The following is a 246,313-nucleotide window of genomic DNA, read 5'->3' on the forward strand; positions in this document are numbered from 1 at the left end:
GTTGTTAACAGTGTCCTCGGCTGTTAGTCCCTAGCCCTGGTTCCTTGACCTGCTTGGTCTGCAAACAAGAGAAGACACAGGAAACGGGAGGTTTCAGGAGAGTGCCAGAGACCGGATGCCATGATGGAAGTTGCTAGAAGCTGACCCGCTGTGAAGGCGTGCGAGGAGCTCTACCCTGCAGCCGTGGAAGACGAGCTCTGGTGTTCACGTGTAGATCGGTAGGGCTAGTGGGAACTTTTAAGGCCTCAAAGTGCCGTTCTTAAGTTTTAATGGTTTTTAAAACCATGGAAGGACGGGCAGATGGGGTCTGGAAAAGCGGAAACAGTCACAAGACCGTCACTCAAGTCAAAGACTCGGCTGCGAGGGAGAGAAAACCTCAGACTAGTCTCAGCCGACAGGCATGGGGCGGCTTGCTGCTGGCGCTGGAGCGGGCTTCCCGGTGTCGCTCTGTCCAGCGCCTGCTGTCGGCTTCCCACGCACAGCGAGCTCCGCACCGGGCCACACGCGCGGGGCAGGACTTTGTGGGGAGACACTGGCCAGACCGTCCCTCAGACGCGTGCCACGGGATTTTCCTGGGACTCTGGGCAAAGGCCGGCTGAGAAGGCGTCCCGAGTCTGGTTGATGAGAGGCTATGGTGGCCGGGGGGTGGGGGGGGGGTCTCGGTTCTGGTGGATGGGCCTGGGGTCCAGGTTTGGGCGTCTGCCTCACCCCCTGGAAAGGAACACCCAGCCGTCCACACATCCTGGAACCGGGAGGGACGCGCCGCCCAGACAGGTGGAGCCCGGATCCCGCGCGAGTGCTAGGGTCGCTGTGGGGGCGGGGGGCAGGGAAGAGCTCCCAGCAGGGGCGTCGCGGGGCCGCAGCCAGGAGCCCGAGGGTGCAGCACTGCTGTCCGTCCACACAGGCCGCACACGGGGGCCGCCACGCTCTGGGCTACGGCATGGGAACAGCCTGTGGCCCCGCTGCCTCCGCCAGTGAGAAGCATCGGCACCAGCCCCCCACAGGTCACCCCTTCCCAGCCCTCGCCTGACCCTCGGCCTCAGGAGCCCCAGAGGTAACCCCAGGGTGCGGCAGGGGCTCTGGCGACGTGCCTCGCGGTGAGGCTGGAGTTGGGGCCCAACATAGGCGCTCCCCTCCCCTCCCCCCTCAGCGTCCGGCTCTGAGACCGGGGCCTGACCCTGTGTCCTGTCATCTGTTCACCACAGAGGTGGCCCGAGGCCGTGGCACAAAGCTGCCGCTTATTTTCATATATTTCGAGGTTTGACTCAAGTTCCCGTAATTGGTGTCATTGTACAGATGCAAGAATGCAGGGGCTGGGCGGGCTCTGGGTGTGAATCATCCCAACACAGGCCCCGGGGCGCCCGGCCCACGGCTAGAGAAACCGTCAAACTTCCAAGTGGTTGCGTCCGCGAAGGGCCCCCTGGCTCTGTGGGGAGAGGAGCCCCCTCTGCTGGGGTTACCCCGAGGCTGCTGCGCCCCCCATCTGCCCTTGCACACAGCTGGGCCGCCCTCCCCTCTCTGAATCGGAAGGTCGTCTGGACGCAGCTTTTCTGACCCATCCTCACCGGAACCTCTCCCCGTACCCTCCGAGGTCACAGTCCTTGCAGCCCTTCCTGAGTTCCTGTGCCTTGAACACGCCGGGCTCCCAGGACGATTCCTGCCTGTGGGTGGCGCCGCTGTCTGGGCCGCACCTGCGTCTGGCTGGGTCCCCCGCACCCTCCGCAGCCCGTCCTCTCCGCAGCATTTCCTGCCCCTGGGCTCGGCCGGCGGTGGCTGCGGCTCCCGGCTTGCTCCTGGCCGGCGCTGGCGTTTGCTGCCACACCTGGCGACACCACCGGCGCGGGCCAGCATTTCCCCACTGGTCTGTCCCCTGCGCCCCGCAGCCCTGCTTCCCGGTTGCTGTGGCCGCCATCACAGGCCCCGAGTGCCGCACTGCAGGCTGCGAGTCCCCATGGGTGCCCCGCCTCTCGAGGTCCCTCCTGCTCCCTTCCAGACCCCGTGCTGTCCGGGGGCTCTGTCCGCTCCAGCCCTGCGCTCGGCTCCCAGCAGAACAGCAGCCTCGCGGCCGAAGGACAACGCACCTGTTCCTCTCTGGATGAGGCTTCTGGAACTTCGCTGCCAAGCCCCCACCGCCCCCGCCCACGTGTGCCCAAGACACCCAAGCGATTGCGTCGCTCCCGGGCCTGCGCCAGCCTTTCCTTGCTCATTCCCGGCAGCCGACAGACCCGGCCGTGTCCGGCCCGTCCTAAAAAACGAAAGGGCTCTCGGCCCCTCCTGCCCCCCACACCGCGCTCTCACGTTCCCTTTAGGAGGCAGACGAGCGACTGAGAAGACCCTTCGGTTCCAACAGACAAAGCCGCCCAGAGCCGCTGGCCCGGAGTTCTGCGGGAGAGTCGCGGCCCGGGCGGAGCAGGGGCGGAGCAGGGCCCGATGCAGGGTTCCTTGTGACGGTGGGGAGATCCCAGGCCAGAGGGGAGAAGGCGGCAGGGGCACGGGGACGGGGTGAGTGCTGCCCGCGCCCCTGCCCGCTGCCCCCGGCACCCTGCTGGCCCGCGGGGTCTGCGACGCCCTTCCTCCGCGCGGAGCCTGCGGGCAGCGCCCAGCCCCGGCAGCACAGCGAACGCCGCCCTGGGGGGCCTGGCAAGAGGCCCCTTCCTCAGCCCCGCCCGAGGCCTAGGAGCCTGCGTGGAAGTGGGGTGCTCGCACCACACCTGGAGGGGGCGTCCGCAGCTCACCACTTCCTCCAGCAGGGGCCGGTACTGCTGTGCCGACCTGGACGGCTGCTCCGGCACCTTCCCGCTGGGAGGGGTGGGGGTCGGGACCGGACCCCCTGAGCGGAGGCCCCACCGTACAGCTGTGATCTGGCCCTCCCGGGCGGTGTCGTAGCGGCCCCAGCCACACCTCCTGACCCGTCCGTCCACTGAGACCGCGGTCTCGTTTTCAGGAGTTGGTCCGCACGTGGGCTCTCCACGGGGGCCCACAGCACACAGTGGTCCGTAGAAAGGGGCACCAGGAAGGCAGAAGTGGGGACCCAGCCCAGTTTGACAGGCACGTGGAGACTCATTCAAGGACGGGGGAGCTGGGGTCAGACACCCCGGAAGGCGTGTTAGCGACACTGGTTGTGCCCCACGCCCGCTCTGAGATCCACCTCACTGCTCGCAAAGGCAAGACAAGGCCGGTGTTGACAAAGCTGCGTCCTTATGTAAGCGCAGCAAGACCGCGACTGTCCCTCGGGATCTTCTGAATCTGCTGGAACCTCCGAAGCCCTCACCGCCCTTACTGCCGTCACAGGCTGAGCCCACAGATCCGTGCCGTCACACTCCCATGGATTCCTTCCTTTTCCGAGGTCCCCTACATGTCCTGAGGTTCCTGCGCCTGCCAGGCAGTGACCTTCCTTACCTGCTCAGGCCTCCCTGGGAGTTCCAGAAGCCAGTACCAGGCCGGTTTTTCCAAGGGGCAACATTGGGTGCATAAAGTCGCCCATCATTCTTGAAGCCGACGGGTCACCTCTGAGCCTCCGCGTGGCTCTCAAACGCGACCTCCCAATGCCTCGCCCGTGTAACCCGGGTTCCCAGGACAGACTCTTACCCGGGATGTATTTCCCACCGTGTCTTTGCCACCACCCCCACCCCCACCCCCACCCCGGACACAAGCCTCCCTCCACAGAGCTCCCCGCCGAGCACCCCCCCCGTCGGAAAGCCTCTGCCGGGTCAGCCCCCCAAACCTGGCTTCCCCGCTCGACCCAGGCCTGAAACAGTCTCCAGCCCGCAGGTACCAGGGACGCCCAGGGCGTGTTAGGGGTCGGGAAGGTGCGAGCACAGGCAGCGCGAGCACAGGCAGCGCGAGCCCAGGCTCCGACGTTCTGCGCTCCCCTGCCCCAGGCCCTGGCCACGCTTGACCTTCCGCAGGCCTGCGGCTGCTGGAGCTGGAGAACAGCCCCACGTCCCACAGCCCGCGTCTGCCCGCCCGGTGAGATCCAGATCCTGGCGGCCATCCCGCCCCGGGGCAGGCGGCAGGGGGCCGCGCGGCGCCGTCTGTGGGGAGACACTGCTTCGTCCTACATCTGCCCCCCCCTTTGGAGAGGTTTCCTTGGGCGACCGGGTGCTCAGCCCCGTGTCTGCCAGAGCCCGTCTGTCCCTGCAAGACCACGCTTCATTCTGCACTGGCCCTCCAGTCACCCTGGGACACAGCGGGAGGGCCACGCTGTCCCCAGGGGCGGGCGTCCACACCTGCAGTCCCCCGTCCCCGGAGGCCCCTCAGCGAGGAGTCTGGTCCGCGGGAACCCGCCTTCCAGGGCATAAACCGCTGCCGCTGCGGCCCCCGCTCCCGCAGGCTCGGTGGGACCCAACTGGGTGGGGGACATTTTCTTCGGGGTCCCAGACTTCAGGTGTGGCCCCAGCTGAGACCAGAGACCCGACGGGCCCCTTTCTGCCATTTTATGGTGGGCGGGAGCCTTTGCTTCTCCCTGTCGTTCAACCCGTCTGCTTCCCTCAGGACGGGCCTTCGGGTTGTTAGGCCTGGCTCCTGGGGGCGCATGCGCTCCGGTCAAGGACCACCCCACCGCCGCACGCTGCCGCCTGGCCCCGCCGACCGCTGGGGCATGTCCCAGGCTGCCCAGCACTCAGGGACTCACAGAGCCATTTCTGACACCTCAGACCCATTTACCATAACCTGGTCGCCCCTGGGACCCCACCTCCTGCCACCCCAGCTGCCACGCTCCCAGCCCTTTGCATAGGGTGGCCCCTAGTCCCGCAGTTCCACAGACCATGGGCGCCCCAGCACTACGCCCCTCAGTTCCAGGACAACAGGCTTCCCCACAGACAGAGGGATCCCCCCACGGACAACACCCCCCCACGGACAACAGGTGCCCCACGGACAGAGGGCTCCCCCCACAGACAGAGGGCTCCCTCAGGGATGACAACCCCTCACGGAGGAGAGGCACCCCATGGACAGAGGGCTCCCCCCATGGACAGAAGCCTCCCCCCACAGGCAGAGGACTTCCCCCACAGACACAGGGCTCCCCTCAGGGACAACCCCCCAAGGACACAGGGCTCCCCCCACAGACGGAGGGCTCCCCCAATTCCAATGACAGCAAGCTTCCCCCCACTCACAGGTCTCTCCCCGCAGATAGGGTTTTCCGCCAGCTCCATGGACAGCAAGCTCCCCCCGCAGAGACATGTCTCCCTCCACAGAGAGCTGCCCCCATGGAAAGAGGATTTCTCCCCACCGAATCCATGGATAGCCAGTCCCCCCCACAGACAGAGGGCTCCCCCCACTCAGAAGTCTCTCCCCATGAACAAATCGCTCCCCCACCGAGAGAGGGCTCTGTCCACAGACATGGGGTTCCACCAACTCCATGGACAGCAGGCTTCGCCCACAGAGAGCGAGCCCCCCCACAGACAGAGGTCTCCCCAGTGGACACAAGGCTCCCCCGACAGAGGCCTCCCCTCCAATGGACAAAGGGCTCCTTCCACCCACAGAGGGCTCCCCCAAGGACAGAGGGACACCACCGTTCCCATGGACCACAAGCTTCCCCTCACAGAGAGGGCTCCCCGCCCCGGACCGAGGGCTCCACCAGTTCCAAAGACAGCAAACTTCCCCCCACTCAGAGGTTGTCCCCACGAACAAAGCGCCCCCCTCTTGGACAGAGGGCTCCGCCCACAGACTGGGGCTCCACCAAATCCATGGGCAGCAAGCTTCCCCCGACTCCTAGGTCTCTCCCCAGGAACAAAGCGCCCCCCTGCAGACGGAGGGTCCCCTCTACAGACAGGGGGCTCCACCCATTCCATGAGCAGTGAGCTTCCCCCACCTGGAAGCGCCCCTCCATGGACAGAGGCCTTCCCCCCACAGAGGGCTCCCCCCAAGGACAGACGGACGCCACCAGTTCCATGGACAGCAAGCCTCCCCCACAGAGACCAAAGTCTCTGCCACAGACAAAAGGCGCCCCCCTAGACCGTGCGCTCCTCCACGGACAGTGGGCTCCCCCCGCAGACTGAGGGCACCCCTCAAGATCCGAGGGCTCGACCAATTCCACGGACAGAAAGCTCCCCCCCCCGCCCCAGACAGAGGCTCTCCCTGCGGACACAGAGCTCCCCCACAGAGAGCTCCCCTCACGGATAGAGGGACCCCCCAGTTCCATGGACAGCCCGCTTACCTCACAGGCTGAGGGCTCCCCCCATGAACCAAGGGCTCCACCAATTCCAAAGACAGCAAACCCCCCCCCCCACTCAGAGGTCTGTCCCCACGGACAAAGCGCTCCCCCCACGGACAGAGGGCTCCCCCCACGCACTGAGGGCTCCCCCCACGCATTGAGGGCTCTGCCAATGCCAAGACAGCAGGTTTCTCCGACGGAAGGGTCTCCCCGGCAGGCAGCAGGGTCCCTCCGCAGATAAGCTCCTCCGCTTCCCCGCGGACGCCCCCCCCCCCCGCCCAGGACTATGGGCTCCCCCCACGGACTAGGCTCCCCCGCCATGGACGAGAGCCTCCCCCCCTCCCCAGACCGGGCTCCGGCAGGGACAGCGGGCTCTGCCGCCGACGGACGCCGCCTTCCTCCCCGGGCTCCTTTGGTTTGGCGTCTCCCCCCCACCCCCGCCCCGACTCTGCCAGCAGGGACAAGGCGGAGGAGGGTCAGTCACGTACCGCCGGGGCAAGAGGACATTCCAGTCGTGAAACCAAGCCGCCAGCCTCCCGCCCGGTTCCGTTCCTGGCAACTTACAGGCACGGGGCGAGCCAGGACCCTCCGCCCTCTCTGCGCGGTGCAGCCAGGACCAGAGCCGGCCGGGCCGGGAGGTCACCCGGAATCGTGAGCGGCCGCACCTGCGCCCGGCCCGAGCCACGCCGAGGCCGCAGGTGCAGGCAGTTGGCGGCTCAGAGCAGGACACCTGCGCCGCCCCGAGGGCTTCCCGGCCGGTTCCCTCTGACCCGCCTCCGCGATCAGTTCCAGCCCCGCGGCCGGCGCCCGCTGCACACCCAGCAGCGCGTCCCATCTCGCGCCTGGACGCGCGGCCCCGTCCGCCACGGCCCCCTCCACCCCACCCTGCCTTCTCCGTGCCTCCGGGTTCCACGCCGGAGCACCGCCAGGGCCTCCCTGATGTTTGCTCGAACCCCCTTGGTGATTCCGTCCCGCCGCACGGCTCTTCTCTGTGGAAGCGTTTCCTGGACTGACCTGCTTTCACCCTCTCTTTCTCCCGAGTGTGGCCCCGGGAGGCCGTGACTGTGTCGCTCACTGCTGTCTTCCCAGCCTCTAGATCAGTGCCCAGGGCACAGCAGGTTCTCAGGTCCCTATCGAGTTGGTAAATCGTTAATCAGCCCTAGTCACCCGGCACCCGTGTTCCTTACGCGCGTTCCAGTCCGGAAACCCTCTCAACTCTGCAACCTGCTGTCCGCGCGCCCACTGGGGGCTCTAAGAACTAGGGCCCGCGCCCCACCCACTCCCGCCCAGTGAGCATCTCGGCTTGGGACCTGGACATGGGTGCACGCCCGTCTTCCCCGGGTGGCGACCCTGGAATAAGGGACCCCAGGCAGAGAGCTGGACGTCTCCCATGCGGCCAACAGCTGGTCAGGCCCCCGAGAAGTCAGGACAGGGGCTCTGCTGCCACTGGATTGTTTTCTTCCTGGGGACCCGGGAAGGTAGGCCCAGCCCCACGTATCCCTGCCCGTGCTCCCCCATTGCCTGTGCGGTGCCAGGGGTGGCTGGGGGTGGCCAGGCCCGGGGCAGGAAGGAGCCCCTTGGACGGGGACTTGATAGTCCCAGCTGTGCATGGTCACAGACGCCTTTGGCACAGGCGGCCTCTGGCCTCCTGGAGCCTGCACCTGCCCGGGGAGCGGCCAGGCCTCCAAGCTTCATTCCGGAGCCCAGAACTCCTGCCTGAGCTCGGGGCTGGGGGAGAGAGAAAGAGAGAGAGACCGCGAGCGTGCGTGCATGTGTGTATTTCCTTGCATTCTCTCTCAACCAACTTTGTTGTTCTGTTTTTCTACGATTTTATTTACTGGAGAGAGAGGACATGTGAGCAGGGGGAGGAGCCAAGGGTCAGGGAGAAGCAGACTCAGAGCCCGATGCAAGGCTCATCCCACGACCCTGAGATCATGACCTGAGCCAAAATCTAGAGTCGGACGCTTCACCGACAGAGCCACCCGGGCGCCCTAACTTTTACTTTTCTACATAATTTTATTGAGCTGTAATTTACACTATCAGCAAATCCAACTGGAAGAGTTTTGACCAGCGCGTCCACTCCTGTCTCTGCCTCCCTCTGACTTAGAAAAATACCGATTTCCGCCCTCCCACAAGTTGCAAACAGTCCTTCCCACCTTGTCCCCAAGCAACCGCGGACGTGCCTTCCGCCACCCTGAACCCTGTGAGACTGAAGGTCGTCTAGCGTGTGCTCCTTTGCGTCTGGTGTCTTTGCTCCGGACAGACCGTATCCGTCTGGGCAGGCGGCGGATCTGCAAGGCTGGCCCCCCCGGGTGCCTTCCGTGTTCAGGCCTCAACAGACTGATACTTGGGTGTTTCGCTTTGAGCCTGTTGTCATGGACTATAAAAAGTTCTTTTGGAGCCTTGATGGGGACACGTATTTTTGTTTCTCTTGGGAGCATGCGTAGACGTTAGATCTATACGCGGAGCATCTCTGACCGCGTGAGAAGCTGACAGCGGTTTCCGCGGGACGCACCCTCCTGCTCTGCCCTGTAAGGCGTCTGAGTTCAGCACCTCCACGGCTACGCCTACGTGGGATGCTCTCTCTCACTTCAATAGAATTTTATTTTATTTTTTAAAAGATTTTACTTATTTATTTGACAGAGAGATCACAAGTAGGCAGAGAAGGAGGCAGAGGCAGAGGGAGAAGCAGGCTCCCCAGTGCGCATGGAGCCCGATGCGGGACTCGATCCCAGGACCCTGAGATCATGACCTGAGCCGAAGGCAGACGCTTAACCCGAATCACCCAGGCGCCCCAAGAAGTTTTCAAATTTGACGAAATCCAATTATCAGGGGGTTTTTTTTGTTTTGTTTTGGGGGTTTTTTGTTTGTGCTTTTTGTGTCCTATATAAGACATCTCTCTGGCCAAATTTTTCCATTTTCTTCTAGAAGCTTTAGTGTTTCAACTTTTTCATTTAGAACTGTGACTGTGTTTGGAATTAATTTTTGTGTGCCGCGTGAGATAAGGGACGGTTTCTCCCCATCATAATTAGCTCTTTCTGCCACATTTCCAGAAAACACTGTATTTCTCTTCCCAGCTACCTTGGCACCTTTGCTACAGAGGAAAGCGCCACATGTCTCTGTGTGCACTTCTGGACCCTCTGGTTTGTTCCAGTGACTTCAATGTCCACATTTTACACAACAACAACACTGTCTTGATAGCCGCGGCCTTGAAGTCTCAAAATCAGGCCATGGGAGTCTTCTGACTTTTCGTTCGTCTTTTTCAAAACCACCCTGGCCATCACAGGTCATTTGCATTTCTGCCTCATTTTTAAAATCAGCTCATCAATTTCTAGCAAAAGCCCGTTGGGATTTTGACTGGCCTCTCACTGAATCAACAGATCTACTTGGGGGGAAAATCAGGAATTTAAGAATAATACATTTTCTAAACCACGAACGTGTTCTGTGTATCTCTGCTGAAGAGCCCTTTCATTTCTAGGCAGCGCTCTCTGATTTTCAGCACACGGGTCTTGCTCGTACATTGTGGTTTTGATGCTAATATAACGAATTACCTGCGTTTTTTATTATTCTACCGCTTCCGTTTGTGTTTTAACTTCTGTTCTAATTGTTCCCTGCTAGCTCACAGAAACAGCAGCGAGCTGCGTATGTCGACCTCCTGGGCTGTCACCTTGCCAAATCCACTTCTGGGTCCCAGCAGCGTTTTGGAGCTGTCTCAGCACTTTCCAAATACACAATCGCATCCTCTGCCAAGACCGTGTCGCTTCTTCCTTTCCAAAGCGAAGCACTTCTCTCTCCTTACCACGCCGAAGCTCTCCGGTGCGGCACGTGCTGCGTTGCGCGCAAAAGGCCAAGCGGGCCGCCTCGCGCTGGCCCGGACGGGAAGCGGGATGCGGCCGGACGTCCACTATTAAGCACGGTCTTGGCTGCGAAGTCCATCAAGTTGGGACGAATTCCTTTCTTGGTCTTGTTTCCTGACCAGTGATCGAACTTCGTGCAGCGCTTTTCCCTGCATCGAAGGACAGACTGTGTCTTCTGGGCCACGGGTACAGGGTGTTGCCTTTTTACTCAGAAAGTTAGGGCGCCTTCATTCCTGGGTTGAGCCACAGCCGCGCCTAGTGCACCCCTCAGCCTTTTTCTACATGGCAGGATTTCGTCTGCTACTATTTAATTAAGGGTTTTTAAAAGAATTCCTGGTGCTCCTGGTCTGTGGATTCCTCGTCACGTCTTCGTCTGGTTTTGCCGCGACACTGCTGGCCTCAGGAGCGGCGGCACTGGTCGTCTCTCTAGAAGTTGTATACAGTCGGCATCCTGGAATGCACAAGTGTTCGGCAGTAGTCACCGAAGCGCAGTGCCCTCCTTATGCATTTGGGTCTGCCTCCATGTTCTGGGAAATTTCTAAATATTTTCAAAAGATTTAGAGGAACATGAGTCCGGGCCACCTTTGCTCTTTTTTTATTTTGGGGAAATTGTCTTTTTTTCTTTTTTTAATGTGGTAAAGTTTGTGTAAGGAAATCTATTCCGACCATCTTTGAACGGATTAGCGGCATAAAGTGCATACTCACCCTGTCGTGTGGACCTTCATTTCTTATGTCGGTATTTCTTAAACTGGAATTTTTTTTTAAAGACCTTCCATTTGATCTGGCTTTTTTTTTTTTTTACCTTAGTTCTTCAAAGTTGATGCATCTTGTGTGACGGACACTTTGTGCCCTCTGACCTTCCCGCCCCGGCCGCGTGGGATTGGCCGTGGCAGATCTCCCAGGCGGATGAGACCACGCGGTCTGCTCTGTTCGTGCCGCCTGAACCGTAAAAGTGTCAGAGGAGAACAGGACGAACACGGCTCGACCTCACCCTTGAGGCCTCCGCGCAGCTCCGTTCGCCTGAGCAGCTGTCACCAGCCATGTGAGGGGACGCGGTTTGTGAGTGACCCCCTGAGCGCTGGTCACAACCATTTTTAGGGGAAAAAGGGAGGGCCAGGAAAGGCACGGATATCGAGTTTGTCTTCTGCGCGTGGGAGAAAGGAGAAAGGCATCCCGCAAAGCCGCACCGATAAAATCGGTTTCAAACAAAGACAGAGCACCCGGTGTTGTATAAAATAACAAATTTTATTTCTAGAAAATTTCTTACACTAAGTGCACACATGCACACACGCACACGGTACTGGGCCACACGCGGACTAATTTCCTTTTAATAAATGAACCACAGACTGAAAGCTTACAGTTTACAACAGAGTTTTGAAGACACAATGGGAAAAGCTTGGTCATTCATTTATAAACCTTCCATAAATTACAAAAGAAAGGCAGTCTGAAAAGTATGTATAAAGAGTAAAAACACTTTACAAGTGGACAAGAATTACAAAATAGTAACCGATCCCACACGCCTGCCGGTGACCTTGTCAGTCTCTCGGTCAAGTGCCCGCGGTGTAGTCTGCCTGGTGTAGAGCCATGGGGGACGGACTGAACTTGAGGGGCTGTGGGCGTGGTGTGTGCCTTGTGGGGGCCATTCCCCGTGCTCTGCTCGCGGCGGGGTGTGTGTGTGCGGCGTGGGACTCGGGCCACGGGGTGTGTCACCGGGAGCCAGGAGCGCGTCCTCGCTGGCCGGCAGGGCTGGAGGAGCGGTAACTTCTCCAAACGGGGCGACCCTCTCGCTCCCTTTCTAATCTTGAGTGATCTGAGTTAAGGAAATGTGTTCTGGGTGTTGCCCGGCTCGCTCTGGGAGAGGCGGAACGCCGGGGTGTGCACGTGCACGGCCTGCACCCCTGACCTCAGAGCCCTGTGTCTGTGGGGGGAGGAGCACTGAAAGCACGACACGTACAAAGCAGACACGGTAGTTTTTATTAGACAGTACAGAACACGGTGCATTTCTAAGGCCGAACATCAAGGCAGTTAAACTAGAAGTTCAAGACCAGAGTTAAAGTGAGTTGATGCGTCGCGAGGCAAGCGTTTGGAAAGAGGGTCAAGGTGGAAACCATTCCTCTGAGGGCGGATGACAAGGGCACAGAGGCCGGCAGCACGGGGCGGGGAGCGAGCCACAGAGAGCTACTGGCCCCCGTGCGCTCGGAGACGCCGCCGCCCGGCAGGGCGCGGGCGCTGGGCTCGCGGGCGGGGAGGGGGCCCCCAGCAGCTCTTTGTCCTCGCGGGTGGCTTACAGTGGACGGTAGAGCAAAGAGCATTTCTCTACTGGTGTCGGGGGAGAAGAGTGTGTTTTTAGGAAGCACTTGAGTCACTGAAAGCCCTAGTTTGGGATTAAAGGGAACGACACGGACTGGGGGGTCGTCCGGAAGCGCCTGGTCATTTCACCGCACCCAGCTTTTTCAGCAGTTTCTTGCCTTTGGAAAGCAGCCCCTTTTTCTTTTTCGAGGACATTTCCCTGCCTCTCCCAGGACTACCAGTACCCATGGATGACGGAGGTGACCCCGAATGGAGATGGGCTGTGGGGGATGGCGCGCTCCTTGCTGTACCTGAACCCTCAGGAGGAACCTAGTAGGCACAGTGGGACAGTTGAGTGCGCGAGCACCGACCACATCGCTTACACCACACGGCCCCGTCCCCCGCCAGGGAAGGGGAGGGGGGCTCGTGGCGTCCTTCAGGGGTCAAGGAAGCCACGAGCTTGCGCGCCCTCCCCGCAGCCCCCCTGCGAGGTGGGGGGGGGGCTGCGGCTGTTTGTCTTCGGGGGAGGGGAAGGCCGCAGCTTTGGCAAAACAAAGCCAGGTAGTAATTTACTTGGTAAATTAAGACCCAAAGCGGAGGTGTGGGGGTGGGGTGGAGAGCTGGGAAGCAGAGATCCCCGTAAGTTAGGTTCCAGTGAGACTGGCCGAGGGCCCGTCAGCAATCTTAAAAGCCAAGGCTCTGAACGGGGGCTTGTGGGTCTGGGAGTGACCGGGCTACAGGGAGGGTGGTCTGGTCGGGGCATTCCTGGGGACGTGAGTCACGCCATAGCAGACGGCACACACCGGTTGAAAGGAAAAAAAAACTAAAATGAACCTCTATCACAATCGAAGGAAGCTTAAAGGCCCTTCGTGCGTGCTCGCGAGACTCCCCGGTGGCCGGACATGGACTTGTGTCCAGAGAGCGCACCGGGCGCCTCCCGGCGGCGGGGAGGGTTCGCTGGCCCCGGGGCTCGGCCCTCACCCCCTCGCCCCTCCACGCCTCTCCATGCCAAGCCCTGCCTCGGGCACACGCGGGGAGCCAAGGGCTTCAAGCTTGCTTGGATTTAGAATCAAGGTCTAGTTCCGATGGAAAACACCTAGGAAAGCATCCCACGCACACCTGAAGATACCGTCCGCCCCGTCTAAGGCCGCGCGGCCGCTGCGGCTCTCGGCCGAGCGAGCACAGCATTGCATTGCTGCCCCCGAGGAGCCGCCCGGCACACGCACGGACTCGGACTTGCCGCAGCCCGGCCGCGGGGGTCACGCCCGCGGCGGGGGGCGAGGGGGCGGGCGTGTCAGAGCCAACTCCGCGCGCCCGGCGCTCCCCCCTCCTCGGCTCGGGCTCTGGGTTTTCACAGGAGCGTGTCCCGGAGTAAACATGGTGTCTAGTTGTGCTTTTGTTTTCCCCACGAGCGGCTAACAATGCAATGCACAGCGTTCGTCACGAGGAGACGCTGCAACATTCTCTACGTGAACAGACAATGAGCCTCGCAAGAAATATGTTCCCAAGGTTGGCCTTCGAAACCGTCTGAAATGGTGCGGGCAGTAGGAAATGAGGGATAAGGAACACTGGGCTACAGAATCGGTGGCTTTACAGCCGAGGCCGAGGAACAGCCTGCTGTCCGAGGCCCAGGGGCTCTGTTCTGTTTGGTCGTGTTTTGAGACATATTTCTTTTGTGTGCGCGTCCGCCGGGGCCGCGGGCGGGGCGCTACCTGTGGTATCTTCAGTTGCTCACTTACGTGAAGGCTACGGGGCCTGATTAAGGTGTGAAATGAACACTCTTCTTCTGTTTCCAAGCAGATGAGCAAAGAAATAAAAATATATATATATATAAAAATAGAATATAGAAAAACTGGCAGTGATGAGATTAAAAAAAAAAAAAAAGCGAGACTACACGTGGGTGTCGTCCACTAGTCAACTACGCCGGAGGCAACCTCTGGTCTCTGCTACGAGCACGGAAACCCTAGCGGGGCCGAGGGGCGGAGGGACCGGCCGTCCCCTCCTCTCTCAGCCCAGCCGGGATGTGCGTCTACGGGGCGGGACGGGGAGTCCCTTCGTGAGGAAAGGCAGACGGGTTAGAGTCGAGAGGGGCAGGTTTTGTGAAACAAGTAAGTCAAAGTGAGATGCGGAGGCACAACCCCGGGGGGAGGGCGTGGGCTCCCGGGCCCAGCGGCCGACGTGTGCGCGCGAGGGGGTGCGGGAGCCAGTGTGGCCGGGGGCAGGCGTCAGAGGCGCCGGGGGTGTCCGCTTACCCGTTTTGCCTTGGAGCGCACCGGCGTGTCCCGGGAGTAGTGGCACGGAGCGTCAGACAGATAGACCTCCACGTCGTCAGGCACTTCTTCCAGAAAGTTTGAAGGTACAAGGCCTTTCTGCCCATTAAGTTCCCCCTAAAAACACAGCAGAATGAATTACTCGATGTTCCCAACATCTTCTTGCTTTCACCGTGGGAGCGGAGCGCTGGGGCCAGCTGCCTGCGGGGGTCTGCCCTGGTTCAAACGTAGAAGAACTCAGAGAGGGGTGTCACTGTCCCCAAACTACCCTGACCAGAACAGCAAGCTCGGGACGCGCTCAGGGGGACAGGGTCCCTTCCCTCACCTCTGCATCTGGCCTGGCTGGATGACAGTGTGGGTTTTCGCCCCTGGGGCTCACGTGGCTCCCAGGAACCAGGCCTCAGGACCAGCCCGTGGGGCGGCCGGCGGCCGTGGCTGGCCTTAGCGTCCCCAGGGAGCTTTTAGAGACCTCACTCAAGCGGATGCACTGACCATGGACGGACCCCCTCCCGAGGCCAGCGGGTGGTCTGGCGTGCATTGGGCGACGGCTACGGGTCCGTCTTGTGCACGCTCAGTCTCATTATAAAGAGCCGAACAATATGGGGGACACCTCCTCAGAGGTGATACTGCTTCAGGTCCGTCTCCTCCCTTCCAGAACCTTCTCTCACGTCTCTACACACGTACAGTTAAGATCACCATCCACAAGACATCTGGACCCAGCGGGTCACAGCCGCCATGTCACTTCTTCCCCGGTGCCCCCCAGTGCCTGCCTGCCCTCGCCCCCACCAGTGTCCAAAACCAAGTCCCAGACTGGCCGGCCCCGGACTTCCCGGGAGTCCGTCGCTCTGCTTACAAGTCTGGGGCCGGCATGAGACACGCGGCCTTCTCCGTCACGACTAGGACGGAGCCACCAGGGAGGGAGGGAGCCCCTGGGGTGGACGGGAGAACGTCCGCAGCTGCTGACCTACGAAGGGGCCCGTGTCCAGACCACATCAGGAGCTCAGCACGAGACGCCGAAGAAACGATGGGCAAATGACCCGCACCGCTGTTTCCCCCAAAAAAGTAACTCAGACGGCCGAGAGCACGTGGACAGATGCCCCACGTGAGCTACCACGAGCCCCCTAGGGAAACGGAGGTCAGAAGCACAAGACCCCTCCTCACACCGCTCAGGACGGCGACTCCAGACACAAACCAACAACAATTTAAAAACAAAACCACAGACAAGAGAGCTGCTGAGAACCGGGGGGACCCGGAGCCCTCGTGCCCCTGCTGGGCGGGGAGAAGCGGGCCGGCTGCCGGGGGCGGATCCTCAGAAAGTCGAACAGAATTACCAGCTGCCCCAGCAATCCACTCCTGGGCCAGGACCCGAAAGCCTCGGCCGAAGGACCGAGGGGCGTGTTTGCCGACCACACTCATGGCTGTTATTCCCAGGGGCCGAGCGTGCGAGCATCCACTGACGCCTGCACAGGGGACGCCCCCCTCGCACGCACCCAGCGGGGAGTCGTCTTGGGCTGGAGAGGGAAGGAGAGACGGACCCGCGCCCCGACGTCCTGCTCCGGGAGGTCGGGCAGGCGTGAGAGAAGTCCTCGTGTGTGAGGCCCCGAAAGCAGGTACGGAGCAGGTTCATGGGGACGGGAGGAGACGGAGGCTGGGGGACACGAGGGGTAGGGAGTGTCTGGTGCTCACTGCGGATGGCGCTTCCGGCTGGCAGGAGGGACGGTGCCCTGGGGCCACACGACACACTGTGACTGGGTCACCACCGCACGTGTCCCTCGGGATTTCTCCCACATCCGAGGTCAAGAGTCACATCCACAAGCAGACACACCAACGTCCGTGGGCCCAGACCTCAGGCAGACCCTCCTCTGGCACCGTCGAAGAGTGACCCCTGGCGTCGTGGGTTTGGGGCTGGGGACCGTGTGGTGGGAAAACACCCAGCCTCAGCCTCACAGCCCCAGTGGCGCCACGTTCAGCTCACGGGGCCCGTGGGACCACCCCGCGCACGCACACATGCAGACCCACCCCCTCTCCGGGCTCCCCGAGCGGCACGGGGGGCAGATCCGCCTGCACGTTTACTCTCCCCCTCTGGTTCTTCGGGGCTTCCCGTGCCGTCTGGCGAACGCCGCGTCAGAAGTGCACTGACTGCCGCACGGCCGTCCCCTCCGCCACATGCTGCTGTGTCCGACGTGGCCATCAGAATCTTCCGGAATCAACGGCACGGATCCCGCCCCATCGTGGAGAAGCTCGGAGGTCCTCCTGCCAGCCTCAAGCTCCGTATTTTCCAAAGCGCACCCATCACCGGGGGCAGACCTGGGCATCTTCTTGGATGATGCGCTCACCCCAACTGACGACCTGCACTCTGGGAGCTACTGAGGCGGCTTCCAACCACCTCCCTCCGTCACCTGGACCAGCCCGAGCCTGTGTCTCAGCCTCGGGGGCTCCCACCTCCCTCTCCCGCCCCCTCGAACCCTCGACAGGACAGAAAGCCTGACATCTGATCACTCACAGACCCCGTACTCTCATCTGGAAAGAAATGAGGGCCCGTGCAGCCCCTCTGAACACGGACCTGCCGTAATCCCAAACTCGGGGTCCCCGCAGGCTGTGAACTCGTCTGACTCGAAGGAAAACCTGCCTTAGCAGGACCGGATGGTTTCCCAGCTGTTCTGACTAAAGATGGGGGTCACGGGGAAGGTTGGGACCCTGGTGCAAGGTGGGGGGACCTGTCCCCAAGCCCCACTGCAGCAGGCACCCCCAGGCCGGCCAGCCAGCTCCTTGGCAGCCCCGTGCGCTTGGGCCTGGGGCATGCCATGAAGCACGAAGATGAGCCCGTCAGCATTCTTCCTCTCTTTTCCTCAAGAACTGTCAGCACCGTAAAGGAAGGAGGCGGCCCCCGGCCCCCAGGCCTGGAGTCAGGAGCCCTTGCCCGGAGCCCGGTCCCGGCTGCCGACGGCCGTCAGCTGGGAGGAAGGTCGGGGCGGACTTGGACACTCTGCTGGGGAGGATTAAGTAACAACATGGCCTGTTTGTATTCCTTCCTTCTCCTGCCCCCAAACGTACACCTTACAAAGAACCAGAGAGTTCAGCTGGGACATGTTTGGACGGAAGAACGTGAGTGCGTGTCCTCTGTCTGCAGCTTGCAGACACGGCACATGCCCCCCTCGGAGAAGGAGACCGGAGAGGCTCTCAGCCCCCCTTCCTGCACCAGACGAGCCCCAGAGGCGGGGACCTTCCCGAAAGCCGCCGGAAGCTCGTACCTCATGTCAGGGCAAGGACGCACGCGCAGAAGCAGACACACAGAATGAACAAGATGCAGCGTCCTGAGGTTTCAGACACTCACGTAATAAAATCCGTCTTCATCAATCTCCCCGAAAACGGTGATGATGTCTCCGGTGCAGAACGTGAGCTCTGCCTGCGGGGACAGAACGTCAGGCTAGCGACACCTTTGGTACGGGGCCGCTGGTTTTCTTTAAAAAGGTCCTCACGATTGCTCTAAGTATTTCTTTTTTCTCATCATTTTGGGGTTGGCCTGCTCTTCCGCTCCCCCAGGGAGGAAGGGTAGGAAGCCAGCCATTGCTTCTGTGCGTGGCACCCCGGGGACGCGGGGGAAGAACAGCTCAGCGGGGCCGCCTACGGGCCACGTGCCACACGCACCATTCCCAGCCAGAGCTCACACAGTGGCTACGTCCCCCGTCACCAGTTTAAAACTTGTCAAAGTGGGGACGCCTGGGCACTCAGGCGGTGGTGGAGCGGTTGCCTTCAGCTCAGGTCGTGATCCCGGGGTCGTGGGATCGAGCCCCGCATTGGGCTCTCTGCTCAGCGGGAAGCCTGCTTCTCCCTGAGCCCCTCACCCGGCCCGTGCTCTCTCTCTCTCTCTCTCTCAAATAAAGTCTTTAAAAAAATAAAACGACTCAAAGAGTTAACTTGAAACACCAGAAGTTCAGGGAAGGGTCCTCTGCAGCATAAGGACCGTCACATAAATGTCCCTGCACTGGGCGCAAATAGCCTTTACTCAATTATTCTGTCTACAAAGTGTACGCGACGTGCCAGGCGCCCGCTGAGACACGGGCCCACGGACAGAATCACGGACCGGCTTATCTCTGAATGTGAAGACAAGGGAAGAGGGAATGACCTCTCTGGCCACCAGACATCCCTTATGAATCGGGTCCACGTGGCCATGTTTGCAGAGCCTGCTTTGAATCCGAACCACGAGCTGGGAGCACACGGGGCACCAGAGAACGGGGGGTGACAGATGCGGACACCGCTTGCCGTCTGAGAAGGCAGGGGCACAGGCTGAGCACCTAGCCTGTCAGCTCTGAGGGGGTCCCTTCTGCCTCCCAGGGCACCAAGGGCCACGCCGGCCCAGGCCATGTGTGTGGAGACAGGGGGCCTGTCCCTCAGCTTCTGCCTGGAGGGCGGGGGCACTTAGAGCTCTGCTGTCTCTCCAGGCCCCCGCACCGCAGATGTTAATTCTCTTCCAGAAGACACTCCGGGCTGTCACCGAAGGCCGAGGTCGGCAGATGTCTCCTCCCACGGCCTCCCGCACGGGGCCCTGGACCGCGGCGGCGGCGAGGCTGGTCAGCCGCGGTGCCCCGTCCCTGTCTCCTCCGGCCCAGCTCCCTCACACCAGTGACTGCACACACAGACCCCTCCAGAGAGGCAGCGAGGCCGGGTCCCACGGCCCCCGGGCTGCTATGCGGGGAGAGGCCGGGGGACCGGCCGTGAGCCACGGGGAAGCGACGCCGGGCACGTACCTCCACGTCGATGTTGGGCGAGCTCTCTCTCGGGTCGTAGTCGTACAGCGCCACCACCCTCCGCGTCGCCCCTGGGTGCCTGCCGCTGCTTCTGCTTCTCTCTGTTGACATCACGAGGAGGAGAAAGCCGTCACGGTTACTCCACAAGGAGTGCCGCCCCCGCTCCCTCGTCCCCAGGGCGGCAGTGGGACCGGACCACCGCCCTCTCCAGGCCCCATGAAGCCCCGGCTGTGCGGCCGGTCGCCCCGAGCTGCGTGTTCTCGCGGGTCTGCTCTGCCCGCCCGCCCCCGCCCAGCGATGAGGACGCTTCCCTCCCCCGACGCGTCCGTCTGACGGGGAGGCCGAGACGAAGCTGCGATCCTCTGAAGTCAGAGATCATAGCCCCTCGTGGGACTGTGTGTCACAGTGCGGGCTTCACCGCTGAGGGGTGTCCCCCCCGTGGGGATGAGGCAGCGACTCAACCCGCTCCCCAGGGGCAAGACGCCTGAGTTTCCCCTCTCAGCGGCGTGCGGTGAGGGCGCTGTGAGCACACGTGCCGCTGTGGGCACGCACGGAAGCTCCATCCCTCGGGGCGAGGACTCAGGAGGGGGCGGCCGGCCTGCACTGTGCGTCCAGCTGCCCACGGACCCGCCGCCTGTCGGACAGAGCAGTCCCGCCCCGCGGGGTCGCCCCCAGCGGATGCGGCTCCGGTTCCCACCCGACCCACGCTGGCTGCGGTCATCCCGGCGGGGGCGCCGGGGCTTCTCATGGCGCTTCTCCGCACACCATGGGTCCCGGTAGGCGTCTCTCCGTCGGCTCGACCGCCATCCACAAGTCCTCCGTGGTGAAGGAGCTCTTGGGTCTCTGGCCCGCACTGGCACTGGTCGTTGGCTTTCCTGTCGTGGAGTAGTCGAGAGCGGAGTCCCCCCAGTTCCTTCTCTTCATGTTGTGTTTCTCCAGTTAGAAACGACTCGATGCTCAAGAGCCCGACGTCAGTCTCTTGCTTCACTGTGTCCTGGTTTCAGTGTCCCGTCAAAGACATCCTGGCTTCATCACCACGAAGCTCCTCTCCTAGAAGTTTCACGGTCTTAGTTTTTATACTTGAGACGGTTCGATTATGAGTTCATTTTGTGAGTCCGGCAGGGGTGCGGCCCAAGCTTCATTTTTCTCTGCCCGATTCCAGCCCCCATGACAGAAGAGCCCCCTACCTGGGTTGAAACTCTGTGGACACTGCAGGCGTCGGTCCGTTTCCGGATTTGCCCTGCTGCCGGATGGCGGTGCCCGGGGCCGCCCATGCCACTGGGTCTCCATCAGCTCCCCTGTGCATCCGGTCGTAAAACCGGGCGCTTTCAGAAAATCACTCGGGCAACTGCAAGCCCCTTGCCTTTTCTTACACGTTTGATTCAGTGCATGGATTCTACACGGATCCCTGCACAGACACGGACCCGGGGGCAGGTCCCATCCGCACAGACATGGACTGGGGCAGGGGGAGGGGCGCGTCCTGTCCGTACGGATGAGCCTGTGGGTGCGTCTGTCGGTTTGGGGGTGCTGGACGTCTTCACCGCCCGCAGTGCAGAACATGACGTCCGTTTCCTCAGGGAATCCTCGGATTCTGTCCTCAGGCTGGGTGGCCTTCCCCACACAGAGCCCCCGGCATTCGACCCCTCCCTTCTCAGGTTTTTGTTCCATCATCGTAAATGACATTATGTATTAAACGTCAACTCCAAATTTTTCACACTAACGTTTGGAAAAACAATTGCTTTTGTATCCGTTGACCTTGCTAAGCTGCCTCCTTGGTTCTAGGGACTTGTGTTCTAGATCCTCTGAGATTTTCTAAGTAGATTTTCATGTCACATATGACTTGGAAAAAAGTTTGTCTTCTTTTCCAGTGCGTACCCCGTTTCCTCCTGTGTCACCACATGTGGTGTCGGAAGACAGCTGTGAGGCGGACACCGGGTCCTGCCCCAGCCACAGGGGGCGTGGGCTCAGCCTGCGGTGACAGCGACACTTCCTAGCGCTAGAAGGGCTCACGGTGCCTCAGTCCGGTTCTGTCAAAAGTCACAATTAGAAAAAGACAATAAAACAGACATTTAACCAATTTGGTAACTTGAATCAAGCTACCGCTTTCTAGCGGAGCCCTGGTGGGCTACGGGGTCTGTGGGGAGTGGAGCCAGACCCGGAGGCGTCGGAAGGGGAGTCGGGGGGTATTGGGCTCCGAGAGCTTCAGGCTCCGGGACTTGATCCAGGCAGAATATTCCCAGAAGCCTCTGCTCTAAGACGTGAGCTCTGACTTCACACTGTGAGTTCATTCATACCAAAAAATCGAAACATTCTGCTTGAGTTTGTGATTATCCTTAAAATTATGCACATTCTTTGAGCCACTGCATTTTGTCTCTGAAATCTGATTTGCAACTACGTTAACCTCATGTTTTGAAGTATTAAAACATGAATGACATAAAGCAGATCTTCCTGTCTCCAGCTCTGTGGAGAAAGCAGAGGCCTCTGAAATAGGTAGATTCTCCCCACATGTGCGCAAAATTAGACACCGTAACTGTAACGCTGCTAAAATTCACTGAAAACAGTTCCGCTGTGTGCTCACTGCTGCTTGCAAACTGGGTCCAGGTCAACGCAGGAGGGTGTCCTCCGCCCACACGATGGGGGACACGCTTTTCTTCCTTTTGGATGAGGAATGTCCACCCGGATGGAAAGCATGCGGTGACCCCCTCACCCTGTGACCCGCACTGGGGACGGGCAGACGCTCACGGCCCATCCCCCACGGAGAGGATGGGGTCCAGGTGTGAGCCCAGGGCGCGTCCCACAGTGAGCCCCCTGACCCCGATGTCCTGGTCTGTTCCTGCCGCCCGAACACGGCCCACAGCCACGCCTCACAGGCCCGGGGGCTGGGAGTCCTCCGAGACGGGGGCGCCGCAGAGTGGGGTCTGGGAGGATCCGCGTCCTGGTTCATGGGTGGTGTCTTCCCACCTGTCCTGGCAGGGTAGAGGGGGCGAGGGCCCCCTTTGCGAGGGCCCTGACGCCCCTCTGAGACCTCCACAGTCACGATGTCAGCTTCTCCCAGAGGCTTCGCTTCCTGACACCAGCACCGTGGGGGTCACGGTATAAATGCACACGTTTTAGGGGACACGACATGCAGAAACAGCCAGAAAGCAAGCAGTCTATTTTCTGGTGGGACAGACCTTTAGTAAGCAACGCTGTACTTCCTCCTTCATTAGAAAATCATCTGAGTTTTTGTAAATATTTGGGCGTGTAAATTTTCCCCAAAGCAGGCAAGACTATTATAACCCGGTTTGCAGTGCGGGTTCGTTTTCAGATTCCCTTGCAATGGCACAGACTGGACCCTGTCCACACCGCCTCCTGCTCCCGGCTGGTGGCGTGCCTGGGGGAGGCAGGGGAGGCCAGGGAGGCCGGAGGAGGCCGGAGCAGCCCCGCCAGCAGGGGCAGGGGCCACCCGGGGGTGGTCTCTTACCTATTTTCTCCACAGGCGTGTTCAGAGGCAGGAAGCCTTGTCTCAGAAGCTGGTCCATCATCTCCTCATCGTCGGCTTGGATTTCTGAGACCATATTACAAGGGATAAGGCCGAGCCGGGCACAGGTCTCCCCGCGGTAGAAGCCGTCCGCGTCTTTGTCACCATAGACCTGGAGCCGGGGCGAGAGGCCGAGGCAGGGTGAGTGCCGGGTCTCCCGTGTGTTGTCAGAATGTGCGGGAAGAGCCCGTCGCCACCGACACGTGCCCTGCAGACCTGCGGCCACACCGGGGAACCGGCTTCCGCCCCAGGGTCTGGACAACCCGCTGGTCCCATCAGCCGGCAGGGGGCACAGGTCGGGGTTCGGCTCCACTTCGCGTGTGTGAGGGAACCCCACCCCATGGAGAGGACTTTGAGTCTCCCCCTAGCGGTGTCCTGTCTGTAGCCGCGGGTTTCCCCCGGGAGGCCGAGCACCAGGCTCTCTCCGGGGTCCCTGCTTCGGACTCAAAAGCCTTTTCTCTGCTGGTCCTGCGGCTGACTGTCTGACGCGACGGAACAGGCCCGCCCTGGGGATGAGCTCAGGGGCGACAGTACGGTGGCCGCACGGTCCTTCCCTGGCCCCCACCCCGCCCGGCGCCCACCTTGATGATCTGTCCTTCCTTAAAGGGAAGCTCTTCTTCGGCAGCATCTGGATTCGGGGACATGGTGAGGGGGTCATAGTCAAAAAGCGCCACAAAGATCCGGGCCGGGAGCTCTTCGGCACCTGGGTCGGTCTCCGACTCTTCATAGAAGTCTGGAGAAAGGCGGTCCTGCTCGCTGTACTCGTCTGGGAGCGGGGGAGGGGACAAAGGCAGAGGGCTAGGTGACTCCCAGACTTAGAGACCCGTGCTGTTGTAGGAAGCGCGGTCTAGAAGATGGCCCAATGGCAGCACTGGAACGTCTGTCTGTACATCTCCGGGTGCGATACAGATCGACACGGGTGGGCGGGAAAAGCAGCAGCCGTCGGGAAACCCAGCGCGGGACAGGCCATCCGCTGCGGAGCGGAGCCAGCGGGACGGCCCCCCACCCCAGTCACCACCGAAAGGCATTCGCACCTGAGTGGAAGTCTGGGGTCCTCACTGAGCCTCAACACTTCAGTGGTGACAAATGCATTCTTCACAAAACTCCACCTACCACCCGGCTTCTAAAAATTGTGGGTTTTTTTGTTTTTTAAGATTTTATTTATTTGTCAGAGAGAGCACAAGCAGGAGGAGCGGCAAAGGGAGAAGCAGGCTCCCCGCTGAGCAGGGAGCGGGATGCGAGGCTCGATCCCAAGACTCTGGGATCATGACCTGAGCCGAAGGGCCCCCTGGTCAGAATGGGATCTTCCTGAGTGGAGCAAAGACCAGCCACAGTCCAGCAAGAAACCGTCCCCAGCTCCTTCCTCCTGCGAGTCACAGGTCAGCATCGGGAGGCCCTCCTTGTGCTGACCGTAGGGTCCCGAATTCACTACATCTGGACCCACATACTTTTTCTAAGTCTTTTAAAATCTGTTTCCTTAATTAGGACACCCAGAGAACATGAAAAGTTATGGTATTTTTATTCAATTGCGATGCATTGCTTCTTAAAAATATATTCGGGGGGCGCCTGAGTGGCTCAGTTGGTTAAGTATCTGACTCTCGATTTTAGCGCCAATCGTGACCTCAGGGTCGTGAGCTTGAGACCCGCGCTGAGCTCTGGGCTGGGCGTGGAGTCTGCTTAAGAATCTCTCTGCCTGTCCCTCTGCCCCTCCTGCTCATCCACTGCCTCCCTCTATCCCTCTCTCTCTCTCTCTCAAATAATGATAAATAAAAATATATTTAGGAAGTATATGGTCTACAGAATTAGGTTCCTCTGGAGGAAAAAAAAAAAGGAATGCTTCTGGAATGGAGCAGGTTCTTAAAACATTGATATTTGCACAAGAAAAATGGAACTAGATCGGAACGAGGGGCACAAAGTCGGCCGGCCCACCACTGGCCATTCCCGGGGGTCACCGGGCTCTGCTGAGCACGCTTCACTTCTGTCCTTTGAAACTCAGGCACTTCTGTGTATGAATCAAAGCCTTTGGTATTAACCGTGTTTGTATGCGCCTTCTTGCATCACTACGTGATGAGAAATCGGGTCCAATTCAACCAAATCCATGACGGATTTATTTGGCACTTTTTTTGAGTTATATTAAGAGCCTTTTTTTTTTTTTTTTTTTTTGGTTAAAATGTTAGCATTATTCTCTTTCTGCTACTGCTAATTTAGCTATTGTTTTACTAAGATGAAAACACGCGTGCAAACTTTCGATTTCTTTATGGTAAGACACACCCATTCAAAGGGCCGTCAGGGGCTCCAGAGTTTGGGGTCAGCAGGCAGGACCAGGAGGTGCCCAAGTCCCCCCTTTGCCTCCATCCATACCCACCGGGTCATTTGCAGTCCCTCCTGCAGCCATTCCCAGGAGCCCGGGGATGGAGCCTCGGCAGAGCCCCAGCCCCTTGCCGCCAACGCTCCCCGGTGAGCACAGCCGCAGCTCCCGCCCCATGCGCCAGGCCTTGGTCTCGCCGCATGACAGCGACAGTCCAGTGAAGCCCCAGAAACCCCCTTCCGCAGCAGAGATGACTGGGTCCTGGCCCGCACAGCAGCCCCACCCCACCTCGCTTCTGGAGACGGCCAGGCCCCCACGAGCCGTGCACCTGCTACACCAGGATCACCCCGTCAGGCTCGGTCGCTGTCACGGGGAGGGGGGGGACACACAGATCACGTGCACGTGGGGGCACCGTGGCACCGGGTCCCGAGCCCCCGAGACCACCCAGGCTGTGTGACGTAAGCCGCCCGCTGATGTGGAACAGGCGCGACCGGCGACCACCACCGGGACTGTGCTGCGTTCTTTGTCATTTTTCAGTAAACTGAAACAACTTTTTTTTCTTTTAGGGTCTTGAGTATTCTATGACACTTTTACTAATCAGTAAAAACGTTCTAAAACCATAGAGGTGGAAGAGAAAACTCTTCCCCTGTTGTTTGGACTCAAAAGGGAAGAAAAGTCTGGAAGAAGAAAAGTACTTTAGAGGATCTGTTTTGCGTCATCACGTCCATCTGTCCTGTTAGTTGATGTGAAAGGAGACTGTCCCCTGAACGTCAGCTGAGTGCCGGTGTCCGGACGCCCCTGAGCTGGCCCCCGGCCCTGGGTCAGGCTCCGCTGCGCCCGCTCCCTCACCGGCGCCCTTCCGGGCTCTCCCCGCCCGCGTTCCCATGCACGCACACTCCCACGAAACGCCAGTTTCTCTGCGCTGATATCCCAAGTTCCATGATCTTGTGCAAATACGTTTTGGAATCGTTTTTGCCACGAATCATTCCAGTGGAACGAACAGTCGGAGCCACCCCTTCGGACCTCCAACCACTGCCCCCTTCTGTGTGGGATCAGTTATGGGGACTAAAATGACAGCTTTCAGCACTAGTGGCTCAATCCCAAAAAGAAATGAAGGGAATGGGCTCAGGGGGCCGGAGGAGGGCTCCCGAGCGAGGAGGGGAGCACGTGCACGAGGGCGGCCCACGCTCCGGAGGCCACATCAGGCTTCGTGGGGTTCCCCACCACTTTGAGCCCCGGCTGCCGGGATACTTTATGCACACAGAGAACTCTCCGTTACTTGGGTTTATTTAGGTATTTGGAGTTGAGCTGCAGCTCCTGCTTCTTTGGCCGTGAACCTCTCACGAGAGCACAAGCTGGGACGTGAGAGGCCTCACACTGCAATCTCTCCAGGCCTCATGGGGTTTGGCCTCTCCAGGAAAGAAAACAAATTGGTAGGGAGAAGACTGACGTTAAAAGCCAATATGATATTTGAGAACTCTTACAAATAGGTTTCGTTTCTCTTATGCCTCTTTCTGCCTTCTTTTTGCCAGAAGTAACAGAGTTTTCTGTACGTGGTTAGAAATGCTACTCCTACTGAGTTTGCAAACGTGTCCCCATCGTGGACAGAGCGGCCATGTGCTCTGGGGTCCCAAGAGAGAGCAAGGTGTCAGGCCCACTCACCGATGGACGGGACCATCATCGGCCGGGACCGCTGAGGACCAGCACTGCCGTGGGAGAACCTTCGGCCCACGTGATCCACCCTGTCCGCCCGTCCTGCAGACATCGGGTTTCCTAAAATCTGAAGACACGACAACAGCACAGTCATAAGTCCTGCCAGCCTTGGGGAACAAAAGAATTAAGTCAGCCAAATCAAATCAACTCAGAAGCAGAAGCTCTAAAGGCAACTAAACTTAGCTTTTAACTGAAAGGTTAGCTGAATAACCTGGAGGAGAGAGAAGGCTGCTCTCCCCAGCCAGCCCGTCTTCCGCACCAGAGCCGTTTCTCGACACACGGAGGGGAGCGGGGGCGAGAAGGGACTCCTCGGGAGGCACTCTTCTCTGCGGCTCCCGCTGCCGAAGCCAAGGTCTTGGAACCAGAGTGAGAGTGGCTCCAACCCAGCTCGTCCCAGCTCCGGCCCCTCGGACCGCGTCCGGCCCTCAGCTAGTCTCAGGACAGCCTGCCCCTGCAGTGCTCACGGACATGTTGGGGGGGCGGTTAGCTGCGCTTCCGAACACCCCACCTGGACACGGCTGTGTGTGAGGTTACCGGAAACTCGGACAGAAGTTTCTGTGCATTCCCAGCTCTGAAACTCACGGCAACATCTTGGCCCTAATCCGAAGACACCAATGACTTTTCAGGGCTGCCTTGGATGGTTCTCCTTTTTGGACGGGTTTGCTTCTAATTTGCACTAGAGGTCAGAATCATACGAGAGAATCATAGCGAAACCTCCGGCTCACTGGGAAGCAGTTGGAGTGGGGAAGCTCTTGGGGGCACAGGGAACGAACAGTGGTTGGGGAGGCCCAGTAGTTAGACGGCTTGTCACAGGTAGAGGACAGGATGTGGGCCACGGATGGTGGGCGACTCAGTGGGCTCAGATCGGCGCCCTTGTGTGCACAGAACACGACTGGGCAGGCTCAGACCCCAGGCCTGGCGTGCCCGGCGGCGGCTCGCCTGTGTTTTCATGGAAAAGTTCAGCATGACAGGAGCAAATGTCTTGGAAAAGGCACACAATATAGAGATGAATGATGCCTCGGATGGACCCCCTACTTTTAACCTGCCAACAAGCCTGCAACACAAGGCGGGGGTATGCGTCTAGAGCTGAAGATGGAAAACCCATTCTGAAAACTTCCCCCGGAAAGAAACAAAACAAAAGCCACTTTGGAAACAACATATAAAAATGGACCTTTGATAATTGTTCCTCATTCGTGGTTTTTTTTTTTTTTTCCAGTTATGAATGAAGATCCAAACCTATGGCCACAATCAGAAAACACCCTCGACGGTGCGGGTGGCGGTCGTGAACGTCCCCGAGGGTTCATTTGGAAAAAAACACATGTTGCCAAACTTTTGGATCATCGTAGTTCAGCTAACCCTTAATTAAAATTTAGATTCAGTTGTCCTTTAATTAAAGCAGCCATAATCGTCGCTGATTCTGTGGGGTGGGGGTCAGTATTCTAAAGCAAAGGAAAGGGGTCGTCAGCATGGTCAAAGATTGGGAAGCGATGGCACTGAAATCAAAATGCATGGAAATGAAAGACAGCCAGCAGAGACGCTCCCCAGGGATGGACACCAACAGAAAACAATCAGGGAAAAGAATGAAAATGGATTGGTTTGGCAAGCAGATGTGAGAAGGAAGTTGACTTCACACACCACAGGGCCTGCTGTCACCCGGGGAGGTGACTCTGGGGCAGTGGCCCTACTGTCAGGCATGTTTATGCTTTTCTTCCAGACATCCCGCAGGCCCTGGTGCCCCAGGGGCTCCTCCCGGCCATACTTCCTGGGGGCGGATCTCTCTGGGCTCGGGTGGGCATCATGGCTCCTGAGGACGGCGCTGGGGTCCACTTGCTCCCCAAAGTCCTCCTCGATGCTGCTCTGCCGGGTCAGCGTCCGCCGCCGGGCCAGCAGCGGCCTCAGGCTTCTCCTATGGGGGCAGTGCCCAGGGCCCGGGCTGCACTTGGCCGAGCTCCTGAAGCTAAGACGTAGCTCCTCCTCCTCACTCCCACAGTCCAGGCCACTGTCCGGGCTCCTGCTGGCCGCGCGGCTGGACCAGCAGCCTCTGTCTTCCAGAGCGAAGTCCTCCGCATGGGGGCCGCCCCCTGGGCCCCTGGGCTTGGCTGGGAGCCGAGAGGCCGGTGGGGCCCGGGCCCTGGCCGAGTACCCTAAGCCCTGCTTGTGCAAGACCTCCAGGTGCTCTCCCTCCTCGGCTACTTCGGGGATACTGAACAGCCTGGAGCTATGCTGGGTCAGGTGGGGGTGCTCAGGCGGCTCCAGGAAGGCCCCCTCAGAGCCGCTACTCTGAGAGCACTCCTGAAGGGGGTGGTGTGTTAAAACGGGGTGGGACCCAGGTGACATGGCGGGAGGAAAGAAAACAGACAGAATTAGTCTCAGGCCATGAGGGGCAGCAAGCATGCGTGTACTCGTGGGGGCGAAAGGCATGCTCTGGCCGGGCTCTGAAATGAGAACACAAGGTTAGCGGATGGTGCCTGGCGCGGGGCAGGGGCAGGCGCGCGCGGCGGTCTCGCCTGGAGTGGGTGGCGGGCCGCAGTGGAGGGCGGGCGGGCCGCGGGGTGCCGCTGGGGACAGCGGGCAGCAGGGGGCGCAGGGCCCGGGGAGGCCTGCACCCCAGGAGCTCGGAAGACGGCTGCTGGGGGGGCCTGGGGCGGGGCGGCGGAGGCGGGCACCACGGAGGCCCCGCCCACTGCTGTCCAGCACGCTTTGCTCTGGGCTGCACCCGTGTGACAGCGGGGGCCTTGGCCCTTGGCCCTTGGGCGCCTTCTGGCTCCCGACCGTGCGCTGTGCACAGCCGAGCTCTGCCCGCGTCTGCAGAGGACCTAGTCGGTCTGCTTCTCCAGATCCTGGCCCAGGGCACGCGGAGAGCCGCATCCCAGCATCCTGGGCCCTCCCTGGAGCTGCCCCAGACTGGAGGGGCCTAGCCACCGGGTACCCCCGGGCCGTGGCCTCTTACTCTCCGCTGGGGCTTCCCTGAGCCCATCCTTCATGCCCGCTGGGCAGGGAGCGCGCCCCTATTGCCTTGCCAGACAAGGCCCTTCCTCCTGGGGCTGTGTGGGGCTCCTGCCAGCTGGGGACCCTGGTGCGTTTAGGGCGCTGGGGGCTCACGGGCAGGAGCTCAGTGCCAGCCGCTGACCCAACCCCGCGGCTTGGCTAACCTGACACCCCATGTGTTTGTGAGCTTGAAGAAGGGGTCCAATCTGGTATGGGGGCAGGGCTGGTATGGGGGAAGCTGGCTCAGCCCTACAGAATTGTCGTGGGCAAGAAGCTGAGCCCAGTGATCCCAGATTCCCAAACTACTGGACTTTCTAAAGAACTCAGACGTCCAGACTGGCCCATAAAAGCTTCTGATTTAAAAAAAAAAAAAAAAAAAAAAGGAACAGCACTGTGGGCGAAGCCACGTGCATTACTCTACCGGCTGTCAGCTCCCAGGCAGCCTCCCTCAGGTGCCCCCCAGCAGGGGTTTTTCTACCAAGCTTCATTTCTGGGCCCCCAGCCTGGGAGAGAAGGCAGACTCTGCTTCTTTGCTAAACTATTCCCAGGAAGTGCCTTCCCAGGAGCTTTCTCCATCAGAAGGAGAAGCATCATGAAAACCAGACCCAGGCTCTGCCCAGCCCATCTTTGAGCAGCTGCAGGCAAAGCGGGGAATCCGGGGTGGGGGTGGGCGTCAGACCCGACCAGGGGGAGGCCTTGGCTCTGCGTCCCTCAAGGAAGGCTACTGAGTCCAGCTGGCCAGTGGCGCCTTGGGAGCTGGCAGGGGGCGGGGGAGGAGCCCCCAGGAGGGGCAGGAGCTGCCAAAAGGCAGAATTTGCACAGGACTCCAGCAGGTGCTTTGGTGACAGAGCGTCTCCAAGACCCTGTCGGGGGCTCTTCGCCAGATGTTTCTGAGTCCCGCCTGTGCCAGTCCTGACTGTGCCAGCAGTGAGTCGGCACCCAGAGCTGGATGTGCCTTCTCTCCGCCGTCAAAATGCATGCTTGTGTGTCCGAGAGAAATTCCACGGTGGGGTGCTGTAACCCCAGAGGAACTTTCCTCTTCGTGGACTTTTTCATGGGCAAAGCCCACAAGGGTCCTTACAGCCGTCCAGCCCTTGGCCTGTCTGCCCCTGGGGTGGGAAAGGTTGGCGGATGGTGGCCACACGGCTCAGCCAGCCAGGGGCAGGGCCCGGTGCAGAGGCGGGAGCTCCCGCTGTGGGAGCGAAGGCCTGAGCATGCGGGCAGCACGTGGACACACACATGCGGGTAAGCCTTCTTCTGCTTGGGTCTTTGGAGGCCTCAAGCTCCGGTTCCATGAAGGTGACCCCCATCAAGCCCATCAGAGGATGTGGGGTTCTGGGGGAGGTGTCTGCAAAGGGGCCTGTATGTGGACCCCATGAACCCGCGACCCCCTACCCCCTCTAGCTTCCACGCCCCCTGGCACAGAAGCCCCCAGCTTCTTCCCCACATTGAGTCTGCCCGAACCCCTGCCGGCCACGCCCATCCTGGGCCCCTAGATCAGAGCTTGGGGCCCGTGGGGGAGGGTGGTCTTCCCTGTTCTGTTCTTCCCCACTCAGTTCCTGGCACCGAGCTGGGCACCCCAAGGGTCCCAAACAGACTCTCCCCAGCCCTTCCTCCCGGGCTTGTGGGGCAAGGGCAGGACGGGAGGCTGGAGGAATTTCCCAACACAGACGTCACAACAACGAGGAAGCAGACCCAAACCCACAGGCTCTGCACAGCTGGGCGAGGCCTCCCGGAGCCGCTCTTAGCCCCAGCAGAGGGACAGGGAAGGACAGCCCCAGGGCGTGGGGTGGGAGCCGGAGACTGGGGGCCACTGACCTTGAGAGCGTTGTGGGAGGTACCGCTGGGCCTCCTCCTGCCCCCGTCCTCCAGCTGCATCTCAGAGTAGAGCTCCTCCTCGTCCTCCTCCATGATATCGGAGAGGTCAGAGCCCCGGCTGCTCTCTGTGTGGTACTCGTCTCCGTGGCAGCAATGCGGCTGGGGGCCGAGAGAGGGGATGCTGTGGGGGCCACGGCATGGGGGCCACCCAGGCTCTCCTTGCCCCCCTCCCCCTGCTCTGCTGGCTTGCAAGACCCCCGCTCATGATGTGTATGTGTGTGTGTGTGCGTGTGCATATGTGCACGCGTGCGTGTGTGCATATGTGCATGCTTGCATGTGTGTGCATATGTGCATGCTTGTGTGTGTGCATATGTGCACATGTGTGTGTGCATGTGTGCGTGTGTGCGTGTGTGCATGCGTGCGTGTGTGTGCATATGTGCATGCTTGTGTGTGTGCATATGTGCACATGTGTGTGCATATGTGCACATGTGTGTGCATATGTGCATGCGTGTGTGTGTGCATGTGTGCATGCTTGTGTGTGTGCATATGTGCACGTGTGTGTGCATATGTGCATGCCTGCGTGTGTGCATATGTGCATGTGTGCGTGTGTGTGCATATGTGCATGCTGTGTGTGCATATGTGCATGCTTGCGTGCGTGCATATGTGCACGTGTGTGTGTGTGTGCATCTGTGCACGTGTGCGTGTGTGTGCGCGCGCGTGCTGAGGAAGGCCCGAACATCCCCATCCTGTCAAGCTCAGGGGGCCAGGAGGGCGGGGACAGCCAGCCCAGGTTGGCTAGCTCTGAGCCCGCGGTGACCGGCGGAGACCCTGGCAGGCTCTGGGGCAGCAGGGCTCAGGCACACTGCACGTGTGCAACGGAGAGCCGTGGGGTGGGAAAGTCCGTGCACGTGCACCATGTACAGGTATTTACGCTTTTTGCAAATACCATGTCACCCAACACGCTCACGCACCCTGCATTGTCTACAGAAGAGATGGGCCAGGCAGGAGGCGCCACCCACCCCACCCCGTGAAGGCTGGGCTCATGCTGACCCCTGATGGAGACGGTGATGTGCATGTGCGCACGGACACGGCCAGCCCTGGCCACGCACGGCGACACCAGGGGGCTGCTGCTCCCACATTCACCAGCTCAAGTGTTTGCAGCGAGATACGAGATGCAGCAAGAAGCGCTCTGCATGCCGGGCAGGTAGACGGACCACGGCGTCCTGTTCTTGCTGGATGAAACTGATCAAGAACGGGGTCTTTATTTTCCAGGTGGGCGATGAGGCAAATGCATTCAATAGCAGCTCGGGGCACATTTATTAAAAATACTCCAGGGGCGCCTGGGGCCCTCAGTCGTTAAGGCCCAGGTCACCTCAGGTCATGTTCCCCGGGTCCTGGGACTGAGGCCCTTGTCAGGATCCCTCCTCAGCAGGAAGCCTGCTTCTCTCTCTCTGTCATTCCTTCTGCTACTCCCCCTGCTTGTGCTCTCTCATTCTCGAATAATAAAATCTTACAAAACAAAACACAAAATCCAGTTTTCAATTACTAGCCCAGATAAGGACATGTAAGCGTTTCTGGCCATGTGAAGTTGGCGGCCTGCTGGAGGCAGGAGGCTCGGCGTGCCTCGCGAGCAGAAGGGGCCAGGGATTCTCAGTCTCAGCTTCTACGGCCTTGGGGAGGGCACGGTTCCAGCGGCAATTCTTTTACTTGGGGGCCAAGTATAAAGCATTCTAAGAAGGGCTTCAAATACACAAAGAGCTGGTTGGTTTCAGGTGGTCTTCCCCAGGCGTCCAGGGCGCATGGCCCCAGTCTGCCCAGTGAGAGGGAGGAGCCAGTCTGATGGGCTTCTGGGAAGGACTTTTTCTCCCAAAAAAGTCCCAAGACTTTTTTCATCCTTCCCTTCCTTCCTTCTTGGGGAGCTATCACATAAGGATGCAATTACTGGAGCTATGGCAGCCACTTTGTAGCCACAAGAGGAAGGCCAAAAGTATGGATGATCCAGAAGCCAGAGCCCAGGCACTCTGCACAGCTGAATCAGCCTGGCGAAATCCATCCCCCTGAGGCTTCCCACTATCACGGTGGGGAAATGCCTTCATCACCGTCATCATTATTAGGGAGGCATTCTGTGTCTTATGTTCAAATGAGTGCAAGTAGAACAATATTAATCTTGCAGACAAAGAGCCGGCTGGCTGGACGAGCTGTGCAATCTGCATGCAGAGCTACAGCTGGGCGGCAGTGGGGCCAGGACATGACCCCACGTGTGGAAGTCCAAGGCCCCTGAGGCCACAGTGTTGCCCTGCCCCGTGGGTGCCACTATCTGCCGTGTCTTCGCGCCCTGATGTCCTCACACTGCCCGACTCTCCAGGTCTTCCCATCTGTTGCACAGACAATCCGGGCGCTTCCCTCAGGGTGCATGTGGTCTGAGCATGGAGCCACAAGGTAGGCGGGACACAGCTGCTGCGGTAGGGGCCTGGGCAGGGAAGGGAGCACTAGCAGCTCGTGCTGTAGGCATAGGATGTGGATCCTCATGTTTCCAGCCCCCCGTGATGCCTGGCACAAACCAGATGCTCCACAACCCTGGTCTGATTAAGGAAAGCAGGTGAACCAACGGCGGGTTTCTCCTCAATCAACCAGGTGGTCACCTGTAGGTTCACCTGACCCACCCGATTATCCCCGCGACCAGACGCCAGCACAGGGGGGTTGGGGAGGATGGGGGCCTCCCATATGGGCTTCTGCAACTGCCCCTGGAGGAGGTCAGTCTCGGGAGCTCTGGCTGAGGCCAGGGCAGGCCCACGGGGACACCACTCTCACACTCACCTGCTTGCCGAGCTCCGAGCCCTTCAGAAAGTCATCCACCGACGCGCCTCTCCTCTTGATGTCTGGGGACTCATAGCTGTCCTCCTCGTCGGAGTTCATGTACTGCCCACCACCCCTCTCCAGGAAGATGCTCCTTTTCTCTAACTTGGAAGGAGAAGGAAAGGAGCGGTCAGGAGGGGCTAGTGAACGGCAGGGGGCATCCAGGTCCCCGTGTCTTCCAGGCTCGGCCTCTCCTTCACCCAGCACCCCGGGCAGGGACCTGTGTCCAGTGGCCGAGCATTGGCCTCAGTGCACTGTCCCCTGTCCCTTACCAGAAGCACTTCCCGTCTTTGCTGGAGGAAACCTAGGGATACCAATGGAAAGTTCTCTCTCTATCCAGCTATTGGTCTGATCAATCAATGCTTTCTTGAAGAACGACATTCAGAGGTTTGCTTTCTCTCCTTGCCTTCCAAAAAGTGAGCTGGCATGGGGGCAGCATTCCCTGGCCTGGCTCCAGCCGGCTCTGGGGACCCCGCCTGGGGGTATTAGGGCTTCGGGAGGTGCAGCTGCATCCCAAGGAGCAGAGGGACACTCGCCCCCGACCGCCAGGCCCTTCCTGCCCACAGAGCTTCACCAAAAGCATTAAGCACCACCATCTGGGGCCGGGCTTCTGCCTCAAGAGAGCACAGCGGGGGAGGGCCCCCGATAAGGTGTGTACTGGAAACACTTCTTCTCATCCAGGGTCACAGTGAGTGTTGAATTGTTTTTTTAAGTATTTACAGCCCACACTGAACCACCTGGGGGAGCTCACACACAGCCTGGGTTTCCGGTGTTTCAGGAGGACTGAGAGCTGTCACTACCTCTCACATCCCCCCTACTCCCCTCCCCCATGGCCTGTGTGTGTCCAGCATGTGCCCTGGGTCACCCAGCTCTGACTTTTATGCTCTGTGCTCTTCCTGAGGTCCCCGACCTGGTCCCCAGCCCAGGGCCAGGCTGACCGACCATGGGACCCCCAGGCATCAGCACGGATGTCTACATCTCAGAGCAGACGCCCCAGGGCTCCCTGTCCTGGAGGGAACCTGCGACTGGATGGGCGGAACCAAGCAGGACCCTGACCACCGCTGTGACCTTGGCCACAGCCCTGACCGCAGGCCGCAGCAGACATGCCGGGCGCCCTGGCAAGCCAACACGCCTGAGAATGAGAGGGATTTGTCCTGGGGTGGGGGCAGGGGTACGCGATCCAGCCCAGTTCCAGACCCTGCTCTCCCGCGCCTGGATGGGGCACCACTTCCCAGGTGTTTCCTACACCAGGTCTCACCCTAAGTCTCGTGGGGAAGACGGCCCCACCACAACCCAAATGCTCCGGCCCCATGGCCCAAACAGATCTGGGTAACAGGCACGCGAGTGTATTTTTATAGGCGCACTTCTGCACGTAGGATGTGTGCATATGCACACGGCCGTCTATATGTGCACGCGTGGGTAAGCAGGTCCACCTGTACGTGTGTAGGACAGCACAAATGGAGAGATGCATACACACGTGTGTGCACACGTACACACACATATACGTACACACGTGCATACAACGTACAGACGCGCTCGCACACACAGCCGCGGCGCTGAAGCACACAGAACAAGGACATGAGCCTCGTTCAGGAAGAAGGTCCCCAAGCCCGCTGCAGAAGGCGCCTTTCAGACCCTCACTACAGACCAGAGCCTGGGTCATGGGCTCTCACGGCCTGGCGTCCGAGCCAAGCCAGGCCGGTAGAAAATCACTGGATTTCACGTACTGAAAACACATTTTGATTCTCTCTGGATCTGGCTGAGAAAGTGGCCCATGGGGACGCGGAGGCCGTGTGACATCCCCCCGCCAGGCCAGCCAGCCCCCGCGCGCCAGCGCTGCTCCTCCACAGACTGGAGGGTGGGGACGGTGAGGGGTGTTGGAACCAGCAAGGAGAAGCCCGGTCTTACCCTGCTGCTCTCGGCCACTCTCTGCGCAGCTTCCCGGGCCATGGCCTTGGCGACAGACGTGGAAACCGGGGTGCCCTGTGGCTGCGGGAGGATCCGGCTGGGCGAAGGGGACCGCCTCCCCGGGCCTGAACCCTGCAGGCTGGGCGGCTCCAGCATGTGCCCGTGGGCCGGGGCCGGGACCCCACCCTGCTCCCAGGCCCCGTCCATGGCGACGTGGGGACCCAGGTGTTCATCTTTGGTATCAGGGGCTCCGGCACTTGCTAAGGGCTTCGGTGTGGGAGCAGTTCTCGGGTGGGGGGTCGGAGGCACCAGGAGGTCAGGGGGAATGGCAGCAGGGGCAGAGTCCATGGACTCGCCCTGGGCAGAGAGGGTCCGCACGGTCACGGCCTTGGCTTCCAGGCTCCGCAACCGCACGATCTCCACAGCTATGCTGTCCGCCACGGGGGAGATGACCTCAGCCACCTGTGCACAAAGAATGCCCATCACAGGCAGCCCACCTGCCCGCAGCCTCTCTCCCTGCACCTTGCCAGATGGGGGCCAGCCCCCAGACGGCCACCCGTGCCCAGGCGCTGGGGCCCGATCCATGCCCAGCTCCACCCCATGCCCGACATGGAAAGCCTCCGAGAGGGGCGCGGGCTGGAGACTGCCACAGATCCCACCCCCCACAGTTGGTGGAGGTTCTTGGGCCCCAACGGGGGCCAAGCCTTTCATTCCATGTCCAGGTCCAATCCAGACGTAGGTGCGGGGGCCTCAGAGGCATCAGAAACGAGGTAAAACTGCCAGTTGGATGAGGGGAGAGGGGCCCAGGCAGGCAGAGGCCAAGATGGGCTTCCTGCTGTCAGAGAGGACACACTTCTGCAAGAGCACAGCCTGCCTGCGGGCTTCCCCATGGGGGGAGCACAGGGGAGCCCTGGGGGAGGAGGGGGGCACAAGGGAATCCTGGGGGGAGAGGGGAGCACAGGGGAGCCCTGGGGGAGGAGGGGAGCGAAGGGACAATGCCCCTGAGGGTGGCGTTCTGGAGGACCAGGCAGGAGGAGCTCAGAGAGGCATCTGCATCTGACGCGTCAGCCCTGGGTCCTCTGGAGGAACAGGCTGGGGGTGGGAGATGGACAGAAGCTGCCTCAAGCCCGTGTGTGTACCATGTGCCAGGACAAGGCTGGGGCCCATACAGGGTCCCTACGGCGGCCATTAAGGACACAGGCACTCTGGGAGCCAGGCCGGCTGTGCGTGGATGTGCAGATGTGCCCCCGCCCCTCTGGCTGGTAGTATCAACTTTCCAGCAATAGCTGGTGGAGTTTCTGAGCCCGTCATCACCGGGGAAGGCCTGATTTTGCGGGGCTGAGGGGTGAGTTATCAGCACTGAGGGGAGAAGCACAGGCACTGCCCACGGAAGGTCAGGCTGTGGCCATGGGAGCCGGGCAGAGAGAATTCTGGGGAGGAGGAGCCGCAGGAGAGAAGGGAGCCATCCGTGGGGGCCGGGGGGCACTGCAGGTGCTGTTCAAGACGTACTGGTGGATCTTGCTGGGGGAGAGAGGGACGCGCCCCCACCTCGTGCTCAACCCTCCAGGAGCAGGTGCGGTTCAGGCCCCGGCAGTCCCCACGCGACCCCCCAACCGGAACTCACCCTCTGCCCTTTTGCATACACGCCGTAGCCAGACACGTTGGCCCCGTTGGACAGTCCAGAGGTCGTCAGGGCAGGTGGCTTCCAGGAGACCTGGATGGTAGCGGGGGTGGCCCCAGCATGGACGGTGACATCTTGTGGGGGCGCCGGAGGGCCTGGGGGCACAGAAGACCGCACTGTCAGGGCACAGCCCTCGGGCAGGGGAGTGGCCGAGAAGCTCACTGCTCTCACCTGGAAAGCGCTCTGGCTCAAGTCTCCAGGACGGAATGCGAGAGGGCACGCCACACCACCACACGGGAGGGTAGGGCAGGGCAGCAGGAGGGCAGCAGCTCCTAGCGTGCACCGCAGCCCCGTGACTCACCTGGGCGTCCGTCCACCCTCTGGGACCACCTGCGCCCTGTTCCCAGTCTGCCAGCGTAGACGAAATTACCCAGGGCCATGGGACTGGCTCAGGACGCCTCAAGGAGAGCCCAGCCTTGGGCCGAGGAAAGCGCTCTCTCCCCTCCCTCCCTCTGCTCGTGGACTTGAGAGAAGATAGTTGTGGACCACATGTCACCCATCTTCCCACCCCGTGGGAGGGGACAGAGCCGAGCGACTGTCGTGCCGTGGCCAGTCTGAATGTGCTGTGTCGTGAGTGGCCAGTCCAAGCCATGCCAAGGCCATGGCCATGGCCCCGGTCATGCTGGAGGCTCCCAGGGACAGCAGGATGGCCCGCGCTGCCTGCCACCCTTTCCTCCATGTCTGTACACACTTATCCACATCCTCCTTTTGAATGTGGCATTTCACTGGGAAAGGAGCATATTTCTAACTGCCGGGGGGATGTCTCCAAGGCCCACAGACCGCACGACCTTGCAGTAGTTCCCCCAACGTTTGCACTTCCGGGGGTGGGGGGACTGTCCCCTGAGGATTCTCTGCATGCCACGCACTTCTCCTCACTGTGTCCTTTCCATCCTGGGATCCTCACGCGGGCCTGGGGTTCCAGCATGCCCCCACTCTGCATGTGAGGAAGTCAAGCTTCAAGGTGCTGAAAGCAGGCTCACACCCACACTTCCCTGTAGACCATGTGCAAAGGCAGAGACGAGTCCACTCTTAGTAACACGCTGCGATAAAGTGCTTCAAGACGTCTGCACAGCCTGGCTCGGAAGTGAAAATCTACCAGGATGGTTGATTTACAGGTGACGTATTGCCGAAGAAAGGTGTGTTCAGAGTCTGACTCAAAGAGCCGGTGTCCCGTCCTTCCCTATTCCCCCGGCCACTCCCCCACTCAGCCCTGATTTGGCTACGGCAGGATACAAGGTCTTGGCCTTACAACCAAGACGGCCAGTTGTATCATGCTAAGATGCAAACAAGCCAGAGGCAGAATAGGATGGAGATAAGAAAGTGGACCCTAGAGCCTCCCTGCCCAGGTTCAAGTCCTGTTACTTGATCTGCCAGTTACTAACATGGGACCTTGGACGATGGTCTTTTATTTAATTAGTTTATCTTAAAACAGACGTAATACAGTGCCTGTTGGCAACAACGGCTAGGAACTAAAACATCATCACGATTATTATTCTACTCCAGCTCAGACAGCTGTGCTAGGTTTCCAGACTTCTGTTTCAGTAAGACGTGGCCCTATGGCTGACTCCTGGTGGAACACGAGCAGAAGCGACGGGTATGCCCAGGTGAGCCCACCGAAGGCTCCCCAGGTGAACTTGCAAGGTCCTTCTCCCTCTGGTTGTCTGGGAAGGAGGTGATCCTTGGGGGCAACCCCAGGAGCCACAGAGTAGAAATGGTGAAACCAGGAGATGGACATACCTGGGTCCCCAAATCACCACCGGAAGAGAGCGGCCCATCAGGGAAATCTGTATCAGAGCCAATCACAAGCCAGCTCCAGAGACATCATGGCTTCCAACATACAGTAAGTCATCAATACAGCCAACTCCATTAAGCCACGAGATTAAATGGAACTGATGTGTGGGCACAGTGCTTGTAACAGTGCACGGGCTCAGAGTATGTGCCACCTACACGCTCACTGCTATTGTTTCTACTTGACTCCAAAGGGATTGGGCTCCTCACCCTCCCATAAAAGATCTTGAAATCTCCACCCTCTACATCAGAGGATTGTGCCCCTTGTGTCTGGAGGGCACAATCCTTTTGGTCAGGGTCACTTGTTCTGATGGCCATTGGTAGCTGGGTGGGTCTGATCAGACTCAGGGGATTTCGTGATGATGAGTCTGGTCTCTGTCTCTGAGGGGGACTGTTCTTTACTAAGCACTCACTGCATCAACCCGAGTGCTGTCCATCTCCCTTCCCTGTGATCGGTCACCATGGTGGACTCGCCCCGCAGAGCGTGGGAAAGATCATGGAGGCCCTCAGCCACTCAGCTATATCACTGCCAGGGCTCTCAGAGACACTGTGGGGCACCACTTCCCCATATCTCCCCAACACTGCCCTCCTGACCTGGTAGCATCATAACATGAAAGCAATCAGTGGTTCTTGTCAGAGCCAGGCCGCTCTCCTTTGCTGACGAATAACACCCAGCAACGGGAAAAGGAGCCATGCCTCATGGTGGAAATCGGCACCTCGAACCACTTCATAAGGCCTCCCGTGAGTATGCCCTGTGTGATTCAACCTATGCTACAGGGTAGAGAGAAAGTGGACAGCATGTGACCTGTACCTTGAAAGGAGGGAAACACAATAGCAAACCCTACACTTAACCAAATTCCTCTTTATTCTCCCTTAGAAGTCTGCCCGGCTCACTTGTACGAGAGATGGAGTCCAAGCAGGAAGTGGTGGTCTTGCTGGATTGTGGAGTTAGAAGTCGGTGTTCGGTGACGGTGGACATGGTAGAAATTGAGGAGAGTGGTCTCCGAGAGTGATGATCCAAGGCAAGAGGATCCGTAACCTCTGCAAGCCCATTCCCCTCAAACTATTTGGTGACCCCTAAATCATGCCTGTGTGGGCCGGCAGGAACACAAACAACATAAAGGAAAGTAAACAGCCGGAAATCTGTAGCATTCAGTACTGATTCTGGCAGCTGCCGAGTGCTACAAGGAAGAATTTGGAGTTCAAGTCCTTCTAGGTTAGAGAAGCTTGAGCTTGCTGTTGGAGACACAGAAGGTCCATATCACAGAAATTGGGATCATACCTCAGGGCTAAGGGCCACATTCTAAAGGCAAAAATGAAATATACTCACTGAAAGAAGCATCTACAGGATTTAGATATGTCACAAGTAATATAAGTGTTAGAATAAACTTCAACACTCTGTAGAGGTGTTGTTACAGCTGTTACTGGGGAAGAGAACAGAATCCAGAGCCTCTCCAGGGCACAATCTACAATGTCCAGTACATAACGGAAGTCGCTGGATGTGGAAAGAAATGAGAAAATATGATATATAATCAAGAGCAAAAACAGTCGGTGGAAGCAGGCCCACAGATGACCCAGCTGTTGGAATTAGCAAAGACTTTAAAATACTTATTAAAAGTAAGTAAAAGAATGTATAAGCAAGGATAAATGTGGTAGATGAAGAGATGGGAATCCCAAGAGAGATAAGTAAATCTTAAAAAGAACCAAGTGAACATCCTAGAATTGAAAACTACAATGACCAAAAGAAAAATTTCATTCAATGTTCTTTTTTTTTCCATTTAATGTTCTTTATAGCAGATTGAACACTGCAAAAGAAAGAAGAGATAAACTTGAAGACAGAATAATATAAATTATCCTGACTGAAACATAAAGAGAAAATGATTTTAAAAAATAAATAGGAGTTCATAAATCTGTATGACAACAGCAAGCAATCTGACTTAGCTATAATCAGATCCTCAGAAGGGAAAAAGATAAAGTAGAAAAAAATCTGTGGAAATATAAAGTCTGAAATTTGAAGATAAACTACCACCACTATCACCCTTAGATCCAGGAATATCAATAAATTTCAGAAAAGATAAGTAGAAGTAAAAGTAAGCCTAGGCACATTAGAGTCAAATTACTAACCATCAAAGACAAAGAGAACAATCTTGAAAGAACCAGAGAATGAAGGGGACAACAGGAAAGAGAGCTGACTCCTTACACAAATAGGAAAAGCCAAGAGAAAAGGAATGATATTTGTATAGATCTGCAATTTTAAAAAGTCTAGAATTCTATATACAGAGGAAAAAATATATTTTTTAAGTTTTATTTATTTAAGTAATATCTACAGTCAACATGGGACTCAAACCCATGACCCAAAGCTCAAGAGTTGCACACTCTTCCAACTGAGCCAGCCAGGTGACCCCAGAGAAAAGATATTTTTAAATAAAAGTGAAATGATGAGATTTTATTTTTTAAGATGACCAAAAGAACACTGAGAGAGAAGCTAAAGGAGGTTCTTCAGAGCTGAAAGGAAATCATACCAGCTGGAAATATATACCTACAAAAAGGGATACAAACTGGTGGAAATTGTAGAATTATTGGGAAATATAAAAGGCAGTTTTTGTCAAATTCTTCAAAGGCGATTGAAGCAAAATAATAATGTATTGAGGGGTTTACAACATATGTAGAAGTAAAATATATAAACACAATAGTAAAAATGAAGAAACATAAATGGAATTATACCTGGTACTATTCTTTCCTTGTAAATACATTATGTTATTAATGTAAGCTCGTTTTTAAAGAATTTCAGTTATTTGAGAGGCAAAGATAGTGACAGAGATAGTGAGAGTGAGCACGAGTGGGAAGGGGAGGGAGAAGCAATGTCCCTGCTGAGCAGGGGGCCCTACACAGGGCTCAATCCCAAGAGCCTGGGATCATGACCTGAGCCAAAGGGCCACAGGGCCACCCAGACACCCCTGTAAGCTAAGTTTTAATAAGTTAAATATGCATGTGTTACTCCCTATGGCAATCTCTAAAACAAGAATACAAAGAGTTATAGCCAAAAAAAGTCAATAGAGGAGGAAATAGAATAGAAAAATACACTTAGTGTACCTCCCCCCGTCCCCCAAAAAAGGCAGGGAAAGATAAAGAGAAAAACAAGACAAATTGAAAAACAAAGAGCATATGGCAGACTTAAACCACGTTATACCAGTAATTATACTAAAAGTAAAGAAACTAAAGATTCCAATTAAAAGGCACAGATTGTCATATTGTTATAACACCACGACCCAACTGTAGACTATTCACAGGAGGCATACTAAAAATAAAGATACAAAGAACTTGAAAGTTTAGAAAAAGATATAACATGTAAGCACTCAGCATGAGAAAGCTGGTGGTCGTATGAATATCAGACAAAGCGGACCTCAAGACGAGAAGTAATACCAGAGACAAAGGGGGGCATTTCATGATGAGAAAGGGGTCAATTCATCCAGAAGAACTAACAATTTAAATGTGTATGTACCTAATAACAGAGCTTCACCATATATAAAGCAAAAAAAAAAAAAAAAAGAGAGAGAAAACTAAAGAGAAAAAATAGACCTATAGACAATTCTCAATAGCTGGAAAGACTGAGCAGACAAAACCCAGCACGGGTATGAAGATTTGAAGAATTCTATTAACAGGTCTCTCGTGCCCCATCTGGGAAGTGGCTTACCTTTCCTGCAGCCACTGGGCACTCTATATACAGGCTTCTGGTCATGGTCTGCCTTGAATCTTGGGGGCCAAAAATATCAAGCCAGCCCCAGCAGGCAGGGGGACAGTATAGCTCTGGAGAAATGACAGCCCGTCTCTCCTCACTCAAGCACCCGGTACACCTGGCACTGGGAGGGTGGGGGATGTACAGGGCGATGCTTAGCCCAGGCTAAAGGGAAGAAGTCTGGCCACCTCCACTGGGCAGGGCTGGCGTCTGCAGGGACCACAGGATCCTGAGGCTGCCAGTTGGAAATGACACGCCTTGTTTGTCTAAGCCCTTTTGAGAGTTTTTTTCAGAAGATGGTGTGTGCCGTGTTGCAAACGCTAAAGATCATCTTCAATTCTGATCTGAAATAAACCTCTGAACCCAGCTTTCAACAACCCCACACCTAGAACTGAGGTACCACAGTGGCTCCCACTGAAAACACTACATTCCCTGCCCCCTACAAGTCACACGGCCTGTGTCACCCTAGAGCACACACACCACCCATCCCTCTGCTGACGTCTGTCCCTGGGACGAGCTCTGTGACCTTGTGACCCCACCCGTGATGTCCTGTTTCTAGTATCGGCTTGCTGAGGACCCACAGATCTCTCTCCCTGTTGGGGGAGGTGTGGCTTCTCATAGAGGGAGGACTCTGGAATGCATGGTACCAGCATCACTGGTACTGATGTGCATCACTCTATCCAGACCAGTTTTCTGAGGGCTAGCTTTGCATCCTGGAGCTGATGTAAGAGTTCAGGAGCCCCATGAACTCTTTCAGGGTCCCCCGTGTTCCCCTGATCACCTGGCTCTGGCACTTTGATCAGCCCCAACAAGGGAAGCTGATTATGCTACCAGGCCTCATTAGTCTTAAGGACAATGTGCCAGAGCTGAAACCACTCTGGGATTTTCCTCAGCACTCGCTTCCACATAAAGTGAAATCACAGCTGAGGGACAGGGTTCTATGGGTGAAGGAAGACCTAGACCCGCTGTACCGCCCGCCCCAGCCCAGTCCCGGCGTGGGCCCGGAGATGCTGGCGGCATGTGGGGCTGCTCAGTATAAGTCATACCTGACATGACCAGCCCAGGAATGGGCTGGTCTAGGAGCACCCCTTTTCCCCCACACAGGGAGAAAAGAGGCAAGAGGCCTGCCTGGAAAAGAAAGGAGGGGGCGATATCCTCCAGCGCCATTCACTGCCCTCACCACAGTCAGAACATCGTCCACTGTGTCCCCCCCCCACCCCAGAATTCATGCTGAAACCCTAACCCATTGGTGATGGTGTCAGGAAGCAAAGCCTCCGGGAGGAGCTGATGTCATGCCCGCGGAGCTCTCAGAGGGCCCTCACAGCCCTTACAAAGGAAGCCCCACAGGTGCCTTGTCTCCTCGCCCCTGTGAAGACACGGGAGAAGATGCCGCCCATGAACCAGGACGCGGGTCCTCTCCAGATCGGACTCTGCGGCGCCCCGGACTCCGACTTCCAGCCCCCGAGACCGTGAGGAGCGGCTTTGTGCTGCGTTTGGGGGTCAGGCAAGGGCCAGGATGTCAGGGACGGGGAGCTCCCCTGTGGGACGCACCCTGGGCTCACATCTGGACCCATCCTCTCCGTCTCACTGTGAGCTTCTCTAGAAGCCCCTCCCGGTGGCCGCAGCGCCTGTGTTCCTCACCTCCCCCGAGCCCCGCCCCCAACCCGGTGCCTGGTGTTTCTGGTTTCTTGACCCCCGCACCCCCAGCACTGACCATGTGACTGCACAGTAAGCATCAAGGCAAAGAGGTGTTTTCATTTTCCCAGTATTCCCGGTTGGCACCGTGGCCAGTCAGGAAATCAAAGTGTCACAGGAAACAAGTGCGCTGGCCCTTTACAGTCCCCTTCCTACTCAGACATCCCCCCCTCCTTAAGGTAGCATCTGCCCCACGTGCCCAGGACTTCGATGCTGTGTAGGTCAGACTCTAGTTGATGGTGGGTTTTGCCAATGCTGGAGAACACAATGAAATAGAAGCAAACCCACCACGAACCAAGAAGCCCATCCCGTGTGCAGTGGGAGACTTGAGGCAGCGGAGCAAGTGCTCCCGGACAAGAAATGACTTGTTTGTAAAACCCACTGACCAGTGAGGTTGGGCGCGGCCGGATTCCTTAATCACTGGGCTAAGTCCAACAAAGAGGATGCTGAGACAGGCATTTCCAGGGCATCTCGTGAGTAACCCAGGACGAAGAGAGGCTCTAGAGGAAACAAATTATGCCCCCAAATATCCTTACAAAAATTACCTCTTTTGCTCTGAGAAGGCTGCTCTTCCCCCAGGTGCCTGAGTCCCCACCTGGCACAGCGAGCCTGCTCAGAGGGGGCGCCACAGCGAAGACCAGCACCACGGAAATTTCTGGAGGGCGGACTGCCCCATGCAGCACGGGCAACCCGGAAACGAGCAGACCTGGCAGGCTTGTGCACCTGATCTGCTCTTTACGATTTCCGACGATTTTCCGTAGCAGATACGCCCAGAACCCAGAAGAGCGTCGACAACAGAATCTCACACCTTCTCCATAAATTCAGCCACGTGTGTGATCTCAGATGAGAGAGAGAACGGTTTTGCAGGAGGGCAGGCACTTGGCTTGCTGTCCCGCTCCATGAGCACACCTGTGGGAGGGACCCCACGGGGCGGAAGTCCTCTCGTGCCCCCGAGGGAGGCCTCACCGCCTCCTGTCTTTTCTAGGCTGGCCTCTTGCCGACGCCACTGTGAGAAGCAGCATCTTCAAACACATGGTCCCTCTACAAAGTCCACATAACTCCCCCCGTCTCTCTCTCTCCCTCACACACACACATTGCTGCGTCTCCTTCCAGAACAGTGCTGCCTGGAGGCCGCCCTCCCCGCCTGCTCCCGCGCCGCCGCCCTCCCCTCTCCCTTGGGGTCCCCGTGGGAGGACGGGCCTCACCTGCAGGCAGCGTGGAGAACTCCACAAAGGCCTCCTTCTTCTCCCGTTGCTCCAGGGGCAGCTGCCACGGCATCTGGTGGGGCTTGGCCAAGACCTTCACCTTGTACGCCATGTTGGGCCTGAGGTTGAGGAACTGGTACTTGTACCTGGCAGCCTTGACGACATCGAGCTCCTCCTCGTTGAGGAAGATGACGTGGCTGTAGTTGCTGTTGGTGGGCAGCCAGGAGAGCTGGGCGGAGATCTGGGTGATGTTGTCCACCCTGAGGTGGGACGGGGCCACCACCACGTCCTTGCCCACCAGCAGCGTGCACTGGAGCTCGTCCGAGCTGCCCCTGCTGGTGATGCATTGCACAGAGATGCGGTAGGTACAGGCCGCCGTGTTGAGCTTCTCGATGAGAGCCTTGGTTCTGCTCCCCAGCATGAGGCTCACGCGGGTCTCCTGGTCCACCAGCACGTTGTAGCTGCTCACGGTCCCCCAGCCCGGCGGCACGGCCGGGGGCTCCCAGGCCACAATGACACTTCGGGCGAGTTGCTTGATGAGGGTGATTTTTCTAGGGTAAGGCACGATGTCTTCTCCGATCTCGTCGATGTTCACGCCCAGCGTCCCCGCACCGTTGTCCGTGACGCCGGCGTCTATGTGAGTGGGGGCATGGAGGTCCAGAATGTTCTCCCCCTCCAAGCCAATGCTGGCGTGGTTGATGAGATTCTGGTCCTGTTCAGTACCCAGGCGCGACTCATTGTCCTGGACAAAATCCACAAAGTTGGAGGGCACCAGACCCCTCTGCCCGTCCAGGAGCTCACCTGTTGGCACAAGGGCAGTGAGATCACCTGACCGTCCCATCAGGGCCCCCAAGGTCCCGCCCCATCATCTGTGCGGCTCCTCAGTGGGGCCATCCGGTTGAGCAAGAGGACCACAGTGGATTCCATAGGTCTTTACAGGAGTCTGCCCCAATGTCCCCTCCTCAGGACCCTGCTTCCTGCCACCTGCTACCCCCGAGTCCATGAGGCAGGACGGCCTCCGCCTTCATGCTTATCCTGAGCTGACACCACAGTGTTGACGCTGACGCAGTAAATGTCTCAGACAGACCAACAAACATGCATGGCATGAGAGCTTTGGAGGTAAAAAAAAAAACAAAAACAAAAAACAAAAAAAAAAACCAAACCAAAACAAAAAAACCATCCTCCTATTATCTTTGCCAGGGTGATCCTATGAACAGGAACTAAAAGGTGACCTTCCCCCCTTGCAAAGCACTGCATACGTTCTAATGAGGTCCCCAGCGTACCACCTGGGGTGACAGAGAGACCATCTGCGTGATGCCAGACCACGTGTAGGTCCAGTGTCAGAAAATGTCATCGGATTAGCTCTTGTGGCGACGGGCAGCCACAGGGAGAACCTGTTCTTATTTTGTGAAATGTTCTCTTTATAGCTGGGCTCAAAGCCTACTAGCAGCAGGGGCCGGAAAAACCGAGATGGCTTTGGAAGAACCTCCAAGATGACACAGCCCGGACAATCTTCTGGCACCAGCAGGACAGGGATTCCCCCCAGCACCTGGCAGGAGTCTGGGGGTGCTGATGCCGGAGGTCCCATCTCGGGGGACATGGGATGGATCCCGGGGACAGCATGTGACCGTTTAATGGGCCCTGGAGGGCGCCTGGGTGGCTCAGTGGGTTAAGCCGCTGCCTTCGGCTCAGGTCATGATCACAGAGTCCTGGGATCGAGTTCCGCATCGGGCTCTCTGCTCAGCAGGGAGCCTGCTTCCCTCTCTCTCTGCCTGCCTCTCCATCTACTTGTGATTTCTCTCTGTCAAATAAATAAATAAAATCTTTATAAAAAAAAAAATTAATGGGCCCTGGATTCTCCCGGAATGAAAGGGGACGCCGACTCTGCTCCTGGTGCTCCGTCCTCTGGAGGGCGTGGGTCTGGAGAGAGCCCACCTGGCTCGCCTCCAGCGCGCTCGCACACGGGGAGGGGTGAGGACGACACTGATGGGGATAAGCAGCAGGCCCTGTCCCAGCCACCCTGCACCGCAAGTCCCCTCAGCCGGCCCAGGAGTGGGCACACACGCTCTGTATTCTACCCGGAGGGAAGCTTCCCCCTGCCGCACAGACAGCGGACCCCTGAGCTCTGCGGCCCCGTGTAAGCAGGCCTCCAGAAAGCCAATGTGGAAATAATGCCCGGTGTGAATATTCCAGAGACTGTGAGCCGGGGTTTTCTGGTGGCCGCCGTGGGCACATGTTTCTACACCGGTCTGAAAATCAGTGAGTGTGCTGTGAGCTCAGGCTCTGTTGTTGCCTGTCGTGGTTTCTGGGGTGGCCTGCCCGTGGTGTAGCTGATGTCCACCAGACCTCGGGCCCAGCAAACACTGGCGTGAGAGCATCTCTCAGCCCCGAGAAAGCTCCACGGGGCCACAACAGAGAAACATGCTGGCTTCTCAAGAACTCATCCTGCTCAAGAGCGACCATGGGAAGAGATCAAGCCCCTTCCATCCGTACAGGCCAGCCGAGCCTGTACTCGGGCTAACAGGTGGGGGGGGGGGGGACGGCGAGGCATCCCAGAGGGAGGGGTCACATTCCACATCGGAAGCTGGGGCAGGGATCCAGCAGGACGTGGGCCAGACAGCAGCAGGAGCCGGAGGTCGGTGGGGTTGCCCTGAGCCAGTCTAGGCCACCACCCATCCTGCTGGGGAAGGGGTCAGCTGGGGGAGCCCAGGGGGCTGGGGCTGTGAGATGGGAGAGGCAGGAGATCCCCTCTGGGACATGGTGTGGGCCGCAGCCCTGGGGTGAGGACACCCTCCCATAGAGGGCCGTAGGAGCCGGCCCGGCTGTCGGGGCCCCTCGCAGACTAGCAAGGTGGGTGGCCCGGCCCCAGCACGCCCACCGGGCCGCACCCCAACTGACCTTCATAGAAGCCGTCCTCGTCCATGTCCCCGTAAACGTAGAGGTACTTCCCTGCCGTGAGGGGCAGCTCGGCCTCGGGGTTCTCATTGGGCCCGTCGAAGGGGTTGTAGCTGGAGGAAGGAAGGAGAGCCTGGAACGGGTGGTCTGCGCGGGGGCCGAGGGGGCACCCCGCCCCCCCGCCCCCACACCGCCCCGGAAGGAGAGGGCGCGCGTGGGGGTCTGCGTGCCCGGGGACACCTGCCGCGTCTCCGGCAGTGACACGTGCTCAGATCCGTAAGCGGAAACAACAGCTCACCCTGCAACCCTCTTGTACGTGTCATTTAGCAGAAAGAGAGCCATATTCCCTCTGCTGTTGAGTGATGTGCTTGTTTTTCAGTTTCCAGAAGGGCGTGACCCTCCCTTGCCGCAGGAAACACTCCCTTGCGTCCTTGTTAATGGGTGAGGACTATGTCACTGAACAGACCAACCCATTCCGTTAACCAGTGTCCCAATGCTGGGGATCGATGTCGCTTCTAATCTTTGGTGAACGGGATCACCATGGCGGTGATATCCACCTACACACTGTTTGGCACACTGCCACGTGTTCTTCCCAAAGGTAAGTCCCAAGGAAGCAAATTGGTTTGCTCAAAGGCTCGGATATTTTTAACGTCCGGGTGACCACAGCCAGAAAGTCCTGCACAAGCATGGAGCACCACGTGCCCTCCCCTCCCCCGCAGGGTATGAAGGCGCCCTTGCTCTCAGGTCCCCAGAATACTGGGAGGAATGTATTTTATGGTCATGCCCAGTTTGCCAGGAACAAACTGGAACATTTAAAACTTTGGTTTTAAAGAACCAAAGTCGGATTTTCCAACTTTGGTTCTTTAAAATTTTAAATAACAGAAAAGGCCCCGATAAGAAAAGTAAAACGGCATTCCCGGTAGTCGAAGACGACAGCCACGTCCTGTAAACGTATAAACACGGCACCATGATGATTCACACACACATCAGCCCTGGGAGGCTCACCGACACTGTCAGGGACGCGTTTGAGGTGCTCGGCGAGGAAAGCAGAGCTAATCACAGGGTGAGGTACGGCGCCCGCCCAAAGTCACCAGCTCCCTAAGTTGGGGGGTGTGGAACCAGAGTCCGGGCCCCCCTAGCCCCCGTCCTATGTGGATTTCATGGCACGGAGTCGGTCTGCGGCTCCCTATCTATGTCCCAGGGCCCAGGAATGCTGTGCAACCACCCGAGGGGTTTCAGAAGTCAGTAATGGCCCGGGGCCCTCTGCACCAGGAGCAAACCCAGACCTGTGCTTACTGTGAAAGCCCAGGGCTGGAGGAAGTGGGGAGACAGTTTGGCAAGGGGACCAAAGGCCCTGGGGCAGGGAGCTGAGAGCCAGCCCGGTGAGAGGTGAACGCAGGAGTGTCGAGGGACGGGGACTGGCAGGTCCCCATCATTCGCTGTGGATCTGATCTCCAGAGCAGGGAGGTTTCAGGAGTGGGAAGGTAGGGTGTGACCTGAGCGGGTTTGCAATTTGCAGAGACCCCCAGGGTGCCCTGTGCATAGGGGCTTGCAGAGGAGGGGGAGCAGGAGGGGGAGGGGAGGAGGGGGAGGAGAGGAGGGGAGAGGAGAGGAGGGGAGGCTGCCGGATCAACGGGCAGAGCGGGAGGGGAGGAAACTGGGCTTTGCCTGGACACACAAAGTGAGGGGCTGGGGCCGAAGGCTTCGCAGGTCAGCATGAGTGGAGAGGGACACACGCACTGAGCCAGGCCCACAGGCCGGGGCTGGCATGGGGAGAAGGGAGGGTCGGGGTCAGTTTGGGGTGTCTTGTTGAAGTCGTGAGGGTAAAGCACCCTGTGCACCCTAATCCGCAGACAGAAAGAGGGAAGGCCCCGTGCTGCCGTGGCATCCTCGTGCAAGGCACCGTCGACAACACGAGATCTGTGGCTGCAGAGAGCCCGGGGGCTCCCAGGGCAGGCAGTGGGGGTGGGCCCAGCTGCGGGGCGAGGCGCTGCTGACGGGGGGCAAGCATCGGGGACACGGTACATTTTACACGGTGACTTGTGTCCCACGTGAGCGACTTCCATCTAAACAGAGGACTGGGGGCTCTGGGCGGGGGTCCGAGGAGCAGGCAGGAGCTGTGGGGACGCGCGCGCGGTCTGCGTGAGGTGAGGGCACCAACCGCCATGGGAAGTGGCATCAAGATCGGAGCTTCTCCTGTTTTCAGTTTGGGGAAACCTCTTCCCAGGGGCCTGCCTGAATAATGTTGGTGTTCGGGCCCCGGGAAACCCCCCAAACTTCTGCCTTTCCCTTCAGGGGGTGCCCCCACCTTCTCTGTGATGCAGAGCAGGCCCTGCTGTCCTGGGGCCCTGTGGCTCCTCCCAGTGCTGGGGTTAGGGTCTCTGCAGACAGTGTGCGGGATGTGTGCGGTGCAGCCAGCATTCGGAGCGGGGTGCCAAATAATTCCATTCCTAGGTACGGACCAACAGGCTTCCTAACAGAGAAGCTGTGGCCCCAGGGAGCTACATCAAATGTTTCTGTTATCTGAGCAGCAGAAGTGTGTTTTCATTGGCAAAATGAATGGATTGCTAATCAGAAAATAATCTGCTCATGAGCATAATAGCTGTCAGAAATGGCTCTCGCTGGAGAAAACAAAAGAGTGTGGAAGGTGCTCCGCGTGGCTAAAACCCAGGTCAGTCCCGCAGGCCGGAGGCTGGAGGCTCTGCTGGGGGTGGTGTCTTTGGGCTGCAGGCAGACTCGGGGTATCGAGGACGAGAGCCCGGGTCAGGGCCAAGCGTGAAGAATGGCAGAGACGAATGTTTCGTGCTGCTTGTTAGCATCTAACTCATAAGTGTCGGCGCCAACAGCAGAATCTGGAGTCCGGCACGCTTTCGGTAGAAGCAGGTCGAGAGCTGGTGGGGACCTGGTGGCTCTGCGCCCATCCTTGAGTCGTGCGGACCCCGTGGCACGTGCGTTCTCGCTGACCGTGGACACGGCAGGCCCCCCATGAGAGACGAGCCAGGGAACCATGGCCCACACAGAAGCGAGGGCCCCAGGAGGCCAGGGACCCGTGGCTCTGCACCAGAGCATCCCCCGGGTTTCAGCCTGCCGCCTGCCAGGGCTAAACTGTGCCCCCAAAACCTGTGCTCACGTCCCAGCCCCCAGGTCCGGGATCTTGGCAGATGTGATGACGTGAAGATGGGGTCACACTGGAGTCAGGTGGGCCCCGATCCGGTGACCAGCATCCTTACCGAGACTGAGAGGAAGCAGGGCCACACAGGGCGCCGGCCACGTGAAGACAGGCAGAGCCCACAGGAGGCACACGTCACCAAGGGATGCCCAGGGCCACCGGAAGCTGCGAGAGCGCCCAGCGCCCAGCGAGCAAGGCCTCGGGAGTCCCTAATGTCGCACTTCCTGTCTCCGGGCCCCAGAGAGAGCGCACCCCTCGGGGCTCCCTCGTAGCTGCGGAGGTCCAGGGAAACACTCTTCGCATCAGAATGAACAACAGACCTTCCTCGTCCGCCCACGCCGGGCTGGTAGAGCGGGTGCCTGTGGGCGAGGGCCCCCGGGCAGTGCTCCTGGACCCACGGCCTCCTCGCCTCCCCCACCCCCGCACCCACGGCCGCTCAGGAGCAGAGCGGAGTTTGGCACTTACCTGTAGCGGGCAACACACAAGTGGACCTTCCCCGAGTATCTCTGCTTGGAGGTGCTGGGATTCCGTGCATTGTCCATCTGTCAGAGACGCAGACGGTGTTCTGGTTAAGGCTCTGTGCCGGGAGCACCCGGGGACCCCCTCCAGCCCTGCCGGGCTTCCTGCCCCAGACAGCAGCCCTCCTGTGGGACACCAGCCCTGAGACGAGGCGGCTCCCTCAGTGTGGGCCCCCCAGTGACACGGGGGATGTTTATAGAAACGCATCTCCCCACCCCACGAGTGGACCTGAGGTGGGCCCTTCCCTGACCCACGGCGTGGAACTCGCCAGGCCGACAGGGCAAGTGTGCTGGGCCTTGGCGTATGTCTGTGAAGACACAGAGATGGGCAGTGACCGTGTCATCTGCTCACGGGGGCTCAGCCCCAGGACAGAGACGGACACTGCCCATAGAGCTCAACTGTCAGAGGGTGCCGAGGCTGAGACATGAAGGAAGACTGCCTGGAGGCGGTGACCTGAGAGTCGGTAAAGACTGGATATGGGAAGTTGTGGGATGGAGGAGCAGGAGGAGGGAGGGGGAAGAAAGGCAGGAGGACCTTCACGTTCCCACCAGCTGCACGCACGCCGGCCAGAACTCACGTCTGATTCAAATCTGCATCTTGGGCTGGCGGATCGTGACAGAAAGGCAGGCTTGACGGACAAAGGCTCTGGCTTGTCACCAGGGAGCGGGAGGGGCCGGATGTAGTCCCCAATCACCGTGCGGCTTCCGACGGCACTCTCCTGACCTGCCCACGACACGAGGCAGTGTGAACAAGCACACGGTCCTGGCGTTCCCCGGCATGCCTGTCCCCTCGTTGCCGTCCGCCTTGGGGTTTCGTGTTGGGATCTGCCCCCTCCCGCCCTCGGTGCCCATGACCAGCCTGACCCCTGCCACGCTGGGCCATCCCTGGGGGCGGCCACTCCCACCCCTGAGGATGGTTTGGTGGCAATGGTGTTGGTGCATGCGATGAGAAGGTCCCATCACAGGGAACTAAAGGAGGCATGGAGGAGGTGGGTCTCCCTTTCCCTGGCTGCCATGTGGGAGGCTGTGATGCTCGGTGATGCTGCAGCCACATTGCCACCAGGAGGAGAGTTGGTCCCATCAGAGCGCTCATAGAGGGGAAGCCACCAGATGGGGGGACTGCTTCCTAGGGACACAGTTGGAGCCCCCAAGTCCAGCTGCTCCGGGAGCTGGGCCTACCAGTTCCTCATCCTGTCGATAAGTAAGTTCCTTTTGGCTCGCACTGGTTTAGGTCAGCTTTGTGGTTATTTACAACAAAAAGAGTCCTAACACACAAGCTGGCAAAGGGCCAGGCATTTTTAGGGTTCCAACGTGAAACACAGGAGCACAAGCCCCCCCGCCCCGACCTCTCTGTCCCTGTCCGTGGCAGTCACACTACAGGATCGCCTCCCTGAAGACATGACCTGCTGCATCCCGGGTGGGAAACACCCTGTGATTCAGTGTAAGGCGGGAAGTGTCCCATGTCCCACCTGCCAGGGGCCCCACGGCTCGGCCTGACTAAGAGAACGGTGAGAAAGTGCCGCTAAAAAGGACTCGGTGCCACAGCAGACACGGGGCTCTGCTGGGGCATCGGATCCTGGGGAGAAGGGGTGTTGCCTGGTGGCTGCCCACTGCGCTCTCCATCCAGGGCAGGTGCTAGGCCCACAGCAGCACGAAGCACTGTGCTTCTCATTGCCTGGGGCCGTAGGGTACTCGGTCCCTAGCCCATGGCCAGTCTAGCCAGCACCCTGTGAGTGGAGATGAAGGGCCCACTTTTGGGCAGAAGCTTCTGGAGCAGGTGTGTGAGTCACTGCTTCCTTTTCCCTTTGATGGAATACTCCAGACAGAGAGGCTGTGACTTCCAGCATTCCCGAGTAAGGACAGGGCAGCCAGTCCCCAAAGCTGGGCACGTGAAGCCCAGGCACCGTGGGGCTATTCCGGTGCTTACGGTCTGCTCTCACCCATCCTGACCGATGACCCCCCGGGGGAGCGCGGCCCATATGAGAGGAACGCTGTGGAGTCTCCTCGTGTTCACACTTGGATCACACAGCCCGGTCCTCGGGAGGCGGGTGTCCCCTGCCACCCAACTCAGAGCGAGCGTGAGACGAAAGGCAAAACCGTCAGTGCCCTCAGCCGTGCTGGCCCCCATGCGCTCCTCCGTGGTGGGTGCTGCGGTCTCTGAGACTCCACCTGGACGCAACAGCGAGGGCCTGTGCTCACATCCAGTGTGGCCCACAGTGCAGCCCATGGTCCCTTCGGGGCTCCCAATCAACCCTGGGTCTCCCGGGGCACCCACCCATCAGAAAATGCCCAGGGGAGGATGGTCCCCACAGGAGGGTTTTCTTCCGTCAGCAATGTCGGCCTGGCGAGGGGGAAGCCAAGTGCGTGTGGGCCCTGCCAATGGGGGCCCCCCCCAGGGGCAAGGTCGCACATCGTTCCGTGAGCTCAGTCCAACCAGATGGCAGCTCTTCCCGATGGCTGCACAGGAACCGTGGGACAAACCTACTCATCTACCATGGTCCCAGCAACCGGCTTGGCACCATGTGCCCCTGCTGGCTTTGCTTCGGCTGAGCACCCATGTCCACCGTCGTGAATCACACCCAGTTTCCCAGAGCCGGCTCAGCACTGAGCCACGCCCACCACACTCACAATTACACACTTGCCGGGAGGAGCTCACGCAGCAGCACCAAGACACCACGGTGAGAAGGGCCTGCCTGCCACGTGCGGCTTGGCCCAGGACAGGCATGCAGGGGCACAGGCCGGGCGTGTGACCAGGCCAAGCACCTGCCTTCCCTGGCATCCTAGGCCTCTGGTGCGAGACGCACAGAGGCACCATGGGACCAGACCCTCTACACCCTACACCCCCAGGCGGGAGCTCGGCATACACAGGGCCGTGGTCTTCACCACGTGTGGCGCTCTGCAGGGCCTGTGTGGATCCTGTCTCTGCTCTTGGGATCTGACTGTGTCCCCAGCTGAGGTTGCCGTCACAGCTCTGAGCGCAGCCCTGGGAGTCACCACACGTGCTGGGGCCGTGAAAAGCACGTCCTGGCCAGACTTCCACGGCCACTCACCCTGAGAACGTTCATTTCATCGGGTAAGAGCTGAAACCCTCCTGCGTCTTCCTACCCTTCAGACAACACGGCCCCAGCCTCGCTTCCTGGAGGTGAGCACCTGCAGCCGCCTGGTCGAACACGTCCCCCTTCCTACCCTGGGTGGTCTTCCACCTTGTCACCCTGTCCTCACACATCTGTGCAAGTCATTCCTCTGTCCCCTTGCTTCTTGTCTGTCTGCACCCACCGGGAGGAGGCTCTCTGTGGGGCCCGGCCGGCCGTTCAACCTCACAGAGGCAGCCCCCAGACCCGGCCTGGGTGCCCCGTGCTCTGGGGACCCCGTGGAAGGACTTGCCACATGGCACACCAGCTAACGGCTGAGCGGGACAGGAGGGACAGCGCTGATGGGAGCCAGGCAGGGAAGCGTGATTGACCGAGGAACAGGCAGCCTCGCGTTACTGTAACGTTATGGGGCCCTAAGAAACCCCATGCTATGTTTTGACGACAACTGGAAGTCTGGAAACGCTATCCTGTAAGGAATTCCAATGCGGGGTTCTGACACTCACTTCCCCTTAATTAACACGACAACTTTCAAACAGGTGGGTGTTCTTGCAACCAGGATGACCTGTGCGGGTGGCCCTTGGGTGAGGAGAGCTCTCCCCGACGGCCCAGGGCAGTCCTCTGCATCCAGGCAGGAGCCTAGCCGTGAGGCCACCGTGCAGACTCAGTGGTCTTTCTGCCAGATACAAAGACAAAGTCGCTCCTCTAGCTCCCAAGGTCAGACCATGCTGCTCCCGCCCTGCTCCCTGAGCATGAGTGGGACGTGCACCACTGTGACCCTCAGGGCCTTCGTGGGAACAGGAATCTGTCCCCACGTGGATGCCGCTGGGCATGAAAGCTGGGAGGCAGCCATGGCCCGGGGGTGCACCTCACAGACCGCAGGGCCGGAGCTCCCCACTTACCCCCAGGAGCTATGTGACGGCCTCGGTCTTTCCCTCTGCAGAGTGGGACCAGGACAGCCCCTGCCACACACAGCTGTGCCAAGAGCATGTGCCGACACCCACAAGGGCTTACAGCAGGGGCTGCAGGGTGCCTGCTGTCACCCAGAGCCCCAGGATGCCGGTGTCCGGCGCGGGGGTCAGACACACGCCCCACTGCGGGGCTGCTGGCCACACCCCCCACCCCGCGACGTGGAGGGAGGGGTGGGCACTTACCTTTGCTGATGGAGTGGGCGAGTCCGTTCATGAACTGCGGGAAAGGCTTGCCGGACCTGGGGACGTCCAAGGAGGTCCCAGCGCTGCCCCCCAGCAGGTCTATCTTCCCAGCGTGCTGCCGGAGCCGCTCCAGGTCCTGCGACAGCAGGCTGAACTGCTCACTCTGCGTCCGGCATTTCTCCTCCAGCTCCCGCACCTTGCTCTGCACGGCAGAGGCACGGCGGGCGGTCAGGGGTGTGCAGTTGCGGGGGGGCAGGGGGGACTCGTGCATGCAGGGGCGTGCCTACAGGGGTGTGACGGGGAGCTGCCTCCTACCGCCACGGGAGAACAGCGTCTGATAAAACCAGGCGTCCCCTCCCCGGCCAGACATGGGAAACCGTGCATGCCACGCAGCCCGCGAGCTCTCAGATCCCAGCCGGCGTGGACGGTTCTGGGCTGTGGGTGCCGCCCGGCACTTGTGGCTGGCACGCCTCGCCACAGCCGCTTGAGATTCGGAGTGTGAGGCGGTGGCACAGCCCAGACTTGCGGGGCAGCTCAGCGGCCAACCCGCTGATGCGTCTTTCTCATGGGGATGCCCACCCCCTAGCCTGCAGCGCTCCAAGGAACACTGCTCTGGCGATGAAAGGAAGCTCTTTCTGCTGGATTCGGTCAGCAGCACGGCTGCCGCGTGCAGACTGGCAGAGATGTCTCTGGAGCCCTGGGGAGGGGGCCTCCCTCGGACACACATCAGGGAAGGGGCAGCTCCCTCCCGCCTCTGCTCCTGTCCCGTCCCTTCCCCGCTGGCTCTCAGGGTGGGGGACCTCACACGCACGCTCACATCCCCAGACGCTCACGGACCACACTTCCGATCCTGGTGCAGACGCAGGGCTCCGTCTCACCAGGGCGCTGTCTGCAGCGGGGCGCCCAGGCCACAGAGGGTCGCACGGAGGGTCAGCTCTATCCCCACCCCCGCGGCACCCTCTGCTGCTGCTTCCCACCCCACACACCGTGGTCCATGGGCCCCTAGTTACTTCTCGTCTGTCTCTCCACGGGATGCGAAGCTCCAAGCCTTCACTCTTTCTGCTTCCCGGAGACATCCTCAGTGCTTTTCACAGAATCGGGCACATAGTAGGTGCTCAGTAAGCATTTGCCCAATCAGTGAAAAGAGGGAGCTGCTGACTGGCAGTGTGGTGCCCTATCTCGTCTGCGTGGAGTCCTGCCTCGTCTCTGTTCCTCACTCTGTGATACACGGAGAATCCCATCTGCTGCATCATTAATTCCGAGGGCTGCCTGGGTACCCCCCGCTCGCAGGTCGGCTCCATGAGGGGAGAACTGTCTGCGTCTTCCCTGCCATGTCCCCAGCACTTGGAACAGGGTTGGGTACGGAGTCGGCGCTCAGCAGACCGTGGCTTTAACGTGGGTGTGTGTGCGGGATGCAGGGACAGCCGGAACAGCCCCGGGCCTGCGGAGGGCCAGCAGCGGACACGCTCCGCCTCCCCCCCTTCCTCCCCTCCCCCTCCTGTCTCCCCGCTCTCCTCCTGCTCCTCTTCCTCACCACCTCTCCCACTTCCTCCCCTCCCTCCTGCCCGTCTCCTTCCGCTCTTCCTCTTCTGCTCACCCTCCTCCGCCTCCTCTTCCCCTTCTCTGGCATGAAGCTTTCCAGCTCCTTAGTATAGAATGAAATGCTATTTATGTCTGTGATCAGAGATTTCTAAAAATAAACCCAACACATCCCAAGCCTATAATTAATTTCTTCGATTCATTAAAAAAAAAAAAATCAGCAGGATTCTTCTTTCAAAAAGCTGAATGAGCTTATCTGCGATCGCTGCTTCCCCAGGCAGAGACGTGAGCTCAGCACTCCTGGGCCCCCGGTGGGGGACCATGCAGGACCCCGCTACAGGGGGGCCGACCCCAGAAAAGGGGAACTTGTCAGATGCCCCGAGGTCTGGGGCCCTGACTCTCCCAAAGCATTTGCTCCAGGGCAGAGCCGTGAACCCCGAGGGACAGGCAGAGTCCTCAGATGGGGAGAGCTGGCCCTGCACGTCCTGGGACGATCGAGGTTCAGTGGCTGGTAGAACACGAGCACTGTCTACGTGGCCAGGAACTCATTTCCACGTTCGTTAGGAGAAAGGCTGGCAGGTGAAACCCTCAGTACTCCGTGTTTGTGAAAATGACCCGATGGAAACAGCCCGTAGAATCCTCACTCTGGACCACGCTAGAAATGACGAAGCCAGAGTGACAGAGAACAGATCGGCGGTGGTCCGAGCTGGGGCCCCAGGCTGCTGTGACGTGCAAGGAGCAATGGGACAGGGGACGGGAATCTCCACGTGCACCCAGCCCCGCGGAGCTCTATGCTGAAGGAACATAAAAACAGGAGAAATCCAAGTGCAAACAGATTTAACCTGCGGTGGTGCCATGGGCAGCCGGCCCGCGCAGTGGAAGTCTCCGTGGTGCACACGCAGTGCGGCCGAGGTCCTCATGGGCCTCCTCTGGGACCTAGCGTTCCAGATGCACCGGTCACGGGCGGCCGCTGCGGGGGCTGACGTGGCGCTCTGGGAGAGCACGGGGCCCCGAGGCGGAAAGGGCAACAGGCGTTCCCGGACACACCCTATGGGCTCAGACACGCCCTAGGAACGGCAGCACACACTGGCACCTGACAGCTGCCGTCACGGGCCACTACGAACGGGTGTCCTTGGCATTCACGGCTGGCAGATACAGCCCCTGAGCTCTCTGGGAACGTCCCTCGGTGACCCCCTCCTTCCAGGACTGTTGTCTTGTTCAGGGGTCCCCGTCACGGACAGCGAGTGACTGGGACACGCCATCTCCCCCGGCGGCTTGCCCAGGACGTGGCGCTCTGAGGAGTGGTTGGTGACATGCAGGTGAGAGAGTCCTGGGAGCAGGGGGCGCACGGCGGACTTCAGAGCCTTGGTGTACCCAGATGTCCAGGGACGCTGCTGGGGCATGCCGGGTGCGGGGAGCTCGGGTGAGCCGGAGGACGCTGGGGGAACAGAGCATACGGGAGCACGCGTGTTCTGTCCGGAGGAGACTTCTGCTCAGCCCTGGTCCAGAACCATGAAGGCAAAACTTCTAGTCTCCCAAAAGGAGCAGGGGCTCTTTATTTTAATGCAAAAATCTCTCGACGTTTAAATGTTGGCAAGTGAGTCAGAGGCCCATCCATGTCTGGACTATCGGATCTGGACACGGCCGATCTGGAACAGCATGGCTGCTCAGTGACCCCAGGCGTGAAAACCCACAGCAGCTTCCTCGGACGCCTGAGAGGAGCCAGACAGGCAGGGGCGCAGGGGAGGTGCGGTTCGGTGTGGCAGGCAAAGCTCCCCGTGTCGCTCCGGTAGTAGCCGGCGAGGGGAGAGGCCTGGCCGCCACGCTCCTCTGCTGCAGGCTGTGATGAAAGCCAGGCTCAAGTGCACACAGATGCGGAGCATGCAGGCCCCTCGGCATTTGTCCGCAGCTCTGCGACGTCCTGCCTGCACCCTGGGGCCTCCCGCCACCCATGCCCACGGAAGGTGCCCCCGAGGGAAGCAAGTCTAGCTGACGAGCCTGGTCTGGGAGGCCTCAGGGAACCAGAAACCCTCCGAATCCACGTCTGGACATGGGACCGTTCAGAGGCTTCCGTTCCAGTCTTCTGTCTGCTGTCCTGTTCTGTCCCCCATCTGCTCAGGAGTGGGAGGACTCCTGACGCTTGAGCCCGTTCACATATCTTGAAAACCTTTACCGTCACCAACAAACGGCTGCTTCTCAACAGTCATCATGCTGAGGAAAAAACTGACACTTCACCAGGCTGTCTTCTGCCTGACACTGGCCCCACGAGTAAGCATGGCTGGGACAGTGGTAGAGACATGGGTGGCCGACGTCTTCGGAGCAGCTGTGCTCTAAGGTCTGCACCGCCCACTCCTGGGATGGGCTTCTCCACGGTGACAGCGACTTCCCGGGACACAAGCTCTCCATCCAGTAAGACGGTCAACTGTCCATCCAAGACCCCGGAGCTCCGGACCACCTGGGGGACCCTCCTGTGTGTCCAGGGCTCACGTGGGCACGGTTAAAGGCCACCCTGAGACACGAGGCCATCCAGCCTCTGACCTGGTGCCGGCTGGGAACAACCCCCCCCCCCCGCCCCTCCAGGTTTTCACGCCCAGGATCACCGAGCAGCCATGCCGTCTCCAGACGGGCCACATCAGCCTGGACGTGGACAGGCCTCAGACGCCCTTCGCACCAATAGGAGGAACGGCTTCCCGGAGAGCAGGAAGGCAGCAGCAACCCCACCAATGTGCCCGGCTGGCTTGTCCCCACATCAGTGTTTATTTCAGGAGCCAGAGTCTGGTTGCCTCCTGGCTGGGCGGCCCCTTGGGTAGCTGGCCCCTGCAGGTGTCAGGACAGGCCACGCAGACCACTGGGGAAACAGATGGCACAGTCATCAGGCAAGCAAACTATCCCTGGGAGAAACACGGAGACTGGCCAGCGTGGCCGTGGGTATTTATAAAGATGGAGGAAAACACATCCCGAGCATGATGGCTAGCCGTCAGGGCCCGCTGCTCTGCATTCCACATCCGCCTTCCAGGCCTCGTAGAGGCCATGTGGAGGGCCGGGCCCTGTGTCCAGCCAGGGCAGACAGAGGGTACACGGCTGCCCGCTGTGAATCATCAGAGCAGCAGGGAGAACCCGGGGGTGTCCCAGGCAGGCTGGGACCCCACACATGGGAGCGTTGGGGAGGAACATTCCGTGTCATGTCCTGACTTTGGGGCTCCTCACGCGGGGCTGTTTGCCTGCTCTGTGCTGGGCACTGTTAGGGACTCATAACGCATCATCGCTGATGGTCGGGGAGACCACAGGGTCAGGTGGTCTAAGCCCACAACACGGAGAGGAAAACAACGCCAACGTGCCTGAAAGCCAAGGGTCACAGGAAAGCCAGGGTCACACGCCAAGCAGGGGCTGCACTAACCCAGGCCTCTCTGACTCTGGATTCCAAGCTGGCTATATATCCTGGGTCCCCCACTCACTCATGCGGACCTGGACGCACGTCCCACAGCCTTTGTGGGCCTCAATGCCTCCGCCTAGAACGTGGGGTGAACCATGTCTTCCAGAACACAATAAGGAACTGCAAAATCAGACTGTGGGGTGCATGGCAGGGCTCCATTAGCAGAAGCAGCTGTCTTCTGGCCTCTGAGGGCAACACCACAGGCCTGACGCCGCAGGGAGGGGTGTGGCTACCTAGTAAGTCCCACCCAAGCTCCCTCACACGCCTCCCCACCTTGCCTGGACATCTGTTTTCAGCAAAGTATGAGAGCTCCTTTGAGCCCATGGGAGTCTACCAGAATTCCCTACATATTGTCGCCAATGGAGACCCTTGGCGGGACAATGTAGGCTTGAGCCTGAAGCAGAACAATGTTGTCGCAAAGTGGGGGGGGGGGGGGACTCTGGTCAGTGCGGACTTCTCCTCCGCGAATGTTCCGCACTCCACTCCGCGCACAGATCCCACACCACGAAAGCCCAGTGTCTTCAATGTGTGCTTTGGTTCGTGTGATTCAAAGCTCGTCCAGTTCTCCAAGTCAAGCGGCAGTGGGTTCTAAGCTGGTGGGTTGGATCATCGGGGTCTCCCTGCTTCTGGACAGACGTGCACTTGTCACTCAGTACTAGGTGTGCAGTAAGCACCGGTCATCGGTGGGGCCTCAGAATACCCGTATCGCCTTTGGGGTGCCAACAGCGGTGAGGGGGGCAGACGGCAGCCTCCGGGACACAGAGCTGGAGTGGAGATCGGTCCTGGGGCAGCCACGCTCCCCAACACCGGGGCGCACACGGCCTCCATGTCCCTAACCACCTCAGCTCTCAGCGAAGCCTTACGGGGCTGTGAAGGCTATTCCCTGAAGCGGAAGGAGGAGGGGGGGGAGGCTTCCTAAGACGAGTCGGTTGTGAAACATTAACTCTAAGTCATAAGTTATGGGTCCACTTCCCGGATTCTCAACTTGACTATTGCTCTGCCACACTTCGTATCAAAGTTGCACGGTCCTGTGAGGATTCTAGGGGGTGGGGGTGGGGGTGGGGACAATGCCACGGGCCAACCGCCTTTTGGCTTCACTCCCCCGGCCCCGGGAGACTGCGCTTCCTGCTTCTCCTGCCAGGAGGTGGCACTGGCTTTGGTCAGCGGAGTGACCCAGCAGAGCAGGCAGGAGCTGACCCTGCTGCGGTCACCGGGAAACCACACGCGCCAGTCGGCACAGTCACAGGGTGCAGGCGGCCTGCACTGCACAATGTCCCCGTGCCGTCCCCGGGTCACGGCCCCACGCCGCCCCGTCCGCCCCATGTTGTCCCCGCGCCCTCACCACGTCCTCCCCGAGTCACCACTCGGAGGGGAGTTCTCTGGGGCCGTCCCTGAGCAGCAGCAGATGTTGCCGACCAGAAGCGACCTTCATATGCCCGCTGTGAGGTTGGGACCTGACCCTCAGCTTACGAATGCACCTGACAACCAGGTTCGTCTCTGATGGGACCAGGCGTGCGTCCTCCTGCCTGTGCACCTTGACCCACACGCACACGCACCGGCCGCGTGGTCATCCGTGTCCTGACGCCAGCCCCGCAGGGCGACCTCCCACCCTTAAGCTCAGCAACACAGAGACCATTTTAGGGACCATGTCAATGTTTTCGTTTCAGTTTCCTCTAAAATCAGAAACAAACGTGTACTATTGACTCAGCGTGGGCTACATTCCTCTGTACTCCCACGCAGGTGGAGGTAAAATATAATTTTTGATACGTTTATGGAGGAAGGCATGGGACAGAAGCAAACAGGCCCAGGGCCCAGGAAGGTCCCGGCGCTGCCCAGATGCTGGGCCCCCTCCAGAGGACCCCGTGTCTTCCTGGGTCAGGGGGCACACTGCGGTCTGCTCTTCCCACTTTCCCCAAAGGAGACCCAGGATGAAAGGAGCCGACACAGGTCCCTTCCCGGCTGCGACGAGCGTCTGGCATCGCGGGCAGTTTGAAGCTTCATCTGGAGCGGACGGCCAGTAAGCTGGGGGCCACAGTGGGAGGTGCTGGGAAGGTGCCCCAAAGAAAGCACAAAGCAGCCAGAATGTACACGCAAAGCACACAGCATGGACAGCGGCGGGAATGAGCTGATCCCAGGTTTTCCTCTGTGACGGGCCCTGGAGCCTGTGCCCGCGAGCCCCACCCACGGGCCCTGCTCCCCTGCGCACCTTTGTTTCTGCGCCTCGGACAGTGCTGCCCACTGGCTCTCCTGCCCTCGGGACCTGGCTCTGCTCTGGCAAGCTGTGCATCCCGGGCGGCTGACTCAGGGTCTGTGCCTGATTTCCAGTCCGGGAAGAGGGTGATGACGGTAGCGACCTCGCTGGGGGGGGGGGGGGCGGGGGTGTCTACGGATTAACCCCGACACACATGTCCAGTGCCCAGTGGACAGTGATCACGTGGCCTGCGCCCCTTCCAGGGAGGGCAGTGCTTCTGAGTCTCGCCGCCACCACCGTGTGAAGTCACAGCTCAACGCCTGCTGCGGGTCTGCGGGTAGGAGAGCTGACCCCTCGTCCCGGAGAGGCCGGGGTCCAGGGAAGCCGCTGCAGTGCAGCACCGAGCTCCTGGCATCGGGAGTCCAGACCTTGCTTCTCACCAGCTTGCCTTGGGCAAGTCCCTGAACTGTGCCTCCGTTTCCCCTGGGTATCATGAAGATTAAGTGACATGCTCTGCTTGCTGTGCCCTACATGTCCCTACATGTGTCCTAACTAACGCCTGGCACAAAGAGAGGGTTCAGGGAGCCCTAGGTCACTGTCATTGGAGTATCATCACTATTATTAATTTTAAGATGTTCTCTTGCTTCTTTGTCTTCCAATTACCCCTCCATAAAGTGCCGGGGACACTCGTTCCCTAACAGTTTCTTCTTTGCAGTTTGCAGAGGGCTCGGTCATGATTCTGGAAAAGCTCTGTTTTCAGCTAACGCCTGACGCCCACCTTGGTGAGGCCCCACAGTGAGCCCAGATGATTCTGCGGGCGCTGGGATTCTCTGCACGCGTCCTGACGGGGGATGGAGACCACCCCCTCCTCCCGTCCCCAGACATCCTGGCCTCGCACTCATCAGAAAACGGGGCTCAGGAGCACCCACAGCACTGGCTGGGCAAGGACAATGCCGGGAGGGGTTCTGCTGCCCTGTGCTTTCGGAGACAACCCCCACTAGTCCTGTGTGTGCGTCTCGCTGGGCAAGGTGGTGGCTGTTCCGAGCAGAGCCCCTGACTGAGAGGAGTCCCCAGCGTGCCATGGGGGACGCACACCCCCTCCAGGAACAGGAACACATTCCCGCAAAGCCCACGGCGTGCTGCAGGTGTCCCTCAACACGTCCGGTGAAGGTGAGGTGTGGGGGGGTGGAGGTTCAGGTCACTAAGACGCTGAGCCATGGCTCGGCCAAGACGCAGGGCACAGGCTCGGCCCCCACGCCCTCCGTCCCCATATTAGCCTCATGGACACGAAGCAATGCTTCCTTGACAATGGCTTTCTCAGAACTGCCCAGGGAGGGGCGGCTGGGTTCCCCCCAGGTTTCTGGGTCCCCCCCGACTTTGTGACTCTGCGGGGTAGGCAGGACCCAAGAACCGGCATCTCCAGCAAGCTCCCAGCAAGGCCGATGCTGCTGACCTAGAAACCCCACTTTGAGAACCCTCCCTTCGGTGACTACACGATCAAACTCAGTTTTGCAAAACACTCAAAACCCCATCCAGAGGGATAGCACCGTTCCTCCTGTCCCATGGGCGTAGCGAGAAGGGCAGTGTCCTGTCCACGGGAAGGAAGGCTGCTGCCCTCACCTGCGGGAGGGGCCCCAGCCATGCACACGGCAGACACAAACACAGCAGGCGGAGCATTCCAGGGCCAGGGCTGAATCCCGATGACCAAGAGACAACTGAGCTGCATGCTGGGCATGTGGCTGGCCCAAGGGCAGAAGGAGTCCCCCCCACCTGCCACCACCCCACAGCACCCCTCGTAGTCATCGGGGTTCTGGGCTGTCCTCCCAGCCTGACCCTTATGGCCATGGCGGGAAACAGGAGACCAGGTCCCTGGGCCTGCTCGAGCCTTGCCGGGACAGAGTTTGCGTTCCGGTGCCCAGCGGCAGTGCCCCCCACCCTCAGGAGTCCCCACGCACCCCGCAGCCGGAGGAAGCTTGGGCTGCCGGCTTCCCGGGATGCTGAGCAGGCCCAGGGAGCCGTGGAGGCACCAAGCACAAGGGAAAGCACCGCCAAGCACAGCGGCACGGGGGAGGCCCGAGCCTTCCAGTACCTGCATGCCGTCCAGCGTGTTCTGCGGGGAGCGCAAAGCAAGGCACAACCACGGAAGACGTTGTAAAGAAGAAACACCACGCACCCTCAGCACGTCTGCGCGGCACCTGCCCCCCAGAGCACATTCCGATGCCGCCCCATGCCGGAACATGCACGGCCCCAGCCCCGGGCCAGGAGACCCCCGTGGGCGGCCCAGAGGGTGGCTAAACGCAGGACGCACCCCGTCCGGGGGCCCCAGCAGTGGACACAAGGATGCACGTCTGCAGCCAGGAGGCGGTCTGAACGGACGTGGGGGGCGGTTCAGGCGGGGGTGGGGGGTGGATTTTCCAGGGACAAGCATGGCCTCCGGGGGTCTGCTGCCATTCCCTCGGGTGCTAGAGCTCCCCCTGCCATCCGTCACACTCACCCCTCCAGATACTCATTAGCTAATGGACGCGCTCAAAAAATCAACTTTAATATATGGGATGGTAATGGCGGGACCTTTCCCTGCGGGAGGAAGAGATGTTATAAGGCAACATAAGGGAACTAGGAGAGGCACACTCTGCTCTCCGTGGCCGCCATGCCCCTGGGGACAAAGGACAGGGCCATCTTCCCCCTGTATCCAGGGACGGCGGCCCACACCGAGGCCACCCAGGGCCACCCCCACCTGTGTGTCTCTAATGAAGAGGTAGGAGCTGCCTGGCCTCTGTCCGGGGGGGTTCACAGCAGGAGGGGCCATGGCCCTGCTCACTGGTGTCCCCGCTCAGACTCCGTGTCGGGCCCTTTCTCATTCTGCAAATGCCTCCCCAGGTACCTGCAGCCAAGCTCTTCCCCACCGTCAGTGCCGTCCCTGAAAATGTCCCTGATAGTGTGCCATCCACGGTTCATCCGCTGGCAGGGTGCCCACAGGAGCGGTCCACCCATACCCACACTTTACCCTCCTCCCCGTCTTCCTCCTCGCCTGGTCCCCGAGCAGCCCGCAGGGGACAGCGGGTCACGTGTGAGGCACCCAGCTCCGCGGCAGGCTGAGTGACTGTGGGGACGTGACTTCGCCTCTCTGTGCGGTCGCTGTGCTGCCCGTGTAGGGGGTGGGTGAACAGTCCTAGTCGCTGGTGCCCGCCGGCACTCAGGAGTGGCCCCCACATCCACAGCTCCGACCTCGCCCGCCCCCCAATGCCAGCAGGTCAGGGTTCCGGCACTTACCTCTAGCAGCCGTACGGCACCTTCATGTTCCTTCTTAGCTTCAACCTGAGCCTTGTTTATGATAGAAAGAGAAAACAGTCAATGTTTAAAGCAGAGGAAAGAGAAGAGACTCGGACAAATGTCTGAATTATCAGGCGTGGGTTCCTGCCGTCTATCTCCCCAAGGAGCACCCTGTTGCGAGGATCTAGGCCAGTTCTCATTGCCCCCTGCCCTTTGGGCAAACACGGAGCAAATGCCGCCGGCTGGGATGCTCTTTGTCAAAATGGGAAAGAACACTCTGATCTGGCAGCGAGGGAACAGGTCAGTGGGAGGCTGCACTCCTCTAGAGAGAGGTGGTCACACACAGAAGGGGGCTGGACCCAGAAGGTCAGGACAATCCTTCTGGAAGCCTCAGGGTGCGGTGGGAGGGCATCATATCCCCAGGTGCCCATAGCCGCTTGGGAAACATGACACCGCCATGCAGACATGACTTCCAAGCAGCTGAAGGTCAGCAGCGATCTCCCCGGGCCCCAAGGCAAGCCCGAGATGGGGGTCCCTGAGCATCTGATGGGCTCTCAGCCAATCAGCCTGTGGTGGGGAGTGGCCCTCGTCCAATTCCTTGAAGCAAAGCCACTGCTCCACAGAATAAGAAATGTCACCCATTTCGCCAAACCAGTCTCTCAGAAGGGCTGTTGCCTGAACCACACGGTGGTTTCCCACAAAACCAAAAGGCAACAGTATCATCCCTCATCGCAATGGCACTGAGTAGTACCACAGCCTGCTCGCCTGCCTGGCATCTGTGGCCACCTCTTCCAGGAAGAGCCCCAGTTGTGCTGGGGACCCAGACCCCGTCCTGAGGGCATGAGAACAGCTCTAGACGCTCAGTGGTTGGCTTCCGGGCAGGTGTGCAGGCTGGCTACAGCTCTGCCCATGGATGCTGGGGAAGACGGGACAGATTCTCTTTGCCTACTTGACCCGAAGCCCGAGTGGAGGACAGTACGGAGCACTGCAGCCTTTCTGCCACCATGAGGGATGAGGCTGGAGCAGCCAGAGGGCTCCCCTGGAAACCAAAAACGAAGCCCACGCAGAGGAGTGCAAAGGCAGAAGAGCGCTGGATCCAGCCGCACCTGAAGCCCCTCTCAGTTGGGCGCACGACTTAAATTCCCTTTTGCTGTTCTCTGTCCCTTGAAACCGAGCATCCTAATGAACGCAACCGTCAGCTGCTGGAGAACATGCCACCTCCCGTTTTCAAGTTGGAGGCGCTGAGGTTTCTGTGAGAGCCTGAGCCTGAATCCTAAGCCAGGAAGGAAAGCTGGCCCGCATGGCCCCTCGGACGTCCCCTTGCACTGGTTTCAGTGGCTTCACAGACGTTCCCAGAGACGCCAAGGAGCAGGTTTAGGGGGAGGTTTATCTCCAACACCACAGGTCACCTGTGTCTGACAATTTCGAGCACTCGGGAAGGATTCCCATATTCGACTGAGATTTACATGTAGAATCCTCGGATCTAGAGGAACATGTCTCTGGGAGGCGGGGCAGAGAGTAGGGCTGGGCAAAGAGGCCAGTGATCATCATCCTTGCAGCCTCCCCGGAGCAGGGAGGGCCCGGCGTCCCCCGCACGGCCAATGCTGGCGGGCGGCCTGAGACCCCGGCTCGCCTCACCCCTGCGCGTCCCCTGGACACGGATCTTCATAGAAGACTTGGAGACCCGGGCAAGTGATGGAACACAGATTCATCACGCTGTTCCTGAATTCACCTTCAAGTGCTTAAAATCGTTCCTTTCAGAGCTGAAACGAGAGTGATGATAAATAACAAGATGGGGAGGAGGGGACGGGCAGCCATCCGCAGGACGCACGGGGGTTATATAAATAACCTCAGCACTGAGCCACTTGAGTCCAAGATAGTTTCCAACTGGCAGGATAAAAAAAAAAAAAACAACAACAAAAAAAACCCAAAGTGAGCTGTGAAAACCCCGCCAAGTTCGCAGTAATGACTTGGCTTCCGGCTTCCAGAGAGGATCGGGAGCTGGTTTTCATAGGCTACTTGCTAGCCAGGCCATTTGGGCAGTCAGAATAGGTTGTTAAAACTAACAGTTGGAATCGGCAGCTCCAAATTTTCGCAGCACCGAAGCAGCAGCTTACGCGAGGCTCGTCTGGGGTCCACAGCCAACCTGTTGGGAAGCTCTGACCTTCCCACAGGACACAGGGACACGTGAAGGACCCACAGCTGTCAGGGGCACGGGGCCAGCTGTCAGAGGAAGGGGGCTGTCGTCTGGGGAACTGAGGGTCCAAGACGGTGGGCTGGCACAGGTGGTGGTTTCTGGGGAGGCACAGAGGTCCAGACATGCTGGACTCAGCCTCAAGGTCTGGACACTTGGTTGGGATGGCCTGCGTGCCTAATGCGCGGTCTCCTTGGCGACTGGCAGAGGAGGGGGTGGCATGGATGCTGTGAGCGTGCAGCAGGGTGAGGGCACCGTGGCAATCTGCAGAAAAGGGTGGGCAGTCCTGGAACCGGGCTGGAGCCCCAAGGAGCCTCCCATCAGCACTAAGAGGAAGTGTTGACTGGACACTAGTCCCGTAGCTGTGCCCGGCAGGAGCACGGGGGTCAGTCCGTGTCCCCCTGCCACCCACACACGACAGCAAGATCCCAAACAGCCATCCCTGAAGTGCAGGCAAAGCGCCGATTGCGACTCACGTGGCGGGCTTGGCTCCTCTTACTGCCCACGTCCGTGACAGCCCCAACCCCGAAAGCCACCCCCTCGCACGTGGGAGGAGTTCTGAGCCACAGCAAAAATCGGTCAGGTCTGCAGATGAATTTTAAATTTGGAAAAACGCTTAGATGATCACCACGGCGACTGTAGCTAGGCGAGGACGGAGCTTGCTCGGAAACAAAGTCTGAAGCTGGGGAGCTGCCGGGCTCTGGCCGCCGGTCGCCCAGAGAGGAGGGGCCCGGGGGTCTGGGCGCCCACAGGCCATGGGAGGACGGAGCCATGGCTCAGTGACTTGTTCAATGGGCATTTACAAGTAGCACCTAGAATTCATCACCGGGGACTGCGACCAGCCATGGATCCATCCGTGGCTGCTCCCCGCAACTCCTTCCTTGTCTAAGGATCTCGGACCCTTGTCATCAGCATTTGCTGAGCTTTGCTACGTGTCGGACCGTGATCTCGGGAGTGTAGACCCTACTCTCTGGAGAAAGACCGCAGGCGAACGGATGAGCCAACGGCACCCCCTGCGGGCTGGTGTGCCAGAGGCCGCGTGAGCAGGGAGAGGAGCCCATTCAAGGCCGGGAGGCAGGGCAGGGCGCTCAGCGCCAAACGCCAGCTCTGCCCTTTTTGGGGAACCAGGCACCCAGGCAAAGATCCAAGAGGGGGCAGATCTGGTGTGGTCAAGGTACAGAGGACGCGTAGCAGGGGAGGGGGAGGCAGTGGCCGAAGCCCCAAGTCGGCAATCCAGTCTCCCGGACGTGGGCCCCAGGACTCTCCATGCTTGGAATAAACGTTCACGGTGTCCGGAGCCTCCCCCACCGGCCTCACTCACGCTGCCCAAAGAGCCCCTGGAAATCTCCGACACAGGGGCTCCGTCAGTGCTGACCTGAGTGTTGAATGAAAGCAAGGATTCTGGACTGAGCTCTCGGCTGCCTGGTTTGTGTGGAGCGGGTGTCCCACGGGACCGCGGGGGGCTGGTGGCCCGTCCATGGGACAGAGCCTGGCTTGGTTGCTTTTTGTATTTTTAGACTCTGCCTCTACTGGCTACCGGAACTACTGGTTGGCTGGATGGCTTCGTTCTCCCTCAATTTCCATGAGAACAGCACTCGATTCTCCAAGCACCGTCCTGGCCCGAGGGATGAGTCTCAGAGAAGGTTTGGGTCCCTGGTCCTGACGGTGGATGCACGAGGCCCGCGCCCCCTCAGAGCGGCCAGAGGTGAGACCGAAGCCTGCAGGGCCCATCAGGCACTGCCTATATTTTGAGAGAAAGTAAACGCCTGCCTTACTTCACACCTGTGGTGCGTCAAGAGAAAGGGACATGGCGGACCCCGGAAGGCAGAGATCCAACAAAGCACAGACGGGTGTAAAGGGACATCCCAAGACATGGGTGAAGGGGACCCCAGGCCCAGCTCTGTACCGTCAGGGGCAACCGGCGTGGGTAGAGAGGGCTGGGGCTCCAGGCGGGAGTCTCGGGGAAAGTGGAGGTCAAGCCTCCCCATCCGGAGAGGGTTTTGCTGCTCTGACACAGAGAAAAAGGAGACAAACAGAGAGAGGCAGTAACTCCAGGGAACAGGTGTGGAGCAGGTGTGGCCGAGGACGGGGTTCAACTTGGACCGCATGCTGAGGCGTCGCGCGGAAGGCTGCAGGAAAGAAGAGGTTCACAATCCAGTCTGGAGAGCCCAGGGCGGCGAGGCCGTACCCAAACGGTGTTTAGACCCACAGGACCTGACAAGGTCACCACAGGAGCCAGCGGAGACACGGAGATGGGGCTTGTGGACCGAGTCTTGGTGAACATCCATGAGGCTTACGGGGGACCATCTGCGTGGAAGGAAGTCAGTGGAGAGCGAGGCTTCCTGGAGGCCTTGGGCATAGAGAGGCAGACCCCCCGAAACTGCACTCCGGGTCAGAGAGGACGAGAACAGAGGACCAGCCCTTGGCACCGTGTCCACGCACAGGTGACCGCAAGAACCACCTCCCTGGCAAGATGGGAGCAGGCGTCCCCAGTGGAGGGGTGTCGAGAAAGCCTGGGAGCGGAAGCCGGAGAGAACGGGCCTGTCTCAGACACAGCCACATGGGGCCCAGTCTCATGGGGCCCAGTCTCATGGGGCCCAGCTCTGGCCCCTGGAGAGCTCTGGTACTTTTATTGTGGTAGGACAAGGGCAAGACTTCGGTCAACCCTGGAGCCTTAGAGAGGAGCATCCTGGCCCAGGGGCTTCATGTGAACCCAGGTCGTTCTGCTCACCCGCTGACTGGCATTTAGCTGTGGAGCTACCTTCCTCCATTCAGAAACAGGAGGGAGGTAGGACCCACCGCGTGAGGTTGTGACGGGCTTGAAGTGAGAGAGTTCACGGCAGAAATAGTTCCCGGCACCCAGCAAGCTCCTGGCTTCTTTTTAAGTTTAGTAAATATGCCATGTGTTCCTCCTTCGCCTGTCCTGACTCCTGCGGCCTATAACCCTGCAACCTCTGGGCCCTAACGCCCCCTCCCCCACGCTGCCCCAGCCCGTCCACAGGTCTGCGCAGCCCTGATATGTTTATGTGCAAAGAAAATGCCCCCATCCGCTGTCTTTTTTGCAGAAAATGGAAACACAGGACGATGGGTCTCCTGAGAGCATCGCCGCATCCACTAGTGTCCCTCCATCTAGGACCAGAGACTCCCATCCTGCACACCTGCCGCTGGGCGTCCACATATCCAGGATCACACCAGCTCGGTGATGTTTCCACTCAGCCCAGATCCACAGCCACGATGTGGGTCAGCCTAAAAGTGCCCCTTCCCGCGTGCCTCCACACCTGGGCCTCTCACCACAGCTCCTGAGCACACAGCTCCCTCTCCTAATCCATCCTGGGGTGTATCCACATCTCCTCTCTGCAGCCGCTGCCCCAGGCTGAGACCCCAGGCTTTCTGGCAGCGGGTAAGGGGCCTTCCTGCCCCTCCACAGATCAGTCCCCAGCGCGAGGGTCAAAGGATGTTCACCAGACCCTGCTACACCCGCTTCAGCCCCCAGTGGCTTCCGGTTCCCTTGGAACAAGATGGAGCTCCTTTCCACAGCCCGCAGAGTGCCTGGGGCTCAGCACCACCCTCCTTGGGATGCACCCCTGCCCATTGGGCATGACCTGTGTCCCTCCAAGGGCTCCTTTCCCCAAGTACTGGGGACCTGAGCCCTTAAATGACCTGCCACTCACCTAAGTTTGCCCTGTATGGAGTCCTGCAATCATGAACCCGTCACTTCCTTCTGTCCCTTCTTCCCTGCACACGGCATCTGCATGACCTCTGGAGGGGGCTCTCTCTCCCTCGGTGCCGGCATAAGCCATCTCCCCCGCCACTGGGCTCCCCTTCCAGAACAACCCAAAGACACTGACACACAGTGGACACCCAACATTTGTTGAATGAATGAATGATCTAATCAGCAAGGGCAGCATGCTGGCCCTCCATGGTGGAAATCAAACGGAAAACAAGAATCCTGAAAAAATCGCCAATCTCATTCTGCTCAAGGATCCACCATCCTCTTGGAAGGCTTTGTTCAAAAATCGGAGCTCTAAGGAATTACCACCTTGGCACCCTGGTTTTGCACTGGTTCCTCCTCCTCAGCTCCTGCCCCCGGTGAAGCATCAGGGTGTCCAAGATATCGGCCATAACGGACACCAGGGAGGGACGAAGGAAACCGGACGGGGCACAGAGGAGGCTGAATGACAGCATTGGCTCTGGTGCACCTTCCTGCCATGGGATGCTTCTCAAATGAAACTCCAGGCTCCCAGAGAACACACTGCTGGCAGTCACCGATCTGTCGCCCCCTTGGCATGGAATCTGTGTTTTCCATGGGCTTCCTATCTGGGTGGTGCCCAGCCAGGGCTTCCGGGGCACGGGGAGCGGGTGCAGGTGCCGGGCGGCCATGTCTGGGCACGGCACAGCAGGCAGAAAAGAGCCGTATCTCTCTGCCTTGGCCCCAGCAAGCAATATCCATCCTTTCTGGATAGCATCTGACGAAAGGCTGCTTCTCTATTCCGGCAGGTAATCAGGCTGGATGACCCCACCAGCGGAAGCTCAGTGACAGCCACCCTTGACACATATAAACAATCAGAGAAGCAGCCTGGCAAATTCTCTACCTGCTGCAAATCTGGCTCCCAAACTCCGAGGACAGAGACCACCCCAGCAGACTCCCATCCCCAGTCAGGTGGGCACACGGCCCTGGGTCCTTTATTACGAGATCAGAGGCCTGGAGAGGCGGTGGAGTGGTGGAGGGCCGCCCAGACTGGGGAGGAGCTGCTTGCTGCCCATCCGCTGGCCGGTCTCAGGAGCACCCCCATGGGCAGTCATGTACCTGCAGCCCAGGCCAGAAAGTCTCTGGCTGGTGGGGCCCGCTGCCCTCTGGGGAGGAGGGGTTCCGGGTAGGATCGGGGCTTTCGGAAGGAAAGGAGAACCACACCTGGGACCCCAAGTGCCCCCATGGAGAGACACAGGAGAGGACCACAGCTGGGTCCAGGGGCCACGCTCTTAGCCCCCAGCACCACCACGGGTGCCACGGGGACGGGCCCCCTCAGCTTCTCTAATCCTTCCCTCTCTTCTCCCTCCTTCTTCCTTGTTTCTTAGTCTCTGCTTCTCTTTCTTCTCTGTGTTCCTTCCCTCTTCCTCACGCCGGAAACATTGCCCCGAGACTTGATCTGTTCACTTAACAGCACATCATGGAACTCTCCTCAGTTCAGCAGATACAAAACCAAAGTTATTCCTTTGAATGACCACAGTTTATACCCCCAGCCTCGGCGGGTGTCCAATTCAACCCCGCCCTTCTCCCTCATTCCCCCAGTACTGAAAACAAACACACAAACAAAAAACCCCAAAAAAACAAAGAAAACAAAACCCACGTCGTGTCAAACCAGTTCCTGTGGTGCTTCTGGGCATCTTTTCGGGAAGGGAAGGTTGCAGAATAAGACACACTTGTGTGCTTAACTGTAAACGACGCTGGTAGGGCTGAAGCCACTCGCAGTGGGCAGTGGCCCCCAGAGCATACTTTCCACACGAGCCCGCCGGCATCGCACAGGGGAGTGTCCGGTGTCTGCAGTGGAGCTTGGGACACGGTGGCTCAGGGGAGCTGGGCAGCACTAGGTAGCACAGACTCGGGGAAGGTGGGGAGACGCAGGTGCACAGCTCCCGCCCGCTTGCCCTCCACACCCCTGCCCCAAGCACGCCCCGGGCTCACCTTCTGCAGAAGGTCGATCTCCTGCTGTTTGGCGTGGAGGACAGCCAGCGCCTGCTCATGCTCCAGTTCCAGCTGCTGCCGCCGTTCTGCAGCCTCTCGCATGTGCTGCGGGGGACAGGGCGGGGTCAGCGCAGGAGCCAGAAGGCCTGCGAAGGGGGCCCGAGGGCTACTCTGGCTTTCCCTGGGGTCAGGACCCACCCCTTGGGGAACCGGTGCCAACACGCCTTCCACCTCGAACCGCCTGGTCATTTCCATGCTCTGAGCATTAAGCAGAACCAGAGGTCATCATGCAAGGGCGAGCTCTTGCTCCTGCCCATTCCCTCAGCCTCGTGCAAGCTAAGGCCACAGGTTACGGATCCTGGGCTACCTAGTGGGGAGTGCTCCAAGCCCTTTAGGACGATTTACATCCCGGGACCCTCTCATTCATCTAGGAGGCAGGCACACTAATGCGGGAAACTGAGGCACAGGGAGGTTCTCCCGGCTCATCACACAGCTGGTGAAGGGCCGCCCCAGATTCGAGTCAGGCTAGAGGGAGCCTCCGAACCTCAGGCTTCGGTGCTATCTGCTGGCGCCCGGCTGCGGACCTTCGCAACCATTCCCTGCAGGTGCTGGCGGGGACCGCACAGATACCGCGGGTGGATAGTGGAGACGCGCCTCTGGCGTTTCGGGACAACACAGGGCCGAGCGCGACATTTTAGAGCCACACTGCACAGGTTCAAATCCCAGCGCTGAACCTGGGCCGGTGACAACCTCTCTCGGGGCCTCACCTTCTCCCCCGGATCAATTATTCATTAGCATCACTAGCCATTTATAAATGGTTCATTAACAGCACGCTGCGGAACCGCTGGTGATTGCTAATCAGGAATCGGCACCTGCTCTGCGCAGGTGTTCTGAGTGTCGCACGATGCGGGGTGGTATCTCGCATCTAGGAAGACTGGTGTCCCCTTCCACTCTGAGCCGAAGGAGCCCCACGCCTGTCACGTCACGGCGCCCTGAGGCTGCTTCAGCGCATGCGCGGAGGAGGAGGAGCCTGCGGGAGACAAGCCTCCTTGGGGGAGGAGCAGCCTGCAGGTGGGGGAACTAGTGGTGGGAGGAGTCTGCGCAGGGAAGGAGCCCGCACGGGAGGAGGAAGAGCCTGTAGGAGAGGAGCCTGTTGGGGAGGAGGAGCCTGTTGGGGAGGAGGAGCCTGTACAGGGGAGGAGCCTGTGCGGGGAAGGAGGAGCCTGCACCAGGGAGGAGGTGCCTGCACAGGGGAGGAGGAGCTTGCACTGGGGAGGAGGAGCCTGCGCAGGGGAGGAGCCTTGTGGGAAGAGGATCCTGTGGGGGAGGAGTTTGCACGGGGGGGAGGAGCCTGTGTAGGGGAGGAGCCTTGTGGGAGGGGGAGGAGCTCGCATGGGGAGGAGCTTGTGTGGGGGAGGAGGAGCCCGCGCAGGAGGAGGAGCCCGCGCAGGAGGAGGAGCCCGCGCAGGAGGAGGAGCCCGCGCAGGAGGAGGCGCCCGCGCCCCTAGCAGAGCGGCTTCCTTCAGGACCGCAGGCGGCACCCCTAAGACCGTGGCGAAGAGCTGCACTCCGTACAGGGCCCCCACCAGTGCGCGCACCGCCTCGTCTGACGCCGGCAACTGGATGCTGCGGTCACCGCTGGCCGTGGGCAAGGGACCAGGAGCAGCCGAACCACTTGCTGGAGGCCACACAGCCCAGAAACCTCTCCGCGGGCGGCATCAGCCAAGCCAGCGGCCACCTGCTCGCGGACCCTTCCTGGCCCGAGGCCCCCTAGCAAGCGCCTCCTCCACCGTGAAACTCCGCAGCGGGCCGCGCCGCGGGGTCGGGCTCCGGGCGCCAGCCTGGTTTGCACGAACAATTATGCAGCTGCCTAATTACACTATTGTTCCGGCTAATTCCGGGGCTTCTGTTTATTTTGGAAGCGGGCACCGCCGAAAGCAGCCCGGGTACTCTTTATTTAGCTTCGGGAAGGAAGTTATTAGTGGAAGGAGGAAACCATTTTCCTTACAAGGATTCAAGAGCAGCGCGGACCGAACCGGAGGCAGTCCAAGCCTGCGGCCGCCGGGCTCTCCGTGGATTCCTGACGGCTCAGACGGATGGGAAGCACTGGCTTCGAAATTTCGGGGTCACTGTGGCGTGGTTGCCAGAATGCCCACGTGTGTACAAATACATGCCCCTTGTGGGGAGAGGTGGTGGCGGCTGTGGTGCCCCAGCAGGGAGGCCAGATCCACAGGAGCTCTGACCACTCGGGTCCCATCACCCTCTCCATCCCCGCAGCTTCCCCTGCATCCACTGCCCTGCTCAGCGACCCCGCTCCAGAGGCATCTCCACTGGCCACATCCACACCCTCGCTTCCCACTCTGCTGTCTGGCTTCCTCCATCAATCGGCTGACACCCCCTGCCTGACACCCCCCAGAAGGACGGGGGAGCAAGGGGCCATCCAGCCCACGGCCACCCCTTGCTCCGGGGACCCATCCCTTGACAAGCACACTGCTCCTGCCCAGGAGCCCGACACCGGCCCGGCTCCCGTCCTTCCCCGACGGCTCCCTCCTCCTGCGGGGCCTCTAGACTGGGGGTGGCCGCTGCTCTGCTTGTCCTCCTTCCCGGGCAGATATCCCACATCGCGACTGTCGCTGCCATTTATAAACTCGCGCTCGGGAATGAAACCCTCGTCTCTTCGCTTGTAGCCAACTGCCCACTCACCCTCTCCACGTGAAGGGACAGGAGGAATCTTAAATTTAGCCTGTCCAAAATGGAGTTCTGGACTTCCTCTCCCAAACCACTTCCTCCCCAGTCTGCCCGTCTCAGCAATGACACCATCATTCACGTAGTTTCACGTAATGTCCAGAGTTTGCAAAGTGCTTCCATGGGCCCCGCCATCTTCCGCATCAGCCACCGCCAGGCCAGCTACCAACTCTCTGCCCTGGGCCATAACCACACACACACACAGGTGGTCTTCCTGGTCCCACCGGGTCCCCCCAGCAGAGCCGCGAGGCACTCTCCAGGGCAGAAGTCACCCCCATGGCTTTACGTGTCTGCCCAACTGGGTAGGGATGTCCAGGAAGCTGGGGAAGCCTTATTTCTGGGTACATCTGGGAGGCATTTCCAAAAGACAATGGCATCTGCATGGGTGGGAGAGGAGGGAAAGGAGCCACCTTCCCTACATGGGTGGGTTTCGTCCACTCCACTGAGGACCCGAAGGACAAAACGGTGGATAAAGGGCCTATTCACTCTGCCTAAACTGAGACACATCCATCCTCTCCTGCCCTCAGAAGCTTGTGTTCTTGGTTCTCAGGCTTTCAGACTCAGGTCAGGACTTACAATCAGCCCCCAAATCTCGGACAGAATTGTGGACAGCAGATCAAGACCTTAGCTGAGATTGAGTTGGACATTTTACCGAACAAGCCACCCAGGTGCCCTGAAGAGAGACTGTTCCTGATGGCATCATCTGAGCACCTTGATTCAGCCATGCCTGAAGTCCAACCTCTCATACACCCCAATTTGTCAACCATGATGACTTCCTTCTTTTTTTTCTTCAAACTATTTGATATAGGTTTCTATGAACTTTATCCCAAATTGTCCAAACTAAAATATTTTTCAACAGCATTTATGGCTGCCATAAAATGTAATTCCATAATGTCTCATATTATGCACTAAAATTTCATGACTTTTTATTCTTGCTTCTCAAAATAAAGAGACAGCTGGTGGATCATGACAGCTTTGGGGCTGTTTCAATTCCTTGTTTGGGGTAAGAAACAGCCAGAAAGCCAAAGGAGCTGCCCAAAAGTAACTGACACCTTCTCAGCAGCAGAAAGAGTTTAAACTGGAGATCAGGGAGGCAGGGGTGGGGTGGGGACAGGATGGTTGGTTTACCACGAGAGTCATCACATCAGTGGGTGTCAGCAGGCCTGGTAGATAACCGGCTGCCATATCTCTCCACCGGTCAGGTGAAGAAGTCCTAAGCTCAAAGTCCTTGGCAGGATATTACCTTAGCCACTGGCTACCCATTGTGTATGGAGCTGGAGACCCAGGTGTCCAGCAACAGAACCAGCAAGGGGGTGTCCCTGGAACTCCAGGCAGATGGCCAGTTCAGAGGACAGGGAACTTCCACCCCAGGAAGGAGCCAGGAGATGAGCTCAGGGATCAGGTGGAAGGAAGGGGAGTGATGTGGGAAACCACATTCCGGCACAGGAGTTCCCAGTCCCACATGTGGGGCTGCAGCAACTCAGCCCCCCTCGGCGCTTCGTGTAGATCGTACCCCATGTCCTTCTTGTCTCTCCGTAAGCAGGTTGCTGGCATGGTCTTCCCAGCCCCACACATCAGCAGCCTCCCAGTCACCTAAGCACAAGTTCTGGAAGGAGTGTTATGCTAAGTACTTCATACACACAACCCACTGAATCTCTGCAGCAACCTCGGGGGCAGGCAATATATTGACTCCTGTTTATAGAGAAGGAAGCTGAGGCCCAGAGAGGTTAAGTAACCTGCCCAAGGTTGCCCAGCCAGGAAATGATGAAGCAAGGACTTGAACTCAGGGAACCCAGCTCCCTGACCTGGGCACACGTCTCTCCACTCTGTCATCTCCCTGCTCGGTGGGATGTTTCCCCAGGGATCCTTCCCATGCGTGTGACATGTGCTGATACGCCGCAGGCCTCCCAGGACAGGATCAGTGTGAGACCTTTCCATGCAGGGTCTTCAAAGCCCTCGGGCTGTGAGACACGCTCCGTCCTTGGCCACAAGGCGAGGTGCGGGCCGTGTGGCCAGGGCAACAGAGCGCAGCCTGCATTTCTCCTGGGAGGTAGTTCACATCATGGTTCCTAGGATTTCCTGCAGTCGTCCCGATTCCGGCTGTCCTATGGAGCGCTAGGACCCACGTGTTCTCACAGAGAGACCGAAAACGCCCGGCTTTCACAAAACACAAAACCCCACCGAATTCCTAATAGCTTCGCTTCCCCTTATATAGAGCTTCCCAGTTTCAAGGGCACGTGCCTCGTTCCACAGGAACGTTTCACGTCCAAGAAGTACTGAGGTTTATGCACCGTGGCAAGAGATGCTTGTCTGAAACTCTCAGCATGCGGCAGGAGTTATTTTTAAAGCGGCGACATTTATAGCCGGCTGTTGACATCAGCACCGGCATTCTGGTGGCCTCAAGATGCCACTTCTGCGGAATGCTCGGACACTAGACAGAGGGCACACACAGGGAGCAAACTGGACTGTCTCTGCGATGTTAGATCAAAGGGGTCTGTGTCTTCCACTTTGGATCCTGCCCTGTGTGAGCAAAGAAATGAAGGAGAAAATAATCTCCCTTAATAGGATTTACCCAAGACACATTTGATGCCTTATGCGTGGGCTCTTGTATGCACCGTGGTAACAGCGAGGCCTCTCTGCGCACGATTTCCCTCCACGAAACATCTGGTGGAAGGAACCCCAGCACTGACTGAGCTCACGTCTTCAGACACAAGCTGTTTGTTTGTCTTCTGTGTCCTGTGACTTCCTGTTCCATCTATGCAAGCTAGATTCATTCATAACGGGAATTAGCATGCAAACAGAGCCGTGCGCATTCTGGAAGGGGAAACATAGCTTTGCCAGAGTGTCTTAGCGGGGAGCCCCTTTGACAAAACTGGGAGCTTCCCTGACTCCCCATTTGCCCTTAGTGGATGGGCCCTCTAGTGGAGGCGGAGACGCAGGGACAGGGCATTCGGCTTGTGCGGTCAGTCAGAACCCTTCGGGAGAGGGTGGGCCGCGTCGGCAGCGGGCTGGACAATACAGTCAGCGCACAGGGCAGTCCCGCCCTTCCTGGGCCCCAGCACGCTAATCTGTCAAACAGAGGAAGAAGCCTGCCTTCCCAAGGTTGTTGCAAGGACCAGATGAAACATTAGATTCAAGGTGACCTGCCCAGAGTCATGTTTAATGAAATTCTTGGTGAGCTCCCAGTGTGCCGTCTTATTATCTGTTTTTCATGTTTTCTTCCTTTTCATTGTTCTAGCTCTCCTTCCCTGCCTATTTTGGATTGCCTGAGTGGTTTTTAGCCATTTCCTTTTCATGTATCTACTGAGTGTTGGGCTATAAATTTTTATCTAATTTTTAGTGGTTGCCCCCAGGGATCTCAGTATACACATTTAAATAATCTACTCAGAATTGTAATTGTCCTCTCCAAGTGGAATGTAGAAACATGAGCATAGCTTGGTATCTTTACTTTCCCTCTTTGTATAGTAGTTGTGGGTATGATTACATCTATATACACTGAAAACCAAGAAGATCCTCTCAGTGATGAGAGTCTTGACTTACAAACAGAGATGAGCCCTGGGGAGGTGACCTATGGGAGGTTTGGGGGATGAGTAGGAGTTGCTTCGAAGCGAGATGGACAGGGGATTCTATGCAGAGGGAGTCGTGTGTGCAAAGGTCCTGTGGTAGTAAGGATCGAGGCAGGAGCCCGGGTGAAGGAAGGCTGGTGTGACTGGGGACATGGACGCGACGGCCACAACGAGGGGAATGGATGGCATGTCTCTGGATACAACAGCTGGGTGGGTAGGGACATGGGAAAGCAACAGACTCGGTTTCTTATTTCAGGGACTGTGGGCTTGGGCTGAAGCTTCCTGGACACGTGCTTTCATGTATCCAAACATCATTACGGAACACTTATTACGTGCCAGATGCTTGGAGGCTTGCAATAGAATAATGAACAAGAAAAAGGATTATTTTTGCTCTCGTGAAGCTTACATTCTTCGGGGGTGGGGAGGCAGGAGCGCAGGACGGAAGCCAGCTATCCAGCAAGGGAATGAGAGTTTCAGGGATCGATAAAGGATGACGGCGAGGCGGGGGGCGCACGACGGGAGACGGATGCAGTGGAGACTCTACTCCAGCTGGCGAGGGAGATGACATTTGGCCGAGACCCCTGTGATGACAAGGGGTTGGTGGAGGATCGTTCAGGGAGAGCTCAGTGAGGCCGGAGGCGACTTCCGGTGGGCATCTGTGGTGCAGGGGTGCGCAGGAGGGGGTCGTAAGAGGTGCAGGAAAGGGGTAGATCCGGAGCAGTGGATGCAGTCCCCTGCAGAACCGTGCACCCCCAGAGCGACAGGCTGAAGCCCTCCCTCAGGTACACATTTTGGCCCCTAGGTGTGGCCCCGACTCTTCTGTCAACGATCGTGGGGTGATCTGCAGTCTACCCGCGGCCACGTCTGCCGTCAAGGAGAACGCCGTGTGCGATGCGCAGGGCACATCCTGGGGCTTCACGGGTCTGCGTGGACTCCCGGAAGGGACTCCCGCAGGCGCCACACGGGAACACGCCGGGCTGGGACCCAGCCAGGCCGTCTGGGCGCAGCGTGCACGGGCACCTGCTCCCCTCTCCACGCCCACCCTCCTGGGTGTTTCTTAACCTGATGGAGGGGCCCCACATCCCACCGCTGTTTCGATTTTCATTTTCCTGACGACCGTGATGCTGAATACCTAACCCGCCAGGCAGGTCGGGTTTCTGACAGGCTGGCTCAGCACCTGGCAGAGAACAGGGACTCCACAGCCCTGCCCCCGGGAGACAGTTGTCAACCGCACGGCGCAGGGGCTGAGGGGCTGAGTCTCAGAAGGGGACCCAGTTCCACCTCCTGCCTAATGCAGAACAGGACACATGCGTGTGTCCCACTGCGCCCACCAGTGACTGTGGGTGCTCAGCCTCTTGCAAAGCCTCTCCCTGCAGAGCTGAAGGCAGCCAGGGAAGCTTCAGAGCAGCCACTTTCCTGTTTCTGGCTGGTATCTGAACACGGAGATCACGCTCTCGTCGCTTGGCTCGGCCCCATCAAAGGCTTTGCCGGAGACGGAGCCTCCCCGTTATTCTCATGTTGCAGAAACCCCTGGAGGGTGTTATTGGAGCCTGAGTATCAGAACATAGAAAACCAGCCGCAAACATTAATTACAGCGGAGGATGGCTGCGGGCGGGCTGGGCTCGTGGGCTCAGGGCTGAATCTCCCCGAGCAGGTACCAGGGAAAGGAGGGCCCGGGGAAGGAGCTGCCGATAAAGGAAGATTAATTGTTACTGTGAGAGTCACTTATTGATCCCAAATAAGCAGTGATTCATTAACAGAAAATAAGCCTTAGATTATCTACATTTAAAAGAACTAATCTGTTGACGACGAGAACAGAACCTAGACCTGAACGTTTTTCCCCCTTTTAGTGTAAATCAGAAAATATAATGCACTAAGTTTAATTAATTGAGAACGTTTCTGTGTACCTGGGTCCGACCTCCAGACTGACACAGCCTCCCCTGTAACCTGCCGCTGGCCTCGCGCATGTCGGACCAAGAGCACTCAGGAATCTCAAGTAACAGCATGATGTTCCTGACGAAGCCGTGCCACACCCAGCCCCACTCCGCAGTCTTGCTAGAGAGGCCCGCGACCCGGTGCGGGCCTCACTCCATCCCATCTGCAGGGCCCACCTTCCAGACACCGTCACGCTCACAGGCTCTGAGTGGACACGGATGTGGGGGGACCCTGCTCACCCCACCACGGCCATCCAGCAGCTTCCCTCCTAGGCTGCGGCCCCATTCCCGGAAGCTGCCCCCAGGCCACCCGGAGATGTGGCCACACCTGCTGGGCCCTGTCTGCTTCGTGGCTCCGTCAGCCATGCCCAGGCTGAGCTCTTTGGGGTGGGCCACGCTCCCCTGCCGGCCCTCTTGTCCAGTTCTCAACTACAGATGGACACTGTTCCATCTAACAAACAACCCTGCATTCTGAGCCCTGAGCAAGAAGACGGAGCAGAAGGAGCCGGCGGTGCCCGGCAGAACAAGTCCCGGGCAGCAGGCGGTCCGTGTGGAAAGCACTCAGGCCTTCTTGCACAGTCTTTGAGTCTGAGATGCTGGAGGACAAGACACTCCAGCTAGCTCCAGGTCAGATACTTGCTCCAGGTCAGATACTTGCGCCAGGACCGCTGGGCAGCCCAGCCGGGCCACGCACGTGGTGGGAACCGTGAGTGCCCCAGCACTTTCTCCTCGTGGAGACACTCCGTCTGTCTGCGCCAGGCGCAGGCGACCCTCCCCTTGCAGCATCCTTGACTGCAGGCCCCCACCTGCGCGGTGCTCCCCGTGACACAGAGTGCGTCGGCAACGGCAGACCTCCCGCTGGCTTGCCCTGCATTCACTCGGTTCCTAACCTACTGCATCGGCGGATAGGTGCCGAGTGCCCACTGTATGCCAGATTTTGTCCTAGACGCCAGAACATCCTGTCTTCGGGAGGTTACCTTCGGTAGGGAAAACAGCACATGAGTGAACAAAACAACAGGATGGGTGTTTTTGAAGAGAATGGAATTGGGCACAGTGGTGGGGACGGGCAGGACAGTGGCTCCTCTAGACGAGAGGGTCGGGAGATGTAACACAAGTGACACAAGACCAAGACAGAGACAAACAGCATTCCAAACTGTAAGTGCAAATGTCCTGGGGTGGAAACAGGTGTATGTTCCCGAAAGAGAAGGCCAGCATGGCTGGGCACAGGGTGAAGGGGGTCAGGGTGGGGGACGGTGTGGGGTCCTGTGGTAAGAGTTCAGATTTTAATCTCGGCAATAAGCAGTGATTGCTAGGGGTAAGCAGCTATTTTGCGTTCTTTTACCATCGTGGCTGTGGCCGCAGTGCGGCAAACGGGGTCTGGGGCATGACTCGGGCAGGGCATACTGAGCGGCTGTAGTGAGCAGGTCGCTAGGAAGTGACTAGCTCCACGGGCAGACTTAGAGGAGTATCCTATGCCCATCATTCAACCGTGTTTACTACATGGTTTCTCTATGCTTGTGTGGGCACTGGGCATATATGGACGTGCAGAGAAGATATGGAACCTGCCCCATGGCATGCACTGCCTCCTGGAAGGTGACTGGGACAAAAGCAATCAGACACGAGGCACAGCAAGTGCAAAGGCCCTGGGCTGGAGGGAGCATAGCCATGGGAAGTGCTGGAAGGGGTCCAGCAGGGCTCAGCCTGCAAGCCTGACCCTTCCTGGTCTCTGTCCTCCTGACTTCACCTGCTTCCTGTTTCTGTAGCTGTGGCCCCTCATGCTCCTCAGACATGCCAGGCACCCACGCGTCTCAGCCTTTGTGCCTGCTCTGCACGCTCTCCTTCCCTGCACCCAGGTCCCCGCCCAGATGTCCCACCATCTGGGAGGCCGTCCCCGAGCACTGCACGCAGAGAAGAACCTGCATCTTTCCCCCTTATACTTGTCACCACCTGACACGTGCGGTAATTTGCTAACTTGGTGTGAATAAGGCTGTGGACTTAGGTCACTTTGGTCCAGTGCCTGGAGAGTCTGGCACATGTTAGGTGCTCATTAAATACACTGGATGTACAGGGTGCCCTTAGATGTGGGCTTCGCTGGTCTCTCTCCAGGCCAAGGCAGCAGCTCTGGAAGGGTTCAAGGTGCCGGAAACCCGCATCCTCCAATCAGCCTTCAGGCCCCACTCTTCGGGCTGCTCAGGCGCCCAGTCCCCTGATACGGCGGGAAGGCCTCCGCAGGAACCGTGTGCCGGTGGACTCGTGATTTACATAATGCGTTACAGACCATCGGAGGCAGGCCACACAGCATCCTGAGCTAGACTGAATTCTCAGTGATATTTGGAAACAAAAGCCAATGAATGAATGTGGCCGGTAGACTCGTTATCGGTGGGGACTGACCTGAAATGCACGCTGGCACAGCGTGCGGCTGTGGTCACCCCTCATTTGCATAAAATGGGCGTGCTGCGTCTGCAGAGCGTCGTGTCCCCTCTGCCCCTCTTCACTCGGGGGCTCGGACAACGGCATCAGCTACACAGTGATATAATTTAGTCAGCTGTGACTGCCAGACCGCCAAGTGACCAGACGTTGTGACTGCATCTGACCATCACCCTTGACCCTGAATGAATCCCTTCCACCTCACGCCTCATCTGTAACGGAACGGAGCCACCTTCTTGATGATTATTAGTGGGATGGTCTCCAGAACGAGGACAGAGGCTCCTTCTGCACAGAGGATCCTGTGGTCACAGTGCACCCCACCTCCAGCAAGGTGACCCTGACCCCTGACCCTACAGAGCCGATGTTCTGCATCGCAGCGGAACTCACAGCCTGGCCCTCGGTGCCACCCTCGTCACCACACTGGTCACTGGTTCCACGGCCCACATCCAGGCCTCAGCACACTGTGTTGACTTCCCGCTGGAAGCCCCCTAAAACGCCCACCTCTTGCTCTCCCCTGAAGCCCCTGTGGAAGCCACCCTCAGCTGTGTCCGGAGTGCGGCCCCTCGTGGGTCCCCCTGCTCCTCATGCCGGTCTTGGTGTGCCCTGGTGTGACCTTCACAAACAGGAAGCACGCCCACACTCCCGCAGCACCGGCCGCAAGCTGACCACACCATGTGCCCCAACTCTGAGTCCCTGCCTGAGTTGATCTGGAGCTCAGGAGGACCCACTGCTCCTGCAGCCCGCCGGAGGACAGAGCAATGAGGAACAAAGTCAGTCCCCCTGACAAAACCATCAGATGCCAGCCCATAGCCAGCTGGCTCCGGGACCCCTGGCCGGGCCCAGAGGAAGTGCTCAGCCACGTCCAGCCAAGACAACAAGCTACGCTAAGCTGGCCCACAGACTCCTGAGCAACGCGGGGGCTACCGAGCGTGGGGATGGTTGTTACGCAGCAGTACTGTGATGATTCCTGACAGATACAGTGTGTAAGGACCCATAGAACACGTTCTGCTTTGTCCTGTGAGGCTCTGCCCCAGCGAACCCCAATCCAGGGCATTTCCACCTGATACCCCACCCCCACTGCCGGGTGGCTGCCCTGCTGGTCTTTGCACACGGCCTGCCTCAGGTACCGAGCCATCTGTGCTCCCCACTGCCTAGAGCACTGCTCCTCTGAGTACTGACAAGCCCCCCCCCCATGCAGTGGGCATGTCTGGGAGAGTCCCTCCCCACAGAGACACTGCAGCCCTCCTGTTCCTTCCCCCAATCTGTGTCCTTTCAGGGTCCCTAACATTCTGTCTCAGGCACATCAGTTATCGTCTTTGCTGACTTTCTCTGTGGGCGCCATGCTGCCAACTGCACTGTCCACTGGGCCTGGACCGGTAGCAGGAGGTCAGTGCTCAACCAATACCTGTGGCTGGATAGAGGGCCAAACTGTCCTACAACCAGCCACCGGGGGACTCGGGAACAGCAGTGTGTCTCGTCAGTGTAGATGTTGCTGAGACATACTCAAGTATGCCTGTGTCCCCGATGCGGACACCGGGGCTTTGGCCAGCATGCACGAGGCTGCCTGTGCCATGTCACAGTGTACAGATCCCAGTGTTCTGTGCATTCTGCCGTCTCTTGGTAATTTTAGATTCCACAGATGAGGAATGGGTCTGAGCATTACTTTTCCGGTTCTCTAATTCCCACCATGCAGAAGTTTTCTTGGGTTCTTGCAGTGCAATCCAGCTTTGGCGGTTTTCCTGTTTTCCTTGCTAACAGCACAAGAAGGGGCTGTGAAAGCCATTGGCCCTTCTTCCCGGAGAAAAGCCCCCGAAGGTTGGAGGCACAGAGTAGCCCAGAGAGAGGGCATCCTCAGAAGTCGCTGTGAGATGGACCTTCTGTGTCGCCAATGGAAAGTTCTAGTCTTTCTAAGTTAGAGGGGCTTCCCACACCAAGACAAGTGCGTGCAGCTGCTGTGTTCTCCTGAAAAACCGGCCCCCTCTCTCCGGGAGCCAGAGTTAAGTAACCGCTGGGATGTCCCAGAGTTAAGTAACCGCTTGGATGTCCCTTTACACCCGGGTTGCCAGGAAACTCAGGCCCCATGGGCACCTCGGATGCAGTGCCCGCGTCAACCCTCCGGCCACCCGCGGCCTGCCCCGTGCGGGTCCTCCTTCCCCGGCGGCCCTTGCTCATCCCGCGCAGGCCACGGCATCCAGAGTCTGACCACAGACTCCCACAGAAGGGTGACAAAAACACAAAGGCACATAATGAAGTCATCAGTTACTACCTTTAAACGTCTGCAGATCAGGAGGGATTTCAATGGGGTTAAACAGTATTGGTTTGGACTATGTGGGGGGCAGGGGGCAGTTTCAGTATTTTTCTAGCTGGATTGTCTTAGAAAACAGCCCCAAATTCAATCTTAGGTCTTTCCCTAAAAGCTTTTAGATCCTGAAAGGAAACAAATACATTCTGTTGCAATTCCGTTAAAGCCAGCAGTGGATGTGGTTCCGTGAGCGGCTGGCTGGGCGCGACCCCGAACAGGCTGGCAGGTCAGCATCTTCGCCTCCCCTGCACCGGGGCCCCTCCGCTCCCACCCGGCGGTCACCACCGATGAGCTCTGCCACCCAGATAACAACAAAGGCTAATTCTGAATATCCTTTCTATTATCAAGACAAAAATGATAGCAGCAGCATGAAAATCACGGTGTTTTTCAGTCGGTACCAGTGGAGGCGACGTGTGTGCATCTCGCAGTCACCGTGCTGGAGGGCGATTCTGTTCGAGACACAGGGAGCCCCCCCAGCCCCCGCCCTGGCCCGTCCCCCTCTGTGCCGCACTCCCCAGCCCATGTGCAAGACGTGCCGCTCACGTCAGGCTTCACAAATCTGCGGACCTTCACTTTCTTGGCCGTAGAACCACCCCCGTGGAAAGGACAAGCCCATTTGAATTCCCATTTCTTCTTGCTCTCACTTTCCTCCCTGGTCAAAACCACTGAGGAAGAGCCACGCTTGCTTCGACGTGGCCGCCTCCCTTGACCGGGCTGGTCCCACCACCCATGCACCACAACACCCACGTCGATCCGAGCTCGGACAGCAGGGTGGGACGGCCACACTCCGCGCCTCCAGGGAGCTCAGACGGTCGTCTGTGTGCTGCAGAAACGCATGACTGCGTGGTCAGACCTCATCCCTGTCTGTGCTATTCTAAATCCAGAGCAAACGGGGGGCAGCAGGGCGTTCAGGTCCAGCCTGGGCCCTGCTTCGAGGAGATCGCAGGGGGCACAGGCAGAGCCCGGGTTTCAGTGATTTACAAGGGTATGTAATCATCACACAAATTCCAGAACATTCCATCGCCCCAAAGCAAAGCGGTCGCTCCGCATTCCCATCTCACTCCAGTGCCCACCAGCCACAGGTCTGCGTCCCTCTGAGAACCCACAGTTTCCCGCAAGGGGAGGACGGTCCCTGATGACGGAGGGCTGTGGCTGCTGCACTCACTGTTGGTACCACACTACGGGACCAGAGGTGACCATTCAGTCTCCTCCATGTAAAACAATGTTTCCTCACTGAGAATTCATTCAGCGGACTCCATTCCCTCAGCAGCCAGTCAACCCCCCCCCCATTAAATATCGGTGGGGAGCCCAGCTCCTGGAAATGCCGGAAGGGCCTCCCTGCAAGCTTCTGACTTAGCTCTTCTCTAACAAAGGTGAGGAACAGTTTAAAATTCACCAGGTATGAGAAGCCCCCGGAGACACCCCAGGTCCTCAATGGGACACCCGTTCCCACTCCAAGCACCGCCCGCCAGCTCTCACTCCGCTGCATTTAGCATCCTAAGAAATGGGAACGCATGAACAGCTCCACGGGACGGCTTCCGGAAACAACTGGATTTTGGTATTTATCGTTTTGATACCATCCTCATGGTGCAGACAGCCCCGAGGACCCTAAATCTGGGCGATGGCATCAGAGCCTCAAGCCCTCTCTGCTCTGTGGTCCCGCAGCCCCTTGTCCTGCTCCAGCCCTGAAGAAACCGGGGTGCCCGCGTCCTACCTTGAGGACCTGTTCTAGGTTCTCCAGCTTGGCTTGGAGCTGATGCTTCTCCTTCACAGCCAAGTCGCGTTCTCTGATCACTACAGCGAGTGCGTGGCAGAGGCAGGCATGTTCCGCTCTCACCTACGGGAAGCAAGGGCAGACAGAGGGGGCTGCTGATGGCACGCACAGAGTAGCACGCAAGTCTGGCCCCAGCTGGCATCGACCACTTCCTCCTCCGGATTTTGGGGAATCCTTCCCTCCCTTGTCCTGGATTGTGGACGCCGCGGTGGGTCCTGTCCTGCCCGGATGGATGTGCGTGGACAGTCAGCACCCAGCATCCCTCCTCCCCCTGCCTCCCCACTCACAGCGACAGAGACTGGCTCGGGAAGGGGACTGTGACCCGGGCCTGGCCAATCAGCACAATCCCATGCCCTGGATATAGTGGTTGGTGGGGAGGGACCCAAGCCCCAGCTGCATCCACGCAGAATGAGACATTGGACTGGTAGAGAAGCGTGGGAAGACTCTCTCCCTCTTTTGTCCACTGGACTAGGAAAGTTGAGGACATAAGTCTGGAGCTGGAGCCATCATGAGGAGGTCATCTGACTGAGAACAGAGCCAACACAATGGACATAGAATCAAGAGACACAGAGGGAGAAGCAGGATCCTGCGGACATAATTTGAGCACCTAGATCAAGCTGTGCTTGAAGGTAACTGGCCAGTCATGCAGGCCAATAAATTCTCTTTGTTTGCTCACACCACTCTGAACCATTTTGTGTGTTCTTTGAACAGAGAACCCTAACACACATGAGTGATACCCAAATTGTCCAGGATACTAATTCCTTTGCCTAAAAATTTCACTTTTGTCTTAAACGTGGAATACATGGCAACAAGACTCCGTGTGCTTTAGGATGATGGATGTTCTAATAACCCCAGCCCACAGCTCCCGGGACCAGGTTTTGAACTCAGGTGGGAGGCACCACTAATTCTCCATCTCTCACCTGCAGCTTCTCTGAAAGCAGTGAGGACATGTGACCGATGAGGGACGATACCTCGGTTCCTTCCCCATTCGTTTTCTCTGCACGGCATATTTGATCCCAACCACAAGCTTTTAATTTCTTTCCCTCCTCCCTGGATGTTACGGCATGAATTATGGCTTCAATAACAGACTGCCATGGGTCATATTTGTCAGCTCCAAAAGAGGCCCTTTCTGTTCCCAGTCCTCTGTGTCCAGAGTCCGAGTTCAACCTGACAGCTTCCGTGGCACCGGAGCAAAGGACAGCCCCCACCCCCACTTGGTGCTCCTAAATGGCACGGGGTGGCAGGGAGGTTGTCATTAAGAGCTCAGAGAGAGCTCTGACTCACAGAAGTATTTAAATGCCATTCTGCTCCAGCATGAAACATTAGGCAGCGAGTGTGGAAAAAAAATTCAAATGCTATAGGTGAAAAAGTCATGATCTATTGGAGCTCACACTTGAACCCAAACACTAGGGTCATGGGCTCGCTGGAAGCCATCATGTCTCATGTTCTAACTCATCAAGAGGAACATCCAGGGCTCCGCAGCCAGCCTCCCGCAGCAGTCACCGTGCGTCCCAATGTAAATGAGGGCTTGTCTCCCTCTGATGGAAACCTCTAGTGGCTGCCACGGAAATTAGAACTGGGTCCAGACTCCTGCATACCTCTGTAGCCTCCGGTCCTCCAGCTGTCCCATCTGACTTGCTGTCCCTGTATCCCTCTTACTCAGGCTGCACTGGTCCTTCCTTTATCTCATAAACAAGCCAAACTCATCCCTGCCACAGGGCCTTTGCACATGCTGTCTGCACCACACCAAATACCTATGCACCCCCAACCCTGCCACCAATCCTGGCAGGTCTGGCTCCTTCTCCTCATTTATGCCACTTCCTCAAACAGGCTGTCTCGCCACACTCCAGGTGACAAACCCTTTCCACTTGTTGGCTCCCAGTGCCCTCGCTGCTTGGCCGTGCTTTATTTCCCACAGGCCTTTCTCACTGTCCGGAATATCTCACTATCTGTGTAGCTGTTTACATTTCCCTGCGGTTGCTCCTCATTAGAGTCGAAGTCCCAGTTGGACAGGACTTGTCCCTGTGACCCAGTTCTCTGTCACCGGAGCCTGGAAGAGAGCCCGGTGCAGTCACTGCTCCAGGAATGGAAAGACACCGGGGGAGGACGGGCACATGCAAGGCAGCTGTGTTCCCAGCCAGATGGATTTTGCTGGTCCCTCTTGGTCTACCGTCCACCCCCGCCTGTGGGGTTCCAGGCCTCAGGAGGCCAGTCTCCCAGACCACGTGCTTCTTGATGAGGTTTGGCCGGCGGGAGGCCCCGGCAGGAAAGCAGGGGAGGGAGGAGAGGCAGGTTGGTGTTGGCGCCCTTGCCAGCAGACTGCTGGGGTGGTCTGTGCACAGAAGCACTCTCTCGGCAGGCCCGAAGGTGCCGTCCTCGGAACGGTCCTGCTGGCAGAGCTGGCCGGTGGCGGGCGGCTGGTACTTTGGGTCACAGTCCAATTCCTATTCCCGGTTCCCCAACTGATGCGACAGCCTACCTGTGTCCAGACTCTTTGTGCAAAGCATGAGGTTTCCGCCGCGTGCCTGCTCTCCTTCGGGGAGGCTTTGGGATTTGGGGCGTGCCCAGGACAGTACGACTGCCGCCACACCCCAGGCACTGGGGCTCTGCTGGACTTCCTGGGACAACCCTTCGTGCATGCGGTGATGCCTGGTGCTGCCGGAACTGAGCTCGTCCCTCCGACGGGAAGCTCCGGAGGCTGGAGGCCGGCCCCAGTATCTTCCCGTCCCTCGGCTGCCTTACTTCCTGTCCTTCCCTGATGGGTCGCAGCCATGAACGGGGTTGGGCACGGGGCCTCAAGAGTCTTCCCAGCGAATCATGGCACCTGCCTGGCCCTGGGGACCCCGACATACTGTCCTCCCCTCCCCGCCAGCCACAGGTGCACTTGGACAGCCTCTCCCTCTCCCCGTCTCCCCGCAGCCCCCCCAGCCACGGCCACCCCTGCCACCACCCTGCTGGAAGGGGCCCACTATTTCCTCCTGGGACTCTGTTGGGTTCAATCTAGAAAGACAACCATCCTCCAGCAGCAGAGAAGCAAAGTCCACAGGAGTAAGGTTTTTCCAAGAAGCAGAGTCAGACTCTTGCGTTGTCCAGTAGCCGACATGGGATTCGGGCTCCCCGAGCAGGACAACATAAGCATTCCGGTGTTAAACTTCTCCAAGAACACAAGACAGCCAGAGATCACATGCCCAGGGGCACTGCGTGGGGCAGGGGTCCGGCAGGGACCACCCCGACCTGCCCGTGTGTGTCTGGCACCCCCTGGCAGGCGCTGGGCCCACTCTCCCTCAGGAACGTCACACAGGACGGTTAGCACGGCCGTGGGTGCCCGAAACCCCAGCACAGCCCACATGGAGACCAAAACGCTGTGCTTTGGTACCTAGAAGCACTGCAGGTCCCTGCAGTAACATAACAGAAAGGGATAATATTGGGGGGAAAACCCATGTTGTATTGGTCTTGAAGTCAGTGCTTTGAAGGGGAGCGGAGGACGGTGAGGGAGAAAAGGTAGGGACGGATGGACAACTAGGAATGGTCCAGGAGTTCTTGGCATTTAACAGACCTCATCTCCCCCCAGGATTTTGGGATTTCTCTGACCAAAAATTCACCATAGCATCCCCTGTATGTTTATCAGAGTGAGTCAGGTCATTCGTCTGGTCTTTCCGAGGATGGACAGAAGGTGTGTTGGCAGGGAGGGGAGGTGAGCGAAGGGGCTGACTGGGGATTGAGGTGGACTGAGTTATGACTCCGCGGAGATGTCCACGCCCATGTCCCAGAACCAGCGAAGGGACTCTGCCACGGTGACTGAGTCAAGGGCCTTGTCCTAGACGGTCCCAGTGGAGCCAGTGGGATCATGAGGGTCCTCACAGGAGGAAGACAGGAGGCTCAGGCTCGGAAAAGGCCGATTTTTGAAGATGTGGTTCTGTTGGCTTTGGGTCAGGAAGGCCCACGAGCCGAGGTCTGTGGGCATTTCCAGAAGCTGGAGAAGGTGAGCAGATGGCTTCTTTTCCTCAAGGGAGGCAGCCTGCCCACACTTAGGCCTCAGGACCCTTGAGGCCAGGCAGCCTGGTGACCCAGGTGGAGACTCCGGGTGACATGGAGCCGAAATCTCTGAAGGCAGCCGCCCTTCCAAAACACAACCCTTCCTGAGAAAGCCTTGTCTCTTCCTCTTCTTGTAGTAACAGTGAGGACACAGGGGTGGACCAGCCACGCTGTCCTGGAGATCACAACAGTCATGGCGCGGGGCACCTGGGTGGCTCATTCGGTGGCGCATCTGTTCGGGTCAGGATCCCGGGGTCCTGGGATCGAGCCCTGTGTTGGACTCCCTGCTCCGTGGGGAGTCTGCTTCTCCTCTGCCTCCCCTCCCCCTGCTTATACTCGCTCTCTCTAATAAAATAAAATCCTAAAAAGAATCCACACTAGTCATGGCCCAAGCAGGATGGCTGTGGGTGGGGGAGGGGGGAGGGGTGGCGGGCAGGAGCCACGGCCTCATCCCCGGCTCAGGACATCCTGCTGCCGGAGAACAGTAACGCCCCCAAGTGTTCAGGCCACCGAGCTCAGGTCCCTGCTATGTGCAGCTGGAAAGAATCCCAAACAGCCAACCCAGAGAAGCTGTTCTTTCTGGTTTGGTAGCAGCCGATCCCTCCTAGAAGCAGACAGCTCCAAGTGAGAAGCCCAGAGGGGCCCCTCACCCAGCACTCAGCCTTCCCTCACTGCCAGGGGCTGTCCCAGCCCTGAGGGCACCAGGAGACTCGGTGGAGAGGCCCAGGGGCTTAGCGGTTCCCTGGGCCCTGCTGCCACTGCCAGGGCTCAAAGCCGGTCCCTTCCAGCAGCAGAAAGTGCTCCTGGGGGGTGGGAGTGGGCAGGAGGAGGGGACCAGCCCTACCCCTGCCAGCCAGCACTTGGACTAGAACATCCTCTGGGAACCGAGCCAGGGATGGAGAAAGAAGTCTCAGGAGAGCAAAAAAGACATAAAGAGGTTTTCACTAAGACATATAAACTATGACTCATAAAAAACACAGGAAATAGGAGAAGTTCCTAGATGGTCAAAGTCAGGGGCCCAGACGATGCCTCCTTTGCTCCCAAGCAATGGAAAGCTGCGTTCGCTCAGAGAAGATTTTGTATTGAGGAAGGACAGATGGCACAGAGGCGTGAGCCCTGGGCCTGGGTCCGCTCCTTCCAGCCAGGGGCCCTCGCCCGACAGACCCCAGATGCCTGCACGGGTGTTGTCCCTATGAACGCCTGCCATCTCCTCGCCGTGGAGAAAGAGGGAGATCAGCTGATGAGCGGGACGATCGCCTTCCACACCCGGGACTCAGGACCGGACCCAGAGTTCCAGCCACATGCACATTTCTGTCCAGAAAGCAGGCAAGGGTCACAGGTGATGGGTCACAGGTCACGGATTTTGCCACCTGGTTGCAGGACTCAAGGCACCACCGGGTTTTCCTATTGTCCTGGGACCCTCTGGCCACACGCAGACCCAGCAGCACGTGAAGCCTGGGGCTCCCCATCCAGCCGCTCCTCCCATTTCTGCTGGTGGCGGCCACAGGGGCAGCAGGTGGAAAAGCAGCCCGAGCCATCTGGCAGCGATCGCTCCCCGAGAAGGTGCCCCAACCTCCCAGCTACCACAGGAACAGCTGCCCTATTCAGGGACAGCCTCGCAGGCCCCTCTGGACCCAGGCAAATGGGACACCTGAATGACTTTTTTGACATGAGTCAACAGTGGGGTTTGCCAGTCGGAAGGGCATCAAACTGCTTCTCTGCGTGGTGTCCTGGGTCTCCAGCTCATTTGTTTCCTTGCACAGGGGGGCCTGTCCCGAGGAACTCGACCCAGTATTCCACGGAAGCCCACATCGGACTTTACCCTTAAGCGGCAATTGTTTCTGGGCAAGCTTCAGGGAAGACAGAGAATACGCATCTGTCTGCTTCCATAATTATGAGCCCGGGTCATTAGTACCCCTTTCTTCATTGGGTTCCCTAAGAAGCAGATTATAATCCCAAGCCAAACTCAGCTGAGGGCACTGGCAATTTCTAGACCCCACCCTGAGAACCAGGAGGGTTCCCTGTGTTTCTGTAGGGACAGCTCCTCCACCCCCACAAATCTGGTGCTGAGCAGTTCAATACTTAATTCAGCAGCACGAACCATCCCGGCCCCTTTGCCTCTCCTCGTGACCCCCGGGACACACATACCCACCCCGGGACAGTCTGGTGAGAACTGCTGTTTCTCACGCCTTCCCTCTCCCCGCCCTGTCCCCCCCCAACCCTATCTCCTACCCCCAACCCCAACCCCTCCCATGCCCGCCCCCACCTCTCTCTCTTTCCCGCAGCCAGCCCAGGCACCGGGCGGCAACGCTGAGCCCGCGGAGTGCAAGGCGGGGCCGGGCAGAGCCCACGGCTGAGTCTCCCTGCCTTCTCCCGAAAGCCCTGCTATTCCCGTCCGTGCGGGTGAGTCACCGGGCGCCCTCACACACCTCTGCAGAGCGGAAAGGCATAGAAGCTCATGGCTGGGCCTCACAGCCTTGTTTAAAAGGCCAAGGCGGGGGGTGCCCGGGTGGCTCCGTGGGTTAAAGCCTCTGCCTTTGGCTCAGGTCATGATCTCAGGGTCCTGGGATCGAGCCCCGCATCAGGCTCTCTGCTCAGCGGGGAGCCTGCTTTCTCCTCTCTCTCTGCCTGCCTCTCTACTTGCTTGTGATCTCTGTCTGTCCAATAAATAAATAAAATCTTTAAAATAAAATAAAAATAAAATAAAAGGCCAAGGCGGAGAGGCAGCATAGGAAGACGTCTCGGGCCTTCAGTGAAAACAGGTTGGGTTTTGTGAGGGTCCTCCGGGAGCCAGGCTGCCTGTGGGCACAGCCACGCAGCATGTGCAGGAGAGGAAAGCTCACGGGGCGGTGATGCCCAAGGGCTCCAACTCTAACCCTTTGCCGACCAGCAGCGACCACGCTGGACGCCCCTAGGCAGGACCGTCTCCCCTGCTTCTCCTCTATCTCGGTGCCTTCGCCAAGCTGCGACCACCACTCCAGGCCCAGAAGGCCTGCCTGGGCGGGGACAGAAGTGCACCTGGGGCGAGCAGAAGAGCGAAAACAGTCCCAGGTTCAACGGGCCCTACAGCCACCTCCCACCAGCCCTATTCTCAGCCTGCACCTGCTGCCTGAAATACCAGCGCGACTTCACGTTTCTGTTCCTGCTTAAGCAAAAATAGTCCCGGGCAGAGGGAGTCGCTAAGCCTCCTGAGGCATTCGTGCTTCTGTGGGACTGAGTTTATCAGAGCCCCTCCCAAGAGCAGATCTGGGAAGAAAGAACGCAGAGAGACTGGGGGCTGGTGGGAGAGAGGGGGAGGGGCTACACCGAGGCTGAGACGCACTGAGCACACAGCTCTTAAAAAACAGTGTGAAGACATATCACCTAAAATCGAACCCTCCAGGCCAGTTTAAAACATAGAGCTTGGCGGCACAAGACAGTCACACTGCTGTGCCACCGTTGCCTCCATCCATCTCCGGGGTTCTCTTTGTCCTTCCCAAACTGAGCCTCTGTCCCCACGACACGCGAGCCCTCCCTTCCCCGCCCGTGGCTCCTACTGCTCCACTCTCTGTCTCTGAGGATCTAGGTCCCTGGATCTCTAGGGACCTGAGTGGAAGCACACAGCATCTGTCTTCTGGGACTGGCTTGTGTCCCCAAGCATAGCATCCCCAAGGTTCATCCACGTGATTGCAGGTATCAGAATGTCCATCTTTTGAAGGCTGGGGAGTATTTCATTATAAATAATGACCACAGTCTCTTTCTCCGTTTAGCCGCTGAAGGATACTTGGGCAGCTTCTGCCTTCTGGCCAGTGTGAGCAACGCTTCTTGGGACGCTGGTGTACTGATTTCTCTCCCAGGCCTTCCTTGCCATTCCTTTGGGACCCACCCAGAAGCAGAAGCACTGGAGCATGCGGTCGCTCTACTTTTAATTTCTTAAGGAGCCGCCATCCTGTCTTCTACGGCAGCTGCCCCATATTTCCCTTCCCATCAACAATGCACAAGGGTTCTAATGTCTCCCCATGCTTACTAACCCTTGTTATTTTCTGAAAAGCACATATTTTTTAAAAAAATTGGCCAACCGGAAGGCAGAAAAGTAAGCGTCAAATCAAGAAAGTTCCCATTGGGGGGAACTGTTAGAACTCGGTGTTAGAACTCGCTGAGGTATGCGTTCGCGAGGCTGGCTGTGGAATGAGCAAGCACAGTCTGCCGGTCAGTCATCCACCGGTCCTCCCAGAGCACCGACGACAGTCTACAGTCAGTCAGTCATCCACCGGTCCTCTCGGAACACCGACGACGCGGGCTGTTACGGCAGCCGGGGACACACGGAGGAATACGACAGCAAAGGTTTCTGCTCCCTGGGAGCCGGCATTCTCACAGCAGGGAGACGGACACATAATTACAGATGCGTGAGAGACTACATGATCAGAGATACAAGAAGACGAAACCAGTGAGGTCGCGGAGACCAGAGGAGGAGTGAGGGACGGGCACAGGGCATGCAGCCATGGACAGCCTTGCCGAGAAGGTGACCCTTCGGAATGCGTGCCCAGAAGGCGGCAGGTCTATGACGGTGAGAAGGTAGGATTCTAAGCAGAGGAACTTCCTGAGTGCTGAGTCAAGCTGGGTGGACTGAGCGACAAAAACGTCAGACTGGCCAGAACCTCACAAGTCAATGGCGAACGGGCAGGTCAGGTTGAACACGTTGGAGCCAGGGGGAGGCGCGACACTCTCGTTTATGGGAGGCGTTGGAAGGCTGCTCCAAGGAGCTTTGTCAGCTGGCCCTACCACTAAGGACGCCACGGAGGTGGGCCAGTTAGGCGATGTTTTCGGCCTCGAGGCAGGAGAAGGTGGTGGCCTGGAGGCTGTGACAGAGATGGAGACGATGAGGAGGGGAGGTCTGATGTGGCTTGTTGGTGGACGAGCCTGATGCAGGTGTGAGGTCAGAGAAGAATCCAGATGGCTCCCAGCACCTTGCCCCGGGGAGCTGGGTGGATGGCACTGCCACGGACCAGGGCTGATAAAAGCTGGGGGAGGACCGGAATGAGAAGGCCTGGAATGGGGGACACCAAAGGGTCTGCTCTGGCCTTGTTGTTGAAGACATGATCCCAACAGACTTCCAGGTGGAGATCACCAGTGGACATTGACTGCAACACCACTGAGTGCTTTGTGCGGGTGTCACGTGAAGGAACAGAGGAGGGGTGACCGAGGAGCTGGCCACCTACGCACTGGGTGACATCGTGTGATGTCCTCTGGCCCCGACCCCTCCCTGCCACGCTGCCCCCACTCTCTCCCCCCTTACCTTGTCAGGCTGCCATGCCCTTGCGGGAAGGCCGGCATCATGCGGTCTCAGGCGGTGCTGCCGCTGGGCGGCATCCTTCAGTTCATTTTCCTAGGATGGAAGAAAAGAGCTTTGTGAGACGACCCCTTTGATTCAGGGATGTGGCAGGGCCTGGTGGCTAAGAGCTCCGATTTGGGAGGTAGGCCCCGGTTTGGGGGTGATGCTGTAGTGTGTTAGCGTGTGATGTGGGGCCAGCTGCTGTGTTCCGTCTGAGCCGTGAGTGTCCTGTCTATAGGATGAGAGTAGCAGTGCTCCACAATGATGTTACAAGGACACAGTGAAATAATACGTATTAAGTACATCGTGAGGTTCCCAGCAAACAAATCAACCCCAACATGTGGTGAGCTTACCTGCTTTAAATGTCTGTATCCCAACAAGGCAATCTTGTTAAGTCAAACTCTGACCTGACCCTTTCCTCACAAACACTCCTCCAAACACATCCCCATAACAAATGCTAGAGAAAATTTTGAAGGGTTTGTCCTGCTCAAAAATGAGGTTAAAATCTCTGAGGATGAGGAATGGCTAGAGCCCTGGTGGCAAGCAGGACTCTGGGACCCTCCAGATTCTCCACCCAGACACAGACACAGAATTGGGAGTCCAGGATTGATTGGGTTGGTTTTCTAGTATATGTGGGACACAGAGTTCCCACATGAGGCAAGAGATCCGAGCAGAGCTCAGTGCCTGACCTGAGGCTGGCCCAGTCCCCAGCCAGAGAAGAAAGCTGAAAGTAACCGATGTCTGCCCAGAGTTCGAGCTTCTGTGAGGTAATGCACCTGGGGAAGCAGAGGGAGCAGCCGCCTGGCTCGGTGTCTGCTCTGGGTTATGCCCTAATATCACCTAGTGTGGGAGCTGTGAGCTACCGGTAATAAAACCTAATTCAAGACTAGGGACATTCAGGGTGTGGTGTAGTCACTGCAAAGAGGTCAGTCAGGGTGTGTGGGACTGAGCACAGAAAGAGAAGCTGGGGGTACAACTCCCCATTAAAGAATAGTCTGAAAATAGAAATTCCAAAACAATTTTTAAAAAAAGAATAAAAAAAACAGATCCAATAAAATCAATAATCAGGATGCATTTAACCCAGAGGAAATAAAAATAATAAAGCAATCTGAAAATGACTTCAATAAGTACACTGAGGGTTCTCCCAAAGGGGAAAGAAGGGAGGCCATCCATCCAAAAGGAACAAGAAGGAGGCAACAGAGACAACGGCCACAGCAGGAGGTGTCTGGCGACGCCTCAGCCTCCAGCAGTCAGGCCTGCCATTTCCCTGTTACCCCATCCTTCAGGTCACTCCCTCGGGGCTTGAACTCATCTGGCGGCTCTCCTTTTTCACACCTTGAGTGCTCTGGTTTTTTGTTCCATTCACCCTCTCAACAGGAGAGGGGCAGAGTCCTATGGATTCAGACACTTTCCCCCAGGAAGGAGGCTCCTTCTGGCTATTCCCAGGTCCCATTTTGGTCAACATCTCTTCCACTCCTCCACCATCAGCAGGAGCTCCTCCAGTCTTTGGTACCTGCCTCATTTCCATGGTGATAAAACACAAGGAAGCAACAGCCACATGCCTTGGCCACAAACCATACTAGTGGTATTTTGCTCCGGGAACCATGATTCCTCCACCTACAGGAATGGGCTTGATCATCTGTCCATTACACTGCCTCCTTGGGAGATATTCTCCGTAACACTGGTGATCTAAAGGGAGTCAGTGTACTCATTGAAACACCAGAGCCTTGACCTTGGAGACTTCTGATTCCCGGCAGTCAACAAACACAGCCATATCTCAGAGGATCAGAGGAGACACTCAGGGGTCCTAGGGGTTGGAGTATGGATTCTGAGGTCAAACAGCTGAACTATAGCCTCTAGTCTTCCCCTTGGAACCTGCATGGTCTCAAGTAGGCTGTCTGACACTTCCACACTTTCTGAGATCTAAGGATGTAGAAGTGCCTACTACCCGACTGGGAGGCAATGGAGATGCCATGCAGTAATTCTCACACAACCCTGAGCACACGATCTTGGCTCAAATGGGTATCCCTTCCCTAGCGCAGATACCACATTTGCCTACATCTCCCCATCTCCCACGTACCACCACCAAACGACATCTCTCTCTGCATCGCACCTAGGAGAGTGGGCTGCAGGAAAGGGACATCGGGAAGGGGAATGGTGCTGGCCCTCTCACCCAGTTATCTGGGGGCTATAGAAATGGTTCGTCCACTTGTTTTGTTTATATTCCTTCTCAGTGACTCGAGGGCAGCAGCTTACCCTGATGAAATCAATCTTCCCAAGAAAACAAGCTCAGGACCTAAATCCTCTCCAGGAAGCACCGATCCATGGTGTCCCCACGCCGAGGAAAAGAACCACCCCCCTGTCTGGAGGACGGCATTTCTCCACATCGGTCCAAGCATGAACGGGCACTTCGGGTACCACTTAGTTTACTGCCCCTCCCCCACTCCCCTAGAAAAGCCAACCGCACAAAGGCAGCTGCTATAAACAAAACCATCCCGAAACAATCCTCCAACCTACACTGAAATTATCACAAAATACCCAAGCTAGGTGCCAAAGCGCTTCGGGTAATGATGCCGAAAGAAGCCCGTTCACTGACAGAAACACCCAGCAAAGGCCCGAGGAAGAGAGAGAAGATACCAGTGTGAGCCTGCAAAGACTGGGACTCACTGCCCACTTTATGGACACCTCGCTTTATCCACACTTGCTGTTTACCCCCTGAGAAAGCCTAGAGGTGGCTGGGGGCGGGGGCGATGGGGCCGATTGCTGTGGGGGAAGGGGTGGTCCTGTGGTCTTGTCCTGCATACTACAGTCACTGCAAACGGTACCCCTTGTCATAATGGGCCCGAGGCCGCCCTGACATGCATGTATATGCAGAACTTAGGGGAAGATTCTGAAAATGCCTGCTGTTCATGCTTCTGATCCTATTAAGATGCTGAGAAGTGAGAAGACTTACCCTGGAAGCTCTCATCATTGACACCGTGCAGGACCAGAGCTGCCCACCCGGGGACGCCGTCCCTGCTCCAATTAAAGGGCTCCTTTCTGAATTAATCTGCACCACCAAAGAAATGCCACCAAGCAAAATACAGATCACCTTGTGTATTGGTCGCATGCTTGAGACCGGCAGGCCCCCAAAAGATGTGGGCTTGTGGTCGCAACACGACAAAATGAGTCTCCCAGCAGGCGCGGGTGGCACTGGCTATGACAATTCTCAGGAGAGGGAGGAGGAGGACAGGGTGGATTTAACATAATATGACACTCTTGTCTGAGTAGCAAGGCTTTCCACAGCCCAGGGTGAGCGGCCAGCCACACCGGTCCCTCGGACGCCAGGTGCACATGTACCATTCCGTGGCATGGCATAAGTCATGCCCCCACTACCGTCCCTGGCTGTGCAGGTGCAGCACTGGTGACTTGGGACCGCATCTGAGAGTCGGGATCTGAGTTTGACGACACACACCCACGGCCTGAAGACGAGGATCTGGTGACTCATGCATCACCAGGACGGAGATAATGAAGAACTTTCCCAACACCACTGCATGAAATCACCCCCTAGCTCTGCGCTCCTGACCTGAAATAGCGGCGTGAAGAGAGCACAGCCAGCACCAGTGTGTTTGCTCGCGTCTGCAGGGATATCGCGGATTTGCTTTCCTCGGGAGGGTTTGAGCATCGCCATGGGAACAGGTGGAGCCTTACGCCCTTTAAGTGTGTGAAGTCAAACAGAGTCAGAGGGTTTCGGGTTTACCAAACGGGAGGTGCATGGTGAGACAGGGCCTGCCCTGTAAGAACCAAGACGCACGGATGCTTTGCTAAATCCAACTATCTTCAAGCACACAAGGGAAGAGGAGCAAAGGTCTCCACTCCACTTCTTAGAGGAATACACAGAAGTTAGGGCCAGCTCCAGCAGGCCCGACCAGAGCTCTGGGATCTGATCTGAGGACCACTGGGACCCTGTACCCCTAGAACCTCCCTCAGATGGCAACTGCAGGAAGAGCCAGTTACACTGAGTGTTTTGATCTGTTAATATCCACTAATGCATTAACCTGGAATAGGCTTATTTCACTTTTTTATCTCCTCTTACGCAAAAATATGGGGGGAAAGAATAAATTCTGATAATGATAAGAGAGAAAGAGAAGGACCCAAGCATACAAATTCAAACACCCCAGGGAGTAAGCAGGCAACATAACAGGGTAGGCTGGCCCAAAAACAAGGATATTCTAGAGTGATAAGAAATGCAGTGATTGGAAATGCTCTTGCCCATCTAAAGAGGCCAATGGCAACCGGGCTCCAGCCAGTGGGAAGGGAACCCAGCTGGTCCTGGTTTGGGGGAGCTGGAAGTCTGGGTTTCTATCTGAAACATCCCTGTTTTTAAATGTTGGCTCTTAATTCAGATAAAACATATACTGTGCACTCCTTCCCATAACAGATATGTCTGCAGGTTGAGTTAGCTTATAAATTGGGCATTTTGTTAAGAAAAAAAAAAATTCAGATCTGATGAGAATAAAAGATCTGTGGGGTGAGGTCAGGGGGTGCTAGGTGTAGTCAGGATGGGGTGGGGGTGCACTCCCTGTGTGTGAGGAGAGAAAGAAGATATAGGGTCACCAAAGATAAGTTTGCCCACTTGTGCTTACCTCCTCTGTTGCCTTGGCCACCCACTAAGGACTGAACTCTGTGCCCCCGGATTCAGATATTGAAGCCCTAATCTCCCCTTATGACTATATTCAGAGGCGGGCCTTTAGGGCAGTAATTAAATGAGGTCACAAGGTGGGGCTTTAATCCACCAGAACCCATGCCCTTATGAGAAGAGGCAGGAGAGCGATCTCTGCATGTGCGTCAAGGAAAGGCCACATGAGGACACACCTTGAAAGGGGCCACCCAGAAACCGGGAGCAAAGCTCTCACCAGACAGCAGCACCCTGAATTCCAGCGCCTGGACCGGGAGAAGATGAAGCTTCTGCTGCCCAATCTGTGGAGGCTTTTTATAGCTTCGCAAGCTAAGATGTGGCACCTGCCTCAAACGGGGAGGTGTGGCTGGAGCGTCCCCCCAGTTTCCCAAAAGTGGTTCCAGAGCTAGACGAGGGGCACCAGATCTTCAGAAGGCCACCTCCCTGCACCAAGAGCTGTAATTAAAGCCACATTTTGATGGTAAGATGACCACTTTCCCCGGAGGGAAACTGAGACGTGGGAAGCACTCTGTCATGACTTGTCAGTCCCCTTCTCTTCAGTGACATCCTTCGTGTGTACGTGTCAGGAACGGGGCTCCCTGGGCGCTCCGGAAACAGCAAGTGAGAGACAGCCCCTCCTCACAGGTGTGGCCAACCGGGATCCAGGCCCCATGGTGCAGGGTCATGTATGCTATGACAGCAGAAAGGCAGATTGTCATGGTGGGAAATAAAATTGCTGACCTGAGATAATGAAAAGTTAACAAAGGTCACATAGACGGAGACAAATGACTTCGTATGTGCTTAAGAATCAAAGACCCGAGGGGCACCAGGATGGCTCAGTCAGTTAAGCGTCTGCCATAGGCTCAGGTCATGATATCAGGGTTGTGGGACTGAGCCCTGCGTCAGGCTCCACATGCAGCGGGGAGCCTGCTTCTTCCCCCTGCTCTCTCTGTCTCTCTCTCACCCTCCAACAAATAAATAAATCTTTGGGAAAAAAAGATTTTTTTTTGGCAGGAACAGTGAATCAACATTCAGCCAACTGCCAAATGGTACTCTCTTTACTATAAAGGAATATTTAAGAAAAATAATACCTGACATATGAAATTACAGAAAGTTTGAATTTGGAATTTATTGGCCTCACGCATTTGTTTCTCTCAAATATGTTCATTCATTTTGGTTTTAATGGTTTAGGGAGGCTGTAAAAATTTTATAAACCAGTTTTATCACTGGGCACATGTAATTATGTTACGAATTATAAATATACCACTGTAATAAGTTTGAGTATAATACAGAAACTATGTAGTTATAATATGCAAGTCTAGTAAAATCAGGTTGTAATGACTATCAATTATAATAACAGATCCTAAAAATAATTTAAGTCAACACTGGGATGTGTTTTTCTTTCTGAAAAGTCTTCACAAGTGGTTCTTGCCTAGAGGCACAGCTAGGAGGATGGAGGTTTGAAAGAAGAAGGGATTGCGTGTGTGCTGCTTGTGTTTGTGTGTATGCGTGCATGCGTGTGTGTGTGCACATGTGTGTACGCATGTGTAAGGGGGTTTGGGGGGTGAAAGCGTTTGAAACAAAGTAAGAAGGAGACGAATGGAAGGAGTCCTTTGCCCCTGCCTGGGGTGCTGTCCATGGTGCTGTCCATGGCGCTGTCCATGGTGCTGTCTGTGGTGCTGTCCATGGGGCGTTCCAGGACGCTGTATGGGGTCCTGACCCAACTCTTGCCCCTTAAGCTCAAGGCCAGGACTATCGGCTAATCATCACGTGATATGGAGAAATCACTGGGACCTGGAGGACATGGGTTTGAGGCCTAATTCTAACACCTACTGAGTGTCGATTTAAAAGACAGAATGCATAGACAGGAACTTTGAAAACTGGGAAGGGCCATTTGAATGTGAGAGATTGTTATGCCAATAAACAGACTGTTACTGAAACAACTGTATCTGGTTTCCTATAATGCTCAGGTCTAGGGAGGAGAGAGACAAGCCTCTGAGTTCTTTTCTTTATTCAGGAAGATCTATAAACGTGCACTTGCATTAACTACGACAGACCTACGCACTTCCAGACCTGTGTGACATTCAGGCATACTACATATGCCAATAATGCAATTACAAAGAAGCACTGTGCTATTTAAAAGCTATTTTTCTAACATGGGTTAGAGACAAGCTCAAGTGGGAAAATATAACATGCTAAGCAGGTTCTAACGTATGCTTATGAACAGGAGAAACATCAGAATTTTAAATAAAGCTTCTCTCCATAAATGTATTTCATCAACTTGCATGTACTTGGAACCTATGCTCCGTCCTACTAATGGAAAATAAACATAGTCACTTATTTATGAAAGTAAGTCACAGTCAAAAATTTGCTTTTTTCCCATTGGTCACTCTCATCAGAACACAGGCACCCCCAAAGACCGCTCTTCTCCACCAAAAACAATGCAGTTGAACCTATGAAAATTCTTCCACGTAGGATTCTCGAGGTTGTGGAACAAGGGGAGAGGAAAGGTAAACCGTTAACATGCCACCTGTCCCAGGAGGCAGAAAAGCTGGGACTCTCCTACACTGTTGGTACAGATGTAAAATGGTGTACCTGTTATGGAAAACAGTTTGATGATTCCTAAGAGAAGTGGAACCAAATTACCAGAGTAATCCCACTCCTGGTATACACCCCAAAGAATTGAAAATGGGTGTTCAAACAAATACTCGTATATGAATGTTCAGAGCAACACTATTCTCAATAGCCAAAAGGTGGAAACAACCGAGATATCCATCCTCTGACGGACAGATAAGCAAAATGCAGTTTAGCCACTCAACGGAATACTATTCAGCCATAAATAAGAATGAATCGAGACACCCGCTACAACATGAATGAACCTCAAAGACACACTGGATGAAAGAAACCAGTCATAAAATACCCCGTATTGTATACCTTTAATATGAAATGTTAAAAACAGGTAAATGAGACCGAAAAGGCCCCCTGACGGAGGCCAGGGGCTGGGTAAGGAAAGGGTACACAGTGGTGGTTAATGAGCATAGGATCTGCTTTGCGGTGATGAGAGGGTTTTGGAATGAGGTAGAAGTAGTAATTGTAGGGGCGCCTGGGTGGCTCAGTGGGTTAAAGCCTCTGCTTTCGGCTCAGGTCATGATCCCAGCGTCCTGGGATCGAGCCCCACATCGGGCTCTCTGCTCAGCAGGGAGCCTGCTTCCTCCTCTCTCTCTGCTTACTTGTAATCTCTGTCTGTCAAATAAATAAATAAAATCTTTTTTAAAAAATCCTTTAAAAAAAAAGAAGTAGTAATTGTACACATCATAAAGGTACTAAACACCACTGAATCGTTCACCGTAACACAGTGAGTTTTATGTTGCAAAGGGTGTCCCCCATGCCTCCTGGGACAGAGCCTGAAGTGAGGCAAATATGTCCCCAGCCATGTGTCCACAAGCATCTTCCCGGAGGGTTCTTGGGACAACCAGTCCCCAGAAGTAAACCACCACCATGTCTGGTCCTCAACCAACAGAGAGCAGTCTTCTCCAATTCCAGTGGGAAAGGCCAGCCCTTGCTAGGTCTATCTCCAATACAGCTCCTGCCAAGGGGATTCTCAGGGTCATTTTTCCTATATATGATTTCAACATAACATGCTGACTTTAGAATTGAATCCCTGCATAGAAAGTGTCTCTACCCTATGCTTGTTCAGCATATTCAATGCAAATTATTTTATAAACTGCATTCTACCTACTCTCAAAAAAGAAAAAAAAAAGAATTCAAAGATGCCTATAATAAAGATATTTATACTGGGGTGCCTGAGTGGCTCAGTCGGTTAAGCAGCTGCCTTCAGCTCAGGTCATGATCCCAGAGTTCTGGGATCAAGCCTCTGGTTGGGCTCTTTGCTCAGTGGAGAGCCTACTTTTCCATCTGCCTGCTGCTCCCCTGCTTATGTTCTCTCTCTCTCTCTCTCTCTCTTGCTCTATCTCAAATCAATAAATATTTAAAAACAAAAATAAATAAAAATATTTATGCAATAAGGCAGTGAAGAATAGTGATTTTTTAAAAAGGAAAAGAACAAAATGTAGAAAAATGTATGTCTGGGAAGTCACATAAAGAAGATTTTTACCCATGGACTGAATATCACATTTAAGTACTGAGCTTGCCAACTGCCAACATGAGAAAGAAAACCTATCAATTATAACTTAGTTAATGTAAAGGATGGGCCTCCTAGGATCCTTCTACAAGTAACACAGCAACGTAAAATATTTAAGTGCCTTTAAAAAAATAAAAAAGCATTCTGCTTTTACAAGAGATGACTTATCAGTATTGTCACAATATGGCGCTACTTCCTAGAGAGATTCTGAGCTCCATACTCGCTCTCCAATCATACTTTCTCTCCACCCACTAAATCTCAAATTCTTTACCACAGAGCCCTTGAGCTATACAAGCAAATGAAAATGGCCCTTCTACAATCTGTCCCAATGAGGCAGGGTTAGGCTGCAAATTCAGACAAAGAGCTCTCCACACTTCCCAGACACTGACTTGGTAAGGCAGACTTTCCTCTCCCCAAAGACAGACCACTTCCATTAATAGCGACAGACTTTGCCTTATGACTTGGGGTCCCCCAGGTGTTAGAATATATGTCCTTAGTTATAGAGCCACACCTGTCTTCCATGTGGTACATCCGATGCCACACAATGGACAAATTCCTTTTGCACCATTTTTGGGTATTTTAAAATTAACTTTTTTGATGAAAACAGAGCATCACACACAAAAGGGCACAAATCCTAGACATACAATTCTGCTGGTTTTTACAAAGCGCTCACCTCAGCATAATCACAGCCCAGATCGAGAAATAGACCATTTATAGCTGCCCCGAATTTCTCTCCTGTCTCCTCCCAGTCAAGACGCTCCCAAAAGGTAACCACCACTGAGACGTCTAGCTTCACAAAGTCGTTATGCCCCTTCCTTAGCTTGATGGGGACTGAATGGAAACACCTTTCTGGGGTCTGGATATTTTCATCAGTATTTTGTCCACGACTCATCCACGGGTGTGAAACAGCAGCTTTGCTCGGCTTCACCCCTTCATCTCGAGCACAAATATTCCAAAATCCGCTCATTCTTCTTCAGCTGTTGTTGGACACCGAGGCTGACTCCAATCTGGAGCCTTTAAAAATAATGGTGCAAAGAACACTCCTGAACACACCTCTTGGTGCCCAGGATTTGTTTTGGGATGCAGCCACTGGACCATGACCTATACGTGCATCTAGGTTTTGTAGAAATTGCCAGAGAGTTTGGGGCGGCAAGGAATGTTGGGAGTCCGGTATCCCCATGTCCTCAGCGACCTGTGGCACCCACAGCTCCCCACCCACCATGCTGGCTATGCCAGTGGGACACAGTGGCACCCTTCAGATGTACCAAGATGGCAAACCTCACCAATGTCATAGCTCCCTTCTTCTAGAAGTCAAGGGATGGTGGTTTCAGAAATTTTGGCAGAGATGACCCTACAGAGAAGACTTCAATCTCTTCAAAAAAAAAAAAAAAAAAAAGAGCTGCCCCCAAAAGCCTTGGGGTCACATGGGCACATGCAGCTGCCCAGGGCTGATGGTCAGAGGTGGTTGGGACTGGAGCAAAGAGAAGGGTGCCTGCCCTCTGAGGAAAGGCCCCATTACCCAGCCCCAGCCCCAGCGACCGTGGGCAAGCACCACCACGTCTTCTATTTTTTAAGAGAAACCAGTTTGAGCTGAAACTTCCCCAATTTAGAAAGCTGGGAACTAAAGACAGCCTGTCTGAGACCCGTCTGGGTCATGGCCACCCCTCACCGGCTCCGCTTCACAACTGGGCCAAGTCACGCTCACCCCTCCGTCGAGCAGACCTCAGGAAGGCTCAACTCCACGGGGGACTCTGAGCTTCCCAGTCCCTTCCATCATGATGGCCAGTGCCCAGCTCTCAACGGGGACTGTCCCACCTTCGGGCAGATGGTCTCTGGATCAAAGAGTAGATGCTACTCGTTTTGCTTCTCTGAACTTTGCATCCCCGAGTTCCTTTAACTCAAGGGTTATTTTCAGAAGAGTAAAGCGACACCCTGCTTCTCCCTCTTGAGTGAACCACATCCCGCTCCAGCAGCACCCCCTGTGGATATAGACGGACAGCTGTCACTCTGCACGCTCTGGGGCTCGGGAGCACGGAAGCAGAGCGTGGAGTCCAGGGGGCACTCTGAGGGTCTCGCTCGGCAAGTGTCTGAGCCTGGCCATGTCTCCCGCCGTCTCTGACTCAGGGAAAGGCTGCAAGCGAGTTGGTTGCAAACCACCCGCAGAGTCACTTAGCTAAGCTTTTCTAAGACCAAGTGTGTTTCTCTGATAAATTTAGGTGGTGCCCGGACCTGGCATTTGAAATAACTGTCTCATATCCTGACAAACTTACCCCCATCCTCAGCCCTGGAAGTCCCCCTGCAGAGCGTCTCAGCAGGTCCTGAGACAAGCTCCTGGGTCAGCTCATCTGCAAACAGAAAGTGGGCCGTGGGCTCTGAGCCGTGGGCAGGCCCCCGCACCCAGAACTTCAGAGACTGCCTTCTATTTTATATCTCTCCAGTTGGATTAAATATATAATAGGCAATACGGGTTTTCATGTCATAATAGTGATATAAAGATCCTTTTAAAAATGACATTTAGGGGGCGCCTGGATGGCTCGGTGGGTTAAAGCCTCTGCCTTCGGCTCAGGTCATGATCCCAGGGTCCTGAGATCGAGCCCCGCATGGAGCTCTCTGCTCAGCGGGGAGCCTGCTTCCTCCTCTCTCTCTCTCTCTCTCTCTCTGCCTACTTGTGATCTCTGTCTGCCAAATAAATAAATAAAATCTTTTAAAAAAGTGACATTTAGCGTATAAGTGAAATGGTCTGAACGTATTAATCAATAGCGTATCTTGGGGAGGCCAGCAGTGGCAGTGACTCTGCAATGACAGGAATCATGACTAACATCCCACCAGGCACTGAGCCAGCCACCATCACACAGACAAATTCATTGATTCCTTGCAGCAAGCCCGTCAATGGGTCACTATGTTTGTATCCATTTTGCAGATAGGAAAACTGAGGCATGGGACAGTTATGTGACAGACCAGGCGTGTGTGGGAGAATGGGACAGACAGATAAAAACAGACTGGCTGTGGCGGGGAGGGGACATTGTCACCTGCTTTCATATTATTTCGGGTCAAAACAGTATCATCCTGTGGTTACCGCCTTCTGAAATGCAGAGCAGTCCAGAACAAGCTGACACTTTTCCTGCCTATATGCGACAATGATTGGCTCAATTGATCCCAAAATAGAAGTTCCAGAAGGAGGACCAAGCTCTTGCTTGGTTTTATGAATCCTCTGGGAACAGTTTCCAGAAGGGCTTGGATGTCATAGTTAACCATTAAAAAAAAAAAAAAAAAAGTCACCATCACAGCACAATTTATTTGGGGCACTTACGCTGACTGGCTTGCACAGTGGTGGCCCCCAGGTCAGCCCCAGGACAGGGGCCCTAACTAACAAGACGCTTCAGGTCTGTGCCGAAGAGCCGGGCAGGCGCCATATTGGCTGTTGCGTTTTCAATTTAAGTTACTTTAAATCAAATAAAATTGCAGGACACAGAGCTTAATTCCCCTCCTCTTGCATGTAGGCTGGACTCTGAGCTGCTTTCAAAGACCAGAATGTGGGAGGAGGAGAGGAGAGCTGTCTGTCGTGGGGGAACCTGGCAGACACGGGGTCGACCACATGAGCAAGGCCAACCTCCCCAAAGAAACACGGCGCTCTTCTCTGTAACACACCGCCCCCCCAAACCTATAACCCCAGCCTAATCATGAGAAGAGTCAGACAACCCCAAACTGGGGGAGACGTCATCAGAGCTTTGGCCAACACTGTTTGGAAGTGTCCAGGTTACAATTAACAAGGGGACGCTGAGAAAGTCTGGCAAATTCGGATGGACTGAGTTGGCAGGGTGACTGAGTGCAGGGTCGTGTCCTGACGGGATCCTGAGGTGGGACACCAGTGCCGTCAGGCACCCTGGCCCCGGCTGTAGCTACATGCAGTGTGAACAGGGCTATGGGTCTGCAAATGTTGGGATCAGGCCATGATTTGCACCAGAAGTTTTCCTTCCTGCCTCTATCACTGACATTCTGAGCAGAATTTACATTGCTCGAGTCCCATTCTGCCCCTGGCAGTGCCCAACACATGGCATGGGGCCGGGAAGAAGGCACTTGGATCAGGCCCAAAGTACCAGGTCAGCAAAGCTCTAGAAAATGCAGGTTGAGACTCAGTTTGGAGGCCCTTGGCTTTCCCTCCCGCTACCTCGCTGTGTGCTGTCAGCACTTACTTAATCTCACCAGGAGAAATGAGCGCCGTGACCCATACCCTTGCCAGGTTGTTGGGAAGATTGAAATAACCAGGCCATGTGAAAGATCCTGGCACATATTAGGGAGAAAATAAATGTAAGTTTCTGATCTCCCCGTGCAGAATTCTCCACCCAGGCTGGACACAGGCTGCATCTCAAACTGCAAAAGAAAATCTTTCCCTCTCTTCAATTCATCAGCCACGGGGACCGATCTTTTCTGATGGGAGAAAAGGGGATGGCCTTTCTGTCTAGCACGCAGAAGTCATTAGGGGCTGCACCAGTACTTAGAACTAAGCCCAGGTCATTTTTTCAAAAATTGCTCCTTTTGCTCAGGCTGGACTCAAGGCAAAAGCTTTGCTAGTTAAAAGCGAGCTCGTTAATGCGCTGTCTCTCTCTGCATGGAACTGTCAACAAATTTGCTGCTTTCACTCATGCAGGAGGTCTCCAGCCCAAAAGCTGACAAAAGCAAAATCAATGTCTGTAGCATCCCTCAAAGTGAAACAAACTTTAGACTTTTCTATTTCTCAGGGTCTTGTATGAGGGAGATAACTCAGAATGGGGCCTAGGAGTGGACTGGAACCACAACGTTTTATATGACCCCAAAATATCTAAGTAGTTATCAACGTTTAAATATAGGAAAGTCTATGGGGCGCCTGGGTGGCTCAGTGGGTTAAAGCCTCTGCCTTCGGCTCAGGTCATGATCTCAGGGTCCTGGGATTGAGCCCCACATTGGGCTCTCTGCTCAGCAGGGAGCCTGCTTCCTCCTCTCTCTCTGCCTGCCTTTCTGCCTACTTGTGATTTTTTTTTTTTTTTAATTTTTACATAGGCTCCACACCCAGCATGGCACCAATACTGGGCTTGAACTCACAGCCCTGAGACCAAGACCTGGGCTGAGACCAACAGTCAGACACTTAACCAAGGGAGCCCCCAGGTGCCCCTAAGAATAGGAAATTTTATATTAAAACAACAATTGATACTTTTTGGTGAAAAAAAGTTGGAAAATTTGGCAGCGTGGATCTGCATTTCCATTTGGTCACAATAAGCCATAAACACACACGGACGGCTTCGTCTTTGACCACCAACTGTCCGTCCCCATTTCTGGGGTAGGAACCTCACACAGCTGACCCTTTTCAGAGCCCCGACTTTCATCCACGCATTCAGTGCTCTCCCTCCTACATGCTGCCCCCACCCCCCAGCCCTGGGCGGAAGGCTGTCCCCGGCCCTTCATCAGTAGGCTGCCGCACACCACGCCCCTCCGCGCTGCCCTGCACACCCAAGTGTCCAGCCTGTAGCTCCCCGATGTCTGAGCTATAATAAGCAAGCATGTTTTCTGAAGTAACAAAATAGATGTTGCAGGATTCGCACTGATACAGTGAGTCACTAGCTTTGCAGATCTGCTGCAGGGCTGGACCCTGAGCACCCAGCAAGGTGTGTGTCTCACTGGCTCCCTGTGCCATCCTGGCTAGGCTCTCTGACGCCGCTTCTCCCTCCCATTCTTCTTGGATCTGTTGACGGGGGAAGGGGCGGTGGCCACTGCTGTGTGGATGCAGCACCATGGGAAGTGGGAGGAAATCGGGGCAGGGTGCTGGGCGGGCTGAGACCTGAGGGTGATAAACCCAGGACGTGCCTGAGGCTCTGCAGCCCCTATGGGGAAGGACATCAATGATCTTTGGCTTTCGACAGCAGGTGCCGGCACACCACGGCCCACACGCCAAATGCAGCCTGCCTCCTGTTTTTGTAAATAAAGTTTTACTGGAACACAGCCGTGTTAACTCATGTATAAAGATCCTGATCATTCTAGAGCTTTTGGGAGAACATATGTATTCTACTATATTTCTACTATATTCTGGATATATATTATTTGTATATTATTTGTTTCTTTAATTTTTTTTTCTACATAGCCTGGTATATGTAGAGCAGCAGAGCCGGAACCGGTGATTTCTAGAAAATGAGGTCATCTAAGCAGAGACTGAAGGGGAAGTAGCAGGCCATGCGGAGCTCTCATGGAAGGCACGCCAGGCGGAGGGACAGCACCGCAAAGGCTAGAAACGGAGCAAACCAGGACAGAAAAAGTGAAGAGCACACGCTCGGCGAGGGGGCCGGGTGTGGGCTCCGGCGGAGCTGGGGTGTTACTCAAAGGCCGAAGATTCCAACGGTGGACAGCAGTGACGGGTTAAGAGCAGGGAAAGGTGGGACCTAACATAGGACCCCGAGATGAAGAGCGGAAGTGGGATGGCCGCGGAAGAGCCGGGAGGGTGTGGGCAGCCCCACGGCACGACAGGATTCGGGGACGGGGAGGGCGGAGGGGCTGCGACCTAGGGAAGAGCCCCCCGCATGTGCACGCGTCCCCCAGAGCAGGTCTCCAGCCTGAGGACCCCGCGAAATTCCTAGCTGACTCCCTCAATTCTCGGATGCTCTTTGAGCCCGATGTGAATTTTTTATCCCGTGAATTTTTATCGCAGACTATCGGCTTAACCCCTTGCTTTTGAAAACACAGAGAATCCTGTTGCAGAAAAAGAAACTAGCAAATGGAATTTGAGGAAAGACGGTGGTGGAGGAGGAGGGGTCCCTGAACTACACCGTGTCCAAGAGTTACGGAAAGAATGATCCCGTTCTTATCAAAAAGGATTTCCTCTGCAGGACAAGAATATCCTAATACCCACAGGCAGCGGGGAGCGCCACGAAGCCACAGCCTCCGTGAGGCGCGTGCGTCCTCCAGCTCCCCTGGGGCTCCGGAACGTGACCGGACTTGAACGCTCTTTCATGTCAGAGACGATGAATTTCATCTGATGAGACCCCAGGCCTCCAAGGGGACTTTTTAAATTGCAAAAGGAGAAAACAGCCTTTCTATTTTAAATAGGAGCAAAACTGGTTTATAAGGATGCTTCTCTCTCTCTCTCTCTCTCTCACACACACACACACATACACACACAGAAAATCATGGTCTGCACTGTCATTGTTCTCCATCAATTCACCGAAACAACATCCCCGTGAAGCCAGCAATCTAGTCTTCAGACCTTGGTCCGTGACCAGTCTGTGGGGAGGGCTCAGCGGACAGGTGCACAGATTTTCAGACACAGAATGGAGCTCATGTGTCCATCTTTCCGTCCCTCAGGGCTTGGATGACGACGTGAGAATATTGTCTTGTCTGCCTCCAGTCTCCGCACCCCATGCTTATCCTTCAAGGCTCTGCCAGGTGTCAGGCGGCAAGGCTCAGACTGGAAGACGAAGAACTACATTTCCCAGACTCCCCTGGCTGGGGGGGGGGCTCTGTCAGGAAGTGGCAGGTGGAGCCTCCACTCTCCAGGTTCCTTCTTGCCCTCCAGCTCAGGCAGCCCGGAGCCTCACCGGAGCAACATTCCCCAGAAAGCCTGTGCCCAGTCTGGAGGTCCCCACAGAACAGCCCCATTTTCTTAGGGGGGCCCGATGCTGAAACAGCCCATCTCCATGCTCCTCGGTTCCAGTGATGCCCGGCTATCCTTTGCCGTCTAGTCCCAGGGTGGTGGCTGCTTCCTGCGATCGCTAATGTATGGGTCCTTCCATTCTCCTGTTGGGTTCTTCTAGTTTTGCAACACTGTATCATCAATATCCTGGTTAAGTCTCCAGTGCTAGACCCCTAGAGGCACCGGGTGGTCTGGCAGCACCAGCAGAGAGAATGCAGCCCAGTCCGCAGCCCAGCCCACATGGAGATGTTTGCCACATCTCCAAACATTACTAGCACAACAGCTGGAACAGCTGGGCAGCCTCAAACAGAAGCATATCCTATCAGTTGCAGAGGCCGCAAGTACAAGTCAAGGTGTGTCAGGGTCATGCTGACTCTGAAGATTCTTCGCAAGAATCCCTCCTTGTCTCTTCCTGGTGGCTCTCAGCAACCCTTGGCTTGCAGCTGATTCGCTCAGACCTCTGGCTGTGCCCTCACTCGACATCGTCTCCTGCATGTCCCTGCATCTCTTCTCATAAGGACACCAGGGATTCAAGTGTCAGGTAGATTCAGGCCACTTCGCACTCCAACATGACCATCTTAATTAATTGGATCTGCAAAGGCCCTATTTCCAAAAAGTTCCCATTCACTGGTTCTGGTGGACATGAATTTTAGGAGGACACCATTCAGCCCAGCACCCCTGGCCAAGAAGACCATTCAACGCCAGGCAGCCCGGCCAGGGAAGGTCCTTCCACCCAGCAGGTGCGCCAACAGCATGGCCCAAGGGCTATCAGATAAACCACGCAGCCCACAGAAGCACCGCAAAGTTTCTGACGCACCAAACTGTCCTTGGAACCAGCCCCTAGAAGCAGGCCAGGACCTGCCTGCTAACCCCACAGACTGCCTGCCGGCCAAGTCCATTTCCTGTGTTTGAAATCCTTCTTGGTCGTGGGTCCTCAATGACACAATGTATATGAAGCCATTCTAAAAATTAGAAAATTTGACATACACACTAAGGAGCGATTTAGAGAAAGTTCCATGTGCTTGTAAATGGAGAAATTACTTGTTTTTTCTTTGAAGACCTATAGATAGTAAGCCAGAGCAAGGGCACTAAAGTATATATAACAATTTTCTTTTTGAAAATGATAAATTTCAGCAATGCCTGGGTGGCTCAGTGGGTTAAGCCTCTGCCTTCAGCTCAGGTCATGATCTCATGGTCCTGGGATCGAGCCCCACATTGGGCTCTCTGCTCGGTAGGGAGCCTGCTTCCCCGCCCCCCTGCCTGCCTCTCTACATACTGGTGATCTCTGTCAAATAAATAAATCCTTAAAAAAAATAAAATGATAAATTTCATTAAAAACGATAATGAAGTCTAGAAAAATAATAGAAAAGAAACATCAGCTGTATTTCCCCCACTTGGTGACATCATTCTTAACATTAAGCTGTACTTACCACCGCGTCTTTTTTCTCTCCAGGTGCCTACATATTAATGCTCACTTTTTGTACAAAATTAAGATCATATTTTAAATCACTGTTCTAAAACTTAAAACACTAGAAGCATCTCCTTTGGTCATAAACTATGGTCCTAAAATAAATCTGTCTGATCTGCGGTCTGTGCCAGGCTCACTCTGCCGCCAAGTCATCGGTTTACCTGGTGACAGCAGAGACAGAGTGACAGTCTGGCCCCCAAAAGCCCCCAGACCTCAGAGCCATGACTTGGGGCAGTGACCACATAGCCACCCAGAGCATGTTTTCAGGCTTCTGGAGGTGCATTTGCCTCAGGAGCAACTGGGAGAAGCAGGTTTGGCAGGAACGGATTCTTGGGACTGAGCTGTATCTACTTTGCTTTGTTTCTAACTCTTTCATTTGTAATTAAAACAAAACAAAAACAAACCACAAGACCACAAAGTCCTTAATAGCAAAACCTCTTACAGACTCTCTAGGAGCCAGCACAATGTCAAGTTTGGTCCAGCATGCCTTTTGGAGTCCCACACAAATCTCTGCTGTCCAGCGTGGCGGCTGCTAGGGCCCTGTCCCTGCTAAGCACTAGCACTGTCCCTACTGAGCCCAAGAACTGTGGCTACTGAGCACTAGCACTGTCCCTACTGAGCCCAAGAACTGTGGCTACTGAGCACTAGCACTGTCCCTACTGAGCCCAGGAACTGTGGCTACTGAGCACTAGCACTGTCCCTACTGAGCCCAGGAACTGTGGCTACTGAGCACTAGCACTGTCTCTACTGAGCCCAGGAACTGTGGCTACTGAGCACTAGCACTGTCCCTACTGAGCCCAGGAACTGTGGCTACTGAGCACTAGTACTGTCCCTACCACTGAGCACGAGCACTGTGGCTCGTCCTGACAGAGATGTGCTGAAAGTGTAAAGGACACACCAGATCTTCAAGATTTAATGAAGAAAAAAAAAAAAAGTGAAATAAAGTATTAACTATTTTATGCTGATTTCATTAATGAAGTGATAATATGCACGTTAGGTTCCGTGAAATAAAAATATATTATTCAAATTCATTTCACCTGTTTGTCCTTACATTCTGTCACGCAGCCACAAGTAAGTTTAAAATTTTATCTGTGGCTGTTCTGCTATCAGACAGCGCTCCTCCAGACCCAGGCTGGGAAGGTATGGGAGCCAAGCCAGCCTGATTCAAAACAGCCGTACAACTTCACATCCATGGGAGGAAAGGCAAGTGCCACTTTGCAGCCCCTGTGAGCAAGCCTGCTTCTACGAGACATGCCCCGCCATCTCCTACTAGCAGTCGATGTCACCCTATCACCAGCGTAGACAGGTGAGGATGTGATGTCTTAATTTTCCCCACAGGTGGTAAAAATACACCGTACCATCATACTTCTTCCCTAGTGGATGATATTGTGAAAAAACAAAAAGCTGCAAGATTTAGCATTCATCAAAAAGGACTTAGTTTCATTCTTTAGCACAGCATCACGGTAGGGAAAAAAATGAACAAAGCTTATGTAGAGAAATAAATAAGAAGCATGTAAGCACCGGGCTTTGGCAGGACACAGTCTCCGCCTGGAAACATCTTGCTGAGCACTCAGACAATCACTCCTTGTTTCCTCCTGTCGACTGTCTTTCTTCAGCCAAAGATTAAGAAAACATGAACATTTTTTTTTATTATTATTTCCTCAGGCAACCTCCTTTTTGGGCAAAACTAAGTTGCCAAGACTGGCAACCCACCAGCTGAACGCGGCCTGTGGTTGTCTTAGTCCACATCGTGCTTTTTGTAATTGGTTGTTTGTTTTTTTTAATTGGAGCTATCTGCCAAAATTTCAAAATCAAAACAATTCACATTAAAAAAATATCTGAGTTACTGACTTCTGCTAAAAACCTGGAAGTGCTGGCTACGGCAGTCCGATCCCCCCACAATCATACCTGCTGGACCAGGCCTGCAGCATGGGACCCTCCCTAACCCTGGGGTCCACTGCACGTGCCCACTGTCCCCCCAACACTGAGGATACCACTGCTACCACATTGTGCTGCCATGTTTCTCGGATTATGAACATATTTCCCTATAACCATCCTCAGGGCTCATGAACAGGAAAAGCAGACCAAGAAAAAATATTTTTAAGCCTCTGTATATGCATATGTAAAGGATTCTCTAAGCCTTGAGCTTCCTTAATGTTACCCGGTAGAGTTGGTTTTCTGGCCAAATTATGGGGAAAATGTCTCTTGACCCCAATCCCATGGAAACACGCACGCCTGAGCTACTGGCACAAACTCCAGTTGTAACGCAGGGGCCAAAGGCAGGCTGTTTCCTCACCATCCCAATTCATAACTCTGCTAGCGGACTTAGTATCATGTTAATTGAAGGTCTACATTTCACGCTAACGCTGGCTTCAGAAATTGCTTTCCAGCAGTTTCCATTTGGAGGCCTTGGGACATAATAAAACCCAACAGAAGCAATCTTGAGCTGGCAACAAGTTGTGGGAGATGACATCGCTCCCCACTGCAACAGGGAAACGAAATGCCTGATTTACTCTCTCATGTCAACCCCGAGACGGGGAGCATGCCAGACGTGTCTGCGTCAAGCGCTGTTCCCAAATGGCTCTCGGTAGCTCTATCCTGATGCCAGTCAGGGGGGATCTCTGAGAAAAGCCTGATGGCAGAAAACAGCCCAGATGGCTTCCCGGTCCCCATCATTTGTTGTTTTCTTCTTCTCGATGAAGAGAGACGAGGGAAACTCATTATTTTAAAGAAATAACCGTTTAGGTTGCTAACCAGGAGATGTCTACAGAGAAAGACTGAATCCCTCCCTTATATCTCTTTTGAATGACTTTCTTCTGCTGTTGATGCTGCACGGGTCTTCCTGTAATGAGGCTGAAGACAACCATGTCTCGGGCTGTAGCCACTGCTGACAGAATGATTTGCCCTGGCCACCCTCCAGTGATTGGCCGCCATCGAGAACCTTCAGCCTGAAAACCACTCTCATCCGAAGCGGGGACACACGTCACAGAAGACGAGAAACCTGACCTGTTTCACTGCATCGTGACATTAAGAATTTGGACACGGGTCCTCCATATAGCTCTGGAATGTAAGGTAAACTGAGGCAGGGTGCTGCAGTACCTTCCTGATCTCGGTGATTTCTGGTCTCCCACCTGTGCCAGCACTTCACGGCATGAAGTGGCTTGGTGGCTGGTTTAGAAGTTAGGTATTTATTTCAATGTCTCTTGATCTCAGGTTGATGAGACTACAGAATGTTTTCAAACAAGCTGTCTCTCTCTTCCATGAAACTGCCCTTAGGATTCCAGCTCTGACGTTTCTTGGGGTGGATGCTGCTGTCTCCCATCTTACCTCTTGGACTTTGTTCTAATCGGGTAAGACCCCTCTTGCGATCCTGGCTCTCTCGTGGCAGCTTGGGGTGGGCTAGTTCTCAAAGGATGTTAGCAAAGTTGAGTGGGTGCTAATGCATCTCCAAAAGTACCTCTAAGAAAACTTGCACATCCGTGCCAGTAACTTCATTTCCCCTCATTAAACAGTCTAGGAAGCTTGCAAGGACTGTTAGTAAAGCACATTGTATTTGGTATCATCTCCACTTGGGGGAGGATGGGCTAGTTCAAACATGGACCCCTAGACTGGTGGAGATTTTGTCATTGTCTGTAAAGCCAAACCAACAATGAGCACCTTCAGATCCAGATAAATTCCCTCTAATTCGCAGATTAAGCAGGCACCTGTACCCACGGCGGGTGGGGGGGGTTGTGAGTTTCTAAATTAATGTGAGAACTTGTCCTTATTCCTGATCTGTGGCTACCATGATGAGGTAACACAGCACACAATGACAGCAAAGCCATTCAAGTACTTCTTAAGCAAAGTGTGCCTGTAATTTATGTTTGGATGAAAGTAAGAGAAAAAAGAAAAGATGCACGTTTATCCCACATCTGTGTCAATGCCCTTGTATGATCTGCTTCTCTGATTCTAACTCCTAGGGACCTCCAACTCACTCCTCTGGGAAGTTTAATGTGAAAGGCATACGGAGAACCATATAAAGGTGGTCAGGGGCTTTCCTTCTCAAAACAAAAACAAAAACTCGGGAACATTTGTATTTGGATAATGGTAGGAATGATACCTCAGAAAAGATGAAAACAGGCTGAAAATTTTAAACTCAGATTAAAATAATTCTGGGCAGCATCTGTGCTCTAGTTAACAGTATTGTACCAATACCAACTTCCTGGTTTGGGTTACGAATGGTGCAGTCTTTGGGGTAAACTCAGTAAAGGGGACACAGGAACTCTCTCTACTATTTTTGTAATGCTGATGTAAGTCTAAGCTTATTCCAAAATAAGTCTTTAAACATTAAACCATAAAATGTTTGTCAGAACATGGGCTATTCTCTGCCAATTAGTCCATGATTTCACAAATAAGCATGGTCCTCTTACTGCTCCTAAGATAAGGTATTAAAGTTCTGTGGGAGATTCTAAATGATATGGGAGGTAGCCTGTGTCCTCAAGGAGCTTGTGGTCTGCTTGGAAGAAGAGAGTCCACGAATATGGTAACATTTAAAATGATGTATATGGGATGTAAGGAACACCAGAGGTTGAGCGTGAGTGATTACCGAAGTGAAAAGTGGATGCGGCATGTTCAGCGGAAACAAAGCAGGTGCACACACTGAAAAGGATGGCTCGCTAAGTGACCTTCCAGAGGCGGTGCTCAAATTCACTTCTGATCCTCACCTGGCCTGATGCACAAAAATCACTGAGTCTGTTTTTATCGAGTGAGTGACTGGATACAAACGAATGAAGATACAACTTGATCTAAAGTCTTCAAGGTTTACATGGAATTGAGTGGAGCAGGAATTACAAAGAGGGATGGCCTGAGCAGTGGTTCCAGGTGTGAGAGCTCAAGCCACACTCAGAAAATAGAGTGTCAGCCGGTGTGCAGAGGTGAGTGGGAGTAAGCCGGGATCAGAGAGGGGCTTGAATACCAGGAAGAAAATTTATATAATTGTGACTCCCCCCCAGGGCCCCACAAGATGTTTCCCATGGTTTGATTCATATGAAACATTTCTCACTTCTCTCCTATGTTCATGTGTACATGTCTACAGGCACTCAGATGTTGCAAGGATAAGAAATGTGAATTTAAAAAATAAACAATTTTTTTGCTTAGCTTCTTGTTTTAAAAAATAATAGAATGCAAGTAGTGATAATTCTCTTACCAATTTTTGTATTTCTTAATTGGTTTTCTTATTTTATTGCTTTGGCAAGGGTTGCTAGTGCAGTAGTGGGTTGTAAGGGTGATAGGCTACTGATGAGTCATCACTGTCCAGTTCACAGAAGTATGTATTCTTGATAGAAGGAAATTCATAGATAGAGTAAGGGGAGATGGGAACCAGAGAAAACAGAGCAGGGACTCAATATGTAAGCATTCCAGTGGGTCTCCCCAGGGTTGCAAAGATGCAGAGCATGCTTCAAGTGAGATTTCCAGGTAAAGTCAATTCTTTTCCACAAAGGGATGTTCCAGTTAACCTATATCATTTTATTCAAACATTAACCACACACCGCCAACATACTGAAGTCTGGCAGTTTCATGAATGACAAGCTTAAAAGAAAAGTTCCCAACTGACAGAAGTGCATCCAGTAATTTCAGATCCCACATTAACTACATGAATCATTAAACTGCTGTTAAAGTAGGTTCCAAGGCCTGGGTTAAACTGGGTAATGAGCTGTTTGTGCTATTAATTGTTTGAACACCTATGAGATGTATTCACTGGCATGATGCTAAGACACGGCAGTAAAGTAAAAATCAATAAGAGAGCTTCTGATCATTGAAGGAATAACAACGGTCTCATGTGCTTAGCGGGGAACTGATGACAGTCCCACTCTCTGGAATAATTTTTGTTAGCTGGGGATGGGGGAGGTGGGCCGTCTACACAGGCTCGGTTTAAAAAGAAAAGAATTTTTTCTTTGATGCAGCAATGACATAAGGAGCTAACTACGTTTGACACAAATTATCTCTTCTTTCCAAAAGTAACTTGATAAGTAAATAAATTCATGAATTAAAATTAGCATATTAATATATTTTCCAAGACAACTACACAACTGCAGTTGAGTTAGGACAAGATTTGTGTCTAAAATGTAATGGGAAATAATAATGTCAGTGAAGATAATGGCTAGAGCAATAATGAGAGTGCTCTTTTTCCAAAACAGTACTCTGCTAAAACATGACATCTTGAAGGCTGTTGGGGAGCTGCTGAAGAAGTGGGCATCATTAATCTTGACTCTGGGAATTAACAGAGAAAAGCCCCATTTTCATAACAGATCAACTTGTTGGCTCTCCCAGTTTAATAGAAAAGTTATTAGGCGAGTCAGTGATTACAAAGTATCCTGTTCGTTTTGTCTGAATGTGAGACTGTGCACCCCCAGCACCACCGAGCCTTGCACGCTGTCCGAGGTGCTGACCACATGATCAGCAAGGCCACCGCATTCCGCGACAGGTTATTTCAGAGTACATGGTACAGGTCATCTCGGATTCATACAAAACACAGAGATAAATATGGGACAACATATATTTAGCTATCTCCACAGCAAAGAGGCTTTTGATAAAATCCAACTAACATTAATATTTTAATAATTAACACTTAACTGAATGCCCCTTTGTACCAGCTGCCACGTCCAACCCTTCACCTACATTATTCCTTTCACATTTACAACAATCTTATCATATGCATAATACCATTATCCCAATTTTCACATACAGAACTTAAGCACTAGAGGTTAAGTAACTTAGCCCAGGTCATGGAGCTGCCAAGTGGTGGTTCTGGGACCTCAGCTAAAATCTCTCTCTCTCCCCAAACACCAGGATGGAGAAACTGGGAGAAAATTATACTTAAATTAACTCGGTTGGTGGTTGATCTAAGGATATTGACAATATACGGGATTTAAGGGCTCCAGATTTATGAGGTCACAGTACAATCTTCAAGAAGAAAGGGGGCATCAATAATCATTCATGCACCCAGCTCTTACTGTGGGCCAGCTGTATTCCAAATATAAACAGGTGACAGTTGGTTAATCCATTGATTTAGGGAAGCGGAGAGCTGACCTCAAAACAGAGAAATATGTGTAATAATACAGAACAGGGAGTCCGGCAGCAGATACAGCAATCCTGATTTCACACCCCTGTGTATTGCTTACTAGCTGGACAATCCTGGATCAGCCACATTTCCTGTGAGCCTGATTTCCCTCAGTTCTTATCCACTCATGGGCCTTTTCTGGAGCCCCAGTGGCCTAATTCAGATCCAACACTTGTTACATGGCCTCACACATTCCAAGTCCTCGGGAATATGCTACAAGTTATTACCATTTTATCCCATCATTCAGGTATCGTCTGTGACTCTCCTGAGGTCCAGAAGAAAAGAAAAAAAAGTAGAGAAAGGATATAAACTAGATGTGAAATCTTGCATTTGTCAATGACATTTGTGGAAAATGGATGTACTATACAGTTCTCCTAACATGACCATATGGACCTCACTCTTGTGGTTTAATGCCAGTTACTTAAGCTCAAGAATAAGGCACTTGATAGACACTGGTTTATTCAAAGATTATATGAAGTAGGTGCCATCACTGCCTCCACTTTATGGAGAGAAACATGAGACAAGACAGGGTAAGCAGCTTGCCAGAGCCTCCCTGAGCCAGGACTTGAGCACGGGCAGCGTGGCTGCTCAGAGTGGGCACGTCACCACTGCCCTGTGTCTGCTGTCCTCTGCTCAGCCTGTCTCCGTGGAGATAAACCGGGAAGCAGCTTCTGTCGAACACAGATTCAGCATAAAGTGTCAGCAGGAAAAGATAATACATTTCCAAAAGCTTATGCCGGCTTCTGGTTCTAGAGCTGTGGGCTGAGCTAAGGGACAGCGTGGGTTTCACACTACGCACCCCTTGCCGTCTTGGACAAGAATGACCTTCAATATATCTCCTCGAGCCTCTGAAGTTGACTCTGCTTAATGAACCCCGGGATCATAAATGCAGCTCTGAGCACACTGAACTTCATTTGAGGGCAGGGGTGCTTATATCACTGAAAAATTACAACAAGTGGCAATTAATGAAAGTGTAAATATATCTATTTCCCGGGGCGGGGGGTTTGTTTGAACGTCTTAAAATTTAACAAGGGAATGATCTAAGGGGACAGAGTGAGCTACTTAACCAGGAGGCTCACTCCAGATTCACGAGAGGTGTTACGATGTTTTTTATGACTTTGACCTTGGAAGGATTTCTCTAGAAAACAGCAAGGACACGCAGCTGCTTGTGCAAAAGCCGGTCACACACACCTGAGGTAGGGGTTGCTTAGGATCTTGAAAATAATGCTCCGTGTCTGGCAGAACTTAATGATCATCTGGTTCCGTTTCAAGCAGTAGTCACAAAAGGCAACAGTGCAGGGCCGCTGGCAGAACGCATCGCCGGGAGCCAGGCTCACCACGGCACACAAAGAGGGAGCAGCACCAACAGGAACCGGCAGGCGTTGCCATGGCAACCGCAGGGCACCGCAGGTGAGTGTGTCTGCCCCCTCGCACTTAGGAAAAGAGGGGGAAAAAGGAACAGAATCAACAGCATTGTGTTTGATTCTGACAAGGTTTCAAGGCCTGCTGTGCTCTGGTTCCTGACTTCCGGAGATTCTGTTTCTCAAATGCAGGGGATTTTGGTGTGTGTGTTTTCACCGTGCCAGAGCAGGACTGGCCTGGGGGCACAGATTAGGCTCTGCCCCTGGATGGTCCTGAACCCACTAAGGGTTAGGAAGCAGCAGGACAAAGACCTCTTCTTTACTTTGCTCGCATAGAATGAATTCACTGCCAATGACTCAGGGCAGCTTCGAGAAACCAGCAGAGACCTGAATCCATCCCAGCTTTCCTCATTCTTTTCCGTTCCCCTTTGTCTCAGACAAATGACCGAAGCCTCGGGGGCAGCATCCATCAGGGTGCTGTCTGAAAGCAGAGGGCTCCCCCAGGTTGGAGTCAGCCCCGTGAAGATGGGAGGTGTACGGAAGAGGGTGGGCTGGGGGCAGCTCGGACCCAGTGGGGAGCCTGCCTGGGGAGATGAGGGACCAGGTGGAGCCGTGAGGACAAGGCAGGGGACTTTCCAGGACACACACCCCCAGGGAGGAAGCGGAGCAGAAGAACCCAGCTTCTCCCCGCAGCAGAGCCCGGTGGGAAGGTGCCCAGTGGGGTGGTGGGCATGCGGGGTCAGCCCCCCGGGAACACAGGCAGGAGGGAGAAGGGTGCAGAGCGGACGGGAAGGGCGGGAGCCAGGGCTCCAGGGTCTGCACGCAGAGTGCGAGCCAGCCCTCACTCAACGGACAGGCTTGGAAGTCGTTTCTGCTCTTTGAAGCTCAGTGCCCTGATCCAGATGAAGTGGCGAAAGCCACTGCGGGTTGAATCGTGTCCTCAGAATCCATACGCTGAAGTCCTGATCCCAGGAAACTCAGAAGGTGATGCTCTTCCAATGGGGCCCGTGCACATAGGATCGGTCAAGATGAGGTCATGCCGGCGGAGAGGAGAATTTGGGAGAGAGTGGAGTCTTGTTGTTTAAGCACCGCCCCCCACCTTGGACTTTGTGTCGGCAGTCCCGGTGCACTAGCGTGTGTCCCATCCCGCTGTCGGTACAAGCCCGTCTCTGTGGATCAGGGCATGAGGCGCCGGAGGAAAGCGCCAGGGAATACAGGCTGCGTTCGTGTGCCCAGAGGGCAAAGCCACATCGACTACAACATCTGGACCGGAGAGCACGACGTGGAATGTACTCAGATCTCCTCAAGACACTAACAGGCCTACTTCCGTGACATTAAACCCTCCCCCTCCCTCAGATGACACAGAGAACATTGTCAGCAGCCCCTCCCTCTCCAACAGTCCCCTTACATCCCGTCCTCTCTGCCCTCTGTCTCCCCAGAGAAATGGGTAACCGCTGGCAGGCACGAACCGTTCTCCGCTTTCCTTCAAACCTGTTCTAATCTACAAGACATGACAAGGAGGGCACCGTCGTTATCCAAATCTCATCACCAGAGAAACCCAGCCACAGAGGGAGCCCTTAACCACCACCACACACTGGCAGTCGCCGAGTGAGACGTAAGCTCCACAGCCTGAGCTTCTTAGGGACCACCCAGCAGCTGCCTCCCCCGCAAAGACTCCAGGTGTCTGGAAGCACCCACAGCCAGGTGGGTGAGCCCCAGGGGACACCCTGATGACCAACCCACAGCAGACCCTGAGCCAGAGGACCCAGCCACACCACATCTGGAGGCCTAAGCCTCAGAAGCGAGACAAGAAATGTGTTTTACGCCATCGATTTAGGCAACAGGTGACTCATAGACCTACCGCGAGAGATTGATAAAAAATACACTTTGGTCATGTTTTGACCCTGGAACTGTGGGTCAACACCCACCTTCATGAGGGAACAAAAAGTCACAGACACCGGCGTCAAACTGCGTCCCCCATTCCTGCCTCTGCCCACGTGGCGGCTGGCTTCCAGCAAGCTTGGCACCTGTGACTCAGTCTCCTCACTGAAAAGTGAGGGTGACGACAGCCTCTGTCTCATTGGGCTGCTGTGGCAAATTTGTAAGCACACAGGTGTCCCTGCACGCTGGGGACAGGGCTCAGAACAGGGCCTGGCCTGAGTCGGGACCTGCCAGGAGGAGGTCAGGAAGCCGCCCCATGCGGCCCCATCACTCACCTGCCCAGTGATCAGCCCTCAGCACCACCACGGTGCTGGAGTCCATGGTAGTGGTGTCTGCCGACCAACCGACCAACCGGCCATGAAACAAGCCCTGCCTCGCAAGGACCATCCCGGTGTCCCAGGCCCCCCTGGGGCACTCAGCGACCCCACCCATCCGGACGCTCTCTCACCGTCTCCGAGAACAGTTCCCTAATGACACGAGAGCCAAGAGTGCCACAGATAAAACTGAAAACAAACGTCTCTGCAGTTATGATCAGCTTGGACATATGGGATCATAATATTTTGTGATCATGAGCAAACACACCTCTCCTGGCAAACACAGCTGCTGGGTAGGGCTGCGCTTTCCCACTTCCTGAGATGAGAAGCCTGTGCTCTCCTCCCCGCGCCAGCAGCAGTGACAGCAGCCACTGGCCCCTTCTACCAGGCCGGGCCTGGCTTGTGCGCGTGTGTGCGGCGACCTGGCTCAGAGCCAGCCCTGGATGAGCACAGGTGCCCCGCCAGCAGGGAGAGCCCGAGCGGACAGCGGAGAGGGCCGCGGAGGTCCAGAGGGGGTCCCCGTGCGTGGGGTTCCCCGTCAAAGGCAGGTGGCCTCTTTAGGAAGAGCTGGACCAGAGCCCTTTCAGAACTCAATGGGTCCCCAAGTGGCTTTGTGAAAAGAAAGATTCTCTGAGTCCTACAAGGAGCCTGTGATTCCGCATCTCCAGCAGAGGCTTCCGGTGGAATATCCGTCCTCGCTGAAATGATATGCAATTCCACACAGTGTTTTTCAAACAATGCATTTGCCTGGTCACGAAATTGAAATGGTCCAGGAAGCAGAGGTTCCCTTAAGCACAGGTCCCGTCGGTCGACGGCAGACTGTGTGCGGGGCCGGCGGTGAGCACCCGGCGTCCCCAGAACTTCTCAGCCCTCACAGCTGCCAGGCCACAGGTCACAGCAACCCAGGACTCTGGCTTAGAAGCCAGAGAGCGTTTCAATGCCAACTCTGCCTCTCTCTATCCCCGCAGCTTCCTTGAGATACAGTTAACACAAAACACTGTGTCAGCTTAAGGTGTATGGTCTGATCACTGGATACACGTGGATATTGCAACATGATGACCACGGTGAGGTCAGCAAACCCCTCATCCTGCCGCGTAGTTAGCATGCTTTCGACGATGAGAACATTGAAGATCTACTCTTAGCGACTCGCAAGAACACACTCCAGTTCTGTCAACTGTGGTCACCAGGCTGAGCCTTAGATCCCCCGAATTTCTTCACTTTACAGCTGATGTTTGTGCTCTTGGACCAACAGCTGTCATTACTCTCCAGCTCCCCCAGGCCCTGGCCACCCCCATTTTTCTGTCTGTTTCTGTGAGTTCTGCTTTTTTAGCTCCCACACATGTGGCATGAGATCCTGGGTCTTTATCTGTCTCTGACTTATCTCACCGAGCATAGTGTCCTCGAAGCCCATCCGTGTTGCTGCAAACGGCCGATGCCATTTCTTCTCCCGCCGGATCGTACGCCGTTGCTCACGCACACCCCGCACACGGACGCACCTTCTTTACCCATTCGTCTGTGGGTGCACACTCACCAGCTCCACGGCTTTCTACGTGACCTTGAGCGGGTCACCAAACTGCTCTGTGCCTCAGATTTTCCAACGGTAAAGTCAGGGATAATCATAGTTACCTAAAGGGGTTGTTTGCTTGTCTACACGGAGCACTTAGGACGTGGCCAGGAATGCATGAAATGCTAGTTCATACACCGCACGCACTCTACAGACAGGAACACTGACGCGGAGAAGGGAACAATTTGCCTAAGAGCAGACAACTGCACAGCAGAGGTGGAGTTCAAATACGACACAATGCCAAAGTCTGGGGTCTTGTGTCATCTGAGAGGTGGGAATTCATGTCTCTAGTAGATGGAGCTAGAAAGTCGCGAGGGGCTGTTACGGGTGGAATTTCTACTTTCTCTACTGTGCTCAGCTCACGTGTAAAAACTCTTATGGTCCGGATTCCAGGCTGCATCATCCCTAGCAAACCACCCCTCCCATACGCTTAGACTGCATCTCCCTCTCTAATTTCATTGCAGGTTTAGTATTTTGGAGGGGAGCGTAGAATCCTGGGTTTTCCGACCTCAGCCTTATGATCTTTTGGGCTGGACGAGCCTTTGCTGGCAGCGGTCTGGGGTGCAGGGCAGGGCCTTCCCTACCACCCCTGGCTTTCATCCACTTGGTGCCCAGTACCCCACCCCACTGCACCCCAGCAGCGATGACCAAAATTGTCTATAGACACGACCACATGTCCCTGGGGTCAGAATCAGCCCCTGCCCCTGCCTTGAGAACCTCAGAACTGACCTACAGCCACGGTCACTCCTTCCATCATCAGACTTCTCTTTCCTGTGATCTTTTTTAACGAGTTATGTGAGTAACCCATAAATCATGGTCTACACCAAGCGTTAACTTCCATCCACCAGAAGTGGGTCCTTTAGACAGCCCAGAAATACCTCATCGCTTTCCTACCCTGTGCTTAAGAGCACATTTTGAAATTTCCTTGGAACCCAGCGTTCTGGGCAGAACGGTGTCCCCACCCACCAGAATACATACGTTGAAATCCTTTCTAACCAGCAGAGCCTCAGAAGGGACCTAACTTGGATACAGTGTGACGACAGATGTAATTTTTACACTGAGGTCACTGGCGCTGGGGAGCCCTAATCCAGCGCCGCTGGTGTCTTATAAAAGGGGAAATGTAGACACAGACACAGACAGAGAAGAAACGAGGCTGACTTCAGATGCTGCTTCCACAGGACACAGAACATTGAGACGGGCAGCAGAACAGAATCGAGGGATGGCTTGTCCTCTGCAGCCTCAGGGGGAGCCCAACCAGACTGTCTGGCCTCCGGAACAGCGACAGAAGATCTGTGGGTCCAGAACCCAGAAGGTTATAGAGCACGGCAAACCGGCGCACTGAAACACTTCTCCCCACCGCCCCCCCCCCCCGCCCCGGCCTGACATACCGTGGCCCTCGATGTCTCTCCTGCCTCAAACCAGGGCTCGCCTAAGCACATTTAGGGAGACCAGCCAGGTCTGTGTCGGAACGGCAAGGAGCAGAGTGAAGCAAACACTCTTGCAAACCTGTGCTAGAGGAATGTCCCCTCCCAAACCCAACCATCTCCATCTTCTCAAATACAGGCATTTTAAGCCTTTGCTCCTGGTGCCCAGAGCCCAGAGCTGGTCTTCCCAGCTGGGATTCTTCTAGCAAACTGAATGGAGTAAACAGCTTTTTACAAGCTCCACCTGACTATTAAATATACGTGGAAAGCGAGCAGCTCCGAATCACATCCCAAACCTCATTTTTCAGGTAAGGGGTGAGCATTCACCAAATATAGTAAAAGGCACTTTCACAACGCAGCAGAAACAATACTAGTAAGGTTTTGATCCCATTTTATTTTTGTACCTAAAATGTACCCACACAATCCCTTCATCTATTTGTTAAACAGACTTTCAAACACAATCTTCCGTTCCCCCAGTTTGGAAAGCATCTTAAATGTGTCTGAATTTATCCTTCATTACTATACATAATAGATATTCAATATCAGAAAGTTTTCAAGCAGAGAAAAGTGCAAAAGATGACTGAAAGCTGCTCGGGTCTGCCCACAGGGTAGTCCCTGTGATCCGCGAAACAGAACGTGGAAGAAAACACAACAGACAGACACACACACACACACACACACACGTCATCAGCACTAAACCTCATTCAAGGTCACATGCCTGCCCTTGGAGCCCAGACCCTCCCTCATGCTCCACAAATGGAGCATTTGTGTCTAACCTAATAAGAGATTTTTATCAAATTACTTCTAAGCCACCGTCCAGCAAACATGGAGTGCTGTATGCACAAGAAACAATAACTCTCCAAAATCCTGAGAGAGTGGGGTCATGTCCACAAGAAACAGAAAACCCATTTAAACCAGCATCATCAAATAGGAAACTCATGAGCTCACCTAACAGGCAGTCCAAGATGGAGCAGCCTTCAGGGCAGGCTTGATCCAGGGCCACGCCCTATGAAGGCTTTGCTTTGCCTCTACTCTCCCACATCTCACATCAGCCTTGAGCTGGAATCAATAGGGCTTGGTCTGGTCAGCTTTGCCTGACAGCATCCAAGGGAAGCCAGAGAGGCGGGACCTCTTGAAGCCACTCGGGAGAAAGGAAAATGTTTTCTAGATGCCCCTGCAGGTGTCTCCTCACCTCTTACCAGCCTGAGGGTCTGACATCCCATCCGCTGTCCAGGGCCAACTGCTCCCAGGACTGAGGGCACCTCAGAGACCAGTGGAGTGGAGGAGCTGGACCTGGAGGCCTGTGGGCCACTGGGGAGAAGTGTGAGCACCTGAGAAAACACTGGGCTTGTGTCTGGCAGGAGTAAGGGAAAATGGATGTCAAGAGGCGACCAAGTGTCCTCTCAATCCTGTAGGACTTGTCTGTGTCTGACAGCCTGTCAGAATTCTACTGGGCGCCTTCGAGAGTGAAGGGGCTATGAAAGGCAGAGGAAAATCACTGAGCAGGAGTAACTCACTGTGCATCTGATAAAATCTAAACAGAAATCTCTGACAGCGTCACTTGGGGTGACTGATGGCTGCTGGAGACGGCTTTGCTGGAGATGGCTTTGGACTTGACAGATCTCATCGTTCTCTGAGGACCCGACCAGATGCAGAAAGCCCATATACTCTGTGGAAAACATGTGTATCTGCTCAGAAATCCTTATTGTGCATTTGGTTTGAAATCGAAGAGGGCTTTTCAAAAACCATTTAAAAGTCTTCAGTGTAAGTGACACTAACAGACCCACCCATCAACTTCCTCTTTTCCTCATCCTTTAAACCAGCCTGCATTGTTCTTACGCGAAGAAATGAGTTGCCAGGTGCTTGAGACACTTTCTTGTGTCCTGCTGAGCCCTTTTTCCTCCACAAGACGCTCGGGTGGCGTCTTTGGGGCTCCAAGTGCAGTAATTAGCTTGAACATGAGGAAGTTAAATTGGTCCAAACACAAAACGGAAGGCAAGATCAAATGTGTGTCTGAATGTCCGTGTGGGGGAATTTCCAGATCAAAAGTTAACGGGAGAAAGGTTTGGGCTTGGTCTCTGATTATTGATGAAGTTGTCAAAGGAACGAGCCATCAGACAACAGGGACGAGGTCAGGGAGGGGGGACTCCGGAGAACACACTGGGCTTTGCCTGTTTAATGTCAGCATCCTTGGGAAGCATAAACAAATGCACCTTACTGCAAGGGCTTTATTGATGTCCCGTTATTTTTCTTCATGATGTTTTCTTAAACCCGCTCAGCCGTGTCAAACCCATGGTTAAGTCGTGCCATGCGGGAGCGGACCGGCTGCCCAGCCTACGCCCCCCCAGCTCCCCCTCACAGCTTAGTCACCAGAGGCGTCCTGTCAGATGGGAGTCAGCTTACGTCCTTCTATTTATAAGCTGCAATGGTTTTTTCATTGCAATTATACCAAAAAACAGCCGAAGTCCTTCCTCGGCCCCCATGGCCCTTTGTGATCTGACTCCTCACTCCCCACTCCTTCTCCCCTTGCTCACTGGCATCAGGCACACAGGCCTCCCACTGCTCTCCAAGGGAGCTGGTGGTCCCTACCTCAGGGCCTTTGCACTGGGTGTCCTTGCCACCTGGGAACCTCTTCTCCCAAACCCCTACTTCAGGCACTCGCCTGCCCTTCAAGACTTTGAGGGTATTTCCTCCCCTCACTGAAGGCAACGTGACCACCTTTTACAAAATTTCAACCTCCCAGCCACACCCTCCGCACCTCATACCCCTGGTCTCCTCACCAAGATCTTTTTTCCAAAACATTTCCCGTTAAAATATGCAACATCTTTGCTTTTTAAACATTTTTCAAAAATTAAGATGGGGGGGACGCGCCTGGCTGGTTCAGTTGGTAGAACACGTGACTCTTGATCTCAGGGTCATGAGTTTGAACCCCATGTTGGGCATGGAGCCTACTTTTAAAAGAATAATTTAAAAAAAATACAATAAAATAAACAATAAAAATTGAGATGAAATTCACCTAAAATAAAAGTAATCACTCCCAAGTGACCGATTCAGGAAACAAATGGCCAAGAAGCATGACAAGATGCTCGACGTCCTTAGTCATCCGTGAAACACAACTTGAAACCACAATGGGACAGTATGTCACATGCACGGGGATAACGTTAGAGCAACGAAAAAGGCCAAGTGTTGTGGGGACGTGGAGAAACTGGAACCCTCACCACGCTGGTGGGCGTAGGGCACGGGGCCACTGCCCGGAAACAGCATGGAGTTCGGAAACAGAATCATCCTGAGTCCCGGCAATCAGCACGCTTGGTGCTTCGTCGCATGTTACTGTCCGTCTGCCCACCAGAGCGTGAGTTCTGGGAGGGGCGCGCACAGGTTGTCCAGCTGTCTGTAGGGTCTCGGCACCCCCAGCAGCACCCAGGAGGGAGCCCTGTGCACATGTGTGAATTATGAAAGGAAGCATGTATAGAGTGTGTCACTTTAATCTCAGAAAAGTGCCACACTGTCCCCCATGGCCCTGAACGCCGAGTGATCATCAGGCGCTCCGGTAACACAGTGATTTCTGCTGACGTCCCAGCTCCCAGGCACACTCACTTTCTTCTCTCTCTGAATTTTTTTGGCTCCGGAACATGCACGGAGCCTCCCTTTGTAGATCTTTCAAGTGTATCAGAACCACACTTGTTCACACAGCAACACAGAAGCTAGTGTGCAAATTACAGGCAATAAACCAAAACCCATTTATTTCCAGGTTGTAGACACACAACGTTCTGATTTTGCTGAAAAAGTGGGGCTCTCCAGTGATCTTTTAGAGGATAATGTGTTTACTCTGAACAAGGAGGGATACAAAAATCTGAAGACCCACGTTGGAGATGATGCCATTTCTGTCCAGCGGGAGCCCGGTGATGGGATTTGTCACCAATAAAAGGATTAAATCTGTGACCGCAGTGGCCACATGTACAGGGGTAGTGGGAGCAAGCTAAGAGTATAGCACAGAAAGAGCAGAAGACGGGGAGGGGCGTGTAGAGACCCCGGAAGAGGTGAGGAAGCTGGTGTGCGGTCAGAGGCCGATCAAAATTGCTCATGTGCACCGTGGTTCTCTCTGGGGAAGTCTGAAACAGAGTCCAGGAAAACTAAAATTCCCTGTAACAAAGGGAACTTTTGAAATAGCTAAGCTGCTGAAAACTCTGTAAGAACACATTTGAATAGGGGCGCCTGGGTGGTTCCTGACTTGGGCAGGTCATGATCTCGGGGTCGTGAGATGGAGCCCAGCACTGGGCTCCGCGCCGGGCAGGGAGTCTGCTTGGGATTCTCTCCCTTTGCCTCTGCCCCCCACTCCGCTCCTCCCCAAACTCTCTCTCCCTCAAATAAATAAATGATCTTAGAAAAATGTATTTGATTAATTATTCCCTGCAGATTCATTAAAAACAAAAGTAGTGATTTAAAATACACAAAAACAGGCTTACGACGTGAGGTTTTCAGACGTGGGCTCTGAATCACAAGTGTGCCATGACGAGAAGGGCTGCTGTCCCCACGACTTCCTTGCTGATTACAGGGGCTAACATTTATTCATCTGTTTCCTATCAGTTGGGTTCTAGAATGTCAGTATATCATGAAAGCTCCTCATTTGTCTGATGTCCCCTGTGGGGGGAGTGTCGCCTCTCGCTCAGGCTCCTGGTCTGTCCTCAGCCCCCAGTCTGCCTCTGCCAATGGAGTGCTGGGGGCCCGGGAGGTCAATCCCGAGGTTTCCTGTTACCCAGGCCCCTGCAGAGCAGTCCGTCTGGTAAGGGCAGCTAGCTCCTACCTGCCTTCCCCCACATTATGCCAATGGCAGCCGGCCACACCGCACTCTGGGGCCTGTCCACCCTGTCTCTGGGCATCACTCACCCAGCCCTTGGGGTGCTGTATGATTAGCATTCCAGCTCTTACGTATGAAATTCTCGGCCGAAAGGACCGGTGTGGTCTCCGTCTCCTGACCTGACCCTGAGGGTGCACCTGTGTCTCTCAAACAAGCCTCCACCTTCTTCCTGTGCCTCAGAGCCGTCTTGTCAACATCGTCTGCCACGGAGACTGCTGTCACTGAGCTGTCACATGTCATGTTGCCTCCAGAATTCCCAGTGATCCGAAATTGAACCCCAGGCTCACTCTCCCTCCCTCGCGCAGTAGGCAACGTTCTCAGGGTTGTAAGCAATAGACATAGCCCTGGGCGATCTCATGCAAGTTTACCGGAAGGCTGCTGGGGGCTCCCCTAACACCTGAAACGGAGCTCCCCAGCCACAACCCAGAGGGAGGGAAAGCCAGGATGTCTCAGGGCACTCAGCAAAGGTGTCAGAGACGTTTCCAGAAGGCTGCTCCTGAACACCTTCAGTGAATTCCCAGGTGCCCGAATCGGATGGCCAGGCTCGGATCTGTGGCCTCCCTGCTCAGATGCCCCGGCCAACGGGCAGGGCTGCACGATACCCACGCAGACGCTGGAGCCCGTGCCAGAGCTCGGAAACTGCTTCAAGCCAGATACTCGGCCGCGTGGTCCTGACTTCTCACATCAGGCAAAGACGACACACCCCTCTGTGGAGAGACAGTGGCCCCCAGACCCCCTGTCCCGCTCACACACCCTCTCGCGAACTTGGTGCACACACTTCTCCCCAGGTGTTTACGGCAGATGCTTCGCCTCGAACCATCTGTGGGAAACGCTTCCTGTTGACCAACCCGAGTCAACTCTCATAGCAATGACTGGATCCAAACCATTCTGCAAGCTCTTTCTTCCAGACCCTACGAGGTGGGCAGAATTTCCAGCATATGGAACAGGCATTCACAGAGAGATGAATGTCCACTACTTCTGTCCACTACTTCTCCTAGAGGAGGTTTGATTTCTAAGGTGCGTGTTCACTCCTTGCCCCTCTAGCCTAAACATCTGGGCCATTTACTCATGACGGGAGCATCTGTCTGCCATCTCCTGGGGGACAACCACCCACCCAAGTAGCTCATGCAGAGGTGCCTGGGGCCCTCACGGTGGTGTTCAGCTCCAGTGCAGAATCCCACTCACACGGGCGCAGATAAGTTCCGGGAATGCACGCCCCGCCTCTGCAGCCTCGTTGGGCTCTTCCCCTGCCTTCAGGGAGGCCCAGTGACTGGGATCACCACCTGCCGGCAGGAGCCTACCATCCAACAGACATCTATTAGCTTCCAGAGAAGATGCTCCCTCCAGCCATGGAACCCAACACCGGTGCTCCGAAGTCCTGGCTCTGCCCAAAGCTCACCGTGCTCTGTTCATGCTCTTGCACACCAATCGAATTGCTGTAAGGTGGGCATGGCATGGCTGGTCCTCAGCATTCTGGCAGTATCTGAAGCAACTACACAGTAATGACCCCACAGATCACCAGTTGTGCCACATGAATGCACGTTACGCATGACTGTACAGGAAACAAACAGCATGTCTGCCTCCAAAGGACGTCTGTCGATGGCTTCTGCAATGCACAGGCAGCAGGAGGGAATGCCTGGGCGTGCCCCACGGAAGGACACCCTCTTGTCTGCCCCCTATGTATGACTCACCAACACCTGATGTTTTGAACCTCCCCTGGGGATGAGCCCTGAAGGGAGGGAAGGGTTGGCATGTCCATCCCTGAAGGAGGCCTAAGCCGGGAAGCAGCCTCAGGTCAGGAGTGAGGGGCAGGACCCCGGAATTCGAGAATCACCAGCTCTGAGGCTGGTTCGGGGAGCGGCCTTAGAACACTGTCCTCCTCTCTGACCGACAGGGCCCGCTCCTGGTGCCGTGAGACCCCATGACCCGAGGGACGGTGCTTGGAGGGGCCACTAGCCCCTGGGAATGCCCAGTGGGCTCTTGCGGGGACAGTGATGTCCGTGGCCGATCCATGGCAGCTACGTGAGAATGGCCACAACAGTTATGGTTGCAGTCATGGTTCATCATAGCCGGGGGCTGAAGGCAGTAGAACCACGGATCATGAATTCCGCAAACATTATTTTTTTTTAAGATCTTATTTGTCAGAAAGAGAGAGAGAGCAGAAGCAGGGGGAGCAGTAGGCAGAGGGAGAAGCAGGCTCTACATTGAGCAGAGAGCCCCATTCAGGACTCGATTCCAGGACCCTGGGATCATGACCTGAGCCGAAGTCAGACACTTAACTGACTGAGCCACCCAGGCGCCTCTCCACAAACATTTACTGAGCGCCTGCTGGATGTTGGGCACTGTCCTACACACTGGGAACCCAGGTATGGGGGTAACAGGCAAAGCCCCTGCCATCATGGAGCTCAGGGTTGAACACGTAGCAGAGACTGAGAAAAAAATGCCATCCGAAGTAAAAACCAGCGGTGCTCCTTTCCATAGGCCGGAGAAGAGGCCTTCATCTGTCGCCCCGGGCAGCCACCGGGCGGGAGGCAGGAGCGGGCAGGGCATGGAGGAGAGCGCTGGAAGCGGGATGATGCCAGACGCTGCCACATAGCACAGCGGGGCTGCGCCCCCGACAGCCCCTGCAGAGGCAGCAGTCAGCGCCTGATGGGGGGAGGCAGCCAGGCAGCCCCGGGGCAGTGGGGATGCTCAGGGACGCGGCTTTGTGAGAAAAAGAGAGATAATAAAAAACTAATTAGATACATATATAAATATCCTATTTCCTTTAAGATTCATGATAGATGTTTATATATATATAATATATAAACATACAGAATGAAAGAGACTCACAGCCGTCGGAGGAGACGACAAAGCAGGACTGGTTGTGGATTGGGGTACGGGCAGAGGGAACTACTCCCCCTCATTTAAAAATGTTGGGAGGATCTGGATGGCTTGGTCGATTAAGCAGCCAACTCTTGATTTCGGCTCAGGTCGTGATCTTGAGGTCCCGGGATTGAGCCCCATGTCAGGCTCCCTGCTTCCTCCTCTCCCTCTGTTGCTTCCCCTGCTCGCTCACTCTCCCTCTCTCTCTCTCAAATAAATGAATAAAATCTTTAAAAATGTTCTTTTTTATTTTTTTTTAAGCAGTCTCCGTGCCCAGTGTGGAGCCCAATGCAGGGCTTGAACTCACGGCCCCGAGAGCCAGATCTGAGCTGAGTCATCGGTACCACCGTTCCAGAGGTCAGTATGTGCATGTGTCATGTCTACAGGACACCCCGGTGGGCACAGAGCATAAGCCACATACCAGGGGATGACCTGCAGAACCCAGGCCTCAGCACAGATGCCCTCCCTGCTCCCAGGGGGCCTTGGCAGTGGCAGGGGCAGAGGGCAGGATGGGCCCGCACGACAGCAAGAATGGACAGTGCGGTCGAGGCGGTCCTGGGAGCCTGGCAAACGCTGAGATGTGGGTAGTTGTGAAAGCTCCCGGGGCCATTCCAGGACCCAGAGCCAACTGCTTGCTGCATGCACAGACCCCCACCCCACTTCTCAAGTCGCCCCCTCACACGCCTCCCTCTCGGCTCTCTTTCCAGCCATGCCCACACGCCTCTGCAGGCACGGGACAGGATTCGGGATTCACAGAGGAAAGACCTGCTGTTTCTGAAGGGAATGAAAATGGCAAGCAGAGATCTAAGCAGCCTGGGCTGCCGCCTCTTTGGGGATTTTCTTCTCTGTAGATCAGCCCCGCCCTGAGGTGACGCCCGCGTAACACGGTCAGGCTTTCATCTTCCTCCCTTCAAAGGATTTCTAGTTAAACATAAGTAGCAAACAAGGAAATCACCCAAATGAGGTAAAACAAAACAAAACAAAAAATCCATCAGGGACTTCAGATAAAATCCTGTTCCTTGCGCCACACTGTGTGAGGTACGGCACCAGCAGGAGGAAGAACGCGCTCGCCGTGGGGTGGCGTCACATGCTCCTCTGACCCCCATCACCCGAGGGAACATGCCCAGTGGGCGAGCCACCAACCCCCAGAAGCACAGACTGGGACCACGTCCTCGTCCTCGGTCAAGGTCAGAAATTCCTCACACAGGAGAGTCCAAGGCTTCCCAGAGACCAGAGAAGTCTTGGGCAAATTATCTCCTTTTAAAGAATTTCTGCTCCTGCTCTCACTGTACTTGGATGTCGGAAGGAGCCTGAGCATGTGTGCGTGAGGTGCGTCCGTGCTGCTCCCCTAGGATGTACCAGGCAGGAGCGCCCCTCGGAGGCCAGATGGAGGTTCCCCGAGCCGCAGCCCCCTCCCGGTGACCCTGTATTCCCAGCATTCTGGTGAGAAAGAGGTGCGTGAGGGGCACCGTCTGCAGCACAAGGAAGGTGTGGACGAGTGGCCTGTGGCTTCCCGACTGGATGCTAGGGCAGACACCTGGAAGACGGGGCAGCCCCGCCCGACACCCCTGGCCTCCTGCACTGTTCTGATGCCATGTCCTGTGCACACGCACGCTCTCCTTGCTCAGCCACGCCACCCAGAGCTGGCTCCCTGCTCCTTCTGCTCAGAGGCAAGACGGAAATCCCTGGGATCCACCCTCCGCGTGGGATCAAGGGACCGGCTCTGACCAACGAGGCGTGAGCAAGGGAAGCAGAGGCCACCTTCCTGGCCTGAGGACTTGCTGGCTGATGCCAAAGGCTCCAAACTCCAAGCTCATCCACCCCCGGCAGGGCCACCAGCAATGTTTCTGACGGTGGCTGCCTCACCTGTCTGGGTCCATGAGGTTCCACACTGAGCCAAGAGCCCTGTGAACCCAGCACAGACACGCAGCTCAAGCAGGAAAGAGGCGCCTGAGATGGGGGAATCTTTGTTACTGCAGCATGATTTAAACTTCGCAGACTGATACAGGAGATTTCAACTCCCCAAAACTCCAAACAACTCACATGTGGAATTTCCATCCAGGTACAGCCAAACCCTCTATCAAGAAAAATGCAAGATGTTTCCAGGTTTCTTTGTTTTGTTTTTTACTGTTACGAACAATGCTACATTGTCGTATTTACATTCAATAGTTATTTACCTTTCTTTGTCTGCCTTCCGTTGGATGCCTGCAACAGTCTGGAGGGAAACAAAGAAAAGAAAAGAAAAGAAAAGAAAAGCAAGGCAAGGAAATAGGAGAAAACACTTAGTTTGTGTCTGGGGACACAAGCGGTTTCCCTGGCTCCGTACTATCTCAGAGTGGGGATCCGCGGCTCCTGCCCCCCACGTGTTCAGGACTCAGCAGGATGACCCCCAAGAACTACCCAGCAGGCGGTGTCTCTGCCCCGAGCTGCGTGCCAGGGAAATGCAGCCCCCTGAGAGAGGCAGATGGGTCCCTGTGTGTGCACGTGAGTGTGCGTGCTTGCTCATACCCAGGATCAAAGCAATCACCCAAAAAAGAGAATCAAACCAAACTGTTCTTGCTCCCTTGCCAAGTGGTGGGCAAACCCTCGCTGGGCCTGGAAACCAGCACGCGCCGGGATTAACACGGAGCTGGCGGGCGGGCACGACGCGCCGCAGCTCTTCAGCACAAGCTGCCGGAGCAGCTCGGAGGAGCCCTGCCTGGGAGCCAAGAGGCATATGCACGCTCCACATGCCATCACTGGAAGCCCGGAGTCCTAAATGAGTCACACCAGGAAAGAGATTGCAAAATGGCGCGTTTCCATTGCAATCAGGGAAGGGGCCGTGCCTGGAAGCCAGGAGCCTCATGTCAAAAAAAAAAAAAAAAAAAAAGAAAGAAAAATAAAAAGAAAAAGAAAAAGCCTGCAAACGTGGCTATGGCTGGATGGGCAAAATAGGAGATTTTGGATAAACACGAACATGGAAATGAAGGCTGGCCCAGACCTTGGGTGCATGATCACATGGAAAGCGGACCAGCACCTGGCATCTGGCTCTGGCCCTGTGTTTGGCCTCTCTGGGTCCTCCTGGTCAGGATGCGCCAAGTCCCCTTTCTCTTCTCTGACCTAGAAGAACACAGGTTCTACAGCAGCCGCCTTGAGCTCAGGCCCCAGGCTTGGGTTCAAAGAGCAACACCAAGCCGACTGAGTCCTACAAAGAAGGGGCCCGTGGCTGCCGTGGTCCCTACCACCCGCCTCGGGTCCCTGCCACCTGGCCTGACTCCCTCTTTACGACTGAGCCCCCCGCAGGCCTGAGAGTTTGCAATCTCTTGCAAAAAAAGGGGAGTCGGAAAAGTGGGAATAAGAAAACACTGAGAGGAAACGGACCAAAGTAAAAAGTGTTGGCGTGGCTAATTGTTTTTCTATTACTGACCTCCTCAATCTTTCTGAAATGCGTTTCAGGAGCTTAAAAGTATTTTGAAAGTAGTTATTAAAATGACCACAAGCACTCTCAGCGATCAACCAGGGACTATGCAATTAGACTGTCTCTTACAAAATCATTGTATCTCATAGCTCTGTCTGGCCCTTGCAGGAATTTGCAAATTAAGATGGGGAAGCGTGGGGGTGCCACGCCTGCACTGCATCTCACCCCCGGGTCGGGGGCAGCTGCCCAGGGCACACGTTCAGCTCCTGGAAACACACGTGATCTTGCACGCCCCGCAAGGGCACCCCGTCCAGCAGGGCCGGCTCCTTAGCCCACTCCCCAGCCTTTGCTCCGGCTCCACCTGCATTCCCCGTCTGTCCCTTCTCCCTGCCACCATCCCAACTCCCTGTGGACCTTCGAGCCCAGCGCAAGCCCCACCTCCTCCAGGAAGCCCTCCTCTCCTCCCTCCCACCTCCAGCCCCTTCTTAGGCTCTCTGAGTCCCCCAGCAAGCAGGCTCTTTCTCACCCCACACAGGCCCCCATCCGCTCATCCTGGGCACGTTAAAATGATTCTAATGCAAATCAGTTCACCTTCTTGTAACGCTCTGACAAAGAAACCCACCTTCGTGGAGACTTGCTTTCACTACACTGAAGTAGACAACCAGCATCATTTACTCGAAACCGTAACCGTAAAAATAAACACAAGAAAAACCCGCCACCGGTTAAGCTTAGCTAAACCCACCCTGTCCCCAGTCACCGCGCCCAAGACCTGCCCTTCTCGCAAGAGGGGAAGGAGGGAAGAGAGACCCTGGTGTCCAGCAGGCCCGGAGAGGCAGCCCGCACCTGAGACGCTCCCATTTCCACGATCAGAAAGGTTGCGGGACATGAGAGGGACAACCGTCCAAACTCTGGGTGATCACCTGGGAACACATCACCCCGTAGCTCACTTTCTCACCTGATCCGCACTGTTTCGTTCCGTCACCAGCTTAATGCACGAATCTCTTGCTTCATTCCCGAATGTCATGGTAAGTGGTGGGAAGATCAGCCTCCCAGCAGGGTCAGCCAAGGCCACTGCCAGATGCACGCTCACATGTTTTCACTACAGCGCACGCTTTCATGACAATGGTGTCCCAAACAGGATTACAGCTCTTCCCAGTAGCTACCTGCAAGGCCCCAGGGGGAGGGGATTGACATAGAATCAGGGATTCCTCCTGAAACTAATCTCCTCCGACATTTGTGCAGCCCGTCCTGGGTCAGACACTTTGGAGACTGGTCTTGAATCCTGGGCTCTCCCTGAGAACATAGCCACCGAGCGTAGCTCAGACTTGCTAACTGGTGACGGAACAGGCCCTGCTCTCCCTGCAGTGCCTGTACCTTCACGTCCAGCTGCGGTCAGTGACAGAAGCCGTGAAACACACGGTCTTTCTCAGGAAGACCCGGGCAGGGGCTGCCAACCCCATCAGGACTGGCACCGTCCCGTGTCCTCTTGAACGGAAGCACTCACACGCACATCCACAAGTATCCGTACACCTCTCTGTTCTGTTCTCTTCTGTTGTGTTGCTTTCTCTTGAAAAGAGTAGAAACAGACTCATTGTTTAAAAAGCTCTCCGTGAGAAGCACTCATCATGCACCCAAGGACACAGTTCTCTTTCTGCAAACAAAGCTCCTCACTCCCCTAACCAGGTCCTCAAAAATCTCAGCTGGTGGAAAGAGTCGGCCCCAAGAGGAGGGGGAGCCTGTGCCTTTCTGTTCCTCAAACACAGGTCAGCAATTCCCGATGGCCCGGACCCGACTGAGCATGCATCACCCCCCAGCGCCCCCGTGACCACCATGCACTCCAGCTGCTCCTGCCCAGGAACTAGGGTGACCACCTGTCCTGGTTTGCCTGGGACTGAGGCAGGTGTTCCCCGATGGGAAACTTTCAGGGCTAAAATGAGCAAAGTCCTGGGGTACCTGGGTGGCTCAGTGGATTAAAACCTCTGCCTTCGACTCAGGTCATGATCTTGGGGTCCTGGGATCGAACCCCACATCAGGCTCTCTGTTCCGCAGAGAGCCTACTTCCTCTCTCTCTCTCTGCCTGCCTCTCTGCCTACTTGTGATCTCTGTCAAATAAATAAATAAAATCTTTTTTAAAATAAATAAATAAAATGAGCAAAGTCCCAGGCAAACTGGGGTGAGTCTGGCCACCATAATACCTAACATGCTCCTCTGCATTTACGGGAACCTCACCAACCCCCCCTGAGACTCCGGGGCCATGAACCGGCCCTCCTACATACTCCTCAGGGGGCACCTCTGCTCTGCCCTGGCCTGCAGCCCATTCTTTGATGGCTCTACAACCCACTTCCGGGGGGCTTCGCGAAGTCAGACCTGTGGTTCCCCAGTTCTGCCGGCACGTGGCAGAAGGTCCCTGAATGGCGCGGAGCACCCCCCCTCCTCCTGTTACAGAACATGCCAGCAGCACCCACTCTCCTCTCTGAAAAAAGTCCCTGCACATTCTTCCAGCATTTTTATCGGTTTAGGGGTTTATTTTGTACCATCAGACCTTTAGTCCATCTGGAGCTTGTGTTGGTGTGAGGTCTGGAGAAGGAATGCGACAGCATGTGTTATTCAGATCCGCGAGACAGGTGCTCAAGCCCAGCTCCGTGTGGGGAACGGTTCTGCCTTCCCACCGGTTTGAACCGAAAACAGTGTCAGATACCAAGTCCTTCTCCGCAGTAACAGTAATGATGACAAACCTTTACTGAACATGTACAGTATCCCAGGCACCAGGGTGGGCACTTTGGACAAGGTCAATACTATCATTCCCCGGTCTCATCGGCAGGACACTGAAATGTAGACAGTAAAGCAGCAATTCTCAAACTGGGGTCCCAGACCAGGACCTCAACTTCACCTTGAACTTGTCAGAAATGCAAATTCTCTACCTGCCCCACCCCAGACCCGCAGAGACAGAGCTGGGTGGGGGGGTCTGCGGTGAACCCAGCTTCCGTGTGATCCTAAAACCTATCCCCCTACCCCAGCCTGGGAGCCACTCGGGTAGGGATTTGCCAGGTGCCACAGAGTCGGTAGGTAAAAGAGGGGACCCTGACCCAACCAGTCTTACTCCAGGATCCGCGTGGGTAAGTGCCACCAGCGTCGGGCCTCAGAAAGGCACGCTCGTCTCCTGACGCTCTGAGCAGAGCACCCCAGGGCTGCATTTTCTCTAACAGGAGAAACTTTTTGTTCAACACTGTTTTAAAATCTCCAAAAAGCAAAAGCTGGTAGCCCAGCCCTCTACCTCATAACAGACTTCCAGATGCACCTAAGGACAAGCAAAGCTGACAGGCTGATAATAGTGATAATAAGAACTAATCATTACAAAATGATAGCAATAAAACAGCTACAGCTGGTCGAGAGCCCACCACGTGTGCGACATCCTCGCAAGCGGGTCAAGTCCTCGCTCCTCTTTTCAGAGGAGAAAAACACATGGGGTGTTCACATGAGCAGCCCCCGAGGCCCGTGCTCCCCTGGCACCCGACTTTCCAGGGTGGGGGGAAAGGAAATTTCTCTGGAGAGGAAGCTAAGACGGGGGAGATTGGTGCTCCAACGGGAGGGTAAGTCCGGTCTGAGCTCCACGAGGCTCCCTTGTCCCTGGGAAGAAAGGTACTCCCTGTGAAAATCCCAGACTTCTCTGCACACTGGAATCACGGGGGACGCGGGCCATACCCCAGACCAGCTCAGCGGGGCTTCCGGGGAGGGGCAGACACGCTCAGGAACACTGTTCCCCAATCAGCTTCCAGGAAGGATCGGGGCTCTGACACCCGGATGCACTGAGTGTTCCTCCTGTCTCCTAGGAAACTCATGGAAAGGTCTTCCAGGTAGAAGCGTCTGTGCCAGGAGGACAGGCCACACACCCAAAAACAAAGGGCGTTCATCATCGAGGAGCCTGAGGAAACCTGTCTCCGTGATGAGCCTTCTCAGCACGACCCAGGAGACCGAAACCCCGTGCAGACGACCTCGGCGGAAGCCCAGTCCACCGCGGACCAACAACCCCCGTAATTACCCCTAATTAGCAGCCGCCATCCTCCCCGGGGACAGGATGCTAGACTCCCCGGGCAGCAGCAGGGAAGCCAGACAGCCCCTGGGCAACAAGTGCACACTCGGGCTGCGTTCCCTCTGCTTCCCTGTCAGGACCCCCGCCGGAGCAATCGGCCCCACGAAGCACCATCCAGACGTCCAGTCTGCTTCGGGGATTCCTGCGGCCTGTGCTCATCAAGGGAAGGCATGCAGCTTTGGGCAGAGACGAAGCTGAACACTTCCCAGCCGAAGGATGACAGGTGACATCGGGAAAGTAAAAAACAAAAGGTTCTCATCTGCACAAAGTTCACACGCGGAGGTGCTCACGTTTCTCCTGAACAAAAAACCGGTCTGTGATCCTGGTAGAGACCGCCTCTCGCTTGGAAGGCCACCCAATTTCACCTGCCAAAACAACGCCATTTTCAAACAATAGCCAGGGCCCCTAGGGGGCTCAGGTAAGCGTCTGCCTTCGGCTCAGGTCATGACCTCAGGGTTCTGGGATCAAGTCCCACATGGGGTTCCCTGCTCAGTGGGGAGCCTGCTTCTCAAATAAATAGACAAATAAATGAATAAGATCTTAAAAAAAAAATCATTCAGAAAAGGCTGCAGGTGCAAAGGCTCCACCTTCTGTCTTACGAGCGACACAGTCCCCACCCCGCTGAGGGGTAGCGCTGGATGCGAGGTGCGTGAGACCCCCCACGCGGGGGCAGATCCTCACTCAGAGCGATGGGGGCCAGTGGGATGCCGACCCTGGCACTGGGCGTGAACAGCCACAGCATCACGTCTCCGTCTCGGCAAGGGAAGGGTCCATCTCTGGCCCCGTTCACATACGCTCCGGCTCCGTTCACCCGGCCAGCTTGCACCTGCTGCCACAGAGATGGCTGAAGCCCGATTCTCCACGGTCCTGAGTACAGAACTAGACACCCGCTTTAAAAACTAGAAAGTTGGGGCACCTGGGTGGCTCAGTGGTTAAAGCCTCTGCCTTCAGCTCAGGTCATGATCCCAGGGTCCTGGGATCGAGCCCCACATCGGGCTCTCTGCTCCGTGGGGAGCCTGCTTTCTCCTCTCTCTCTGCCTGCTTGTGATCTCTGTCTATCAAATAAATAAATAAAGTCTTAAAAAAAAAAAAAAAACTAGGAAGTTAACAGCGAGAACACTGTGCTCCTCAGACGGACGCTTGGCGGCTTGCACAGGGACAGAGCCCGTGTTAGCTAGAACCAGAAACGGCGTGTTCCCCACGCAGTCAGGGTCAGCCACTGTCCCTGTCAAGGGTCAGATGATAATCCTGTCTTCAGATCTTGGGAGCTAGACTCTCTCTGCCACTTCTCCACATATCTACCACTGAGCTATGCCCCTGTGGGTGACACAAAAGCAAAGGGACATTGCTGTGCTTCAATAAAACTTCATTCGCCCAGGTGGTGGGCTGGATTCGGCCGGTGGTTTGCCCACTCTTCTGCAGTGTTGCAAAGCAGAGCAAAGAGAACATCAGAGCTCTCACAACCACTATAAAGTTGAGGATGTGGTGGGGGTTGTCCCAACATGGTTGGCATGGACGTCCCCAGGTCCACACGCTGTCCCCACAGCCCTGGAGCTGTGATGATCTGGAACCCCCGAGGCCCATGCCTGAAATCCATGAAACCCTTGAAACCACAACTCCCGTTTACCCCGGTCACACTGAGGCGGGCCCACAGAGAAAGGGTCGGGTGTCCATGCAGACCGTCAGCTACGTGTGGTCTGTGTCTTCATCCTCGCCTCACCTCAGTGGCCCGGGCACCAGTCCAGGGAGGGGCTCTGCCGCCCTCCGGCTGCGGCTAACGGGCCTGACCCTCCATCCTACTTTCTTGCCACCTGACCTGTAACACTGGTGGGCCCCTCTGCCAGAAGGGTCCTGCAGAATGTGTCTCACAGCTCCTCGGGCGCTACGTCAGTGGAGGGGGTCGCGACCCATATTTGGCAAACCAATGAGAAGACTACAAGCACAGAGCAGAATGGGATCGCAGGGCCCAGACCAGATAGCACCGAGAAAAGCAGATACAGAAACTGTCTTCCAAGGCGAGTGCAGGTCCCCATAAATACCGTATCTTCCACGGTTCAGGGTCCAAAAGGTCTGAAAAATCACTATTCTAACGGGACAAGTTCCCAGAGATATTTTGGATTCACCTTTAACTAGAAAGTGTCTTCCCTCTCATCTGGGTGGGAACAGAATGTCGCAAGAAGGTTACTCATCCCTGGGAGGAATGTGACTCTGTTACATAGCAGCGGTGACCCCAGGAGCAATGGCAGCCACCTGCAACTAGCCCATATGGTAGGCACTAGCAGATATTACTTATGAGCCCCCGCAAACACAGCCTAGGTCAATAATGCGCCCAGAGTCTTGCGGCCAGCTGCCATCAGGGCCTGGACGCGACCCCAGGAAGTCCAGCTGCAGAGCCCGATCCCACAACCACCACACACAGCCTGCCCAGAGCCATGTCTGCACCCTTCAGTTGTGTCTGCACCCTTCAGCTCAACTGAGCCTGTTCAAACGACACCTTTTAACAAACTTTTCCAGTTGCCTTGACTGGTTCATGGCGGCGCTAACTCCAGAACTGGCAAAGAGCCTTGTGTTAGAGACAGGTGCACGTGTCCACGCACCAAGTGAGGGAAATGAAAATGCTGCCTTTGAGATTTTGACTCCAGCACAACGCTCCCTGGTACCAAGGAGGGCAGACACCCCTGCGGCCAGCTGAGGCACCGAGAGGTTCGAGTTCTGGATATAAGGTGCATGAGAGGCTCCGGAACAGAAGGACTGACACGCAAACGTGGATGTTGGTGGCATTTGCCGACCCAGACAGAAACCTGAGGCTCACACCATGACCCCTCCTCTGTCTGCAAACCTGGCCCAGAGCTCCCTCACCCACGCTGAACACAGCACTTCAGCCGAGAAGAAGGCTGGGAAGACCTCAGAGTCACCAAAGCAGGTGTTGCAAAACTATCCGACATCAGGCGCCTGGTGCTCTGGAGGACAGTTCCAGACCCTCGCTCAGGACCCACTCCCTCCTGACATACACACGGTTCTAACCAGCCCGCTGACTTAGTCTCCAATCTGTAGCCGACTGCAGGCAGGCAGGGGAGAGGCCGCAGTAAACAGATTCACGGAACTCAGTTCGTGAAGAAGCCAGGGACGCCAATGCCAACCCGCACATTTATTGAGCACTTACAGTATGCTGGTCGTCAAGCCTCAGGCACCACGTGCATTGCCTCGACTAGCACTCACCAAACCCAGGAGGGGCCCTATCCGGCCCCCACTTCATAGGTGAGGGAACCAGGCTCGGGGGACTTGCCCCACACCCCACACTGCAGGCCTGGATGCAAACCCAGGCCTCAGGCGCCACGACCCATGTTCACAACAAGCACAGTTCCGTGGCAGCCGCCCCCACGGCAGGCAGGAAGCCTCCAGAGGGGACCCACAGAGACATGACCTTGCTTCCCCACCCTGCGCACATCCGACTGGGTCCAGCCTTGCCGGCTCCAGCGGATCAGAGGGTGGACGGAGACAGGCCCCAGCGCAGATTCCTGAGCCCGCTTGGCTTTGGCACAGTCCTGACGATGGCCTCTCGCTTCTGTGGCCACAGCTCTGTTGGATCACTGCCCTCCCCTCGGTGCCAGGGTCAACCAAGCCTCCACATCCACCCTGCTCCCCACCCTGGCAGAACCCCCGCCCCCCCGATTCTCCTAACCAAGCCCACACATCTGTCAACAGTCCCTTTGTCCTTCTGGACATCCCAGCTGAGAGTGCCCACCGTCTCTGCTGGGACCCTGGCCCACGCACCCACTGACATTGCCGAACGACTCGCGGAAGGAGCTCGATGCACAGGGTGACCGGGCAGGCAAGCCTGGGAGTTTGGTTTGGTCAGTCCTTCTTGTCCAGGCTAATTCCGTACAGATTTAACCAACTAGAGGAAGAGCCACCAGCAACATCAGGGTCACTCACTAGCTAAACAGAGTTAGTCCGAGTCACCAGGATTCCTGATCTCCGGTGACACCAAACAAACCCCAACACCTGCTGGGCGTGGGGAGGGGCGGCGGAGGGGAAGGAAGAAACTCACCAGCACGTGTGATTCTCTCTTTGATTTCTCACTGGACTGGCAGCCACTGCGTTATGCCACATCCATCAGGCTGAAAAGCAAGCTACAGCCATGGGTTAAAAATTAATTTACTGTCCACCCTGGCTTCCAGCTTGATGCCTTAATTGAATTTCATGATGACAGCGGAACTGAGCTCCAAGGCACAGCTCTGGTCCAGCCTCAAGGCCCCAGCACTGGGGGAGAGGTTGATGAGCTCCGTAATGCAATTACCCTGCAGCACGCACAGAATGCTTATCTCCATAGTCACTCTGCAGTCACCCTGAGTCCTCGTGCATATGTAACTAGAACACAGTTACGATCTACTTCTTCAAAGACATGCTCAATGGACGCGAGGCTCCAAAGGGAGAGAAAGAGAACTCGGTCCTACTGTGGGAAAGCTGGTCTTTGGAGAAACACTGTAATTGTGTGAAACATTTAACTGAACAGCTACTGCATGGTGCAAATGAGCTAGCCACGATCTTTCCAGCTGAGCGGCACGTCAGTGAGGCAGGTGTGAGAGGCAAATTATGACGCCCCAGTAGCCTCTGGCCAAGAAAGGTCTCCAGAGAGTTCTTTCTTTCTTTATGGCACGTTTTGTATACTGCTAACAGCCCCATCGCAAATAGTGATCCTGTTAGCATCACAGCACTCCTAAAACAGGTGTCCCATTGCTCCCACTTTGCACATGATGAAACGGGGACCTCCATCTCTCTCCACAGCTTAAACTACCCTAATCATGTCAGCCCTGATAATGCAAAGGTGCATTCTGCATTGTGAGCTACGCCAGTCCTGCCTTGGACACAACCCTGGAGTCGTGGGGAGTGTCCCTAATGCCCGCCTTCCATCCTGAGGAGTCTCCTCGTACCTCCTAGGGCTGGTGTAGATAGTGTGTGTGTGTGTCTGGAGGCCCGGTTGCCCCGTGCTTCCTCAGAGCCCCCTCCAGCTGTGCCCCTGTCCCATGGAGCCCTGGCAGGACTCATTGTTTTATTTATTTTTAGAGACTACCTTTTTTTAAAAGATTTTATGTATTTATTTGACAGAGAAAGACACAGCAAGAGAGAGAACACAAGCAGGGAGTGGGAGAGGGAGAAACAGGCTTCCCACCAAGTAGGGAGCCTGCCAGGGGCTCGATCCTAGGACCCTGAGATCATGACCTGAGCTGAAGGCAGAGGCTTCATGACTGAGCCCCCCAGGAGCCCCTATCCTTCTTTTTTTTTTTTAAAGTAATCTTTACACCCAACGTGGGGCTCAAACTCACAACCCCAAGATCAAGAGTCACATGCTCTTCCAACTGAGCCGGCCAGGCACCCCCATCTCGCCACTATTTTAAAGTCAAAATTGACACCCTGATTCATATTCAGAATATGTTAAAAAAAAATCTTACATATAGAAAAGGAAATAAATAGGCACAAGTCAAATTCAAATTGCTAATAGATGCATGAGAACGTTCAACCTCGTTCGTAATCAAGGATATGCAAATTCGGTTTCCAAGCAAATGTGCAAAAAACACACTAGTCCGACTCCTTGGAGTCCTGAGAAGGTGTGGAGCTGGTCCGCTTACACGGTGCTGCGGGAGTGTAGACGGGTCCACCCACTAGCGGGCGGAGGGCAGAGTCCACGACGGAAAACGTGTGCTGGCCTCACGACTATCCCCAGCAGCTTCAGCTGGCCTCACACATGCGTGTGCTCGGGGAGGGGGATGTAAGCACATCCGTCACAGGGAAATGGAAAAACCCCAGGACGGCAGTGGGTAAGGACAGCTTGTCAGCCCAAATCATCAGCCCACGTCAAAGGCCTAGTGAGCATGAACACCAGGCTGCAGACTCCGGTGCCGGAATGTTAGAGTCGCCGAAAAATCTCCGTAAAGATACCATGCATCTCCTACAGAGACAGACACAGGCTTCTAGGTTTACAGATGGATGTGAACGTGTATTTAAGAACCCGGAGAGATGCAATACCCTAATAATACAATGCATGTTTCTGGGGTACGACGTGGGTACTGAGGTAGATTCTATAAACTAAGGAGGAATTGAGCTTTTTTTTTTTTCCATAATGCTTGATTTATTTTTAAAGAGCGATATGTGCCATTGATCTGGTCGCCAATAAATCAATGAGTGGAGAAAAAAAATGTTTTCAAGTAAAAGACAAAAAAAACCCATGGCAGCGAGTATAACACACGAAGCTTGACTGGATCCTGATCCAATAAAAATAAAGGACGCAAAATGTCCTGGGGACAACTGGAAGCGCTGACTGAGGGCCAGATCGTAGAGGATCCGGGGATTAATGAGGGTTCTTCGGAATGATAATGACACTGTGGTTTCTGTAGGAGATAACTTTGTTTTTATTTATTTTTAATCAGAAAGAGAGAGAGAGCACAAGCATGGGGAGCAGCAGACTCCCCACGAGGGGGGACCCAACGCAGGACTCAATTCCAGGCCTCGGGATCATGACCTGAGCTGAAGGCCGACGCTTAACCAGCTGAGCCACCAGGCGCCGCAGGAAATAACCTTGTTTTCAAATGACGCATGATGAAGCCATCAGGTAGCTCAGTGTCTGGATCTGTGACATCGTCCCGAAGGAAAAAAAAATAAGTGATAGAGCGATAGATAAACTAGGAAGTAGGACAGGTTTTTACACGAGTCTGAGCGGTGTGCATGTGAAGGCTTGGCAAACCGTTGCTTCAATTTCTCTATGTGTTTGGCATTTTTCGTAAGAAAAAGTTCAAAGGTAAAAGCCAACGTGTAACTTTGCAAATATAAACAATCAAAATTCCCAAAAGCAAATGCAGTAAAATATTGGCCTCACGATTCCACATGGTGGGGAAAACACGAGTGTTGTTTTCTTCCTCATACTTTTCTTTAAAAAAAAAAAAAAAATCTCCCAAATTAAAATTAGCACTGAGAACACCCCACTCCTGGGGTGCAGGACCTGGGGTGCACGTCCCCTCCTGGGACGACCACCACTCACGGCCCAGAATAGTTTGCAGAAGGGAAGCCCTGGGTCCCCGGCGATGCAGAAGCACGGCGCGTGGGAAGGGATTCACTTGCCTGCTTTGCTTCCCTACCACGTGGAGGAATGGCTGCAGTGGCCCTGGCGCTGGGGCTGCACGGACGGACAAGTGGAAGCTGGGTGACATGGACAGATGTGCAGCCCTCAGCTCCCACGGCAAAAAAGGTCTTGGCTCCCATCCAAACCCCATCCAGAAGTCTGCACATGGCAAAACGCCCATTTCCAGGGCACATTGTAGATGGCGAACTTAGGATATTGTAGAACTTTCTTCTCATTTTCAAACTATGACCCGTGCAGATTTGGGTCCTGCTGCCAGCGACAGCTTTTGTTCAAATGAGGTCACACTTTTCAAGTGAAAAGCCGAGAGACCGCAGGGGTAGTCCAACAAACCAGGATGAAGAATGGAGGTTCCTGAACAGAAACATAGCTTTTCCTGCCCAGGAGCCCGAGACAGTGGAAGTTTGATTTGTGTGTGTAGATGCGGGGTAAATCCTGTGGTTAACACAGGCACGCCCTTCAGCCATGAACCTGAGCATCCGAAACACTCGGATGGAGTGTCTGAGGTGGCCCGTCTGGTGGGAGGGGGCCCCGACGACCGCTGGAGCCCAGGTCACAAGGGACAGGGCTGCAGAGGGTCACGCTTCACGGACTGTGCTGGGAGCGAGCAGCACGGGGGACCGTGGCTGACCCCACCCCCACAGGAGCAGGTACGGGGCCGCGCAGAGAAGGCGGCTCAGGAAGCGGAGGGGCGAAGCGGCTAGGAAGCGCCGGCCCCCCAGCTCAGGGACTTGCTGTTGGAAACGCACGCTCCGATTCTCGACTCTCTCCCTCCTTCACTCCACGAAGCTACAGAATTCTAAAGCGCGCCCTGCTCTAGCCCCCGGGCTTACCTCCCCTTGCCTGAGGGCAGGAAGGGGCAAGACACAGCAGAAAGAGCCTGCAGAAACTCCTTGGCCTCACCAGTGAGGAGACAAGGGTCTGGACCCATAAGCGAATAAAACTGCGTACCACAGGGACAGAGGCACACATGGGAGGAGAGGCCGGGAGGCAGGAGGGCCGCCTGCTGGGGACCCTTTCCCAGAACCCCACATCAGCCGGCTCCATCCGGACCCAGGTGGTCAACTACACCAGCATGTCTGGGCGCCTCAGGGAAGTTTCAAGAAGCCTGCAGGGTCCAGAGAGACTGTCGAGGCCAGGCCCGTTGGTGAGGTCGGGTCCCTCTGGGGTGGGCAGGGAGTCAGGCCCTGCGGGATGGAGAGCTGGCCCCGGCCGCTCACCGCTGCACGGCTGCCAGTCCAGGCCCCTGGCTTGAGGTGTGGGGCTCGGCTGGTACCATGGGAGGCACCCCCATGCCATCCAGATGGAGAATGAGCCTGCCCTGTTGGCCTTCTGTTGCTAGATGAGGGTTCAAGAAACACCAGATCTGGGTCCCCTTCTTCCGTTGGGTGGGGGACATGAGAGCCCTGCTGTTACTTTGTCCCCAGGTCCTGCACCCTAGCCGGCCCCCCCTTCTCCACCTCTCAGAATCGGCTCTGCTCACCTCTGGTGTCATCTTCGGGGTCCACGGCTGTACAAAGCTGGGAGGGCCTACACCGTCTTGTGTGAACCCCAAGTTGGATAATTTCTAAGAAAACCCCACCAGGCGTGCTGATACTTAGCCAATTTTTTAAATCAGTGAAGGTCTTGCCTCTTTGATAAGCAAAGACCGAAGTGTCAAAACAAAGTCCTGTCTCCTAACAACCCACAGGAGATCGAGGAGGGACACCGTGAGCGTGAACCGTAACATTACGGCGACTCGCTGTGGTTAGTAACATTGTGCGGGGTGTTCACAAGTCCCCGGGAGACCAGGTCTGAATTGTGTAAGCGTGTGACAGGTATCGGCCAGGCTTACTGCAGGGGGTCGGGTGTGGGGACATTTCACAATATATACAAACATCCAGTCATGATGTCGCACTCCGGACACTAACATGTTCTATGTCAATTATACCTCAACAGAAAATTAATTTTTTTTCTTAGTTTTGTAAGAAATAAAGCAAATTGCTCCCCCTCTAAACTGCGTTGCCTGCGCACCCCCAGCAGAAAGCCTGCTTCGCTGCAGGAACGTGCCCTGGGTGTCCATCTGGGCTGGCCCGTGGGTGGTCGGACGCTCACTCACTTCTAAAGGCTCTGGCAGGCCCAGCTCCGGCCGATGCAAGCAGAGGTGGGGTCATCTAATCCCTTCACTCAGGGCACTCGGGGCCAGCAGGGGTGAGGGGCCCCAGGCTTCCTAGAACTCGCTCCCCTCCCCTCCCCCACCCTCTCCTGTAGTCTCTCCGGCTGCACCTGTGACAGGCATGCTCCCGGGCTGGTCCCTGCATCCCTCAGTCCACCAGGAGCCCGAGCATCTCTGCTTCATCTATCCTGAGCGCTGCCTTCCGGCCCTTGGCTACCAGAGGCGGCTGCCAGCTGGGGGCCCTCACTGCGGGTATGAACTGCAGAAACTCACGGTGCCGGCAGCAGAGCCACCCGAACAGGCAGGACTGACTGCTGGGGGTGGGGGAGGGCGCTGTCCTGATGTAGACGGGCCTCGGTCAGGGACTGCCTCGGACCCCTTCTCATCCAACAACCCCATTCCAGACCTGCCACACACAGGCTTGGATTCCTGCTCGAAATGCCCCGAATGGCACATAAGCTCACGTCTGGCAAACAGGACCCGGGGTGCGTGTCCGCCCACTGCCTACCCATGAGGTCCCTACACGCTCTGCTTGGAAAGTTCTCCATCCTGCCCCCTCCGAGGGGTGACTTCAGACCAGACAGAGGAAGGAGTCGGGGAGACTGATTGGCTACCGTCTCATACCCATGACAGATCCACGTGTCCTCTGAGAAGCCCCCTCCTGGAGAGTTCAAGGAGGTCCCGTAGGACCCGCAGCAATCCAGGTGACAAGGCAGTCTTGCAGAGACAGCTGGGCAGGGCAGGGGCTGGGCAGGGTCACCACGCACTCGTGTCTCTGCCCCCCGGGGAGAGAGGCAGGAGGGCACCTGCCTGGGATCACTGGAGGCTCCGTCCCAGCTAGAGGACAGGAGAATCTTGGCGGGCTCAGGAGAGGCTTCTTTGTTTTTCATCTGCACTTAAATAACTTAAAAAATTATTTCAGATTTTTAATACGGTGGCAGCTTTTCTCCCATTCCTTTATCTGCTTAGTGTTGGCAAACAAGTCTCCAACCGTGTGTCAGGGTCCCTGAGACTGCCCCGGGGTACAAGAGACCCTGGCAGGACTCCTGGGACTCGGCATACAGTCGGGCTCCTGGCAGTGACTTAGCACAGCAAAGGGACACAGAGCAAACTCAGCAAAGGACAAAGGTGCACGGGGCCAAGCCCGAGGGAAACCAGAGCAAGTTCCAGAGTCTCCTCCAGACGGAGTCACGTTCAACTGTGACCACCGCAGGAGGTGCTCTCCCCGGGAGCCCCATCAGAGACTCAGCCCCTGGGCACTCCCTGAGACGCCCTCCACCCAGCACGTGCCAATGTCCAGACCACCCGAAGAAGAGCTGGTGGTCAGGTGAACCCCGTGGTCAGCCTGAGCCCCTCTTCTCACCTAGGGAAGGGTGGGGACCCTCCCCACATCCAAGGTCCCAGGCTCCAGCCACGGGCCAGCCTTGCCAGCAGGCCTGCGGGAATGGCAGGCTGGGGCCTGGGAGAGAGAGCGCCCCCCTCCATGGCCAGGGCCCCCAGAGGGGAGACGCACACTTCCCTGCCCGCCCAGCCCACCCCTGAGCTGGAGAGGAAGGCTCAGAGCTCGTGTCCTGCTGCCCGAGAGCATCATGGGCTCGGCCACCTTGATAATGGCTCTGGCCGCACGGGGACACTTCCTGTGTCTCTCTCTTCTTTGCAGTTTTTCATAAACAACACATGATTATTTTAGACTCTGATTGTCACCTTGTTTCCTACACTCAGGAGGCACCAAATGCCTCCGGGGAGCCTGTGTGCCCAGCAGCTGGCTTCAGACCCCACCTCTCCCAGTTCGGTCCCCGAGCCTCCTTAGCCCTCTGACCCGCGGCCCCCACCTCCACGGTGCAGGTGACGGGCACGCACAGGTGTTCCCTCTCCTCCCCCCAACCCCACTCGTCCATTCCTCCGCCGAACGGAACCTCAGTGGGCGAAAAGCAGGGGCAGCCCTGGCTACCCCGCAACATGACGAAAAAGCCGTGTTTGGAACATAGTTTTAATGTCCCCGAGTTGACAAGACAGTCCGGACAATGAGGGAAAGATGGAGGAAGCGACGTGCGGGAGACGCCAGGGGAGGGCGGGAGGACCATCCGAGTGGACCCAGGGTTAGCGTGGGATGGCCCCCCTTCTCCCTGACCCGCAGTCCAGAACTCAGGGCTACCCCCGCCCCCCGCCCCGAGGGTCACAAGAGCCTCCCATTCTCGTCCTGCCTTGGCGGACCCAGGGGAGCTCACAGCGGGCGCCTGCCTCTCTGAACTCACCAGCCGCCCCTCCCAGCAAGCAGGGGCCCCAGTTTCTAACCAACAGGAGCAGGTGAAGTCCTTCCAATGGCTCTGTCAGCACCCAGGGGCTAACAGGCTGCACCTCAGGGGTGACAGAAAAGAACATGTAGAGGGGAGTCCCAGCAGCGTGGGGCGGGGGCTCGGGGGCCAACACAGAGGGATGCAGCGCCCAGGACAGGAGACGGCGGGCTCGAGGGCCGGTGGGGCAGCCGTAAATAGCTAGCCTCTCCCTCTGCAGGTTTCGTATTCCGTGTGGGGAACACGGCAAGCTCCGGCGTGGAACACACAAGGCGACAGGCCCCAGAGGGCCTGACGGTGAGCTGGGAGTTTGTATGTGATCACGCGACAGGGAGAAAGGTGGGGGAGGGGACACGTGTGTTGCCGGAGCGTGTGGAGTGCGACGTAAGTGTGGAACTGAACAAACATGCCCAGCAGATACAAGGAGCAGTTTTCGTGGACAGCAACAGGCCTCTCCCCGCAGGTTTCGACTCTCTGCCCACCTGCCTGTAAGACCCCAGTGCTTCATCCAGACCAGCGAGGTGGGGGAGCCCCACAGAGGGGCATCCCAGTCCCCCGTAACTGCCTCCCAACCTTCTGCTCTGGACAAAGGCATCAGCTTGCTCCCCTTCAACAGATGTGAGTCTCTGGCCCGGCCTGAGAGGGAAGCACTCCCACGCACACACCCGCACAAATATGTTGAATTTTTTAAGGGGCCGACAGTCTGGGCTCTTGGTCCAAGAGCAGAGGATGTCTAGTGTCCCTTTTCTGGGCTCTGCTGCATTAGCTCCTCCAAGAGAAGCGTGAACCTGTCCTTAAACAGGCAGCGACATGAGACACAAGCCCACATTCCGTAGCTGGTAAGGGATGCAGGATTTGAACCCAGGTCTGCCCACGTCCAAAGGGTATGCTTCCCTTCAGCAAAAACTATACTGTGTTTTCCTAGCAAATACTGCCCTGGGGTGTGAGCGGGGCACTCAATAAGAGGTCTGGTCTAGTGACACACCAGTTCCATCTGTGGGCAGAAGTGATGGGTTTCATCCTGCATCAGCTTTCCTTAATGCTAGAGGCTAGAGGCTGCCTAGAGCACAGCCTTGAGGACCCAGAGGCAGAGACCGGGTTGGGCAGGAAGGAGCACTTGGAGAATCTGTGACGGGCAAGAGGTTTGGTGGTGTCATGTGTGCTGGTTAGGACATCTTAGAGGTTGCTAAGAGCAATGAAAAGGGCTTCAGGTAGGGCTAGATCAAGAAGCTCAGATAACAGTGCTATTTCTTCCCATGGATCTGGGCTGCCTTCCTCAGAGCTGGTTTCAACACCTCACTCCCCACATGATTCCAGTCTAGCTGCTGATCGACCCAGGCGTTTTCAGCTTTCTTACGCACACCCAGTAGGAGACAGAGAATACCTCTATGGCAGCATGGCAACAATCCCAAAAGCCACTCTGATTGGACTGACTCAGGCCACATGTATGGCTCTGACAGCGTCTAGAGAGGCAGAAGACCCCTGATAGCTGGCCCAGGTCACATGTTCGATCTCTAGAGTCGGGGAAGCATCTGCTTCATGCAAGCCTCGTGAATTGAGAAGCGACAGGGAGTCGTGGACCGGCCCTCGCAAACCTCCAGGACCCTCCGCCTAAGACACCAGGCCCCTGGAGGCTCATTCCTCCACCCCAGAAGAACATGGGCATGAGCCACCATGCAGCTCTCCCCCTCTGCTCGAGATGCTGTAGTGCAGGCAGCATGGAGGAGGCCCTCCCTCCCTGTCCCATGCTCTCTTACTCCCCCACTCCACCCCTGCTGACAGAGGGGACCAATGCCAGGAAGGACCTCCTGATGTCCCTACAATAGTTGGCCTCCACGTTACTCACTGGCATAGGGCCCGGCCTGCAGCAGGAGATGAAACCCCCGAGGATGTGCCCATTCTTTTTTAAGGGGTAATTAACAAGCTAACATTTAACCCGATTTTCTCTGAGAAGGACTTTTTGTGTTGACCTGATTAAAGAAGCAGGGGATGTAATTAAGGGGAAGGATGAGGTACTGATTACAAAAGGGGCATGAATGATTATGTGGACAACAGATTAAGCCCCATCCCCGATACAGTGGTAGGCAAACAAACTGCTAACTCAGGGCCCTGAGAACATCCTTAATTCTTCATTTGCAAAATTGCTTTAGGGATCAGTGAGCTTAGAGTTCTAAAATGGCCCAGAGATCTGCAAGTCAGTTGATTAGTCTTTTTCTAACCACAGGACAACATCTCCAAGCTGGCCAGACAACTGAGCTGTGCCCATTCCGCCGACATAACTGAATTTGTGTACTTCCTATTAATTCAGGACTTGGGTCTATCTGTAGACCCGTGAGGGCGCAAGGCACCTGCTGCGAATGTCAGAGAGTACACATTCGACCTAAATGCCTGGTATGGCCAGGAGCCCTCTGCCTACTTTACCGAACCTCCAGCTGAGATGAGAGCCATCCACCTTATCTGAAGGAAAGGCATATGGTGAACATGAGATGGGTCCTTCATGGCACCCATGGTATTTTCAAGGACACACCCGGCAGACACTTCATTAATCATTGATTTGCAGATCATAAGATCATCATCACCTCAATATTCTCTCTCCTATTTATTTTTTTCAATGAGGAGGGCTCTGTTGGTGCCAAAATGTATTGGACTCTGAAACATTTCGGTGGAAACCTGGCTGGTCCCCAGAATCCAGTTCGATCTGAGTAACAGTGTGGCTTTCCCCATGCTGACTTTAACTAGTGTTTTGTTACCTTGTATTTCCAGCAGGATGTCCCACTTACTCTGGTGATACACCGTTTCTTTTTCGAATAGACTGAAACAGTACATTAACAGTAAAGGATATAGAATAATATGGGAAGCGGTAGTGAAGTTGCTGATAGGGCAAAGGTCAGAGAAGTAGTGATTCTCGTAAATAAATATTTGTGAAACAAATGAGCTCATTATATATCTTCCAAAACCATAGGCTTCCAGCCACCTGCTCTGAAAGTCCATAACGATCATGCTGGCTTCTCCCCTTCTTCCTGTGCCGGCAGGATGGCTAGAGATCACTTTTCTGAACCCATGTGGCTGTCTTACGATATCAGATCCATTCAGCAGCTAGTCGTGCCTTAGTCCTTCCTCAGTCTTCCACAGTACACAGGGCAGAAGCGCTAGATAAAGTCTGAGAATTGATTTGTCCCCTTTGTCTTTATGCCTTTATACAACCTCTTCTCTAGGGCCTCTGGTTCTCCTCCTCCAGGAAGCCCTCCTTGGTCACCCTGACCCATAGTCTCTTTATCTCTATGAAGAATCTGTCTTGGTTTGCTCTGCATGTGCTCCCCATGCTTCGGGTTCTAATATCCCAATTTCCCTCTGGGAACTTGCTGCTCAGCAGGCACATGACCCCAACCTGGCCAAGGTGCCAATTATCCTCACTCAAATCATTGTTCAAGGAAGAGACTAGGTCTTGGGTTGATTGCCCAGATTGTCCCTTCAGAGATGATCCTGGGACTTCTGTTGAACCACTGGTAAGAAGAAGCTTCTTTTCTTCTCATTTCAGTTTGCTAGAAGAGCTCAGCCTAGGGCTGCTGGTGGCCACCACGGGGGAAGGAGCCTGCTGAGAGGAAGCCGCTCCAGAAAACAGGAGGGGGCAGGAAAAGGAAAAAGACTATAAACCCTGGTGACATCACTTCAGCCTCTGGATCCAAGAATGCCTGAAATCCTTCTTTCAATAAATACCCTATGTTTCTTACACCAGATTGAGTTGACTGTTCCTTCCCTGGATCCAATACCATTGTGGCTATCCATCCTTTGAACCCCAATAGTCCATCTTATCTGTACTTACCCATTTGAACAGAGAAATATACTGCATTTCTGTGACTTCACATGACCTTCTTATGAGGCTCCCAGTCATGGGATTTGGGACCCACACTTAACTCACATCTTCATTACGTCGGTAAGGACTCTATTTCTGAGTGAGGTTACATTCACGGGGACCAAGGGTTGGGATCTGAACATCTTTATTTGGGGGCAGGATGTACAGAAGGCCACCCACGACAGCCACCACCTTGCAGTTCCTGGGAACAGAGATGTCAGGGCAGAAGCAGCAGCTCCAAAAGCAGAAGGAGGGAGACAACGCGGCTGTGCGGGTCAGTGAGGTAATGGGCCTCACCTGAGGCGCACACACCTGGACTTCTTCTTTCACCCACCGTCAGAGTATTATGTCTTGTTTAAGCCAACTGGAATGGGTTTTCTATTATTTTCAGCAAGAAACGCTCAAATTAAATGGGCACAGAGTTTCCCAAGCGATGGATCTCATGAAGGCAGAATGGTCCCCCCAAAGCAGGATGGGTTCTGAGACAGTGACCAAGATGGGTGACCAGGCACTCGGGTCTACCTACCCTCTCCTCTCAGTGAAGACACACAGACAGGCTCCTCTCAAGCTTAGCTTTTCCATCCTAGATGTCCCTGGTACGCGGAGTGCTCAGGACTCCTGTTCCTCATCCCAGGGCACGTGAGCCGACTCCTGTCTGCCCCCAGCTCCCTGCCCTCCCCCAGGGGGCTTCGTGGCTTCTCACACTTCTTAGCCAAGTTTGAACAAACATCCGGACGGGGATGGGTTTTCACCAGGGATCACAGGTAAAAAGACTTCTTCGAAAGTGTAGAGACAGTCTACGGCCATACCACCCTGAACGCGCCCGATCTCGTCTAAAGTGTAGAGACAGAAATATTTTTGTATAGCTTCATGATGTAAATAACCTTGCCGTGAGACTCCCAGCCACCCTAGGCATGTGGAAGGCTGTGCAGGAAGGGGGCAGAAGACAGTCTCCGCTCCCACGCACCGTCAGGGTGACACAGGCCATCTGGAGAGCAGGGAAGGCAGGGAGTCTGAAACTCACCACTCACTTTCATCAGAGAGGAGTCTGTCTAAAAGCCACAAGTTCACGGGCTTAGAGCTGATGCTCTAAGTTGTTTTAAAAAAAAACAGTTGTTTAAAAAAAAAAAAAAAAAAACTACCTTGTAGGAAGCTACCTGGGAAACGAAGTATGTCCTCCTCTGGGCTAGTATTCCTCCAATCCATGACCCAAGTACTCTGGAAGCTTCTGTGCTCACAATGTGTAAGAAAAACATTCCGGTTGCTGGAAATACTGATGCCATTCACCAACCACACCACCGCTGTGTCCCCCTGGCTTCTTGGTTCCCTGGGAAGCACACCCCCACGCCCTGAGAAACCTACACCTCCCAGGTTTGCAGAGTTGGGAGCTTCTGCTGGAGTTCACCTGCACCAACCCAGTGGGGAATGAAATCAAGGAGAAAGCCATTGATTGAAATCAAGGAGAAATCAACCTAGAAAGCCATAGTTCTGGATTAAGAGGCCTGGGATGCTTTCATGGGAAGCAGGAAAGGCACGGGCACTTCTTTCTGGAGAGACTAATGAGGAAGGATCCTTCCTCTAACAAAGGCCTGTCGTCACAGGAACCAGACACAGTCTGCGGCCACGGATTAAACACGCAGCTACACCCGCCCTCACGTTCCTTGGCGGTCTCCTCTTGGAACCTGAAGGCTCTCTGTTGTCCCGGGCCGCTGGCTGGGCCCTGCTAAGAGCTTCCGCGGGGCAGACACACTGTTGCCTGGTGACTAATTGGTGACAGGGACAAGTCCACGTTGGGCAGCAAATCCAAAACGCCTTTAGTCTAGACACGGCAACTGGACATGGTCACTAAGGAAGTCACCCAGTGAGGGGCACACTGTCCTTGGCCCTTTGTTTCCAGGAGCAAACAAACCGACCTGTGGGACAGAACTCTCCCGGCCGCCATGCTCTCGGAGGCATCATAGGCCGGCAGCATCTCTCCAGAGCCTCTCCCCGACCCCAGCAATTCAACGCGGACCAGGAGGCTCTCGGGTCCCTGCGACAATGGGAGTGGAGGACTGTGGGCCCCACTCACTTTCCTTCGGGCCACGCACCACGGCTGTGTTTGAAGGGTCTGCTGAGAAAGGCAGACAGGGGTCCCGCACTTGTTTCTTGAGCCTAGCCCGGCCAACTGAACATCAGCCCCTTAAACTTAGGTCTTGATCAGAGAGACCCAAAGACCACCACCAGCGGCTGGAGCAGATGTCCCCTGGCAGGATCTCGTAGAGGACAATCCCTTCATACCCGCCCCTGCCGAGATTCCTAGAACCTCTCCTTCCTGCTGTTTCCTCTAGAAATGTCCACTGCTTGAGACAGAACTCAGTTATACTGCTGCTGCCCAGTGACCCTGCAAGGGCTGCTGCGACAGAGCTCTCCAAACAGAAATCTACTGGATCCCAGCTCTGGACGCCCAAAGTCAGGGATCCGGTCCAGGCGTTTCTCCCAGCCTCTAGTGTTGGCCAGTGGTCCGTGGCCATTTCTTGGCTTGTGGAAGCATTCCCATGGTCTCTGCCTTCCCGTTCCCATGGCAATCTCCTTGCACACTTCTGTCTAAATGGCCAAATTTCCCCTTTTATAAGGATACCAGTCCCATTGGATCAGGTTCCCCACAAATGACCTCCTCTTAACTTAATTAACTTTGAAAAGATTGGAAGTCTTGGGCTTTAGGACTCCAACATCTTTGTGAAGATACAGTTCAACTCACCGCAGACCTCCATGTGGTCCAGAGTGGCTGCCCACACAGCCCACTGAACACATGGGAACCTACAGGCCCTGGCTGACTGGCTGAAGAGGCATGCACAGGCATAGACCCCTCCACAGGAGGACGAGGTGGCCTGGCGGTAAAGAGGGAGCATGGTCATTCTTCTAGAGGGGGTGATTACCCTGGGGGAGCTTGGAAAGTCTTGAGCTTGATCACAGAGCTTCAAGAAATGGGTCTTCTGAAAGATGAGTGTTAAGGTGATAGACTTCCATTACCGCAAAGCAGGGAGCCCAAGCTGTGACAGTATGAAGCTCTGCCCGCCTGTCTGAGCCTACCTGTAGATGTGTCAAGAGGGTGGGGAAAGAGCACCAGGCCTGTGAATGCTAAATCCATGATTGAGGGGCTCTGATTAAAACTAAAACCAACACAGAGGAAACTGAAATTCCCAAAACATTGTTTGAGCTCCTGGATCAAGCCATTCCTAAAGTTAACACTACCCTCTCTTCAGTTGTACCGGTCCATTAACTTTCCGTGACAAATACAATAGCATAAAGCATAGCCCCCAAAGACCTTTCTTAGCTACACAGCAGCCTCCTTTCTCTATAGGGAAGAAAAAAAAAGGAGCCAAGCAAACTTCATTGCAGGGTCTGGGTTTGCCAAGAGACCAGAGTGAAACAGACGCTGTCAAGACCCATATGCCAGAGCTGAAAGTGCAAGCTTCACAGCAGTTCCTGAAGCCCCTGCCAATCACATTTGCACTCCCTTTTGCTTTCCCTTGCCCTGGTGGGCCAGCCGAGGACCATTACCGCATGGGCCGTGTGTGTGTGAATGACCCACCGGCACCACCTGCTTGCCCTGAGAAGGGCACCAAGATTTCCATATCAACAGAGCCCATTCCACTTTGTGTTGTCTATTTAAAAAAAGAGAACGAAAGAAAATGGAATTTAAAATACATAATTGTGTTAGTCATGAAGGGTAATGACATTAAGAACCGTTGTAACAAGACATTTCCACACAAACGACATTATGCCGAGACAGTCTGTCCTGTAAGCGAGGCCCCGGAACCGGAGGGCCAGCGATATCTAGAGGCTGTCTCAGCCACAGTCCTAGGCATGGGGGCTGCTTGCAGCTCACAAGACTGTGGCTGCCTTGGTTTCCCCAAATCTCACGAGTTTTACCACCTCTGTGTGCCAACTATTAACTTACTCTTCTTCCGTAAACAAGCAGGAGTGTTTTACAGATAGAAAGACACTGCAAGTGGCACCTGGGTGGCTCAGTGGGTTAAGCCTCTGCCTTCAGCTCAGGTCATGATCCCAGAGTCCTGGGATCAAGCCCCGCATCGGGCTCCCTACTCATCAGGGAGCCTGCTTCCCTTCCTCTCCCTCTGCCTGCCACTCTGCCTACTTGTGCTCTCTCTGTCAAATAAATAAATAAAATCTTAAAAAAAAAAAAAAAAAAAAGAAAGAAAGAAAGAAATACACTGAAAAAGGAAGCTTTATATTGCCACCATGAAATCACTGGTTAAGTGATAGTTAAATTTTTCTAATACATAATTCCTTTTTTCCCCCAAGTAAATATATGACTGTATCTGGGTCTCGTTGGCTGTTTTTGTCTATTCTGTAACCTGTAGAAGATTCCAGAAATACTGCTGGATTTCCATATTGCCATCACCAGCCCAACAGTCACAGCCCAGCAGTCCATCCCAGGCCTGTCCAGACAAAATTCTCCACAGAAGCAGAGAAGAGGGTTTCGCTCCCTCTCCGACTCCACGGGCTGTTCCAAGAGCTCCCGGCTGGGAGAAACAGTTCTCACCTGTTCTCACCTCTCAACCCCAGGAGGAAGGAGCGATACAACTCATCTGAGATGTAGCAAAAGAGCAGATGGTTTGGGCCGAACTTCCAAGATAAGGCTAGGTCATTTCCTCCCCACATGAGTGACTCCGGGCCTCAACAAATATTGACCGAACGCCTACGATGTGCGAAGTCAGGAGATTAGACCACGGCCCGCACACGAATACGGAGCGGTCCCTGCAACCAGGCAGACTCATGACGCACGGCAGACTTTAAAAAGCAGATTATGGGGCCCTGGGCTGGCACCATCAGTAAAGTGACCAACTCACGATCTCAGTTCAGCTCGTGACCTCGGGGTCATGAGATCAAGCCCTGTGTGAGGCTCTGCATGTATCGGGGGCCTGCCGGAGAGTCTCTCTCTCCCTCTGCCCCTCCACCTGCTGGCCCTCTCATTCTCTCAAATAAATAAGGAAAAACTTGACAACAGAATTAGTTACCCCACGACCCAACAATCGCACTACTGGGTATTTACACCAAAGATACAAACGCAGTGATCCGAAGGGACACGAGCACACCAATGCTCATAGCAGCAATGTCCATGATAGCCAAACTATGGAAAGAGCCCAGACGTCCACCAACAGATGAATGGATAAAGAAGATGTGGTAAATATACGTGGAATCCTATGCAGCCATCAAAAAATGAAATCTTGCCATTTGCAACAATCTGGATGGAACTAGAGGGTATTATACTGAGCGAAATACGTCAATCACAGAAAGACGGTTATCATATGATCTCCCTGGATATGAGGAATCCGAGAGGCAGGGTGGGGAGTCATGGGGGGAAGGGAAGGAAAAATGAAACAAGACGGGACCAGGGAGAAAGACAAACCATAAGAGACTCTTAATCTCAGGAAACAAACTGAGGGTTGCCAGAGTGGAGGGGGTGAGAGGGATGCGGTAGTTGGGTGATGGACAGCGGGGAGGGTAAGAGCTGTGGTGAGCGCTGTGCACTGTGCAAGCCTGACGATTCACAGACCTGTACCCCTGGGGCAAATAATACATTATATGTTAATTTTTAAAATGCCATCAACTCTTACCTTGAAAAAATAAAAAATAGGGGCTCCTAGGTGGCTCAGTGGGTTAAAGCTTCTGCCTTCAGCTCAGGTCATGATCCCAGGATCCTGGGATGGAGCCCCACATCAGGCTCTCTGCTCAGCAGGAAGCCTGCTTCCCCCTCTCTCTCTGCCTGCCTCTCTACCTCCTTGTGATCTCTGTCTATTGAAAAATAAAGAAAAACTCTTTTAAAAATATATGAATAAAAATTTTAAAAAGCGGATTATAACGAAAACAAACACAGAGTCGGCTTTTTAAACTTTAACTTTTCTATCCATTTCTGTGCACGTAGAAGTACACGCACACTTGCAGATGTTCTGGAATAATGTGCATGCGGGTAAGGACGGATGAAGATGTCACTGTGGTACTGTGGGTCGTCCTTAAACGTGGTTAACCATGGCTGGTTAACGGGCCATTAGTTCATTAAATAGGTGCATGTTAACAGTGAGCGCTGTCGGACGCTCAGCAGCCAGGCCGACCGTCCAGAGCCCCTCGCAGCACGTCCGCACACACAGAAAAACTGTTCACCACCGACGCCTGTGGGCGAGCAAGACCTGAGAGCAGGTACACACCTGGAAGACAGCCCAGCCAGAGCAGCAGGGTGTCGGCGGTGCCTAAACACCCCAGACCCCCTCCCTCGAATAGGATGAGTCCATGATGTGTCCTGCTGTCTCTGGGAGTGTCCCCACAGGATGGAGGAGCCCCACAGCCCGCAGTGGACACAGCTGGATGGCCTGGCCTGCCCTGACTTCCTCCCTTTGCTGCCCGGCCTCCCCACCGTGCTCCCAAGTTTCCCGGCATCCCCACGCAGCTAAGCCAGTCGACCTGAATCCCTAGGTCGGGTTTGTTCTGGAAGGACCAAGCCAAGACACTGTTATAGAGTTACCACTGGATAACACCCAAACTCTCTACAGTATGAGGTAGTCTGCTAACACGCTAACATGGAAAGATCTCAGAGAAACAGTCTAAAACCAGAAAAATACAAAACTGCAGAAAAATCCATATGGTTTTTTTTGAAGCACATATATTATAATTGAATTTCCGCAGCTGTGCGCACGCACGCACACACACACACACACATATTAATATGCAGAACAGGATCCAAAAGGACTTAACCGTTGACAGTGGCTAGCTCAGTGAAAGCGAGAGAGTAAAGACACTCGGGTTTTTACAAATTGAATATATTCATTTACTGCTTGAGCAATGACACACTCATTGTAAGAGTATCAGGGCAGAGTGTGCACGTGCTTAGACACACACCACACAGACCCCACGCTGTGTGTGCAGATGCGTCCACATACCAAGACAGTGTGTCTGTGTGTGCACGTGTGTAGATCTGGGGGAGGAGTCATCTGCAAATTCGGGAGAGAACATACAGTGGTGCACAGTGATTGCCCACAGATCTATATGGGTTTGAGCTTCTTGCCTTGACACACCTCTGTGACACGTGACTCTGTGTTTATTTTAATGATTTATTTACACAGAGGGGACCCAACCCCAGCTGGAGGGAAGGATGTAGTGGTGTTGAGAATAAAGATCACTGCAGATTTATAGGTAAATTGCTGCCCTCGGAGAGCCTAAACCCTGCAGTCATTAAAGCGTTTTTAAGGTCCTTTTCACTTCCTTCAGGCCGAGGGACCTCTCAGTGAGCCTCAGCCCCCGCTGAGACCCACTGGCTAGACCTCCTGTTTCGAAAAGCCATGAGGACCTATTTTCTAATTGCTCTCCCTTCACGGTGAAATAATTCAAACATTCCATTCCCTTCCAAAGTGAGAACAAGAGCTAAATTTAAACGCAATAACTTAATGGTGCATCTGCGATCCCGAGCAGCCAACAATCTATCAGAAAAAATAAAAAAGATCAGCCCGTTCCGAATATAGGAAAAATCCACACACATGCATATCACTCCTTTCTGTCGCTTCCAACCCCAGGACGACCAAAATAAAAAAACATCCAAAAAAATATTAAGCTTTTGAAATAACCTGTCTATTACCCCTAAGAGAGCCGAGTAACGTCTGGGCACCAGAGGGCACCCAGAATAAATGAACTTGAAAGAATTACACACTAGTAATGATGCACATCACTCAGTTCAGACACGAGAGAAAAGAGAAAGTGTTCCTAATGACACAATTTGTCTGTTGAGGGCACACAGATAAACATCTCTTGTTATAAATGACATCCACTGTAGAAACAGACACGGTTATACCAATAATAATGAAAAAGAGAAGGTCTGGGAGTGTTTTCTAGGCGTATTCCCATCTCCCAGGGCCCTGCATTTACTAACTGAATGACGAAATGTTTTTGGCTCTGTAGTAATGAGAACAAATGGTTACCAAGTACATATCCTAAATCTGAAACAGCTGAGTTTCACACACAGGCTCTTTCTGCCTCCTGCCAGGAAAATGAACACATAAAATAGAAATCAGGGGACTGGGTGTGAACTCAAGTCTACTGAACACATACCGGCGGAGTCCATTCCTGTCACCGTCTTCACCAACCTGACCATGATCACTCTGATTTCCACCACCATCACCACCATCACGATCACCATGACCATCACCACCATCATGATCACCATCGTCAACATCACCACCATGACCACCACCATCACCAGCATCACCACCATCACGATCACCATAACTGCCACCACTGCCACCACCATCACCATCACCACCACCACCAGCATCATGATCACCACTACCAGCATCAACACCATCACCGCCACCATCGCCCCCATATAACCATGTCCACCATCACCGTCATGCTAACCACCCTGTTTACTGGCATGTGAGACTTACACCCAGTATTTTATCAGGACCAACCCCAAAACCAAGCTTAGACAGGGGCACTAAAAAGGATCAGCTGGTTACCTTCTGCTTCGTGCTCAAAATGCTTGACTAACAACCATGGCAGCGACTGCCTGGGCAGCCACTTAGCACATGAAAGCCTTTTGCAGAAAGCAGCAGCTATTAACCTCACCCCCAAAGTCATCTCATGATCACACAATGTGCATCCCTGCCTTGTGTTTAGACCACGCCTCCACATGAGAACCCTCAAACCTGAGAATAAAGGAATGAGCAAGCCAGCCCGGATTTCTCTCCTGAACCCTGCCCTTGGCCATCTGCTAATCTTCCCGTGTTTGGGTGTGACTCAAACTGAAAACTGAGCATCAGGGCAAAACTGAGTCCAAGTCTTACCCATAAATCTGATTCTTTTTCAGTCTTTCTCGTCGGAGGAAACGGTGCCTCCCCCTCCACCATGTTGCCTCTGCTCGCCACCCAAAGCCAGCTTGTCGCTCCTTCTCACACTTCTTCCTGCCCAGCCCGTCACAACTGGCAGAGCCTACTGCCCCAATGCATCTAGAAGCTTTCCAATGTCCTTCATCTCCACCACAAACACTGGTCCAAGGCACCACGGCCGTTCATCCAGGCTACACGGTGTAATCCTTGCAGAAGGCAAATTTGATCCTGTCACTCCTTTATCTAAGATCTGCACTGCTATCCGTCCACTGCCCGGATTTAAGACTTAAGATCCTTATCCACAGCCTGTAAGGACATGAATGACCTCCTCTCCGGGTCTGTATCCGGACAACCACTTCCCATGCATTCAGCTCTTTCTCACCCCTGGACCTTTGCACTGGCATTCCCTCGGGACACTGGTATCTCCACAGAGTACACACGGTTGTTTCACTCACCATTCAGCCTTCCCCAGCCAACCCACGCAGAGCGGGCGTTGATAAACATCTTGAAGGAATGATTACACAAGGAAAATATGGATACAGCCCCCGGCAGCACAGGGGGTAGCACCTCAGAAGAAAGAAAGGACAACTCACCCCAGAGTTCTACCGCTGGGTTCCTAGTCTCAGGACACCAAGTGGAAAATGGCCGAGTGGGTCTTCCAAAGGTTGGGTCTGATCAAGTGCGTCTTCTGGACCCCAAGGTTTCAGGTATGATGAGTCATTTCTAAACTGTAAAAAGAAAAAAAAAAGCATATGATCCTCTAGCACAAAAGAATGGCATGTTAGTTGGCTTTTCTGCCTCCTTCAGCTTCCTCTATGCCTCAGACACAGGGCAGGTCAGCAAACAGGCCACCTGCCAGTCCATAGCATCAAGAGGGCTAGTAAGTGACAGAGCTGAGACTTAATGCAGAGCCTTCCCAGCCTGACACTTTTCTTTGCCTTCGACGAAATTTCCTGCTGTAGAGCCAAGCAAAAATACATACACACCCTGACACAAAGCTTTCGTGATGCTTTGAGTAAAATTCCAAGCTCCCAAATGTGCCAAGGGAAATTGTGGGAAGACTAATTATCCCTCCCTGTGTAAGTGACATGTCATTGCTGGTGGCAACAAGGGACACAACGGAGACCACGAATCGTCCAGGCTGGCTCTAAATATATCCTTAATTAGATAAATATGATGGATGCCTGTGCATTACAAGTGTTACCATAAGGCAAATTAATAAATAAAAATCAAGGTAAAAACCAATGAGCTTATAGCAAACTCTCAAGAAATTCCCATCTCACCACCAAATATTCAAAAATTAGAAATTTCTATATTTCGGTAGACCTTCAATTGACTTAGGAAATCAAAATACCAGAAGTTCTTTTCTTTCTCTCTTGTTTTGTTGCTCAGATGTTTTTGAACTTTGTAGAATCACAGGATAAAATAAGTTGCATTATCTTAGGTTTTATCCATTACTTTGTAAGTGTCCAGTGTCCAGAGTAACTACATGAGTTGGGGAAGAACACTTGGAAGCAATCTGGGGTTCAACTGGGAATTTGGAACTGGAAAACAGTCTGTATGAGCAAAATTCAATGTATTTCAATATGACAACCGTTTTCTAAGTTCCTACCAAGTTCCTGGCAGTTGTTAGACCCAAACATAAATAAGAGTGAGCCTTTCCAGGACCCACAGTCTGACAGGGGAGGCCAAACCATGCAAGTATAACTTTATTCAAGCTAGACTTTAATAAGATTTAGAATGATGTGCAGACGAGATACGGAGGGAAGATGTCTAGACAGGAGATTGGAGTCTCGTTTCCTGAGGCAGTGAATGAGAGAGTCGGGACACAGGGCAGCAGGTGGAGCTCAGAGCAGTGGGGCACCATAATGAGCACCTGCCTGTGTCGACCCTTCCCCAGACCACATGCATAATGTAGGGAGGTGGGCATTTCTCCCCACGACCTTCAAACTAGGCAGGAGCCTGGAAATTTATTTTTGGTAGGAAATAATAATCACAAGCAAAGGCCTTCATATAATGACATTAGGAACCTCCACCCCAAAATGTTTAGTTCCCTGCAATTGCCCTGGAGAGAGCCCACCATGAAGAAGCTCCCTTGGCAGCCACCAAGCCATCTAAACCTTCCTCTAAAACCAAATACCAACCAAAGATGACTTACCACATTAAAAAAAAATTCCAACATGGAAGATTATACTATGTACATAAAAATAAAACCCGGGAGAAGGAGAGAGTGCAGCCAACCTAACAAAACTTTACAAACAGAAAGAGAATAAGATGCTACGAAGGGAACAATGAAAGACAAAAAAAGGTTTCTGTAGATGAGAAAGAAGTTCGCCAAAATGGAATTTCATTTAAATGGCAAATGTGGAAGATAAGGTTAAGGAAATCTCCTAGCGTGCTAGAAAATATAAAACAAAATAAAGATTTTAAAGATTAATCCAGGAGGTCCAATTTTTACTAAGATTTCCCAAAAGAGAAAATGTACAAAAATTGAAGGAAATATATAAGAAAAATTTATATATTCAAGGATTTCATGAGGGGACTATGAAATGGCTGAAAAGAAACCACACCAAAGAGCATCATGAGATTTGGGAAGATAAATGATAAAGAGAAGATCTTAAACACTTCTAGTTAAAAAAAAAAAAAAAAAGTCAGAATTTTTTAAAAGGAACAAAAGTACGTTAGGGCATCAAACTTCTCAGCAGCAATCTTGAAAGCCAGCAGAATGCCTTTTAAAAATCTGATTGAACATTATTTCCAACTTCAGATTCTAACCCCAAAAGCAGTTGATCCAGTGGGAGGACTAAGGAGAGATACTGCCACACATGTGAAGGGTCTTAAAGTTTGCTTCCAGGGTATTCTTTCTCGGGGAATTACTGGAGGATATGCTGCAGTAAAACAAGTGGGGAAAACAGAAAAGAAAAGCCGTAGCATGTAAGGAACAGTAGATCCTACTACACAGTGACAAAGAGAAACTCCACGGTGACAGCTGAGCCTCAGATCTCGAGTAATCGATTTGGAGCAAGAAGACAGAGGTTTTACAGGTGAAGTATCATGTGGAAAGGAAACTCCAGGAAAGTCCTTGAAATGTCCGAGAATTGGGAAAGAATTTTCGGTATGTGGATTGCAAATGGCACAATTGAAAGGGAGGCAATTGGTAACTCCAGGAAAAGTAAAAGCCATGCAAGGAAAGAAATGCAGTCAGTCACTCACTGGTTCTAGTTAACAATATGTACATAAGAGCAAGGTAAACTCTCATTATCGTCTTCATGAAAGTAGCAATTTAACTGCGTGTGTAGGTTGGGGTGGGGCCTAAAAGAACTAAATCTTCATCTGCCACAGGACTTCTGAATCTCCACACTACAGGTATTTGGGGCTAGATAGTTTTTTGGTGTGGGAGCTGTCCTGCGCACTGTACGACATGTAGCAGCATCCCTGTTAGTAGCAACCAAAAGCCAGGAACATAGCTCCCACCCCAAGCTGGGACAAATAAAAATATCTCAGACATGACCCCTGGGGACAAAATTGCCCTGCTCAAGATCCACTGATCCACCATAACAGAAAGTGCTATTTCTGACCTACAAAAACGGACCACTCCAGAACAGCAGCATGGGCATGTTATTTAGGATTGTTGAGGTTATTTAAAGAAGAAATTAATAGAAGTATTAAAAGTAGAGTGAAGAAACTGGGCAGTAAAAAGTTGACCAGGTAGGAAATGGCTGGTGTTATATACCGTTAACCATTGTTAACTTTTTATTATTTTTTTTTTAAGATTTATTTATTTGACAGAGCACAAGTAGGCAGAGAGGCAGGCAGAGAGAGAGAGGGGGAAGCAGGCTCCCTGCTGAGCAGAGAGCCCGATGCGGGGCTTGATCCCAGGACCCTGAGATCACGACCTGAGCCAAAGGCAGAGGCTTTAACCCACTGAGCCACCCAGGCGCCCCCATTGTTAACTTTTTAAATTTTGCACATGCACTTTAAATTTTAACACGCAGTTGGAGCTCAAGGGAAAAAAAAAAAAGTGTGCTCCTGTCTACTTTGGGAACTCAATGAAGTCCTCATGTGTGAACCCTGTTTCAAAAGAAACCTTACACTATTACATTAACTCACTGCACGTGCTGTGTCTTTTCACTAAGGTACATGAAACAAATAGTCATTGAGTAAGGTCTTTCTACAAAATATCTATACGCCCCCTAAAATCACCTGGTGCAACATTTTCGGTCCACCTCCAGCACTGTGGGAATGACTGCAGCGAGCAGTGAGAGGCACGGGGAGGTCTTGACACACTATCAAATGGGTCAAGTGGAAAGTGAGTCAAAGCAGAGACCACCAGCGAGAGCCTCACCCAGCAGAGCAACTATGTCCTTTTGATACAAATCACCAGAGGCTTTACAGTCACCCATCTACCCGTCTTGTCCCTGCAAGGAATTGTGTTCTCGCAAAGAAATAGTTATGGATGACATTTAAAAAAATAAGAAGAAGAATATGGAAAAGCATAGTAATTGCCATGTTACGAGGTTATTTCCTAGCTCTATGAAAAAGAAAAAAATGTCAGGTAGGACAAGAATCCCTAGCCTCTGTGCATTTAGCAAATTTTGGTGCTCCTGGCACAGAAAAAGTAAAAGCACCTCTTTCTCCATTGGTCTTCCCAGGCCCTGGGACGCCACTGCTTCAACTGCCCCACACCCCCTGCTCTCTGGCTCTTCTCCTGCCCCCATCAAAGGGACTAGATGGTTCTACTGTGTCTGCACCTCAGCAAGCTGACTGGAGAACGTGTTCCTGATTCTAAAGCATGAAGAACTACCCTATCTGCTTACATGTGCAGAATGATTATTATTAATTCAAACGTGGTCCGGCCAGATAATGCCTTGGAGGGATAGTGTATAACCGAGTCTAACGATGTTGAAGTGAAATTGAATGGGGAGCTCGACTATCACTTCATATAAAGTTTTAATTAACAGCGCTGTTCAGGCAGATAGAGAAAGAAAAGCAGTGATTTATGGATGCACATTTTACAGCTGACTCCTCAAATCCCAAACAACACGAAACTCTGCCCACAAACTCTGTCCCACAAACACATTCATCACAGAGTCCAGGAGAAATCTTTCCACCACGAGGCAAGACCCAGTTCTTGCTGCTTAACATTGGGAATAAACTCAGTTCACTTCAACCAACTACTTACTCCAAGGGTCTCCCTACACAGAAAAGATAAAAAGGAATCCACCGGCCTTACAACCAGCGTGAGCCTGCTGACATTTTCACATTTATCGTTTCAACAAAAATCTGATGTCTACAGACTGAAAATGCCGCAATTATGTTCATTAGCTAATTACACTCATTATCTAAAGGCTTTGCGATGCTAAACCTTGTCTCATTAGCTGGCCTGGACGAAGTGAAAGACGCTTCCCCAGATTCAAATACAAAGCCGGAGTGAAAATTTCCGCTGGACACATCGTAACTTTGAAAATGTCCTGCTTTTAATGCCCATTATGGGATGGCTAGCCAAGCGGAAGCAGACCCAGTTTTGAGGGGAACAGATCTCCCTCGGGAGTGACACTGCGAGGACACGCCGTGGGACGCCCAGCCTCGCGACGAGTGAGACTCCTCTGCCTTCCGCGCTGAGCAGGGACAGAGCCTTGGGGAGGAGGATCCCTCCTAGCCTGAAACTGGCCTGGGGACAGGTTCCAAACGAAACGTCACAGTCATTGAAACTACAGTTAAGACCCAGCAGCATTAGGACCAGAGCTTATCACGAACTGGGAGGTTTCCAAATATCCACCCCATCCGTCTTTCAATCCATGAGGGCACCCGTCTCTAGCTGGGGCCTCCAGGAGGCTGGCTTTCTGCTTTGGTGTCTGAGCCCCATCTCGTGAACCTGTCAGACTCTTCCCCACACCCCGCGGTGGTACTTACACGATGCCGGGGATCGACCCGCTAGCGCGGAGGACGCAGTAGCTGGGGCCACCTAGACGGCTTCCTGCCCCCCCCACCCGTATGCCAGTCCCGCTGCGTCTCCAAGCCTTGCGCTCGGCATCAAGCTGGTAGACTGTTTACTTATTCATGGGCTGCCCGAGCCGGCTGGGAACTGCTTTGTGTCAGCTGAATAGGACGGTAATTCAATCTCCAAAGGGGAACTGTTCAGCACAAGGCATATCTGTCATAATGAGTCACGCCGATGGAAAGAACATGGCTTTCTGAGCCACTGGTAAAAGTTGTGTCTTGACAATGGGTAGTGTTATAGGACACAACCGTCTTTGCCTCCACGTGTGAGTCTCTCCCCTCCAAAGAATCCTTGGGAGAGGCATGACAGAGGGGGAATCAGCTGTGGGGTCGTATCCCCGGGAGAAAAAGCAGGGATTCCAGATTAAGCTTCCTGCTCCCTTGACAGAACTATATCTATTTGGAGAGACAGAAGGTAGAAATGTAAGAAAAATTAAAGGACAATGAAGTCAGAGGAAGGCGTCCAGCCAGCCCCAGAGTTTCCTGTGGTTTGGGGTTTTACATGAATCACAATAACAGTGAGGCCTCCAGCAGCCAGAAACCATGGCATTAGAAGTCACAGCATCAAAGAATGGCCCCATGCATACAGCTAAGAAGAACCAAGTTGGGAAGAGGCCCAACCACCTAGGTGTCCAGAAACCTCGACTAGCAGCAAGGAACCACAAATCAGGCAGGCCAGTGCCTCAACTTACCACAGTCCCCCCAGCTCCCAGGTGATGGGGACCCTGCCTCTTACATTCTGTGTTGAGTTCTAAGCACCCTGCACAGTGTCAAGGCGAAGCAGCTACTCAGAAATCTGCAGAAATAGCAAATGAATAAAGCCTTCAACATCAACGGGCCTTGGAATATGCATCAGTCAGGATGGGCTAGGCTACACTGCGATAACAAATAGCCCTCCAACATCCGTGGCCTGATCAAGTGTTAGAAATATTTTCTCCCAGCAAATAGTTGCTGAGAATACTTTGACAAATACCCCATCTTCATTAATTTCAGGGTTCCTTATATGTGCCCCAAAGCTCCCGTTATCCTGTTACTCTGATGACATAATCCCAGAGTTGGGCTTATATTAGACTACCTTCACTTTACTGGGTTGGCTTCTTGAATTCACTAATATAATAATTAATTACATTAATTATTTATGTAATATTATGGCTTCTCCGGTGTAACATGCTATTTGATGAATTCATCCTTTGAGTCAACAAAAGTTTATGGAGCATTTTACTCTGTGTCTAGGGGTGCAGCGGGCCGTAAGACGAGGTGATGGGAGCCCTGCTCTCGGAGAACGCACTTTCTAACGGGGCACCGACAGTAAGCATTGGAAGGCAGGGAGCATTTGGGGTGGACGCCGTGTGCTTGATCTGGACAACTGGGCACAGCCTTCTCTTGGGGTGATGTCTACACCAGACCTGATGACAGGAAGGGAGCAGGGTGGGCAGAACATGAAGATTTGTTCCGCAGAACGTGTCAGTGCCGAACTCCAGTGGACGTGTGCTGTGGACATCTTATTTCTACCATGACAACTGCTGTCCTGTTTTCTTTTTCTGGCTCCACCAGTCTGGGCCCCAGAGTGAGGATGGTGTGAGCAGAGCACCAGCTGGGGCCCCACGACACAGAGTGTGAGTGGGAGATAAACCTGTGAGTTTTTTACTTGGTGTCCAAAAGTACGGACATCTCAATGTCACCCTCCTGATTTCTCCAGGGTCTCTCCACATGGATACATATTAAAGCTGCCCACTTCGCAACAGCCCACGGTTTGGGATCTGCTGGAAAGAACCCTCACAAGCAAGCAAGGTATTCTCCAGCAGGGGGACAGACAGTGGAATGTTACTCGGCATCAAGGGGCGAGGAGCTGTCAAGCCATGAAACCCTAAATGCACATCACTAAATGAAAGAAGCCAACATGAAGGGACGGAATGCTGTACGATTCCAACTCCAGGATGTTCTGGAGAAGGCGCAACTCCGGAAACAGTAAGAGATAATTATCTGCCAGGGAGTGAGGGGGCAAGGGACGGACACGGAGGACGTGGGGGCAGTGGGGCTAACGCTGTTGATCCCATGATGGAGGGCCCGTGTCATCATACATTCGGCTGAAACCACAGGACAGACAATACAGAATGAGCCCTAAGGTAAACCATGGCCTCTAGTTAGTAACGTTGTATCAATATTGGCTCATCCCTTGTAGCAAATGCACCCCCACATTCTAGCCGTGGGAGATTCTGGGCTGGAGGGACAGGGGGTACACAGGAGCCTCACGTTCTGATCAACCTGTTAACCCTAAACTCATCTTTTTTTTTTTTTTTTAAGATTTGATTTATTTATTTGACAGACAGAGATCACAAGTAGGCAGAGAGGCAGGCAGAGAGAGAGGAGGAGGCGGGCTCCCTGCTGAGCAGAGAGCCCGATGCGGGACTCGATCCCAGGACCCTGAGATCATGACCTGAGCTGAAAGCAGAGGCTTTAACCCACTGAGCCACCTAGGTGCCCCATGAAAACTCATCTTTTTAAAAACATTTATTAATTTTTTTTCAAAACTGACCCCAAAAGGGGCATCTTGGTGGTTCAGTGGGTTAAGCCTCTGCCTTCGGCTCAGGTCACGATCTCAGGGTCGTGGGATCGAGCCCTGCATCAGGCTCCCTGCTCAGCGTGAAGCCTGCTTCTCCCTCTCCTACACTGCTTGCTTGTGTGCCCTCTCTTGCTGTTTCTCTCTGTCAAATAAATATTTTTAAAAAAATACTTTTTAAATACTTTTTTCTTTAAAAAAAACTGACCCCAAAAAGCACCCCACCACCTCAGCTGCTGTTCTTGTGTAGACAACAAGCATGTCCACCAGCCAGGGTCCGTGGACTTCCTCCTCTTTACCCCGTGGGTCTCAGCCAGACATGCAGGGTGGGACATGCACTGTCTGGGGACAAGAGTCTGGGACACTACACCCATGGCCCTCGGAGTGGCGCCTGGCTCTCAGACAGGCCTTTGTAACTGGTGGAGCAATAAAAGATTTCATTTCCTTGTGTTTCCGCTTGGCCCTGAATGACAGAACATTAACAAGTGAAAATTGAAAGCTGAGATAAAAAACCTCCCCCAGGAAAAGTAGCCAGGCTGCCACATTCTCCAGAGACACAAGTCAATAAAATAATTCTTGAGAGCCAGAGACACTTGGATGGGTCCACAAATTAGCCATGTTGCAAGGGGGCCTCGGCGCCCGGCATCTCCGCTCCAGGTGCACATGCCCCGGCTCGCTGTGGCCTCGGTGCTTGTTGGTCCGAATGGTGAACCCCACCTTGAGCCACACGCCGTTTCTCTAGACGGCACCAGGGGCCCATGGGCTGCCGACTCTCCTGTGGGGTTTCTCCCAATTTCTCACCAATTCTAACCATCTCAGCCACGAGGGACAAGGGGACAAGGGGGAAGGAACACACTGTTGGGAAAACCTCACCATTACTCAAAGGAAAAGGAGCATGAGAGCAGGGCAAGCCCCTGGGACACCGTGAACCTGTGCTCAGGGCCCAGGAGCGATGCCCCGTGTTTAATTAAACCTGTTTGCCACACAGGAGCAATTCCATCGGCATAACCATCTCCCGTGAAAATTGATTTTGCTCTCGCCAAAGGCCCCTGGACGACCACACGTGGAGGCCTCCAGCACAGTGAAGCCTACCCTCAGCCTTATGTTCTCATTTCCAAAATGGAGGTCAAGTACAGCGCTCCTTTCTGAAATAAAATGGTTTCAGGAAATCGGTTTTCTCCATCATTGCCGTTCAAACCAGCAGCTCTCAATCGAGCATATACTCTGCTCCGAGCCCGTTCTCAGCGCATTACCTAGAGCATCTGCTTGAACCCGCAGAAGCTCGTGCAGCAGGTGCCTGCGCACGGGACTCGGGAAGACACGGAGGGTGGACGAGTCCGGACTTGGGCGTCCCCACGGCCCGGTCATGAGCAGCCCCGGACGCCATAGGTCAGCAGAGACAGAGAAAAGGGGTACTATTCCCCACCGCTGGTGTTCCCAAAGGGGGGGAAATTTCTGTTCTGATATGCAAGAAATACCTAACACGGGCCTTTAGAAACACGACCTTGAAAGCTTCCATACTAGCCAACCACCAGGAGCGACGGGAAGCAGAGACGGGAGACGCCCGTGTGAAGCCAAATGAAGTGACCATGGCCGCCTTCCCCAGGTTTGAGACCGTTTCTGCAATCGTGGAAAGGCCCACTGTTTTCTCCGACGGCTGCTCGTCCCTAACAGTCTGTTTCGAGCCACATAAGCCACACCATCCTCACGAGATGGCAGGAGCATCCGATGGTCCTCATCAGCATTCTGTTGTTCGCTGGCTCCGAGACAGAAAGCTAGGTAGTTGGCCAGATCACACCACCGGACCGGCGCCTCGGGGACAGGCCTCCCCGGGGCTGGCGAAGGATTCCTCCTGACGGATGGCTTACTCGACGTGCAGCCCGTCCTCATGCCCCTGCGCGTGCGGACTCCGGCTCCGGCCGCGCTCCTGCCCCTGCGTCATCATTGTCACACCCCGTTCTCTCCCTTCCTCAGCCTCGTGGGCTGGGAGGTGCTCCCAAGGGCCTGGAATTAACTGGAGCATAAAGCAGGAAAGCACACTGGTCTCTGCTGGTCCTGGAGTCTTGGGGGAAAAAGCGGGTGACCCCACTGGGAAAGCACCGGAAATGAGCCACGTGAGGCCATGCCCTCATGCAATGGCTATGTGGTCCCCATGGCGGGGTTGCTCGGTGGGGCTGCCGGGGACTCGGGTCCGCTCCTATCAGGCCAAGCCTTGGCTGGCCGCACTCGCTTCTCTGTTCCTGTCCTCACAACAAGCCTCTTGAACAGAGTAGAGTCCAGAGTCAATGCCGTGTCTACTCACTGGCCTCCACAACCCCTGCCTCGGGGCCCGGACCATCCTGGCTTTGGTACAAGGACACCAAAGACATGGCCATACAGGCTACTGTATTCGCTGTCCCCGTCTTCTCCGAGGACACCTCCACCTCCCGGCCTTACTGTAAAGAGTTGGTGCCTGCTGTCTGCTGCGTTCCTGTGAACGTGGGATCCGGTTTTCCCCACATTCGTGGCAGGGCCGTCCTTCCCCCTCCATGTGGCCTTGGTCACAGACCAGCCAGCTGCCTGCACGTGGCTTTATTTGTGGATTCTGTTCCACATCGGGGGTGCAGGACGAGTGAGCTCAAGGGTCTGTGGCACCATGCCGTGCCCTGGTGACCAGGACCATATCCTGCACTTGAAATTTTGCTCAGATAGTAGACCCCAAGTTCGGTGTTCTTTTGTTGGTTTGTTTGTTTTCAAGATTTTATGTATTTATTTGACAGAGAGAAAGAGAACAGGCAGGGGGAGCGGCAAAGGGAGAGGAGAAGCAGGCTCCGCTATGGGGCTCGATCCCAGGACCCTGAGATCATGATCCAAGCTGAAGGCAGATGTTCAACCAAATGAGCCGCCCAGGCGCCCCTCCCTAGTCCGTGTTCTTACCATCCCCACACACAAATGCTTTAGATAAATTAGAAATAAAGACCGACTGAAAGAGAGAAGGTGGTACTCTCCAGGATGCCCCCAGGCCACCCCGAACCTCAGGGAGGCCCCTGCTCTGCCCGGAGCTCTGTAGTCTGTCCTGGAAGTCAGATGTCCCGGGACGAAGCATTCAGCTTCTTTCACAACCAACAGTAACACATCGATGTACCTCTTCTCAGTGCCAGGCACTGTTCAACGTGTTCTCCTGAATTAGCACGTTAATCCCGACGGCGACAACTTAGGAATCAAGGCCTAGCACCACAGCCACGCCTTGGACTAGAGGACCGAGTTCCTTGCTAGAGACTGCAGGGCCAGGCTGCATGATGGGAGCTGAGCCCGGTGGCCTCCGTGGGCTGAGTTCAGGTGCTGGGACTCCCCAGGGAGCCACACTGCCTCCCACAGGAGGGAGGGGCTGGCTAAAAGCCAGCAGCCCTCTTCGGCGTCCGGCCCTGGATTGCACAAATCCACACCGGGACTCTTGCTTCTGAGTGCGAGTCTTGGGCTAGACCGACCCTGAAATCCCCAATTCTCCAAACCCCTATGACTCTCCGCCTCCAACAGCTGCCCTCCGTGGGGGCCTGACACACAGGCTGGCCCGCAGTCCTTAAGATGCAGCTTTCCCCGAAATGGCCACCTGCCGTTTGGAGAATACGGCAAAGCGCCCACCTGAGCACAAGGACACACGCTGGCTGAGGGCTTCACAGCGCTCATACTCACCCCGGCGGCAGCAGCACGGGCCACCACGCTCGCTCCATCGTGTCCACGAAGCTGGCTGGACATGGAGCCCCGTGGGAATGGTCGCAGTATCCGCACCAAGTGCAGAGTAAGAAAGCCCATGGGCCCATCATCAACTGAGAGGAAAGCAGCAGGTTTCTACTGAAATTTTCTCACAGACAAGAAACCAGATCCCTTCAATGTGGAAGGAAGGAGAGACTGCCCGGGTCACCCATCCTGGAAGCGGACGTCTGTTGTCCACTCATCCCCAGACTGACGGAACACACGTCAGGAACGAAGGAGAGAAAGAGACACGGCCCTGCTCCAAAAACCCTGTCCCACACTCCAGCGGGGACGATGGAGACGACAATATTCAAACAAACAGGACCGTGTCCGCTCACAGCTGTGCTGGGAGGAAAGCAGAGTGAGAAGGGGTGAAGGAAGGGGTGAGGTGGGCAGGGCAGGCCTCTTGAAGGAGGTGTCCCCTGAGGAAAGACTGGAGTTTGAGGAGCAGCTGGCATGCCGAGATAGGGAGATACAGAGCGCACGAGAAAGAGTTCTCAGTAGAGGACATAGACATGCAAAGGCCCTGGGGCAGGATGTCTCACTGGAGAGCCCACCTCTCACTGCCAGAGAAACTAGTCACCTCCTCCTTTGAGACAGAGGGAAGGATGTGGAGAGGCAGAGAGGTCTCTGACTTGCTCCAGCAAATCCTTGAAGAGCCCAGGAAGGTGGTAAGAAGGTGTCCTGTCCCTCCAGTGCCGTGGGCTAAATCAGCTTTCCCAGCTGTCAGCCTTTAATCCATCAGGGCAGACGTGTAAGCTTGGTTAAGAGAGCAGTAAGACCCGCCCCGGAGACGCAGGCTACATTTAACCCACAGCTGCGGAGTGACCCAGACGCCGCCAGGGGCCTCTTTCATTATCCAGTCCAGGAAGGTGAACCCGTATGAAGAATCCCAAGTACCCGGGTAGGAAGATGAAGAGTCGTTATTCCCAAGAGCCCGGACACCAGGGGCAGACTAATCCATGCCCGGCGCCACACCGGCATCCACACCCAGCCAGGGCATGTGGCACCCAGGGCTAATGGGAAGGACACAGCCCACCTGCCCCTCCTCGGCTGTGAAACCTGCGGGACGGCCAAGAGCCACTGCTGGACCGGAGAGCGCCTGAGATCCGCCCTGATGGGGGTATTCACCCCATGGAATTAGGCCAGGACCACATGCCAGCTAGCTCAGCAGCAAGCACCGCCCTCCTAAACCCACTTCTCTTTCGCAGACAAGAAAATACATAAGAATTAGCCATCCCACAGCACGCAGGTCACGGTCACCAGCTCTGCCCCGAGCTCACTGCTTCCTCCCCTCCAGCACTGCTCGGCGCTGTGGACCCAGTTTTCCACGTCCCTCCAAAATCCTAAACCCCGACGTGGCAGAGTCAGGAGCCAAGGCCTTTGGGAGGTGATGGATACAAGAGTGAGGTGTTCATGAACAGGATTTGTGCTTTTACAAAAGAAGCCCCAGACAGCTCCCTGGTCCTCCCACAGCGTCAAGACACAGTGGGAGACTGGCTGGCGGCAACCCAGGAAAGGGTCTCACCAGAACCTGCCCAGCCCAACGCCCACCTCGGCTTCCAGACCCCAGACTCTGATGCACAAACGTGTGCTGTCCCGTAAGTCTCCATCCAGGTGGGCTTAGAAACCAGTCAACACACTCCATGCCCCAGACCCAAGCAACGAGATCAGTCTGAGACCCACACCAATCCAGAGCGGCCTCTAACACTGGGGAAAGTCACGGTCTTTCCTATAGGAATTAAGGGAACAAGAAGCCACTTGGTGCTACAAGGGAGGCCAGCTTTAACTCCACAGCAGCGCAAACGAGATTGAAAAGAAACCAAGCCCTGGTTCATGACATGGAGTCCCTAGGTCAAACCACACCTGATGCTGTCTTTATCTGGGCCGTCAAGTTAACCTGACTCCATCCACTCCCTCCTAATGCTTAAACCATTTTGCATTTTTCTCTTAAAGGAAAGATTCCCAACCAATAGAAATCCCGAACCAAGGCTTTACATTTTGGGCCTCCCTGGCCTCACTGAATGGACTCACTAAAGCCCTCTCTAATGAGTCAATCACTTAATAGCTCTGCTTGTGCTCCCAAGCTTTTAAAGAAAAACAAACAAAACCCAGAACCTCCAGTCCAGGACCTTCACGCTCCATCCAAGCACTGGGACCTGTGAACACAGAAGCACGTCTACCCCACAGAGGGGACTCATTTGTACTAGGGCTGCTCCTAATGACTTTCTGTCCCCATGGCTTTCTGGCACGAGTCAAAGCTCACAGACACACTTTGTGCCCGGTACTCCGGACCGAAGGCCGTGCCCACGTCCCAGCATGGGGTGTCACGGAGCTCACGCATCACCAGTGTCTCCTTAATCATGATGCAACTTCATCTGCAGACTTTTCTATAATAAATAAGAAGTGAAACAAGCGTCCCCGAGGCTCTCAAGAGAAGGGGCTGTGCCCCCTGCCAACAGGAGAGTGGTGTGGCTCTGTGTGGGGCCGCCCAACCCCGTCTGTCACAAGCACCTAAACAACGGTGTTCGACGCAGAAACCCACTTCCATAAGTTGACCCTGAAAGACAAGAAGGGTTACAACGGAATCGGCGCATCTTTCAGCTCGGCAAAATACCACAGTCGTCATTTACAAGAAAACAGGCACTCCCCAGTATCCCCTCAGAATGCACTCAGCCCTCAGAGGACATTTCCCAAATCCTCAGCAAAGTCAGAGCCAAGCAGTAAGCATCTAGTGTACCGCCATGAATTCGGTGGGATGTTTCCATGGGTGACTTAAACTTTTTCTGAATTATTTCCTACACTTCAAAAAAAAATTTCTACAATGAGTATGTTACCCCACTAATCCAGTAAAAACAACCTGAAATGACTGTAATTATGAAAAGACATAAAACATGCATGGTAACTTTTGCCACAAAAACAGCGGAACACTGGGGACCCTCTGCACCGAGTTTTGTGCTGCTGTCCCAGCCATGTGGGCCCCATGGCTCTGGGGGGACAAGCCCTTGGAAGCCCCATTCACGGGCCTCCTGGGTTCCCGCCCATACAATGGCAGCAAGTTGGAGGTGTTGGGGTGGGAGCTGAGGGACAAGGAAGTACCAGAAGACGGAATCCTGTGACGTGTGTCCGTCAGCAACCCACCAGCTTCTGGGCCGGGTCAGGCACTGAGTGTGCGGTTCGACACAACGTACATTTATTTCTCACACAACCCATCAGAGCAGGTGGTCCCAGTTGGTGGCTGACTCCCCTCAACCCAGAGGCTCAGGCCCCTGCCGTCAGTGGCTCCCCACTCCCCAGGACCCTGCAAGCCTCAGTGTCCCCATCACCCGCGCCCCAAGGCACACCCATCCCTCCCTCCCCTCACAGCCCGCCCAGATCTGGGCTTCTCAGGACAACGGAGACAACCACCTCGACAGGGAGGTCTGAGGCCCAGCCGCCTCCCCAAAAGGGAGAGAGGATCGTGGGAATAGGAGCCGCTTCTGCCCACGGGCACAGGAAAACCCCCAGTCAGGTGAGACCCGGGAGCTCTGTGGGGAGAGGTGGCGGCACAGAGGGAGGGACCGGAGCTGAAGAAGCGTGGAGACGCGCCAGCACGTGTGGGCAGACCCGAGACAGTGTGGTCGCCGGCTCGCGGAAACCCTGAAGACTCTGTCTGCTCCTTTGGAACCAAAAGCAAGAGGTATTTCCTGGCAAGGTGGCCTGGGGTGCACTGTGCTCTCAGGGTGGCCATCTCACGCCCGCTGCCCCAACACGTGCGATTGCATTCTTACCCCCGCTCTGAGCCCCGGGCACGCGAGAGCCTCCTGCAGCAGTCACGGCCGGCTCCCTGTCTGGCCTCCGCCCAGAACTGCTTTGAACGCTGCATCAGGGCCTTGCCTCCTGGGCGCAGCGCTCTGGTAACTGTGAGTGTCAGAGCGCCTCACCTCCCTTATTAGTGGGTTCACCTCCCACACAGGCTCACCCGGGCACGGGCCTCCCGCCTGCACCCATGAGCCCGTGCACCCCTAGCACGCCCCCCCACACCAGTCTTGGCATGCGAAGTCCGAAGAGAAGCCTCACTCTAACACGAACGCTGGTGTCCTCTTTGTCCAGAAAAGCCCAGAGCTGGCCCCATTGTGTGAAGACCCCTTTTCTCCAGCCTGGGGCTAAGGAAGCACCGGTTTTCCTAACCCATCATGGCTTTCTGGGGGGCGGGGGGGCAGAGAGGCAGAGGGGGCAGCGGGGGGCAGGGGAGAGAGAGAGCTCCTTTCCAAAGAAGCAACCAACCCTATAATTTCTCATTTAGACCTATGCCTTGAAAGGAAAATGCCACGAATAAATGGGAACCTCCTGACCTTGCAGGAAAATATCAAAGAGATTGCAAGCAGCGTTTTCTTGAACCAAAATTCATACAGTCTTGTTTAAAAAGGACAAAAACAAAAACCCACCTGCTCTGTAAATGTCACAGGAAGGTGCTCAGCATGGGCTGGGAAGGCTTGGGCGGAGCAGGGCTGGTCTGAGAATGGGGACTAGCCCGAGCCCCCATCCAGGGCTCAGTGCTGCGTTTTGGAAGGAATCATTGTGCTTTTCTGTGCAACTGGGTGTGGGTGGGAAGGGGTGCGCCACGCCAGCTGCCCAAGGAGACCCGGGAGCTCAGAAAGACAAAATCAAAAGAAGGCACTGCTTGAGCAAAGTGGAGGACAGGCCACCGGTGTGATGCGGCCACACAACAACACCTGGGAACGGCCCCCAACTGAGTCTTTCCCTATGAGAGACCATCTGGGGCCAGGGAGTGTGACAAGCCCTGCAGGCACCCCACCCAAACCAGGCCTGAGGCCTTAACAAAATCCCCCACAAGGACCTGCACCTGCCCCGGGGGCCGGGAAGAAGGGGCCCTCAGCAGAGGGTGTGGCTTCGCTGGGCTGCTGTGTGCCTTCCTCACCGTCTTCCACGCAGTCTGCGATTTCCAGTCTCTGACGCTCCTCTGAAGGGGCCCCCAACGTGCTTCTTTTTTAAATTTCCCTTTCGGTGTATATTTTATCTCTCGTTAAATAGGCGTGTGCTGAGAATATTCAAACTCAGAGGAGGAACAGCTGGACAGGAGCCCGGCCCCGTTTCAAGCGCGGATCTAGTTAGGAGCAGAGAGCTTGGCCACGTGAGGCCGAAACGCAAGGTGTTTGGTTTATTTCCCCATCCTCCCACAGCGCCCCCCCCCCGGAGCCCTCGGAAAGGCCACACCGACTCCCGGCCCCCCAGGAGCCGCGGCGGCCCGGCGAGGCCAGCCTGGCCGCAGGGAGAGCCGCCCAGCACGGGCTCGGGTCCCCCTCCCCCCCCAGGCCCCCTCACAGATCCCACGACCACCTTCCGCGGCCGCCCCAGGTGCCAGCCAGAGTCCTCGGGTTCTGAAATGCCACAGCCACGGTCCCCGAGCCGCTGCCGGCGCCTGGCTTCTGTGGCAGGAAAGGGAATTTTCTGGTTTGCATTCGTATGTGCCAAACTCTTACATCTTCTCTGTTCTGCGTTTGGAGAAAATGGGACCACTTCAACTAGGAAAAAAGGAGTCGATGACATTTGGGGGAAAAATGGACCAGGAAGATCGTATTTCACTGAGTAAATTGACAAAAGGTCAAAAACCTTGATCTTTACCACCGATGTGCTTTGTCTGAAACCTGAACCACCTCTTAAATATTTATAGGCGAGAGCCGTGACCGCAGCTCGCCGTCGCCCCGAGCCCAGCGGAGCCAGGCCACCGGTTCCATCCCGGGGAGGCTCAGTGCAGGCACAGGCCCGCGATCCTGCTGCGGACGGATGCAGCTGCGGGCCAGCAGCCACGGGGCTTGGAAGCAGCACCGTGAGCTCCCTGCTTCAGACAGGAGGGCAGGACGCGCAGGCAGATGGAAGCACCAGAGGGGAGCACCGCGGCCCCGGACACACAGTCTCGGCCCAGGTCTGTCTGCTGTGGCCGGAAACGGGGACGCCCCAGAGGCCACGCCCACACCCAGCACCCAGATCTTGGTTGCTAAATACCATTCTCCAATAAAAGAAACCATGGTCCTGCAGTGTTTGGGTGGCTCCGTGGGTTAAGCCTCTGCCTTCGGCTCAGGTCATGATCCCAGGGTCCAGGGATCGAGTCCCGCATCGGGCTCTCTGCTCAGCGGGGAGCCTGCTTCCCCCTCTCTCCCCCTATCTCTCTGCCTACTTGTGATCTCTGTCAAATAAGTAAATAAATCTACAAAAAAATAAGCAACCACTGTCCTTGGAGAAGAAAGCTAACTCTGGGGCCGGAGTAGGGAACGTGCCCAGCGGGCTACGAGCTGGGAGCAGCGTATGACACCAGACGTCAGAAACGGGGTCACACAGAGCGCAGCGGCCTGCAAGGAGCTCCCTGGGCCCTTTCCTCTGTGCATTAAGGGACATGATGATAAGAAGTCTAAGCTCGGAACAAAGCTATGATCCATTAATCCACACTAACATAAATAAATAAAAAATATATAAATGAGGAGAAAGATGAAAGCTTTTCCTTTTTTGTTTAAGATTTTACTTACTTATTTGACAGAGAAGGAGCACAAGCAGGGGAAGCGAGAGGGAGAAGCAGGCTCCCCACTAAGCAGGGAGCCCGATGCAGGACTCGATCCCAGGACCCCGGGATCACGACCTGAGCTGAAGGCAGACATGCAACCAACTGAGTCCCCCAGGTTTCCCTACAGAGGAAAACCAACAAATAACCGTCAAAGGAATCACAAAAAACCACCACACTGTAAGTGTCCTTGTGGGTGAGAGTCGGCCGCAGACGCTAACGTGAGGCACGTCCGATGAGGAACAGGGACCTCCCATGCCCTGGTCTCACAGTCCCTCCCCACAAACCACCTGCCAACCACAGAAAGGACCGCGGCCACTTCACAGCGAAGGATCTCGGCGACTGGCCTGCAGCCCACTGACCCTGGTGCTCATCCCCCACACCCCGTGGTAGGTGTCAGCACTCACCCAGGCCCCCGCAGGAGCCGGCACCTCCTGCCATAACGCAGAATCTGAGCGCAGTCATGGGGGGTGCCCCACACACCCCACATCGGGGGCAACTGTGACATTGTCGGCCCGTGTCCCTCAAAGATGGTCAAGCGAGCACAGAGACAGAAAGGCTGAGACCCCGCCCCCAGGAGAGTCAGGGGATTGGGAGCAGCCCGAGTTAGTACCACTTGGTACCGGGATGCGTCCTGCTGGGGGAGAAAAGGAAAAGGGACAGCTACGAAGGGTCCTACGGGACAAGGTAAACATTGTGAATGTTGCCTAGATGGACTGAGTCGCAGTGCTGCATCAGAGCTCGGCTGGCAGCCTTTCCGTGGTTTTGAGAGGGGGCGTTCTCGCTCCTGGGAAAGGAGCAGGGAAGGGTGCTGTCAAGGCGGCATGCTGTCTGCGGGGTCCTCAGAGGCGGGGACCCGGGGACGGCTTCGGGATGGCACACAAGCAGCAGCCGCCCCCACCGGGGACCATGGAACCTGTTCTTGCAGCTTTTCTGCAAGTTCCCCCCCAAGGTCCCCTTCCTTCCAAAGTCCACACTAAAGGCTCTAAAACACACACAGAAAGAAGGACCTCACAGGAGCTTGAAAGCAGGGCCATCGGGACAAGAGGCTGTGAAACAGGGTTTTGTCTGCCCCTGCGTCCCCACTGGCTCTCGCTCCGGCCCCTCCCCCACCCGCCATGCGGCAGTCCTGGGGACCAGGCAGCTCTTTCTTTACCCCAGTGTTCTCCAAAGTAACTGTCGAAGGCAGGACTACGTGACCTCCGGGCCGTGAGTTCAAGCCTCACGTTGGGCCCCACAGCCAGCACAGAGCCTACTTGCAGAGAGGTACGGAGGTGGGTGGGTGCGTAGACAGACAGACAGACAAAGGCAGGACGACTTCCGCAGGAAGAGTCTTGGTCGACGGTCCCAGAACACTGACCACTTCCCATCGGTCCTGTCTCTATCTCACGACAGCCTGCTTGGGTTTGGTCTGGGCTCTGCGGGAAAGAGGCAACAAGTTCCCGTGCCTGGTACAGGGCCTGGCATACATACTGTTTATCCAATGCGGGGGGGGGGGCAGACAGGGAGGGGCAGGGAGGGATGGGGAGCGGCTGCCCCCCCAGCCCAGCCACCCAACTGTGCGGCGGCCAGGCGGCCCGCTGCCCGCTGGGGCCAGAGCAGGTGCAGGAGCAGGTCCAGAGAGACAAACAGGAAGTAGGAGGTGGGCGGCCACGGGTGGTGGCCACAAAGCACCAGACTGCCAGGCATCACCCCAGCCCAGCCTGGGAGGGAACCCCAGGACCCTTGGGACCGACCGAGCGACAGAAGCATCCTGGCTGTTCATGGTGGCCAGCGAGCGGCTCACCGGGGTCCTGGTCCTGCTGGAAGAACCACGTGCTCAGCACGCTGGGGCCGTGTCCATACGACACTGTGGACCCCGCAAGAGGTGAGGGCCCTGGAAGCCGTGTCCCCTGTGACCTAGCTCCTGGTCCTCAGCCCGAAGTGCCCCGTGGCTCTCCAGCCACACTCTGAGTGGGAAGGGGCAGTAGCCACAGGAGACTTGCCTCCCTAGTCATCTCCCCATGGGTAGCCTGCAGCCCCGTGGACCCCAGCACCTGCCCTCCCAGGTAAGGAAGCTAGGTCTCAGACAGAAGGACACCGGGCACGTGAACCCACACATGAGCCCGGCTCTGCAGCCCTCCCACGTGGTGGCCAGTCTGACAGTGCGGCGGCTCGTGAGAACATGGAACAGCACTCCACGTGTGGAACAGCCCAGACCAAGGCAAGGAGCTGAGAAGCCACCCGTCGAGTGGCGAGCACGGGGTGCAGGGATGTTCAGTACGGAACTCACACACAGCCAGGGCTCCGTAGATGGCTTATCAATCCTCACACACAGCCAGGGCTCCGTAGATGGCTTATCAATCCTCACACACAGCCTGGGCTCCGTAGATGGCTTATCAATCCTCACACACAGCCAGGGCTCCGTAGATGGCTTATCAATCCTCACACACAGCCAGGGCTCCGTAGATGGCTTATCAATCCTCACACACAGCCTGGGCTCCGTAGATGGCTTATCAATCCTCACACACAGCCTGGGCTCCGTAGATGGCTTATCAATCCGTTTCAAAACCACAGCATGTGGTTGGACGTAAAAAGACAAGATCCAACAGAAGATATGCCACGAACACTAGCGCAGCGTCCCCAACGCCATGGGTCCAGCATAACCTCTTGAGGGGTCACAGGATGCCTGGCTGCGAGCAGAGCCCACGCAGGCCATGTCTGCCATCGAGAATCGAGAAGAAGCAAGCATCCCTTCACCTGTTCTCGTGGCCCGTCGGGGGTCAGAGCTGACCCCCAAAACACGTACCCACACCCTCATCCGTAGAGTCACCATGAACGTTATGTCATTTGGGAAAAGGGTCTTGGCGGACACTCAGTGAAGGTCCTTGAGATGAGATGACCTCCAGTCATGCAGAAGTGCCCTACGTCTCATAACTTCTGTCCCTGTAAGAGACACACGGCGGTGGGGGTGGGGGGACAGACGCACGGATGGGAGAGGAGGAGGCAGGGAACAGCCTCCCGAGAGCCTCCGGATCAGACCTCGATCTCAGGCCACGGACACCTCACCATGTGTGCTGTGGACAATGGTAACAGCAGCCACCGGGAGCTCAGACAGTCCCCGCGATGCTCTCAGAAGCAGACCTTCCTGGCTGTGTGAGCGCCGTCTGCCAGGACCCAGCACGCACCCCTCTTCAGGAATAGTCTCCAGGCCTCAGCAACACGGTCCCCTCCACCACGTCCATCATCCCTGGGTCTTCAGATGCCCAGCGCCTTCTTGTCATTACCGGCTCAGCTCACTGTCACAGGTGGCCTGCCCCCAACAGCTGGCTGGCCTGACCCCCTGGGTCCCTGGGGGTCTCTCTCCCATACCTGCCTCCACCAGAGAGGCTAGGAAAGATAAATAGTAGCTTATCCAACCTCCCTTGCCGCCCTGCACGTCCAGCGAGGCAGATGTACCCACTGGCTCGTAAGAAGTCTGTTGCAGGAGCTTTTAGGATAGCTCCTACTTTCCTGATAGTGGAGCCAGATGGGCTGGTGCCGTTTTCCCCACAATGAGCACAGATGCAGTGGCTGGCGTTTTAACAGCCACTTTGTGACCTCGAGGGAAAAAAACCCAAGAGAATTACAGGAGACGCTGGCCCTGAGTTTCCATCAGTAGTTCCCTACTTTCAGGCTTCTTGGTGGAAAATGACACCCACCACTTATTTAAGCCATGGTAGATCACATTTTCTTACTTTTCGATGACATCATTCCCAATGGATACATTTGCTCACCAAAGAGGAATTCCAAAGCTACTCCAACAGACACTGTGCCCTCCAGACATCTCTACCACGTCACCCTCATTCCCGCTGGCACGTGAACTTAAGTTACCTGGTTAAGTTAGCAACTGTCTGTCTTCCTCTCCTGCGCCCCTAGAATACAGGTCCCACGAGAACAAAGACATTCTCCACCTTGTTCACCACCTTGTCCCCGACGCCTACAACAGCGTGGGTGACAACACACTCGGGGAGGATCTGGTCAGTCTTCAAGCTCAGCACTGCTGAAATTTGAGGCTAGATCATTCTCTGTTGCTCAGGCCTGCCCTGTGCGTGGCAGGAGACTTGTCAGCCTCCCTGGCCTGTCAACCCGATCCCAGGAGAATGCCCCCACCGCCCTGGGACCACCAACGTATGTCCCCTGGTGGCAAGCCAACAGCTCGAGATCTGCCGACTCACTGAAGGAGTGAGCAAGAGAAAGAATGAATGAACGGCCCTCCCTACGTGTACACAGAGACGGCACCACGCTGAGAGACGCTGACCGAGGATCTCTGGAGGAAACGCCACTTTGGAGACATAGCCGTTTATCACCAAGTGAGTCCAATGGAGAACGGCCATCATGCCAGCATCTTTGCTCACTTGCCCTTGGACAAAATCTGAGATGTGATGTGATGTGGCCTTAGGCTGGAAAATGTTCTCATTTTCAGGTCTCCCACCTCCGATGGGATCGCCACGGCTGCTCAGCTCAGGACATCACCCATCTATGCTCCGAGGGCAGAGACAAATTCTAGTGAAAGCCCAAAACCCCGCACTAACACCCCAATCCCCAGGAAATTTCCACAGATGGAACCGGAAATAAACATGCACCCTCAGCCAGGCCTGATTCCCGCAGCCCGACTCATTAAATCAATTAAATCACTTGCTTGGCAGGATTATTTATGGAAATAGGAAATCGTGTTCCATCAGCTAAACACTGTCTCTGAAGTGACGGGTAAGCTGAGCTCATAGTCCCCTAATTTGGGCGGACCGCACCTTGAATTCCGTGAAGCATCTCTAACTTCGCCAGCATTCTCAGGTCCATCCAGCATCTCATGTCCCCTCGTGGTCTTGCCGCATCTCCTTTTTCAAGCCCAGAAGGGAAGCATAAAGGGCTTGTTGGCTTGGCCATGTTGCCAACTGAGCAAGAACAAAGACTTGAGAGTTTAACAGCAAATCCTATACCAGGTCAAAAACAGATGCCAGTGTGGCAGGCCAGGAAAGGGGATGAACGAAGCAGGCAGAGGAGGCTGCGGACAACCGTCCCTGTAAGGTGATTGTGGCCACATGGAAGCAGAGCCAGTGGCGCCAGAACCCCTGGTTTCTTTCGTGGGTTAAAGCTTCTGCCTTTGGCTGGGGTCATGATCCCAGGGTCCAGGGATCGAGCCCCGCATCGGGCTCTCTGCTCAGCAGGGAGCCTGCTTCCTCCTCTCTCTCTGCCTGCCTCTCTGCCTACTTGTGATCTCTGTCTGTCAAATAAATAAATAAAATCTTTAAAAAAAAAAAGAAAGAAAAGAAAACTGTCAGAAATCTGGAATAGTGTGGGAAATGCGTGGACGTTCGGTTTTCAACATTGGCAACGAACTCAGAACTGAAAAACGCAACATGTTTGCAGACCTTATCAGGTCATTGAGATCCATACTTTGTGAACTTCACCGTGTTTCTCCTCACACTCCTTATGCCTCAAAAGCAGCTTCAAGTGACTGCCTGCTTCTTGTTTAGGGATTTGTTCTGCCCTCTGGGGAAATAGGGAAGTCCCCAAGGTAAGGACAGCCTGTATCAGAAAAGGAACACAGGAGTCCTCCAAGGAACAGCCTGACTTGGGACTCTAAGAATCGGGAGTGGCTGCTCCTGGTCTTGACAGGGGAACACAATTGGGGCTAAACTCTTAGAACAGCCACAAAACTACTCCCCGTTCGGGTTTCCAGTAAACACAGGGACTGTTCCCAGGGACTGCGGAGGAGGCAGGTACCAACCTGGATGTTCCATCTGGACGCCATCTGCCTCCCAGGTCTGTCTGGGGCTGGCTGTCCAGTCCTCTGCAAGGCTCACCCCACTGACCCGGAGCAGACACCCCTCCTTCTGTCTTAGGCACAGACACGCCAACAGCCCACTTGGGGGGAGCCCTAAGCACGTGATCAGCGCCCCATGCAGACGTCAAGCTGGAGTTGAGGGTGCTGGGGCTGGCAGACACACGCCATGGTTCAGGGGGGCTATATTCCAGGACGGTCCACCCAGCCGCTGGCCAAGGCACCACGGCGCAGGGCCCGACAAACTTTGGAGGGAAGTGCAGGTGGGTTTGTTACCCCCAGGCCCAGCAGCAGCCCAGCTCTGCCTGGGGGCGGGGGGCGGGGCGGGTAGTGAGACCCACAGAGGCCTCTGTGCAGTATTCATGGTGGCCTGCAGGACAAAGTGGGAGGGCAGGGCGACCGCCACCCCAGCCCACTGCACTCCTCCACCCCAGGGGCACGGTGGTCGGATCTGCAAGGGCAGTAGCAGATAAGGGAGGTGAGCCTGGTGTTATCACTCCAGGCGCTGTTTTTAAATGAGGCAAACACGCCCAGTGTCAGAGTGACCGTCTTTCCGTGCGGGACGTGGCCATATTCGGTATTTGGTGTGCTCATCCTCATTCAGCAGAGATCAGCACAGCCCGGCCCCTCTTCATCAGCCCCGCAGACCGGCGGCCATCACTCCTGTCACTGCCCAGCCCCCCACAACCACTAACCCACCTCCTGCCTCTAAAGATCTGTGTCTCGGGACAGGTCACGCAGTAGGATTTCTCCCTATGTTCCCATTCAATCATTTCAGTGGGTTGAGATTCTGATAGGCATCTTCTAGATGTTCCAGACAAGGAGCAAAGTTCAGAGAGCACAGAATATTGGTCTGAAGACACAGACTGTGAGGGGCAGGGGCAGGGTTGGAGCCCTGGGCAGGCAGGCCTCCAGGGACAGACGCTGAACCGACCTTACTCCAGCTTGCCTGTCCCCAGCTCTGACCATGTCAGAGGCCCCATCCCCGGCGCCGGACTGTCCACCACACCCCTGATGCCCTGCCCTGACCGGGATGTCCCCGTGCTCACCAGGTGTGGGCCAACTCTGTGACCTCCCACCCCCGCTCCCACCCCCGGCCACAGTCCTGTCCAGGGAGCGCTCTCCTTCCAGGCCTGGCTTTGCTCCCTGACACTCGTTGCAAATTCCTCATGTCCCCGGATCAAGGCAGTTGTTAGGAATCACGGCCCCGTCTGCTGAGGACACAGAGCACGCCCTCTCCCGTGGTCACTCAGCGCCCATACCCCCGCCCACAGGACCCGAGCGGCCGCCATCCCCTTCCTGCCACACAGAAGGGAGACGCAAACCAAGACACGGGATGTGGGAGCCACGAGGCTCGGCAGGGCCCGGCGGGTGGCAGGGAGGGCTGCTGACGATGAGACGTTTAAATCACAGCAGAGATTCAACGTGACGACCGTGCCAGGCGAGGGGCTCCGTCTGCCAAGATGAGGATTTGAGGATGGAGCAGATCGCTGGCACGGCGGCGCTGGGCATGGGCCCATAGGCACCCGCGGCCAGGCGTTTAGCCACGGGTTAGCTCCAGAGCGGGGGGGGGGGGGGGCTGGCACAGGGGGAGACGGGCCGTGGCCTCCAACACCCCCACATGCCCGAGCACCACCTGGCAGCTGGCCGGGCGCCCCTTGAGGGGCCAGGGACCAGACGGCAGCATGGGCTCTGGACGCAAGGGGTGGGGTGGAAACGTGCAGGGGAGGGGAGCCCTGGAGGGACCCCGGCAGGGAGAGAGGCGCAGGGGGCCGGCACCAGCCCTCCTGCAGATAAGAAACGTGGGCACCCACCATGTAGCGTTGGTAACCTGGATGCTGTTGCAACTGGAGACCAGCTTCCAGGTGAAATCCTCGTGAAGAAAGGGAGGCTGCATTCTCTCCTTGGGAAATCCCTGAATGTTCTGAACGTGGAAACGTATGAGGGTCTTTCTCTGGTTCTAAAATAACGTGTGCCTCATCTCTGCCCATCTCAGTTGGCAATGCTTGTCGTAAACTAAGGGAAAATTAAGGGGACAGAGAATAGTGGGAAAAGGTGATTACTGTCTTTGTTCCACGCGGTTCTGTGCTGTCCCTCTACTGGACATCTGCTTCGCTTGCTAAGGCTCCCAGGTGACCGGACGTTGGGCTGACAAGTCACCAGGGAGGAAGAGAATGCTCTGGAAACACGGGACAGCTCAGACGGGTAGAGGGAACAGTCTGACAGCTAAGAAGGTCGCCGGGCTCTGGCCGTGCTCTGCGACACTCACTCACACCCCCCAGCGACTCACCCAGTCAACGCTTGCGTGAACATCATCAGGTGTGCGGGGCTCAGGCCCCAGACACACAACCGTGGATGATTTAATGCCGCACCCAGAGTAAAATGTGATGCTAGAACATCACTGCCCGGAGACACGGCGGATGGAACCCAGAGACCCAAACAACGCAGCGGCCGGGCTCGGTCAGCCGTCTCCCGTAAGTTCAGGTGGAGGGAAGGACCCGCACGCGGCAGAAGGAATCAGACATCGGGAGAAGCCAGGCTCGTTTCCACGAGGCTCTGCTGCTGTTGTAGACACTGTTCCCAGCTCCCAGCCTGGGCCACGACGTTCCCCCTGCCACGTCCCCTGCAGCAGCCCCCCTCCCCCGCCCGCCGACCAGTCCTCGGGCACACGGTCCTTCCAGATCTCGGCATGGCCTTTGCCCTGCTCCCTGGTGATCGAAAAGGCCGAGCTCCGCCTGCCTCCTCCCACACACCTCTCTCTCCACCGCACCTCCCGGCCCTCTTTCCAGCACACCGCTCACTCCCAATAACAGGGGGCAGATGGAACATTCCAGAATACTCGGGAGCTCTCCTGGCAGCTCCCTCGCACTATCCAGATGCCACTCCCCAGACCTCCTGCGTCCGGGGCCCCGCCAAGCCGCGGCCGTCCCCGCCTCCCCAGACAAGCCTGTGCTCACAGCACCTGCCGCTCCCTGGAATGGTCCAGCTCTTCAGAAGGGCTGCTGGCCCCTCTCAGCAGGTCTGACGCGGTGTAAGCAGAGAGAGCCCAGGCCGCCAGGCCGCCAGCCTGGGGTCAGTGTGCCCCTGTGGCCTTGTCTCCCTGCAGTCAGTCCACAGGACCAACAGGAGCCCGTGACCTCTCCCGTCCGCAAGCACGGGACCCGAGCAGGCTTCCCGGAGAGACTGCAAAGGTGTCAAAGGAAGAGGGCTGGAGCCCCACAGGGCAGGCCGCGAGCCGACAAGTCGTGACCAGCACCTTTCCTAGAAGCCAGGAGAGGGGAAAGGCCAGCAGCCCCGGTTTGCTGGCGGAGCCGCTCGTCACTCAGGCCCGCCCAGCTCTCAGGGGAGAAAAGCAGCTCAGCAAGCAGCAGTGCGCCCGCACGCCCAGTTCAGATGTAGCAGGAAATTATTTTTGGGTAAATATTAGCTGGAAAATCAAGGCTCCCTCATGGTGTGAACGGTGGCCTGTTCTCCGTGCCCCCGCCCCCCGCGGGTGGTGACAGCTGCGTCGGGAACGTGGCAGCGAGCCCACGAAGGTTTCCCGGACTCGTGGACACGCAGAACTATGTGGGAGCTGCGGCCGGGGGGCTGGGAGGCGCCTCGGCGGGCAGGACCTGATGCTGCCAAGTGGACATGGGAATGCGCTGTCGGTAAAGGTGTAAAAAGGATGAATGAAGCCTGCCGTGTCCCTTCTGAAGAGCATGCGAGTGAGAGGACAGACGGGGAGGCGGTGGGCCAGTCTTCTTCCTGCCGCGGGAGCCAGCCCTGCGCCCAGAGAGAGGAGGAGACCAGCAGCCTCCGCAGCTGGAAGCCTTAAATAGATGGCCTCAGGGGGCAGGTGGGGAGGTGGACAGCCTGGGCTGCCGTCGTCGGGTGCAGGCGTCCCCCCCAGGCCCGGCTTGCGGGTGCCGCCCAGCCCCGTCCCCTGCGTGGTTCCGCTCCTGCTGCTGCTCGGTAATCCGGCCTCTCCAGTGCCTGGTGTTGAACAAGGGAGAGTGAGGGGTGACGCGAGGAGCCTTTGTTCTCTCTTTTAGTTATTAAATTGTAATTAAAAACCGTTCAAGGCACCGAGCATCCCATCGAGACTCTGGCAGGCTCCTTCCAGGTGGGGGTTCTCCTGCTTCCCCACTCCCCAGCCGGGCAGCCTCCCTGCCCCTCGGTGACGCCCGCCCAGCCATTCCCCATCTCGCCCCCAGCGCTGCTGCGTGCGGACTCCAGCAAAGACTTGTCCAAACTTCACAGCGTGGCCGACCGGATTCCATTAGGTCTACATGCAGACCGTGTTTAAACAAAGCGGAACAGAGTGGACCAGGATGGAACAGAACGGGGGACGTGGAATGACATAGAATAAATGAGGGGCTAATCTTGTCTCCATTTTATAGACAAGGGCCCTGAGAGCAAAGGCCACTCCATGGGCAAGTGCCTAAAACAGGACTGAACACAGAGCCGTCTCCTGCGACCCTCACGCTCACCCCAATATTTTTTGAAGATTTATTTATTTATTTGAGAGGGGGAGGGAGAGTGGGCAAGTGGGGGTTGGGGCAAAGAGAGAGGACATCTCTAGCAGACTCCCTACTGAGTGCAGAGCCTGACATGGGGCTCCATCCCACGACCCTGAGATCACACCCTGAGCCAAAACCCAGAGTCGGCCGCTAACCTGACTGAGCCATCCAGACGCCCCAACTCACCCCCACATTTTTACTACAGCACTTCTCAGAACACGCTTCTCTGCCTCCTCTTCTAGCCCCGACACTCCATGTGACGGGACGTTCATACTCTGGCAACAGTGGTCACAGAGCCATTTGATTGAATGACGGGTAGAAGGAAGGAATGAATAAAATGTGAAGAAAAGTGCGAAGTTATCTCAAAATTCAATTTCCGCTGGTTCTTGCAGCTTCAGTCCTGAAATAATCAGCAATCAGAGAGGCTCGGGTCCTGAGCGCGCTCCCATAATAAGGCCTTTTTATCCCTCACCCCGAGAGGGCAGCTTACACTAGAAGTCACATGAGAATCATAGTTTTTTTTAATGCACTTTCTGGAACCTTCTTTTAAAGATAAGTTAGACAATTGGGAAAAGTCAGAGTGGTGTGTGCACATATGCACATGAGCACACGCACTTGCACACAGGCACACGTGTGCACGCACACATACAAGGACACACATGCAAAGGCATGTGCACACACACAGGTGTGCACACACAAGCACAGGCGCACCTGTGCACACATACACAGGCGCACAGATATGCGCACACATGCACACACATGCACACAGGTATGCACACGTGCATGGCACACAGGTATGCACACATGCACGGGCACACACCTGTGCAGGCACACCTGTGCACACACGTGCATGGGCACAGAACTATCCACACACATGCACACGTATGCACACGCACACACGTGTGCCCACACACACACTAATCCTGGCAGAATAACAAGCTTGAGAGGGAGAATCACCCAGGGAAATTAGGTCAACCACAAAACCTGATGGCCATTTATCACACAGGGGCTGTTCTTTAAAAGCAACGACCCTCAGTGCCCTAAATCCCAAGGGGAGGACCATGAGGGGAGGACTGTGTGAGGTTCTGCATTACGACATTTGGGGGCCAAGTCCAGCCCGTTAAAGCAATGGGACCCAAACCAGTTCTACTTGGGCAGCTGTAGAATCCATTTGCTTTTCCAAGACCTTTGGGCCAAATAAGAGCAGATCTTTCAATAATGGATCCTTGAGCTCCGTGGGCAAGACAGGTTCCACCTGAATGTGTGAGCTTGTGATCAAGGAAGGGGGACAGAGCTGTCGCCGCAAGCCCCATGTTCTGCCACATCTCCTCCCCCAGCCAGGGACACCCCTTGGTCCTGCTAGATGCACCTTCGACCCTCACACGCATACTTGAAGGGGGTAGGAAGCTCTAAGATATGGTATTGCCAGCAAAGACCCCCAGAAAGGATCATGCAGGCCACAACAGGCCCAGAGACAACACTGCTCAATCACCAGCTGATTTCAGCCAATAATCCAGTGCAAGGAAGCTCCGTGCTCCCAGTTCCTGAAACAACGGCTCTTCATAACCGAAGAAGAGGATGGATGACGATTGGCAAGATAGCGTGCGGCCAAACAGAACCTATAGTGAGCGGAGCTCTTTGCAGTGTTTTTGGGTGGATCCCCAAATTACTGCCCCCACCACCAACAACAATGAAATAAGCGGCTGCAGAATCAGGTTGGAGTTGGAGCAAAAAATGTGTGTGTGTGTGTGTGTGTGTGTGACAGAAACGGGTAGGAATGGGGTGTGTGTAAAAAAAAATTTTTTTTTAAAGGAATGGGGTGTGTGTGTGACAGAAATGGGTAGGAACAGGGTGTGTGTGTGACAGAAACAGGTAGGAATGGGGTATGTGTGTGACAGAAATGGGTAGGAATGGGGTGAGTGTGTGTGTGTGTGACAGAAATGGGTAGGAATGGTGTGTGTATGTGTGTGTGTGTGTAATAGTGATAGAGAATGTGTGCCTTCCGTTCCTCCTATGGGAATGCAGAGGATTTCTTTTCAGCCATTACTCTGCTCCATAAGGACCACTGGTTAAGAGGGCAGACTCTGGAATCAGAGGATCTAGATTAGGACTTGGACCCCGCAGTTATAAACCTGGACAAGTTACTTGATTTCTCAGCACCTCAATTTCCTCCACCCATAAAATCAGAATTATCAATAGGGCTTTGTGGAAATTCAGTAAAATAAAGAATTCAACAAGCCTAGGGCAGGACAGGGCTCCTCCCAGGTGAAGAGCATCACGGTCGCCTGCTTTCCCTGTTCCCGGGGCCAGGACAGTGAGACTGGGTTTCCCACAATGCACTCATGTCCATAAAAAGCTGTTGCATTTCTCACGCCCAGGGAAGTCCGCTCTAATAGGATCTTCCGGAACGCTTGCAGGTCACTGGGTCACTGTGGTGGGCACAGGCCGCATCGTCAGCCCAGAAGCCTGAAACTGTCACCACATATGCCAGACTGTCTGACTCCGACCCACCAGCCAGGAGCACGATGCTCACCTGTCACACCCCATCACCTGCCGACAGTGGCCATCATTACCACACAGGTGCTCCCCACTGCCACAGCCGTGTCCGGCTCACCCTTCCCTCAAAAACACTTAATTCACAAATGAAAAGATTACATTAATGTTGGGGTCGAAAACTGCCTTTAGAATCTAGGGACAGAAAAGGCGTTTTTAAATGATCATTGTTTTTAAAACCCAGAGTGGACGGTCCCTTTGCCACGCAGCATCCCCTCCTGCAGCCCCGCCCCGCCCCGTGGTCCCTGTGGCTCGGGGACAGCGGCCCCGGGCCTGCTGAGCTGGCCTGGGGTCTGCAGCCGGGCACTGCACAGGGCGGGGGCCGATCCCCCTGTAATCAGGATCGGAGACGCATTAGCCCCCACGTGACCCACACCCGCCCGCCTGGCCACAGGCGACCACAAACAATCCGCTGCTGTCGCTGCCTGCTCAGGGTTCCCTGTGTTTGCTCACATCCTGAATAAGGCTCAGCCACTTCAATGTGTGTTTTTAAGTGGATTCTCAGAGGAGGAGAAAGAAAAACAAAACGGCACCCCATGACGGGCAGCCTGGGACCTGGCAAGAGGAGGGTGGGTAGGGAGAGAGCTCGGGATGCGGGAGGGAGATCAGCCCTGACCGCGCAGGGACCCCGCACACAGTGCAGCACACAGTGGGCCCCTCCCGGCCTCCCCACCCCGCCCCTGCCCCCAAGGAGGAAGCTGTCCCCCTGTCCCCCCCTGGGGAAGTCACCAGCTCTGCAGCCCCAGCAGTGCCTCCCTTCCCACACCCAAAGTGTCCCAACCAGAGCTCCGGTGTCTGCACTGAGCCCCAAGACAGGGGGACACAGCTCGTGGCCTCATGGATGCTCCTCTGACAGCAGGACCACCAAAGGAGACCCAGAGGGGCCGGGAGGAGAAGGTGAGGGGCAATCGCCCCTCCAGGCTCCTGACCATACCAGCCCCTTCTCACGGGCTCTCAGGGAGCCTGAGCCCCGGCCTGCTGCTTGAAAAAACAAATGCACCCACAGAAGGCAGTTTTCAGACCCAGGAGAAATCCGCCACTCTGTGCTTTCCAGCCTCTGACATTCCTGCAGAAAGAATTCTCTGGGTAAGTCTCAGGAACCCGCCCACCTGCCTCCGGGCTCAGCTCCCTAGTTCGGTTTCCGGAGTGGGGGCTGCCCGCCAGACAGGCCTCGGGGTGCAGCCCAGCGGAGGGCAATGATTTCCAAGCTGGGGCTCAAAGCCCGGGGGCTGCTTTCTGGCCGCGTGCCCTCCGGCGAAGCGCTTCGCTCCCTGCCCAGTCCACTGTCTGAGATCAGAGAAAAGCCTTCTGGGGGAGGTTTCTGGGGCCAACTACAGCGCCTTCAGGGGCTTAACACCACAGGAATGGGGGCGCCTGGGGGGCTCAGTGGGTTAAAGCCGCTGCCTTCAGCTCAGGTCATGATCTCAGGGTCCTGGGATCGAGTCCCGCATCGGGCTCTCTGCTCAGCGGGGAGCCTGCTTCCTCCTCTCTCTCTGCCGGCCTCTCTGCCTACCTGTGATCTCTGTCTGTCAAATAAATAAATGAAATTAAAAAAAAAAAAAAAAACCACAGAAATGCATCCTCCTGGACCTGGAGGCCAGGAGTCCGAAACCAAGCCATCAGAGGCGTGAGGAAAGGATCCTCGCTGCCTCTGGCACCGTAGCCCCCCAGGCACCCTTGGCTTGTGGCCTGGTCACTGCGGTCTGTCCTTGGGGTCATCTCCTCTGCCATGCACCTGTGCACCTCAAAGCTCTGTCTGCCCCTCCCTTGGGGCAGCAGTTAGCCCACACACACACTCGCCCCCAGATGATCCAGGCTCATAAATGCCCCCTTCCTGAGATATTTAGCTCACCCACCACTGCCGCACAGGGGACGCTCACTCTTCTGTCCTGTGAGGTAACTGCCCCAGGATCAGGACAGGGACGCAGCTGGGGGCCCCTGCGGCCGCCTCCACCGGCCCCACAGGGAGGCTAGAAAGATCCCCGAGAAGTCGGTGCTTCGTGAGAGCGAGGGCTGCTGTCGGAAGGCACCGTATGAGCTGTCCCTGCCCTCTCCACTGCCGGCTTTATCAATATTCAGGGCCAAGTTAAAGAACATTAATTCAGAGACTAAAAAAGTGACTCTTGTTTCCATTCCTGTAGGAGGAAGCCTGGGCGGGTGGGCACCAGGGTCCCCGTGCCTTCCTAGCACTCACTGCCCAGCCTCCCCTCATCAGAAGAGGCCGGCGCTCAGGTCAGACCACGGGCAGGTGGCAGCGGGAGGAAGAGAGGCTAGAAACAGCGAGACCCTCTGGCCTTCACCTAGGATAATAAGAAGACTTCACTGACGGTCATCTTACAAACTTTTATTTTTAGCCTACATAAATGTCTTCTAAAAGGAAAAATGGGCCCGCCGAGGGAAGATACTAACTCAGCAGTCACGTCGGACGGACGACCAGGGCAGAAAGGCACCCCGACGCCACTGTTACCCAGGAAAAGGGAGGCGGGTGTGCCCCCAGCGGAGACAGGAGGACTGGAGCAAGGGGGCAGCGAGCCTCGCAGCCCCTCCCACTGGTGACCGCACAGTTAATTCCAAATGGAGGTCAGAATCCAGGCCCTGGGGCGCGGGGGGGGGGGGGGGCGCGGGGGGGGGTGATCCACACTTCCTGGGGCATCCATCCTCTTGGGGAGAAAAGGGTTACATTCTCCCGCCAGGGTTTCTATGATGGGGAGCCACAGAGTCATCGCGGGGGGTGACTGCAGCAGGGCGGGGACACCGTGGACCCTGACCTGGTATCACCCGGCCGGCTCCCCCTGTAAATCAAGATTCTGACGGCCGTAGCTGATGAAGATCAGCGCAGGCCTTTGGGGCACGCTCCAGCACCCGCTCCGGGTCCTCCTCCGCAGGAGCGCTCCAGCTCCCCCAGCAGCCAGGCCCTCATCCTCCGACCCAAAGGGAAGCCTGAGCCAGCCTCCCTCCCTGAGCTTATCACCCAGCACTAGGTCACTCTGGCAGACGGTCCCCTCCCCCCGCTGCCGGCCAGCACTCTTCCTACACATTTTAGGCCATTGCTGCTGTGAAGAAAGAAAAAACAAACAGATGCAAAAGCATCTACAAAAAATCTGGGCTGCACTGCCCGGGAGACGAAAGGAAAACCAACTTCAAAGGGCCTGTGCAGTTGGCCGTCGCGCTCAGGGCTCGGAGACAGATCAGAATGGTGACTCTGGAATATAAAGCCTGATTTCGACCCAAGCGGAGCCGGGAGTCCCGGGCCTTTAAAGGAGCCGCTGCTCACGTCAACACGAAGGGAGGCACTTAATAAAGGAGGAGTGAGCCGGCCTCCCACTGCACGTGACCTGTCACAAGGATACAAGGTGGCCCTCGGACCTGCAGGGCACAGAGACTGGGGACAGGGAGGCATTCTAATATGGCCTGGCGAGGGCCCGGGAGTGGGGCTGCAGGGCCGGCCGTCAGCCGAGCAGACGGAGCGCCTAGAAAAACCCCCGCCGGGCATCAGGCAAACAGAAGGGTCTCCGCAGTACACGTGGGGTCAGGATCCCGTCCTATTTGGGACTGTTGGTATCATCCTCCTAATTCCATTACCATCTCAACAGCTCGTCTGTTTGGAGCCCAGTGACAACGGTAGTGAGAGTGAACACTGGACTGAACCCTCGAGATGCCGGGCCCTGGGCCGAATGCTTCCCCTTCGTTTCAGTGACCTCACCGACGAGACGCCCATCGTCAGCCTCCCTAGCTGGCCAAGAACAGCGGGACGCAGAGCAACCATCCTCGACGAGCAGATAGGTACCCCTGCTTTCCCATTATACCGGTAAGAAAACGGAGGCACGGAGAGGTTAAGAAACGCACCCCTATTCACACAGCCAGGGAACTGCCAAGCCAAGATCAGAGCAGCCAGTCTGGCTCTCGACTCTGCCTGCCGCCTGGCCAAGGCTGCCTACGGGAGCAGAGAGGCTCCTCCTGCAGATGCTACTTGGAGAGAAGTAGCATGGGGGGCTGCCCAGTGGTTAGGGGGATGGGCTCCGTGCACAGCACTGCAGCTCATCTGGGCTGGGACAGTCCCCGGCTGCATGAGCGGGGACCCTCACCACCCTCTCTGGGTCTCAGTCCCCCACCTGCAAGATGTGGAGAAGGACAGCACCTGCCTTGTAGTGTCGTTCTGCAGCTGAAGGAGTTGGCCCCCGCGACACGCTCAGACCTGGGGAAGGGAGGCTGCCGCCCACGTTCGCCGTCGGTGGTACTGCTGTTATTACCGGACTCCGGACAGACTGATCGTTAATGGAATTACTAATCAATGATAGATTATTAGTAATCCACAAGGGACTTATTCAAAAAGTCCCCAAAAGGGGGCACCTGGGTGGCTCAGTGGGTTGAGCCTCTGCCGTCAGCTCAGATCATGGTCCCAGGGTTCTTAGATCAAGCCCTGCATCGGGCTCTCTGCACAGCGGGGACCCTGCTTTCCCCTCTCTCTCTCTCTCTGCCTGCCCCTCTGCCTACTTGTGATCTCTGTCAAACAAACAAATAAATAAAATCTTTTTTTAAAAATCCCCCCCAAAATCCCAGTGGTCCCCAGGAGACCATATTCCAACATGTTAGCAGATTCGGAGGGGATGTCCTGGATCAGCCTGCTTACACTCCACTTTGCCTCTGACTGCCGAGCTGACCCCACCCACCTGCTCCCCACAAGGAATAGAAATTAACTGTGTGAAATCCAGAAATGACCAAGAAAACACCAAATGACTAAATTGGTCTTCACGTGACAAAGCTTGACTTTCCTGCTCTTGAGAAAAAGCCTAAGGCTGGAAGAGCCGAGCTGGAGACAAGGAAGCAACCGGAGACCTGGTAGGGACCACACGCAGCCCCCGTCAGTGCACTGGCCTTGCTCACTTCTCCCAACCCCGCACCTGTCTTTCAGGGCAGACTGGAAGGCTCGGGGACTGGTCAGGGCCTCGCCCTCCGGGAGATGCCGGCGTGGGCGGGAGGTGTCTACGCCTGAAGGACTCGTGCACTCCCACCACCACCTGAACAGGAACCATCTTGAGAACAACGGGTGCCCACCCCTGCCCAGCGGGAGAGAGGAAGAAACAGGCCTCTGGCAGGTGGAGACAGGCCACCACAACCCCTGGGACCCATTGAAAATTTCCCGAGTTCAGGGCCCACTCAAGCCTCTTAGAGCAGGTGTTCTGGGATGGGGCATGGGGAACAGTATTCTTTAAATGAATTTATTGAGATGGAATCCACGCATCAGCGAGTTTATCCACTGCAAGAGGACAAGGACCACCAGGTTCAGACCACCATCACCACAGTCAAAGTTAGAAGGTTTCCAGTACCTTAGAGGGAAACCTGCAGCCTTTAGCTACATGCCAGCACCCCCCCAACTTCCCCAGCCCTGGACGACCACTGATCCACTTCTGTCACTGGACATCTCTCAAAAATGAGATCCTACAGGGGCGCCTGGCTGGCTCAGTCAGGCATCTGCCTTCAGCCCAGTTCATGATCTCAGGGTCCTGGGACCGACCCCGCATCGGGCTCCCTGCTCCTGTGAAGCCTGCTCCTCCCTCTCCCTCTGCCCCTCCCCCAGCTTGTGCCGGCTCTCTCTTTCTCTCCCTCTGTCTCAAATAAAATAAAGTCTTTTTTTTTTTTTTTAAGAGCTCAGTGACATCAGTGTCTCTTCCTTTCCGTGGCTGGACAGTCATCCGACATACAGAGAGACCATACTTTGTCCAAAGACGTCAGTACTTTGCAAAAGATCTGAGAAGCCCTGCTGCAGACAGAGCCATCCACAATGGCACGTGTCTCCCCTCCCCTCCCCGAACTCCCCTTCCCCACAGCCGAGCACTGCTTCCCAGACTCAGTCTAGCTGTACCCGAGCCTCGTTCCCACCGGTGTGTGTGCCCTGTCCTTCCCTTCACACCCCAAATCTCGCCTCTCCTCACGATGGCCATGCTACCCCCCAGTCTGAGCGGAGACTCCCTCCCTGTCCTGGCCCCTCCTGGCTTCCTGGGTCTGCTTCTGCCTTACTGTCCACTCCCCGCCCAACAGCCAGAGGGACACAGCCTCCCCCTGTAGGCCTGCCGCCCCCTGGGAACCTCCTGATGGCTCTTCTTCCTACTTCTTCCTACCTAAACCTGGTCCTGCCTCGGGTCCACCTCACTGTGTGACCTCAGCCCTGTCACTGCCTTCTGGACGCATGAGCTTGTGTGCTCTTCCTCGTCTGCCCCAAGCTTCCTCCTGTGGGTACCCGTGGGCTTCCGAGCCAGGCCGACCTCGGCTGAAAACCCAGCCCATCCCACCCCAGCTGTGTGACCTGGGAGGAGCCATTTCCTCTCTCTTACACCATTGTCTCATCTGTAAAATGGGTCTGAACCAGCAGCAAAGCCCACGTCTTAGAGCCCCGGTGTTACACACACAAGAAGCAAGTTCTACAGCGATGCCCAGCCCACGGCAAACGGTACCGCCACACTCAAGGCTTGAAGATCAGTTTACAACGGTTCCCTTCATCCAGGCTTGCCTGAGAAATGGTCCAGAATGGGAGGGGAGGGACCATGCTCTGGGCTGGGGGGTTCGGGGATTGTCCCAAGTCTGACAGGTGCCCCCAGCCCGTCTTGGAGAGTGTGGGGTATGTCTGTCCCCTTCGTGCGTCACTGTGGAACACCCACTAAGTCCAGCCACCTGCCAGCCACTGGACACATTCAAGCAGGCTGGCTCTGCTTGGCTGGGGATGGGCAGGAAGAAACCCATGAGGGCTCCCAGTTCTCAATCTCGGGGGAGGCCGGCACTCTGCACTCAATGGCTGGAGAATACAGGAGGGAGAGGAAGCGTCAGAGGGGAAATGAGGCTGGTGGTCCTCGCATCATAACCTCACCCCGCCGCCAGCCCGAGCCCCTCCCCTGTGGCTGCTCTGCACCCTGGGAAATCCTTCAGCAAAACGCAGCCTGAGACCACCCACCCCCGACGGCCAGCGCCGGGTTTGACACAGTAAACAACAGACAGGCTATGGTGGTCGTGCGTTATTTGAGACAATGGAGCAAAAATGCAACAGCCTACCTATGGTCCCGAAGGCTGAGTAAACTGGGACAGCCCCCGAAGTGAGGGTCAGCAGTTTCCCACCAGAACCGGCAATGCTCTCATGTTCACGGTTAAACCTGTAACACAGTTCCAGCTAGTTAAGGACGGAACAAGAATCGGGAACAAACTGCTGGTATCGGAGGCGTGCCCACGGGGACAGGACGAGCACACTGTCTGGTCGCCCTTCTCAGCTTGCCCGCAGTGCAGGCTCACTACCTGCCACGGCGGAGCGGCCACACCAACACGCAGGGGTGGAACAAAACAGAGCAACAGGCTCAAGCCAGGGAAGCCGCGCCGTGCTCTGGGGGCTCTCAGGCAGGGTCGGGGGCCCGGTTCCCACCCGCAGCAGGTGCCCGCTGACTTGGCAGGCATCCAGGGCAGACAGACCCTGGGCCCCAGAAAGCAGCCCAACCCCAGAGTCCGAGGGGGGATTTGGGGGGAGAGGTCAGTAACAAGCCATCTAACCTGTTGCCCTATCTTCTCTACAGTTGCCTCTAACGTGGCAACGTGATAGGGACTGTTTCTCCCCCTTAGAGGCGGGAAGTCAACAGTAACCATGCATAACAGCACGAGGCAAACCAGCTCTGCTGAACCAACGGCAGCCGCCAATTCTAAATATTGTCATCGCAGAGAACATGCTGGGTTTTGGCACCAAGAGCATCTAATCGGAGGGAATCTCCCCAAAGTTCCACCGCCAGATCTGCTAGATTAGACAACATCTACAAGATCCACTCAAAAGGCCTTAGGTCCAAAAGCAGCATCCCCAAGTTCTCCTTCTGGAGGCCCCGGGCTGGATGCAGGGCAGGGGTGAGTAGTTGGGGGGGGACCTTTGCAGCTCAGACCAGGGGACCCCATCCCCAATTCCCTGAAGGTGGAGCTGACGAGGTGCAGCCGCTCGCTGTTCCCGGCCGCTGACACTGGGTCCACAGGGGAAGGCTGGGCAGCAGCCCCTGGTCGCCCACCTGCGCTAAGAGCATCCCATCTGCACAGTCAGTACACCATTCCACGAGAGACGAGGGCCGAAGACTTGAAGGCAACCTCCTCCTTCCAAATACTCAGGACTTTTGCCCTGGTGTCTGCACAGCTGGATCTCTCTCATCATTCATGGCTCAGCCGCAATGTTACCTCCTCCCAGAGGCCTTCCAGGATCACCCACCTACAATCTCTCAACAGGCTCCTGTAATCCTCCGCCTGCCTCTTCTGCTTCGGGTGGGTCATGTCTTCATTCTGTTATTTATTTGCCTACTTGTGCCCCCCACACACACACAAATGTCATCTCCATGACAGCAAGGACCTCATCTACCTCATCCCCTGCTTTGTGCCTCGCCCTTAAAATGCTACTTAGTATTTAACAGCTACTCAAATGTTTGTTGACTGAATAAATGAATGCACTGCCTTGGTCCCTGGGTGCACAGAGATAAGTAACAGCCACCGCCTTCTGGGAACTTAATCCTAACAGAAGGACTGTCATAGTAACCGATAACCACACGTGTTTGCTGAAGGCGGGGAGGAGGCGCAGCCCAGGCCAGCAATTCCAACCAGTGTGCAGGAGCCCAGCTCAGCCTGGATGGCGTGCAGACCAGTGTGCAGGAGCCCAGCCCAGCCTGGATGGCGTGCAGACCAGTGTGCAGGAGCCCAGCCCAGCCTGGATGGCGTGCAGACCGGTGTGCTTCCTGCGTTTGTTCTTTCAAAACAGTGTTCACTGGGGGCACCTGGGTGGCTCAGTGGGTTAAAGCCTCTGCCTTCAGCTCAGGTCATGATCTCAGAGTCCCGGGATCAAGTCCCGCATCGGGCTCCCTGCTCGCAGGAGCCTGCTTCCCCCTCTCTCTCTCCCTGCCTGCCTCTCTGTCTACTTCTGGTCTCTATCTGTCAAATAAATAAATAAAATCTTAAAACAACAACAACAACAACAAAACCAGTGTTTACTGACCACCTAATATATGCAAAGTGCTCATCAGGGTGGAAAGACAGACAACCCCAGTCTCAGCAAACAAGACAGCTTCAAATGAACGTCAGGATCCCCCTGTTCTGCCTGTTTCTCTGCAGGCCACAGCACTCCCAGCTGCCTGGGCCCTGGGTAGACCGTGAGGCCCTAGGGTACCCATAAGCCCCTTGCCCGTGCAGCTAAGCAAGAAGAACAGATATCTGGTCCCTCAAAAGTCCAGAGGATCCCTGGGTTCTGCCATGTCATGGGGCTCCTGGTCCAGTGAACAACTAGGAAAGGTGAGAAGGCAGCCCTGAAATGAACGGTTACTTTGCAGCTCTCTGCTTCGAGCACGAATACTGCCAACCCAGCAAACCCAAGTAGATGGGAGTGGCCTATTCAAAGATAAATATGGATGTTTGTAAAGGAAAGGTGCCCCCCATAGGGAGTTACGGAGCGCAGGTATAAAGTTGCAGAAAAATGACTTCTTTAGTCTTCTCAGGGGTTCTGGGCGCCTGGAAACGTGGTCTCCAAAGGTGAGGGTTAATTTGAGTCTTGTCACCATGAGGCTGGCCAGACGGCCCCAGACCGTGAGGCACAGACCTTGTAACACCTGAGAAGAGCCCGTCACCTGGAGACTCACCCATCCCCACCCGGCCTCCCACACGGTCGGGAGTCTGGAGTGGGCACATCTCCTACACCCTGTTCACAACCATCTTCACGGACAAGGGGGAGGATGGGTGCCCGCGGCTGGAGCACACTGCCAGACGACGCTGGGCGTTGGCAACAATGCGGGGAAGGAGGGCCCCTAGAACAGGTGCACAACGGGAAGGACATGCCCCTGACCCCGCCGTCCGCTGCCGAGCCGCGCCCCAGGACGGTTCCCACACAGGACCATGAGGATACAGGGACAAGGACATGGGTGGCTGCACGGGTTGTGAACCACAGCTTCACAGCCAACCTGGTGCCCTCGCCGGGGCACGGCGGGCACATGGCGGCCCACGGACACGATGGGATACGTGCAGCCCCTACAGTCCCCAACTGGAAACACGCCCAGCAATGTGGATGGAGGCAGTGGGGAGTGGGGCAGGGCTCGGCTCCTGGGGTTCCCGTTCGTCAGAGCTCCTCCGAGTACAACAGAGCAATGTGGTTCCCCTACACGCAAATCCCAGGTTCGGTATCAAGCATGACAAAGGGTCTGTCTGTGACAGAGGAGGAACAGGGCTGGGACGGAGAGAGATGAGGAGAGAGAAAGAGTCAAGCATGGAGAGAGAGAGAGAGAGGAGCGTGGGCAGGCCAGGCCAGAGGGAGGGACAGAAAGACCCAGGAAGGGAAGAGTGAGGAGGCAGCACTGACAGCGTGTTGGAGACCAGAGAGCATAGCCGAGCCAACCATCTGGACCCCAGCGGCCACCAACCCCTACAAGCCCAGCGGCTGCCTCCCCAGCACCTGGGGCAGGTGCCCAAACAAGACCAGACAGCTTTCCAAATGGGCATAAGCACAGAGGGAAGTCGGGGAAACACAGGTCACGGGGTAGGCCTATCTGTTTCAAAAGAAAGCAGAGAAACAAAGAACTTTCTAGAAGCTGGTGTGAAACACTGGCTTCAGCCATCACAGACCAGGACAGACAGGGCAGCCCTTCCCAGGCCCCCAGAGCCAAGCAGTTTCCGCCTTCCAGCAGACTGCCCCAGGAAAGGTCGGGGAACCTTGGTGGTCAAATCCTTCTCACCATGGCTGCACAAGAAAGCCTCCACAGCCCAAGCCAAGTTTGAACACTTAGGAGTCTCGACCCATGTAGGAGGCAGGTGCTCTGTTAGGGTCACGCCTAATAACCCTCAACCCAAGCCTAAGAAAACAGAGGTCGCCTCCCCGAGAGGCTTGGTGTGCCCACGGCCAGGCTCGAGCCCACTGCCGGGTACCTGGACCACAGCCTTGGTGTCTGGACAAGCGAGAAATACAAACTGGGCGCCCCCCAGGCTTGCTCAGCAAGAGCCCTGTGTCTTCACCCAGCGAATCATCCTCACGATGTCTGAGAACCATGGCTCTCATTCAATCTCAACCCTCATTCCAAAAATGCCGAGGAGGGGCTCTGACATGAAAGCCAAAGGGGCTTGGGGAGCGGCCTCCGGCTCTGTGCTCCCTGCCCGGTAAGCCATCCCACACGCAGAGCCAGCCACGCGCAGAGCATGATGAAGGGACCTGGGAGTCACGGTGCAGCAGGTCAGCTGAGCGGCTCCCTGCCCTTCCTGCCCGTCGCTGGGACTTCACGGCACAGCCTACCCTCGGCCTTACCTGGGGAAGTTTTGCAAACTGTCCACGCATGTGCACACGCATCATTAGGATGTGACTAGGTCCCGGTCTCCACAGACATGCTCTGCGGGACACCGGACACAGGCTCCTGGCGTGGGGGAAGCAGCAGCCCCCGCAGTCCGAAAACCTGCTCATGGCACAGGGCCGAGCCGACCTTCCCCGGTGACAAGCAGCAGCTGCCAGCACCCCCTTGCAGTCGTCTGGCAAGCCCTGCTCCGTGCGGGGTACAGCACCCAGACCTGGGGAGCAGCCCCATCACCACACCCCCCGGCCTCCCACGCCGCTGCCCATGCCGGATCTCACGCAGCTGTCCTGCCCGGAGGCCCCGGACTCACCAGTGTCCACACGACATTCTGAGCTACGAAGCTGGGCCGGGCAGACGCCAGTGCCGGGCGGGTCCGGCAGGGGCTGGGAGAAAGCGGAGGGACCCGGCCGCTGGGGGTGGGGAGGGGTTATTTTCCGAGGCCCCCTGGACTGCTCCCCTTGCCGGTGGGGTGGGTTTGCTGTGCTTCCCTGCCCAGGCGCCCGGTCCTCTCCCAGCTCAGAGACTGCCTGCAAGGAGAGGGCTCCACGCCGCCAGCCTCCTCTTCCTGGCTCCTCTTCCGTTCTCAGAGCCAGGCCCTTCTCACTGGGTCTCTCCCGTCCCGGCCATGTACCACCCCCTTCATGAGGAGGGGTCTCTCCCAGGGAGGGACAGATGCAGAAGAGTAAGAGGTCTCCCCAAGGCCCTCCCTCCTCCCTCACGCCACTGCCCTGAGAACCTGCAGGAATGAATCCCAGTCCAAGGGTCTGGGAAGGCCGTCCCCAGTCCCTGCAGGGACCCCCAGCAGCCCCCCCTCCCCATGGCCCCATAATGGGGTGGTGAAACCCACACAGTGGCGACAGCCAGCACGGGCTCCCTGGGGACAGAAGCAAAGCTGCTTCTACAGAGGCCTGAGCTGCAGGAGAACAAGCTTCACCCCTGCTCCCAACCCCCCAACCCAACTTCCCTGCTGGCAGTTCTTCCTGCCATGTAAACACTGCATTTCCAGGTGAAAAGAGGGGCGTTCTGGGGAGAGCCTACCCCAGCCAGCAGCGTGTGCGAGCACACACACACACACACACACACACACACCACGCACGCTCTGCCAGGAACATCTGTTTTGACAAACAAATTATTCAAGTCAGTCTGTGGGACATGAATTGACAAATCCTTTACGTGCAGGTTCCTCCCTCGATGCATTTCTAATCAGAGCTGAGCTGTGAATGACACAACCAACTCTCCCGTCTCGTGGCCCACACCCCCTTCCCCACTCCAGCCCCAGCCCCCCAAGAAGCCCCCCAGAGCCTTCCTCCGAAACCGCCCTCATGCACCCCCTCCAGCCGGGCTGGAAAGGCACTGCCCAGGGTGATGTCAAACTTCCCCCAGAGGGGCTTTCCGATGACCACGACACCGGGGGGCGGATGCCGGAGGGATGAGGGACCCGCAACGCTGAGCAAGACCCTTTGGAAACAGATCCGTGGCGATCAAGCTGCAAAATCAGCCCCGGGGAAGGCGGAATCGTCTGGAAACATCGCTCCTTTCCCCGGGGCTCCCCTGCGCCAGGCGTGTCGCCTGCAGCCCGGCTACCTGGACCCCATTCTGAAGGGCATCCTCCCACGGCTGGAAAATAAACTTTGTCAGGGCGAAGAGTTTCCGGCTACCGCCCGGCCATCGCCGCGCCACAGCTCGGGGTGCGGGAAGGGGAAGGGAAGCAGGAAGCTATTTTTAGGAGAAAAAAATAAATCTCAGCCTACCTTAGGAACGAGCTGTGCCAAGACTCAGGGAGGTTCACGGCGCAGACAACTGCAGTCTACTGTGTCAGATTACAAACAGGGGGTGAGCGGGAGGGAGGCTCCGGGAGGCGAGGCGAGGCGAGGCGGAGGGAGAGCGCGAGGGGGAGGGGGACGGGGAGGCAGGGAGGGGGAGGGCACGGGGTGTCAGCCCCGCTTGGATCCAGCTAGAAATGATTCTCGAGTTTTCTGCCAGCAGGCCAGCAGGCAGGCTGAGAGGGGACGGGGAGAGAGAAGCAGCCGCCATGCAGCAGAGCCCAGAGCCTATGAAACGTCCGTGTTTCCGCACGCACACACACGCGCGCACACACACACACGCGCGCACACGCACACACCCCCCCCAAGATGGCTCTCCTTCCCCGCCAGGCTCTGTCTCCGGGAGCTGCGGTCAAGAACCGGGACAGAGGAGCCAGGCAGGGGCTGGGGGCCGGTAGTGTTCCCCCAGGGGATCCAGAGCACGACATCCCCTGCTGACCACCGGGGGGGGGCTCCTCAACCGGGCTGGGCCCGCGGCCTCTGGAGCAAGGAAGCAGCCGCCCTCCGTGTGGCCCCACGAAGCCGAGACACCCCAAAGCCACCGGGAATTCAGGGACTGCATGCGACCACACCACTGCGAGCTGTGGGGTGTTTACCCTCTGGCCCAGCTCCTGGCCCCTGAGACTCCAGCATAAAGAGGACAGAACACCACCCCACAGGAACTTGGGGTTCCTGCACAGACGAACCCGCTCCCTAGCAACGCAGCGTGCAGGAGGGAGTAAGAAGCCTGGAGCGTGTCGGACTTCACGCGCGCACGCACGCACACACACACTCTCTCTCTTCCCAGGAGAATAAGTCCCCCGTTTGCCATCTAGAGACGCTAAATCATCTCCCACAGTAATAGGAAAGTCCTGGTGTTGGGCCCCCCAGGCCCTAACTGTGGCTGGGAGGGATGTCACCACGCCTGCCTGTCCGGGGACACTCACTGACCCGTGGATCCCCCATACAAACAGGCAGACTCCCCTGGAGGGGCTTCCTGCTGCCCCTCACACCCACAGACTCATTTCACAGGTCCCAAAATAACAGAACGGGCTCATCCGTGAAACCCAACAGGTCCCTCCCTCAACGTGGTTTGGTTTGTTTCAAATGAACCACGATGATCTAAAAGCCACGTGGCCACAGGGAATCTCCTTCCCGGACAACTTGTCCAGCCCCACGGTCGAGGGGCTGAGCAGAGCTTTCCATGTCGGGGGTCCTCTGTGCTTCCCAGATAGGGACAGCACCTATATTCGCCTGCGGGGCAGTGGGAGAGCATTCACGGGCCCCGGGTTTCTCCCCCGAGCAAGGAGCTCTGTGCTGAGGTCAGTAGGAGGCCCTTCTGTCTCCCTCCCCACCCCCAGCAAGTCCTCAGGCCCCCATCACTGCGAGGGGGAGAGGGAGAGGCCGCATCAGACCGCAGAAGAGCGGCGCTCAGATGACCCCACGCACCTGTGCTCACAGCATACATCACGATGGCCAGAAGGTGGACACCGCCCAATGGCCACGGATGGACGGAAAGAGCAACCAAACCTTGTCTGCATGGGGGAATACTACTCAGCCATCAAAAGGAGTGAAGCCCGGACACCTGCTACCATGTGGAGGAGCCTTGAAAACGTGATGCCACAGGAAAGAAGCCCGACACAAGAGACCACGCGGCACATGGTTCCATCTGCAGGACAGGTCCAGAACAGGAGGACCCGTGGTGACAGAGAGCAGGTGCTGGTGAGGTTGGCAGGGCAGGGGAGGAGGCGGGAGTGAGGGAGGCGGGAGCTGACGGGCACATGGTGTCCTCTGGGGGACAATACCATGTGGGAGCCAGACGGAAGTAGTGTTCACACAATGCTCCAAGCATGCTAAATGCCATGGGATTACTCACTTTAAAATGGTCGTTTATTTGTTAACGCAAACCTCATCTCAATCCAAGCAGAAGACAAAGAAGAGGACTACGGGAGCAGCCCCTGAACTGGGGCTCGGGCAGGGGTGGGGGCAGCAAACAGATGAGAAGCGCAGCCACTTCTCGGGGCTGCTTGAGCGAAGCAGATGAAGTTGTTGACAGGAGAAAATAAAGCCATCCCCCTCCAAAAGGGCCATTCTGTGAAACGACACGATGACAGAGAAATGGCTTTCTACCGTGATTTCTCAGTGGGGGCGTAATGTTGAAAGCAACCCCATGGATCGTGAGGGCTTCCATTTCAACACTCCGAATCCTCCCCATGCGGGGCTCTGTTACCACCACGGAGCTGTTCTCCGAGGTTGTCACGTCTGTGGGTCTGGCTCTGGCAGGGGTCTCCGTGAGAGCCCCTTTAGCAGGCTGGGTGAGCTGAGGCGGGGGGAGGAAACCACCTCTGCCCAGAGTCACACTGTAAAATCCGAAACGGAAGGCCGGGGTTCCATCTCTGGGTGCTACGGCCCGATTTCACGGGGATCAGGTGAATGTCGTGTATGAGATGCTGGGAAACGTGACACACCCACCAGGGAGCTGTGCAGGGATGGTCTTAGGGAGCCAGTGATGCAGAGGGAGCTTCCCCCCAGTGAAGAACGAGGAGCTGCCCAGTCTGCGAGGCAGGCCCCTGGCACTGGGCCCCACTCCCTGGACATCACCCAAGCCAGCCCCTCCCATGAGGGTCGCAGGCAGGTGGCCCCCCAGCCCCAGGCTGGAGCGAAGCCTGGCTCTTAACAGGCCTCTGAGGCTATGGGAAGCTGCTATAAATAATACACGCGTGCTGATCTGATCATGACTGCAACGAGTGTCGCCAGATGTCAGAGACACCCCAGATGCAAAGCAGCATCACTGAGGCCTCTCCAGCTGTGCGCACGGAGAAAACACAACCGGGCAGTTTCCACTTGGGACGGCTGTCAGAGCAAATGTCAGCCATTCGGTGTCTGCCTGGCTCTGAGGGCTCAGCACTGAAGCTACAGGGCCCCCGCCATCCTCCAGCTGATACGACGTCTGTGTGGACACTGAGCACCGGCGCTCCGAGCTCCCACCAACACAGCGAGCTCTCCGTGAGGTCAGCTCCAAGGCCAGGACTGAGTGTGTCCACCGAGGTCTTGGCGAGCTGTATTTGGAAGGCTGGTGTGTACCGTGAGCTCAGTGCTGGGCTAGGAACGTGCTCTGGGACAGTCCCGTGCATCGCCCTGTCTACAAGGAGAAGGGGCGTCAGAAGGCTAGAAGCAGGCAGTACTTGGAAACAATATCGTGGTCCACAGGGAAAGCCATGTGACCCAGGAAACAGCTACAAATGGATAGGAGAGCACAGCATGGTGTAGAATGGAATAGACTAGAACAGAATTCCTGTATATTCTTTTTTTAAAGATTTTATTTATTTGGGGGCACCTGGGTGGCTCAGTCGGTTAAGCATCTACCTTCTGCTTGGGTCATGATCTCAAGGTCCAGGAATCGAGTCCCATGTCAGTCTCTGTGCTTAGCGGGGAGCCTGCTTCTCCCTCTCTATTTGCCTGCCTCTCTGTCTACTTGTGCTATCTCTCTGTCAAATAAATAAATAAAATCTTTGGGAAAAAAAAAGTGCATACAAAAAAAAATCCCTCCAAGTGATTTGAACCAGAAATATATAATATATATTTGAATAAACAGAGAAAGGAAAGAAACTTGTGTAAGGAGAAAAGCACACAGTAGACCTGGAGGGGATACTTACATTTCATAAATTCTCCCTAAATCAGTCCTAAAGTTTAATGTGATTACAATAAAGGGCAGGATTTTTTTGGACCTTTGGGAGCTGATTCTAAACCATATTTATATGAAAATACAAGCATGGAAGTATAGCCTGGATATTTTTTAAGATAAAAAAGAGTAACGAAGGATTACTGTTTCAGACCTTAAAATATATTATCGGTGTATAAATAAATGTGTTTGGTCTTGCTGCATGAACAAATACATCGGAACAAAATTGGATAAATGTATCCACTTACATAGGAGAGCTTAACATATGATGAAGTAGCACTTCTAATCAGTAAGAAAAGATTTATCCCATAAATGATACTCAGAAAACTGGATAATTTTTCAAAATACTCTTCCAGGGGTGCCTGGGTGACAGTCAGATATGGGTCTGACTTTTGATTTCAGCTCAGGTCACGATCTCCGGGTCCTGGGATCAAGTCCCATGTTGGGCTCCCTGTTCAGCAGGGAGTCTGCTTCTCCCTCTGCCCCTACCCCCCATGCTTGTTCTCGCTCTCTCTTGCTCTCTCTCTCTCTAATAAAATCTTAAGACAACAATTAAAAAATATTTTAAATACCCTTATACAAAAATCAACTTCAGATGAATCAAGTATTTAAACATAAAAAGGAAAAAAATGAGACCTTCCAGAAGATACCACGAGGAAGGACTTTCAAGGCAAAGCAAAAAAACCAGAGAGGACGGAAGGGAACACCCATCACATCTGAGTACACGGAAATTTAAAACTAGTACACAGTGAAAACACGCCATGAACAAACCAAGAGATGAGCTACAAATCAGAATAAAATATCCATGACACAAGTTTTAGACTTGGGTGTGGGTCCAGGGTTTTTAGGGCCTGGAGTTTGCTCCACATGGGGAGCCCTGTTTAGCAAAAACCCAACAGTACAAACTGATACAAAAACAATTACTTATAAAGAATGAGAAAATAAATCACAACAAATTACACACTTTAAAAAGCTGACAAATCCCAGAGACATTGCAAAATGCACAAAAATGGCATTTTGTGTTTTTTTTATTTTTTAATTAACCACCTGACACAGCTCCATAACACTTTTTTTTTTAAGATTTCATTTATTTATTTGACAGAGAGAGATCACAAGTAGGCAGTGAGGCAGGCAGAGAGAGAGGAGGAAGCTGACTCGCTGCTGAGCAGAGAGCCCGATATGGGGCTCGATCCCAGGACACTGAGATCACGACCCGAGCTGAAGGCAGCAGCCCAATCCACTGAGCCACCCAGGCGCCTCTCCATAACACATTTAAAAAATTTTAGCTGCATAATCTTTGATGACCTCTGCACAATGACATTGTAGTGTTTTTTCTCTCCTGAGAGATTAGACATAAAAATTATTTCCCTGAGCCTAATGGGTCAAATTGTGTTCTTTCAAAGTTTCACTAGTAGATTTAAAGTTTTCTTTAATACATTTCTCTCACATTAAATTATAACCAATGTACTTGGGTGTTTGAACGCAAGTTCCAGGGAGTACATCTGAATTCTGAGAAATTCTATTGGATTTGACTGATTTCCTGGTTGGCCTCGTGTTGGTGAGAATGGCATCATCCAAAAGTTTCACTTTCAAGGGCTGGAAGGGTCTTCCATGGACTGGCTTCTGCCTCCATCCGTGTCAGACCTCCTTCCTCACCCACTACCACGTGCTTCTAGCGCTGAACTCCATGGTCCATATCATGACACGGTCTTTGGCCGTGAAGGACCATGAAGGATAATTTGGTACAAAGAGCAGAAGTCTCCCCTTTCATGAAGAAGGAATCCCCCACCCCTCCCAAACCGAGGCAAAGTCTTTGAAGGCCAAGAAAGCAGAGCTAAAAGGCATCCACAGTCACAGAAAAAAGATTCGCACATCACCTATGTTCCAATGACCCAAGACTCTGAGTCTCTGAAAGCAGCCCAAATATCCTCAAAAGAGCATCCCCAAGAGAAACGAGCTTGACCACAATGCCACCATCAAGCTCCCCCTGACCACTGGGTCAGCCACAAAGAACACAGAAGACAACGTGCCCTTGTGTTCACCGTGGATGCCGAGGACAACGAGCACCATACTGAACAGGCTGTGAAGACGCTCTAGGAGACTGACTAAGGCCAACACCCTGACCAGACCCGATGGAGAGAAGCCATATGTCTGACTGGCTCCCAACTAAATGCTTTGGATATTGCTAACAACATTGGGATCATCTAAACTGAGTCCAAGTGGCTAAATGTAAATATGAAATTTTTCACCATAAAAATAAAAAAGGAGCAGTCTTACAGGAAGCTTTCCCATAGCATGATGGCTAGTGATGACTTATACCCGTAAGTGACAGAAAACCCCCTATATGTATCCCACTAAATCCAAATTAAATGCAACCCGAACAGAACTGCCTCTTAGCCAGATCTCAAAAATGCCCACAGCCTGTCTGAGAATGCCAGCATGAGGGAAGTCTCAACTGAAAGGTATAATCCTCTTAAATTATTGCAGTGAAAATAACTTAGTTGGATGGATTTTATGAACATACTGCTAGGTCCATTCCAGAGTCTTGTGAGGGTTCATACAAATGAGAGTCTCTGAGAATTAAACTTCATCAGCTTCACAATAAGTCTGCCTCTTCACAAGCTAAGGACTAAATTGCTTCATATGCAAAGAGCTCTTGCAAATCAACAAGACCAACAATCGAAGAGAAAAATCAGCAAAGGATGTAGATGCACAGTTCAGCACCCCCCAATAAAGTGAGGTGTGGCTGCAATACAATGTCCAACACATATTAAACAAAAAAAAAGAAAAACACTGTGTGTCTCTATTCCTTGTTTGCATATAAAATAGGAATGCTTGGTATTCCTGGAAACTTACACACAATGGTAAGCATGGTCACCTCTTGAGAGAGGGACAAGGGACTAAGAGTTTGAGTGCTCAAGATCCCATCTCCTTTGGCACCGTGTGAATTTTTCCCATGTGCAGGTGATACTATATATGTATTTTTTTACTCCCTACACAATTATTTACTAGAAACCATTGAACCATAAATCTAAAAGGGGTAAATTTTACTGTAATTAAAATAAAAAATTATAGACATTTTAAGTAAGGGTTAAGTATTATATAATATGCAATGTATATTTATATACAGATACTGACAACATAAAATATGTTAAATTAAGCTCGTGCGCACTTACAGAGGGCATACTGAAACATGCCTGCTACTTAACACTTGTTTTACTCTGGCTGCTGGGCTGAGTGGGAACAGGTGATGCAGAGCGGTAGAAGAGTCAGAAACATTCATATCAGACCTGCTGTGTGTCTGTGTTACTTTGCACCAAGTCTACCCCATAATCCTCTATCCACTTGGTTTGAACACGTCCGAGTGCATGCAGGAGAAAATTACACAGAAAAGCAGCCTAAGACAAAAATAACCCTTGAAAATCCACCAAGATAATATGTCACATTTGATAACGGCAGGTTGATACCCATGTTTGGTTTGAAACCAGCCCCTGGGGGTCTGGGACCACGGACAGCCCCCTTCTGCCCTGTGGCAGTGCAGGGAGTGGGGGCAGGTGCGAGGCCTGTGGTCTCCACAAGGGACATATAGTGTTTGAGCTGCCTCTGGGCTCGACTCAGCAGCCACTCCTGAGTTAGGGAAACTGCGACCCTTGCGGGCATGGGGTTGCAGGGGTGTCCGTGACTGCAGGGTGGACCCTAGGGCACTGAAACTACCCCCTAGGTCCCTAGCCCCAGCGCACCTGCTCCGAGCCACAGACGGAACAACCAGCCAGAAAGGGTAAGTATCTCGGAGCTCTCGGCACCTGCCTTTAGTCCACGCTAGTCTCCCCACTTATGTGTTCACTGGAGTGAACAGCCGAGAAGCCGTCTCCAGCGTTCACCGTGTGGCCTGCCATGGGCGTTCGGGCCACGGTGCAAACAGCTCCCTGCTTTCCTGGCACTGTTCCGGGGACAGGGAGGTGGCTGGGGGGTGCGGAGAATGGGCCCCTGTGGCTCTGGAGGCCCACCCTGAGGAGGTGACGGGGAGCAGGATACGGGCCAGGTGGTCAGAGCTCACTCTGAGCGAGAGGAACCAGCTCCACAGGGAGGGGCGCGACCTTGTGCCTTCTGCTGTCACAGGGTCACCACCACAGCCTGGGGTAGGAGGCCAGCTGACGAGAGGGGAGGGATCAGAGACAGCAGTGGTGGAGGAGATGCTGGGAGGTCACTAGGGGAGGGACAGGTCAGGGGTGTGTCAGGGGCAGGTCAGGGGCAGGTCAGGGGAGGTCAGGGGTGGTCAGGGGCGGGTCAGGGGCAGGTGGCTGCTGCTCTGCCACATCGCCCAGCAGACCTGCCATCGGACCTGCCGGAGCAGGTCCACCCTGAACCCCGCAGCCTGGCGCTGCCTGGCACAGCCCACAGCCCACACCCACTGAGACGTCATGTTCAAACCCAGAGGTCCCAGACACGTGCTTTCTCTCATTTATCCTCCCTTGGCTCAGAGCGTGTGTTTTTCCCGAGTCCCTGGAAGAACAAGCTGAGAGTTGTTTACAGCACTTGGAACTTCTCCAGAAGTTTATCGAAAGAGTGGCTTGACGCCCAACAAAACGAAGCACTCTGACCCTCCGCGGGACAGGCCTGGGGACGTTTCGGGCCGTCTTGGGCAGCACTGAGTCATCTCGGATCCTTGTTTGCTCCTGGGAAAGGAAACACATTGAGACTGTCGCCCCCAACAGCTCACAGGCAGGAAGAGAGACTGTGACAGGTGTTTTCAGCTCCCATCAGGAATTTCAAAACTGTGCACCTTGCCAAGTGCAGAGACGGTCCCAGCGGCAAAGCCAACATGAGCCTACCCCGCACCCCAGGAAACCCAACCATCGAAGACAAATGGGCTCCTTTCTCTCAGACACAGCTTTGGCAGGACAGCTTAAAATTTAAATCGGGGTTTGCAAAGTCAGCTGCCTAGGGGGACCACCGGGTTAATAAGTCAGGGGAACGGACTGAGGGTGAAATCCTACATCCCTCCAGGGATCTCTTACCTTCTGGCCCTTATCGGGGACATGGGTGCTAAAAACATCCCGCTTCCAGTTAAATCTACAATAATAAAGATGGGGAGAAGACACGAGGTCCGTGTTGCTAGCTCCCCGGCATAGGTGTGCGAAGCCTAGGCTGGGGCCACCAGAACCAAGGACTCCAGGCTGGGGCTCCAAGGGCAGAGCTTCATCTCCTCCGGGTTCTGGAGGCTGACAGCTGGGGACCAGGGTGTCGGCAAGCCTCCTCATCCTGAGACCCCTCTCCTGGGTGCAGATGCCCCCTCGCCCCGTGACGTTATGTGGCCTTCCTGCTGTGTGCGTCTGTGCCCGGATCTCTTCTTAGGAGCACACTGGGCAAACTGGGTCAGGGTCCTGAGGGAAAGGAGCTTTTGGGGGCACATTGTTTAGCCCATCACCGTGAGGCACACCAACACTCAGCCAGAGCAGGAGGGCGCTGCCGTGCCTCGATGGGGGGAGCAGGTGGTGGGGGCTGACCCCGCCGAGGACAGTGCTGCTCCCCAGTGGTAGGGACCACAGGGCAAGACGGGTTCCGGCAGAGCTGAGCCACGGGGACGCCTGGTAGAGGAGAAACACTGTCTTTTCTCTTTCCTGCACCCCTGCATCAGGCGGACACCTCCCCCGCCCAGACCCCTAGAGCCACTTAGCAAGGACACCGGGCATATAATTCCAGGAACCAGTCCTGCTACTAACAGCAGAACAGACAGGAAGGGCCTGGGCCCGAGGGCAGGCCAGCAGAGGACCTGCTCAGGGAGTCCCCCACATGGGGGCTCCAGTCCCGGCTCACCCTGAGGGCATGTGGTCTTCTGGTTTCTTCTGAACAAACTGGGACCTGTGTCTTTATCTGACATCTTCCAATTTGCTTAACTCCGCGCAGGTGTCTGCAGTGCGACACTTGGTTTAAAATGACCGAGATGCTTGGGGCGCCAGGGGGCTCAATCGGTGGAAAGTCTGACTCCTGGTTACAGCTCAGGTCATGATCTCAGGGTCGTGGGATCGGGCCCCACGTTGAGTTCTATGCTCAGAGGGGATTCTGCTTGGGATCCTCTCTCCCTCCACCCCTCCCCCCACTTGCACGCACACACACTCTCCCCGCACCCCCCCTCTCAAACTGACAAATCCTTAAAGTGGCAAACAGGCCTGAAAGAGTTTTGGTCTGACAAATGCATAAAAGGCCCAGGACTTCAGTCTTGGTGCTACACCCCCAGCCTAGAGGCACCGACCCAGGCAAGTCGCAGCGGTCCTGGCCCGCCTGCGGTCCTGGGTGAAACGCGGGGCAGTTGGGGGGGGGGGCACTGGCAAACTCGGTCTCCTGGCGACATCGGGGGTTCGTCAGGGGCCTGCCTGGAGGGAATTCCAAACACTCCTAAACCTAAACCCTCCCTAAAGAGGGTCCAGCAGACAAGAAACCAGAGAGCGGCCTCCCAGGCCCCCAACCCAACAGAACGGCAGGACCTGGGACAAACAGCGGTGGAACGATCCAGGACAAGGACAGGTGCGACGCATTTGCTGTCCAGCCTGCGGTGAGGCCCCTGGCCAGGCTCTTCTGGGAGAAATAACAGCAGAATCCCCCAAGATATCTGTAACTGGACACGGGTCTAAGTTACTTGTGTGGGGTCAACAGTTTTTACATTGAATTTGCTGACAAGATTTTAAAACCTCACGCCAGCATGGGCACATGTAGACTTCTGACTTGAGTAGAAAAACCAGGTGGGCTGACGCTGGGCCCTCGCAGCCTCTGGTCGACAGTGGACGGTAGAGCCGTGGATGCCACATACTCCTCCTACTCCCCGGGACCCTGAGTTTGTGAGCTCTGAGTCACGTGACGACGCCTGCCAAATGTGCGGACAGACCACGACTACGGCTGACTACGGGGCAGAGAAAGAGGGACAAGAGACGTGTCTGTGTTGGGAGGGGGACAAGCTCCATGGCCCCGCTCCTCAGAGAAGACCCCCGGCGGAAAGCCCGGGAAAGGGCTCTTGGGGAGTCGGTCGCACCTGCCACCAGCCCGTCCTCACCCTGGATTCCAGTGCGACCCTTCTTCCTCAACGGCGTCCTGCGCTTCCTGGACGTGCCCAGCTCTCTCGAGAAAGGCACGTTCCCTCGCGAGGAGAGTCTGTGTTGGGGTTTTTAGCCGAATCAGCTCAACCCTTCCCAGATGATTCCGAGAACTCAAACATCAGAGTTGCAGAATGTGAAGATGAGGCATCCGTTTCAAGGGTTAGACGGGAGTTTCAACAAGAGGTGGTTACAGATGCGGGCTTCTCTCCGCCTTTCCTCCAAAGAAACTCCCCATTAGGCAGATCCAAGGGAGTCCTTATGTGGCTCCCAGGACGTGGTACTGAACCCCTCCTCTCACTGGGCTGGCCCAGGGCGGCACCTGCTTCCTCCTCTGGGGATGCGGGAGCAGCAGAAACTGCCCGGCGGACATCACCGCAGACGGAGGGTAAATTCGGGCCAGTCCCTTTGTGCCGAAGTGCCCCCCAAACCCGCCTCACTGGGAAAGAAGCCGACACAGTGTTGCTCACACTCCTTCCCCACAGCTGCCTCCTTTCTGGTGCCCGTGCTCAGAGAGGGTCAACACCCAGACCCACCACCGGCACAGCACTGGGATCGGGAGCCCGCCTGCGCCGCGGGCTGTACCACCCACTTTGCAGAACCACACAGAGCCAGACAGATGAAGTTCATGACGACAGCCTTCCCAAGCCGGCAGATTCCCGCAGGGTGACAGAGGTTCTTTTGGTTCTTTTCTTGGAAGGTGGCTAATTGGGGCATCAAATAGAAACATCCTGGTTGGGTTAATTTTCCTTCTGGTATTTAGCATTCCATGGCTACAAGAGAAGGGAGGAATTCTAGAAAGTGACCCCCTACTCACCAAGATCTCACAGAAGGGTGGAAAATACACGTGCTTTCTGAGCCAAGCAGAAATCAGGGCGGGAAGGAAGGCAGTGAAGGAGGAAGGGGGTGGCCTGTAGTAACCGGCCGGGTTCAAGTCCACCCCAAATAATTCAGGTTAATTCCCAGCTGTGAAAACCGAACAAAATCCATGTTTGGTCCTTTGTGGGAGTCCTTCTGGACAGTCTCTAGTAGAAAACCTCTAGACCAAGCTCAAGGGACTGAGCCATTCTGACCGGAGTTGATGTCACAACACCTTCAAAATTATACATCAGCCTGTGGCATAATTTGATTCATCCCTTGAAAATCTATGCACCAAGAATTAAGACCCTAAAGTGACACCCTATCAGAGTCTGAAAATCACCCACAAGGGGAAATTCCTGGCTTTAAGCAACAGACCAGCTGATGAGTGGTCTAAGGGGTAAGTCGAGAAACCGCGGCCCATGGGCTAAATCTGGCCCAGCACTTGTTTTTGTAAATAAAGTTTATTGGTACATTGCCACACCCATTTGTTCATATATGTCTGTGGCTGTGTGGACGCTCTAATGGCAAAGCTGAAGAGGCTCTATGGAGACTAGATGGCCAACACAGGCTGAAATATTTGCTCTTTGACCCTTTACAGAAAAAGTTGGGGGCACCTGGCTGGCTCAGTAGGTGGAGGGTATGACTCATGACCTCAGGGTGGGGAGTTCAAGCCCCATGGTGGGCATGGAGCCTACTTCAAAAAAGAAAAAAAGAAAAATGGAAAAAAAAAAAGTGTTTGCCATTCCCTGGCCAAAGCTTTCCAAACAGTTTGATCAGTAGTGCCCTCTTTTTTCTTTTTAAATATTTTGCTTATTTTTCTGACAGAGATCACAAGTAGGCAGAGAGGCAGGCAGAGAGAGAAGGGGAAGCAGGCTCCCCGCTGAGCAGAGAGCCTGATGCGGGGCTCGGCCTGGGATCATGACCTGAGTCGAAGGCGGACGCTTTAACCCACAGAGCACCCAAGCGCCACCGACCCATGTACTCTCAATAGAAGGATGAGACAAAAGATACCCACACAGCTTCAAAACAATGCCCCACACATTCCTTCCTACTTACAAAGGGCACAAGGGGAGTGTCAGAGGAGAAGATCTCCGGCAGACGCTACCTTCCCCACGAAGCCAAACATCCCCACAAGCAGAACAGACCCAAACCCCGTGCGCCCTGGCATGACGCCCTGAGAAGAGTTCACAGCACTGTGTAGTGACCGCGCCAAAAATGCATAACCAAATCCACTCTGAGGAGACATCGGGCAAAAGCCAAACCACGGGACAGTCAGCAAAATCACTGACCTGTATTCCTTGCAAACATCAAGGGCCCAGGAGGCGAGGAGGGGCTGGGGTCCATTCAGGATTGAAGAGTGCAGAGAAATGAGAACTTGGGTCAGTGCCGGACCAGGGAAAAAGCAGCAAGGCAAGACGTTACCGGGCGCTTGAAAAAAAGTGGCATAGGGACTGCAAACTTGGTAAGATTTTTTTCCATCCGTGTTAAATTTTCAGATGTTGATCACTGTACTGTGACTCTGTAAGAAGATGTCTTTGTTCTTAGAAAAATAAATATTTAGGGATAAAAGGGCAAAGTAGTTGCAATTTACTTTCAAACAGAAGGTTCCCGGGGCAAGCATCTCCCTCCTCCTCTCTCTCTGTGCAGGATACACCGACAATAGACTAGATAGGTCAATAAATGAGGAAGAACTTGGGGCCATTTATAAACAATAGATGAATCCAGTTAAAGACCACAAAGGAGTTCTGTATGCGTTCTTGCTGTAGCGTTAAATTATATGCAAATAAAGGTTTTTAAAAAAAAAAAAAAAAACTTTTTTTTTTTTTTTTTTTTAATTTAGAGAAAGATAGTGTAGGGAGGGGAGAGGGAGAGAATCTCAAGCAGACTCTTCACTCAGCACAGAGCCTGACCCAGGGCTCGAGGTCACGATCTTGAGATCATGACCTGAGCTGAAATCAAGAGTCAGATGCTCAACCAACTGAGCCACCCAGGTGCCCTCCAGATAAGTTTTTTTGAATGCCGAAGTAGAATAGTATAAAAATCCAAGTAAAAGTAGAAAAATCCCCAAACGACCCCAAGGACGGAGCTCTTGTCTTGGAATCACTCCTGGTGACCCAAGCTCTCCTGGTCCATTTGTCTACAGGGCACTCATGCAGAGAGGACTTACTCCAAGACACACAACGGAGCCCTCGGGCTCTCATTCCATCCCCAGCGCTGACTCCTGAGTGCCCATCCAGCCCAGCATCCCTGGGTACCTGCTGCAGGGCTGGGCTTCTCGGTGGAACTCAGGACCTTGGGTTTGGCAGGGGATAGCCTTGAGGAATGTGCGCTACTGGAGGAGCAGAGGAAAAATCGCTCTCCTAAAACAAAGGGAGATGTGCACAATGCATCTGGTGTGGCATACGCTGATCCTTTCTGACGTGCATTCATCCCTTTTTCCTACATAAGCAGGATACTGATTAATTGCGGGTGGCAATGTACTGTTGGAGTTAGCAGAAGCTGAGTTCTACCGTTCCGGCCGATCAGCTATAAGCGGACATCTGATGGGTGTCAGGAGGGAGGAGTTCAGGGAAGTTTTCTTGCTTTCTTGATGACAGGAATAGATGAAGTTAGCGTTATCCCTCTTTCCCCTATGTCCTGTCCTGAATACAGATGTGATGGCTGGAGCTGTGGCAGCCATTTTGCAATTATGACAGAAAGACCAAGAAAAGCATAATGACAGCCCTGATATCCTTGACCCACGAAATCATGGCCAGCAGCTGCCTACATTCAAGCTTCCTCTCATGCGAAAAAAGTAAAGCCTTATTTGTTTAAAACACTGTTATCTGTGTATTGTTTAAAAAAAAAACCTTTAAAAACTCATTTTTAATGGATATAACAATTTTTTTTCCTTTTTTATCTTAGGCTTCAGAAAAGAGTTGTGCTAAAATATACTTCATTATATTCTCTTAGGGTTCCTCCCTATTCTCTCTCCCACAAGAAGGTACTTTTCAGTTAAACTATGGACTAATTCTTAAGCCCTCATTCAGACAGAACTCCCATCGGGAAGGTTCTCTGCATAAAGCTGATGATTCCTGCTTTCCATCCCCAAACCGAACGTTTCCCACGTCTGTTTAATTATTAATATGCTGCAGATATATTTAAGATGCGACCCTAGCATGAAGTATATTTAACACTCTGGCGAGGATTTCCATTACACTGATAAATAAAGGATGAGCTGCTCCAGCCCGCCTTCCCTTGACGGCTCGGCTGCTCTCCCACACGCTTCTCACCCTGCTGGCAGCTCACCGCCTGGTCTGTTTGTCCAGCCAGCTGATAGTTTGTAATAAGGATCACACTCAGGAAAGTCACGAGCCCGGGGCTCTGTGGGGAATAGCCAGTGTTAACATCAACGAAGCAGCTGTGCATGAGGTTTGCTTGTCAACACAGGTCCAAGAAAGGAAGGCTGCTTCCTGAAGCAGTGTCTCCAGCCTATCTCTACATGGGGCACCGGAAACGGCTGAAGCAGTGCTTGCTGATCACGCTAGAGCCTAGTTCCTGACCCAGGAACAAGAAGACTGGAACAGAAGCCTCCGGACTTCTTGGAGCAGAAACGGCCAAAAGCAACAGGGGGGAGGGGGCACCACCAGAAGCCCCCCGATGAAACGTCGGTGCAAATGTGTCTCATTCAACAGCTGGTTTCTCGTGGGTCAAAAATTCTACCACTCAAGGGTATTCTTCTGGGTTAATGTATTATGATCCCCCAAAGCCCAAATAATTGGAAATTTATCTAGACGTAGGAGAAAAATGTCAGGAACTTCTAGTGCTTTCACCAAATAAGGCACAGAGCCTCGTGGAGGAATGGCATACGGAATGGCCAAATTCTGGTAAAAGTGGAAAAGGGACTGGCGTATGGGGTGGGGGAGGGCTCATGGCACAGAAGCTCCTGTGGCACCAGAGGGATAGGCATCACTGGCAGAGGTCTGGGGGCGGGTGAGGCTATGGGGACAGACCTCACCAAGAGACCCTGGGGACGCCAGGGCAGTGGGCCTCCCTGACAGTAATCCTTGCAGCAGCAGGGGCTGACCAGATCAGACATGTGAAAGGTGCTTACCAGCTGAGCCTCCTGCTCTGCATCTTCTGTGCCGTCCTAAGAGGACCATGCCCTTGATAGCAGCTTTGCCTTCAGCCCGTACCCCAGAGAGAGGTGACTGAGCCCTCTGTGAACCCCGAGCATGAGCCAGAGCCGTTCCTGGGCGGCCAGCCCGTGCCACTGACCTTCAGCTGACCTCCACACCCTTAATCTGAAATCAGATCCAATCTGTGGCCGCTGGCCACGCGGCAGCCCCTACCCGGCACTGGCCCTTCCTTGGAAATGAGCTGCCCATTCTGGGGAAGGGGACGGAGAAGTCTCAATCGGTGCTCAGAACAGCAGCCCTACTTGGTGCCTCCGGCTTCTGTCCACCTGTAAGAGGCAGAAAATCATTACGTGGTAATGCTAGAGATGGTACGCTCCACACTGCGATTTCCCCCAGGCATGGCAGTATACTTTCATAAACTAAATATCTGTGTGTGTCACCCACATGTGTCTGCAAACAGGAGCTGACGTGGCAACATGCTGTTCGTGGATTTACTGCACCTGTGCGTCGTGGGACCGCGGGGACACCTCAGCCTCACGGGGGGGCTGGGTCCTTCCCTAAGGTCGGATGGACCACCTCCAAAACACATGCACAGCCCTGTTGTCTCATGTCTTTTATTTGGGAACATGGACTCAGGGATTTGTGAATTTTTGCAACTTATTTATATGGGCCACCTCTCTGCACAGGCAGGTCTCACTCTGTCTCAACAATTCCTTCCTGGACAAGTCAGAAGCTCTGTGTGAAACTGCCCCCACCCAAGACCTATTCCCCATTATTTTACATAGGAAAAGCTAGGATATGCTACACACCAACCAAGTTCCCCCAACATAACTAAGAATCAGCAGAACTACCACATACGTGTGGCAGACTGTCACGTTCGTAGCCAGAAAATCATAAAATGTCACTCCCGACGATCAGACGATTTCCATCAGTGTTATTACTGTTGGCCTCTGGGGTATCTGAGGGGCTCAGCCCTCTTGCCGACACAAGGCAGCCTTTCTAAAACGTCGACAGACGACTTTGAGGTTCTGCCAATTGGATTTTGAGTGTATTTTGAGACTGTGTACACGTATTTTCCTTAAAATGTTAGATATTTTCTTGCTATATACACATTTGAGGAATGATTTATTTCCATCAGGTGCATGTATGTCAGATAAAAGTTGGCATTAAGACCCAGCAGGTGTGCTTTCGGGAGCATCCTCACTGGCCAGGTGCTCTGGGGGCTGTGACGGACCTCACTGGCTGGACTCTCCCAGCACCAAGTGTGAGCCCCGTGACCTCCATCCCCAAAGTGTGCTGTGCAGACAGCTTCCTCTTGTGGAAAACAGAAATCCTCACTGTAATAACACATGGCATTGCGAAAGCTCAGTGAGATAATGCGTCTTTCCCGAAGTGCGTGCCTCCCTTCCCTTCATGCCTCTAGGGACTTGAGCAAAGCCACGTGCCATGCTCAGGCCAGGACTCTGGGAGGAGTTCTTCCATGTCAGTGCCGGGGAAATGCTTCCAGGGCCCACATGCAGCCTTCCATGATCTCCTTCCCTGGTCACTGCAACCACAGACAGATGGCAGAGATGGTGTTCCTTCAGCCCAGGGGAACTGTGATGGCCATATGACAGGAGGGAGCAGTCATCATATTTTTAAGGCGCTAAGATTTTCAGAATGCTTGTTACAGCAGCACAAGCTAACCTATCCTGACTGATTCCACAAGACTCATGTTCAGCGTGCACTGAATTCTAGCTTTGGGTAACCCTCCCAAGGTCTTTCAGGCTTTAAAGGATTCCATCCCTCCTCTGCCGACAACACCACACCTGCCTGCCGGAAACGAGATACAGCAGCATGGGAAGCATGTTCTGGAAATGACGGCAGTAATCGGAGTTGCTATTACCATCATCATCATCATTTCAAACATATTCCATGAACATTTCTAGAACTGAGCTGGCCTAGAAGTATCTGTTTTTATTAATGGAGAAAAACTCTATCCCATTTTTTTCTGAGAGCCCCAACCCATGCATCTCCAGCCCCGAGCCCAGCTCCAGGTGCCCGAGGGGCCCTGCCCCGTGGACCGCACCTGTCCCAATGCTATCCTTGTTACGATCACAGTTCCTCCCAGGGAAGGGTCTAGGCCAACCAGGTCATCTCTTGGTTCTCCTGGGTTACTCTTCTTTCCCCTTGGCAAACAGAGCTGCACAAAATCCTTCGCAAAGCTATCCACAGTTTACCTCCACCAACCACTTCTCCCTCTTCTACCGGGTCGCTCTTCCACCGGGTCGCACAAGCCTGAGACTATCCCATTTCCAAAGGCAGGCAGGGGGTTATAAAGCCGTCGGTGCACCCAGGTACGCCTCAAGGTAACACTTTGTCCTCGCCTAGCTCGGCATTCCCCTGTGCTGGCCCCACCGCCGGCTCTACCTGCATCACAGGGACCGGGGACCACGCCCACCGCTTCTCACGCACCCCGCCACTCACGCAGCCTCCCCCTCCATGAGGCCCACCCCTTGAGAGGATCACTACCCTCTAGCACGGATCTGCTAATTCCCCTCCCCCTCCTCCCAAAGCCTCCTTGCACTCAAAAATAAGAAAAAAAGTTTAGACTGAGCTGCTTGCATTCCCCTTGACCTCAGTTATGGGAGTGCGGGGACGGCATCTGATTCGTAAGCTAATCCATGAATGCACATCCACTGGGGAAAATACCAACAAGCCCAAAGAGAGGCAGTAGCTATGCCCCCCTCTCCCCGGAGAGCCCCACTTGGAAATCAGGCCTGTTCGTATTTTGGGTACCTATCTGTCCAGTGTGTCGCATTCCATGTGATTATTTTGCCCAGTCTAAGCAAACTCAGTTTACTACTCTTAGTTTCTATACGTAATTTCTTACTATTCGCAGTTTCAGTAAGACTATTGCTACTTTGTTTCTCCTAGATTCTGCTTTGTAACCTGGTATGTGCTACTTGACACTTCCCCACAGCACAAGTTTTTCTGTGGACTCACGGTGTTTGAACACTGTCATCCCAGAAACATTCCCAGAATATCGCGGAGCCCGCAGGCAACATCCCTAGAGGTAAAGTTGGCGGCAAATGCTTCTCAGCAACGAATTCCTAGCAGGCAACTGACGGTGGCCTGTGACTCTTGCCTCACTTGGCCTAACTGCCTTCCAGCATGTACCAATTTGCATCTGGAGAACAGAGCCTGTTCCCCACACCTGCCCCGACATCTGGCATCGCTGGGTCTTAGAACTCACGGCCCACTCATATGTCAGAGATGGGTCCGTTTTCTTCCGTCTGTGCGGGACCCTGGTGCAACCCAGCCACCCACCAGCCCTGTGGCCTTGGGCAAGCCACCAGAACAATCCATGCCTCGGTCTTCCCGCCTGTAAAACGGGAGAATGGGTTTCTCACAGGTTGGCAACAGCCGGAGAGGGGTCTGTGTGTGGAAAGCCCCGAGACCCGGGCCTCATGTGTAGCACCAGGGAAACGTCTACCCTTCCTGGCATCCGTCGGGAGTGAGTGAGGCATGTGGGCTCTCAACGGCCTGCTTGGCGGGGCTGGTCTGTCACCGTGACCCACAGCGGCAATGCTGAAACCATATCGTTGATCTGCAAGCCTTGGGCCCTGTGACACTTACATTGAGGGAGACAGGATCCACATTTGACCCAGTGCAGTGGGAAACACGTTAGGGTGTTACCATGAGCCAGCAGCTTTCAAGCGTGGGGCATGTTAGAGTCTGAAAAGCTGTTTTTGATTAATATAATAATAATATAGTTATAAGTAATTATATATAATAATATATAACATAATTATATATTATATAATAACATAATATATAATAATAATAATAATATAATAATAAGACAAAGAATTCAGAGACAGTGGGATGGCTAAGTGATTAAACTTATGCGAAAGCATAAGTTTAGAGCGAAGTACCCGTTGCAGAATCTAGAGGGTGGGTGTTATCCGTGTCCCAGATGATGCTTTCACGTGTTTTATACATTTGAAAATTACCATCAAGAGGGTTGAACGGGGAGCCGTTTCATTTCTTTGTTCTCTGATTCCAAATGTCAGGGGGCTTGGCCCTTTATGAATTGGCTTCCTTCAGCAGGACCACTTCTCGGGGGGGCTCCAGCCATGCTGTCCTGTCACAGTGGCTTCCTGTCCCCTTGGCGACGGCCACCCAAGCCTCTCCCACCACTCGGAACCCGCGCTGCGCCTGCAGCCCAGGACCGCCTCCTCTTCTTCCCTGCAAGGAAATGACCCGTCTTCCTTCAGCCCTGCGGTCACCCAGCCCCATCCCCCCGCCGCATGGAAGAAGAAGCAAGTTCATGCTCTTGGCCTCTCGGAGGGAGGATGAGTGATTAACCAGACGGCTGTCGGGGCATCCGGTAAATTTATGTGGCACAGATGTTTTGTTTTTGTGTTTTTAATCCTGGGAATTCCAGACTGGCTCAGACTCCCACTGGACTCCTAAATCCTGTTCTACTGCTGCGGTCACCGACGCAGGCCTCTCCTCACGGCCCATCTCCATGAGGATTACTGGACGCCAGGAAGCATTGTGGGAAACTCCCCCAAGCCACCTTCTCAGGAGGCCTTGCTTGCTAAAGCCCAGACCCAGGCTTTTATTCCACCCCTTGGTGGGCCAGAGTCCCTGCTGTCTAGGGATCCTTTGCAGGGCCTGAATGGTCCCGGGTTGACAAAAGCATTCTCGGCGGGGATCCTTCATGCGGGGCAGTCAGACAGGTAACCATTGTTTGAATTATTCATGTCCCACCGGCCCAGACGCCCAGGCTCGCAGGGGCCGGCCTTCAGAAACGGTGATAAACAGCTCTTAAAGGGTCACACAGGTCAGTGAGAAGATGGGATTTGATTGACGCAGATTCTCTGGACTCCAAGGTTTTTAAGAAATCAGTTGCCAAGAACAAAAAGCAGCCGCATTCCACCTTCGGGCACAGGGCCTGGCCCTGGGGCTGTGGCGGAGCGCCCTCTGCTGCCCACCCCATGCTCTGCAGGCCACCAGCAAATGCAGAGAAAAGTCTGGAAGGTGTCCTCCAGATGATGCCTACCCCCAAGTCCTGTGTGGAGGGGTGACGGTGGCTTCTTGAACGCACTTCAGTATGTGGGCTGTAAAGCCCAGCTCTCCAGCACCTCCCCCGCGCGGAAAGCCCTGTCCCAGCTGCAATCTGTCCCTACGCCTCGAGCAACCGCTAATCTGCACGGGCCAGGTTGCTTTGCCGGCCTTCTAAGTCCTGAGGTCAGCAGCCTCTTGCCTCTGGCTCCCTTCACTCACTGAGCATGGCCCGGCAGTCCACTCCCCCCGCTGCTGGCAGTGTCTCATTGTGCAGAGGAACCCCGTCTTCTGTAACCTGCTCCCCTGTCCATGGGCAAAGGGGGTTGTCTCCAGTCCAGGGCTTCTGTGAAAAATGCTGCCACAAAGATTTGTATCCAGGTCTTTCTGCAGATGTACGTTTTCACTAGAAGTAAATTCTGGGTCAGATAAGACCATGTTTACCCTTTTGCTGTTGGAGTTTTGTTTAAATATTTATTTGACAGAGAGAATGAGACTGACACAGAGAGAGAGCACAAGCAGGGGGAGCAGCAGACGGAAAGAAGCAGGCTCCCTGCCGAGCAGGGATCCCGATGCGGGGCTCGATCCCAGGACCCCAAGACCATGACCTGAGCCGAAGGCAGACACTTAACCAACTGAGCCACCCCGGTGCCCCCATGTTTACCTTTTAAGGAACAGACCAAACCATTCTCCAAAGTGGCTACCCCATTTCACAGTCCCACCGGCAGCCCTGCCTCCAGCCGACCACGGACAGAGAACACTAAGTCTGGACTCTCCCCATCCTGGGGACTAGGGCACCATCCTGAGGTTACCCCCAGTCTGCCCCACCTGTGACCCACACAAGGGAGTTTTTCTTCAAAAGTAAAGCGGTTGTTGGGGCACCTGGGTAGCTCAGTCATTAAGCGTCTGCCTTCAGCTCAGGTCATGATCCCAGGGTCCTGGGATCAACCCTGCAATGGGCTCCCTGCTCTACGGGAGGTTACTTCTCCCTCTCCTATTCCCCTGCTTGTGTTCCCTCTCTCGCTGTGACTCTTTCTGTCAAAAAAATAAATAAAACCTTTTTTAAAAAATAAATAAAGCGGTTACAACAAGGAAAGCTCACAGTAAGATCCAGACATCCAGCTTCTGAAAACTCACAGGTGCTGGGACCTGACCCCACATCGCTGGCTGGCAGAACGAGCTGGAGGTGGGGGGCACCAGATGAGGCTTGAGTCTACCCCGATCCCCAAATGCACGCCGTTCCCTGCTGCCTCCCATCACTGGGGCTGGGCACAAGCCACTTGTCCCACTGTTTTATTAGTCTTCAGGTTAGAATAAAATGACATGTGTCCCATACTCATATGTCCATCAGAACTAGGAGCAGAACAGCCCCAGAGCACTGTGTAGTCTTCTAACAAATACACATTGAGTTTAAGAAATCCAATACATGCCCAAGAAATGCACTAACAGTGGCTTGTTCCATGCAGCGGATCTCGGCGACAAAACGCTCCTGCCCCCTCGGATGGGAGCCTTGCCCAGCTCCCTCCACAGCGCTCTGCCTCCTGATTCTCCAAGGAGACTGGTTGTAAAAGTTCGCTTTGGCCAAAGGTTATTTAAATACCATGCAGTGACTTGAAAAGCTTCGTGTGTAATGATTCACGCCTTGTTCTGCAGCAACAGGACTCATTTCCGTGGACAAAAGTGGGTCCCACGCTACGGACATGTCAGGTAACACAGCCCCAAATCCAAGGAGGGGGACTGTGGTTCTCGACACCTTCCACCCCGTCTCCAGCGAGTGCTGAGCGGCCCCGGCCGAGGCGCGGGCTCACATGATCATGGCCAGCCCAGGACACAACAGCGCCAGAAGCACCTGGATTCTGGATGGGACACGTGTTGCTAATCTGTCCCTTCTTTGGGTCTGCGGGTCTGGAATGGGACCAGGGATCACAATTCCTCTCTGGTTTTTTTTTTTTTTGTTTTTTTTTTTAGGATTTATTTTGAGAGAAAAAGGAAGAGAGCATGAGTGACGCAGGAGAGAGGGAATCTAAAGCGGATTCCACGGCCAGCACAGAGCCCGCCTCGGGGCTCGATCCTAAAACCCCTTACCACGACATGAGCTGATATTGAGAGTCGGACGCCCAACCGACCGAGCCACCCAGCCACCCCGGGACCGGCATCTCTGACACACTCAGCTGGTCCAGAAACCTCACTTTGAGAACCACCAACATAAAGGAAAACTGTACTGTACGTGGGTTTTCCCAGCAGAGCCGGGAGGGGCCGGGCCCTGGCTTTGCCCACTCGGAAAGGGAGGGTCTGGCAAAGGTGTCCCCACAAAGGCCGGCTGCAGGGCAGGAACAAACGCACACGTCCACCAGGCACAGGAGACACGTCTGAGAAGCAGCACAGCACGGCGGGGGTGTGTGGGGCTTGGAAACGTGGTGTGGATGCCAAGGGCTTGGGGTTGGGGTCCCAGCTCTGCCCCCTCCAAACCGAGAAGCACGAGGTGAGGCACTAGGCTGCACTGTCCCCAAGCTCCCCTGCCTGCAGGATGAGGAGGACGATGACAGCACCCGTCCGTCCCAGCTTGCAGGAGGACAAAGCCATCAGGAGGCTGTCGAGCATGCAGACGTCCTCAGCACGTCTCGAGAGCTGCCGTGAGACCACTGTTCCGGGGCCAGGGACCAAAGAGGACAAGCACCAAAGGGAGGAGGCATTACGAGAGGTCCTTAACATGTGAGGAGACACTAACATCAACAAAAACACGCAACAGAAACATAGGACGTAAATAAACAAGAAAGACAAGAAAAGAAAGATGTACAAACAGCCACCAATGGGGCCAGAGCCTTGAGGAGAGAAACCAGGATTTGATAAGTTTCTCAGCAGTGCAGACAGCACACCAAACATCTTCACAATGTCCTGAAGGGGGTATAAAAAAAAAAAAAAAACAGAAAAAACACACATGAAAATGTTTTTTGTAGCAGTGTTTATAAGAAGGGGGGGGAGAGAGGATGAACCAGGCTAAAGAGACACAGCGAGTCCACGCAATGGGCTCCCGCACCCTCTAAAGACAACTCTGTGACCTATTTCTCAACACGGAAGGGTCTTCACAATACACTGCTGGCTGAAGTTACATGTAGCGCATGCGACGTGATCCAATTATTTTTCTAAAAGGTCTGCGAACACAGTCAATAATCCTTGACTTAGGGCAAAAGGATTTTAGACCTTACAGCTTCTTCCGTACATGGAATCCGCCCCCGTGAAAATGGATCAGTTAGTCTTCTCAATGTTGGAAAAAACAGGACCACGACGTTTCAGGGAGACAGAGACACCGAGCAATAGCCACAATGCTGAGTGACCAAAGGGACGACGGGAGATCTGCACACTTCACGAGAAACAGGGGCCCCAGGGGCGCCTGGGTGGCTCAGCGGGTTAAAGCCTCTGCCTTCGGCCCAGGTCATGATCCCAGGGTCCTGGGATCGAGCCCCGCATTGGGCTCTCTGCTCAGTGCAGAGCCTGCTTCTCTCTCTCTCTCTCTCTCTCTGCCTGTCTCTGCCTACTTGTGTTCTCTGTCAGATAAATAAATAAAATCTTTAAAAAAAAAAGAAAGAAAGAAAGCAACAGGAGCCCCCTGAGCAGTGGGATCTGATTTCAGGAGCCAGGGCAGGGGGACGGAGGTGCCTGGGTTCCGTGGCTGGTGCTGCAAACGCTGTGCTCTCGGCCCCCTCCCTCACAGGGCCTTTGTGCCAACATGACGTCTCTGCAAAACCCCTCTTCCTAGAGGCCGCCAGCCACGGGTTAGGACTTCATCTTGACATGATCCTGTCTACAAAGGTCTTATGCCTGAATAAGGTCATGGATTCCTCCCAGCTTAGCACTTGCACATACAGTCTCACGGTCGGGGCCCCACTTACCCCCACATGACCCCCAGCATGGGTCATGGAGGTGCTGTTGGGAGAGCGGGCAGCCTGGGGGTCCTGGGCACCACTCCAGCAGCCAGCACTCCAGACAGATCCTGTCTACACCACCAGCCGTGCCCTGTGGGCTCTCCTTACCAGGGTGTCCCCACAGCTGCCATCGGAGGTGGGGTCTCTGCTCCCGCCAGTTGAACACAGCTGGCTGATGTCCGTACAGAGCTGACACTGTGGCTTCCTGGGTCGGAGAGGACAGCTGCTGCCCGGTCCTCCCGAGATGCTCCCGTTGGGGTCCGCCCCCACGCTGTGTGGAAGCCAGGCCACACAGAGAGGCCACATTCAGGTGCTCCAGCCGGGTCCCAGCGACGGCCACCAGGAACCACCCAAGGGGGGAAGAGGTCTCTATGTGGTCCCTACCCCAGCTGTCCCTGAGAGAGGTCAGCCCCGAGTCACGAGGGTGGTGAGGACAGGGTTTCCATGGTCACGTGCTCACTGGGTCCTGGCGTGGCGCTGGGGCAGGGAGCTCTCCGGGGTCTGTTTTAGGAGGCACTAATCCCCCCATGGGACCACACCTTCCCAACACCATCACACGTGGGTGGGGTTGGGGTTCAGCACAAATGTGCACCCAGTATCCGTCCCCTGTCTTCAGGACATACGGTCCCTCTTTCCTGTGGGAACCAGCTTCTGTCGCGCTCCATCCGTGAACCCGGGGATGCTGACCACACTCCCCCGCCCCAGCTCCAGGCCGAGCACAGGATCCCACGTCCCCCTGGAATCTTCCCGTGAGAGTCAGCCCCAGAATTTGCTGCCACCATCTGGAAAAGGAGCGATCTCCACGGGCATCTACACGGATGGGGATGCCCGCTTGAGCAGCTGCGGCCCCAGAGAAGCTGTGAGCAGGAGGAGACCCCGGAGAACATGGAGGGCTCAGGGTGGGCGGGGGGTCTGCACCCTGCACGGAGCTGGCCTTAAGCTCCAGCCAGGGCAAAACCAAAGGGGCTCCTCTTGGGGCCTCTCTGTCATGCAAGCCAAAACCTCCCCCCTCTGGCTCGTGCCCTTTGACCCCAGTGTTTCACCCGCAGAACTCTGCGTGACATGGAGCACATGGGGAAGACCCTGGGGAGGGGGTCCCGGGTAGCCTGCTCCCCAGATGACAGAGGGCACTCCAGCTGCCCATTGGCAGCCCCAGAGCAAACTGGAGAGTGGCCGGGGGAGTCTCCACATGCTGGGGCTGAGCACAGAGGAGGAGCGACCTCACAGTCCCGCAGGCCACAGGTCCCAAGCTGGGGATGGGCCGGCTGGTTCCTCCAGAGGCTCCTACTTGGGGCCCACCCCCAGCTCCTCTCTGGCTGTGGGCGGCTGCTGGCATCCCCGCGACCCAGGCACAGGGACGCATCTCCTCTGTCTCTGCCTCAGGAGCCGCTCACCCCAGGGACCCGGGCTGAACATTACCTGCAAAGACGCCATCTCCATACGAGGCCCCAGTACAGCTACAGGAGCTAGACCCTGAACTTCACTTTTTAGGGGACAGCTGAGCCCCCAACCCAATCTGGCTGCAGAATGCCAGCCTGTTCGCTTCCCCTGCTGCACCTCCCCTTTCAGAAATGACGTGCCGCCCCAACCTCTCCTTGTTCCCTCAGAGAGGAAGCGTCAGCTTGGACAGGGCCTGGTTGTATGAACCAGGATTGAAACCCCCGGGCTCACAGCTCCTCCCCTTGTGAAACAGGCCCCATGCCCAGTGCCCGGTGTGGGGACTCAGCGAGGCCCGGGGACCCCGTGTCCTGGTCCCACCACCCCAACACATGGCCCCACTTCCAGGGCTCCAAGAAAGCCGCCTCACTTCCTGCGGGCCAAGAACCAGGAGCCAAGCCCACCCGGCATCTCCCGCTAGCCTCGCACCGGCTGGGAACAGCACCCGCCCGACCTAGCACGAAGGAAGGCAGGACACGGCCTGTCCCCGCCAACCATGGCAGCCCCTCTCGCAACCAAGACGACGAGACTGGATCTGGGGACATGGCCTTCTACGTGAAGGGCTGCTCTGGGCTCACTGTCCTCACTGGCCCTACAGCCAGCGGCTGCTCTCGGTCCACACAGAGGGCAACCCGGATTCAAAGGGCAGGTCCCACCCCAGAAAGGAGACTGCACAGATCCTGACCTTGCCTGCTGGCCCAGGAACTCCCGCCCAGCTCTGAGCCCCAAGAGAGCAGGGGGCTTCAAGTCTGCACAGAGAACAGCCCATCCAGGAGCCAGGGGAAACAGGCGCCCATCTCCACGTGGGTGCAGTCATTTATCTTGTGAATGAAAGAGTGAGCGGATGGTCCCTCCGGCTCTGGAGGGGTCGGCACATCTCCCTGCCCCCACCCCTCGCCGGGGACAACAGAGACACCCCAGACAAGTACCCTGAGGCTGTGAGTGCACCACACTCGGCGTATGACTGTTCAATGTCTGTCTGCACCTCCAGAGCCCAGGTTGTGAGCAACGCTGCCCGGCCCTGTCCGTCCACGGGACCCTCCAGCCTAGCCCTGGGCCTGGGAGGTGGCTGGTGAGCGACATCCCCCTGCTGGGCGGCCCACAGACCCAGCGGTCCCATCCTACTGCAGTCCGAAGCAGGATCCACCAGGGGGCACTGTCTCCCGGGGAGGGTAGCCGGAAGCAGGTGCTTCCATCAGTGCCGCGTTGGCCCCTTCATGGACTCCTCATTTCACTCCTGACGTGCCACTGGGGTATGCCTGGTAGGAGGGGTGGGCACGCTTGGGGACAGAAAGATGAGCAGGCCCCACACGGCCACCCGCACCTGCTGTGATGGCGGACGAGCAGTGTCCGACAGGCAGCTGGCCGCCAGCTGGTGCCACTAGAAAGTGGGGCTCTATTTTTACTTTACCAACCACACGTGCCACACGCGGCACAAAGCTTCCCACGGGCAAAGTGCAGGACTGGAGGGAGGACACAGACACAGAAACTAGGAAATGCAAAGAGAAGGCTTCGTACTATTTCTGTCCGTCCATGGTCCCAGATCTCCGAGAGCATGGCCCCCGGACAGGCCCCAGCAGGTCCCGCACTCCGGGCTAGGGGACCACAGCCAAAGGGGCGGAAGCAGCACCCGCCTTGCTCCTGCGGCTTCGGTTCCAGAGGGGAAGGGAGGGCCACAGACTTCTGACTGGGAAGCAGACCCTGGTGACCAGCAGGAGGGGAGAGTGTGGTCAGGAGGGCTGCTCGGGGGGCAGGACATTTAAGCAAGACCCCAAGGATGAGACAGAACCAGACATGAATGAGCTAGACCTCCAGGCACGAGAATGGCAGGGAAGCCTTGATCTAATGGCTGATGGCGAGTCGCCAGAGGGGCTGGCCGGGGCGCCGAGCGCACCAATGCACGGTCACAGTTCTCCTTCAAGGGCCACCCAAGCCCACACAGTTCCCCCAGCGGGTGGGCAGAGAGCTACCAACGGACCAAGACGATGTCAAGTTTACGGCCAAAGGCTATGAAGTGAACTGAGTCTTCTACGGCAGTGAGCGACCGTGCAACCAGCTCTGGACACTGTTTGCACTCCTGGCTGGAATGAGAAGCAGCTGCAGAAGTCTGAAATCCCTGCCTGCTGGTCGCACCCTATGATGGGAATATTAGGCCACGGAGTGGGTGCAGCACCGACACAGGCTCTGCGTGGATGGGCCTTGAGGATGTCCCACGCTGTGAAGGAAGCCAGTGTCGAAGGACACGGGCGGGTGAGCTGACACCGGCCACCCGAAAACCCTCGGGGGTAGATTAGAGGCAGCCAGAGGCAGGGTGACAGCTGTGGGGGCTAAGACCTCCCCAGGGGGCGGGCTCACACCTGCTGGGGCGGGCTCACACCTGCTGGGGCGGGCTCACACCTGCTGGGGCGGGCTCACACCTGCCAGGGGCGGAGTCTTCCCCAGGGGGCCCGTGGTCCCCACACAGGGCTGTGAACACAGAGTGCGGAGGAATTAGTCACTTTTCAATGGTGAATAAAATGTCTAATTGATGGGAGTCTCCCCCCAACAAAAACAGACGTGGACTGATAGTAAGCCTGTGTAACTCCGAGTCCCCACGCAGAGTGAACAGCAGTCCTCATGGAGCGCGTGCTGTGTCTGTGCCTCCGGCAGGACTCTCCGAGGTGGGGACCGCTGTCCCTATCAGACCCCACTCATGGATAAGAAAACTGAGGCACAGGGCGTCCGGGGGACTCAGCCCAGGAGCCACTTGGGCAGCCGTGGCCCATGCGGACCGGCAGGTGCGCGGCGGTACAGGGGACAGGCCGACCGCGGGAGGGGAGGCCCAGGGGTCCGCACACCGCCGCTGGAAAGTTCCAGAGATCTCCTCACCACTTCCCATTCTCTGCGGCGGATCTTCGCGGATCTGACCCCACGCTGACCTGTCTTTATCACTACCTCACAGCTCCCTTCAATGTTACTTACGGGAGGGCCTTCCTTATTAGGCTTTTTTGGTCAGAAATCTCCTGTTCGCTCTTCCTAGATGAATTTGAGAATCACTGGGTGACATTTTCAGAAATATTGGGAAGAAAAAGATTGCTCCTAAGATATTTGTCTTTCTGCCCAGAATGATGGTATTTAATCTCCATCCACTCAAAAGTCCTCTTGTGTCCCCTGTCGGATCTGGATTTCCTTTTAAACAAGCAAACCAATCCCTCCCCATGTACTTAGACCCCTTCCTACTGACCCTCGTGTCAGCAAGACGGTCAAAACTGAAAAAACGATCTAGAAACGAACAAGGGTGAAGCTCCAGGGGACGGAAGACAATCCTATCCGCACATGTGAGACCCAAACCCGTCAATTCTTAGCTTTAAAGAAACAGGCATGAATCACTGCTGGTTTTCTTAGATAAATGCGTCATTTCCCACAGGTTTCTGATATTCTGCAAAGGGACCCTGGCAATGTCCCCACCCCACTCAGAGCCTAGGGCTGCTCCCCTGAGCCCCACAAATGTGACAGCCGTGAGACCAGCTATGGAACATCGGTCCCCGCACACTCACGGATACACCAGGACCTTCGCTTCTTGAGGGATGTGGGGAACTGCACATAAGCCTGGGTCTGGCCACAGTGCCTCTTGAGGCCATGACGCAGGTGGCCTGGGAGACACAGGGACACAGGTGTCAGGCCACACTTAGCTCCTCCGTGACGGAACAGGGCAGAGGGTGCCTCTCCCTGGGGTGGGCAAGCACAGGGCACTGGGGGGAAGGCATGAGGGGCATGAGGGTTGGTCGTTAGCACCTGTTCCAGCAAACAGTCTCCAAGCCTATGTCCACTGTCTACGGAGACAGGCTGGGGCGGAAGGAGCCCAAAGGAGACCGTAGGGGCTGGAGTCCTGTTCCACCCACAGTGGCCATCTGAGCAGCTTCCAAAAACCACTGTGCTCAAACGGCACCTTCCAGAAGCAAGCCCAGGGAAGCCCACCAACCCCATGTACCCCGAGAAGGGTTCGGTGAGTTCTCTTCCCTTACCGTTGTGTTCCTGCAAGGGCTCAATGCCCCTTCTGGGGACCAGCCCAGGCACCACCAGCTCCTCAGCCTTGGGGCCTGCGGCCGAGACAGACTCCCCGCAAGGACAGTGGAAGCCGGCCCTGCATGACCGCTCCCTGCGCCATGTTTCCAAAACACACACTCCAGAGTGGGACTCTCCCAGGTCAGGCACCACACATACTCTGGGGGAGCTCTCTGTGGTTCCACATGCACTGCTAGCCAACACGCGGAGAGCTGTCACCCTCCCTGGGCATCGAGGACACAAAGGGGACACCGCTGGGCCTCTGGAGGGTATGACCCGTGGACAGAAGGGCCGCGGTGTGGAAGGAAGACGTGGCTCCTCCTCGACGTGCTCACAGACCAGCCAGGGAAGGCCAGCAGCGGATACA

The 246,313-nt window shown here is 55.2% G+C and overlaps 1 protein-coding gene across 9 annotated transcripts; it reads right to left on the reverse strand.

The window, feature by feature from the left end:
- Positions 1–11,232: 11,232 nt before the first annotated feature.
- RIMBP2 (RIMS binding protein 2) lies at positions 11,233–216,016 on the reverse strand. Of its 9 annotated transcripts, none has more exons than XM_045087627.1 (23): positions 215,691–216,016; positions 171,503–171,637; positions 99,725–99,814; positions 90,355–90,477; positions 75,667–75,771; positions 67,790–67,840; positions 57,357–57,558; positions 53,692–53,837; positions 53,061–53,137; positions 49,430–49,539; positions 46,532–47,332; positions 38,051–38,202; positions 36,427–36,888; positions 34,480–34,623; positions 31,663–31,821; positions 28,492–29,148; positions 26,806–26,923; positions 23,417–23,601; positions 22,779–22,947; positions 19,316–19,416; positions 17,902–17,973; positions 14,550–14,684; positions 11,233–12,627 (listed from the first exon to the last, which is right to left on the reverse strand). In XM_045087627.1, exons 5-23 carry the CDS (start codon positions 75,766–75,768, stop codon positions 12,439–12,441), a joined length of 4,032 nt encoding a protein of 1,343 aa, XP_044943562.1. In that variant the 5' UTR covers positions 75,769–75,771; positions 90,355–90,477; positions 99,725–99,814; positions 171,503–171,637; positions 215,691–216,016; the 3' UTR covers positions 11,233–12,438. The 9 variants fall into 9 exon arrangements, with proteins under 9 accessions (XP_044943562.1, XP_044943563.1, XP_044943564.1 ...); XM_045087628.1 differs by lacking the exon at positions 215,691–216,016 and adding an exon at positions 209,660–209,772; XM_045087629.1 differs by lacking the exon at positions 215,691–216,016 and adding an exon at positions 197,375–197,564.
- Positions 216,017–246,313: the final 30,297 nt, after the last annotated feature.

Source organism: Mustela putorius, unplaced genomic scaffold (assembly GCF_011764305.1).
Source record: "Mustela putorius furo isolate JIRA1106 unplaced genomic scaffold, ASM1176430v1.1 tig00001433_pilon_pilon_pilon, whole genome shotgun sequence".
Classification (NCBI taxonomy): Eukaryota; Metazoa; Chordata; class Mammalia; order Carnivora; family Mustelidae; genus Mustela; species Mustela putorius.

What these genes read in the sequence shown, in the direction of transcription:
- RIMBP2 (XM_004778203.3), bottom strand. Translation starts at nt 102,869, where the DNA reads ATGCGACCAATACACAAGGTGATCTGTATTTTGCTTGGTGGCATTTCT. An exon ending in TTGTGTGTTGCCCGCTACAG is followed by an intron (nt 49,540 to 53,060) that starts GTAAGTGCCAAA and finishes TCCTTCCTCCAG; the next exon opens with CTACAACCCCTTCGACGGGC. An exon ending in CGAGGACGGCTTCTATGAAG is followed by an intron (nt 47,333 to 49,429) that starts GTCAGTTGGGGT and finishes TTGTGCCAACAG; the next exon opens with GTGAGCTCCTGGACGGGCAG.